At 41.5% G+C, this 288,358-nt stretch overlaps 5 protein-coding genes and 1 non-coding gene across 15 annotated transcripts in view; 3 read left to right on the top strand and 3 right to left on the bottom strand.

Moving 5' to 3' along the window:
• Nucleotides 1-19,871: 19,871 nt before the first annotated feature.
• On the bottom strand, nucleotides 19,872-44,914 carry ADAMTS15 (ADAM metallopeptidase with thrombospondin type 1 motif 15). The gene is made up of 8 exons (XM_039878841.1): nucleotides 43,569-44,914; nucleotides 33,471-33,603; nucleotides 32,812-32,979; nucleotides 32,286-32,569; nucleotides 26,819-26,996; nucleotides 25,578-25,759; nucleotides 25,294-25,469; nucleotides 19,872-23,405 (listed from the first exon to the last, which is right to left on the bottom strand). Exons 1-8 carry the CDS (start codon nucleotides 44,523-44,525, stop codon nucleotides 22,631-22,633), a joined length of 2,853 nt encoding a protein of 950 aa, XP_039734775.1. The 5' UTR covers nucleotides 44,526-44,914; the 3' UTR covers nucleotides 19,872-22,630.
• Nucleotides 44,915-59,345: 14,431 nt separating this feature from the next.
• ADAMTS8 (ADAM metallopeptidase with thrombospondin type 1 motif 8) lies at nucleotides 59,346-79,548 on the top strand. Its single transcript, XM_039878839.1, has 9 exons — nucleotides 59,346-60,332; nucleotides 68,254-68,493; nucleotides 69,302-69,437; nucleotides 70,097-70,264; nucleotides 71,208-71,509; nucleotides 73,575-73,758; nucleotides 76,154-76,326; nucleotides 76,433-76,608; nucleotides 78,350-79,548. Exons 1-9 carry the CDS (start codon nucleotides 59,577-59,579, stop codon nucleotides 78,918-78,920), a joined length of 2,706 nt encoding a protein of 901 aa, XP_039734773.1. The 5' UTR covers nucleotides 59,346-59,576; the 3' UTR covers nucleotides 78,921-79,548.
• Nucleotides 79,549-144,356: 64,808 nt separating this feature from the next.
• On the top strand, nucleotides 144,357-211,599 carry ZBTB44 (zinc finger and BTB domain containing 44). 4 transcript variants are annotated; one of them, XM_039878835.1, is made up of 6 exons: nucleotides 144,565-144,783; nucleotides 186,639-187,709; nucleotides 198,031-198,115; nucleotides 200,500-200,663; nucleotides 202,068-202,368; nucleotides 204,439-211,599. In XM_039878835.1, exons 2-6 carry the CDS (start codon nucleotides 186,692-186,694, stop codon nucleotides 204,719-204,721), a joined length of 1,851 nt encoding a protein of 616 aa, XP_039734769.1. In that variant the 5' UTR covers nucleotides 144,565-144,783; nucleotides 186,639-186,691; the 3' UTR covers nucleotides 204,722-211,599. The 4 variants fall into 4 exon arrangements, with proteins under 4 accessions (XP_039734772.1, XP_039734769.1, XP_039734771.1 ...); XM_039878837.1 differs by having other exon boundaries at nucleotides 202,068-202,151; nucleotides 204,439-204,774; XM_039878836.1 differs by lacking the exon at nucleotides 144,565-144,783 and adding an exon at nucleotides 155,355-155,378 and having other exon boundaries at nucleotides 204,439-204,774.
• Nucleotides 162,397-162,504, top strand: LOC120615700 (U6 spliceosomal RNA). The gene has a single exon (XR_005656345.1). It is a non-coding gene; the product is annotated as a U6 spliceosomal RNA (small nuclear RNA).
• Nucleotides 211,600-225,891: 14,292 nt separating the features above from the next.
• On the bottom strand, nucleotides 225,892-262,810 carry ST14 (ST14 transmembrane serine protease matriptase). Its single transcript, XM_039878834.1, has 19 exons — nucleotides 262,454-262,810; nucleotides 243,782-243,941; nucleotides 243,200-243,327; nucleotides 242,961-243,031; nucleotides 242,401-242,558; nucleotides 242,156-242,191; nucleotides 241,639-241,879; nucleotides 239,626-239,765; nucleotides 239,155-239,252; nucleotides 238,372-238,481; nucleotides 238,116-238,246; nucleotides 236,762-236,866; nucleotides 236,310-236,420; nucleotides 236,109-236,222; nucleotides 235,667-235,789; nucleotides 234,645-234,831; nucleotides 227,508-227,782; nucleotides 226,570-226,706; nucleotides 225,892-226,492 (listed from the first exon to the last, which is right to left on the bottom strand). Exons 1-19 carry the CDS (start codon nucleotides 262,532-262,534, stop codon nucleotides 226,331-226,333), a joined length of 2,568 nt encoding a protein of 855 aa, XP_039734768.1. The 5' UTR covers nucleotides 262,535-262,810; the 3' UTR covers nucleotides 225,892-226,330.
• Nucleotides 262,811-274,821: 12,011 nt separating this feature from the next.
• Nucleotides 274,822-288,358, bottom strand: part of APLP2 (amyloid beta precursor like protein 2) — a 76,296-nt gene continuing 62,759 nt past the window's right edge. For 4 of the 7 annotated variants that reach the window (XM_039878826.1, XM_039878830.1, XM_039878831.1 and 1 more), the window contains 6 exons: nucleotides 286,283-286,382; nucleotides 284,597-284,749; nucleotides 280,049-280,134; nucleotides 279,258-279,332; nucleotides 278,760-278,915; nucleotides 274,822-276,282 (listed from right to left, as the gene is read on the bottom strand). In XM_039878826.1, the coding sequence (XP_039734760.1) occupies nucleotides 276,181-276,282; nucleotides 278,760-278,915; nucleotides 279,258-279,332; nucleotides 280,049-280,134; nucleotides 284,597-284,749; nucleotides 286,283-286,382 (672 nt within the window). In that variant the 3' untranslated portion in view covers nucleotides 274,822-276,180. Of the gene's footprint in view, nucleotides 276,283-278,627; nucleotides 278,916-279,257; nucleotides 279,333-280,048; nucleotides 280,135-282,913; nucleotides 283,051-284,596; nucleotides 284,750-286,282; nucleotides 286,383-288,358 lie in introns of those variants that run through there. The other 3 variants (XM_039878832.1, XM_039878833.1, XM_039878827.1) reach the window with 2 other exon arrangements.

Raw genomic sequence — 288,358 nt, 5'->3', positions numbered from 1 at the left:
AAGGGAAGGTGCAGTGCATTTTATTTGCTTTTGTTTTTAGTTTCTATCACTCCTATTTCAAAGAAACGAAAATGAAGTTTCAGTACAATAAAACCCCTGCACCCAAGCATATAAAGATAAAAGTGAGAAATTGGAAATCATAGAGAGGAAATGGGAGGAGATTAGTTAACTGGAACCATAGGTGAAATATTCACTGTAATTGGGCTCTAAATTAAGTCCTAAGCTTCCTGGTAGCCAAGGCAAAAAGCAAAACACAATAGTGTTTTTAGTTCTCATTGTCAGAAAAAAAAGATTATACCAGATATCAGGAAAGATAAGTCTTTTCCTAGAGCTGGCTTCTGCAGAAATTATGGTGTCATTCCTTTAAAAAGACTAATGAATAACATCATGGGCAACATCCTTAACTGTCCCCTCTCCGAACCAGTAAGGGTGCAGGAGAGCCTCTAATCCAGAAAGACCCTGCTTCTGGGGGAGATTGGAAAGGGCTCTCAGAAAAGAGTTAGCCCCCAGTCAACTCCCCAGCTACATACAAGCAGTTGCATCAATTGGCCAGTCACATCATTATTTAATGTTGTCTGATTGGGTATAGAAAAATGCTTGCCTAAAACAACTATTTTCCATTTGGCATTAAGCCGAGCTGTTCTTTCTGACAATAATTTGCCATTGGATTAAGCTCTCTGTTAAAACAGATCATGTCTCCTCAGTATGAAAAATAAGCCATGATAATAGCATTAGTTTTCTGTTTACTGTGGTAGAAGGGCATGTGCCAAATTCATCTAAAACTTCATCAACTGTTTGCAAGTTAAAGAGAAGAGTATTTCAAAAAGAAGTAAGGGGCTGAGGAAACAACAGCAGCAGAGAGTCAGGGCCTTTGAATCTGGGAGAAGTGCCTGGGCTTTCATTGTTCTATTCTCTTTGCTTCTGTGTGTTTAAAAATACCCATTTTTTTTTTAATTAAACCTAAGAGCACTGCTATTTATACTGCAAGATTCTGGCTATGTAGGGTGATTTGAACCCTATAAAGCCCTATCCAGGAGTAACCAAATCTTTACTGTTACTGCTGTGACTCAGGAGCTCAAGGAGGCCTAAGCTTGTATGAACTTTCCAAAGTTCATACACAGGCCTTGTCCAGTCTTGGCTGAGAGCACCTTGTGACCCAGAGGACTGTCAGTGCTCCTAGAAGCATCTTAGACAATAAGCTGCTTGTTCCCATCCTAGTGGCTGGGCATTGGAGAGGTAGTCTTACTCCTTCAGTGCTTGCGACAAGAAATTCTGACCTTAGTGGAGAACAGGGAAGAACAGGAGCTCTGATCCTCCATAGAGGGGAGGGGGGAGCTTGTGATGCTGGCTCTGGGAACTCACAGGTCTGGAATGAGAAGAAGGAAAGAGAAGGAGCAGGAAGTGGAGGAGAGGAGAGATAACTTTCCTGTGGAGCCAAGGCCTCTTAGCCTACAGACAAGCAAGTTAGCTAGCTCTGCAGCTGAGTTGCTGAAACTGCAGAATCTAGAGGCGGGTGACCAGCAAGGAGGAGCCTGGAATGGAGGAGAGGCTTCAGCAGCATGAATGATGAAAGGCTGTGACCTGGAGTAAGGAGGTTTGTAGAGGCGGCCTTTCCTCCCAGAGCCATTCAGAGAATTGCTCTCCGAAGGCCCTGAGTGTGGGTGCCCAGATACAATCTAAAGCCATACAGATTAGCCCAAGTGACCAGAAGGGAAGCAGCTAAGAAAGAAGCTCCATTCTGACCCATCTGAACTCAGCAGCCCCTGCTTCCAAGCAGCAGCCAGCCAGGCTCTTCCTCCCTTTAAAGAAAGCAGAAAAAGAAAGTGCTTTGATTTTCCTAAAACAAACACTGCGTTGAGTAGAGATAAGCCTGGCCATGGGTTGGCTCAGGCTTCCCTATGCAAGGGAAGTCACACTTCATATTTCCAACATGAAAGCCCAAGAAGAGCTGGGCTCTGAGCAGCAAAAAGCTGGAGAGGCTGCTGGCCTCACTTTCCTTCTTCAAGGACAGACCTACCAAGCTGAGAGGGAGTCTGCTGTGACCCAGCTACAGTGGTAACTAAAGCACATTTCTCTGCCTATGGGCCTGAGTGTCCAGAGCCAACAGGATCCAAAGAAGTCTTCATAAAAAGGACCTTGATGGCTGAGGCTCAAAGAGGTGCCACTTTCCAACCGTGAGGGTTTGAAAAAGCGACCTTGTTTTCCACTGAGAATCTGCCTGAGTAACATTGAGATGTGAGAGGAAGGAAGCACATGTGGGGCTTGGGAGCGGTGTGAGGGCTCCCCTCCATGTCTCCCCTTCCTCACATGCCTGCGTGCTTCTAACTGTTCTCTGCATTCATGTCTCAGACATACTTGGGGTGAACAATCACGCATTCAGTGTGCTAAGTGCTTCTCACATGTTATCTTTCTTTGCTCAGCAAACCTACCAGGTACTCATATCGCCACCATTTACAGATAAGGACACCAAATCACCGGAAGGAACAACAATTGCAAGGTCACACACAGTTCAAATTGAGTAAATTGAGCTGGCTTTAGGGCTTCCCATAGATCCTCCAGCACTCCACTTCCAGGTATGAGTCCCACCCTCAAGCTACTCACCTGAGCTTGCCCAGCATTTGATTCCCTTGGTAACTAGTGTTCCATCTACAGACAATGCTAACATGTTCCCTCCTCTTGGCTTGCTCTGCTCAGATCCTTTGGCCTCAGTTTCATGACATTATGACAATCAATCATGGGTGGTCCCATAAAATGATAATGGAGCTGAAAAATTCCTCTTGCCTAGTGATGTCATACCAGTCATAACATCTTAACTTAAAGCATTACTCACATGTTAGCAGTGATGCTAGTTTAAACAAACCTACTGTGTGCATTGCCAGTGTATAAAATTATAGCACGTATAATTATGTACAGTATATAATACTGGATAATGATAATAAATGCCTGTGTTACTTGTTTATGTATTTACTATGCTATACTTTTTATCATTAGAGTGTACTCTTTCTATTTATAAAAAAAAAATAGTTGGCTGGAACTGGCTAGAAAATGGCATAGATAATAGAGGCTTTGTTCATCCTTCTTGCGACCAAATCAAAGTTGTGACAGAAACACAGACAAACAGCAAGCAAAATTGCTGGGGATCTAGATGAACAGAAGCACTACAACTAGGGATAGAAATAATTAATCAACCTGCAACAATAGAAGGTAGGAGGGGGTGAAGACGCGAGACTGTGTGGTCCCCAGAGGCTTAGTGGGACAGAGGCTGCGGCAGCTGGCAGCAGCAGATGCCTCTTAAAGGGGCTGTGTCTGCAAGCAGACTTTAGTGGTGATGAACCTGTTCTGCTCTGAGCACCAGCACAGGGCTGGCTCCAAGAGGGGTCTGGGGGGACACCAGTGACTTATGGGGGTACACTGAGTTGTCAAAGTGAGGGCCAGAGGCAAGGATTTCTCCCAGGCAGAGTTACCAACAGTATCCACTGTTCCTCTGTTGAACTCTCCTCACCTCCTAGTACACAGACACAGCACCGCCATAGCTGAGACATCATCAAACTGGATAACAGAGGTCACTCTGCCCAGAGGACTCCTTGAAACTCTGCCTCCCCCAACTCGCAGCCCCACCCAAGCCACATCCAGTTGTGTTCTTGGGAATCCAGTGAGCCTTGCTGAGTAGTGCCAAGACTCACACTAGTGACAGCTGGCCTCAGCTTTTGGAGTGGCCTCTTAAGACAACTATAAGCACAGAATCTGTGGATTGCTTGCTAAATCTCAACGGGTGGCCTCAGAGGGGCACAGGCTGTGGCTAAACTTGGCTTGCAGCCTAACCCCTCTCAAGACTATGCCATAGGTCATCTACTACACAAAGCCACACTAATAAGACTGGGAGACTTAGGAGCTTTGCTTAGTACATAGAAACAGACACAGAAAGGCAGCCAAAATGAGAAGACAAAGAAATAGAAACCATATGAGAGAACAGAACAGAGATCCAGGAATAATGGAGTCAAGTAATCTAACAGATGCAGAGTTCAAACACTGGTTGTAAAGATTCTCAATGAACTTATGGGAAGTGTAGATGAATTCAGTGAGAACTTCAACAAAGAGATAAAAAAATAAAAATGGAAACGAAAATTTTAAAAGAGAACTATTCATTATAAAGAACACATTATCTGAAATGAAGAGAATATTAGAAGGAATAAACAAAGTGGATAAAGAAGAAGATCAAACCACCATTATAGAGTATGGGGAAGCCAAGGACACTCAATCAGAATGGCAAGAATAAATAAGCCAAGACTATAATAATAACTTAAGGAGCCTATGGGACACAATTACATGTAAAAATATTTATGTCACAAGGTGCAGTGGCACACACCTGTAGTCCCAGCTACTCGAGAGGCTGAGGCAAGAAGATCCCTTGAGCCCAGGAGTTCTGGGCTGTAGTGTGCTATGCCAATCAGGTGTCCGCACTAAGTTCGGCATTAATATGGTGACCTCCAGGGAGCAGGGGACCACCAGGTTGCCTAAGGAGAGGTGAACTGGCCCAGGTTGGAAAATATTCATGTCATAGGGGTACCAGAAAGAAAACAAGAGGTTGAAAAGCTATTCGAAGAAATAATAATGGAAAACTTCCCTAACCTAGTGAAGGAAATGGACATACAACCCCAGGAAGCTCAGAGAGTCCCAAGAAAGATGAACCCAAAGAGGCCCACAACAAGATACATTATAATTAAAATGCCAAAGGTTAAATACAAGGAAATAATCTTAAAAGCAGCAAGAGAAAAGCAGTTAGTTACCTACAAGAGCGCACCCATAAGACTGGCAACTGATTTCTCAAAAAAAACTATGCAGGACAGCAGGGCTTGGCATAAAATATTCGACATGATGAAAGTCCAGGCTCTACAACCAAGAATACTTTATCCAGCAAAGCTATCATTTAGAATCAAAGAGCAGATAAAGAGCTCCCAGACAAAAATAAGCTAAAGGAATTTATCAACACCAAGCCAGTATTACAGGAAATGTTGAAGAGATTTCTTTAAGAAGAAAAAACATGTATTAAAACATGAATAAAGAATCATAATAATAAACCAGACTGAAAAAGTTGAAAATCACATATCACTTATATTTGAGATATAAACCTAAAAGCAACAAATGAACAGGACAAACAGAGACTCAGGGATATGGACAATGGACTAGTGGTTACAAGAGGGTAGAGGATGGGGGAGGAGGGAAAAGGTAAACAGAGTAAAGGGGGTTAAATATAGAAAGATTAGAGGAGGTGAGATGGGTAAAAGGGATCAAATATATGGTAGCTGAAAGAAACTGGACTTTGGGTGGTAATCACACAATAGAATATATAGATGTCAAATTATAATGTATACCTGAAAATTATATAATCGTATTAACCAATGTTACCCTAATAACTTTTAAAAAATGGTAATAACTACATTCCTATCAATAAGTATCTCAAAAGGAAAAGAATTAAGTGCTCCAACCAAAAGACAGAATGGCTGGATAAGAAAACAAGACCCCTACATACACTGCCTACAGGAGACTCACTTCAGATTAAAAGACACACACAGACTAAAAGGAAGGGGATGGAAAAATACTGCCCTGATGGACCTAGAGGGTATTGTGCTGAATGAAATAAATCAGAGAGAGAAAAATAAATATCGCATGATTTCACGTACATGTGGAACCTAAAGAACAAAATAAACAACAACAAAAATGGAAATAAACTCATAGATACAGAAAATATTTTGAGGGCTACTATATGGTAGCAGGGTAGAGGGGATGATGAAAAAGGGCAAAGGGATTAAGAAGTACAAATGAATAGTTACAAATAGACATGGAGATATAGAGTGTAGCATAAGGAAAATAAGGAAAATAATAATGTTGTAATAAACATGTAAGGGGGAAGGGAAGAGGGGTACTAGATTTAGTGGGGTGATCACCTTGTGAGTTACATAGATCTCTAATCACTATGTTGTACAACTGAAATGAATATATTATTGTATGCCAACTATAATTGAAACAAACTCCTTGAATTGTATAATGTAAATATAAGCAACTAATTGTTTATTATATTTGATAAAGCTGGAGGAAAAAAATTGTTGTCTGTAAAACAGTGTGCTATGTTTCACCAGCAGCCAGCTGCATCTCTTAATTGCATCATTTTCTCTTGCACTTGATTTAATTTCATGTTGTTTTATAAATTTATTGGAGCCTAAGTGTACAGTGATTAAGTCTACAGCAATGTCTTAGGCCTTCACATTCACTCACCACTCACTCACTGATTTACCCAGAGCATCTTCCAGTCTGTAAGCTCCATTCACGGTAAGGGCCCTATACAGGTGCACCATTTTTTATCTTTATTTTACCTTATTTTCACTGTTCCTTTTTTTATGTTTAGATATGTTTAGATGTAGAAATACTTAGCATTCTATTACAATTGCTTACAGTATTCAGTACAGTGACATGCTGTACAGGCAGGCTTACAGCCTAAGAGAAATAGGCTGTATCATAGAGCCTAAGTATATAGTGAGCTATATCATCTAGGTTTGTGTAAGTGCTCTGATGTTCACACAAGGAGGAAATGGCCTAACGATGCATTTCTCAGAACATATCCCTGTTAGTAAGCAGTTTTCTTCTCTCTCACCAGAAGAAAAGCCAACTCCACATAACTTCTCTCAAAGGGAAGAATGGGTGGGGGTGGGGGACGGAGAAATGAACTATTCCCCCTTTCTAGCCCAAACACTCTTTTTAATTTTTATGAGTTTGGCCTTGATAAGCCAGTCTGTTATTAAATGGAAGAGTCTACTGGCAACAGGCTCTGGCATGCACACACTGAGCAGTTAAGGGCAGGGTAAACACATACCCTGGTCACAAAGACGAAAGGTCTGCGGCCTGCGGATGAGACCAAGAGAGCAAAGCCCCAGTGCCAGAAGGACACCATCGCTACTGACTGATGACACAATGTGCTTGATTAAGGACTGGCTAACAAGACCGCAAACAAACTGTATTCCAAGACACAGGGCTAAGGGACGAGAATCTGCAAGAACCTTTCAGATATAATCCTACAGGAGGAAGTATCAAAAAGAACCCAATCTCTTAGGCTGGAACAATGATCTAACAAGCTAGAACTTGTCTCTGTGGTACGACTATATTTAAAGAAGCTCTTGGTGACCAAGAAAAGAATATTGAAAAAGAAATTTGTCAGAGTCCCCTCCAATCAGCCCCAGTGTCAGGGAGACGACATCCTGACCAACCTATCTGCTTCTAGAGATGTCTGGAATGAGCCAGAATATGCATGGCTTAGTTATATTTCCCTTAAGTAATTTTCCCTGAATCTATCTTTCTTGAGCTGCCTTCTAAATTTCATTTTCCAAGTAGATTTTGCTACAAGAGAAAGGAAAATAACAGCAACAATCATAATTTGAATTCTTACTAAGTGTTTTATAGGTATTTCCCCCTTAGACAGTCTTGTGACGTTATTTTGTAGAGGAACCCTGCCAGCCTATTGTTAGGTTACTTACAGACAGTCATTGACCTGACTACCTTTGGTCCTCTGCAGATTTCAGCCTGGTGCCTTGAATTCATGGGAGACTCTCAATTATTTGTTTAATTGAACTGGATTCAATTTCATTTCTCTGAGATTAAGAACACACCTCTCTACCCCAATTGCAAGTGAGAGCTTTTTTCTTTATTACCCTGGTAATAAAAATAGCTAATATTCATTGGTCTTAGTAAGATGCCAAGCACTGTGCCTAATGTTTTACATTCATTATCTAATATGGCTATCATAAAAATCTTATTTTTATTTTCCCCATTATAAATGAAGTTCCAGAGGTTTGAGAAGCAGTTACAAAGAGACAAAGCCTGTCCTCAAATCATGAGTCAAACAATCTGACTCTAGGGCATGTGCTATTTATCACTAAGATAATACCAAAATAAAACATTAAAATGAAATTAATAGAATATACAAATGAGAAAACATTTCCCATAATCCATTCCTACCCAGCCACGTCCCCTTCACTGTGATGTTCACCTCCTGCTCATGAATTCCTACTGTTAAATGTTTGACATATATCCTTCCATATGCTTTTTGAAATACATATGTACATATATGTTACATATATACTATTTGTTTTCAAATGGTATCATACTTATACTTATTTTCAATTTATTTTTGACAATTCTAGACACCTTTCCATATTAATATGTGTAGCTTTGTATGGGCTTTGTGGGAATTTTGCCTCCCAAAATTTTTATGTTGAGGTGCTAACCACCAGTACCTCAGAATATGACTGTTTTTAGAGATAGGACCTTCAAAGAGGTAATTAAATTAAAATGAGGTCATTAAGGTCCCTAATCTCATATGACTGGTGACCTTATAAGAGGAAGTGAATAGGACACAGACATGTACAGAGGGAAGATCCTGTGACGACACAGGAAGAAGACAGCTGCAAGCCAAGGAGAAAAGCCTCAGAAGAAATCAGCCCTACTGACACCCTGATCTTGGACGTCCAGCCTCCAGAATTGTGAGAAGATTGCTTAAAACACCCAGTCTGTAGTACTAGTTATGGCAGCCCTGGAAAACCAGTACAGATTTACCACATTTCTTAACTGCCACATAAAATTCCATTTTATAAATGTACCATCATTGATTTAAATAGTTGCCTTTTTTGATAGGAATCTAAGGCCTGCCTGCCTGCTTTCTTTCTTTTCCTTCTTCTTTCTCCTTTTCAATTACAAATAATGCTGTAATAAACATCCTGACATATACTTTTGCACATTTATGAGTGAGTGTTCCTGTAGATTAGATTCAACAAAGAAGAGTTCTCACGTCAGATAAGAAGCATACTTTGTAAGTCAGTACATATTGCCTGGGAACTTTGAGTTTTGCATGCTTGTAATTTGTTAAATAATTCATCACCATTCTTTTTCTATACTAAATTGGCTTCCTGCTCTTCCTGTTTAATTTTTTGGATTGCATTCGACCTTTTTCATGGAGAGGAAACTAAAGAGAAAAATAAAACAAAGAGTCAGTCACACGCTTAACTCCAGAAAATGACAACCCCTCAATCTCACAGAAGTCAGGAAGCCTGTTCTGTCTCCAGCTTCACTTGGGGGCTCTTCATCTCTTAAGTTCCTTAAACTTACAGAGACCATGGTAAATGACCTAGGAAGCCATGAAACCCTCAGGGTCAATGTAATGGTCACTGCTAAGTCCCTTCAGGCATAGCTGGGGTAGAGAAAGGCGGCAACATAGCAGTGTTGGAGAATTCTCTATAGTTGGCTTCAGAGTTGAACACATTAATGCAGAGATTCATTTCTGGCACAAAACATATAAGTCTATATTCTCTCCTCTCCTAATTTCTCTTACTTAAAAAAAAGTCAATACTATATGATTTCAGAATGCTAGTCCCCTGTTTAGAAATCAGACTCCCCATCGCTATGGCTCAGCATAAAGTCTCAACTTTGTGGGCAGGAATTCAGGCCCTCCACAGTCTGTTTCTTACGCACCACACCTTTCCGACCCGGTGCCTCTGCTCTAAGCCAGCTTCTTCATCACCTCACGAAGAGGCCGCAGTTATCCCTGCCTGGTGCCTTTGCTTAGGTTAATTGCACAGTCTCTCCATTAGATTGTGAGCTCTCTGAATTCAGATTTTATGTCTCACATTCCATATTCCTGAATTCTAGTGAGAAAATGATAAATATTGAAATGAAAAAAGGGTGAGAAAAAGAATAAGGAAGGACACAGTGCCTGCCTTAAGGAGATTACCTTCCAATCCCTTCAAACTCTGGCCATCTCCCATCTATCTCCTCCAGCCTCTAAATTCAACCTGTGCTTTCCTCATCCATCTCAATTCTTCCTCCTCTACAAAACTTTTGGGACAACTCTGCACTCTTTATTTCCTAAGTATAGACACAACCCCCCAAGCTGGAATATAGGCCCTTTAAGGGTAAGGACCATTTCTTGGGCTTTTTCCTTACGCTCTGCAGCTCCAAGCACACGCTGTAATAGATAGTTATTGGACTGAACTGAAAACACTCTTCAACAATAAATCCATTCTCTTCTGACATTGAGAAAACAATCGAACAGAAATTTGGCTGTGAAAATTTTCTGTGAGATCAAAGGAGCAGGAGGAACTATTCTCACTATTTCTAGCCCTAAATCCTACCAAGCTAGTTGTCACTTACCAGTGGCAGTTTTCAGATCTGCAAAATGGGCCTAATAATAGGACTTACTTCATTGAGCTTCTATGAGGATAAACAACATGTAACAAATATTTATAACCTATAAAACCATTTAACATATATAACATATAAAGACTTAACAGTGCCTTGGAGGAATGTAGAAAACTCTTCATTTTTAACAGCAGCAGGCTTATTATTACTCCACCTTCCAAAAGGTATCCAGTTTCTTTCTCAACGGCCCAGTACAAAGAGAATGCAGTGATGAGAGCTACCCACTGGGCGGCAGTGCAGAGTTCAAAACGGATTTTGATGTCTAGGTATGGGCTTAGTAAGCACAGGGAAGAAACAGAAATATTTAAGTACCACTTTCCTACTCCCTGACATCCAAAACTACTTTAAAAGCCAATAAGAACTAAGGAAACCCCAGAGGCAATAGCAAACTCATGTACTGAGATTTCTCAAAATATTTGAGATATGAATTTTTTTTCTCCTTCCGAGGGCTGCCTACATATGGAAGAGCAGGTAGGAAGGCTTTCAGTGGGAAACTTCCAAAAGCAGTAGAGAGACATGAAAATTCCCAAAATATAAAGCCAAAAGATACATCTCCTTTTGCTTCAGAAGAAGTGACAGATCAAAGCTTTTGAAAATCCCTTTGGAGCTGAGATTTTCAATTTCTGGAATTGGTGAGTCTTCGAGTTGAAAGGAACCATGTAATCCAATGCCTCATTTAACAAATTAGAAAATGTAAACCAAGAGAAGATAAATCATTTGAGGAATGGTGACTGGACCCAGGGGTAACAGAGCCTAGACAGAGTGTTGGGTCTCCTGACCCCCAAAGCCATGGCTGTCCAGGCCACCAGAGTCATGTATAAATAGGTGGCTCTTAAAGAAATAAGAGCAAAGCAACTTACCAAGACATAGTGCCCTGAACTCATGAGAATTAGAAAACTCTCCCATTAAGCAATTAAGTATTTACCTAATTATCTCAAAAGCAATCTATATGTCTCAAATTTTCCCAGAAGGCAGGGAGAAAACAGCGGTGTCCTAAACCATTGGAATCTTCATTTGAGATAGAGACTGGGCAGCAAGTAGATATACCCAGGTTGCATTAAGATTATCTTACCCAGCTATACTACATAAAACTTCTCATTCAGAAGATCCTCATTTTTCTCAGCCTAACTCCAATCCATTTGCCAATCCAAAACAGTGTGTTCTACATTAAAGCTGCAGGATTCTTTATGGGTAACATATGGAGCCATAATATCTTGTAACCCAGTGGTATTGTCCCTAGAGTTAATATAACTCTGTTAACATATGTTTCTGTTATTCCCATCCTCAGATATGTATATTAAAATATATTATGTACAATGTACAGTTAATCAAAAGATACAGGGGGTATATTAAAAAATAAATCTATTTATATGACCTATGCTGAAATACATTTGAAATACCATACAGTTGCTTTCACACTAATGTATGTGGACTTTTTCTCTCTGTCTTTTCCTCTGATCACTCTATCTTTTTCCTTTCAATCTCCCATGTCTCCTTGTATGCTTTCATGGTGCAAAGCTAACCACAGAATAGTAAGATTAGAGGTAGAGGGGAGTGTCATGCCAGGAGCTAAGGCAGCCGCCAAGGAGATGTGGTAGGAAATGAAGAGCAACAGGAGGGAAAAAAAGTATCAGTCATCCCTTCCCTGTGCATCCTGGCAGTACTATATTTAGAACTTAATCCAGAGAAGAGATCAAGAATATTCACGTTCCTCTCCCTTGTTCCATGTGTCAAAAACTGGCCCAATTTTATACTTCCTTTCTAAAGCAAGGAAGTCATTGAGAGGGAAAACATTGATCTGCAGTTTCTTCTGAGAGGGAAAACATTGATCTGCAGTTTCTTCTGATACTTTTTTATTGTCATACCCTGTTCACAGCTAGTTATCAAGACCAGCTCACACTAAACACTATATATTTCTAGAATTTGTCATCTTCAATCCACTTACACTGCCCTGGTCCAGGCTTTCATGGTCTTAAATCTGAATTATCGTAGGAGCCTCTTACTTGGTCTTTCTGCCAACAGTCTTTTCTTATCCTAATCATGCTTACTACAAGCTCACTAAAGTTGTGAGCTGATTAAAATCTGACCTATTTTTAAAATCTGATTTAAAATCCTTCCATGGCTCCCTATTGCCCACCAAAGCACAAACTCCTTAACATGGCATAGAAGACCGTTCATCATGAAATCCCAGGCCAACCTTCAAGCCTCATTTCCCACCACTCTGCCCCATGCAGTCTATAATCCAGCCATACCAAGCTATTTTCATTTCTGAAACTTCCATGCCATTGTACATGCAGGCCCCACTATGAGGAATGCTCTCCTCCTTATCTACTAACAAAGGCTATACATTCTTCAAGATCCAACTCCAACATCACTTCCTTTATGAAGTCTTCCCAGATCCACTGAAAGCTATTACTGCAATTGCTTCTTCTATAATCCCCAGATCTATATACATCTCTTTATTATAGCCCTTCTCCTGATGCATTACAATCATTTGCCTATACCTGTCCCCTCCAATAAAATGTGAGCTTCTTAATAACCAGGACAAGTAGTTTTATTCTATAATAAATTCAATAAATATAGAGTTTAGAGTCCTGACTCTGCCACTTACAAGTTGGGAGAACACATACATCTTTGACTCTCAGCTTCCTCACATAATACTCATATATAGTTGATGTTAAATGATGGCTACTATTATATTATTACTGTGTGTTATGTACTTACTAAGTGCAAGGTCAATTAAGGCCTACCTTCCAGGTGTTTAGAGTATAATTGAAGAGAGACAATTAGTGCCATAATAGAAGGACACAGAGGTGACAGGAGAACACAAAATGGGGCATCTTCTGTCAGACTGAAAGTCATTCCTGGAGGAAGGACTGGAAGGGGATGCATCTGGAGCCAGAGAGGGCGGCGATAGGTTATTGATGTACTCCAAGTGACCCGTGATTCTGGTCTACATTAAGGTAGCAGCAGCCACAGGAAAAAAAAAAGAAAAACAGGGGAACAATTTTAAAGACATTCGATGGGGTAGAATCAAGTCATGGGACCAGATGACCAGTGAGATGTAGGGGGTCCCTTCCAGAGAGAAGTCTGGGTGAACACAGGCTCACAAAAAGTTTAGGTCTGCAGATTATTGAGCCATCAATACGTTGGTTTTAGCAGAAACAATGCACGAGCATATGAACCCCAGGGAAAGTGTGTGAAATGAGCTGAGCAGAGGGCTGCAAAAAGCACCACCTTTAAGGCTTCAGGAGTAAGAGGAGCTCATGAGGGAAACTGAGAAGGAACAACCAGCGAGAAGAGGAATCCAGCACAGAAGCAGCCAAAGAAGCAGAGATTTTCCTAGTGCCTAATACCTGGGAGATAAATAGATATTTGTGAAATAAATGAATGAATCACTGAACTTAAATGACCCACTTAAAACTGAAGACATGAAAAGCCTTCAGAGGAATAAGAGCACACCTATTATTTTACCCTAATAGAATCTTTGAAGTATTTAAGAACATGGCAGAAGGGACCTTGGAGTTCAGTAGAGGAGCAGATAAATCTGAGGAGAGAAGGCTGGCTGAACTCCACTCCATGAATGAAAAAGAGCATAGATTTTCTCAAGGCCATCTGAGAGTCAGGAAAACCAAGTGATCCGACAGCTTCAATACTAGTGAACACCTGGCATTGTGAGCCTACAAACATGATGCAACATGAGAGTCACACAGGAAATACAGGGGGAAATGGGACAAGTCAAAAGGCACCATGAGGAAATAATCAGAGAATAAAATTCAATGTGAGAACCTTGATTAGATCCTATACATAACATTCTTGAGTCAATTGGAAAAATTTAAATATGAACTAGATATCTGATATCAGGAAACTGTTAATTTTCTTAGGTATGATAATGGTATCATGCTTATGTAAAATTGTCCTTATCCTTAGGAAATGCACACTGAAATATTTAGGAGTAAAGTGTCTGGATGTCAAGTAGTTTAATAAAAAAAATAGTCTATAAAAGAGATGAAGCAAATACAGTAAAATAATAATTATAGACTCTAAATAAAAGATATATGAGTCTTCATTACTCTATTCTTTTCAGTTTTGTATGTCTAATATTTTTTCATAATAAAATTTTGGGGAAAGAATGAAAAATATAGTCTTCAGAACTTTGGAGATTCATCTCCCAAAAACAGTTATGCAATATCCAGAAAGCAGGCACCATATTGACTTCTGAGGAGCTAGATAAAAGGCTAGAATCTCAAAAAAGTACAAAAAAAAAAATAAGGATACCACATTTGCTATTTTTTTAAATATCAGGGAAACAGCTGTAAGAAGAATAACCTTAACCCACTTATATTTCAACACAGATTGGGACATAACAACTATGAAAATTCTTTGAGAATTCTTGAGCCTATGTAACTTACTCCTGATTTAAAGTAATAAGTAGCTGGCATTTGTTGAACATTTGCTACATTCCAGGCACTGTGCTAAACACGGCCCATTGATATAACGCAATAGCTGTGTAATAGCTGTATGAGGTAAATACTGCTATGTTCTCTTTTATAGATAAAGCAACTGAAGTTTTGTCCCCCCATCAAAAGTTTTAGCACTTGTCCAACTGCCCTATCTACATAGACCTCCCTAACTTCGGTCTTCATAACTTTTCTCCCGTTACCCTTCAGGGCCAGTGTGGAAACTAAGCCCAATGGTTACCAGCCTGGGGTGCTGCTTAGCTCTTGGAGTTTCCCTACCCCTTGCCCACACCTTTGTAAACTGTTTTTTATTCAACTGTCTCTTTAAATTATCCTAATTTGAGTGTGCCATCTACTTCCTGTTGGAATTCTTGGTGATAGTGGAAGGGAGAGCAGGGAGAGAGAGAGAAAGAGAGGGAAAGGGAGAGGGAGAGGGAGAGGGAGAGGGAGAGGAGAAATGTTAATTCTACCTAACAGTAAATTGGGTCAGGAAGCAACCCCAGTTGGTGGAGAAGAAAGCCCCTAAAAAAATGAAAGGCAAATTGGCAAAACTCTAGGCATGGTAAAACCACTTTGGAGAATAATTTGGAAATGGCTAACAATAAAGTTGAACATGCACACACCCGATGGCCCAGAAATTTTACCCCTAAAAGTTCTCATACAATACAGGTACAAGAATTTTCGCAGCAGAATTGTTTGTGCTAGCAAAATTCTGGAAACAACCTATATGTCCATCATCCATATCCAAATAATGAAATAATATACAAGACTGAAAAACAAGCAAGAACTACATATATCCACAGGAATGACTCCACCAGATGTAACATTAAGCAAAGAGAGTAACTTGCAGAAAAACAGGGAATATGCAGATATATGCAGGTGCTACCCTGCATATACAGTTGAAATGCAAACCACAAAGCAAACTATGCATTGTTTAGGGATACAGATATGTGTAGTGAAAGAATAAAGCAATGGCTATGGATGATAAATAGTGAATTCAAGGTGGTAGTTACCCCTGGCCAATGAGGGAGGGGCATGGATGGGGAGGCTTCCACAGAGAGCTTCAACTCTATTGGTGATGTTTTATTTCTTACTCTGGGTGATTAATAAAGCACTTAAGCTTTATTTTATTATTCCTTGTTCTTTCTCTATGTCTTATATATTTAATAATCATTTTAAGGAAAGAAAAAAGAAAAAAAAAACTTTCTGAAGGTTTCCAGGGAAAATAAAAAGCCACATCGTTGCTGGACTCCACTGCCAAAGTCTTACTCATTTCTCATCATTCTTTTCTGTCCCTTTGACACTCAAAGTAGCTTGAACCATTTGAGGTTTCTGGGGCCTCTTAACTCCAGGTTCATTTGGTGGCAGGGTGGTTCCAAAAGCCAAATGCCAGCCCTAAAATCTTCAGAAGAAGCTCAACTGGGAAACATACAAGAAAGTAATCAAGTGGATAGATTTCCTACTAAGGAGAGAGACTATAGGAATCATGGCGGGTTTGAGTTGTGTTGATAGGTCCTTTGGAAATCACAAAGCATTGCCTCAAGAATACATTCCTAAGTCATTCCAAGGAATCTTTCAGGGGAAAATAAAGGACCAGGTCTCCCTGCTGACAAAAAGAGGCTGACAAGATCTCCTGAAGTACAGTGGAGTAGTGAAGAGACTAGTTTTGGGAAGAAGCAAACTTAAGCTTAAATTCTGGCCCCGCCACTGGCCAGGGTAACTTTTCGCAAGTTACTTCACATTTTGAAACCCTGGTTTCAGCATCTGTAAGGCTGGATTGATCAATCCTCAGGGGGTGGTTGTAAAGACCAAATAGGATCATGCCGGCAGGTAAAAGGGCCCTCACTGCTCCGACCCCTCTTGGTTCGATGCACTTCTCCAGGGAAGCTTCCGTCTTGGAAATAGTGACAGTTGGCTCTGCCCCAGACCCCAGGGTGCTGTGTGTAACTGTTACGAGGGGCACTGCGGACTCAGTCCTAAGAGGGCTCTTCAAGAGTTCATGTCATCTTCCTGAACACACTTCCTTATTCTTCCCAAAGGCTCTTTTCTCAAAATTCTCAACACCAACACCACCACTTCCGGAGTATCCACTAGATCACCGATGGTGGAAATGATGGGTCCTCCCTCTTGAGACTAGAAGCCCAGTCCCATGAGGTCATCTGGACACCTTTCGGAAGTCCAAGAAAGCATTAGCCTAAACCCCTGTGTATACTGTTGGGATTGTGGTCCCAAGAAGGGGCAGGAGAGAGGAAGCAGGAAGAACGGGACTGTTTGTAACAATGTAAGGATGTGGCTAAAATCTCATCAAACTCCAACCACTCGCCATGAAAATATTTTCACCATGTTCCTAAATCTGATTTTTCTTGAGGAGGCTCCCTTCTCTCTTCCTCTCCATCTTGCCCTTTCTGCCAAAATCACTCTTCTTTGGAAACAAATAGTTCTGTTTCTTCTTTGGAATGCCTCTGGAAGCCAGGAACTCTTATCTCCCTCAACAACATTCTGGCCAGTGCTTGGAATGTGATTGACGTTACTGACCAAATACAGGAGAACAAAACATGCGTGATCTTCCCAGCTGAGCACCAAGGGGGCGGGGCGCTGCGTGCCTGACGTAGCAGAGGCCCCGTTACTGGGAGCAGTGACATGTCATCGCAATCCTCTCGAGGCTGACCTGGGCTGGGGATGATGCAGTGGCATCTGGAGAGTTTGAAGGGAGACTTTCGGCTCTTCTGGGATTTGTTGCTAGGATTGCAGGCTTCAGGGCTGACTCACCCAACAGGGCTGGGCGCAAGCCAGGGAGCCACGGAAAGACTCTCTGGGTCACACACGCTGCAATTGGCGCTGCCAGCTCAGCCTGCTGGGGACCAGCCAGGGCTCTCTGGGCAGGGGGAGCACAACGCAGGAAGTCAAGACCTTTTGACAATAATTGAGGCTTTTTCTCTACTGGGAGAAAAATGCATTCCTCTCTTGAGGATGAATTACAAAGCAAATTGTTCCTGCTTCTCTTCAAAGGCCAGTGAGGTTAGGAAACCGCTTTCCTTCTCCAGAATGCTTAAAAAGACAGGCAGTTTTGTCTGCTCCAGACGGCTTTAGTGTAAATTGCTACCCCATTATCTTACTTGGAGCTCTCCTGAGGTAGGACCCAGTTCCTCTCCTTCCTCTTATATTTGCTCCAACATAATATATATATTGATCTCTGCTCCCCTCCTTCTTAATACAGAACTCTTAAAACCCTTGAATTTTCCTGGGTGATAGACGTGTCTTTCGTTCTAAAGACGTGACTCTTGGTGAGCTCCTGGGTGGCCCCTGGGTGGGAGCTGATCACCAGAAAGACCAAGCTGTGATTAGAAGCTTGGAACTTTTAGCCCCACTCCCTCATCCTCTGGGAAGGGGAGGGGATTGGAGATTGAGTTAACAATCCATCATGCTCACTGAGGAAGTCTTCATAAAAATCCCTGAACTGCAGGGTTTGGAGAGCTTCAGGATTGGTGAACACATCCACGTGCAGGGAGGGTGGTGTACCCCAATTCTACGGGGACAGAAGCTCCTGCACTCAGAACGCTTCTGGTCTTCATGCTATGTATCTCTTCAGGTGGCTGTTCATCTGTATCCTTTATCATATCCTTCATAATAAACTATTAAACATAAATAAATGTTTCCTTGAGTTTTGTGAGCCATTCCGGCAAATTATCCTCCATGAGGGGGGATTGTGGGAACCCTCAACTTTGTAGCTAAATTGGTTAGAAGCATGAGTATCCTGGGAACCCATTACTTGTGACTGATGTCTGTAGAGAGGGCAGCTTTGTGGGACTGAGCCCTCATTCTAGCTAGTTAGTGTCAGAAGTAAATTAAATTATAGGACACCCAGTTGGTGTCCAGAGAGCTGGAAAATTGGTTGGCATGGGGGAAAAAAACAACATATTTGGTGTCAAGAGTGTTGTAAGAAGAGAAAGTTTTCCTTTACCCCTAAACCAACCCATGGGAACTTTTCCTTAGAAAGGTTTTACTGGCAATTGCTATAATGGAAAACAGAAGGGATAACAAAATAATAAGACCAGGAATGTGACAGCGTTTTGAGTAATTTTGCAAAGATCTTAACAGTTGCTGACTTCTAGCTTAGACATCAACCTGAACCCCTCCAGATTCCTTCCATCTAGATCATCATGTCAAGTGGGCTTTCCTGGCTAGCTCCTCCTTCCACCGGAACCTTCTATCAAGTACAGAAACTGTGTCGAAGCCCCCGCTCTGGACCCTTCACCTTGGATTCCTTTCAGTCTGCAGTTGGCTTCTAAAGAAGTCATCCCCGCCTCTCCCTGAAGGAAAGGATGAGGAAGCCCCTTCTTCTCTAAACAGCAACCGATACCAAATAATCATCTACTAAAGTTTAAACCATAACTATACCTAGAAACCCAGGCTGTTAAAGCTAAAGGAACATTAAATATTAAATCTACCTTTCTCACTTCGAAGAAAGGAAATAGGATTCCAAGAGAGAATCTCAGATCCGAGACTAATCCAGTCTCCGATTCCCAGCTGGTTTGTTATTTGAAACACATCCCACCCCTTCCCTGCATGTCTACTTGCTAATATCGTCAGACCAAAACAAAAACTGATATCTGAAGTGAAAAACATTCTCCAAACAAAATGAAACTTTCTCTTAGGAAATTTGGGGTTTCCTCCTAAGGCAGGTGCCTGGCTTCCTCTGCATGATGGACCCTCTGGCTCTCCTGTGCCTCACTCCCTCACCACAGTGCAGCCCCAGAGGCCTTCTCTCTCAGGCCCTCCTGTGCACCCGCTCCATCTGGCCCCCAAGCCCCAGACCACTACTCTCCTGATGAAAGGTTCCCATCCCTCTTCAACTGGGCTGTGTCCCATTCTCGACCAGGCTTTCCCTGGTCACTCTACCCCATACACCCACACACACCCAGACCACAGTTCTCCTTCTTAGCGTCACTTCATCTCTTCTTTGCACTTACCACATCTGCCACTTTCCTTTCTCTTCGCCTTTGACTTGTTTGCTCTGCCTCCTCAGCTAGCTGCACAAAATAGGGCTGTTTCGATCCTAGTCACTGTTGTATCGTAGCCCCTAGCACCATGGCTGGCACATGGCGGGTATTCAGTAGATACAGGGAAAGTGTTCATAGATGAGATGACGTCACAGAGCCAGGACACGGATTTTAAATACTTACAACTTTATTAGGAGTAGGCTGTTGTCCCCGCAGCAGCCAGCCCCCATGTATACACAGTATACACAGCCCAGCCAGGTCTTGCCATCCTTCTGCAGTATATGGAATGCAAAAGAACCAAACACAAAACAGGGGAGCTCTATAAATGAGTGTCTAGTGCCTTCCAGAGCCAACTCCCAGGCTGGGAACGCTCAAGTCTCTCCACCTGCCCTCAGCTCCCACTCCAGTATGGCAAGGCCCAGAAGTTTGAACTCCTTCAATCAGTGCACACAATGGGTAGAGGAGGCAGGGGGCTCCTAAGCCCAGATCCTTTCTGGTCCACACCCCACAGAAGAAGTTGCTGGAGCCCTCACAATGTTCCTCTCCTCCCATAGACATTAGATGCCATCTTAACTGTTTTATTCCATCACCAAAAACCTGTGCCTTGAGGCTTGTTTCTGCTCAGCCTTGGAGAGCATGGTGGGATTAGTGAAATGGTTAGAGATAGGACAAACCTCTCAAGTTGTCTTAGTCATACTTCTTTTAAAAAGGAAAAAAAATTAAAAAGAAAAACATCATGACAGAAAAGAGCATTAAGACCAGCTTGTATTAAGAACAAGATTGGTTGTCCCCCTTGAAATGATTTATAAAGCCACTCTGCTAGGGGACCAGGCACCCCCACTGATGGCAGCTCCCTTCCCACCCACCCCATTCCCCGGCCCATTCTGCACAGCCCCCATGCCACCCTATCCTCACCGAGGATGGGTGCACCAAGCACAGGGCGCAGTGCTGTCGTCGGCTAGCGGGACCCGCATTTGGCCTGGCACCCCGGGTTCTTTGTGCCCTGCAGCCCCGCAATGTTCACTCTTGCACAGAGGAGGAATCTGCCTCACTTTGCTCTTCCAGGAATACTGCAGCTCTGCCTCTAAGATCTGCACACCCTCTGCCCTGCCGTAGGAGCTCTGCTCAAGGGCCCAGCCCAGAGTTAGACTGGGATTAGAACACCATCATGGAGGCCTGCCTGGCTGACTGGCTGGCTGGTCTATGTATTCTGACTCTTAGGGGAAACCAAATAAAAGACACTTGCCCTGATGTCACCTCTCTGAAATCCAGGACTCATTACCTACACTCGGAAGCAGAAATCTCCCATGTACCCACTAGGGTAGTTGTACCCTCAAATACCCTGCTTGGCCAAAGGATCTCTAACCCCAAAACATATTCCCACTTAGAGATATAGAAAATGCCCTGCTTGCTACTCCCCTAGCATGTCTCCGAGACTGACAAGTCTCCAGCAGTTCCTACTGGTGCTGCCAAGGGCTCCTGGGTCAAGTAATTGATTCTTGGTATCTCCTGACCTGTTCCCATGGCACCCAGAAGAAAGAGACCCTGTCTTTGTATTTTGAGCCACAATGAGTGGCCAGGTTGTGGAGAGCAGGAAGCCATACACACAACCTCATCTTTGTGTCTGGGCAGCTCAACCTACAGAGGACAACATCAAGGTCTTCTGGAAGCACCAGGTCACCACTGCCCCAGGGGAAGGGACAAGGGTGGGATCCCAGAGAGCACAGCCAGAGGTAGCAAAGAGTGAACCCCATTTTCCAACTGCAGAAATTGCAGCCTGGGACGCAATGTGACTTATGCCCAAAGCCAAACTGCATGGAGTTGTCTGAATGAAGACGAACCTGCAGGTACATGGATATTCAGCACCCAGCCCTCCTGGGCTTACCTCATGCCCTCTTAGTGGGCACAGGACCATGGCCACTTGAAGCTTCTCTGAGGCAATGCAGAGCCTACAGCATCAGCCTAATTTATACCTGTGTCTCTGGAGGAAGAAGCCATCAGAACTGGGGCCTCCTCTCCACCCCAAGGTGACATTCTTCCAAAGCTCAAACCTAGCCCCAGTGACAGGCAGAACCCTCTAGATCTCTTTTCAAACTCCTTGCTTTAGCCACAGAATCCATCTTCCCTTATAAGTTTAGGCATCTTTTTCAATAGTCGGATCCCTCTTTAAGAAGACAATAGGCTCCCTATTGACTTCCTATCTCTACCCACCAAGTCTCAGAGGACACCTACATGAAAACCCTTCCACTAGTGTGGCATCCTGGATGACACAGGGAGACGAGGTGGCTCTTTAAGGAAGTACCAAGAGTAGAAGGAAGATGAGGAAACTCAGAACCCCCCTCTACATTAATGTATTTTCAAACAGAGTGGCCCAGGCTGCAGGTATATCACCCCCACTCTCCCCTCAGCTCCTGCTCACCAGCCACTCATTTTTATTGTTCAGTCCATGTCAGTTAGAAAAGGAAAGCGGGCTAAAAGCACCTTGTTCAGAGATGGCTCAGAGCCCCTGCAGCCACCTGAGGGTGCCAAGCTGCTGGGCCATGGCTCTTCCAGCAGCCTGTAGCCTCCCTTACGGGGGCCAAGGTCCCTGAAGTTCTGCCTGGGAGGTGCCCGTCCTCCAGGTCCTTTGGAAACTGGGCCCCAGCCCCAGCACCCACTTGCCCAGCACCCGCACCTCTCAGCCTCTCCCCGAGACTGGGCTCCAGAGGAGCTGGGCGTGAGGTAGACTGTGCATTAGTTACTCAGCTCCCCTCCCAGGCCAGGGAGGAGGAGGGAACCACTCACCCCCACCCATGATCCTTTTCCCTGGATGTGGTGATATTGTGGCATGGGCCCCTGGATGCTGCCCTCTGCCCACAGCTCCAGCTGGCCAGAACACCGACAGCACCAATGGGGTGGACAGTGAGGAAGAGAAAGGTATAGTCCTATTCAGCATGGCCTCAAGATGCAGAAGTCTAGTTCTTGGGGCTTCCGGCGCAGGTTGCACTGGTCCCGGGCCAGCAACCGTCCTCCATGACCCAAACACTTGAGTGAACGTCTCTTAAATCCTCGGCCACAGCTTTTGGAGCAGGGTGACCAGGCGCCGAGCTCCCAGGTTGGGCAGGGGTCCCCACAGGCTCGCATCTCCACTGGCCGATGAGTCGCATCACAGGCAGATGCTGTGCGCTGCCCCAGGGAGCCATGACAGACCACTGCCCGCTTCTGCAGGCCACTGCCACAGCTCATGGAGCACGGCCCCCAGCTGCCTGCCACCCAGCGTGCAAGGGGCCTGTCGTCCGGCTGCTCCACTTGATTGGAGAGGCTGAGGACGCTGTTGTGGAGCACGGAGGGGGCCCGGGGATCCTTGGGGTGGGAGGACTTGTCCTCCCGGGGCTCTTTGGGCAGATAGAATGAGTAGCGGACCCGTGGTGGTGTCATCTTCCCCACAGAGAGGACCTCCACGGTCAGGGGCTCCAGGATGGGCCGGGAGGCCTGCAGGCTCTCCACCGCTGTCCCTGTGCCACTGTAGCGCAGCAGGCTGCCCTTCACCACCAAGTCCCGCTCCATAGGTGACACCACAAAGTGCCCATTGAGCAGGTACTTGCCTTGGCTGTTCTTTAGGGCAAGGTAGTTGTCATCTCCAATCAGCCCTTTGTAGCCACGCTGGCGGATATCAATGCTCGAGGCACCTGCAGGAATGGCCACCACGAAATTGTAGCCGTGCCTGTGGTAGGAAAAGAATTGTGCATTACACAGATGCCTGGACATTAGGACCTCATTTCCTCTAAAGTCATAACTGATGGCCCTTTCACAAAGCCTGGGGTAGGTCATGAAGATGACAGAAAACAATGACTAACAGGCTGCCTCAGAGGACCATGGAGGCATACAAGCTGAAAGGCAGAAGGGAGATTGTCATCAGGTCATCTGAAACTAAATATGCTGGCTGTATTGCCTCATGATCTTTTTCCTTCGATACGTTTATATTTTGGTGAATTCTATCATGGGAGTAAAAGCAGAGTGTTGGAGTCAGAGGGATCCCTACCACACACTTACTGTTGGCCTTAGATAAGTTACTTAGCTTCTCAGTTTCCTCACCCATAGATAGAGCTCATAATCATACATATCTCATCAAACTGTAATTAGGATTAAACAGCTACGGTACATAAAGAATGAAGCATAGTACCTGGCACACAGTAAGCACTCAATAGATATGATCTATTCGGAGAAGGAAGAGGAGGAGAGAGAGGAAGAGGGAGGAGAGATAAGTCTGCAGTCCCTGAGTCCAAGTGGGGCTGAGGCCTTCATGCAGACTGGCCCTAGAGTCAGGGCCCCAAATCAAGCCTTGACTAGGACACCAACTCCCTGGTGGCTTTAAGAAAGTCAGTCTCTCTGGGTCCTGGTGTCCTCATTTATACAATGAGCAGTTAAACAAGCTGATTTCAAAGGTTCGTTCCAATAGAAACCCCTGCCATTTAACCAGCGAAGCAAGTCTGGAGTATTGACCTTTGATTCTTCACTTGACCTCCCTACTACAGATCCCTGTGAAGGAAAGCCTAGGACACCACCTGCCTGCAGTGTCCAAGCTACCAGAGAAGTTGTCCACTTCAGAGCTCAGCCTGGGGCCCTGTAACCAGGAAGCAGGGCAGGGGGTGTAGTGGGGGTGCCTACTCAGCCAAGGCTCCTGGGCAGCCATCATCAGCACCTGGATGCCCAGGTTTTCAGAGCCAACCGTACCTGCCTCTGAAATGAGACCTCGAAGGCTCTGCCTGCCCCAGCTGCTCCCAGAACGTGGGTCAAGACTTTCAAAGGGGCATATTCCTCTGGAAAAATTAAAAGATAATGTGCTAGACCTCAGAAAGCACAAGCTGGGGAGCCCCAAGCCCTGGAGTTGGGACTAAAAGAAGCCCGGAGGCATTTTTTCTGCTGATCCCAGCACAGGTCTCCCAGGAAGCGGGGAGTCCCTCAGTCCTAGCTTCTCACTCTGCCTCTCTCTACAGTTAAGTGCCATTCTTACTTTAATCTGGTCCCCAAGGCCAGAGCCTCAGGCTCATAAATAAGGGGAGGCAGTCACATTTTGCCTCCAGCACAGGTACGTTTTGTTATCGTCGTCATAAACATTTAGAGAGCATTTATTATGCATCAGGTACTACGTGAAGCATTTTACTTGGACTAACTCCCTAAATCTTCACAGCAGCACTACATGAAATATATTAGTGACATGCTCATTTTATAAGTAAAGAAATCTATTATTCTAGAGGATGCAGCACTTGCCCAACATTACCCAGAAAATGGGGAACTGAGATCGAACCCATTATCCTAGAACTCTAGACAGACCCTAACAACTCTCTGCCATCTCCCTGAATAACTATTCTCTGTTAAATGGTGTCCTCCTCAAGCATTCATCTTTGCATTCATCTTTGTTTGCTGAATGAATGAATGAATGAATGAATATCATACTCAGAGAAGAGTGTGAGTGGCCTCTACAGCAAGGGTACTGGCCAGGATCTGACATATATTCCAATCTAACACCAGCTTCCAATGCCTGGACAAAATGCTGCTCACCCCTTCTCCCCGCTGCACCCTGGCCTCACCCTTCAGGTCCCAGAACTCACATGGGCTTGGTGAAGAGTCCCGTCACCTTCTTACAGCTCTTGTTGTCTCCCCCACACACCCCACATTTGTCAAACTTCTTCTTTGAGCCCAGATTCCCATCACAGCCAGCCTTGATGCATTTGCCCTGGACACAGACCGAGGTTGAATCAGGGGTACACAACGTTCCATCCACCACCTGCAGTGCCCCCAAAACAGAAAAACAAAAGGAGAGAGGATCAGCTCAAATGGGTTGTCTCCCCCAAAACCTTGAACCTGTCCTGACCTCTGCCCCAGGCTTGCTCACCTTGGGTGCCAGCACGTAGAAGTAGCCCGTGCCATTGGCTCGGCAGATGAGCTTGCACTTGTCCTGAGGAGACACGCCTGAGTACTTGGGCACCCACACCACAGCGAGGGTGAGCCGGTTGGTGCTGTGGTTGTAGCCATTGAAAGCTTCACACTGCTCCTCACGGAAGCTCTTGCCAGAGGCTGGGGAGGGAGAAAGCAAGAGCAGGAAGCTAAAGGGAAGGGCCGAGGTGGGGGCAAAGGAGAGAGCCTTCCCAGGGTGCTCAGCCTCCCGTGGCTCTAAACAGCTCCTCCTCAGCCTCAGTTGAGTGATCCTCAGGCCTGAAGCCACCCCATCTCAAAGGACTAAAGCAGACTGAGACGACAGGATGAAGGGCACAGATCGTAATGCATCTCCCAGGTACTGTGCCACCTTCTCCAGGAATCTGGTCTTAAACCTCCCGTTATAACAGGTATCCTAATCCTTTACTCTATAGAACCCTTCAGCAGTCTACTGAAAATATTTTCAGAATGTTAATAAATGCATAAAATAAATTACATAGACTACAAAGAATACCAATTATATCAATTTACAACTATTGATATCTTTCGAAACATGTTTATGATAAATGTTTCCTTATTAACACATTAAATGACAAGACTCAGTAACAAGTCTATAACCATTATCATTTTGAAGTAGTGACAAGCACAAATGGCATTTTAAGAAATCTGCCACAACTGAAATGTCATATGAAATATCCATGATTTCTCTTGGTGGCAAAGTCACTGGTACTGCTACTACTAGTATTATAGTAGTTTTTTAAAAGAAATACTAAATTTTAGATAGAACGGTTAGTAAAAAATACTAAATTTGTAATTGAAGGAAATTCTAAATTTTAAATTTAAAAAAGGTTAGTAAACATAGATATAATTTTCTTCCCATCTAACTTCATGGGCCCTGGATGAAGAATTCCTAGATGAAGATGGGCTTGGGACTACTTAACTAAGAGGACTTCTAGTGTATCATTCCCTTGAGCCATTTAACCTCCCAAGTCTAAGCATCCTGAAGAAAGCACCCTTGCCAAGGGAGTGGGCAGAGAAATGATCCCCAGAAGAACGAGCACCTGTGCACTCCCAAGCTCTGTCCTAAGGCACAGAATCTTGACTGCAGTAGCTTTGTGGCCATGAACCACCCAGAGTGAGAGCTGTGACCACCAGCATGGCCTTTCCCAGGCCCTGGCCACCACTACTTTCCCTCCTTACCTGTGCTGGGGCAGGGTTCGAGGCTGCAAGATCGGTATTTCACCCTCACTCCCTCGCAGTACCTGCCCCCATTGGCAGGGGTGGGGTTGCTGCACTGCCTCCGGGCCAGCTGCACTCCCCCACCACAGGTACGAGAGCAGGGGCCGTAGGGCTCCCATTTGGCCCAGGAGCCATCCACCTGTGAGGAATAATCTGTTATACTCTTGCAGAGGTCAGGGTACCACACTCACAACCTAAGTATACAGAAGGGTGACACTGGTACAGCCTCCACAGTCCCATCCCACTGGAATGAAATCCACTTGGTATCACCAGGGAAAACAAATGATCAGTGTGCACAAGGCCCACACAACATTTCAACCTATTAATTAGCAAAAGACAACTGTTCTCCAGTATAAATGAGACCACTCAAAAGAGAGGCATCTTGGGCTGTGGGGTCAGGCAGCCAAGTTCTACAGTCTCCTCTGCCCTCACCACATGGATGGTCTTGAGCAAGTGGGGAAACCTCCTTAAGTTTCAGGTCCTTCATCTGCAAAAATGGGGCCCATGATACTCAGGCGTGTGGTCAGATGGAAGATTTAAATGATGCAACATGTATGAAAATTCCTAGCACTGTGCTTGCCGTCATTTAGTTCGAAGTTTCTTCATATTTATTGTTAGTGTGTTTACAAGAGTTTTGGATCTAAGGTATGGCCAGCCCCCATTCTTGCCAATAAACCTTGTGACCATAGACATCTGAATATTTTTATCTGTAAATGTTCTATAATTCAGGCTTTTCATCAAACCAGACTGATCTTAACCTCATTAGGGGGTTGAATTTGAAAAAGTTGCAGTATAAGCAGTTCTAATGTTTGTGCTAAGAGGAGATAGACATAAAAGACTATTAAGCAATCTTAGAACTCTATTTGGATTTAGGGTGAATTATGCAGTGTTGTCTTATTTTTTAAGAGGGTGGAGAGGAGATAGAAAAGTTATAGTATTCATTATGTTTTTCTTACGATGACAGTAAAGTGAGTTTTTATCCCCTGAACACACATCAGTTGGGCAATAGAGGAAGCAGCCCTGTTGTACAAGCCTGGGATTAAAATGCTGTCACAGATCATCCAAAGCCACTAACTCACATGGAGCTAATCAGGAACTGGCTACATGCAGTATAAACACTTTAACTTATGTGTATATTCAGCATATTTATTCTATCTGTCCTTCTATCAGATAGTTCTTGTTTCATTGTGTCGACATGTCTGTTTCATCCTGTAAACACCCTTTCCCTAGCCCTGGTTTCTCCTCACACCAATGCCCCACCTCATTCCATCCCTTCACTTCTAAGACGATGCCCCACCTCATTCCATCCTTTCACTTCTAAGAGAGTCCTCTACATTTGCTCTTTCCACCCACTCTCTGCTCAGGGTCTTGCAATACGGGTTTCATCCTTACCACACCATGGAAGCTATTCTCAGTCAGCAATGACCTTCTAAAGACCGAAAGAGTCTATGCCTAGGCCTTGTCCTCTCCAGTTTCTCTGCAATATTTAATATTGTTTCTCTGGCTTCAAGACAATGCTGTCGTTTTTTACTTGGCATCACTTCTTCCTACCCATTCCCATAAGAAACATTCATCATGTTCTTGCAATGTGCCATTCATTCGTGCATCCACCAAATATTTGTTGAGTTCCAACTACATGCCTGACACCCTGTGCAGAAAATTCCTGCCCTCAACGCTGTTGCAACCCCTAGCAGGAGAAAGTAAACAATTAAAATAAGCTTGTTCACTCAGAGTGTCAAATGAGGTTAAAAGCAGGTGGGAGAGAGATGGGGAGGACCTAGATGAGTTAGGGTACTCTGTATTATAATGAGTCACAGAGGCCTCATTTCCTGAGGTGATGTTTGTGCAGAAGCCTGAAGGAAGTATAGGAGGGAGCTATGCAGATATTAGGGAAAGAGTATTCCAGGCCGAGGGAGCAAGTGCAAAGACCTGGAGGAGGAAAGTACCTAGAGTACTCTAGGGTCACAAGAACAAGAAAAGCAAGCAATGAAGGCAGATACGGCTCATTCATTCTGAGTGAGGGGCAAAGCCCCAGAAGTGGCATAACTTGATATATTTTAAAGGATCTTTCTGGCTGCTATGGTTGGAATAGTCTGTAATAAGTAAGATCAGAAGCAAGCCAATCAGTCAGGTAGCAACTGTAATATACCACGAGAAAGGGGATGGTGGCTTGGACCAAGGTGACAGCAGACGAGGTGGTAAGAAATAGTTAGATCCTGGATCTTTTTTGATGGTAGAGTCAACAAGATTTGCTGAGATATTGAATGTGAATTGGAGTTGCCAAAGAAGGTTTAGGGGAAATGAGTAGGAGCTTGGCTTCCCAGATGTTGTGTTTATGATGCTTATCAGGTATCATAAGTGATGGAGATGTCAAGATTCCGTAGGACATTCAGGTCTATAGTTCAGGGAAGAAGTCTATGCTGAAGTTAGTAATGTGGGAGTCTTCAACATAGAAATATTAATAGTGTTTAAAGCCAGTGGTGTAGACAAATCACCTAACAAGTTAGTGTGAATAGTAAGGAAGGCTAGGGACTGAGCCCTGGAGCTCTCCCATACTGGGAAAAGAAGAATGTGAGAAAAAATTAATAACTTGATATATTTTAAAGGATCTTTCTGGCTGCTATGGTTGGGAAGGGGCAGTTTGTAAAGGAGGAAGGAACCAAGAGACAGTGAAGACTTTGTTCCCAGAGGAGAGAGTGATCGACACACAAATGCTGCTAGCAGGTCATGTAACTTGAGGAATGATGACCAATCATTGACTTTAGCAATGTAGAGTCCAATTAGTGACCTTACAAAGAGTCATTTTGGTGGAATGGCGTGAGCAAAAGCCTGATTGGAGTGAGCTCCAGAGAAAAATGGCAAAACAGGAATTGGACAGAGCAAGTTTATACAACACTTTTGAGAAACTTTGCTGTTAAAGGAGTCAGAGAACTAGACTGAGATATATAGAAAGGAAGTAGGAAATTGAGAAGTTTTGTTTTAGACAAGAAAAATTACAGCAAGTTTGTATCCTGATAGAAATGATTCAGGAGAGGGAAAAATCCGATAATGCAGAAGAGAGAGATGAGATGAGAATTGTTAGAGCATTTTCCTCAAATAGACAAGAGGGGAAAGTGTTTCAGTGCAAACCACAAAGCCTTGCCTCAGAGAAGAGCACGGACAGCTCATCCATTGTCAAGATTATATGGGCACAGAAGCAGGTCAGATGGTTGAGGTAGTGGTGGAAGTTGGTAAAAGTTCTCTTCTGATTACTTTTTTCTTAGTGAAATAGAAAGCTCACTGGCAACATGAAAATGAGGAAGAAATGGTTGATGATGAGAGGAGAGAGGTGGTGAAGGTGTGAAGTAACAGTTTAGGAGGTTGGGAAAGCGAACAAACTAGGGAAATAAATATGATAGGACTCCTGAGCAGCATTATAGACCTACCTAAGTTTCCAGATCATGAATTTAAACTGAGGTCAATAAGCACAATTGCATGTCTTTCTTCAGCCATATTCACCTATACTGACATAATCGAGTAGGTGAGAGAGTTGGATTCCCCCAGGGTGGTAGATTATCCACATGAGTATGACAAAGAGAGACAGGGGCATGAGAGTCAAAAGTGTAAGTGAAAGAATAATTTTAACAATGAACCACAGAATCCCAGCTCAATAAAGAGGTTGTTGGTGAGGCCACGAGGGGATTGAGAGGTAATGGAACAATGGTTGGATCAATAGACCATAGGTCTAGATGGGATTGAAGAATTGCTAGAGTCCAAACACTACAGAGAGTGAGTTGGGAAAATATGGCCTTGGTGGTCAGAGTGGTACTCTTGCAAACTGAGGTCACTTGGGGGCTGTGGTGGTTAGCAAGATAAGCTTTGTGTTTGACCTTGGCTGACTAGGGCAGTGTCCTATGTGACTGGCTAGTTAAAGCAGGGTATGAAGGGACTGTTCAGAAAAGAGATTAAGAATATAGTGGATTTTGCTGCTGATAGACTGATAATTCTAGAAAACATTTGAAAAGATTGTGCTTCTCGGATCATATTTTCCTATATCTGACATCCTTTTGACTTATCTCCTTATCCTCCTAACTCATATTCTCAAGAGCAGAAACTGACCATGACTGGCCTGCCCTCAGGATTTTCTAGTCTAAATACATCATCTTGATGGCCAAGACAACTGCAATCCAGCCCCAAACCATCTTTCCAAAGATGATTCTGATGGAGCCCTCATCCAACCAACCCTCCAGCTTACCCTCCTCCCTGTCTTTGTTCCAACTCTGCTTCATCTCTCTTTACTCATCTCTCAAGCCTCTCTTCAAATCTGACCCTTCATCAGAGTTATTTCCAACCCTTCTAATGATCATTAATCTATATTCCCTATTCTTTCATGACACATTTCACACATCTGTCTTAACATACAGCAAACACCTCTTGGTATCTTGTGTTATAGTTTCAGTTCTAGCTTCCCAACTAACCTGTGAGCCCTCTGAGATATGGCCCATGTTTTATTTATTTTTCTGACCCGCAATGTATCTTACACAGTTCCCTGAACACAGAGGGTTGTTGCCTAATAAATGGCTGAAGGTTTAATTAAATATATATTCCCAGCACACCAAAAATTACATAATTCTGTACCACACCCATCTCAGGGCAATTGCTAAAGAGCTTGGTGAATGCTTTTTTATTATACTGCCTCTGTGTACATAAAACCCCAAGCCAAGCCCTCCCACAGCCGGGCCAGGGTGGGGAAGGGATGATCCTCACCGGAATCAAGGGAGAGGAGGGAGTCTTATTCCTCACTAGAAAAGTACAAATTCCTTTACTATCCCAACCCAAGACTTGAAGAATAGAAAGTTTTTATTATATTCAGAGAATATTTGGGGCTTTAAATTTGAATTTGTTCTTGTTTGATTACTACTCCTATTTATTGGGAAAAAATAACTTTTGCTCATTTATGTTTCAGTTTCAAAAAATGACAATCACAACAGAAACTGAAGCTTGGTTCAGGATGTAGTAAATTACTGAAGCTTGGCCAGAGGTCTGCTTTCCTTTAGCTTTGAGCCTTGTTCATCTATGGCCCATGGGGTCCCTGGAAATGGAACACACTCAGAAAGAGCTGATGAAGAAACAAAGGAAGGAGCCAATGAGTAAGCAACTCTGAACATCAAGGGTTCAGTTTGGGGGCCAAGACAAGGCGCAGAGCTCAGCGCTGGGACTCCTCACTCTGGTGGAAGGGCTTTCCCCACTTGCCTAAGGCCTCATTAAGTTCTCTGACTTATCATGTCTTTTCTCTCCAGTCTTAGAGTTAAGAAGGGGATAGAACCATAGACAGGAAAATTGAGGCACAGTATAGCAATGCAATACAGTTATGGCCACATAGCAAATCTGGGATGGGACAGGTTTTCAGTGAAGACCCCCAGAATCTACTCCCCTCCAGCATACTCACTCTGTATTTATTGAGATTGTGCCTCTCCACACAAGTCCCCTTGAGGCAGAACTTGCCCTCACTACAGCTGGTGCCATCTGCCCAGGGAAAGTGGCGGGTCTGGCACACCATCTGCCCCTTTGCCTTTCCAGTACACCACAGTTTGGTGCAATACTGCATGTAGGGACAGGGCTTAGAGCCCACACCAAAGGCCAGCTCACACTGCTGGCTCAGGGTGTAGCTGGTACCCGGCAGGTCCTCGGGTAGGGCGATGGGCTTGCTGGGTTGGTCTAGAAGGCAGTCGCCTGCAGAGAGTCAAGGGTATTCATTCATTAGGGGTGAGCCGAGAAAGGTGAGGCTTGGCTAGCTAGCCCAGTATCTAAATGGTAGGCAGAGAATGAAGCAAGGGGCAATGGAATGGACCCACTTCAGATCCCAACTCTTTGAGGCCACGCACACCTTAGGTAACAGTGGACAGGTTCAGAGAAGTGGTGAGCACTGCCAGCAGTGACAGCACTGATGCCCCTCCTCTGTCGTCCTGGCTTACCATGCCCGCTGTCCAGGAAGTCGGTGATGATGGCAGCACTGCAGGCTGACCAGGGATTGGCACGGTCAATCTGGATGAGCGTTGGGGACATCATGTGGTTGGCTTGGAGTTTCCCAAACACTTCCTCACAAACTTTCACATTGTCGTGGGGCATGTTGAACACATGGCCTGTGGATGAGGCAAGAGGATTCAGTGGGCTGTGCAGTTTAGAAGGCATGGGGGGGAGTGTGGGGAGGATAAGCTGGGGAAGCTAGTGTCAGTGGTTTTCAGGCTGGTCATTTCCACCTATTGATAGATTGCTTCACAAATGTTCCCAAGATCATGTTCTCGTGTTCTCCGTCCCATCTATCAGACTGTGGGCTCTGTGAGGACAGCAGTATATTTAATGTACTTTCCTCTTAGTGCTCAATTAAGACACTCTGACCGCTAATGTTCTCGGACGATATCACCAGCCAACTAGGCTGGCGCAATTGGAGAAAATCAAACAAAGCCATTGCTAAGGAAGATTCTGGCCCTGAGAGAGGATCCCTAAGGCTTCAGGACATGAGGAAGCAAAGACATGCATGTGTGTCTACATCCTGCCCAACTACCCAGTGAATCCCAGAGAGACTCTGGAGGGGAGCTCTCCTACCCCATCCAGGAGCCCTTTCCAGACTTACCCAGCTCATGAGCAGTGGTGAAGGCTGATGGGAGCCCATCATCCTCGATCACTGAACAACTTCTCTTGGGGTCGCACATGGTGCCCACGTCAGCCATGCCCAGAGTGTCACAGGTGGTGGCTCCACACAGGTCCTGCCAGGACAAGGGAGAAGCAGAAGACGGCCAGAAGTTAGAGGCAGTAACAGAGAGGACCTGGAAGGAAGGAAGAGCATTCCAGTTCATCCTCATTATAAGCCTAACCAGGCACAGCACCTTGTCAGCCAGGCCCTTTTTTCCAGAGGGCTGTGGGGTTATTCAAGGAATAGACCCAAGCTGAGAGAGAAAATTTCAGGAAGAAAGCTCTGTGGCTCACAAACTCTATCCAGGGAGGTCCTGTGGGAGGAAATTAGGAGGTACAAAATTAAACTACAAAGCCCATTGCTTTATATAGAGTTGGTCTTCCAGACCGGACACTGGCAACTCCTACAGCTGGGCGAGGCTCTGGTCATTGCCTGACTGAGGCAGGTGTGGGTGGAAAGCAAGCTCACTCTTCATTTAGTCAGCTCTGTGCAGCCTCGGTCGTGGCTGAGCGACTGCCCTTGGACACCCATGAATTAAGCTCAGACTCTCAGCCAAAGTGCCATTGGCCAAGGACCCTCCCATGCCTTAGATCTAGTTTCTTTGGGTTGGGAAGAGGCAGTGAGGTGGACACAAGCCCCTATCCAGGCACAGCTCAATTGCTACAGAAGCTCAAGGGTACCATGGGCTCAATGACTGCTAGGGAAAAAAATTAAATGGATTGTGACCTAAGTAGAAAGTTCCCTCTTGCAACAGGAGATAGGGCTTCCAGCAGCCACCTTGACAGGATGCACTTCCAGGGGATATGGAAAGGCAAAATGAGGTTCCTGGGGTGGATATCTCAAAGAACTCATTGAGTGTTATGAGCCAGTAATGCATCTAGATACCTTAAGAGCCCAGGATTTGAACATAGAATAAGACACTGTTGAATCGATGATGCTGGCATTCTCCTCATTACATCCTTGTCTTTAATGTGCACAGCCTTTTACAGCTAACAAGAAACTATTACATATATCACCTCATTTAATCACCACAACAGTCTTAGGAGGCAGATATATTATGATACCTATTTGTCGAAGGTGGAAACTGAGACTCATGATCATAGTTAACCATAACAATGACTTATTGAGTGATGACACCATGTGTGCACTTCGCACACATAACCCTATTGAATCGTCACAACATCCCACTGGAATAATTACTATTATTATCACCTTCCACAAGGACGGTGAAGCTCAGACAGGTACAAGTGTCAGGCAGAAATGTACCCTCAAGGTCTGTATGATTGGACACTCAGTGCTCTTTCCTACCACATCACAGCTGACTGCCCAGCAACTCCTGAGCTAACAGTCAGAAGAAAGAGCTGTGTGTGTTCTCTCCTGGGAGCCAAGATGTTTATGTAAAGGTTAGTGCAGGACATAAGGAAGCGGAGTGGACAATGGGGCCCATATGTCCCTGGACACTAGAGTACAAGATCCCCACTAAGGCTGTAGCCTCTGAAAACTCTAGCCAGGTGGTCACAGCCTATGTTACACTGCCCCGGGGCCACCACGTCCACTCACTGCTGGCCTTGCGTGTGAGAGAAGGCACAGGAATAAGAACTGAGAAGTCTAGATTCTGGTCCTGGTCCCATCACTTAAGTAGATGTGTGACTTTAGGCAAGTCACTTCTCTCCCCAGGGCCTCAATTTCCTCCTCTGGTGATGGGCCAGTTCTCACCTAGAACCCAGACTGTACCAGTGCCTTAAGTCTCTGCTCCTTCCCCAATCCCAGGGTGCTCAGCCCCTTCTGGTCTTCAAGGTTATAAAAAGAACACAAAGACTGATATACTTTTAGAATGGAAACACCCTGAGGATGATATTGTCCCCTGACCCATGTTGTGTAGGATAAAACTAACTCACAGAAAGTGAAGGTTACCCACGTGGAAGTTCAGAGTCTTATCCTCCTCTGCTCATCAGAAATGACTAGAGCAGATGGGGAGCTCAGACCGCGGTCTAGGCAACCACTGGAACTCAGCTGGTCAGCAGGCGCCTCTGTGGCTAAGAGGTCCTTAAAGCCAAAAGCCTCCTTCCTCTCAGGGAGGGTGGACTCTCTCTGGAGCAAAGACATGCAGCTGCAGGCCCTTCCTGGCCAGAAGCAACCTGTTCTTTCCATCAAGAAATCCAGTTTCCCTAGATCAAATGAAAGGAACAAGGAAAGAGCCGGCAAATTTTCTGAGGGTCAGGGTATAGCTGAGAGCAATTCTACGGTAACAACCAATGTCTTCACTGGGAGAAGATGCAGCTGTTTGGGGTCAGAGGCTCTGCCTGCTCCTCTTCTGCCAGTCAGATTCGCTGGGGCTTAGTCCTGTGAATGTCGGCAGGCAATGTGCGGGGCCCATCGGGGCCTTGTTTGTGGCAATGAAGGTCTCCACCCTTCTGGAATGAACTCAGATACACGCAGGCTGTTTTAACCTCTTCAGCTCTGGCTCTTGTCTCCAGAAATAGAAACTGTTCTGGTTCTTTCTGCTTGGAAGGTGTAGGCACTTCACAGCACAGCCCCTACCTGCCTCACTGCTTCTGATGATTCGTCATTTCTCCTTTTCCAGATGACAGCTGCTTTTCCAGATGTCCCAAGAATCATCTTAGCTAAGAACCTAATCCTCCTGAGTTATTCTCTTCTAGCTGTCCCTTTCTATAAAATAATTTAGGCTTGGATTTGAAATCATGGGGTTTGAAAATAAATAAATAGATAGATAGATAGATAGATAGATAGATAGATAGATAGATAGATAGATAACACCTTGCAGCAGCTGGATCCATTTTACCAAGGTTGCTCTCTACATGCCCACCACGACTACCACCAGCTGTCTTCCCTACAGACCACCTTCCTATCTCCTCTCATTTCTCCTGTCATGTACTGGGGTGCTCAGTATTTTCCAGCAGTACGAGACCCACAAAATTCAAGCACATTAACAGAAGATAGATGTGTTCTCAGGTAGCTGACTTCCTGCTCACATTGAACTCCTGGCACGTGAGCCAGTGCCCATGTTCACGGCCACATCATAGCATTCAATATTATACTCACAGAACTTCAGAGCCATCCCGTCTTTCCGCAGATGAGCAAACTGAGGCTCAGTGAACTCAGATTACTCACCCAAGACTACATGGCTAGTTGGTAAAGAATGTGGTCCTGAATCCATACCTTGTAACACCAAGGCCAGCATTGGTCTTTGGTCTGAATTGCACCACACTAGTTAGGATGTCATAATTACTGGTAAGAACCATCTGCACTAGTAGTAATACTGTCCCTTTAACTTGTTTCCCATCTGAATCTCTGGTCATGCATCACTATATTTCCCCATCTAACCCAAAATCCACTTGTTTATAATCCCCAAGAATGGGAGGACCTTGCTTTGCCAGAAGAGAAAAAAAAAACTCTAGCACTTCAGTGTCAGGGCAACATGACTAAGGATGCCTGGTGAAGAAGAAGATAACATGCCCTATACCTTCTGTCAGCAGATTCAATTTCACGGAATACAAACCCTTCAAGATGTACAAATGCTATCATAGCAAGAGACTGAGGTAACCAAAATAAGAACTACCTCAATGCAGATAAGAGGAACCCAAAGTTGTCAGGAAGAGCAAACTTCTCTGAAAATCATCACTTCAAGAGGGGGTACATATCAAATATAACAACAGTAGCTAACATTTATTGAGTTGTTACTCTGTGCCAGACACTATTCTAAGAGCTTTATCTTTATTAGCTCTTTGAATCCTCACAACAGCTTTCTGAAGGAGATGTCATTAGGAAGCCCCATCTTACAGATGAGATCCAGAGAAGATAAGTAACTAGGCCAGGGTCAAACAGTGAGCCCAGCTTAGGCAGAGAGGGACAGGCCGCAGGAAGGTTGAAATCCAGGCAGTGCAGCCTCAAAGCTGAGCTCTTCCCACCAGTCCATACTGTTTCCGGTGCACACGTACCCCAAGAATGAATGGTCTGGGGAATCTCCAGAGGGCAAGGTTATCCACACCATACCCCTATCCCCCAGAGCACAGGCTGGTCTCTGAGTGGGGAAAGGCCGGAGGAGAGGAGAATGGCAGGATTAAGTGCCGAGAGTGCTCTTAGAGAAGTGTCTACACTGCCTCCCTAGATGAGTAAGCCCCTGGCTCCATGCCCCACACCTGCATTGACACACTGATCCCATCCCTGCTGTCTGCCCTGCCTGCTGGCTCTTCACTGGGGCTCTTCTTTTCTCCAGGGAAAAACCTCAGGCAAAGAGCCAAGATGAAGTGACAGAAGAACCTAAGACTCCCTCTCTCAACCCTGCAGCCTGACAGCCTAAAACAATGTCAGTTAATGATTCCCAAACTGCCTCAGCACCCATAGCTACATGCAGTCCTCTCATTATGTCAGCACCTTCCTTTCGAAAACATATACTAAACAATGGTGTGCAGGGGCCCATCGGAGGGCAACAAAGATGTAAAGACATCCCGCCTTAAAGGAGCTTACAGTTCATTGGGACTGGCATATGCTGGAGTCCATAGTTTCCACACAAAAACAGGAATATGTCATCAGACAAGTGTTAAGTAAACTTACAAGGGCAATGGAACAAGTTTATCCCAAATGTAAATTCTGGCAAAGGACCTTTAGGTAATCATTCAGCAAAAACAAACATATACAGTAGTCCCCCCTTATCCACAGGATATACCTTCCAAGAACCCCCTGGTGGATGTCTGAAATCAAGGATAGTACCAAAATCTATACATACCTATGTGAAAGTTTAATTTCTAAATTAGGCTAAAAGTTATTTGAATGTAGTCTATCTCTCTCTCAAAATATCTTATTGTACTGTACTCACCTGTTCACCTAAAGCACTTTATGGCTTCTCATTGGCATACCCAAATTGCCAGCATCAGTACTCTTGTACTTTGGGGTAAGTAAAATAAGAGTTACTTAAACACAGGTACTGCAATACTGCGACAGTCGACCTGCTAACCCAGAGAGTGACTAAGTGACTAGTGGACAGGGAAAGTCTACGGAATGGAGAATCCAGACAAAGGGATGATTCATATCCTGGGCAGAGGGAGTAGGACTCACAAGATTTTATCATGCTACTCAGAATAGTAGCATAATAATAAATAAATAAATAAATAAATAAATAGATAAATAAATGAATAAATAAATAAACTAATAAATAAACAAACAAACAAACAAATAATTTATTTTTAGAAGTTTCAACTTAATAATTTTGGAACTGGTCAACCTCAGGTAACTGAAACCATAGGTAAGAGGGGACTAATGTACTGAGCAACTACTAAGGTAGTGATGATAACAGTGGCCATTAACTGGGTGCCTATACTAGAACACTTGGTAACTTATCCTTGCAATGGCCTTTTAAGTTAGTTACCATCATTGCCATTATCCTCATTCTATGGATGAAGTAGCCAATTCATTCAATGTGAGTTGCTAAAAGTGCAAGTTTTAAAACTCAGCTCTGCCCAACTCCAAGCCTGTGTTCTTCCCATTGTGCCAAGCGACCAAGTCCAGGAGTCAAGGTGAGGTGAAAGTAAGTGCGGAGCGATACAGCTGAAGAGAGGTTCAAAGGAAGAAGAAGAGCAAGACCTAAGGATGGAGAAAACCCCATTTGCCTTCTTGACTAAACCAGTGTTTAAAAGAAAGATTCCAGTGTGCATTACCATTGGCTGACTTACTTGATGTAAGTAAGAAAGGAGGAAGAAGAAGAATCACCCTACAAGTCAGGGAGCAATCCTATTCTACTCTTTCTTCTCCCCACATCTTCCTCCCAGAAGGAGTGGTATTGAGTTTCCTTTTAGTGGTATTCACAAAACATTAAACACCAAATCTACAAATGCCCCTCTCTGTTAATATCTTCCAAGGTCTAACTTCAAAAAAAGATCCTGATAAAATTATGATTCTTTTTACTGCATTGGGAGATATCTATAAAATACATATTATCATTTTATTTTTTAACATTTTATTTTTTACCTGAACACTAAATTTCACTGCCATATTGCGACTAGTTTCTTATAGAAAGAATGACTTCTATTTCAAAAGAGGTTCCAGAATGCTGTTCCACTCTGGATAGCTTAGAAGATATCCTCCCAAAAGATATAAATGTGTTCAAGGCCCAAACAAGAAACCCCGAGCTTGGGCTTGTGAGAGATGGAAAGGTGAAAGTATGAATGAAGAAAATCAAAGAGAAGGGAAAAGTGACAGAGAGCCTGCCTCAATAACCCCAAAAGAGAAAGAGGAGAGCATGAAGAATACAGGGAAAGAAGAGGACAAAGGAACGACTTAAAGTGATACGAAGCCCGACAGAGGAAATAAACTGAATGAAGGAATAGCAGTCAGAAAAACCACAAATTATATAAATCCTAAGTAAACAAAGTCAGTCTAAAGGAGGAAATGTCACAAAAGCAAAACATGGTCAAACAGAGAAAAGGGCTTCTACGAGGTAGACAACAAGCTTCCTTCCCCATCACCACCAGCTCCCCACCTCAGGGCCTTTCTCCAAGCTAAGAAGAATGACACCCCACTGTCCCTCAGTGCCTTTCTCCAAGCCTGTCCCTCAGTGCCTTTCTCCAGGCTAAGAAGAATGACACCCCACTGTGCTTCCAACAGTGGAGGGGTCAAGCCTCCCCCAGGGCACTTAACATACCATATTGAAATAAGCTGTCTTCCTGTTGGGCTACCTGACACATAGTGAATTCCTGGCAGCCAGAGGATACATCTTACTAATATCAGTATCTGCAGCCTTGGATAGTTCTTGAAAATAATAGATGCTCAATAAGCATTAAAAGAAAAGATGAATAAATTAATGAAAGCCAGTCTATCACAAAGTTACCCAAACAGCAGAAGCATTGGACCCTGAAGAGAGAAGATGGGGAAACACAGTCCTACTGAGTCTCAGCATGAAATATTGGCTCCTGCTGCCCAATGCAACTAGAAGCCACAGAAATTTTTCTCTTCATAGAAATAACTGTCCACCCAGAAAGACTGGCTCTACTTCTCCACAGTCCTGGTTCCAATCCTGTGCTGACCTCACCCTGCTGTTATGAGGCTGGAAGCTGATCACTTTGCAAAATCAGATGTGCACTCTTTCTCTAGAAACATGAACTTTTTCTGAATCTTTAAGTAAACTTCACAAATTGTCAAAATACTTGTCATATGATCAATTTTTTCTCCTTTGTGCACAGTAAAGAATACTCCCTGCGTCTTGTCTTCACAGTGTTTTGATTTCAACACCCCACACCCCTCCCTCTGCCTGCCAAGGGAAGACATCAGCATCTCCCCATAGCCTGGCCCAAAATCGTTTTCATGCACTGCGGCTCTGTAGGTGGAAGAGGGCGCTCCAGAGCTGCTCTCCTCTCTGGTACCCCTAACACCTGGAGCTGTAAGGGAACAAGCCCAACCCCTTCCTAACTGCTTCCTCCCTGTGGAAACCACAAATAGAGTATGATTAGTCAGAAAAAATCACTAGCCATGTTTCAGATTTCTCTGGGGGAACTAAGAAATAGGTGTCTCTAAAGGTGTCCATCAGTTCCCAATCCCATATAGATGAAAGGTGATTTATAAAGTAAGCACATTTCTAAAAACTTCTTATACAAATAAACTACACATTTGTTATATGTGTGTGTAACAGATATATAATATATATCCAAATTTTAGTTTGAAATGCATCAATTATACTAACGTTATAATAAACCAGATTTAAGCAGAGCAGCTCATACATCTGACTTAAAGGATTACTATTGACCCTTGCAAAGTAAAACAAAAGTCCCTCTTATGTTGGAGAGTAGCAGAAGACTCCTCCAGGTTCCCGGAGACCACATCTCCGGGAACCACATCTGCCCTAGTCTAGAAAGAGCAGCTGTGCACGCATGTTCTCATCACATACTGTACCTTCCTAAGGGAGTTCAAGAATGAGCAATTCCTAAGACTCTGAGAATGCAGCAGGCCCTGAAGTCTGTCCTGGCAAGGAGGCGAGGGAGTGCTGTTTACTCTAAAGCATACTTGAAGGATGGAGCTGCCAACACAACCTCCCCTCTTTCTGGTTTTGCCCTCTAGACATCTAAGAGAAAGACGGCTTCTAAAAGTCACATCTTGTGCATCGCTGCTTCTAATCCAAGTGGTCATACATCTTGTACTCATTATGCATGGTCGACGCAGCCCCCTGGGGGTCCAGCACACACCACTGACAAACAGAAGCTGTCACGCTGTTTGATGGCTTCTTCCTCAAAAGGCAGATTCTTCTGATGTCATGGCCCATATTCCCAGCAGGAGTCTTCTTTCTAGGGCTGTTTCCAAAAGTCAGCCTAGCCACTAGGCAACAGAGACTGAGGTCTGATACTTTAGAGCCAGCAAGTGACCTCCACAGGGGCATCCCAGGTAGCAGATGGACAACAGATGCTTTGCCCATTAAGATATCCTGTTCTCGGCTTTTGCTTTTTTTCCCCCAGCAATCTGACTGCCAAGTTGGTGTGTGTGCAGAGGTTGAACACCTCCTTTGTAGTTTACCCATGACTCAGGCAGCGCTTGTAGGGGCCGGGCGGTGGCAGTTCTACAGACCTCAATTGGAAGAATAAACGCAAGGAAACAGACGCAGGCCAAAGACCTCCCTAGAGAAACCAGGTGGTGGGAGGAGAAGTCTGGGAAAAGAGGAAGTTCAACTCCAGGAAGGGACTAGCTGTGCCAAATGGGTTAGTGTGGAAGACGCCAGCTCCAGCCCCGTGTGCACCAGTCCAGCTTCGAGGGGCCATTTGGAAGCAGTAGAGATTCAGAGCCCCACAGGTAACCATGGATTCTGTGCCATCCCCAGAATGCTGTGGTTAGAATAACAAAACAAGAGCATGGCACACATTCAAGTCTCAGCCCCCAAAATCAGAGGAAGCAAGTCATGTGGATGCCCTTTTTCCTCCCAGTCTCCAGTATCTGATAAATTACAAAACTCCAAAACACCACTCCTCCATTTACAAACCTAAATTCTCATAGATCCATAGCAAAAGGCAGAGTTGCTTTTCTTATCTGCTTTTCTGATCTGACCATCTTTCTAATCCCAATATTCAGTATCTTGCCAACCCTGTAGCTAGGGTCTCTAAATGCTCTTTATTGAGTTCGTACCACTTCCACACTGCCAGCGGCAGAAGCTGGAGCCCTACAGCTAGGGGTGGTCATAGGAAGTTTCAGTGAGTTGGGGTCATAAACAACCTTGCCTACTCTGCTCCACAGCATACAACAAGGCAGACGGGTGACCCTCTGCCAACAAGGACATGGGAAAATTGAAAGTGATATTCCCAACTCAGCTCCCAGGGAAACTCCACTTGAAACTCCAGGCTCCAAACAGGTGCCCTAACTAGATTGCCTGCTCTGAATGGACTGGAAGCCCCTCAAAGAGAAGACAGGCCCAGCACAAAAGGGTTTAAGAGAAACAGCAATGAAGGAGGGAGTGTTCCTGGTACTTCCATCTGTCCTTTCACTGCAACCCACAAAATATCCCAGACCCAGGACAGAGAGAATAACTGAACATGTTACCCATGAGAAATGCAGCCAGGCGCTGACCTGGGCGGTTTGGATTACCTTCCAGTTCTACAAACAGAGGGAGGAAACCTGGGAGGAGGTGTCTGAATGGACTCTGACGCCCCCATAGAAAGGAGCTGACGTCTCCCGCCCTATCCAAAGCCATCGTCAGAGCGCCTCCTATCCGCTTTGGAGACAAACTGCGGCTTCTGGGCGGCAACTTCCTGGGTTCCGGCCCCTCAGCGCCTGATCTAGGAGGCGCTGATTGGCCAAGCCAGGCCAACACCTTCTGAAGGAGAAGGCTCTCCCCGACTGGCCACGTGTATCCAGACACACGTGAGCTAGAGCTCTGCTGAGGGTAGAAGCGGGCTCTCCCTAGAATATTCAAAATGGGACTAGGAAGAGATCAACGAAATTTAAACTCGGGGGCATTGGCCAGAATAAAGGGCATTTGGAGAGCTAGGGTCAGTGACTCTAAAAAATGAAGCTATCTCAGTCCAAAGAGGTGACAGATCAACTCACCTGCCTGGTGAAGAGGATGGCGGTGTCCCAGTACTCAGGGTGCTTGTCACTCACTTTGTTCAGCTTCTTCTGCCAGGCGCAGAAGTTGCGAAGCGTCAAGGCCGCATTGCCGGTGACCTTGGGCCCCGCGTCGCGGTCTCCAAGAAGTAGCACCTTGACCACGACGATGCTAATGGGATTGAGGATGCTAGGATGGCGGTAGAGTTGAGCCGCCGTGGCCAGCAACGTCAGCAGATAATGCTCCAAGTCTGCACCGTGGAACTTGACCATTGACTCATCTGCTACCACCAGTGTCTCCACGTACCGAGGGATAGACACGAAGCGCTTGGCGCGCCCAGACCTGCGGCGGCTGCGACTCTCCCCTAAACCCGTCCGCCGAGGCTTGTAAGAGTCCAGGGCCCGCAGGATGGCCGGGTTCCAGCCTGAGGCCACCCCGCAACGAGAGGTAGGATCTCCTAGAGGCCCGCCGGGGGCGACCCGCCGCTGGAGGAGGTGTGCGCCCTGGCTGTTGCGGTGCGCCGCGGGCGCACTGGCGTTGGTCAGTGGACTAATGACATACTCGGCGCCTCTGTAGCCGAAGGCTCCGCGTAGCCCGCCGCAGAGGCTCACAGCAGCAAACGAATCCGGCTCGGCATTCACGTCCCCAGAGTAAAAGCAACGTCTCAAGACTGGAGCGCTCCCGGTGAGCCCCTGAAGGGGGACGCCCAGATGTTCAGTGAAGAAGGCCGGCGCCAGGAACTGAGCATCCGGTGTCAAGTGTAGGTAAAAGTCCTCCTGAAACGCTGAGATCTGAAAAATGAGCCCTTGATCCCCGGGGTCCTCTGGACCGCGCCGGTAGTAGTGGCGGCCGTTGATGTCCGGGTCCAGTCGAATGGGCACCACCACCTCCCGCTCTGACTCTGAGCCGCCCGCAGTTCCCGCGGCGAGAGTCAGGATTAAGATGCTTAGTAGAAGCATGGCGCCGGGCAGCGAACCGCCGCGGTCTCGGAGCGGCCGCCGGCACGATCTCTGTGCAGCCCTCGCACCGGAACCACCAACGCTGCGGGCAGCCGACAGCTCCCAGAAAGGAGAGCAAAGGGAAGGCGACTCCTCCCAGAGCTGTGAGAGTCCGCCGGGTAGCCCGCACCTACCTGCGCCTTCCCCAGCAAAGCGCGCCCCGGGAACTTAAGTGCAATCGCTGTCAAGTGCAAGGACCAAGACTTGCAGCCGAGAACTAGAGCGAGGTGCCGGACCGCTTCTCCGAACAGCAGCTACTCCTAGCGCCACAAACCGGGAGCTGGGCGAGCCTATTAAAGGCCCTTTCCTCTTCGGACTGCCCAGTCGGCGCCCCTCCCTCTCTCCCCTCCCAATCTCCCAAAGCTTGAAGCCCCGAGCCTCCAGGGGCCACCGAAGAACTCGGTCCCGCCTCCAGAGCCGAGAGCCACTTGGCGGGGAGGGAGTGGCGTTGCGCTGAGGCAGGAGGCGTGGGCTGGCCAGAGAAACCAGCACTGGAGTCTCGGTTCGCGTTTTGCCCTCGCGTTATGCCCCAGTGCCCGACACATCGGTTACTTCGGTTCCAGCGTATATCTGTCCACTCCCTGAGTGTTAGTCTTTATCTCGAGGCAGTTTGGGTGAGGAGCTGAGAATGAAGACCCAGCACGGATCCTGTCTCCCAGCCCCTGTTGTTGCAACACCCCTGCTGTTTTTTCATCACAATGTCCCCTGAAAGACCCAGAACCAAGAATTATCCCTGTAAATGTCCTATTGCCAGAAAGGCAACTTCCCAGGAACATGGAGAGCCCACCTGGAACTCAAGGCCGCCTAGGCCCACAGTCTGCCCAGGGAGCTGTGATGCGCTGAATGGGCTGGTGCAGACTGTTAAGTTTTCAGGAATTTTGTCAGTCAACTGTTAAACACAGCCATTATTAAAAGTTAATTATATAAACTTACAATTATGAATTATGTTTAAAAACAAATCCCATCACTTCTTAATTGACTATCATCTATTCTTTTGACCTCTGAACCACCAGCCCTCCAGAACAGCTCACAGAAGAGAGCAGAGGGAGGTAGAAATAGGATGGAAATGTTACTCTCCATATCTCTACTCAGAGACATCACAATAAGAGCTTAAAATAGGTCCCGGTAGGAGTAGTATTACACCGAAATCAGCAAATGCTACCACTCAGGGCTTGGGGAAGAGAGGGGAGCCCTCTGGTCAGCAATGACCAGCACACCAAGGCCTGGAGAAGAAGTAGAGAAAGAAGTTGCCTTCCCACCAGGGAGGGGCTGAGGGACCCGTGGACATAAAAATCAGAAGATGCTTCCTCCATGAGTTTATCTCATTTGATCCTTGACCAAGTGTCATGCAGGGCACTGGAGTGAGAGGCTGAGTGTGAGTCATGAGGACAGATCAAGCCATGAGTTTCCATCTAGTTTGGAGGGGAATCTGAGGAGCTCTGTCTCAGGCTTTCGTCTTCTAGATCCTCCTTATTGCTCGATAAAATCGATGTCTTTCTTCTGGCGAGGAAGAAAGGCAAGAAAAGTAAGGAAAGTTTTCCTCATCTCTCTTGATACCTAGAAAATCTTCCCAGAACCAAAAGGCTCTGAGTTGAATTTAGAAAAGGTGAGGACAGGAAAGGGGTGTATACAGTGATCTGAAGCATAAAAAGGAGATGGTATGAAAGAATTTTGAAATTTTCTTAGGGAAGTGGCTGCTCAAATAAACAACTCTATTATTGAAGGGAAGAGAATGCTGGGACCTGTCCACCAGCGAAGAGCACTTTTTGCCCATTATCTTCTCCCCATAAAGCATCCACTCTTCAAAGAGCATCCTGGGGCCTTGGAACAGGAAGACTGCCCAGATGCCCATAGTTCTCTATAGTTCTCTATGGGCATCTGGGGGACCCTCTTCAATTGAGATGCATAGGGCTGAAATTCATTATGTGAATGAGTAAGACATGGGTGTTTATGCCCTATAAATGAAAGGGAGATTGTGCATATGGAAGGATTCTGTGTGAGAGAGAGGGAGTTCAAGTTTACAAAGGACTTGTGCTTTTGAGTATTTAAAGAGGGACTATAATTAAAGAGAAACTCGGACAACCAGGGGCAATCATAAGCCACTTATACAGGGCAAGCAATTGTTCTCCTACACCCAGCAGCTTAAATGGTGGGTTACAAGGTTTCCAAAGACATTTTACTTTCACTGTGATCAGTGGGATTTGGCAAGGGCTACAGCATGTCACAGCCCAGTCACAGCCCAACTGTCTCACCCCTGAGCACCAAAACCAAACAGAAGAGTGGACTTTCTCAAAGGTACTAGCATACATTGAGCACTTACTCTGTGCTAAGCATGACACCAAGAGTTTTATGCACATTATCTTGTTTAATGCTTGTCTTTTCCTTCTTGGGAAGTTGCAGTTCTGTCCGATCAATTTGGCAGGGGTTCCTAACCAGGAACTGAGGGTTTAGGGATCTGCTGGAGTACATACAGCACTGGAGTAGAAATTAGGAGAACTCAGCATTGTTACTCTATTTACAAAACTGATCTGATTCTCTGACTCTTAATTTTCTCACCTGTCAAAAGAGGAGCGATTATCCTAGGCCCGAGGTCTTCAGTCACAAGGCTGCACTAGAAATCTCTGGTCTAGATAAAATAGAGATCACTCCCAGATCAAGTATTACATGACTGTTTGAGGCCTGTGGAAGGCAACACAGCATGATGACTTAAGAGCCCAGGCTCAGAGTACCTAGATATGCATCCTGGCTCCACCAATCTTAGCTGTGAAATTGTGCATAAGTTACTCTACCCACTAAGCTCCAGCTTCTTTATTATTAAAATTAGGATAATAATACTACCCATGTCTATAATTACTAGAATTATATAAGTTCTTACTTTAAAAAGTGCTCAGAAGTGCTTAATACATAAAAATAGTTTTTTAACTATGACCTAACAGTACTATTATTATTAATAATAATATGGTTATTATTATTTATTATTATCACCAAACCTTACTCGGCCCTCTGAGATGACTGTCATCATCACCTTCTAAAGTTTTCTGGTATTCCTTACAAAGAAGAGAGGAAAGCTTATGGGAACACTCTCTCCCACCTCTGCTAAGGGACTTCCAATGTCACATCAGCAGCCCTACTTCCATATGAGGACTCTGTAATTTCCATCCTCTTGTTTCTCCCTGTCCTCCATGATTGTTGAGAAATAAAAAGCAACTCCTTCCCCAAAAGAAAGACCGGGGTCCTAGCCCATGCTGTCAAATCTAAATACCTCAGGTTGGCCATTTATGCCTTTCGACAATTAGTTTCCCCTCTTCATGTCCTTCAGCTCTCAGCCCAAGTACCACTCCTCAGAGAGGCCTCCCAAGGCCACCCAACCAAATAAGCCCCAAATCATGGTCATGATTCCATGTTTTATTTTGTCCATAGCATTTATTTCTATTTAAACCTATTTTGTTCACTTGGATCTTTACTTTTCCCTCACTACCAGTTAGAACAGGAGTGGGATCTTATCTGTCTTATTCACTTTTATATCCCCCACAGCCTGGTACAGTGCTTGGCAAACAGGAGCTCTTCATTAATACTGAATGATTAATTGACTCGATTCTAATCTCAGCTTGGTTGGTCACAGTCTGTAAAACTTTGGGCAAGATATATCATCTAAAATGGGGATAAGGCTACTCCTAGGAGTGCCTAACACAATGTTCCCACAGTTATTAACTTTCTACACCTCCATGACGGAAATTTTAAAATAGCCCTTGTCACCTAGCCTAGTACCCACATTTTATAGTTGAGGCAGCTGAGGAGCGGAGAGATAAAATTACTTGTCTAAGGAGACCCAGTCACCTGCTTTGCTCATCTCATAAACTCATTTCCCTTTATCCTTTGCATGAAAATCTGGCTCTACCTAAATTAATTAGCTTAACTTCAGTTCAGAAGCTGTTATTTCAGTATGCAGAGCTTTATGTAAGCCATTTCTCCCACAGAAGATGCCCTCTCAACCTTACCTCTGCCTACCTATGTAACTCACACCTCTTCTAGGAAGTTATTTAATTGAACTCACACAGCTTTCACTGCTCCTTTTTTCTCCGTTCCTTCAGCGTACATGTAATCCATTTCTAGCACAGGAATATTCCACTTTAACTTGCTTGTCCTTTGCTAATTAAATGTTAAACCTTTTCCTCAGACCGTACTATAGCCACCTTGGACTGGAAACTCATTAAAACCAGGACTTCCTCATTTTTATTATCAGTCTCTATGACAGTCCCCAGAGCAGGTGTAGACTTCTTAGCTGAGCCAGATGGGTGCAGGAGGTTCCAGGTAGAAGATGAACAGCCCAAAACGATGATGCACTGAGGCTAGAAGGAGGCAGCCACAAGAATTCGGTTCGGAGACTTAGAGTTCACTTCTATCAGATCCTGACTATTCACCAACATTAGCACCAAGGATGGCTTCTGCCTGCCTGTAAAAGCAAGCATCCTGGAGTATCTCCCCGAACGAGAGAAAAGAATTAAAGAGAAAGGAAAGTGGCATAGGAAAGCAGAAATAAGCTCCATGGTCTCAGCAAGGTTTCAATGGGAGGGGAAGTAGCTGAAAGAAAGTTCCCAGTTCCTCAGATCAGATATTATTAAATCATTGGCTTATTATGTGAAGATTTAGATAAAGTTCTACACAGAAAAAAATTTAAGAACTTACCATGTTTTGTGTGTGCTTTATGTCTCCACCATTCTTTGTCAAAGATCTCTAAAAATCCCAGCTGTTCTTAATCTGTTCTTCATGGATACTGTGCCACAGAGATGGGCAAAGCAGATGACAGCTAGAAAGGTACAGGCTTTGGGAAGCTTCTTGGAAGGCTCAAGAAGTGATCTGCATCATCCACTGGCTTCCACGAGTGCTAGTCCCCTTAGCCAGTCCTCTGCCAGATGTGGAGAGAGCTGAAGCAGCTGGAGATTCATCTAAGGCCCCTTGAATTACACCTCTGGGCCTGGGTCCATTCTTCTTTGCTCAGAGAAAATATTTAACTCTATTTTTTCCTTCTCAGCCACCCACTCTTTTTTTTTTTTCTTTGGGGCTAAGTATTTAACAGAAATCTTTCCAGTACTTAAGTCCTGTATTTGTTCTCTTGGAGCCAGGAAGTGGAGCTAGAACAAAGGGTCCTGGACTTGGGAAACTCACCAAATAGTTCCAGGCTGCCTCCTTCTTGCACCCTGAATCCCTCTTATGCAGTCTTCAATAACAGCCACCACCCTCATATCTCAGGTCCCCCAATGTAGAGTTCCAGCTCTCTTTGACATTGGGTTATTTAGGGTGCTAGTTAAATGACCCAGTCTCATGGAATTTTGAACTTCTGATTTATGAAAGAGGAAGAATAGTCATACAATCATTAGTAAAGACACATTGAGCTTGCAAAGTGAGTAACATTATTTGGGACTCTTGTAATTAAAAGCATGATACAGTTTTCACTTCAGGAGTTTGCAATTTGTTTGATTCATTCTGCCAACAAAAACTGAGGTGAACTGCAGGATCTTGCTGTATTCACATAAGTAAAATTAAGGGGTAGGCACCGGGGTCCTCCATTCTCATCTGGTCCTAACATGCCCCTCTGCTCTCCATTTCTACATTCCCTGTCTTATATTACCGCCATTGTGTTTTCAGTCATTCTCTCTAATTCTTCTAATGTACCCTCACTCATCTTTTTCAAAATTTGCTGCTGTCAGCATCTTCATTTACACTAGGATAATAATAGCTGATAACAGCTTTACAATGCTTCCCATTCACATATATTTTTAAAACATCAAAGACTTTTTCAAAACAAAGTTCTGATGGTGAATTTCAGACAGTGGTCAGAAAGGTAGTTCTTTAAGAGGGGAGGATGGAGGAAAGGGCAGCCAAAAGACCTTCCCAGGGAGGGTCACCATTGAGGTTGTAGATTGTGTACCATCCAACACTAGAAAGCCCAGTTCTCAAAAAAAAAAAAAAAAAAAAAACCAAGAAACAAACCACTTCATAACAACTGATTCCATCTATCCACCCTGTTGTTATCCATCAGGCTTCTCACTGAGCCCAAGTTGGAAGGGTTCTTACTGAATCTCCCAAGATGGAAAGGTTTCCATTTAGTAAGTTCCTGCTCTCAATTTTTTTCTGTGGCATCTTATTTAGAAATGCTTTGTGGAATTGCTACCTCTTCTGTCCCTACCTCTTACTGATGCACGTTGCCTCATTCCAGGCTTTGTGCCTCTACATTTCACTCTGGAAGTGGAGAGGTGAGTGGGCAATTGAAACGAGCATCACAGATAGTCGAGGGGAGACCAGAGAGCCCAGAGTGGCAGAGAAAATCTTCAACTGAGCATCCACAAACCAATATGCATGAGGTTTATAGGCGTGTTTTCTCTGATCCTCAAGAACATTAGAAATTAAAGAGCAGAAAACTCTGATATTTAACTAAAGAAGAACATAACACTAGCCCTTGATCCAGGCCAGTGGTAGGAGAAAAGCTGCTTGTGGCTGTCCTGGCTCAGGCCCACCTTCCCGCTGAGTGTGGTTTCCAGAACAGAGCCCACTCTTCTCCCACCTTGGGTTCCCCAAAGCTCTACTGAGAGACCAGATGTTATCTCCTTTAAAAAGGCTATCCGTGCTTTGCCTGCCCTTGCTTCTTCCTCCCTGCACCTCTGTGCAACCTCCCTTGTCCCTGTTGAGAGCCAAGAGGTGATGGGATATAGTAATGTCACTTCTTAGCCAACCTAGCAAGAGCAGCCCAGCAAATTTTCCAATACTTTTAAGCTGTGGCTGGTGAGACTCTGAACATCAAGTTACTCCAATTAAAAATTTCTCCCTTCCTCCCCTTTTTCTCTCCAAGCTAAGTAGGAATCTCCTTCATATCAGGACATCCCACCCTGATGTTTTGAACCAGCCCACAGGCCAACTGGAAGACACTTATAGACCACAGAGCCAACCGGATGAAAATCTCTGCATTTCATAAAGAAAAAAACAAAAGTGCTTACTACTTCTGGAAAGGGCCCAGATGTGAGGTAGAGGAGAGAGCAAGAATGATGATTGGACCGGCAGATTTTACCTGTGCTCCTAGAAGTGTAAAAAGAAAGAAAAGTGGGAGAATGGGGTAAGCTGAAAGGGTAAGTAAGAATTTAAAAGGAAACAGAGAATCCCTAATTTTACATATATTCATTGAGCATAATGCACTCTCACTCACAACTTCAATGGCCCCATCTCTGCATCTGGCTCTCAAATCTATATTCCTAGTCCCCATCACTGCTTGGACTTCATTGATATGTATCCAGCTCCACCTACTTATCCCAGAGGGTCCTTAACTGATATAAAACCAAACTCCCTCCTACATTCATCCCCAAAACAACATACACGTACACATACACCTTCTCCTTCCTGTTTTCCTCAACTCAGCCAACAGCATCTCTATCTGCCTCATCGCTCATCTAGGCAGCTTCCTCTCCTCCTTCCCTTGGCCCCCTGCACCCATCATCAGTCCTGATGCATTAACCCAAAGAGGCTGCAGTATATTCCTCTCCATCTCCACCTTTACTTCCTTAGCTCAGACCATCCCACCTCTGGAAAGCTTGTCCTACAAGTCTTTATTACTCCAATCTCTCCCTTAATGCAATCCTTATTCTGCATAATTCTTAGAGTTGTCTTTGTAAAAGAAAAGGCAGTCATGTCACTTCCCTGCTTAACAGTCTTGAATGAGTCTACATCACCCTTTGGAAGAAAGAGCACAGTACCCAGGTAACGAATACACCCCCTCACACACTGGCCCCAGCAAACCGTTCTAGCTTCATTGTCTGCTACTTCTTGGCAGCACCTGACACTTCAGACCTGCAAGACTCACTGAAGTCTATCCCTTTCCCAAATGCAAAAGGTTCTTTAATAGCTTTGTGTGTACGTGTGTATCTCCATCTTTCTGAAATAGTTTTTCCCTCTCCAGTGCATGGTGAACTCTTATTCATTCATTAAAAGCCAATAAAAATAGCGCTCAAATAGAATCTCTTTCAATCTGATCTTTGCCCATCAAAACACAGCAATCACTACTTTCTGTGGGCTATTGTAACTTATTAATCAATGCACTAAACAAATGTTTTCTAAATTCTTACTCTGTATGCCAAGCTTTCCGTATATAGCTTTAGTATTGTACTTGCAACTTCGTATTCTAATTATTTGGCTAACTTGCTCTTCCACCAGACCACCTTGATAAAATAGATGATCAGAACACACAGAAACTACCTTTTGCATTTCTTTTCCTGTGATGCCTAGGACCATTTCTGGCACATATTATCAGAGGTCTATGAAATTATTTACTAAAAGAGAAAATACAGGACATGGGGAGCTGAGGAAGAAAAAGAGGAAAGAAGAAAATTCAGAAAGAGGAGAAGAGAGAAGACTGAGCCATGAGCTACAGAAATGAGGGCACAAGAAAAGTAAGAGTTAGGAGAAATGGAAAGGTGTACCTCTTCTCCCATCACCACTACCAGTGTGTAGGGGAGTGGAGAGGGAAGGAGATGGGTATGAATGGGTATACATACATACACACAAGGCAAGATGTGGAAAAAGCCTTCAACGTTGAAAGCACCAGGCCATCTCCATCCCTATCCCCTTCCCCTTCCTCTCCTATGGCATGGCTGCTCTAAATCCCACTCTCTCCTCAGGCCTTTCCTGTTTCTCCATTGCCTTTGGAGACACCCAGAAAATACCTCCACATTCTCTGGTAGTTTCACACGGGTGAACCACGTCTTTGCAAGTCACTAAATATGGCTAAATTCTAAGTATTTTGAATCCTTCCATAACAAGTTTCTTTTACTGAAGAAAAAACAAACATACCAAAGGAAGAGTTCTGGATGAAGACAACGTGGTCAGCTGGGGGATTATGATTGCTGTCCCACTGCACTCCATGGACATGGACTCTATAGCCCCACCTCCAGGCAGCTCTGGGACTTGGGTCACGTCACACAAACCCTGGGAGCTCAGGTTCTGCTTTGCCGAGTGGAGTTAGATGTAATATGGAGAGAACACAGGACTGAGAACCCACATTCTAGCCCTGACTCTCCTGTCAACCAGACATGTGACTCTGGGAAATGATATTCTCATAGGTCTCAACCTACCATCTATAAAGCGAGAGGTTAGAAAAATGATTCTCCTATCCACCTCTAATGTCTATGTCCCTCTTTAAAATTCTCTGATGCCTCTGAGCCTGATGAGACTTCACATGGAGCGGACTGCAAAGAAGAATGTTTCGAAAGGAAATAACCCCTATAGTCTCTGGAAGTGAGATTGGCGAACAGCTGCACAATTTGCACTAGGCCTAGATGTCTAAAAGAAAAAAATAAATAAAATAGGATTTTTAAATCTAGAGTCAATAGAATGTGCATTTACTCCATTACTCTAGTATACGTGAAAAACCGAATGGATGGGACCGTGAAGTTCTCATAATCTCATCTCTCACCCAGTTCAAGAATCCTCTGTCAATACTCCTGCCCTTTGTCTAATACTTAGGAGCCCTGACATGTGTCCCTGGCCCCCAGATTTCTCCCTTGATGACCTTCAATGAGCACCTCATCTGCTCTGAGATATCACCCTCCATCCTGAAATCCCAGCTCCTTTTGTTTGGCTCCCTTTTCTTCTCCCTAAAACGGGGATAAATGGGTGCAGCTTTTCAAATTAGTACAATAAAATATGTATTTAAGTGTGTCTCTGTGTGTGTTATCAGAAGTGGTTAGTTAACCACTGTTTAAAAAGATTTCAGACCCTCTAGAATCAGCTGTAAAAGGTAAATGTGGTGTGACTCCCATCTAGTGGTTAGAATTAATAATAAATATTTAAGGGAAATGTTTGCATTAAATAACCGCCCACGTGTACAGAAACAAAACCATCCTCATGAGTAAGGTGGTCCCAGACCCCTAGAAACAGCTCGGCTTAGCCAGATCTCCAAGAATGTCTGATGATTTGAGTTAAGAAATACTGGTCTGATGAAGACCAGAAATCAAGGTGAAGAAAGGACGGTAGGAAGAAGAGAAGCACAAGTTATGTTAAGCATGACAGCCATATAACATGTCCTTCAACCTTTTCCAGTTACTGGTTGTAAGAAGTCTAATGAATGCCCAGCTTTTTAATCTGTATGATTTTGAAGAACTGCTGTGTCAGATTTGCATGACACGAGAGATTTTAATTTTTTGAAAAAGTTGCTCCAAAATTGTAAAAGGGTGGCATCAGTGCCACCTGTTGGCTGTAAAGTGGTAAAGCAAACATGACCTAAGCCTCTGTTGTCATCATGGCCATTGTTATCGCATGTAAGACTCAAAATGAGCTTAGCTGCTAGTTACATTAGTGATCACAGATTGTAATCACAGATGCATTCCACATGGAATCTCGGGCAACCTTATATTTTGTGTGTCCCACAATGAGCTCAATTAGTTACTGAAAATACCAGTAGCAAAAACAAAAATTTTGGTTTTGCTTCTTGGTGTATTAAAACCAATTAAAGTCTGGTCAGTGAGCAAATCAATGTCAGTATTGCATTACAGTTTGTATAGATCTGGTTCTCAGTGATCTAGATAACAGGATTGGGAGCATGTCACACATTGAGAGTGTCTAAACAGCAGAACAGCCAGATGAAGGTAGGAAAATCATCAGAGTAGTGTTTTACAGGAGTTAGGAAATTGAACTTAAAGTAGCCTCAAGAATATTAATTAACATCAATTATTTAATGGCTTTCTATAGACTGGATGAAGTTGCAAAAGATAGAATATTTAGAATTAAAAAAGAATTAAACAGATGAAAATGAATACCAATGCTTGTATACATACATACGAGTGGTATTCACAAAAATGTGCATGCCAAAGGGAATACAAGGTGAGTGGCAGCAAAAAAGTGATGTCAAAAGTCAAACATGGCCTGCCTGTGATGAGTGCTCAGTAGCATGATGACTAAGGACCCGGAAATTCTGTCATAGACGATGCAGGGTCATGGTGATTACGCAATAGCCAAAGCTGTAGAAAATGGGAAGAAGAACCTTGTTTATATTTAAGTGCTATAACAGGATTTTGAGAAAGCTGTTCGCTCCCTTCTTTGAGATCTTTAAAGATGAAATCCTAGAGTCCCTTCCAGCAATGTAATACCATGATTTAATCCCTGCTTCTAAACAAAGGAACATCGGGCATCATCGCCGGAAAAATATTGTATTTAATCGGCAGCTTATGAATGTGATCTTGGTTAAGAACACTGTTTCCATCACTTATTAACTGAGAGATCCCAAGCAAGTTACATAACCCTTCTAAACCTCTTTACCTGTAGAATGCCTCTTTGAGAAGATTGTCATGATGATAAAGTGAAATAATGTTTGTGAGCTGTTCAGCACAGTGTCTTGCCCACAGCGAACACTGAAAAAATAGAAACTATTATTACTAAAGATTAGATCAAAATCAGTTAAAATGAGACTTTAGAACAATGCCTGGCCCAGAGTAAGCACTCAATTTTAACAAGAAAGTATGAATTGCAAATGAAATGTAAAAGCAGTACAGTTTCTTTATCTTCAGGCAGGAGGTACCATGGTATTTTAGGAAAAAATTTGCCACTAATTATGTCTTTGAGCAAGTCACTAGAACCTCTGCATTTCTGTTTCTTCTCTGTAAAATGTGAATGGAAGTAGATTACACAACTGCTAATGTCTCTTCAAATAGGAAGGAGATTCTAGAAAATACCAGAGAGTAGTAGACTTTATAAATTTATGATATATACTCTATAAAACTCTACTTATAAAGTAAGAAATACCAGTTACTAATAGTATAAGTTAATTAAAAACTCAAAATTCACCATAGACCTCTAGTATAAGGTACCAGAAACATAAATTCCTTTAATTTTTTAAGGCTAATTAAATAATGAATAATTGCTAAATACAGAATTAAAGATAAACATAGATATTTTAATTTCAACTTTCTATATAATTTCTCCTTCATATTCAAAGCAAGAAATTATTTTGAGCTTCTCACTCCATAAAAATCACCTATACTGGGTATAAATAACCCACATTCCAAATCTGAGGACTCCAAATTAATGCTGCTTTACTGTAATTCGGGAGTCAGCAAGCTTTCTGCAAAGGGCTAGATAGTAAATATATTTTAGGCTGACTTAACTCTTTCCTTCTAGCACAAGAATAACCAATGTGTAACTGAATTCCAATAAAACTGTATTGCCTGTATTCCAATAAAACTTTACTGTATTTACGGACACTGAAATTTGAATTTCATACCATTTTCAAGCATCATGAGATTTTATAATATTTTTCAATTTTTTCAATCATTTAAAAAATTTAAAAATTATTCTCAGCTTGTGGACTATACAAAAACAGGCAACATGCAGGCTTTAGCCCATGGGTGATAGTTTGCCAACCCCTGCTGTAATTATGCATTTTGGGAAAGAACGTGGTAATGTAGGAAATCTGGAATTGGCAGATACCAGTCTGGGATTTGCACTGCTCAGTTGGTTGGTGTTTATTTTGTTGTATTCTTTTCATCTGTTGGTCTCCTAAGGGCTTTGACCACAAACCAGTTTCTCAGTCCCAGCATAAAGGACATGGGCTTAAGCATAGTTAAGGCAAGCCTGACACCTTGAGGTCACACTGCAAGTGGCAGGCACTACCCTGACTAGGAAGTATGAAACCAGGTGGGCTGGAGAGAGGGAGGGGGCAGCCATGCAGGCTCAACCCACAAGTGAGCCAGCCAGCAGTTGTCGTCGTCGTCGTCGTCGTCATCGTTGTTGTTGTTGTTGTTGGAATGAGGCCAGATAAAGTCCTGCTGTCTCCACAGAAACTTCCAAAGAGCTGCTTTCAGGGGCATTTCATTAAATATATTTTTTTTTTAATTTTTTTTTCGGAGACCAGAGGCCTCCAAAGACATTCAAGACTTGTTCTAGTTTGCTTAAGTCTCCCACTTGCAGCCATTAATTAATACAAATTCAGGAGGAAAGGAAGGGGAACCTGGCAAAACTCTTCCATCCCACGTCTCTCAGATGCTTACAAAGGAGAAAGAAGAAAAACCTACAGAACATAATTGCTATTGAAAATCATGAGTTTTACTCTGAGAAGTGGAAATCAGAGACTTTAAGAAGCAAAGCCCAATAATCAGACCCAAAGCAAAATGAGATTACACTTTGCCTGTCCAGGACACTCTCCCAGGGCTGTCACACCATTGTGCTGGGATGATGTATTCTGTTCATTTGTGGAAAAGGATTGAAGAGGCCATCTTTTCCATTCCCCTGCCTCCACAAGTATTTTCCCCAAACATCCGAAATTCCAATTATTCTTATCTTGTAAATTGTACAGGAAAGACGATTCTGCGGCAAGTTCATCCATTCTTGTATCTAATTTAAAGCCATCCTTCCATGTTTCTGAGAAAGCAGAGAAAGGGGACACTTGGAGGAAATCTGGCAGGGCGTTCCCAGTGTTCTGTAGTTGCAAAAGTACTTTTGTAGCTATGAGAGACTCCTCTTTGCAGATAACAAGTTCTGAGAGTCTCACATATGTACTGAACCTCCATAGCTGCTGAAAAGAATTCGATGGGCTAAGAACTAAAAGGGACAACCTCAACTGTCAGTGCTCCCAACACAGACAGGGAACTGGGATATTGGGGGTTGGGGGGTGCTGGCCAAGTAGGGAAATGTCCCCCTGAATCTTCCATATTGACAATTCGGAGCAAGGGCAGAGATGGGCAACTCAAGAGCCTATACTTAGCAGGATCCTGAATCCAATTCAGACCTTTGTCATTCAGACCGAGGTACCATGAAGTGCTGTGTTTTGTGGTCTTGAGAGACGACTGTAGACCATACCATCACTCTCTTTGAGGTGGCAGTGTGGGACACATTTGTACCCGCAACTGTGGGAAACTGCAGTGAAAGAGGGCTTGCCACTTTTCATGAAGTCCCCTGGGGGCAACTGAGCAGTGTTCCAGTCGAGTTTTCAGGGCCAGACATGCAGTTCCTGGTGATCTGCTACTTTAAGACCAAGGAAAATGCGTGCCTTTCCTCTGGGCGAGCCCACCTAGCTGCCAACCTCACTTCTGGTAATTTACCACTGTGCTGGGCTCTGCCCCGCCAGCCCCCAGAAGGAGCAGTAACAGAGTCACTGGTTGTGTTAACAGGTGGTACTTTTTCCCCAATCCCCAGCTTGGGGTGAGAATGGGATTTTTAGTGGGGTGCAAGATTTTGGTTTACCTTTCCCATCTCTCTCTTCTGCTTCACAATTAAAAGCTCTGGAACCTTCTCGGGAGGAGACCTCTCTTCTAATAACCCGATGCCCAGAGTGACTCTGCAGGGATCAGAATACTGTCGCTGGAGTTGGGGCAGGAGCCACTTCTGAAGATGTGTTCTGGCACTTGGCCTTAAAGGAGGGAGAGACTGGGCCTCCCCAAGTACTCTGCCTGAGGGCCAGTCCAGCACTGTAGGAGTTAATGTGGGACCGCACGTAAAGGGAAGGGGGGAAAAGTTGGAGTTGATACTTAAGGAGGGTGGGGAGGGGAGCGAGTCTCGCTGACTCCTGATTGGTTTTACATTTCATCCAAAAAAATTTTTTTCTCTCCTCTCTCGCTCCCTCTTTTCAGTTTCTCTCTCCGATCCCAGGGGAGGGGAAACGGGAATACTGAGAGATCAAAAATAAACCTCTTATGTCAAAGCCGGGAAGAAAGTATAAATACGAAGGGCTCGGCAGCCCACTCGGTGCTTCCCGGGGTGGGGAGGAGGCAGGGGAGGAGGACGGGCGCGCGCGATCGGGGGCGCCAGTTGCTCGCGCTCGGTTCGGCGGGCAGGCGGGCGGGCGCGGAGGAGCAGGCTGCGCGACCGGAGGGGCCGCCCCGGGACAGCGCCGCTGCCAGGCCCCCAGGGACTGAAGCGCCAAGAGACCTGATTGAGTTCTTTTTTCCTGGAGGGAGCGGGCGGGCCGCGCTTGCGCCACCAGCACCTGCCCGCGCCGGGCCGGCTTCTTCCCTCTCGCGCGCCGCAGCCGGAGCCCCCATGCCCCGCGCCGCTCCCCGGTGGCCGCCGCTACTGCCGCCGCTGCTGCTGCTGCTGCTGCTGCCGCTGCTGCCGCCGCCGTTTGCCCTCGGTGTCCCGGCCCGACCCGGCGCCCGGGGCCCGGCCTCGGAGCTAGTGGTGCCCACGCGGTGGGCGGACGACGCGGGCGAGCTGGCACTCCACCTGTCCGCCTTCGGCCAGGGCTTCGTGCTGCGCCTGGCCCCCGACGCCAGCTTCCTGGCGCCCGAGTACAAGATCGAGCGCGTCGGGGGCTCCGGCGGGGCGGCCGGGGGCGAGCGCCAGCTGCGCGACTGCTTCTTCTCGGGCACAGTGAACGGGGAGCCCGAATCGCTGGCAGCCGTCAGCCTGTGCGGCGGGCTGAGCGGCTCCTTCCTGCTGGACGGCGAGGAGTTCACCATCCAGCCGCAGGGCTCCGGGGACTCCCTGCACCGGCCGCACCGCCTGCAACGCTGGGGACCCGGGGCGCCCCGCACCCAAGCCCAGCCCCTCCCCCGAGGGCCCGAGTCGGGGGTGCAGAAGGGCAGTGGTCAGAGGCAGGAGAGAGACGATGAGCGCGAGGAGGAAGAGGCAGACGAGGTGGAAGGAGAACAGGAGGAGGCAGAAGGAGACAGCGAGCTGCCACCATTTCTGGGGGCCACGGGTAGAACCAAGCGGTTTGTGTCTGAGGCTCGCTTCGTGGAAACGCTATTGGTGGCCGATGCGTCCATGGCTGCCTTCTATGGAGCCGACCTGCAGGTAGGAATCGCTTTGCCCAGTATCCCCCAGTCACCTCCCAGTCCCCAAATTCTTCTCAGAAAACCCTTCAGGTTCCTCACTCTCCCAAGAACCCCAAACAAGGTACTTTCCTGAGAAAGCGCGGGAACTCTTTTCTTAATCTCTGATTCCTGAGCTACCTAGAGCCGCACTCCCATGTCCCTTCCAATTTAGAGTGGAGGTCCCGGTGCTTCCCTATCTCTGTTGCTTACCCCCATCCCTCCCATCCTGAATCTTCTGCAGCACTTGGCAAACTGAACTGAAAGTGGGTTTTAAAGCATCCCCACCCCAGGCACCTGCCTCTCCCAACAGAGATGAAAACTGAACTTCTCGGAAGAACATCGACCCCACCCCTACTTCTCAGCCCTTTACTGTCTCCAAACCTGAGAGGCTTCCATGGAAAGATGTAGCTATTTCATTCTCTTTGAGTACAGAACTGAGGTTGCCATAAATAAAAGACATTGTTTGGAGGGAGTTGAACCTGGTAAGGGGCTGCCCCACTTCTTTGTGCCCAGCTGGTTCTGATCAGGGGTGTGGACTACCTTGCCAACCTGGCGCTAAGCCCTGCAGAACTTGGCACTGCCAGCATCAGTGCAGAAGGGAGGGGAACAGGATTTCTGCCTGGGGACTCAGCCCGGGAAGCTGAAGCTTTAGTGGAAAAGGGAGGGGATATATGTGGGCATATGAACTCTTTCAGTTACTGTTCCTAGTGGAGCCAGAACTATACTTGGTCTACTCAGCTGCTCTAAGCTCAGACACAGCTCCCTACTGAGCTGGTGCAGGAAAACTGCATGCAGGGGATAGCCCCCGCATAGCCAGATAGTTTCTAACTAGACAAAGACTGTGCAGACTCAGCAGGAGATGTCCGTGTTGTCCTAGCTCCAGCACCTCCCTCAAGGACCAGGTGAAGTGTAGGGGCTGCACCTTCTCTTCCCCTGGGAGCACAGAACCAGTGATGTGCCAGGTAGAGAGGAACTGACCTGCCTGGAGGTCGTAGTGCCCTGAAACAGGGATCCTAGCCACTGCCACAGCTCAGTTAATGCTTTTTCGGTGATAGTAATCTTGGCCAGGGACCCTATTCTAGGCTCAGCCAGTGTCTGACTGTTGGGGGCATCAAGCCTTTCAGCATCACTTGCGCAGAATAGTCCGGACAAGATGCGTGGAACTTTCACCCCATATTTCCCAGTGTGCAATCACTGAGAAAAGTATTCTAGATGGAACAATGGGAAGCACTAGAGAGTGAGAGTTCCATGTACATGCACCTCTGGCCACGGCAGGGGCACGTTAAAACCTGAGCAGGCTCCACTGTCTCAGTGTTCAAGAGTATGCAAGGCATCTGTGAGCTCTCAGAACAGTCTGCCCCATGGGCTGATTTAGTATATTTCCCTCCTTACCCTGACAGCAAGGGTAGGCACCACCTACCTTCTCCTACTGCTTTCCCCACACGAGTCCTTGACAGAGTGGCAGAAGGAACTTGCCCCCATCTGGGGTTAGCGCTACCATGCCTGGCTATTAAGGGGCTCCATCACAAAGAAGCTGAAGTACATTCATTGCAAACCCAGAGCTGAGATGCTGAGCCCTCCCCACACTTGGACCAGTGTATAATATCTGCCTGAGAGTCAGGGGGTACAAACAACAACACAAAGAAGCAGCAGAAAAAGTAATTACTTGTCAGTCTCTGAAGCCAAAATATTCTTCCTAATGCCTTCCTACCACCTCACTCTTGGCGCTCTTCACCTAGACACTTAAGGTACTGAGTATTTGCCTTGAGGACATACGTGGCCTCTCCAGACACCAGAGCTATCTAGGAGCAGGCTTAGTTTGGTGCTGAGTTCCAAGATGCCCAGGCCACTGAAGCAGGAAGCTGGACTGGTTTTGCCCCAGGTTTGCTGCACCAGACAAGTCAGCTTTCTCTTCTCGGAGCCACCCAGGAGCTCTTCCACCCTCATAAGCCGCCTGGCTGGATGACCCAGCTCACGCTTGTCCCATCCCCTGGCCTTCTGTATTCATTTACAAACATCTCTACACCCAGCCAATCTCCCTGAGTTAGGAAAATGCATCAGAATGTACGTCAGGCACCTGTGAAGGCTGAGTTCCTTTCCCTAGTGCAACAGTCCCCAACCTTTTTGGCACCAGGGACTGGTGCTTCTATGAGAATCTAATGCCCGATGATCTAAGGTGGAGCTGAGGCGGTGATGCTAGAGCTGGGGAGTGGCTGCAAATACAAATGAAGCTTCACTTACCCATCACTCACCTCCTGCTGTTGCGCCTGGTTCCACAGCCAGGGGTTGGGGACCCCTGCCCGAGGGCATCTACTGCTAGGTCTTATACCTAAAAGAAAAGTCCTCTCTCAGCTGGACCAACCCAGCCACTTCCTTCTTGGCTCATTATGTCATGCCACACCTGCACTCATGCTGTCACCATGCTGGAGTGGGGCAGGGGCTGAGGCACAGCTGTTTCCATGACTACCCAGTGCCCCGCCCCTCTGCTTTGACTGCTCACCAGCTGTGGAGATGCCAGAGGATAAACTTCAACATCTCAGCTCAATCTCCTGGGCTTCCTAAATGGGCTCATGAACTCAGCTAAGAGGGAATGTCAAGTCGTGCTTCTACAAGACCTTGCCTACCCAGACTCATCTCCCAAAATAGAATCCAGTTCTTTATAAGTAACTTTCCAAGGAGCCTGCTGGAGACTTCATTCACACAAATGGAGGCACATCTTAGCAACCGGGGGCATGTGATGAGAATGAGGAGAGACTTTACCCACTCAAGGGCTTAGATTTCCTCATCTGTGAAGCAAGACACCTGAACTAGATAATCTGTGAGGCTGCTTCATGAAGTCTTCTGGAAAGTTTAGCACGGCAGGGAAGCCACTCAGCACATTCAGTTTGCACAGTGATTTCCGCACATCACCTCAGCGAAAATACCTGTGAGGGAGGCAGAGAAAGGAGGTGCAGCTCACAAAGCATTTGCGACTTTCTCCAGGTGACACAGCTAGTAAGTAAGTGCAGGGCTGGGTTTGCAACCCAAGTCTTCTGAACCTGAGTGCAGTGCTCTTTTTATTGTGCCATGCTGCCTTTGGCTCAAAGAGGGTCTGTGACTCTGTGACTCTGCTTTCCCCCGACACTTTCCTGTGTTGTGGGAATGGGTTCTTGAATCCAGCAGTCTAAAGATACCCAGCCAAGTGGGAGGCCCAATCATCAGAAGAAACCACCGTCAAGGCCAAGAGAAAGAACCAGCCATGCTCGAGGCTGGTTTCGCCATGAGTGATAATGAAGTTTTCCAGAACTCTGTACACTTGAGTTCACTTAATCCCTTGACAGAGGGGCTCTTGCCTCCCACCTTCTTATCTGGTTTCAGAGTGAAGGACCCCAGACAAAGGGGGCTTTCTGAAAGGAGGGACCACCTCGGAAGGGACCATTAACTCTGTCTGCATCCGGCTGCTGCTTAATGCTCCCTGGATGAAACTGGAGCAGGAGAGGAGTGAGTGGAGGCTGAGTAGCACCCAAGCTCAGTCTGGGAAATCTGTGCTGCCAGTGGATCAACTGCAAGCTGAGCTTCTGAATTCTCTTCTCAGAAGAGAGGGTCCTGAGAGTGCACTCATCGTGCCCAGAGCAGACCAGAGGTTTCCCAAGATGTCAGGCTACTAGCAAGGGATTTCAGGGAAGGGCTAAGTCATCGCCATTTTGTCCCCCTCTTATCTATATCCTCTGAGGAAAATGTCCCCCATGAGCTCTAACACCAAAGTAATCATATATTCCATTTTGCCCAGCACAGTCCCAGTTTAGGCCTGTTCTGGCATAATTATTAAAAGTACCATCGCTCATTCTCAAAACTGTCCTGCTTTAGGTAATAACAGAAACAGATACATGCCCCACTGGCTCTGTAGCTACCCAAGTCTTCACAGGTGAAAGACAAGTGCTATATCCAGGTGAATTATGTTTTCCCACTGGCAAAAAAAAAAAAAAAAGAGTCCTTTCCATCTCTTTTTTCTGCTGCAGTCAGAATGACCAACAATGTGAAGTATCTCCCAAAGAAATTGCCCTAATGTACAAAAGTCTTTGATTCACCAATTCTGCCTCCCCAGGGGGAGAAGGGATGCATAGATAATGTCAGATCAATCTTGCTTCTTGCATGCTTTGGGTTTGTCTTAGCTCTGCTGTAGTTTTCCTTGAAGCAGCAAAGATGGGTGGAGGTCAGTGTAGTGAATAAGAGCATAGAGTCTGAAGGGTAATAGAAATAACTGAGTGTCCTTGAATAAGTTATCTATTTCTCTGTACCTCAATTTTTTCACCAGCAAAATAAGAACAGTTATACCAACGTGTTATCATTGTGTTTAGGATACAATAAAATATGGAAAACACCCAACCCACAGTAGATGCTCAACAAAGCATAGCTAATACTAGATTTGCTTTTGGTGATGGCATTTGTCAGAGTAGGAGGGCAGTGTGGTCACACACCATTATAGCCGGCCACTGCCATGTCAGCTCTGCTGTCCCACACAGCAGAGAGGCCTTTTCTATTCAGCTTCCGTGGCTCAGAGTGTTACGCTGGACTCCTCGTGGTTCTGGAAAGCATGCGCTTTGGAGAGGTGGCATTGCTCTCATTGTTTTGAGAATGAGGAGATGAAGGACATCTGTGCAGGACCCTTTCTTCTCCTATTGCTTCTTTCCTCTTCTTTTGCTTCTCTCCTCCTCCTCAGCATAGTCTCAGGCTCTAGCGAGATGCCTAGAAGGATAAAAAGAAAAGTACGGCACTGGTAGCTGAGGTCAGAGGGTTTCCATGTTTCCATGTTTCTTCTCCTTGCCTATCCCAGGCATACTGCAAGGAAAAGCAGTAGGACCCATGGTTTGAAGGAGCAAATGAGCAAAGCATAATGGATGGCACTGCAAGCAGAAGGAGCTGCTAGAAATGCACTTGGCCTAGGCCCCGCCTCTCCTAAACTCCCACCCTGGTGGCTTTGGCTTTACAAGAGCTCTGGGGTGGGATCTCTTTGTTTATAGCTCAAAGAATCAGAGAGGACTGTGTCCCAACCAAGCTGGCTGGGGCGTTTTTCTCTCCTCTGGGTCCTGGGGCAACAATGGAGAAGGATACGCCCTGAAAGATGTCCGCCTTCCCTAATGAGACTTAAGTGCATCAGACACCCAAGTCATTCAGAAGCAGGGTTGTTTGACCACCACTGGCCAGGCTGACCATGGGCTCTATCCCATCTTACCTGCATATCTGCTGGGGCCCCCATCCCACTGGGGATACAATCTCACTCAAATGCCTCAGCAAGCAGCCTCCACTCATGTGGTGTGCAGGGAGGTATAAATAGACACCAGGTGGTGGAGTGAGCCATCTGACTGTCTCCTTGATGGCTCCTGCACCCACTCCCTGAGACTGGAAGTCAGGCCTGCCCAAAAGAGGGATTAACCCAGGGGATTGGCTGAGAATCGGAGGCTCACAGACTCAGGACCACCCACCCTACCCAGTCCCAAGTGTCCGGCATTCTTGCCACTGTTTCTCAGAAGAGCTAATGGTGGGAATGGCAGCCCTTCATGTCTTCCAAAGCTCGGTGAGACAGAGAAGGGGACGTAAATGGGACCAGGATTAGGGATTTTAACAGAAACACTGAACCACATTATCCTTGTAGCCCTCTTGTAATGGAAATTATCTTCAGAGTTAGCAGCCAGGAGGATCTTCAAATGTCCTCAAGTCTGAGCCCCTGGCTTGAAGGAAAATAGCTCTCAAGCCAGCTCAGCCAGTTATTTGGCATCTGGAGAAGATGCTATGAGCTCCCTGATGGCAAAGGTGTAGACTCCACGAAAACCTTAGTGTCAGGACCCCTCCGACGCCTCACCCTATCCTCTGTGCAGCAGTTTACACCCACGTACCTTTAGTTTTTGCTGGAGACGTGGCCAATGCAGGGTCTCCACTCAGCTGCCTTGCCTGATCTGGTCCGCTTGGGAACGCAGACTCTTAAGCCTCAAGCCTTCTGGGACCAGTGCTAAGCAGCTGTCATCTCTAATCTTCACACCTTCTTTGTAAAACATCATCTCCTCAGTTTTGAGATTTTGAAATCGGGACTCGAAGGGAAGTAATCTTGTGAGGAGAGTTGCAGGTTGCCTCAGAAAAAATCCCGAGTTGGTCCCTGGCCCATCAGACTCTGGCCCCTCCTAGAGCAAGAGACCAGAACTCTTTTGGCCCCCTGGGAGCAGTGAAGACCTGGACAGGAAGTAGCTTCAGCAAGCTACCATTCCTCAGCCCTCACCCCAAGTTGCATAATGATGTGATTGCTTTTTTCCCTTAGGAATCCAAATCCAGGAGTGAGTGCCAAGTTTCAGCTTTACTGATAAGATGTTTATATCAGCCTAAACATAGCTAGAGTGCTTGACACGCTCAGTAACCTGCCTACCCCTGTTTCTAGAGCTTACAAAATACCTGGCTTGTTGCCTGCGAGGTGAACAGACAGATCCCATTCACAAATAATGGGCTTCATCTGGAACTCCCACGCATGGCCTCAACCGATGGAATGTCCCTCTCTAGCCTTTTACCTTCCTTCGCCCTCCTTCCACTCCCACCTTCCAGACCACCAGAGAGAAGAAAGAGAGGCTTACAGGGGATGGTGCCCTAGGGAACAGGGATCAGGACAAGCGAGTGGCAGCTCAGCTAGCCACACTCCTGGTGAAGGCATGCGTGCCTCTGCCACTTTGTCTCCTCTTCTGAAAAATAATCCAAGATAAGTCACTTTTAGAGATCCCTGAGGCAGGAGAATGAGCTTCAGTCTGACCTGCTCTGAAGGCCTGGGAGCAGCCAGCAGCCCAGGGAGAGGACAGAGGCCAAGCAGTGATGTAGACTCCTTCGGTCGGCCTGGGTGGGAGTGAAAGCAGGTATGAGCCAAAGTGCCTGGGTCTCATTAGGCCCACTGGATTTTCTCAAGCCCCAGGCAGAAGGGAATAAACCCTTCAGGGCTGTCCAGGCAAGAACTAGAAGGCCAAGCACTGGGAAACTTAATGAGAAGACTGTGGACCTTGGAGACAGATGTGCCTGGACTGCATCCTGTTCCAAAGAGCTGTGTGGCTTAAGACAAGTTATCTAACTTGTGTGACTCCTCCTCCTCATTCGTAAAGTGGGCATTACAATACCTACTTCACAGGGTTGTTGTAAGCACATAATGAGGTGATATCTGTAAAGTGTGTGCCCTGCACTTTGTACAGAGTAGCTATTTTTAGTAGCAATTATCAAAGCAAAGTGTTCAGGGTTAACATTCCCATCCTAAAGAGTAGACGTTACCCCAGCAGACGTCAGGAAAACGCTCCCATGGGTTCAAAGAAGGAAATTCTGCTAACCTTGAGCACTCAGATAATTGCTTCTGGGCCGAGAATGGAGAAGGAGTGTGGCAGCTGACAGGGAGACGGTTGGTGTCAAGGTCAAGGCAGAATAACCAGTGCCATCCAATAGAACTTTCTGTGATGATAGAACATTCTGTCTGCTCAGTCCAATACAGTAGCCACGAGCCATAGATGGCTATTGACACACTTGAAATGTCGCCAGTGTGACAGAGGAACTATAATTTTCATTTTATTGAATTATAATTAATTTCAATTTATATAGCCACATACGTCTGGCCAAGATATTAAATGGACAGGCTTTGGAGCCAGGCAGGCTGGGTTCAAATACTGGCTGCGCACTTGTCAGATTTGTGATCTTGGGCCAGTTACTAAGACTTCATTTTCTTTTATGTAAAATGAAAGGAAGTAGTATCGGGGCCTCGGGGTTGTGAGTTTTCAGCAAGAGCCATTTATCAGACACTTAGCACAGAGTGGGGCACACGAGGTATAGCACAGGGGCTGATGGCCGTGGGCAGGCAACGGGCCGGGAGATTGAACTTCTCACTCTTCCTATTCCCTCCTTCCTGACAGAACCACATCCTGACCCTAATGTCTGTGGCGGCCCGCATCTACAAGCACCCCAGCCTTAGGAACTCCATCAACCTGGTGGTGGTGAAAGTGCTAATAGTGGAAGATGAGAAACGGGGCCCAGAAGTGTCTGACAACGGCGGACTTACACTGCGCAACTTCTGCAGCTGGCAACGACGTTTCAACCAGCCCAGCGACCGGCACCCGGAACACTTTGACACAGCCATCCTGCTCACCAGACAGGTCTGTGGCTGGCTCCCGAAAGCGCGGGAAGGAAGGGAGGCCGTGCGGGCGGATCAAAGAGAGGACCACTAGGCCTGCCCAAACATGGGCAATGTCTCCCTCCGGCCCCAGCTGGCCGCCAGGAGCCTCCTGTGTGGAACGATGAGGAAGAGGTCATGAGGACAAATGTGAGGTATTTGCAAGGGAAGGAGAGGAATCTCGTAAGGGCTTTTTTCCAAACGTTTGTGACCAGCTGTCTGCTGAGGTCATAACAAGAGGAAACAGGCTCACGCTGCCTGGCGAGAGATCTGGAGCTGGAAATAAGAGGTCCATCTGCAATGGTTGTTAAACGCAGGGGCAGGTGACCAGGGGTTAACCTCGAGATTTCCCCAAATCAGGAGGCTACCCACCTATCCGATGTGATTGAAACAGGCAGCTTCCTGAAGGCGATGTGTGTCAGGCCCTGTTCACTCCTCAGTCCTCGCAACAGCCCCACGAGGCAAGTACTGTTCTCAGTCCATTTTACAACAGGAAACTGAGGCACAGTGGTGCACGGTGGCAGCACCCATAGTCGATCCCTGGCAGTCTTGCTGTAGGGTCAGTATTCTTAACCGCTGTGCCATCCTGCCTCCCAAAACAAACTGTCCAGGTCCCGGCCAGCCCTAGGACACGCCATGTAGAAAGAGACACAAGCTTTCTCACACAATGGCCTATGTGAAGAAATAGGGCTTTTGGCTTAAATTTTTTTCTTCAGCTCAGGGGTAGCAGGAATAGGAATATGTTCCATTCCATGTCTGTTCTTATGCTCTCAACTTTCTCCACCACACAGAACTTCTGTGGGAAGGAGGGTATGTGTGACACCTTGGGCGTGGCGGACATTGGCACAATCTGTGACCCCAACAAGAGCTGCTCTGTGATTGAGGATGAGGGGCTCCAGGCAGCCTACACTCTGGCCCACGAACTTGGTAAGAGCCACCATACCCAAGCCTGCTCTACTATGTCAGAGGGAACTGCCTCTTCCAAACCCAGGCTCGCCCAGGTCCTAAGAAATACACAGCCCTCACGTTTAGCCAATTCTCCCTCATAATTCTGACAGAGTAATTACATGCAAATAGATATTGTGCTTTCTCCATTTCCACCCTGAGCATAGGACCAAAATATTAAAATAGTGTCCTGGACCATCATCAGATATCACCAGGAAAATGCCAAAATATGAAACAAATACTCAAGCAAAGTTGTGCTGCTGTATCCAAGCTAAGCAGCAAGACTTCTAGGAAGATTAACAGTAAGAAGTGCTGTGTAAGCAAGCATATAATTTGGGTGACTGAGAATTTAGGACAGGCTGGGGCAGAAAATAAAGAGATATCAATGTTCCTCAGTACCCTGAGAAAGTTTCATGGAAGAGAAAAGCCCAGAATGCAGCCTGAAACAAAAAATGTTTAAGGAATAAGGGGAGGGCAGTTCCCACGAGGAGGTAGTGACTGGTCCTCCTTCTGTCAGCAACTCTCTTGCAAGAGACAGAGAGGGGGCTCTGGGCCACATGGGGAACCCTCTGAGCGGGGTGGGGAGGGCTGGAGAGCAGTGGAGGTCATGAGGGTGGACTGCAGTCTCTCTCCATTCCCAGGGCACGTCCTCAGCATGCCCCACGATGACTCCAAGCCCTGTACACGGCTCTTTGGGCCCTTGGGCAAGCACCACATGATGGCACCCCTCTTCATCCACCTAAATAAGACGCTGCCCTGGTCTCCCTGCAGTGCCATGTACCTCACGGAGCTCCTGGATGGTGGGCACGGTAGGCATCCCTTAGGCTTTTCCTGGCCAGCTGCTGGCAGTTGAGCTCTGCCTGGCCAGCCTCCTTGGATCTCTTTAGGCACCTGAGCTATTTCCTGCTCTGTCACAAAGCATGGTAGCCATTTAGGGTTAGAAGAGGCTTCAGAGATATGTTCCTCACCCAACCTTCTGTGCTATGGCTTTTTCACCATTCCCACAAAGCATGCTCTTCCTTGCCCCATCTTCTAGCAGCCTGAGTTCCAGGCTAACTTAGATTGTTAATCACAAAGCAGGTGGAATTAGTCTGAGAAGGTTTATCTGAGGGAGGTGGGTTTGAACAGAGCTTGAAGGAATGGAAGACTATTGCACAGGAGGGGGGAAGAAAGTGTTCCAGCTTGAATGGTACATCGTATATCTTGGAAATGGCAAAGCGTCAGGGAACTAGTCCCATAAGGGCGAAGAGTTGGTGGTGAAATGGGGATGAGATGGTGTGCCTGGTCGAACAGCCTGACTTGTGAAGTAAAGCAATGAAAACAATTTATCCTTGATTCTTCTCATTGGAGGAGTCAGGGAATATATGATACAAAAATAATAGATTATCCAAACATCAGTACTTTGGCTTTATTTTGCATGCCATGGTTTTTAAGAGCTCATTTACACCCCCTTGTACATGTAGATTAGTATTACACTTTGCTGGCATTCCCTAGGTAAACACTGAATGCATGTAAGATGTTCTGGATAACAAAAGAAATTCAATCCTAAAAAAAATTTGCAGTTGATAGTCAAAAATTGGATAAGCTCTATATAGATGATGAGTGTTGACAGGTTTTAGATTGAGGTCAAGGAAAGCGTGATGTCTAGACCTTAAAGCCCATCAGTAGGAATTTAAGGGTAACATGGGAGCCATGGAGAGCTGGAGAGAGGCAAACTCCAACCCTTATTCCTCTGCTTCCTCCATTTCTCAGGAGACTGTCTCCTCGATGCCCCCACCTCAGCCCTGCCCCTCCCGACAGATCTCCCAGGCCGCAAGGCCCTCTACGAGCTGGACCAGCAGTGCAAGCAGATTTTTGGGCTGGGGTTCCGCCACTGCCCCAACACCTCTACGCAGGACATCTGCTCCCAGCTTTGGTGCCACATGGATGGTGCTGAGCCCCTGTGCCACACGAAGAATGGCAGCCTGCCCTGGGCTGATGGGACGCCCTGTGGGCCTGGGCACCTTTGCTGGGATGGCAACTGTCTGCCTGAGGAGGAAGTAGAGAGGCCCAAGGTGAGGGGCAGCCACTTTGCGGGGGTGGGGAGAGGGATCGGGGGAGGGCTGTTTTCAAGAAGGAAACCATACTTGAGCACCATGAACTAAGAGACTCTAGGCCAGGCTACAACTATGACTTCCAAGTAAAATCACTCATCTTTTAACAAACAAAGCAGAGCATATTTATCCAAATACAAGAGGAGCCCTTCAAGGCTGTACTCATAGCGTGGACGATGCCACTGCTGCCCTGGGCCTTTGGGGAACTCCCCCTTTGGAATTGCTTTGGAGCCAACTTGAAGGCTGATAATTGTGATAAGCGTGAAACACTCCAGCATACAGACCAGAACATGGGCACTCAATAAATGGAAGCCATTCTGAATTCTATTATAAACAGATAGAGTGACTCAGAAGAGTAACATTCAATCAAATGACAGAAAAGTACTCATATCCTACCCATGTCTGAGCTGAATTCATAATTAGCAGTCACGGGAGTGAGAGTCATTTTGGAATTCCATACTCAAAGAGGAGGAGGGAGGGAGAATCAGAACCACCTCTGACAGGCAGAGAAAACTTGGCCCAGGACAGAGTAAATTTGCAAGGAAAACCAAGGCAATGCCACTGAGAGTTTTAAATGATTCACTTCTTTGCCGTGCTCTTAATATTGCCAAACTGTGGGGCTTATCACATTTCTCTTACTGGGAGTCACTGAGCAATCTTTACGGAAACAGCATCCACTGAGTTGCATAGCCTGGTCCCTGCCCAGCACTGAATCACCAGGGTGGCCTGAGCATTCACTTTCCAGAGAGCTGTTCTCAGGGGGGTGTCCTTTGCACTGAGTCTCCAGGGCCTGTTTGGGCCAGGTAAGCCCCACAGCCGTTTTAAGCCTGAGCTGGGCAGGGCTCAGGCTTCATCTTTAGGCGCTTCCCATCCTCCCATTCAGACACTGAGCTTCGCTTCTAGGTGTCACCTTCTCCTGCAGTGTTTGCTTCACACATCACTGAGGGAAAAGAAGCGGGCCGTGCAATGATCCACAGCACCAGAGCTGAGCTCATTGTAGGGAGAGGTCTACATGGGATAATCGTGGAATGGTATTTATCATCTACTTGTAAGAGGAAAGACAGATCATAAAATACTATATAGGACAGAATCATACTATATCTGTGTAAAATCAGATATATCTCTATAAAATTAAAAAAAACATATTTGTGATTATATATTCAGAGCAAAAGTATGAAATGATATTGATGAAAATTATGTCAATGGTTTTATCTGGATAGTGGTTTTTTTTTAAGTGTTAGTTTCTTTTTTACATTTTTCTGTATTTTTTGTTTTTCATGAGCAAATATTATTTTTGTAATTTTTAAAATTATTTTCTTTTTGAAAATTCTGTGAACCCAAGGGCAAAGCTTTTACTCATGGCTTGGTTGTCAAGTTAGAAGCGGCTGTTTATTTCCCAGGCATCATCTGACCGCTGAACTGGTAGCCAGTAGAATGGCAGCAACACCTCCCAGCGGTCATTCCTTTGGATCAGGACTTCTCGACCTTGGCACTAGTGACACTCAAGGCTGCATATGTCTTGGTCGTAGAGGGCTGTCTTGTTCATCGTTGGATATTCATTGTTGGTTGTTTAGCAGCACCCCTGTCCTCTAACCACCAGAGGCCAGCAGCATACACTCTCTCCAGTTGCGACAACCAAAATGTCTCCAAATACTTTCAAATGTCCCCAAAAGACAAAACTGGCCCCAATGGAGAACTACTGCATTAGACCCAATCTTACTACCATAAAAGAGTTTCATGTGACAACTAATATTGAGCACCTTACTGAGGTCAAGGCACTGCTTTAGACACTGGGCAGTTAGCTGTGAGCAAGTCTAGCACAGCCTCCATGTTCACGAAGATGATGGCCAAGCAGGCCACACAGTCATGAAACAAATGACTAAACTAAATGACTAAACTAGAGAGTTTCCTAAACTCCGTGCACCAGGGCGAGCTTAACTAGGTGAAGGAGTCAGGGCTGTGCCCACCCTCTACCCCCACCCGTGTCACACTTCAGCTCCTAACTCTGTGGCTTTATGTGTTGCAGGCCATGGTGGATGGAGGCTGGGCCCCTTGGGGACCCTGGGGAGAATGTTCCCGGACCTGCGGAGGAGGAGTACAGTTTTCATACCGTGAGTGCACCGACCCAGAGCCTCAGAATGGAGGAAGATACTGCTTGGGTCGGAGAGCCAAGTACCAGTCGTGCCACACGGAGGAATGCCCCCCTGATGGTAATCACCACTTACACCACACCTGCCAGAACAGCTGCTCTTGTTGCAGCCACAGATCTCCAGGGGAAAAGTATAATGAGTCTCCCAGGAGGCAGTGCTTTCCTGTGATCCAGACATAAATGGGCTCTGCAAGGCACCAAGCTTTAGGGCAGCCCTTAGCGACCTGGGACAGCTCTCACTGTACTGGGAGAGTATGGGAAATCAAGGAGAGGAGTTGCCAAAATGTGGACATAAAGGGTGTCACTCCCAACCAAACTTATTACTGGGAGAGGAGGCTCGCAGAGGGGCTAGCATCTAGGATAATAATCCTCTCTCATCTGTGTGCAGAACAGAAGCGTTTTCCAAAGCACTGTCAGAGCCAAACCTCCAATGTCTTTCCAGTCAACTTTCAGCCCTGGGTGGAGGGAGGATTTCTGAATCTGATTCTAGTGCACATTCCTTCGGAACAGAGTTGCCCATGTTCCCTTGGGACCATGGCAATGGACTGATAGAACCTTCCCAGGAAGCACCTACCTCCCTTGGCATATTCCTACCCTGAGTACTCACTAGAAAACACGTGTGACCTCAGAGGTAGGAATGTGCAGCAGCCGGATTCCCAGCTGGTGAGAGGGAATCATTAGAAGATTTTTCCCTACCATCCCATTCAGTTCCCTTCTGTGTTGCTCCAGGAAGTATTGGCAGGCAGCAAAAGACAAGCAGAGCTTGAAGATAAATTCATCTAAGTGCAAAGACACATTGTCAGCCGCTCGGTGTCTAATGGAGAGGATCTGTAGGTTTTGCAGTTTTGTAAGATGGGAGCAATAGCTAGCAGTGGCAGTAGCAGGAGGCTCTAGAAACTTTACCTCAGAATTGTGACAGTTTTCCAGGTAGACATGGACAATAGGTGATTTCATATGATTTCAGATGCACTCGAATGAGCCATCTTAGTCAAATATTTTTAGTGCCTCTTGTGGTGGCTAGAACTATAATAGATGTTATAAATGGCATTAAAAAAAGCACAGGGCATTGTCTCTGAGCTCAAGAAATGTGAAGTTTAGTTAGAGATTCAAACCCTTTTTACAAAGCAAGTAAAACTTAATCTGTGAAGCACAGACCCCTGCTTACGAGGAATTCAGAGCAAAGAAAAGCCTGGGCTAGTCAGAAGCTTCCAGAGGAGTGAGGGCTGATCAGGGCCCGGGGATTGAGAAGGTGATGAGGTACAGAAGGATGTGCCAGGAGAGGGAGAGGCTTGAGAGGACCTATGATTCGCTCAGGTAGAATCCAGCAAAATGTACCAGCATTTCAAGGCAGACCTCAAAGGTCCGTGAAAGCTAAAATAGCACCTGGAAGTTCTCAGTGCCAGCTGTCCCAGCAAGTCACCTGGGAAGTGTTTTCAAACACAGAGGTCCAGACCCCTCAGATGTACTGAATCAGAGTCTCAGGAGTTGGTCATGGCCATCCGTGTTTCAAAAAGTCTCCACAGGCCATGCCGATGTACAGCTAAGCTGGGAACCTCAGTAATAAGAGCAGGCTTAGTTTCAGGATTGTGGCGGGCGGAGGGAACATGTCTTACTTCAGACGGATTGTGCCAGAAGCGACATGCAGCAAGATGGGAGAGGAAGCAGCTGTGTGTAGAAGGCTGGGCACTAAGTCCCACATGAAGCCAGGAGGCCTGGGTTTGTCAGAGGAGGACTGAGATGGTAGAGTGGGATGGAGATATTTAAAATCACAGATTGTCCTGAATATAGTAGGACTTAATGACAGATTGGAAATAGTGGACATAGATGCTCAAATGTTCAGTCTCAGATCGGAACATGGTAGTGTCACCAAACAAAAATCAAGCCAGTTGATAGAGGAACCCTGTGGAGCTGGACTGTGCTGAGCTGGTGTTAATCACAGCACCTACAAATGGAGTCCCCCACAGACACGCAGAATCACAGCAGGCGAGGTGTGGTGGGGCAAGAATTAGAGCTGGAGCTGTAGATCTGGGAATCCATGGCCATCTGTCCAATGTCACCAAGGAAGTCAAGATAGAGCACAATAGCAGAGGCCCGAAAATGTAGCTCCACGTGTCATTCTGTGCTTTCCAAGCTTACTGTATTGTCCCCTGTTCACACCTAAGTTTATTCATCTGTAAAAGAGAATTAATATCTTCCCCAAATGGAAAGGATATTTATCCCAGAAAGCCCAGCTGAGGCTGGATCCTCCTTTCCTGGCCCCTGTGAATAAGGGTCACACATGGGCTTAGGTCAGGTGTGTCTAGCAATGTCGGGCCCAGATGACACTGGACCTGTGTCCTGGGGTTGGGTTAAAACCAGGAGGAAGAATGGTGCCCTGAATCTGGGCGTTTCTCCAGCTGGGTCCTTCCTGCTTTAGCACGGCATGTAAACTCCATGCTGTTTCTTACTCATTTTAGGGAAAAGCTTCCGAGAGCAGCAGTGTGAGAAGTATAATGCCTACAATTACACCGACATGGATGGGAACCTCCTGTACTGGGTCCCCAAGTATGCGGGGGTGTCCCCCCGGGACCGCTGCAAATTGTTCTGCCGCGCCCGGGGAAGGAGTGAGTTCAAAGTGTTTGAGGCCAAGGTAACTCAGATCCACAGATGGGGAGGAAGATCACCTGCCACCCCCCGCTTGGGCTGCTTCTATGCCCGTCGTGCTTCTTATCTTACCTTCCCTTTCCCTGCTACAGGTGATCGATGGCACCCTGTGTGGGCCGGAGACTCTGGCCATCTGTGTCCGTGGCCAGTGTGTCAAGGCTGGCTGTGACCACGTGGTGGACTCACCTAGGAAGCTGGATAAATGTGGGGTGTGTGGGGGCAAAGGCAACTCATGCAGGAAGGTCTCTGGTTCCCTCAACCCCTCCAGGTGAGCCCTAGGTAGTTCTGCACCAAAACGGAAAAACAAAATAGGCTTTAGAATCATGTCGGCCTAAGTTTGAATTGTGGCTGCTACCCATGGAATACTAAGCTTCAGTTTCTTGATAAAATATTGGCAGTCCTCTGTATCTCAGAGTCATTATGAGGAGTTATGAGATGGGTCATGCAGAGAGTACTAGGCACAGGGTCTGGCCCATAGAGAGGACCGTACACAAGTCAGCCAGAGGCCACATGGACAAGGGTAGATCATTTCTGAGTCAGCAGTAGAGCTACACTGAGTAACTGGGACCTTTGCCAGGAAGCAGCTCCTCCAGGCCTGTTTGGAGAAGGATATCTCACCCTATACCTGGAGAGTCTGTTCTTTCTGCCAGTGGATCTTCAGAGAAGGGTACGGTACAGAGGAGCAGAGCCTTGGTGGCTTCATAAGTCTGCGAAATCCAGACACATCTTCACAGCTTAATGCCCTACGTTCATAAAGCTCCTAGTACTGGTTTGAGCGCTTTCGCTTCTGTGGCCTCATTTGATTCCTAAAAAAAAACTCTCTGAGGTGGGCAAGGCCAACACTATTATTCTCATTTACAGATTAAGAAACTAAGGCATGAAAAGATTACTGATTCTTCTAAGGTCACACTGATAGTTAATGACACCCAGGAAGAGAACCCAGGTTTCTTAATTCCTAGACAATCTTCCTGCCCTTTAGGCACCTCCTAGAGAGGAAGGGTGAGGGTAGGTGTTATGCAGCCACACTGGGCCCCTCTGTCTCTCTCTCTCATCTCATCAGGCTCAGAGAACAGAATCGGCCCACAGCAGACAACTGTAGATAAGTTAAAACTCAAAAGATATGGAAAAAAGAAGCCTGGGATATTGGGTCCTCGAGCTGAATTTCTCTTAGGCATTAGACAAATGGGCCTGTGGATACCTTCTTGATGCCCTAGACTAAGCAGCTGGTGTAAGGCAAGAGTAGTGAAAAACCACCTGACTCTGCTCTTCAGTCCTCTTCACTTTCTTCCCTGTGTAACCCAAATGCTTTCCCTCCAAAAGCCAAGAATAAGAACTAAGGTTTCTCTAGCCCACATAAAGCCCTGGACCTATAATAGAGTTGAAACATTTTCCCAAAACAGCATCCTACCCCGCAGAAGCACAGGTCATGGTGTCTGGGGGTACCCAGAAGGTGGCTCCTCTGAAACAGGGTTTATCGCCTTCGTACCTGCCTTAGAGCCATAATAACCAAATACTAAGAACTGGTTGACTCTAAGAAGTGGAGTGAGGCATCAGATTCTGGAATTAGTGTGTGGAACAAATTTTTCCACATGGGTTTGAGCTCTGGGTATGAAAGTGGCCAAGCAAAGTTTTATACCAGTGCAAGGAACTAAATGTGTTTGAGATGTCATTTGAGCCAAGAGCTGCTGGGTTTGGCAGCCCCAATGCAGCTTTTAAAACCCCTCTGGGCTGTCTTTCTCCCTGCGCTATTGTCAAGACCCATACATTTAAACTCTTCACCCCAGTATTTGAAACAGAGTTACCAGGTAAAACAAAAGCCCATGAAAAGCCCAATGTACAAAATATTCCTGTTGGCCTCTGCAGCTAATTTATTTAGAACTTTTAGCTAACTGCATAATTATTTGCTAGTGCTTTTTGTCTACCACCCCCAGTCACCAGCAGGTTAACTTCCTTAAGTTCTGGGCTGGGAAGCCACTGGTCCTAAGGGGGTCTTTCTATTCCTATCCTAGTTATGGCTACAATGACATCGTCACCATCCCAGCTGGTGCCACGAACATCGATGTGAAACAACGGAGCCACCCAGGGGTCCAGAACGATGGCAACTACCTGGCATTGAAGACCATCGATGGGCAGTACCTGCTCAATGGGAACCTGGCCATCTCTGCCATAGAGCAGGATATCTTGGTGAAGGGGACCATCCTTAAGTACAGTGGTTCCATTGCCACCCTGGAGCGGCTACAGAGCTTCCGGCCCCTGCCTGAGCCTCTGATCGTGCAGCTCCTGACAGTCCCTGGTGAGGTCTTTCCCCCCAAAGTCAAATATACCTTCTTTGTTCCTAATGACGTGAACTTCAGCATACAGAACAGCAAAGAGAGAGCAACCACCAATGTCATCCAGCCCCTGCTCAATGCACAGTGGGTCCTGGGGGACTGGTCTGAGTGCTCGAGCAGCTGTGGAGCTGGCTGGCAGCGGCGGACCGTGGAGTGCCAGGACCCCAGCGGCCAGGCCTCTGCCACCTGCAACAAGGCCTTGAAACCTGAGGATGCCAAACCCTGTGGAAGCCAACCATGCCCCCTGTAACCCAGCGGAGCGGGGCCAGTCTTAGGATCATGAACTCAGGAAGCTGGGTGCAGACACGTGTCCCCACTGTGATGGCCCTACATGTGGAGGTGTCATGGGCAACACAGGTCTCCCATTGCCACAGCCCCTCGCATGGCATGAATTCCTAAGAGGAATAGAAGAAAGGATGGGACAACAAATCCTAATGTCTACTTTCCAGTGGATGGGACCTTACTTGGGTTCAAGTAGAGGACACAGGTTAAAAGCTAAAAAGTGCACTTGTTGACCTAAACAAGAGACTCGGTCAGCCTGTTTGCAAAGGACTAGCAAAGTTAAACAAACAAACAAACAAAAAATGTTTTCTATTTGGCTTCCCCGATAAATGATCTACCTCAGAGGGGAAAAAAATTAGTCCAAGAGAGGTATGGGGCAGGGAGTCAATGGCAAATGTCAAAGCAAGCTCCCTAGCTGCACCCCTGAGCTGGCTTCATGAGTGACCATGACTCTTCAGTATTAAAATCCATTGCCTAAAGGGCTGCAGGATTGTGGAGAGCCACCTGTTCTCAGGCTTCCACCTGCAGGGGTGGATCCATTTCAAGTATTTATGCAAATGTGTCTCTGAACTAAAGTGTGATCTTGTGCCAAAGTAGTGGTCTGGTCTGGTTCAGCATCTGGAAAGTGCAGGGGACCCAGAGCCCAAGGACAAAGGCTAAAACTAGGTCAGCCAATCTTGAACATACAGGGAAACAGGCACCTTGCCTGACTCTCTTCAGGCCCTTCCCCTGGGTTCTCTGATGCCTGTGAATCCAGCTCATTCGGGCAACTCTTCATTTGCATAATCCAGACAAGTGGTTCTCAAACTTTAGTGGGCATTAGGATCATCTAGAGGGCTTCATAAAACACGGATTGCTGGGCCCCACCCCCATAGTTTCTAATTCCGTGGGTCTGAGAGGGGCCTGGGAGTTTGCATCTCCAACAAGTTCACAGATGACATGGAGGCTGGTTTGGGGGCTGTGCTTAGAACTGCTGCTCTAGTGGGAACTTCCGACTTGGGAACAGTGGTTACATGATGTCTCTGGGCTCCTTTCCTTGAGAAAGACTCACCCCTTTCCCTCTGCGTGTGTCCCTGTCCTTACTTTTGCCTATTGACCAGCTGGAGATACAAGACTCTCTTAGGATCTAAGGAATTCTGAGCCCTCAGCTCCTTTCCACACCAAGTTCTATCCTCATCTCACAACTCTTGGGGCCCAAGCAGCTTGCAGCTTTCCCAATCAGCCCTTTTACACAGAATGGCATTCTTCACTAGCCATCACAACCTACCTGAGAGTTTCCAAAATCCTATCTCCTGCATCATAGCTCCTCATCTCTTCCTGGCTCAGAGGAAGTCTCTGGCTCAGTCTTCTGTATGATCTGGTATAGAGGGAATGTAGTCCTTGGTCATAAATGGGTAGCAGAAACGGACATCAAGAAATGCCCTTCTAGCAAAAAGCAGAAAAGTATCTAAATTTGCATCTTCCCTTTCTTGTCACCTTTGACCCCTTTGTCCTTCCCTTTTGCTTTCTGTCAAGACCCCTTCAAATACATGGTGACATGGACAGAGAGGATGCTAGATAGAGCCCTGTTTGAATGAGAAAAAGGAGCCCCCTGTGAAGACTCAGTCCCTTGGGCACAAGGCAAGGCAAACAGGATTTCAGCTCTTACCGTGCCCTTAGCTGATCACCTTTGTGGTGCACGGTGGCTGTTGACAGAGTTGACCACTTTTCCTGTCTGCCTTTCCTGTCTACCGACTCATTAGTGAGTGGGAGGCCAGGCTTACCTAAACATAAACAAGCACACACACAGGCATGTTGATGATGACTAGTAAAACCAGATTTTCCCTTGCTATGCACCAATTTTGTTGAGGCCGATATATATTTCTGCAATTCTTCATCTCTTTTCATTTCTCATTCTCCCCAAAATAATCAAGGCCAAGTGTGTCCCTCATTAGCAGCCCACGCCAGTCCAGCTGTGCCATCCCTACTGGCTGCATCATTACCAGCACAGCTTTTGCCCTGGAGTTCAGCTGGCAGCAGAGCTGCTGATGTGCGAAGCAGAATGGAATCCAGCTTGGCTCTTCCTTGCTGTGTGGGCTCGGCAAGACTCACAGAATACATACTTGTTTGTGTCTGGAAATTCAACAGCTGCAGCTCAGGGACTCAGAAAACAGATCTGCAGAGAGAGACCATATTATTATTTTCCCCAGCCAACCACGACCACCCTTTTTGCCCAGAGAAGAGAGGATGTATTTCTTCTGCTGAGAATTTAAATTTTCCAGCTAGTGCTACTAATGAAAATCCCTAAGGCCCTGACTCAGCAGGTAACTTGGTCATTCATTTGGATCCTCTGAGCACCTGCCAGAAATATTTCAAAGGTGGTACATTAGCATCAAAGTTCATTTCCAATCTTTCATCCTTAGGATAAGTAAATCTCTGTCTGGGGTTATTCTCTGCCCTTTATTCCTCTACAGCTGACCAGAGGGTTTGGTGAATTTACAAAAGTAAGCGACATGACTATTCCCGGAACCACTTTAGCAAACCACCTTTCTCTCCCAGGAACATTTCCCAGGGGTGATAGGGCCATCTTCCCACCAGCTCCACACCTCATTCTCTAATGTTGACTAGGTTCTAGATCCTTGGTTTCTGGGCTCTTGGGCCAAATGGGACCTCTTACTGAGGACTGTTCCTCCTTCAGCATCCAAACGAACAATAGGGAAGTTCTTAAGAATATGTTGGCTTTTGCTTTGTCTTAATGCTTTCAACTTGTGGTCCAGGTCAGATAAAGAGAGAGGCTTTGCCACCACTGCATTCTTGAGTCTATAAAGTGGTGAGGAGGTGTTGCTGCGAGGCTTTCACACACAGCCTAGACGCCCTGTGTAGGAACCTCCGCCTGTCATAGGAAGAGAGGCTCATAAGCCCACAGCCATCTCTACTCCACTTGCTCTGCCTCACATCACCAGCCCCTCCAGGAAGCAGTAGTGTCCCTTTTGCTTCTTGGAAATTAGAAATGGTTTGTCTATAAGAGTGAACAGAAATCTGGAATTTACCAAAGAGAACCAGATGTAGTATGATCCCTGGTTACCCCATTTCTGCTGCCACAGCCTTAGCACTTCCTTTTGCCTCTATGGTGAGTTGAAGCTAAATTACTGAACACATGGCCAAAATAAAACATGAGAGAGAGAGTGAGCATGGTGAAGAGAGTGAAGGCAGCATTTTAGGCAAGGTCAAACGACTGTCCCTGATACCTGTCCTCCTCCGGCCTTGTTCTGCTCTGCGTAGAGTGGGAAGGAATTCCCTAAGGGAAGAGAAATATATTTCCCCCAGCATTCCCCACTTCCAGTTCCACCGTCAGTTAGACCACCAGCCACCCCAAGGCCCTGAGCAGGCCTTGGCAGCTAGGATGGAAAACAGAGGAAAGAAGCACTCCTGCCCTTGAGAAACATAAACAGGGTTGGCTCACCTTTGTGGCCCTCAGCTGAAGGACAGTATGTCTTTATGAGAAAGCTCTCTTCTAGCCTGGGGCATTTTCCTATGGTCCCCTGGCTGAGCTGGCAGCTTCAAGAAAACTGCATGTGGAATGTGAAAGAGAGAGGTCACCATCCTAAGCCAACATTTTTGCTGGTTCAATCTACATCATCACTGAAGTTACCTATTGTGGTTATATCAATCTTACATTTGAAAAAAATCTAAAAAGAAAATAACACATGAACAGGAGCTAAAAGTTGGAACACTAAGTGAACAGAGCAGTTAGGCTATGACCCCCATGCCTTCTCTAACTCACTGGCACCACGTCAGCCCTTCCCAAGCACCTGTCTGCTTTCTAGGCTAAAACTTCCTAACAGCCTGACTGCACTTATCAAAATAGGTGTGCCCCTTTACAGTGTGGTTCATTCTTCCTCAGATGGAGAGCTTCTCTGATATTCCATTTAGAAAACAATTGGCCTTCTTTGCTTAAAACTGAGTGCCAGCCAACCTACACTCCCAAAAACTAGATAAACGTGGTCCTCACAGACATCACTCAAGTACTGGGAAGAGAAAGATGAGATCCAATGTACGAGTGTGTTCTGAACAGTAATGCTGGAGCAGGGAGAGAGGCAAGCCACCTGTCTCTTTGAGAACATACTTTCCCTCAGGCCTTGGGCTCAGCGATGAGAGACAGGAAAATTCTGGCTAGTCTTCCATCCTTGTGAACGGCCCAGCCGACCCCTGGTAGACACACAATTGCCCAGGAAGGGAGAGAGTAAAGAAGCCCTTACCAGACAGACCTCACCATTCCTCATTCCAAACATCTTGTAAGTCCCAGGCGCACGGAAGAGTCTGTCCTAAGCCAAACACAACTTCCTGTTTCTAAGAAAGAAAAAATAGTTGAAAGGTTTTTTGGACGCTGGAGATTTCGAGTTTCTATAAACGCAAATGAATCAGACACATGTGGAATAAATTCCTCCGGAAGTAAGAAAAGATGCTGTGAGTTTCTCTTGCTGGACCAGAAAGTGGGAAAAGGGTAGATGAGATGGGAGGTGCACCAGACACCGAAAGGAGAGAGAGAAGCCCTGTGATCGCTGGATCAAAGACAGGGTCCCGGTGATGACAAGGGTCAGTGTGAGCCCTCCCAGGGCCACATCCTGAGCTTGCTGATTACTCAGAACTTTTCCACCTCTGAAGTCATTAATTTAAATATCTTACTCCCCGACCACAACTTCCTGTCCTTCCAGATCTCTCACTAGCTCATATTATACACATTCTAGGGACTCCCAGATCCTTGGCCACCCCTAAATACACACGTTCCCCTGTCTTTATTTCTCCTCTGTCTCTGCTTCTTCTTTCCCTATGCTGCTTAGAGTCCATATTCCAACACCTCAGCCTCAACGCTGTCCACGTTCCCAACTGCCTTGCCCTGTTAGCTTTCTTTGGTGCGTCACAAGCAGAGCCTCACTTGGGCCAGATGGCTCTCTGCTTCAGGCTTGTTATCATTACGCTATCAACCAGGCTCCACACCCCTGAAGGAAATCACAGCACTGAGCACATAGGTGCCACTATAAAGTTATAGTCACCAGTGAAAGCTCTGACGAACAACCTGAGTAGGCTTCCCTAGTAAGCTCTATCTCTGTTTCTCTACAAAATTATTTTAAACTTTCTTCACTCTCCTCAAGCTTATGACCCTGTCATATTTCTCCTTACTATGAGTAGACGACCTCACCTCTTTCTACTAAGCAGAACCCAATACTACATCTCCCATGAATGAAGGAAGAGAAGGGACACAATCTCAGTGTTAACAGGTCAAGTTACAGGCACAAATGAGGACCATTATAATTCTACTTTATTTTGGATTCAAGAGGCATATTCCATTTGCTGTGAAGTCCATAGGACAGTGAAGATTTAGAAGATAATTTCTCTACCAAATTAAATTAATCTCCCAGCTCCTCTAAGAGCATAGTACATCAAGTCTAGACATCCAGGACTCCCACATGGTTCAGCTTCCCCACTCCCATCATCCTTGTTGACCCCTCTGTTCTCCACCACCCACCCAGAGTAATGCCTTTCTCGGGTTTGGCCCCTGACTAATTTACCAGTCACTCTGTTCTGTCTAGTTTCACTGCTACATGAAACTGGATCTTCAGATCTCAAGGGTGGGGTGAAGGAAAATGAGAAAAGTCTCCTCAAGGACAGGACAAAGGACAACATGGCTTAAGGACAATAGACCTTCCACCGTGCTAACCTTGGCCTTCTGTCTTTCTCAGATGTGTTGCAGTGCTGGAAGACTGTCTGCCTCTACTCCATCTTGAGTTACATTACCAAAGACCCATTCTATTTTCCTAGCCTCCAAATGTGCTAGATCTCAAAAAGGGGAATAGAGTGGAAAAAAAAAAAAAGAACCCTTCCCCACAAGAATATGAAAGTCACTATACAAGAATACCCAATTTTATGCTACCATCCTAATGTCTTACCTGGAGCTGTTCCAATTCTTTTTAAATCTATCCTCTTCTCCTGTTTCTGTTGCATGATGAGGTATTTTCCTACTCTCAGAATCAATCCCTTCTAGATACCACAGCCTTCTACCTTCTCAAGGTCCTCGGTCCATCAACGATCCCTCCCTCTCCTGTAGATTGAATTTCTCTCTCTGCTGGCTTTTTCTCAGCAATATTGGAAGGTGCTGCACAATCTCATCACTGTCATTTTACAGCCGTATCTCTTCACTCTCTCCCTTGCTCGTGAACCTTCTGCTGCTCCTCCAAAGTATACACTCTTTTCTCTCTCCAGACATTCATATATAGTATTCTCTCTTCCTGAAATGTCCTTTTTTCCTTGTTCTCCTCTCTCTGCTTCAACAAACTTCTACTAATTGGTCAAGTGCCAGGTTCAAGGAACTCTGGGGTTAGGATAAACGTTCTCACAGTGTTGTACACTTCCTGTTTTAAATACACAGCACACTGATGGTCCTTCCTGTCTTCACTGCTGGACTGCACACGCCATGAGGCCAAACCACATCTTGTCAGTCTCATCTAGCCTAGATTCTGCCATATAGCAGCACTTAATAAATGAGGAAACAAATGACCGAGTTTTTTTCCACCTTAAAAGCAACATGTTTATACCTCCTCGTGTTCCTCTTTGCTCCTTTCATAGTCACAATTGAAAAAAAAATTGCTCTCCTCCTCACCTAACAAGCCAGCTCTCCCCGAGCTGAATTGTCAATAACCTTGTGCTAAATCCAGCAGACAGACATTCTTGTCTCCTAGTGCCTGTGTTCTGTCTCCTTTTGTAATTTCTGTCCCCCTAAGTTATGGAGATCCTCAGAGTTCTACTCACTCTTCCTGGGTGATTTCAAATGCTCCCATGGTTTCAGTTTTTTCTACATGCTGATCACTCCCAAATTTGAATCCTGAGGCTGTGTCAGGAGTCCCCAAGACAACCTCATCACTCAAAGATTCCCTAGAACTAACAAGACTCAGCATGTAGTTGTACTCCTGGCTGCGATTATTACAGAGATGTAGTAAGGATACACGACTGAATCATAAGGAACCAAGACACAGATAGAATTCAGAGGAATCCATATGAGGCTTCTGTATGCTCTCTCATTTCCATAAGGGGTCACACACTCTTCCTCCAGAAACATGTGTGTGATGTTTCTGACCAGAGAAGCCCCTGAGAGACTCAGTGTCCAAAGTTTTAATCAGAGACGGGTCATGTAGGCACCCTCTCTCTAGCGTATACCAAAATTCCAGACTCCCAGAAGGAAAGCAGGTGTTCAGAATAAATTATATTGTCTGCACAAACAGTCTAGCTACAGAGAACAAGACTTATCAGTTAACCGTTGACTGGGGACACTCCGAGAGCCAGTTTTCCAGACATCAGCAAGGGCTAACCGTGCACTCAGGACTTTCTAAAGACAGTGGCAAACCTGTGTTTACTTTTTTCTGCACAGGCTGGATCTGTTTCCTGAGCTACAATCCCATATGTTTCCAACATGCCATCAGACTCAGTGTCCTCATACTCACTCTCTTCCTCCCAGCTATTGTACCTATGATCTATCTTCTTTTCCCCCTTCCTCCTCACCCATCCTATTCACTGGCCCTCAAATGCACCCACTTCTTTCTATTCCTACTGCTGCTCAGGATCACCTCAAACCAACATAACTAAATCAGCCTTCAGAACAAGGCTCCACCCATCTACTTGACATTCCTCCAATCTGATTCTCATATTGTTCAGTTATCTTTTAAACATGAAAATTGGATCATTTCATTTCTCCATTTAAACTCTTTAACAACTTCCCAATGCACTAAGAACATAAATCAAAACATCTTAACAAGACCTACAAGCTCCTGAGTAACCATCCTCTAATAGCTCCCACTCTTATTTTACATCACTCTCTTCCTCTGGTGAAATGAATGTCTTGTCAGTTTCTCACGAAGCCCTAAGCCCTTTCTCATCCCAGGGCTTTGCACATGCCCTTCCCAAGCCTGGGATGCTCTCTCCTGCTCATGCCTCAATCCCCTGGACCCGTCCTTGCGGTCTCAGGTTGAAGGTCATGTCCTCAGAAGTCCTCCCCCATCCTCCCGAGTCTAAATGAGACCCCCTTACCCTCTTTCATAGTTAGTAAATATATACATTTTGTTTGGATTGTTCATTTCATGCCTCCCCTCCTCTCCACTAGACTATAAGCACATGAGGGCAAAGACTCTTTGTTCATCACTGGATATCTGGGATCAAGCTAGTGCTGGTGTCATGTTGTGTGCTGTTGCCATCAGCTCAGGCTGCTGTAGCAAGGTACCATACCCTGGGTGACTTAAACAACAGAAACTTGTTTCTCACAGTTCTGGAGGCTGAAAGTCTGACACCAGGGTTCCTAGTGAGGGCTCACTTCCTGGATTGTAGCAGCTGCCTTCTAACTGTGCCCTCACATGGTCTTCCTTGGTACATGCACAGGGAGAGAGAGAGCACACACTCTGGAGTCCCTACTTATATGAACACTAACTCATCATGAGAGTCTCACCCTCATGACCTCATATTAACCTACTTACGTCTGAAAGAAAATAATAATAAAATAAAATAAATCTACTTACCTCCTAAAGGCCCATTTCCAAATACCACCATACTGGAGGTTAGGGCTTTAACACATGAATGGGTATGGCAGCAGGAGTGAGGCACAAACATTCAATCCATAGCATGAACTCTCAGTGTTCAGGAAACAAATGAGTGAATTGCTAACAAAGTAGTATTTCTAAAATTTATATCTAATCTTGTCCTCCTTTCCTCAAAGTTCCTCCATAATTCCCACTGCCTGTAGGATACTTCCTAAAGTTCTTAGCATAGCATCTGAGCCCATGGTAACCCAGCCCTGCCTCTCCATCCAGTGTCTCTCTCTCAGTGTCTTGCTCAAGCTCCCTCACAACACAAGTCACTGCAGCAAGGGTAGTGCATCTGAGGATGCCTAGAGAATGGATGCAGCAAAACAGCCAGAAACCTGTGCTCCTAGAAGCTGGGCTCCTGCTGGAGAGAAAACACATCTGTGGGAGGAAAGTCACACAAATGAGCTTGACCTGAGACCCTCCTTAGAAGGGATAGGTTGAGATAAAAACAGTGTCTATCACTCAGCACTGAAAGTCACTAGTAACACAGCCTCTTGCTGCTATTGCTCCTACCTGCTGGGCAGAGCAGAGGTAGTCCCACCACACCAACACCACCCCCACCACATCTTGAGTGAACTAGCACAGCCTTGTCATAACTATGCACATGTCCTTCCCAAGTTCTGTGATTAATAGGTAACACAGCATATAGTAGACCCACAATAGATATACATTCTTTTCCTCTCTTCCTGTTTCGCATCTTGCAAGCCCATCCTCTGACTTCCACATAAAACATAAAACAAGAAGCTTCAAGACCAAAGCTTCCTGCCCTGGCACTTCTCCCATCACACTTTCTCCTGCTCCCTAGACAACTTGCATTGCCCTTGTCATGTTAGGTGCCACCCCATTAGATCAATGTGGATAAATTTGTCCATAATTCCTTTTGTCTGAAGAGCCTCAATCTATCTGCTGATGAAAATAAAATTTGGGAGAAAATTTGTTGAACTTCAGCCTCTCACCGTCTTCTAAGCTGAAAGCTGATTTTGATGTCACATACTTGGCAAAGGGTTATTATGTGTACTAGAAAAGCAGCAGATTGAGTTAGATGATCTGTCTTCAAGTTTTGTCTATGTCATTTATCAACCAGGTGACCCTAGCAAGCCACATAGTCACTTGGAGGCTCAGTTTCTTCATCTAGAAAATGTCTTACCGACCTCAGAAAATTTGTGTAAAAATCAAATGAAGAAATGTTATGGGAAGATGTTTTGCAAATTATAATATGCTACAGAAATTCAGAAAATTTAATAACTTAAGTCTTAAAAGATTGGAGGCATCACTTGCTGGAAAAGTATTTTGGTTACAACCAAATCCCTAGTTGGAGGAAGATGTAGATAAAGAAGGAAAAAGAAAAGCATAAAATTACCTAATTTAGTGAACACCGGAATTCATAGCATAAATTCTCTGCATGACAGCAAGTTGGAAAAAAATTAGGGGGAACGAAAAGCAAACCTGGATTTGTCTGACTCAGTGATCTGGGACTTTAAGTCCAATGCTAGGCTTGGCAGACATGTGGAGTGTGGACCACACTCCTCTCCCCTCTGAGTGCTGAGTTTTTGGGAAATAAACACAAGATCTGAGGATCAAATATCAACTTTATTTTTTAAATAATATCAAGAGATTGGAAACTACCAATTCCCATCCATATGGGACTAGTTAAATAACTTAGGAAAATTCATTCAATGAAATACTATGCAGCCATTTAAAAAGGTGAAAAAACAGCAAGGCATTGAACAAAATATATAGTATGCCACCATTTGTGGGAAAATGTGTGTGGACATGTATATACTTATTTGCTAAGGTATGTATAAAACATGTCCGGAAGAATACACCAAACACTGCAAACACTGTTTGCCTCTCAGAGGGGACTAAGAAGCTGGGGGACAGGAATGCAAAAGACTTTTTACTATATGTCTTTTTGTGCCTTTTGAATTTTGAATTGACTATTAGACTGCACTGTGTGTATGTGTACGTGTGTGCATGGGTATGTGTGTATCAGCTTTACTGGACTGGATAAACGTCTTGGACCAGAAGTTAATGGGCTATCTGCTTCCTAATACTTGGGTCTCCACTCTAAGTTCAGACCCCATGAAGGACAAGAGTAACAGAACACACATTGTCAGTTCCTGGGAAAGATAGCCAGTTATACAGACAACAGCACCCCTTTTCCTAGTCTCAATAGTAAGAAGAGAGAAATTAGAAGTTTCTTCAAATAAATGTCCTCTCCCAGCTGTGGCAATGTAAGGAGTAGGATGATGAGCATGCCCCCTAAAAGTACAAGAAGAGTTAGCATTGAGTAGAGGAATACAAGATGGGTCATGTGTGAATGTCAAGAAGGAAGCTGACAAGAGGTGGCAAAGCTCAGTGGAAGGAGTATGAGAAAAAATTAGTGACGTCAGGGTGTCATGGGTCACAAACTTTCATGAGGGTTAGAAAATGAGAGGATGGTCCCTAGGGGAAAACCCAAATATTTTATATTGTATCCATTAGTGACATCAAAGAGTAAAGGGGATATAACCTTTGCTCTGACACAATTAGCAAGGATGCTAACAAGATGGGACCATGGAAACGCTTTCCAGAGCATGATTCAGTTAGCTTCTAAGGAAGCCCCTCCCTTTCCTGATCTCTCACTGTCCTCCACTGAGTTCCCATCCCTCACATTTAGAAAAATCTCTTCGTTTGATGTTCCAATGTTCTGTTTTACATTTGGTTTTGTTCTTTAGCAGTGTATGCTTAGCCAATTCCTGCTTCGGAGCCAAAGCGCCAAGAAACTACACAAGAAGAGCAGGGCCTGGATCAGAAAACGCCAGAGATTTTGCCACCAAGCCTTATCCACCAAGCCTGCCAGGAGAGCTTTGCAAATGGAATCAATCTGAATGTGACTGATGAGAAACATCTGAATGAAAGAAGCCAGTACAAATAGAAACCTCTGAGTTTCCCACCGCAGTAACCTGGAGTGGCTTCTGCAAAGTTTCTACTCAGATGTGTGTGCCTTTCTATCACCAGGAGGACACATGTTTCTTCTCGAAAAGTCTCTAGATTGTGCCAATGAATGCTGACCTCACAAACCTCACTTTCCCTCAAGTTCACTCAGTACTCTGTACTGTCATGGGCGAAGTGGTCATTTGGCCTTATTGCCATGTTTGATATGTTTTTATAGGAGACAGGTTGGGGTCGATTTTGTTCACAGTATGGTGCTTCTTTTACCTTGGAATTTAAAAAGTGTTTAAAAAAACCTCACCCACTGACCAGATATACCTCCATCATCCCCAAATAAAAGACCAAGATACCTCCTAAACACAGTTAAGGAATTTAGGACATCCTCATGTACTTTCCTTCAGAGAAGCGTACTTGATGTCAAACAGGCGATGACATCATTTGCTATACGTGCTTCAGATGAGGTTATAGTAAGGGAATGTGATTGTTTGCCTAGAGCTGAGGAAAAAGACAGATAGTAAAACCTGGACAGAGGTTGTCTAGCAAATTTCAAATAAGAGAACACCCTGATTCTAACTAATACTTGCTATTGAATCCTAGACTGCTGTGTCTTCATGGTGGAAAATCAGGACACTCCAAGAGATATTAACTTCAGATAGATGTTGTTTTGGTAGTGTCCATTTCCCTTTTCTTGATCCCATTTCCACATGCAACCTTCTCAATTTTAATTCAGAGTGGTTGGCCAGTTCTAATCGCCTTGACAGATAATGGGCATTAGATTCCTTGACATTGTGCTTTATCAATCAGGCTCCTCTGTGTTTAGCTGGCATGAATCTGGGCAAAGGTCACACAGAGATTTGGCATCTGCAAAGCTTTGATCCAGACCTGGGACCAATGCCAATTGACGGTGCTGCAATTGAACACTTAGGAAACGTTGAGCTGCCAGTCCAGAAACAATTACACCACTGGTCAAGGAATTGCTCTGCTTCTTAGGTTCTCTGAAGGGTAACTTAGTTATGTGTTACTCTGAGCATAAACATTATGCTGACCTTAATCCAGGAATTTAAACAGTGTCATTTAATGTAAACGCTAGCAAATACCTTCTTGCTGAAGTGGTCTGTTTTCAGGATGGGTTAGAGTTTCTTCTCAACTAAAGTACTTTGGGGCATTGGATTTTAAACTCTCCGTCAGATCTGCATTTCTTCTTTCATTTACATCTCTTGGCCTTCCAACCACCAGAATGAACTCCTAAGGTTGAGGGAGCCCTCTGCTGATGACTTAGGTGTAACTTCATAGCACATAGCAAGGAAAACTGGGTGAAGTCTAAAGCACTTCCAAATCTGAACACTGTAACCTATCTCAACCTAGAACAGACTTCCTCTGTGAAAAGCCAGACTCTAGAACTGTCCTTAAAGTATCCACATTTTTTCAGGTTTTATTCTTTCGAGAAGCAGAAGAAAAAAGGTCTGGAAGGGGGTTCTCGTTGTATTCATTGAGAAGGCAACACACAAGCATGCTCTCGCTCTCTCTCTCTCTCTCTCTCTCTCTCTCTTTCTTCTCTCTCTTACTACAGTGGCATAATCCACTACAGGAAGGCTCTGCTATATGTGTGTGTCCTGGAGTAAAGGAGTGGAGGTGCCTAAGTATATATAGAACCCCAGAGTCATGGGACTGGATTTAGGAACATTTATCCTTTGTGGCATGTCCAGATGAAGAACTCTGATGAGGCCACAGCTTGAAAGAGGAATTCTTCCCAGCAGCTGTGGCCTTGATGCTGGAGGTTAACAGCTTAACACCAGGGTGTGGTGCTCAATTCCAAACTCTGAAATTAATGGTGATAAGGGTAGGCTGCCTGCCAAGGCCTGTGGCATGAATCCCAAGAGAAGCACCTTCTATTTTGAGATCTCTCTCAATCCATGACATGCTGTCCTGTGCTTTGATGCATGTCCACCTCTTTGTCTATATGCTTCTTTCTCCAACTCTCATTCCTAATCTCTTGAGCTTTCGACCCACGAACCCATCTAATTCACCTAAAAGAATAGTCATGAGGTAATATGAATCATTATCTGATCCAGATGTCAACAGCCAGAACCAATGATATAACTCTTCCCTTGACAAAAACGTGAAAGGAAAGAAAGGGAAAATGGCAAATAGGATATCAAACCTGGATAAAAGGGAATAAAAGCATGATAAGGTCCTTTTCCTTGAGACAGCTCCCCTAAAAAAATAAATAAATAAAAGTGCAATCTCATGTCACATAATATAACCAATGCTGCCCAATAACTGGACATGCAAACAAAGCAATCTCTGGAAAATCAAAAGATCAAAAGATCTTCACTGCTTAAAATTCTTTAATAACTACCCATTGCCCATTAAAATCTAAAGTCTTTAAGAGGACATTCAAGTTTCTTTACCTCTCCTGACACATCCTTATCTCTACTCCTACCTGACCCAACACATGTACACATACCTCACTCTAACTTTAGCTGTTAAACCACTCTCACCTCATGTTTTTCCTGCTGCTATTTCTTCCTTCTCCATTTCTAAGGGGTCTGCCCTTAGAAATGGAGTGAGTTCAAATGTTCCATTCTCCATGAAGCTTCTCCAGTACACTCAGACAAAATAAACTCCTCTCTTCCCTATGTTCCCAAAGAATTTTGCTTATATCCTCCCTTTAACCCCACCGTTACATATAGTCCTCATAGTTCAGTCTTCTCTACAATTTATAAATTGAGATCAAGCCACATATTCACTTTTGCCTCCTCCCTCAAATCCTCACATCCAACATGTCACTCCTTGCCCCTGCCTCTCCATCCTCATTCCTCTGTCAAGGTCCTACCATAATATCTTCTACATAGGAGATTCTCAAGACATTGTATGTCCCATTAAATTAAATTAGTAACTAAGATTAGGAGAGAATACAGTTCACTCTAAAGACAGAAGAAAGGCAGTACCATGATAATAGACAAGTGAGATACCGCTTCAGATCCGAAGTAGTAAGAACTCTGATTTGTCTTTTCTTAGGTGGCTCCCTAGAAGCTGCTCAAGATTTTGAATTTCTCCAATTTGGGGAGAAACTCATGTGACCTTTTACATGTAACCATACACGTGACCATAGAGCATTGAGAACAATTTTTGAGCCACTGTGAGTTAGGAAACCACCCCACCCCTTGCCCAAGACACTTCACTGCCATCTGCTAGAAATGTCATAAAAACTATCCGAATATACTATGAGCAAGAGGCAAGCGCCATCCTCTGGAGCTGTCCAGTGAACAGCCCTAAGTGGCTTTAAACATACGAAGTTGAACCTAGAGAGTCAATTTTGTCCTTCAAGGTGCTTAGCATGGCTGCGCACGGACATGGAGTCTGATAAATTTGAGTTCAAATCTGAATTAACCATTTTAACCTTTAGTTTTCATATCTCAAAATGGAGCTAATAAAATCCCTCTTCACAAGGCTGCTTTTAGGATTAAAAGAGATTTTGAATATCAAGTACTTAATGACTCACAACAAATGCTCAAGAAGTAGAAGCTATTATTATTACAGTAATGCTTCTATAATGTAATACATTGCTGAAAGATCTCTTTTAGAATTACTTTCAAAGCCCTTTTATAAGCCACACGTGAAAATCATGCGGGGTTTTCTTCCTTTTTTTTTTTTTTGCATTTTATTTGGTGCTAAAATATTATATTTGTGTCTCCATTTTATTAATCATCAGAGGCTTGCAAGAATCAAATCCACTGTTTAAAGAAAAAGTTTTGTAACATTGGCTATATGTTTCAAGTATTTATGGAATTCTAAAGGCATTGTTCAAAACCTAAATTTTGTAAATTAAAAAAAAAGTATCTATATCATATACGAACATCCCAGACATTCTCCACAATATCTAGGAAAATGTTAGGCCCACTGTTCCTTATTTAATTCAGATCAAGTATTTATTGAATGTGAATATGAAGGCTATTAAGGGATAACAATTGTGAAAAACGGGTCTTCTGAGTCATAGCATAGAATCCCAAGAAGCCTAAAACTCTGGAAGCAACCCAACCTAGAAGCTGAATTAATCTGACATTCTAGATGGCTCCAGGGCACTTCATTGGAGTGATAGTCTCTCAGCTCCCTTCTGAACCTGAGAATAACTTTAATAATTACCTCATAATCTAATTTTCTACTGCTTAGCCAGAAAATGTCTTTGAAAGGTCACTGGATTTACCAATAGATACTGCCAAAGCTCTGCTTTTTCAAGAGTGGATTATTATTCATTCAATCAATAAGCACTTCCGGGCTCCTCTTATGTATAGTGCATGGCCCTTAATACTGTAGAAGTTACGAAGAAGGTAATGCATGATCCCTGACCTCACTGGGTTTCCCCTCTTGCGGAGACCAGAATCTAGAATTTCAATCTGAAATCTGTCAATTCTAATCAGTGTACAAGACTATAAAGACTATATCATAAGTAATATAATTACTCATTGAGTAAATAATAGAAACAATGCATGCTATGAAAAGAATGATTGCTTTGGATTTTTTATGGAGGCCCTGGAATTAAACTCAGCCTTAATGACTAGAAAGGCTTTCAACAGGCGGAAAGAAGGGAAACTGTTCTAGGGGAAGAGCCTATTACAATAATAGCGTAGTGGTATAAGTGGCCTTGGAAAACAGAAAGTATCGAAGCCAAAGTAAGGATGTAGTAGTTATAAAATGGAAAAGGTAGTTTAGGACCATATTGTTAAGAATCTGAAGGGCAAGAATTAATATTCAATCCTAAATAGAGTAGGAAGGGACACTCTCTTGTGGTACGTTGTAGAAAGTTGGGCAAGAGATATGGAAATGCTAAACTTTCAATAGGCCCTTTGACTTTAGCTCCATGGTCGAAGAGATTCATAGGAGAATGAGTCTAAATTGTCTGCCTTAAAAAAAAAAAGATTTAAGGATTAGCTGTACATTTCAGTCTTCCATGTTCACCCTGGCCTCTCTGACGAAGGTTCATTAGTAATGGGCAGCTGAATCAGGAAAAGCCAAAGAAACTGAGAGCTGCTGATGGCTGGAAAGTGTTCCTGGCAGTGAAATCTGCCCCATCTATGCCTGGGATAGAACAGTAGAACTAGGTGATTTGCTGGGCCCCGTGGCATGGTCTGTGGTGCTGTCAGCAGCTTTTCATCAAAACATGACAGTGTAGTACACAGCGGTGGCTGGTTTATGTTCTGGATATTAAATGCAGGCTTACGTGTCCCTCTATTTATACATGCACCCAAGCCTGCTGGAGGACTGCCATTCCATTCAAGGGAGGTAAAATAAAACCCTCCATGTAGCATGCTGAGACACACCACAAATTCTTGGAAGCAGCAGGCAAGAAAGGGATTGACCTCCAACCACAAAATGGGATCCAGTAGGGAAACCACACAGTGGCCTAATGGACCACAAAGAGAAATTCATTCTTAGGGTGTGAAAAGCTGGTCTTGGTGAAAGCAGTAGGTGGAATTTTGAAAAAACCACACCAATTTGGGAAGATGGGAGGACAAGATGAGGGCCACTAGGGGCACCATCTGTCCCGTTCACGGCAACCTCATCCTCAAACTCCAGTCTCGTTAAAATCCTGCCATTGGGGAACCACATAGTTTACACTAACTTCATTCCCTGATTCATCAAGTATATCCTACAACGGTGCTTCTGCAGAGAATAAGCCCATTTCAACCCAAAAGAAAGCAGATTTCAGGAGTCAACATGGTTAGTTGTGTGGGAACTGGCTGAACAGAGTTTAAAGGCCCCTAAAAATACAACTAGTGGCGGCTCGCCTGACAGAATCCACCTTTAGTTCCAAACCACCAGTCTCCCTTTCCTCTCTGGTTGTCCCCACCCTTGAGCATTTATAGACAGATCTGTATCTGATTTTATTCTTACCTCCTTCCTAATGCTGTCCCAATTACTAGAACTGAATGCTTCCTCTATTTAACTTACTCTAATCTCATGCACTTTTCACATATCTCATTTAATCTACTATTTACATACATAGCTTTCTTCCAACTAGTTTGTAAACTCCTGTGGGCAAAATATCATTTCCCTTTTTCCCCTACATAACCTTAAGCATCAGAGATATTCAATAAACTCTTATTGAAAATATATACAAGTATATTTTATATAGTTGAGAAACTATAAACTATCCAGGAAAAAAATGGAAACTGCCCAAGGTATGAGTGGAAGACCAAATAGAAAACAACTGCCATAGTTCAAGGGGCAGTTAGTGAGCATTTGAACTTAAGGGAGGGGGAGGAGAAGGAGATGTGAGGCCTCAATAAATGCTGGCTCATTCATTGACTTTTAAAGTGAAGTGGTGTAATTAAGCAAAACATAAATAACCCCCACAATGCAAATCATGATATAAATAGAACCACTGGCCAAACTCTACGACTTGGTCTGAACGGGTGATTGGATATTAAAACCATTGCTATTCAAATAAAAAAGTCAAGAACAGTCAGATTTGGAGAAGTGACCACCAAACTTGAGGAAAAGACGCAAATGTGAGAATTCTTACCTCCAGCTTCTCTCATCTCCATCCCTTCTTTTTCATTGCCCCAGTCTTACTTTCCCTGACCAGTCTTCACATTGCCTTCTTTCCCCAACTATCCTTTGAATTGTGAGAGTTGTCTCCTAATTATCTTCCACTCATATATCTTGCACAGTTTCCAATTTTTTTAGACGATTTATAGTTTCCCAAAACATATCCCACACATTCCCATTGCCAGGTCTCTGCTTATGCCTTGCTGTGCCCGCAGAATATTCTCCCCCAACATCTGCCTATCAAAATTGTATTTAGTCTTCAAAACTCAGTCCAACCACTTTATCCTTCATTGTTTCTTCCATGAAATTCCCTCTTGGAAGCAATTTATTTTTCTGAACTCTCAGAGCACTTGGTACCTTCTTACTGTATTTAGCACACTCTGCATTACAGTTTCCCATGCATGTCTTCTTTCTCCAATTAAAATAATAATTCCTAAAGGCAGAAACTTTGATCTTATCCCCCATAGTATCAAGCATTGTTGATTTCATATAATATGTCCTCGATGAATATCCATTGAGTGAAGGAATGTAATGAATGAATGAATATATAAAGCAATAGTAAACAAGTGCATAAATGGGATGGATTGTCAGTGTTTCCCAGATTTAAGAAAAAGGAAAGTCACTCCAGATATTTATCAGGTTGAACCTTTTGCCTTTACTTAGGTTAGTTATTAGCCTTATTTCACAGAAGAGACAACTGAGGCTAATGCAGACGAAATACCTTGTACACGCCAGAATGTCCAATGTAGACCTCTTTATTATATAGCTTTCTGCTCAATATTTGTCTCTGTTTTTTCAATATCTAACACAGATATCATGAGATTACCTTCATAAAGTGACTTCATGAAGGCACTGTAGTTCTTTTCATCCTCTTCCCATTAACACCCAAACCAATGCCTTCAAAGAGGGTACAGATGAACACTTACATATAATAGGAAGAAATCCTACTCTTTATTAATGAGGCAGACATGATCTAAATAATTCCAAAAAGCCAAAGTTTTTTCAAGATAAAAACAAATCCCCAGGCTAGAGTCTATGGACATAGCAAGGAGGAAATTTATTTTTTAAAAAAACAAAAAAAAAACAAAAAAAAAAACAGCCTAATTGTGGGGACTGTGAGAAGTCAAGCAATCACAAGTACCTCTGTCAGCAGGCAGGGTCAGAAGCATGGTTGTCTGCAAGTGTTCTTATCTCCTTTCCCCAGAATCTCCTTGGTAGATAGCTCCCTGGACTTGGTTCAGAGCCCACGAATAGAAATTCTCAGGGCAAGCTTAGTCTTCTCACAGCTGGCAAACTGCCATGGAAACATTCCACCCACCACCCCCCACACTCTGCTCCTCTGGAGAAGCAGGCACCAAATCCAAAGAGCGCAGCACCAGCTTCTAGGGACAGAATGCCCCCCACTCCCGCTTGGTAGTGGCCTCGGGCCCACAAAAGTGTGAAGACAGTAAAGGGGCTAATTCTGACTTAGTAGGAAATGTTAAGCCTGCTCCTGGGAAATCTCTGGCAAATGTTCTCACAGTTTGATTTGTGAGAAAAGCAGTTCCTGATAAAATCTCAGAAAGAAGATAAAAGCTATTAACACCCTTGGGCTGAAGCCTGAAACTCTTTGACAATCTTAAAAAAAAAAAAAAGGGTTGCAGAAAGTCAGAATGATTTACAAGCAGGTTGCTGCCTTTTTAAGAGATAAAAAGCTAAATGTTTTTGTGCCTCTATTTCCCTAACTGTTTAATGGGTCTGCTCCTGGTTTAGGACAGTTGGATATGTACGTAAAATACCAAATCTAAAATTTGAGTGTCGGCCAAATGTACTCAAATAGCATCAGCCTGGAGTGGGAACCCTGAGCAGTTCTCACCAGTAGAAAGTGTCTTCCTCCTGGCAGCTCCCACCACTCGCCCAATGCCCAATGCCCACAGGACACTGTGCCCTCCTCTTGGCTGCTATGACCCCATATGCTCCCTACTCTAGACTGAGTGGCTGCACCTGCCCCACAAACACTGGTGTGGCCCTCTAGTGCCAGCACCAACTCTCACCTCACCTAAGGGCAGGAAATATGCTCCTCTTAGTTTATATTCCATTCTCTTCTTTTACTCCATATCATGTAGATCCTTGAGTGAAGTGTCAGACTAGTTTCTGTTCTTCATCAACATTCCCTGAAGGGTTGGAGTAAAGCACCATTCAAATGGCATTTCACCATGTTACACTCTGTCTAAAGTGTCCTTATCTTAATGTTGAGGACATTTTTAAACATAATCATCATGCCTTCATCACATTTATCAAAAATAACAGTAATTCCTTAATTTCCTCTACAACCAATTCCTATGCATATTTTCTTGATTTTTCTAAAATACATCTTTTTATCGTAGATTTATTTGAATCAGGATCCAAACAAGGGCCTCACAATGCATTTAGTTGTTATCTCTTCTCGGTCTTTTTTATCCTATAATAGCTCATCTTCCCTTTTTCTCTAGTGCCATTTTTGTTGGAGCACATGCATATTTGCTGAAAAAATTGGGTCATTTTTTCTATAGAATGTCCCAGCTTTTGAATTTCACCAATCACATCCTTGTCATTTAAGTAATCCTTCTATCCCTCATATTTCCTGTAAACTAGTAGCAGTTCTAAAGATTTGATTAGAATCAGATTCAACTTTTTAGCAAGAGATCTTCCTGTTGCATCAGCTAATAGTTTTAGCCTCATTCATGAATATCGCCTAGATCAATTATTTCATTAGAGGTTGAAATACACATTTTTTAAAATTCTATCATTCCTTCGGCACTTATTAGTTGAAATTCTTCTATTATAAGACCTACTTTTATCAAATATTTAGTTACCCAGAAATATAGTTGGCATAAGAAAGATAAAATAAATATTTTCTTATTATTTATTTACGATAATAAAATTAATACCTTAACTCCTTCCAATGGCAAGCTATTATGTTGGGGTTTTTATATATTTTTAGCTATCATTATAAACTCATAGTTTTTATGTATTTGACAGGTTTTATTGTAGTTATCATTCCTTTTGATGCAGAAATTGCCCCACTTTGATCAGTGAAAACCCCTTCAAAGTGGTCCCTGTGTTGTCAAAATGACCTCAAATAGTCTGGAAGAACTTCCTTGCAAAACGAGTTGTTCATGGCTCATCATGTGGATTCCTTGCCCCAGACCTGGAAGCAGCCATTTCACAAAGGGGAATGAGATCTAGAGACCTGCTTCAGGATTTTTCTTTTTTAATTAAGCATTGCAAACATAAAGTTGAGACTTCCTGTGTGGACATCTCCCCAATCTCGTTGCCTTTCTTTTTCTGTTGGAGGTAAACACTACTGTGAATGTATTACTTATCATTCTTTTTCAAGTTTTATTTTTTTACTACATATTTTGTGTACGTCTATATTTATTAGCATTGTTTTGCAGATGTTTATTTAAATCTTAATAATAGTATTCCATTATATGTATCTTATTTCAACCAGTTTTTCCCATGCAATACTATATTTTTTATATTTACCTATATTGGTAGATATAGTTCACTTTAACTGCTGAGTGTTATTTCATAGTATAAATATACAATTTTTTTCCTGCTGATGAATTCCTAGATTTCCAAACTTTGCTACTCCAAATAATACCACAATGAATATTCTTAAATACATCTTCTAATCACAACATGAGAATTTCTCTAGGATCTATTTCTAGATGTACAAATGCTTGATCATAGGGTATTAACACCCTCAAATTCACTAGATATTGCCAAATTGCTCTCCAAAATGGTTGTGCACGTTTATTCTTCCACTAGCAATGTACAAAAGTTTCCTTTTTCTTCCTGCATTCTCAGTCAAACTTCATATTATCAGACTTTTTAAGTTTTTTGTCCAACTCCTGGGTGTGAAGTGATTTTGTGTTGGTATTTTAATTTGCACTTCTCTGACTGCTGGGGAGGTTAAGATTCTTCTAATATATGTGTTAACTCTTTAAATTGATGTTTCTATTGAGTTTGACAGCAAACATAATGGTTAAGACCCTAAGAACTGGAGCCAGACTCAAGCACAGCCTCACTACATACTAGCTGTGTGACTTTAAGCAAGTTATCTAACCCATTCTGTGCCTGTTTCCTCTTCTGTGAAGTAGGTATAACAAACACCTATCTCATAGGGACATGCTAAAGATTCAACAAGTTTATATATCTCAAGTGCTTAGGATAGTACCTAGCTATTATCATCACCATTATTGGTTTGCAGAGGTTCTTTCTGTACTCTGGGTATTATTTCTTTGTTTATATTTTAAATATATTTTCCCAAATGTCTGCAATTTGTCTTTTTACTTTGTTTATGGTATCTTTTGTTATTGTGGAAAATCTAATATTAATATAATATAACAAAAATGTGTCCTTATTTTTTTCTATATAGTTTGAGGTTTGGGGTATAAAGTTTAAGAAATCACTCTATATTACAAGGTCATAAAGACCTATATTTTCTTCTAAAATTCTCAAGGTTTTTTTACTTGAAGGAATTTAACCCATCTGTGATCCAATTTTGTTTTTTCTATATGGATAATCAATTTTCCAAGCACCATTTATTGAACAATAATTATTTTCCCATTGATTTGTAATTCTACCTTTATCATATATAGAATGTCCTGATACTTGTAAGTGTGTTCCTGAGCTTCCTATCCTGGTCCATTGATTTATTTTCCAATTCTTGCACCATCTCACTATGTCATGGTTTCCAAGACATTTAATAATAATTCTTCATATCTCATAGAATAAGTCCCACCATTTTCTTTTTAAATATGGAATCTGGGTCCTTGGCCCTTTGTTCTTCCATACAGTCTCCCAGAGTTTAAAGGACAGTGTAGACTATATCTAAATCTGAGAAATCTAAACAACGAGAGACTGCCTTGTAGCTGTTCTGATACAGAGCAAATGGTGGCAATAAGGAGATCCCACATTCCCAAAATTTATCTGAGCATAGTACGGAGATATTTCTCATGAGCCAGTTATCGGCCATAAGAAAGAGAATCATCTTAGCTCCATTTAAGAAGGCCTGCTTTTATAAAGAACTAGAGTTGCTATGGAAGGAATCCAAGAAAAGATTCTCCTACATGAATGAAATCGCAGATGAAAGATTCCCAGAACTGGGAGGACTCAAAAAAAGCCCATAGAAGACTTCCATGATAGAAAGTCAGTTTTAAACTTCCACATAGTCCAGGATGTTATAATACCAGCTCATAACAATGTTAGGCAGGTAGGACCTTTCCTATTGTCCTCCCTTCCCTTGCTTCAGCTGTAGAGGAGTCAGAGACCACCTAATGAGTACATGGAAAGAAGGAGAAAATCTAGTCAAGGGAAACAGGTGAGACATATACCATGCTGTCTATTCCATCTGCTGCAGGCTCAGGTTGGGGATGAAGATAAGCTTTAACTTTGTGATGTTGGAAGTTTTGACTATTATCTGGGACTATATATCTTAATTCATAAGCTGAGATAATTTCTTATGATCAAAAGACTTAATACTTGGAGTGGCAAAAAGGTCAATGACTTTTCATTTATTCAGGGGCAAGAAATTACTAGCCCCACTATTCAGCTTACAAGGACAATTGCAGGAAAAATATGACAACTGTGTCCCATGGATCTTATTTATGTGTAATATCAGATGCCTATTACTTTTATTACACAGTCAAATTAAATTTATGAATATTTTATCTAGGAATCTTGCATCTACATTCTTAAGTGTAATTAATAGATAATCTTGTTTTGTCCTTGTCAGCTTTGGTGTCAAAGTAATCTAACCTCATAAAAAGGTCTGGGTAGCTTTCCCACTTTTTATCATCTCAAACAGGTATAACATAAGAATTGTATGTTTGTTGAACTCTAAAACTATCCGAGTTTGGTAACTCTGGAGGACAGGAGACTGGATAATATAATCTGTAATTCACTTAGTAGAGATAAATAATCAATTGCTTGGAAGGTAGCAAAGGATGGGGGCACCATTGTCCCTCTGTATTATGGGATACTCACTCTCTTCTTAGGACACCTAAGGTACTATAGATGGCCCTGGGCTCATAGTTGAGGGAGAAGGCTGGTATCGACTGGATATCAAATGTTAGTAAAGCTAGAGTTCTTATTTTAAGAGAAAAATTAAATGAAAATTTTTTAAAAATAGAAAAATATTGCCTCCTTATATACCAGTAGAACCTACATTTTGGAAACCACTAGAGAGTAGACTGAGCATGACTTTTTTGCCACTCCAAGTATTAAGCAGCTAGAGCAATTCTCTCAGACCCTCTGTTGAAAGGAAGAAGACAAGAGGAGAGGCTAGCATTGGGCAGTGGCCATTTGCAGTGTTTTTAACCTGTAGGAGGCAGCATGATATTGTGCATTTTCTTATTAATCTGATCATAAGAATCGCTGAGCCCACTTGTTAACAAAAAAGATCCCCAGACTTTAGCGCAGACTTATTGAATCATTATCTCGGGGGGCCGAGGTAGGGGGGTACCTAAGAACATGCATTTTCAATAAACACTCCAGAAAATCTTGTAAATGGACGAGTTTAGAAAACAAAAGAGAATAAGCATGGGCTTTGGAGTTAAGCCAGGGTTGAATAATGACTCATTCTTAATAGTTGTGTGGCTTAGAGGATGTCATTTAACCTCCTTGTGCCTCCATTTCCTTATTTAGAAAAGGGGCTTAAGCTTACCTCCCTGGTAGGGCAGTCATAAGAATGAAATGAGAGGATATATGTAAAACACTTCACATACATTTAGCACTCAGTAAATGGTCATCTTTATTATAGACAGGGTTCAGGGAGGAGACTTAAATTACCAACCTATAAAGACATTCATTCCTGAAGTTGAGATAGGGGCGCAGTACCTCAATTTTTCTTGTTTGTTTAGCATTCAGTCCCATTTTTCTGGTTACTGCCCATTTTTTCTTGGAGATTCACCACCACCTTCTATTGCTGGCTCATGTGGTTCAGGTTGATGGATTTAACCCTGCCTTTCAAGGCCTGATCAAGGCCTGGCTAATCAGCATACTCCATTGCCCCTGGCCATCATGATTGGTTCAGAATGAGGCCCATGACCCAGTTGATCCAGTGAAATTCAATCCTGAGACTTTTACTAGAGCTGTGAGCCTGGAGCTGCCATCTTGCCGGAGGAGGAGAGGATCCATTTGTGAATACAGCAATAAAGGAAAGAAAAACCTATGGAGATATGGAGAGCATGGGACCCAATCTTGAAGATATTTTTAAGCCCTGGAATCTAAACATGCTGAAGCAATTGCATCCTGGGACTTTTCAGTTAAGTGAGCCAATAAAAATTTTTAAGACATTTTGGGTTAGATTTTCTGTTACTTACATTCAAAAGGGTCCTAACAATTATTTTTAAGGTATTTCTTCTATTTTAGTCTCCAGCTTACTGTGTAATCATGCAAGCCCTTTTCTTGTCTAATATATTTCCTAACTTTATAAAGAAGAAGCAATCCCATAGCCTTAGCATTTAGATTTGATGGATAATGGAAATTGCTAAGGCATGATCACTCTCTGGGTATTAGAAAATTCAAACCCTTTCCATTTAAATGGATTCTTTTCTCTCAGGGTGGGAAGAAGTTGATATTTAGGTAAGTCTCTGTTTTTGTTCCCCAAACTCTAAGAAAGGTTGCCATTAAAGGGCAACACAACAATTAAAAGCTGTTGGATATGAGAATGACAAGCTTGGCTGGTATGCAATACTGTGCAGCTGAGATGATTATTCTCAATTAATAGGCAAACATTACACAATTGTCTCTTTCAAGTCCAGAGTGCTAATATATAATACACAATCAGAGGGCATTGTGCATTGGAATATAACTCATTAGGCAGTGCCAATTCTTTCCCCCCTGGAAACAAAATAGTCCATTGTCTTTGAGCTGCAATTTTTAGTCTTTTAAATTTGTGGCTATAGACCAGGTGAGGAATTGCAATTTGGGAAGACTCTAAATGAAAGTGGAAATTAGAATTTCTATTGCAATTCATTATTGAGGTAAAACCAGTGGTTAGTAGAATGGGGAGGTGTGTGGAAAGTGGACTCTGACTTCCCATTACTCCAACCAGGAACCCCATTCAAGGACCTTTGGCAAATCTGACTGAAGCAGCATCTGCCTTGCTGAGGGACATCCCAGAATGGACATGTCCCTGTATGACTGCCCAGTAAATACCAAATAGATTGGGTCATTTTATTCAAACCTGGAGGATTTGGCTGTTCACACACATGCTCAGTTAGTGAACTCACTTTTCTCTTTTCTTTGGTCCCACATGGCTGCCCAAATCTGAGCAGCTCAGACAGTAACAGACAGAGGTGAGGAGAACATCGGGCAGGCAATCAGAGAAATCTAAGGAAAGGGATTGGATTACTGTCAGATGACAGGGTGAGGGACAGATTGGGACTCAGATTGATGAGAGAGCCTAACCGCTGGAAGGAAGCTGAGAACTGTCAAAGTTGGCTGTGCTGAGCCAGCTGCCTTGAGTGTGCAGAGTGCAGGCTAACTGGAAGGAGAAAATCTTAACAATTACAGAAAACACCCAGCCATCCATCAGCCCTCCCAACTGGAAAACAAAGCATGCCGATTGGACTCCAAATATCCCAACCTAAGAGATATCTACAATGTCATCCAGTTTCTTGCTTCCTAGGGCATGTCTCCACCAGTCTTTCATCAAACACTATTAAGAGCCTTTTAAATGTCAGAGCTGTGCTAGGGACTGAGGACATGGAGGAAATATGTACTTCCCTCTGAGGAGCTCACCATCTAGTAAACAATTACAAAAAACGGAAAAAATGCAGTAGTAGCTGTGATGAAAGAGAGCACAGGTTCTGTAGGAGCCTGGAAACAGGCACCAAATTACATAAGCTATGCTCTAAAGCTAAAGAATTTATACCTTCAAACATACACAAACCACTCTTTAAATGCTACCCAACATTATGACCACCTAACAGTTTTCTCTCATCTAACTCAGTCTCATATCCATGACCCCAACATGGTAAGAATATCTCCCATGGCCATTAAGGTCTAGCAATAATTTAATGTTATGTTCTTCCCTGTGTATGTTCTCCATGTGTTTTCACATCTTCGTTTTCTTTTTTCTTTTTTTGAACGTGTTGTTTACTCTGGTTGATAGAACATGATATTAAAAGGCTCATTTAGTTTTACGGACTATTTAGCTTCATTTTGAATGAGAATAAAACCCCCACATCCAGAGTTTACCCATCAGTCTGAGCCAGAGGCCTAGCAAATGTTTACTGTGCCCTTATTACTGGGGACCAGAGCAAGAGACCGAGATGGTTTGCTTCATTCAAACCTATCATCGGATATGCCATTAGGAGGACACAGACTTTAGGTAGTTTGGCAGCAGCATTATTTCATAAATAAGGGTGTGTGTGTGTGTGTGTGTGTGTGTGCATAAAACATTTTGCAATCTCCTTGAGAGCAGCAGAAATAATAATTACTGCGAACCTATAAACATAATCTCAGATACTGAAAAAGCACGCTTCATCATACCTTTCATATCTGTGCTCAGTAAGCCTTCCCTGACCACAACTAGGATGTAAACTCACTGGAATTTTTGTCTATTTATTCACTATCATCAAAGTAAAGCCCTGAACTTTTAAAATATTATTTTCGACCAACTACATTAAATAATAAACTCAAAAAGAAAGACAATAAAGATGAGGAAATAGATAGAAAAAATGTACAAAAGAAGAACACAAACATTGAATTGTTATGAGACTTGAGTAACCTGGCGGATATTTTTACTATGTTGAGGCCATAAATATGAAACAAATGGGACAAGAGAAAACTGTCGGATGGGCATAATGTAAGATATGGCATTCAAAGAGTGGTTTCTGTGACTAAAGGCAATTCTTTAGTTTTAGATCATAACTTTACATGATCTGGTACTACCATCTGGGCACAGTTCCTAGAACAGTACCTGCCACATGGTAGGTATTTACTGAACGTCTAGTGAGTTAAAGAGTCAAGTGCTCTTGAATAAAGCTTTCATTTATTTCTTTTTGTTTTGTAGAAAGGTAGTATTTTGATATAACTCAACATGTATTTTAGGGTAAAAAGATAATGCAAAGTCTTATTCTTACCCCATTCCCTACCTATCCAGTTCTCATATCCTGCACGGCAACCTCCTTCCATGACCATTTTATTAGCTTCTTATTTATCTTTCCAGGCTTTGTTTATGCAAATCAAATACAACTATTTTTATTTTGTTGTACAAAAGATAACATACTATGCACTCAGATATTTACCTTGCTTTTTCACTTAATAATGTAATTTGATTAATGAATAAAGAAAACATGGTTTATATGTATACATGGAATATTATTCAGCTATTAAAAAGAAAATCCCATCATTTGCATCAACACAGATGGACCTTGAGAGCATTATGCTAAGTAAAATAAGTCAGATAGAGAAAGACAAACATTGTTTGATTTTACTTATTTGTGAAATCTAAAATAACTCATAGAAGCAAAGAACAGATTAGTGGTTGACAGGGGTAAGGGTTAGGAGTGGGGTAATATGTGAAGGTGGTCAAAAGGTACAAACTTCCAGTTACAAGATAAATTAATTTGGGGGATGTAATGTACAGCATGGTGACTACAGTTAATAATTATTGTATTATGTATTTGAAGGATACTGAGAGAGTAAATCTTAAAAGTTATCCCAAGAAAAAGAAATTGTAACTATATAAGGTGATGGATGTTAACTAAACTTATTGTGGTGATCATTTTGCAATATATACACATATCAAATCATTATGTTGTACACCTTAACCTAATACAGTGTTATATGTCAATTATGTCTCAATAAAACTGGGAGAATATAACTTAGAGATTCTTCCAAGTTCATCTTGGAGAGTATCTTCGATTTTTACAGTTCCAGTCAATTCCATTGTATGAATCTTTCACAACTTATTAAACCAGCCCACGTGGATAGGCATTTCTGTTATTTCTAACCTTTTGCTATTAAAACAAACAAAAGCACTCTATACCATATAATATGATAAATTCCCAGAGATGGGATGCTATGTCAAACAGTCTATGCATTGGTAATTATACATAGAGCCAAAGTGCTTTCCAAAGGATTATACTAATTTATATCCTCACAAGCAATGTATAAGAATGCCTGTTTACAGAGCTTTAACAAATTTGGATTTTTACTAATCTCATAAGTAAAAAAAAAAAAAAAGGAATATCTCAGTACAGTTTTGATTTGCATTTCTCTTGTGACACAGAGTACCTCTTTATTTCTATGAATGGACACTTTATATTTTTCTTATGTTTCTATTAGTTTAATTGAAACTAATTTCTATTTGAAACTAATTTTAATTTAAATTCAATTAAACTAATTTTAGTTTAATTGAAACTAATTTCTAATTGAAACTAATTTTCTATTAGTTTAATTGAAATATACCTGCCTTACAGGAACACATTATACATAAGGAGATTAGTCCTTTCTCTGTAATGTGAGTTGCAAAACTTTTTTCCAGTGGCTTTTTAGTTAATGTTTAACAATAGTCTCTGGGGAAAATAAACCTCGGCTTATAACATTTGCCAAGTTCCCTGATGTAAATATCTCTACCATAGCCAAATTCAGCTGCCAACAACACCACTAAAAGTGGAGTTGAGAAGAGACTTGCAGCAGCAGACCATCACATAGTATCTCCACAAAACAGAAACGATAGCTGTAGATAACCTCGAGAGTGTAGGTGATATTAAAATGTAGTTAAACAATTAGAAAGTGATAAATTTGGAGTATTTACTCCTTTTGTTTGTAACATTTTAATTATAAGTTTGCATTGCTTAATTTTAATTAATGACTCTGTTTGACAACCAGCTTGCAAAATTCTTAAAAATTTAACAATCAGCTCCTGTAAGCCAGTGCAGGCCATCTCCAACACACCACTGCTTTTTATTTCATTTGTTTTTGCCTTTTTACTTTTTTCAAATAATATTTTTCACCACACAAATGTTCGATTCTAATCGTTTTATTTAGCAGTCATATTCTTTATGAATTCAGAATTTTGAATAAAGACTAAGAAGACCTTCCCCTTTTCAAGATTATAAAAGAGTCCTCCCATGTTTTTTTCCATTACTTTCATGGTTTCATTTTTACATATAAATATTTAATCTATTTGGAATATATCCTAGTTTGTTGTGGGAGGTGGAGCTCCTACTTTCACTTTTTTTTATAGAAGCCTATCCAGTTACCCCACGCCAGTTGTTGAGTAGTCCGTCTTTTTGTAAAGACTTCTTTATATGAAGCAGCTTTCTTGATTTAAATGACCAGGGTATTTATCATTATCTGAATACTAAGTCTCAGTTATGGTTGTAATTTATAAACAGCTTCCCTGTGTCTGCTCATTTGATTTTTTAACCTGTAGTGGTAGGTTTGGTAGATTATTATAGCTATAGTATTTTTATGCCCAACATACTTTCTCATTTTTTGCTTCCTAAATCCTTTAGGTAATTGCTCCTCTATGCAGTGAGATCCTGGAGAGGCAATCAGTTAAGGCATATTGACTATATCATAGGTTATACATAGGCCTTAGGCTGGCCAATCAAAAAAGTCCCACTGTACAGTGACTGACTAGGGTTTAGATGTCTGACCTGAGCAAGACAATATAATCTTCCTTGGGAGTGATATTTTATAGAGATTTTCTATTGTATTTGTTAATCTGGGAGATAAGTTCTTTATATCTTCTTAACCAACATATATTAAAATTGTCTGAGTAAAAACAAGCAGAGCTAGGAAATGAAGAGCCAAAAAGTTCTGAAGGTGTCTTTTGGGTCTTTGGATCCAGCCATGCTGAAAGCCAATATCCCTTGGACATCCAAGAATAAAGTTTTTTTTAACTTAACCTAGTTTAATATTCCTTCTTATAATTTGGAATCAAAAAAAATTCCAACTCTTTTTAATAGATATTCTCATTCCCACATTAAAAGGAGGAAACAGAGGCTGGGAGAAGTTAAATTAAACCACAGTGATAATGTATTTTTAACTCTTAGCTCTTACTTTCTGGTACCCATACTTCTAGAACTGGTAGATCCCACCTTGTGTACTGTATCCCAAAGAAGATCCTCCAATGATGACTAGGAAGAAAGGCCACATAATGGTATGGAGGCTCCTTATTATCCTCTAAAATAGTCAAGATCCTGAATTGGAAGACCTGTTCTATTCCTGATCCTCAGGCTTTCTTTTCCTATAGCAAGGAGAGAATCTCCCTGACCTGACTTTTCAGTTGGTCAAGATCTTGGCTTTATCCCTGGTGTCCGCTGGAAGGGTATGAAAGGTCATTATCCAATGATTTCACACTAAAATCAGCCCTTGAGCTTCTTTTCATATTGGGAGGAGTTTGGTTTTCTAAAGCCCTTCCATAATTTGGAATTTTTCATACTATCTGGAGTAGAGTATACCTAGAAAACAAAAATGTTCTGAGTTAGAACACAGTTCTCTAAAATTTTTTTTTCCTATGAAACAGCTAACACAGCTTCACAATTGGAATTTTTATAGCTTAAAATATAGACTTCTGTTAAAATGCAAATAGCCCTGAGGGTTTACATTTCAGTCTTTTTAGCCAAGTGCACTTAATGTGGATTCATTTAGCAGATTATTTCCTGGGAGCATATTTCATTGAGAGAGTAGGAGGCAAAAGAGAATAAGCAGTCAGAGAAGAAAAGTAGGAGGAGAGGCAGAGAGTACTATTGATGGGGGAGAGGGGTGCAGAAATAGAGAGATGAAGACAATTACTCAAAGCTTACCTCCCCAAGTTATTTCTGAGATACGGCTGTGAACCACAGTCAGGGTTGGGACAAGCTGATATGACAGCTACCATTAGGAATGAATTGAATTATACAAATTCTCTGAGCCCGGAGGGGAGGCTCTAATTTAGTGCCAGAACCAGCCATCTCATTCTTTTCACATATTCTTCTACTTGGTCATTTTTGGCATTGCTCAAGACCTTTCATGAACTGGAATTAATCGGCACCCAGAAATTAGACCTAACCATTTGTAGCATGTAATTGCAGCTGTCCCATACTGTCAGTAAGCTCCAGCTCCCTGAGCAATTTACTACCTGGACAGAACTCATTTCATATGCTTATCTATTCTCAACTGTCATCTAATATTTTTATGGATTCCTTATCTATAAAAGTTGAATTCCTATTCCAGGCCTCTTTACAGTGGCTAAGAGTGTCTTTTTCCATTCACTTTTCTGTGACTGTACGCGCCTTCATTTAGGTTACATGCCAAGTCCTCTGATGACCTTTGGTTAAAGTCCAAGTGAAGACAAAACTATGTTGAAGAAATTATCAGAAAATGGCAAGCTAAGAAGCCCCAAGTTTTCATTCTCCAATGGAAACATTTTTTCAATTTTTAAATTACAGTTAACATATTATATTAGTTTGAGGTATATGACATAGTGTTTAGTACCCAACTGACAACATACATAGTTATTACAATATTATTGACTATATTCCCTATGTTGCATTTTGCATTCTCATAACCATTATTATAACTGACGACTTGTACTTCTTAATCTCTTCCACATCTTTTACCCTTTCTCTCAACCTCTCTCCCATTTGGTGACCATCAATTTGTTCTCTGTATCTACCCCCACAGAAACATTTTTTAAAAAGCAGAGTCTGTCTCAACCAACCTTACTGGAGCTCTGAAAAACAGTCAAAGGTTTACAGCCACCAAGCAAATGCCCAATTTTTAAAAATCCATCTTCAAAATAGTAGGAAAGTTTTGTGGCATTTTTATTCACTCTCACTCTACCCCTCCCCAGCATGGCAATAGTCTTGGTCTTGAAGTCATGTCAACCCATGTCTCAGTACCATATCTCAAACTATAAGGAGTAAGGAGAACTTTTTTGCAAATTATTGTGTATATATCTTCTAAACTGTCTGGTGGATACATAAAAGACTGACACAAGGAGCTTGTCTATGTTCTGTTTAACTCGGAACTCAGGTGAGGAAAGTGATGGACACTACTCATAAAAATTCGCAAGGTGACTACAGACATAGACTCCTGGGGCAAGCGATTATAGCTGGAGACATACAATAGACTATCTAAGGCCCAGAGGAAAAGCTGAGGTGAAGGAAAATTAGGACATTCAAAAGCAGCCAAATGTGGGGGGTGGGGAGGAATTTAGGAAGCTACATGAACACTCAGGCAAAATAGATGCTCAGAAAAGATCTGAGAAGATCTTAAGCTTTCAATTTAGGCTGATCATTAGCCTCAGTAGAAGCCTAGCTAAGTGTTGAAGGAATGCCCTCGGACAGAGCCAATCTGCAAACATTAGAAACTTACCTGAGATTCAAGGAAATCTCTGTCAAAATATCAGCTGAATGTGAGCTAAAGGCACAGACTTTAGTGATTACACATGACAAGAAATAGCTTCTGCAAAAATAGTTAGAAAAATTCTCAAAACAAACAGACTACTATAAGTTTCAATAATGACAACAAAGCACACAGAAAACCTAGGGAAGGGGAGAATGTGATTTCCAGAGTTACCATATTATAATATTTAAATATTTAATTTTCAGCAAAAAAATACAAGGCATAGAAAAGAATAGAAAAACATGGCTCATTCGAAGGAACAAAATAAATTCACAAATATCACACTTACTAGACATAACTTAAATATACTCAAAGAGTTAACATAAAATATGAATAAAGAACAAAAGAAAATCAGGAAAATTACATATAAAGAGAATGAGAATATCAACAAAGAAATCGAAATTATGAAAAGGAACCAAACAGAAATTCTGGAGCTGAAAATTACAATAATTGAAATGAAAATTCACTGGAAAGATTCAACAGCAGATTTGAACAAGCAGAAGAAACAACCAACAAACGAGAATAAGACAGTTGAAATATGATGGTGTCTGACCAGTAAAAACAAAAGGAATAAAGAAAAGCAAACAAAGACTAAGGGACCTGGAGAACACCATGAAGCAGACCAACATACACATATGGAGCCCCAGAAGGAAAAGAGAAAAGGAGAAAAAGATTATTTGAGAAACAAGGAATAACAAAAAACAAACAAAAAGATTATTTGAGGAAATAGTGGCAAAAACATCTCTAAACTGATAAAATTCAACACAAAAAAGTACACAATAACAAAGCTTTATAATAATTTTTATGCGTTTATCTCAAATCCTTTATCAGAGACCTTTATCTCTTCACACACCTTCAAGTTACTGCCTAGAATCCATTCATATTAACCTAAAGGATTCCTTTTAACATTTCTTAGAGCAGGTCTTGTGGTAATGAATTCCCTTGGCTTTTGTTTTTCTAGGAGTGTCTTAATTTCTCCCTTATTTTTGAAAGAAAGTTTTACCAGATATAGTGTTTTGGGTTGACAGTTTTTATCTTTCAGCACTTTAAACATTTCATGTCATGCCCTTCTGGCCTTCAAGATTTCTGATGAGATATTTGCTCATATTCTCACTGAGGATCAATTGTCTGTAATGATCCACCTTTCCCTCGCTGCTTTCAAGAATCTCTCTTTGTCTTTGGGCAGGTTGACTACAATGTGTCTTATTGAGTTCATCCTCTTGGAAGGGTCTTTTTGAGTTCAGCCTCCTTGAAGGTCATTAAACTTCTTGGGGTTGTAGGTTTAAAAATTTCATCAAATTTGGGGCTAGAACTGTCAATACTATTTTGCATAGAACTAGCAAAAGTGGGCATCCTTGTCTTTTTCCTGATCTCATAGAAAAAGCTTTCAGTCTTTCCAGCATTGATTTTAGCTGTATATTTTTCATATATGGCCTTGATCGTGTTAAGGAAATTATTTTCTATTCCTAGTTTATTGCTTGTGTTTATCATGAAGGGATGTTGGATTTTGTCAAATGCTTTTTCTTTATGTTTTTTTCCCCTTATCCTATCAATTCTATTAATAAAAGTTATCCAAATTGGGGGGGAAAAAGCAAAATTATCTGTTTGGAGACATGATCTTATATATAAAACCCCTAAAGACTCCACACCGGAGGGGTGGGAGGGAGAGGGGGAGAGAGAGAGAGAGAGAGAGAGAGAGAGAGAGAGAAACACCATTAGAATAAACAAATTGAGAAAGCTTGCAGGACACGAAATCGACACTAGAAAATAATGCATTACTCCAGAATTTTTCATCAAGATAGTAAAGTAGGTTAACACTATGCTTGCCTCCTCTCATTACCACATCAAAATTACAACCAAACTACAGAACAACCATCACTGAGAATTGCCTGAAGTCTAGCTAAACAGAAGTTCTACAACAAAGGACATACAGAAGAAGCCACATTCAACCTGGTAGAAGAGGCAGAGATGCAGACTGGGGCTGATGCCACACCCACATGTGGCAGTTAAAAATCTGGAGTGATAGAGCAGCTACGGAGGTCCCCACTGAGGAGTGAGGGGTCCCAGTTCCACATCAGGCTTTCCAACCCAGAGTTCCAGTGCCAGGAAGAGAAGTCCCCACAACTTCTGGCTGTGGAAACCAGCAGAGATTGTGGCTGAGTGAGACAGAGGGCAGCTGGAGTCCTAGGTGTCCCTATTAAAAGGTCATGCATGGACTTAATAAAGGACTCACTCTGAGCTTCAGCTCTGGGACAGAAGCTTGAAAGGCACCAGGGACATATGGGGAGGAAATGAATTGTCTGGCTTCCGGGTAAGGGCTGGAGGGGCAGCTTTCTCCCAGACAGACTGCTGGCAGAAGCCATTGTTCCTTTCTTTAGCCCTTACCCCACCCCCAGCATACAGACACAGGTGGGTGCCATATCTGAGTCTCCATCAATCAAACTAACACTGTTTTCCCTGCTCTGGTGATTCCCTGAGACACTGCCCCACCCAAATTTCAGACCTAACCAAGCCGCTTCCAGTTGCTTTTCCATACAAATGACCTGTATTGATTCATGCTGTGGACTTTCCTAAAATCTTTCAAAGATTCACAAATCCTCAGCAAGCAGCATCTAGCCTCGCGCATGCCCCGTACTTCTTGCCAAGCAGCTCCAAACTGGTATTGGAGGCAGCCAGCCTTGGTTCCAGGCTTGGCCTCTCTCAGCACCTCCAAGCTCAGTGCTACTAGCAGCCATATGCTTTGTGTTTCATGCCAGGTGGTGCAGGGCAGGACAGAGGCTACAGCTGAATTTGGCCTACAGTAGGGCCCCTCCCAGAAGGCCCTGGGGCCTGCACACCCAATAGCCACTTCAGACCAAGCTGGAGCACCACCCAGTCACCTCCACAAAAGACATACCCAACAGGCAGACTCAGCAGACAGCAGAGCTCCACTAAAGTGAATCCTGCTCCATAGGATCAGCCCCTGCACAACAGTTCCTCCACTGTAGTCATGGCCCATTCTCACAACCAATCAGCCTGAGGGTCAATCCCTCCCACTGATGTGAAAACAGCAACCAAGATTCAACTACAACAGAAGAGCACACACAAACCACACAAGGGATACACATGGAGCACCCAGCTCAGTGGAATACGGAGATTGCACCACAGGGCCCCGCAGGACACCTACTTCATAAAGCTACTCTACTAAGACCAGGAGACTTGGGAGCCCTACTTAATACCTAGAAACAGACACAGGGAAGCAGCCCAAATGGGGAGACAAAGAAACATGTCTCAAATGAAAAAAAAAAAACAAAGCTCCAGAAAAAGAACTAAACAAAAAGGAGGTAAGCAATATACCGGATGCAGAGTTCAAAACACTGGTTATAAGGATGCTCAAGGATCTCTGTGAGAACTTCAACAAAGAGATATGAAACATAAAAATAGATATGGGGAACATAAAAAAAAACAAGTGAGAAATAAAAAATACGATAACTGGTATAAAAAAGACATTAAATAAAAAAATACATTAAGGACAAGGATCTTTGGAAACATGTCTCTCCCCTTGAAACAGCAATAAGCTGAACACTTAAAACTCAACAAAAAACACCCAAACTGCACACCAGCATGTCTGAGTGTGGGATCTGTACATAACAGCTACCACAGGTCAGAACCCCATGTGTCAGGTTAGACTGGGAGCCCCTGGAGCTCCCTATAGGAGGAGGGAGAGGGGAGAAGGAGCGGCGAGTTCCCTGAACAGTCCTGCCAGGGAAAGCTGTGAGCTCCCGGCAGCCAGCAGCAAAGCTGTCATCAGAGCAGAAAGCAGAGAAGTGGGACGACAGAAAAACAACAGTTGATTTTTACCGGATCACAGTTGTAAAACCGAGGCTGAGCCACAGCCCCCAACCCCCAACCCAAGGGGCCCCTCCCCCCATACCTTCTGAGATCGAACACCATGGAGCCCCAGAGGAATCTGAGCAAACGCTATCAAAACTGTTGCTAAAACTGACAGGGACTGAAACTGAGGGTAGTGAGCATGATTAAATATCTATCAGAAAATAAAAAGGCATTTTTAAGGCTTTATATAAAGCACAGATCCAAGAGGCTTAGACGTCACCTACTGGAAACCAAAAAAGAAGTGCCTTCTTTGCAGCAGGCTAAAGAGAGATCTTTATATAATAAATCTTCCTCCTGGAAAAAAAGCAGAATACACTCCCATTAATGCCCAGGCAGAGAAATAGTCCATTAAACACAATGAATAACCAAGGTGACAGGCATCTCAGAAAGAAAGAGAAACATCTCCAGAAAATAAGCTTACAGACATAGAAATTCAGGATGGTACTTCTGAAAAAACTCAATGAGTTCCAAAATGAGTCATATCAACAATTTCAGGAATTGAAAAAACTAGATGAGCAGAATGAGTTCTTCAGCAAGGAGATTGAAACCCTCAAGAAGAACAGAATAGATCTCCTGGAGATAAAAAATACATTGCAAGAGTTGAAAAATGAAATAGCAAGCTTGGGAAATAGAGTTGACCAAATGGAGGAAAGGATCAGTGATTTTGAAGACAGAAATCTAGAAATAAATCAGAAGGAAGAAGAAACCGAAGAATGAAAAATAATGAAAGAGAAATTCAAGAACTAGCTGATACCATCAGGAGAAGAAACATAAGAATAATGAGCATTATCGAAGGTGAGGAAAAGGAGCAGGGACTAGAAAGCATTTTCAGGCAAATAGTTGATGAGAATTTCCCAAATCTAAAGAATGACCTGGAGTTTGGAATTCAAGAAGTCAACAGAATACCCAATTATTTCAACCCAAAAAGGCTTTCACCAAGACACATTGTATTAAAATTATCAAAAATCAACAACAAAAACAGAATTCTCAGGGCAGCCAGAGAAAAGAAAATGGTAACTTATAAAGGAAAGCCCACTAGATTATCCTCGGACTTCTGAGCACAAACCTTACAAGGCAGAAAGGAATGGAATCCAATATTTAAACTATTAAGTGAAAGAAACTACCAGCCTAGAATAATGCATTCGGCTAAGCTCTCCTTTAGATATGAAGGAGAAATTAAGACCTTTCCAGACATAAAAGAATTGAAGGAATTCTCCATTACAAGGCCGGCACTACAGGAAATACTGAAAGGAGTCAGCTCACTTAAAACAAATTACCAAAAAAACATAATTAGGAGTAAAGTGACTATCAAGCAAATAGAAGCAGAGGAGTGCAAGCCTTACTACAATAGAGCATTATAAGCTAAAATAATAAAAAGAGAATTGTTATAACGAAAAAGTAATGAACGTTCAGCATATACAGGGACAAATTGAGATAACAGTAGCTGAAAAGGGGAAGATTTAAAGATCCAAATTTGCAGAGGAAAGGAGATAAGGCACACACAGAAGAAAATGAATGACTATATATATAAAACTATCCTTTTTATATTTGTAATGGTACCACACACCAAAGATTTAGAACTGAAGTATATAACATAAAACAAGAAGAATCAGAGGCAAAATCCACAAAAGCCAACCAAAATAAACAGAAACATGAGAATAAGGAAGCAATGGAAACACTGAGCTGCCAGACAGCAAAAGATAAAATGGCTGTAAGAAGACCTCATAGATACCATCTCACACCTGTTAGAATAGTTATAATCAACAGGACAAGTAATAACAAATGTTGGAGAGGATGTGGAGAAAAAGGAAACCTCATACACTGCTGGTGGGACTGCAAATTGGTACAGCCAATATTTAAAATGGTATGGAGTTTCCTCAAAACACTAAGAATTGATCTACCATATGATCCACCAATCCCTCTACTGGGTATTTACCCCAAAGTCTTGAAAACACATATCCAAAAAAATATTTGCATACCAATATTCATAGCAGCATTATTCACAGTGGCCAGGAAATGGAAGCAACAGAAATGTCCTATAATAGATGATTGGCTAAAGAAGCTGTGGTACATATATACAATGAAACATTACTCAGCCCTAAGAAGAGATGAAATACTGCCATTTGCAACAACATGGATGGACCTTAAGATAATCATGCTAAGCAAAATAAGCTCAGACAGAAAAAGTTGAAAATTACATGATATCACTTATATGTGGGATATAAACCTAAAAGCAACAAACGAACAGGACAAACAAACAGAGACTCATGGACATGGACAAAGGACTAGTGGTTACCAGACAGTGAGGGGGTGGAGAGGAGGGGAGAGGTAGAAAGGGTAAAGGGGATTAAAATAGTGGGGGGTAGGGGCAGGGCAAAGTGGGTAAAGGGGATCAAGTATTTGGCAGTGGAAGGAAACTGGATTTGGGGTGGTAATCACACAATAGAATATATAGATGTCAAACTATAATGTACATCTGAAAATTATATACTTATATTAACCAATGTTACCCCAATAAACTTAATTAAAATCTTTTCCAAAATTTTAAATTTAAAAAAAAAGAAGACATCATATTTCAATTGCCCTGAATGTAAATGGACTGAACACACCAATAAAAAGGCACAGAGTTGTAGAGTGGATCGACAAACAAAACCCAACCATATGCTGCCTCCAGGAGACATCTCAGCTCCAAAGACAAATACAGACTCAAAGTGAAAGCGTGGAAAATGATATTTCAAGCAAATGGCATTAAAAGAAAAGTGAGAGTAGCGGTACCAGATGAAATAAACTTCAAAATAAAAAAGTTAAAGAAAGATACTGAGGGACACTTCATAATGATAAAGGGAAACATGCACCAAGAAGACATAACACTTATTAATATCTATGTTCCTAACAGGGAGCCCTGAAATATGTAAAGCAATTACATAATAGAACTAAAGGGAGAAACAGACTAAAACACTACCATAATAGGTGACCTAAATACCCCACAGTCAGATATGGAAACATCATCCAAACAGAAAATCAGTAAGAAAATAACATCCTTAAGTGACACATGAGACCAAGTGGACATAACTGACATTTATAGAGCCTTCTATCCCAAAACAGCTGCTTATACATTCTTCTCTAGTGCACATGGAACATTCTCAAGAATCAACCACATACTGGAACACAAAGATAGCCTCAACAAATATAAGAGGGTTGAAATCATACCAATCATATTCTCTGATCATAATGCTTTGAAATGAGAGATCAACTGCAAAAAAGAAATCAGAAAGAACCACAAATACATGGAGATTAAGCAACATGCTACTGAAAAATAAAAAGAAATAAAAAGACAGGTCAAGAGATACACAGAAACGAATGATGATAGTACAACATATCAAAACTTTTGGGACACGGCAAAAGCGGTCATAAGAGGAAAGTTCATATCCTTACAGGCTTACCTCTAAAAACAAGAACATGCCCAAATAAACAACCTAACATTCTTAAAAAAAAAAAAAAACTAGAAAATGAAGCCTAAAGTCAGCAGACAGAAAAAATTAATCAAAATTAGAGCAGAAATAAATGAAATTGAAAACAAAAGAAGAAAAAACAGTAGAAAAAATAAATACGACAAAGAGCTGGTTCTTTGAGAAGGTCAATAAAATTGACAAACCCCTGGCTAGACTCACTACAGAAAAAGAGAAAGGACACAAATAAACAAATCAGGGATGAAAGGGGGGAAATTATGAGACACCACAGAAATACAAAGGATCATACAAGAATACTATGAAAAAATATATAACACCAAATTTAATAACCTAGAAGAAATGAACCAGTGCTTAGAAAAATAGAATCTTCGTAGACTGAATCACGAAGATCTGGAAAATCTAAATAGACTGATCAGCAGTATGAAAATTGAAACAATCAACAAAAACCTACCAAAAAGTAAAAGTATAGGACCAGATGGTTTCACCAGTGAATTCTCCAAACATTCAAAGAAGATTTAATATCTATTCTCCTCAAACTCTTCCAAAAAATCAAAGAGGAGACAATACTTCCCAACTCATTTTGTGAGGCCAATATTACTCTGATATCAAAACCTGGTAAAGAAAACACAAAAAAAGAAAACTACAGACCAATATCTCTCATGAACACAGATGCAAAAGTCCTAAATAAGATACTAGCAAACCGAATGTAGAAACCTATTAAAGAGATTACACACCACAATCAAGTGGGCTTCATCCCAGAGGCATAGGGATGGTTCAACATACAAAAATCAATTAATGCCATACACCACATAAACAAATTAAAAATAAGAATCATATGATCATATCAATAGATGCAGAAAAAGCCTTCGACAAGATACAACATCCATTTATGATCAAAACACTTAACAAAATCGGTATAGAAGGAAAGTACCTTAACATAATAAAGGCCATCTATGACAAACCCTCAGCCACCATTATACTTACTGGTGAAAAACTAAGATCCTTGCCTCTAAGATCAGGAACAAGGCAAGGATGTCCACTATCGCCACTGCTATTTAATATAACATTGGAGGTCCTAGGTGCAATCAGACAAGAGAAAGTTATAAAAGGCATCCAAATAGAAAACAAAGAAATCAGACTGTCACTATTTGCAGATGACGTGATTCTCTATATAGAAAACCCTAAAGACTCCACAAGAACACTACTAGAAACAATAAACAAATACAGTAAAGTTTCTGGATCCAAAATCAGTGTTCAAAAATCCATAACGTTCCTATACTCTAATAATGAAGTGTCAGAAAAAGAAGCAGAAAAAATAATTCCTTTTGCAATTGCAACAAAAAGAATAAAATACCTAGCAATAAATCAAATAAACATGTGAAGGTCCTATATAATGAAAACTACAAGATCCTTTTGATTTTTAAAAGAAATCGAAGAAGATACAAAAAAAGAAGATACAATCCTTTTAAAAGAAATCGAAGAAGATACAAAAAAATTGGAAATATATTCCGTGTTCTTGGATTGGAAGAATCAAATAGTTAAAATGACCATAGTACCTAAAGCATTATACAGATTTAATGCAATCCCCATCAAAATCTCATTGGCATTTTTCAAAGAAGTAGAACAAAATAATCATCAGGTTTGTATGGAAGCACAAAAGACCCCAAATTGCCAAAGCCATCCTGAGAAAAAAAGAATGAGGCTGGAAGCATCACTCTGCCTGACTTCAAATTATACTACAAAGTAACAGTAATCAAAATGGCATGATATTGGCAGAAAAACAGACACACGGATCAGTGGAACAGAATCAAGAGTCCAGATGTAAATTCATATTTATATGGACAAATAATTTTTGACAGAAAAACCAAAACCATGCTGTGGAGAAAGGAAAGCCTCTTCAATAAATGGTGCTGGGAAAACAGGAAAGCCACATGCAAAAGAATGAAACTAGACTATTGTCTATCACTACACACCAAAATTAACTCAAAATGGAGTAAGGACCTGAATTTAAGACCTGAAACAATAAAAAGCATAGAAGAAAATGTAGGAGCTAAACTCAAGGACTTTGGACTTAAAGAGGATTTTATGAGTTTGACCTCAAAGGCAAAAGAAGTAAAAGCTAAAATAAATGAATGAGACTACATCAAACTAAAAAGCTTCTGCTCAACAAAAGAAATTGTCAACAAGGTAAAGAGACAACCATCCAAATGGGAAAATATATTTGCAGTCTATGCCTCCGATAAGGGCCTAATATCCAAAATATACAAAGAACTCATATGACTCAGTAACAACGAAAAACAAATGATCAAATAAAAAAAAATGGGCAGAGGACCTGAACAGACGCTTCTCCCTAGAGGACATACAAATGGCCAAAAAATATGTGAAAAGATGCTCAATATCACTAGCTATTAGGGAAATGCAAATCAAAACCACAATGAGATACCATCTCACACCTGTTAGAATAGTTATAATCAACAGGACAAGTAATAACAAATGTTGAAGAGGATGCAGAGAAAAAGGACCCCTCATACATTGCTGGTGGGACTGAAAATTGGTACAGCCACTATGGAAAACAGTATGGAGGTTCCTCAAAAAACTAAGAATTGATCTACCACATGATTCAGCAATCCCTCTACTGGGTATTTATCCCAAAGACTTGAAAACTCATATCCATAAAAATATTTGCACACCGATGTTCATAGCAGTATTATTCACAGTGGCCAGGACACGGAAGCAACCGAAGTGCCCTACTGTAGATGACTGGCTAAAGAAGCTGTGGTACAAATATACAATGGAATATTACTCAGATATAAGAAGAGATGAAATACTGCCATTTGCGACAACATGGGTAGACCTTGAAATAATCATGCTAAACGAAAAAAGCCAGACAGAAAAAGTTGAAAATCACACGATATCACTTATATTTGGGATATAAACCTAAAAGCAACAAATGAACAGGACAAACAAACAGAGACTCATGGACATGGACAATAGACTAGCGGTTACCAGAGAGTAGGGGGTGGGTAAGGAGGGGGGAGGTAAATGGTTAAAAGGGATCAAATATAAGTGGGAAGGGGTAGGGCAAAGTGGGTAAAGGAGATTAAATATATGGTAGCCGAAGGAAACTGGACTTTTGGGTGGTAATCACACAATAGAATGTATAGATGGCAAATTATAATGTACACCTGAAAATTATATAATTGTATTAACCAATGTTAGCCCAATAAACTTAATTTAAAAATTACATTAAAAGGAATCAACAGTCAATTAGATGAAGCAGATGATCAAGTCAGTGATATAAAAGATAAGGTAGCAGAAAACACACAATCAGAATAGCAAGAACAAAACAAATCCAAAAAAATGAGGCTAGTTTAAGTGGACTTTGGGACAACATCAAGCATATCAACACTCACATCATAGGGATACCAGAAGGAGAAGAGACAGAGCAAGGAATTGAAAATCTATTTAAAGAAATAATGATGGAAAACTTTCCTAACCTGGTGAAGGAAATAGACATACCAGCCCAGGAAGCACAGAGAGTCCCAAACAAGATCAACCCAAAGAGGCCCACATTAAGACACATCATAATTAAAATGCCAAAGGTTAAGACAAAGAGAGAATCTTAAAAAGCAACAAGAGAGGCAGTTACCTATAAGGGTACTCCCGTAAGACTGTCAGATGATTTCTCAACAGAAACTTTGCAAGCCAGAAGGGACTGGCAGAAAAAAGTCAAAATGATGAAAAGCAAGGACCTATAACCAAGATTACTCTACCTAGTGAAGCTGTCATTTTGACTCAAAGGACAGATAAAGAATTTTCCAGAGAAGAAAAAGCTAAAGAAGTTCATCAGTACCAAGCCATTACTACAAGAAATGTTAAAGGAGGAGGAGGACGACGACGAAAAGGAGGAGGAGGAGGAGAAATATGAATACTAAAATGGCAATAACTATAATTACTTTAAATGTAAATGAATTAAATGCTCCAATCAAAAGACATGGGGTTGGCTGAATGGATAAGAAAACAAGACTCTTCCATATGCTGCCTACAAGAGACTTACTTCAGATCAAAAGACACAGACTGAAAGTAAAAGGATGGAAAAAGATATTTCATGAAAATGGAAATGAAAAAATAAAAAGCTGAGAAAGCAATACTTATACCAGAGAAAATAGACTTTAACACAAAGGCTATAACAAAGAGACAAAGCAGGACCCAGTAATTCAACATTTGGATATTTATCCAAAGAAACCCAAAACATTACTTCGAAGGGACATGTGCATCCATGTTTATTGCAGCATTATTCACAATAGCCAAGATATGGAAGCAACTTGGGTGTCTATCAATGGATGGGTGGATAAAGAAGAGGTGATACATATATACAATGGAATATTACTCAGCCATAAAAAAATGTTTAAAAGAATGAAATCATGCCATCTGTAACAACATGGATGGACCTAGAGGGTATCGTGTTGAATGGAGTAAGTCAGACAAAGACAAATGCCCCATGAGTTCACTTATATATGGAATCTGAAGAACAAAATAAATGAATAAACAAAACAGAAAAATAGTACATTTCTACACGATAGCAATAAACAATTTGAAAAACAAATTAAGAAAATTTTATTTACAATATCATCAAAAATAATAAAATACTCAGGAATAAATTTAGCCAAGAAGGAGAAAAAACTGTGCACTTACAACTATAAAATGTTGTTGAAAAAAATTAAAGACAGAAATAAATGGAAAGACATCCCATGTTTGTGGATTGGAAGACTGAATATTATTATGACATCAATACTACCCAAAGCAATCTACAAATTCAATGCTGTTTTCATCAAAATTCCAATGCATTTTTGCAGAAATGGAAAAATCCATTTTAAAATTCATGTGGAATCTCAAGGGACCCCAAATAGCCAAAACAATTTTGAAAAGGGAAAACAAACTTGGAGGACTCATACTTCTTGATTTCAAAACTTAATACAAAGCCACAGTAATCAAAACAGTGTGGTATTGGCATAAAGACAAACATATAAACAAATGAAATAGAACAGAGACCCCTGAAATAAATCCTCATATATGTGATCAGCTGATTTTCAACAGGGATGCTAAGACTATTCAATGGGAAAAGGATAGTCTTTCAACAAATGGTATTCTGAAAACTGGATATTTACATGCAAGAGAATGAAGCTGCACTCTTATCTTACATCATATGTAAAAATTAACTTAAAATGGATCAGAGACCTAGACGTAAGAGCTAAATCTATAAAATTCTTAAAAGAAAACATAGAAAAATCTTCATGAGATTGTATTTGGTAAATATTTCTTGGATATGACACCAAAAACACAGACAACAAAAGAAAAAAAAACAGATAAAGTGGACTTTATTAAAATAAAAATACTTTATGAATCAAAGGACACTATCAAGGGAGCAAAAAGGCAACCCACAAAATGAAATAAAATATTTGCCAATCATATATCTTATATCCAGAATATATAAAGTACTACTACAACTCAACAACAAAAAATAAACAACCTAATTTAAAATAGGCAAAAGACTTGAAAAAGATATTTCTCCAAAGAAGATATACAATTGGCCAACAAGCACATGAAAAAGTACTCAATAGCTCTAGCCATTTGAGAAATGCAAGTCAAAACCACAAGGAAATACCACTTCATACTCAAACAGATGGCCATTATCAAAAAAAAAAAGGAAAAAAGAGAAGAAGCAAGCGAGCAAGCAAGGGAAGGAAGGAAGGAAGGAAGGAAGGAAGAAGGAAGGAAGGAAGGAAGGAAGGAAGGAAGGAAGGAAAGGGACCAAAGGAAAGGGAGTGAGGGAGCGGAGAGAGAGAGAGAGAAGAAAAAGAAAATAAGTGTTGGTGAGGATGTGGAGAAATTGGAACCCTTGTGCACTGCTGGTAGGAATGTAAAGTGGTGCGATTACTGTGAAAAACAGTCTGATGGATCCTCAAAAAGGCAAACAAAGAACTACCATGTGATCCAGCAATTCCACTTCTAGGTATATATCCAAAAAATGTGAAAGCAGGGACTCAGACAGATACGTGTACACTGATATTTATGGCAGCATTATTCACAATGGCAAAACATGGAGACAATCTAAATGTCTGTCAACAGATGAATGGATAAACAAAATGCAGTATATACATACAATGGAATATTTTTTAGCCTTAAAAGTGAATGAAATTCTAGTACATGCTAAAACATAAATGAACTTTGAAAACATTATGCAAAGTGAAATAAGCCAGTCACAAAAAAGACAATATTGTATGATTCCACTTATTTGAGTTACCAACAATAGACAAATTCATAGAAATAGAAAGTAGAATAGGGCTGTGGGGGCGTTGAATAGGAGTTATTAATGGATACTGAGCTTCTGTTTGGGATAATAAAAAAGTTCCGGAAAGGGTTAGTTGTTATAGTTGCACAACTTGTACACTTACTTAAAAATGGTTAAAATAGTCAATTTTATGTTATGTATATTTTATCAAAATAAAAAAACTATTTTAAAGATAAAATGTGTTTTCATAGCCCTCTGAAACCACCTCTTAAGTGTCATTTAATTTTTTCCCTTTATTCAACCAAAATGTATTGAACACTAATCAAATGTCAGCTCTCTTATAGGTCCTCAGCTTACAAAGATACACAAGATAGTATCTTTGTCATAAAGGACTTTATAATCTGTTTGAAAAGGCATGGAAATAAAATTAAAAGACAGAACCATGTAATGAGTATCATAATATTGGTAAGAAGGAATTTAGGAAGCACATAGGTAGGAGCATTTAACTTAGGCAGGAAATATCTGGAAACAAAGAAATGTGATTGACTAAGCTGAGTCTCAACATATGTGAGTTAGCAAAGAGAAAGTGCAAAGAGCTTCCCAGGCAAGAGGAGCAATATGTAAAAAAAAAAAAAACCACAGACAGTAAAGATGACATAAGCAGAATGAGAAAATATGATGATATATTCTATTAAATTGGTCGGGTGGCTGGAGAGGGGAAGACAAATATTAGAGAGACAGACAAGATCAGAAAGTGGATATTTTATATAATATGAGATTTATCTTAACGCAAACAAGTAGCTATTGTATAAGATTTTAGAAAGAGAAATCGTGATCAGCTAAGTCTTTAAAACAGACCTTCCTGGTTACACTATGGAGAATGGACAAAAGAGAGGCTTGACTCTGCAATCATATAAGTGAGAACTGATATAGGGCCCAAACTAAGGCACTAGTAATGGCCATGGAAACTCAGAAAACTAGTTGCTGGTTGTACGCAGGTCGCACAACGACTCTGAGTTTCTAGCTTGGAAACTTGGTAAACGGTAAGAGTCACTGAAATGAAAAACTCAGATAAATAAATAGGTCTGAGATAAGAGAGATCATTTATGTTTGGAAATGTTGCATTTGAGATGATCGTGGAGGAGAAGCAGATGACTATTTAGGTGTAGAATTTAGGAAAAATGCTTGATGTACATATATAGATTGGAGAGCCCAGCGAATTGAAAAGAGAATTGCCTTAAGCTAAAGAAATTGGTATCTAAATGTACAATCTCATTACAGAAACAGGGCAATTTAAGGAATGGAGCAGCTCCTCCATATGGCATCAAAATCAAACCATATGAGCAGTTGCCCACTCAACCTTGCATGTAATAAGGCTTATAAGAATAAACTGATTATGGATAAACTTGGAAGCTTTTCAAACTGGTTTTCATTTTGAAGCAAGGAAGGACTTCTAATATGTATCTTGCCTATGATAAATCAAAACCCTAAATCTCTTTTTATATTTGAGATCAATCCTTTAGGAATCTTGTCAACAATCAGAAAAGTGTAGCTAACAAACAAAAACAAAATAAAATAAAAATATTTTATTTATTTTTATTTTAATGGGCATTCATCAATTTTTTCTGTATCTGTACTTTCCTTCCAATGCTGACAGAAAGTCATCATCCTAGCAGGTGGATTCTCTCTGTAGAATTCCTAAGTAACTGGATCACATCATATATGGGAGAAGACTGGGCTTTGGAGTAAAAAAATTCTGAGTTTGAATTCCATTCTGCCATTTATGTGATTATGGATAAATTTATTTATTCGCTCTTTCATTGGTGCAACAAAATTGTAAAAAGCACATCCTATATCCTGGAATCTGTCCTATTATATATAATACTGAGTTAAAAATGAAATTCTTGTTCACAGAACAGTGAGGAGGCAGACATACAAACACAGAATTACAGAACAATGTAAATGCTAGAAAACTGGGGAAGTAGGTGCACCCAACTCTGCTTTTTAGGAAATTTTTACTGAGGCTTGATAGAGGAAAAAGTGTTCATAAGGTAGGAAATATTGTAAGAAACATAAGAGATTAAAGGATTCCAGGAAGATGGGAAACTGAGAGGGGTAGGGGATTCCCGATAGAAGGAACTACAAGACCAAAGTCAAGGAAACATGACTCTTCCTTGACTTTGGTCTTGTAGGAGATAAGAGTGATAGAGACAGGTGATAAGTGTTGACACACAGGTAGGGGCCACATGGTATACATTTAGTCTTCTTTGTTGCCTGGAAGCCACCATTGAGGCATTTTACTCTCTCGCCACATAAACTCAAGAAATACTACCCTTTGGGGTAAATAATGCCTTTTCATACTACTGCTACTATCTCCCACTCTCTACCTGGGAAACTCTGACTCATTATTTGAGGACCTTGAATTTGTGTTCATAGGCCCCTCACTAAATTCTGTGGCATCCTGTAATACTCAGGGTTCTCAAGACAAACAGAACCAATAGGATATATATGTATACAGAGAGATATTTATTTTAAGGAATTAGCTCACGCAGTGATGGGGGCTGGCAAGTTCAAAATCTGTAGGACAGGACAGCAGACAGGAAACTCAGGCAGGGTTTCTATGTTTCAATTTTGAAATAGAAATGCTTCTTCTTTGGGAAACCCCAATCTTTGGTCTTGAGGTCTTCAATAGATTTGATGGGACTCACCCACATTATGGGAGGTAATCTGCTTTAATATGTGTCGGAAACCAGCCGACCAAGTCAAACCAGGTCCCTGAATGGGGGAGCGGGGACTGAGAAAAAAGAGAAGACAGGCAGGGTGCAGGAGGAAGAACAGATCTCACAACTGTCTCTCTGAGTTTATTTCTTAGGCTCCTTTTTATACATAATCTGTTCCCAAGATAACATATTTAAAGTAACATCTTGAAGATCAAGGTACAATCGAAACTCCCTTCGACACCCCCTTCGTAACTCCTGTTTCTAATCTTAATCTTCTTCCTCCTGGAATTCCTCAGAACCAGCCTTTTCCCTTTTATATGCAAGCAGGCCTCCCAAGATAATCCATGCACTCCTTTGAATTTTGGGAGCTTTAGCTCCCTACAATATGTTATATTTTAATTACATTTAAAAAGTATCTTCACAGTAACATCTAGTCTGGTGTTTTACCAAATGACTGGGCACCATAGCCTAGCTAAATTGATACATAAAGTTAACTATCACACATTTCTTGAGGTTTTAAACTATCTAGCTATATCAGGCAAGGGCCAGCAGGAATCAGAATTCAAGAGATGGATTTTCTGAAGGGATTATCTTCAAAGATATCATCAGATTTAAGGAAACAAACAAGAGATGCTAAGGTACCTGTGAAGCACTGTGAAGGATCTGAGATTTTATCCTATTTGAAAGCTAACAAGATTATCTGTTAGTTTCACGGGTGCTGATAGAAAACATGACACTCCTGGGTCAAAGATCGACAATTTATTTCTCATAATAATAAGAGTAGCCAGAGCATCAGCATTCATGTTTTGGCTTCCCAAACCCCAGTTCCCACAAAGTGATAAGAAGAGGGCCAGATAACATCTGCATCAGCAATGGGTTGAGTTACAGGCCAGGAAATCCTGAGCTTAGGAAACCCAATCTTTTATAATGGGCACTATGCATGCCTGCCCTTTGCTTCAGAGGAAATTATCTTTATTATACTAAACTGTAAATATGATTGCTTTTTGCTCTAGGGGGAGACAGTACCTTTACTTTCTAAGGCTGTTCGGTATACAAATATCCTTGAAAAGATCATTGGAAACAAAGGTCAGTTGGTACTTTGCTCTCAAGATGTGTGAAAACATGAGAAATCCATGGAGAATTATTTCCCAACAGTATCTAGAAATTAGTGGCAGTAAATCTGTTATCATTCATAAGGCCAAAATGAAAACAAAAATAGAGTCATCTGAGTTCAGTGAGAGTTGGAGCCATGGAAAAGGGGCCACCAGTGGGAACTTCAGTCATAGATAGACACAGCTGCTGCTAGAGAAGCAATGTTGAAGCAGGAAGAGTGGGAAAGAAACTGATCTCTTTTCCCTTCTGATTTTGGGCCAGTGACTTCAATTGGCCAAACCCCAGGTGAGGCCAGCTAGCAAGGAAACCTGAATGACACAGTGCATAGGGGTCAGTCTTCCATGTCCAAAGCACTCTGAAAGAAAATTAGAGAATCTATCTGGAATGCAGTAGAGAATAATCAGTACAGTATATGGTCCTTCCAATATCTTATCTTCTAAGCTTCTTGACTTTCTGGGACCAAATGATCTTCAATCCACTCACTCTAATCCATTGATCTGAAGGTTACATGGAAATTATCAACACACAGGACTCCTCCACCTCTGAAATATTAAGCCTCAAAAGAACAAACCATGATCATACTTTCTAAACTTCCAGTTGGTTCACTCTCTTTTTCCTCAGTAGATCTGCTTTGCTTACTTGAGTACCACTGCTTCTAGCATTTCATTGATTTCTTCTAGTTTCAATCTCCTTCTTACTGAATTACTACATTTAATGATTTCAGAGTCACTGAATGATAAATTATCAGTCTTTTGACTGTCTGAAAACATTTTGATGCTATGTTCACTATTGTATGGTAGTTTAGCTTGGTATAGAATTCTAGTGTACTGGTTATTTCCTCTCAGAACTTTAAAGATATTATTTCAGTGTATTTCTATTCTAACTGATGAAATACCAATTTAATGTTTTTTTCCTCCGTAGGTGACTTTTGTCTTCTTGTCTCTAGTGTCCTGCAGTGTTTTCGTAGGGATTGCTATTAATTTATTTCGCTCATAAGTTAGCTTTCTTCAATTTGAGCAATCAAGTCTTTTATAATTCCTGGAAAATTCTCAGCCTATGTCTTTTTGATATTGCCTTTCTTCTATTCTTTCTACTTTCTTCTCCTGAGAACTACTATTAGATGCATGTTAGATACTCTCTTCCATATCTCAACTTTTCTTTCATATTCTTCATCTCTTCTCTTTGTGCAATCCTCCGGTTACCTTATTGCTAAGTTCCAGTTTACAAATTATGCATTAATGTGTTAATCTACAGTTTAACCCACTTATTCAGTTTTAATTTCAATAAAAAATGTTTTTTCATTTTTATAAGTTCTATTTGGTTCTTTTTTAAATATACCTGGTCTATTTTCACAGAGTCCTATTTCTTCCTTATGATTTCTGTATCTTCTTTCATCTCTTTAATCATTTGCAAACTACTTATTTTGTAATTTTTTCAAGACTGTTCTATGAGAGCCAGGTTTTGGAATTCTAATTATTGTATCTAATAAACCTCTACATAATGGGTTATTTCCCATGTGGTTTGGAAGTTTGACTATGATCTCATCTTCAGCAGGAATTAGCTTTCTCACGTGAGTCTCCTGAATTATGGAAGTGAGCAACATTGGCATTACATTTGCATCTTTCAGGCACAGAAATAATTTCACTGTCCAGGATAACAAGCTATCCAGGGTCAGCTTTTATACTAGTGTCTCCTCTTCAAGATTCCCATTAATGAGAATAAGGTAAATTCAGATTCAAAATCTGAATATGCGGCAAAAAAAAATACATATCCATGTTACTTCCCAAGGAATTTTCTAGTTCTCACTTTCACTTGGGGTTAACTCTACTAGAGTCCTGGCTTGATTTAGGGATCTCAGTTTAAGCTTCCTGCCTTGTTCTATATTAAGGTTGTATTTTCCATCCTTATGCAGGTGTTAGAAGCCCAGTACCTAGCCTCTAGAGTATATATACTGTTGTAGTTCCCTGGCTGATGCACCAGGTTTATAGATCCAGATTTTAGTTCCTTTTTCACTTTTGGCACCCAGGAACACTATTTCTATGTCTTTGCAGTGAGAAAGGGTAGCAGAGATTCTCATTGGCTCATTCTTCCATGATGCTAAAATTGGCAGTCCCCTTGCATTGCTACTTTATTCATATCTCTAATCCTTTTGTTTCTCTATTTGCTTCTGGGAATCTTATTATGTTCATGGCTTTGGAACCAACTCTATTCAGCCTAGAATCCCCAGTACACCGTTCAACCATTCCACTTTCTACAAGCTAAGATTATAGACCTCTTTTATTCTCTTTCACCCACCTCAAAAGCACTCGAGACTGGACCTATCTGAACAGCCCCTTTCTTATACCACACCCATGACAAGCACAATACACAGTGAAAGCATGAACTATGGAGTAAAACACTTAAATTTGAATCCCAGTTCTTATGTTTAATAGCTGAGTAATCTTGGGCAAGTTTTTTTTTTTAACTTATCTAAGCCTCCATTTTCTCTCCAGTGAAATGTAATTAATAATAATTTTCTCAGAGTAATTGTGAAGATAAAATAAAATAATAAAAGCAAAGCACTTAGCACAGCTCTTGACCCTTTCAAGAAAGACAGCTATTGTTAGATTCTAGAGAAAGTCTCTAGATTGATATTCACAAATACATTTTCTTCAACCTCAGCAAGACCTCATTAGGCTTAGGGACCTTTTATGTGCTGCCTTTCCCATTTCCCACAACTGTTCTTGCAAATCTGTAACCTTCTCCTCAAGCTATGTTTCATAAACCTGACCCTCCTCCCAGCAGGTAACTTTGCTTCCTATTTCAATAAAAACATTGAGAGTATCAGGTGCCTTCACCATCAACTTAAGCAATCAATGAGGGCGATCAGTCATACTGCCCTCATGTGCGACTTGCATCAAATTTGGTCGTCTTCTCACAAAAATGTTTTCAGTACTTCTTGTGTGCCAGGCAGTGTTCTAGGTCTGATAGATACATCAATGAACAAAAGAAACAAAAACCCCTGCGCTATATAGTTTACATTATACTGGCAAGAGAAAATGATAAACAAAATAAGTGAATTATATTGTGTCTTAGAAAGTGACAAGTGCAGTGAAGGAAAGCAAAATGCTGGCAGGGTTGCAATTTTAAATAGGTTCATTAGGAAAGTTCTCTCCAAAAAGGTGGCATCTGAAAAAAGGTGGTGATGGAGTGAGGGAATAGAAAGCATAGGCACCTGAGATGTAGATATGCCTGGTGTGTTTGAGAAAAGCAACGAGGCCAGGATGGCTGAAGAGAAGAGAGTGAGGCAGAGAACTGTAGGAGGTAAGGTTGGAGAACTAATGGGGCCCAGATTGCGTTAGGGCCTTATAGGCCATTACCGGGACATTGACTTCCACTTTGAATTCAGTGGAAAGCCTTTGTTGGATTTTGAGTAGTGGGATGACATGAGAAAGTTACATTTTAATAGCATTATTCTGTTGCTGTGCTGACAATTGACTAAAAAAGGTAAGAGCAGACACAGGGAGACTAGTTAAAAGACTATGGAAATAATCCAGACAAGAAATGTTGGTGACTTGTCTCAAGGTAGTAGCAATGAAGGTAGCGAGAAATGGTCAAATTCTGTACATATTTTGAAGTGCCAACAGGTTTTTTTAATTGAGATATAATTGACATATAACATGATTCAATATTTGTATATATTGTAAAATGATCACCACAATGACTCTAGTCACCATACATAGTCACAAATATTTTTCTTGTGATGAGAACTCTTAAGATCTACTCTCTTAGCAACTACCGAATATGCAATACAGTATTATTAACAGTCACCATGCTATACATTATATCCCCCATGACTTATAACTGGAAGTTTGTAACTTTGGCCCCCTTCTCCCATTCTGCTCACCCCAGACCCCACCTCTGGCAACCATCAATCTGTTCTCTGTATCTACGAGCTTGCTGTTTGTTTTTAAGATTACGCATACAAGTAAGATCATATGGTATTTGTTTTTCTCTGCCTGTTTGAGAAATGCTCAAATTCTGAATATTTTGAAGTGCCCACAGTTTTTGTTAATGGACTGGATGTGGAGTGAGAGGGAAATAGAGGAATCAAGGATGATTTAAGATTTTTGTCTAAGCGACTAGAAGGATAGAGAGATCCATTGAATTAGTTAAGAAATACTGAGAGGATTAGATTTCAATGGAGAGGATAAGAACGATCAGAAATTTAGTTTTGAATATGTTAAAGATACCCCCTTCATATTCAAATGGAAATGTCAACTACATCACTGGAGTTTCACAATTAAAGGGAGGTCCAGGCTGGAGATATCAATTTGAAAGTTGTCAGCATATTTTAAAGTCATAAGACTAGATGATATCACCAAGGAAGTAAGTACAAATGGAAAAGAAAATAGGTCCAAAGACTGAGAAGGGGTCAGTGAAGATAATCAGCAAAGGAGACTAAAAAAGAGTGGCTAGCGAATTGGGAGGACAACTGTGAGTGTGTGGTGGTGTCCTGGATATCAAGTGAAGAAAATATTTCAAAAAGGAGGAATGACCAACTTAGTCAAATGTCACTAAGTAAGATAAGGTTGGAGAATTAACCATTGCGTATAGCAGCCCGGAGGTAATTGATGACCTTGACAAAAGCAGTTTGGGTAGAGCAGTGGGAGCGAATTTAAGACAATTCACTCAAATCGATACTTGTATGCCGATGTTTATATTAGCATTGTTAGCAATAGCCAAAAGGTGGAAACAACCAAGTGTCCACCAACGGATGAATGGTTAAACAACTTGGTATATACATACAATGAAATATTATTCACCCTTAGAAAGAGATGAAATTCTGATATATTTTATAAGATGAATAAACTTTGAAAATGTTATGCTAAGTGAAATAAGCTAAACAAAAGAGGAAAAATATTGCATAATTCCACTTATATGAGTTATCTAGAATAGTCAAATTCATGGAAACAGAAAGTAGAATGGTGGTTACCAGGGGCTAGGGTAGAGGTGGGGAATGAAGTATTGTTTAATGGGTAAGAGTTCCTTTTTTGGATGATTTAAAGTTCTAGAAATGACCTAGAAAAGTTCTAGAAAGTTCTAGACATGGTGATGGTTGCACACATTGTGAATGTACTTAGTGCCAGAAATTGTACAGTTAAAAATGGTTAAAATGGTCAACTTTATGTTATCTATATTTATGCAAAAACAAAAACAAAAGAACTGGAAGAGAGAAATTGGAAAGGATACAGACAAATCTTTCAAGAAGTTTTGTTGTCAAAGAGAGAAAAGAAATGGGGCAATAGGAGAAGGAAGAGGAGTCAAGAAAGGATTTTGTTTTAATAAGAGAGAAATTACAAGTTTTTGTGTCACTTTGATCCAGGAAAGAGGGGGGAAATGATAATGCAGAAGGGAGGGGGTAGAATAGCTCCACTTGTCTCACTGAATAAGAAGTGCAGGGTGTGGTGCCAAGTGGCAGTGTGGCTTTTGCTAGCAGCAGAGGAAGAGACAATCTCTGAAGGGAAGTGCTGAGAGCATGAGTTTTACAACTACCCTAACAGGAGGGAAGGTAGAGTACCTGCATCCACACACAGGTATGTGGAGTAAGATGTGGTAATAAATTCTGTTAATTCTCTTCTTACTGCTTTTCCTTTCTCTCTAAAATAAGAAGAGTGGTCATTGTGGTACACAAAGCAACGCGCCCTATTCCCAAAGATGTCCAAGTCCTAATCCCTATGTTACATTACATGACCAAAGGGAATTCGCAGATGTAATTAAGGGTAATGACTTCAGATAGGAAGAATATGCTGGATTATCTGTAGGCCCAATCTAATGACATAAATCCTTAAAAGTGGAAGAGGGGAATAAAATATTGATACATGCTACAACATGGATGAACCCTGAAAACATGCTAAGTAAAAGCCAGGCACAAAAGAGCACATATTGTATGGTTCCATTTATATGAAATGTCTGGAATAGGCAAATTGATAGAGATAGAAAGTGGATAAGTGGTTGCTAGAGGTTTTGGATGGGGAGAATAAAGGGTGACTGCTAAAGAGTTTCTGTGCAGAATGATGAAAACTAATCTATAATTGGTTGTTGGTGAAAAATGCACAATTCCATGAATATACTAAAACTATCAAATTGTATACTTTAAAAGGGTAAATTGTATAGTTTGTGAATTATATCTTCAATGTAGCTGTTACCACAAATGTGGAATCGAGAAACAGAAGATTGGTTCAGAGTAATATGTGGCAATGCAAAAAGGGTCAGATAGTTGCTGACTTTACACTTAGAAGGGAGACCATAAGCCAAGGAATGCAGGTGGTCTCTAAAAGCTAAAAAAGGCAAGGAAATAGATTATCTCCTTGAGCTTCCAGAAAAGGACTCAGCTCTGCCTACATCTTGATTTTTAGCCTAGTAAGATCTGTGTCAAATTTTGGACCTATAGAACTCTAAGATAATAAATTTGTGTTGTTTTAAGCTATTACATTTGTGGTCATTAATGTTATACTAGTCAGCAATTTTGAATGAGAATAGAGAAGAAGATAATGGAGGTTTGACAGAAGAGGAGATGTTAGTAAATAGTCATCTAGGAAAACAAAATAATGAATTGACTAGGAAAATGCAGTATAATTACTAGCCGGCATTAGGAACACACTTAATGGAACTGTTAAGTAAGATTAATTGTTATTAAATAAGATTGTTAAAGTCATCAATTACTTTGGTTTGCTGTACCCGATGGTCCATCCTTATCTTATTTAACTTACCCACCTAGATCGCTGCTACAGAGAGTTCTATTCTTTATTACCCACCAGTAGGCAATGTTTCATTGATTTAAAGATGATCATCTATTACAAGTTTGGCAAATGATTATATCGCACTCCTAACCACAAATGATTTCTAGTTTGGGTTATTAACAAGCACTGTCCTCCCTCCCACCCCCGCCCCAATGAAAGCAATAGGCAGTTAACTAAAGTCTTAAAGAAGAACTAACAACTATAAAATTGCACCCCTGGGCATAACATGGAATATTGCTCAGCCAAAAAAAAAAAAAAAAAAATGAAGTCTTACCATTTGCAACAACATAGATGGACCTATAGGGTATTGAGCTAAGTGAAACAGGTTGGACAGAGAAAGACAAACCCATATAATTTCATTTATATGTAGAATAAAAAATAAATAAATAAAAGAACAAGCAAGACAGAAGCAAACTCATAGATACAGAAAACAAACTGATGGTTACCAGAAGGAAGGTAGGTTGGGGGATAGGTGAAAAAGATGAAAGGATTAAGAAGTATAAATTTTGGCAGTTACTAAATAGTCACAGGGATATAAAGTACAGCTTAGGGAATATAGTCAATAATATTGTAATAACTGTACATGGTGTCAAGTGGGTGCAAGATTTATTAGGCAGATCACTTTGTAAGTTATATAAATGTCTAATCACTATGCTATTGTCAACTGAAAAATAGTATCGACTAAATATTTTGTCACCAAAAAGATTTATTGGGGAAAAAGAAAAAAATTGCACCCCAGGGCATGCAGTAAGTTAGTAAGGGAAAAGGATGTTGGAGGAAGGTTATCAGAGAGAGGGGTCATGTGCAAAGGCCCAGAAGTGAGAAATGTCTTGTTGACTTAGGAAACGAAGAAAGGTCATTATGTCTTGGATATAGTGAGAAAAGAAAGAGGAAAGTGTCATAAAATGAGGATGGAGAAGTAGGCAGGACCAGATTACACAGGACCTTGCAAAATGAGTCAGATACTAAAGATTCAACGTCTTGGAGATTAGGTTAAGAATTTTTGATCACGGATGGTAGACATTGAAAATGAGACAAGTAGACAGGATTGTAAGATATTTCGTAAAAGAGAAAGAATCAGGTATTTATCTTGCTTTCATACATAAACTAAACCATTAAGTAATTACATAATTGGTGAGGGGTGATTTCGCTTTGTAGAAACACTGCAGCTAATGAATGAAGAATGGGGGAATTACATCACCATTTTAAAATTCCTTATGAATGAATTGATTCAGGCATTATTCATCGATAGCAGTTAACATTACAAAAAGAGAGAAGCACACTTTGGGTCTCCTAATGGAAAAATATATGGCACCTATGATGATATCTTGCCAAAAAATTCAGCTTGAATCTGATGAAACATCTAGACCTTACTACCAGTTTATAGAAAATACAGAAGATGGGGGAACATATTAAAGTATACTATGGGGATGCCACTGACAAAATTATGGCAAAAACTACAAGACAAACAACCCAGTTCCTTAAAGAAAAAATTTTCATTACTGGAAAAAACAAGAGAAAAAATGCAAAGGACCTAAAAGATATACCAGTCAAACACAGTATAGCTCCTCACTAAAACAAATTGTAAAAAAAAAAAAAGAAAAAAAAGTAACAGTAAGTATTGAAAATGTGAATACTAACTGGATATTTTATATTAAGAAATCATTGTAATAATGATTATGATAATGGCATTGTGGAGTTTTTTTACATCTATTAGTAAGATAGACTAAAATATTTATGTATAAAATCAGATAATTTCTGGGATTTGCTTCAAAATAATATGGGAAGGGGAAAATGGATTGGCCATTGGTTGGATTCAGGGGCTTAGGTGATAGGTACATGCTTAAATTTTTTAAGAGTCTTCTTTCTATTGTTTATATATATTTGAAATTCTCCATGGTATAAAGGGTGTTTTTTTAAAAAGAAATTTGGAAAGTAAAATTGATATGTTAATAATAATTGGACATTTGACAAGGATAAGTGTGCGGGAAGTGTCAGGGATGACTCTGCGTTTGATTTTTGTGTCTGGATTTAAAGTGGTACTCTTTTGTGACTTAAAAAATAATGAGTAAGAACCATGTTTACAGAAAAATGCCATTAACGTATTTTGAACCTGTTGAGTCTGAGGCATCTCTAAGACAATCAAGCAAAGTAGAAATAATAGGCAGTTAGGTAGATCTGGAGCTGGGTAGAGATCTGGCCTAGTGGTATACATTTAAGAATCAATAACTCAGAGTTTATATGAGCAAATAGGATTACCTGGGCACTGGTTCTCAAACTTGAGCATGGATCCGAATTGCCTAGAAAGTTCATTCAAATACAAATCACTGGATCCCCACCTCAGAGCTTCTGATTCAGTAGGTCTAGAAATGACTTTTTTACATTTCTAAAAATTTGACAGGTGATGCCAATGCTGTAGGTCTGGGGACCACATTTTGAGAATCACTGGCCTAGGAAGGTAGTATAAACACTAGTTCTCAACCTTGGATGCAAACTAAGAAGAATGTCAGACAAGGAAGAAAGAGCTTCGAGTTGGAGGGAGTGCTCAACAAAACCAAATGCTGCTTGAAAGTCCAGTAGAGTGAGGGTAAAAAATGTCCTTTGGACCAGGAACATAGAAATAATTGATGACTTTAAGGAGATACATTTTGGTGGAGTGAAGGGAAAATTAGAGAGCTGAGAAGTAAAGAAGAAGGTGCAAAAATGAACAATAAGTGCAGATAATAATTTTGAGAAATTCAGCTATGAATTCTGAAGGGGAATAAAAATTGTGTTGTGGCTGATGGGGAGGTGGGGCTGACAGCAGACATAAGCATTAAGATTAAATCACTGATATCAAACCATTGCTCTCTTTCTTGAATTAAAAAAAATTAAACCACCAATTCCCATTTTAATAGTTTCATCCTTAAAACCTAAAGAATCTTCAAAAATCAGAAAGATTTTTAATCTTGGATATTCCAGCTTCTTGCAGAGGAATAGGTAGGTTTATTAAAGCACAAGCTTCTTCCCTGACATCACATGTTTTAGGAAGTTGTTCTACTAGCTGATAAAATTGGCCTCCACTTTCATTTATTTCATCATTGACTCATTCATCCATTAAATATGCCTTTTTAAATTTTATTTTATTAAAGTATACAGTACATTGGTTAGATGTTTATATAAGTTATAAAATGATGCCCCTAATTGCTCTTTCTCTCCTCGGGCTCTCCACCTAGCCATTACATTACTGCTGACTGCATTCCCTATGCCACGCACTACATCCCCGTGACCATCTATCAACTACTAATTTGTACTTCTTTAACCCTTCACCCCATTCTCCCAGCCTCCCAACCCTGCTCCCCTCTGGCCATCCCCAGATTGTCCTCTATATTTGTGAGTCTGTTTTTGATTAGTTTTTTCTTTTTGATCCTTAGATTCCACATATAAGTGAAATCATATGGTATTTATCTTTCTCTGTCTGACTTATTTCACTCAGCATAATAACCTCTAGGTCCATCCATGTCATTGCAAATGGTAGGATTTCATTTTTTTTTAATGGTTGAGTAGTATTCCATTGTATATATGAACCATAACTTCTTTAACCTATCGTCTGTTGATGGGCCTTTAGGTTGCTTCCATATCTTGGCATTGTACCGTTAAATATACTTTAAATACCTATTATGTGCTAGACACTGTGCTGGGCTCTGAGATTACAGTGGTGAATGACAAGAGTCATTAGAACTACAGTGGTAATTAGAAGCTCTCAGAATATAAACCATGGGATCTAATGTAATCTGGGGAGCCAAGGGAAGGTGGCCTACTTCAGAGTAGTGGTCAAGAAGAGCTCTGAATTACATTTATATGAAATTTCTAGAATTGGCAAATCTGTAGAGACAGAAAAAGTAGGTAGATTCATGGTTACATAGAGCTGAGGAGTTGGTGGGAAGATGAGAGACTGCTAATGGGTAAAAGTTTCTTTTTGGGGTGACGACAATGTTCAAAAACTTACTGTGAAAATTGTTGTACAACTTTATGAATATACTAAAAACCACTGAATTATATACTTTAAATGGGTGAGTTCTATGGTAGTGAATTATATCTCAATAAAGATATGTATATATAATATCTGAAAATTGAGAGGAATTAGCTAAGGAATAAAGTATTTCTTCACACAAGGAATAATGTGTTCATTAGAGGAAAGAGTGTGGTATTTTAGATGTGACAAAAAACTCTGTGACTGACATGTTCTCCGAAAGAGTATGATGAGAGATGAAGTTGAAAATATGGAAAGGGCCCAAACAGTGTAGTGTTGTGAAATCTTGGGACTTTATCCTAACTATAATAGGAAGCCATCGTTAGGCGGCTACCATGTAGAAAAGGAAGAGAAGCAAGAGTGTATTTGAGAAACCAGATAAGCAATATTTCAACTCAACAGGCACAAGCTATTGGTGTCTTAGATTAGGATGGTGGCAATGAATGGAGAAATTCAGCAGGACTTGTTGATGGATTGGAATTGAGATGTAGTAGAGTGAAGTCGTAAAGCTGACTTGCTCATCTGGGTAGATGGTAAATGATTTTTTAAAAATATTTTTTAAAAAATATAGTTGGGACAATATAATGAGGGAGCAGGAATGATTTGTGCAGTAGTGAGCTCTCCTTCATTGGAATTATTCAAGTAGGAGTAGAGCTCTTTCTGTTGAGTGGAAACATTCTTGCTCTAAAATAAGTAGAGGACTAAGTAACAAACTTCCCATTCAGCTCTAATGCTACCATGAGAAAGTGTCCTTTTTTCCGCAAAAAAAAAAAAAAAAAAGGCTGAAATAAAAACCCTGTTGCCTATGATTTGAATTCCTCAGAATCATCTAAACCAGGTTAATAATTAAAGTTTCCTTATACTGTCTATATTGGTTTCACCTGTGTGCGAGATTCCAGTTTCATAAAATCCTCCTAGCAGTATTACTTAACCTAGTGTCAAAGGAAGGTGTATGTATTCCACTAACCGAAAAAGCAAGTCACTACTAGCCCAGGAAGAAAAAGGTGGGAGGCTGCAGAAGCCATAGAAACTGACCCTGCCCAAAGTCAAAACAGAGAAGAGGGCTCTTACATAGTTAATCTTTGTATTTTCTCACATCTGCTATCTAGCACTGTGTCCTAAGGGCCCAACAGTCACATGTTGGTTAAGTGATTCTCCAGACCTGGGGTTGGGAGTAGGGGGAAGATAAATTTTTTAAATGTAACATGAAAAATAGAAAAGCATAAAACAGAGGGGAAAAGGAGGAAGATAATTTTTTTAAATGTAACATGAAAAATAGACAAGCATAAAACAGAGGGGAAAAGATAGAGGAGACGAGAACAATCTAAGGAAGGCTATTTTTTGTGTGTCAGCTCTGCTTGTTTTACCATGAAAAGGAGCTGCCACCTCACTCCCTTGAGAAACACTTAATAAAGACTTCCCTAATGGTCTTTTATTGACTGTACTATTAAATGCCCTAGGGAAGGTAGACAGAATGTTTGACTACTGTTACAGAGAAAACCACAGGCCTAAAATGGAGTCATTTGGGCTAAAGCCCATGAGCTCCAAACCTAGATTTAATACCTGACCTAACTGCAGTTCCTTCTCCGGGAATGTAATCTTAGTCTGTCAGTCAGGAATTTACTGGTCAATACCAATGAGGTCATCTATCACCTAGGCCCATTCCAACCCCCAAGGGAAGGCTGAGGCAATTCAGCCTTCCCCTAAGGGAAGGTAACCTTGCTTGAGACAGTCTTTTTTCTTTTGCTGATAACTTTCTTGTTCTGCCCAGTTTCTGCCTATAGAAACTTTCTATATTGTGTGGAAAGTTTGCTAGACAGGATGAATGCCTGATTCATGAATTGCTCCACAAAGCCAATTAGATCTGCAGATTTACTTGGTCGAATTTTTGTTAACACTACTTTGTTCCCACCCTGATTCTTCTCTAATTTTTACCTGCACATATACTCTAGCACACACTCTACCAGGGCTTCATTATTATTTCACTCATTCTAACACAACAGGCTTTAGCTGCTATGAGGTTATACATATCTATGCTACTATTTGTGGCCTTTTTTTCATCACCTTATGTGTTCTGAGAATCTTGGGCAGTCTATTTTACTGAGATAAAAGACAGAATGAGGGCTCCTGTGCCTTCCTGCACCTTGCTTTCGTAGGGTAAGCATTCCACCTTTTTCTTCCTCTTTTACAAACCTCAGCACAAAACTTTCTGGGCCTAATTCTCATCTTTCTGGTTTTCCTCATCTCTAAAATGGTAGGAAAAATAGTCAAACCTATGTATTACAGTTCCTATGAGAATTAAATATTATGTATACTTGAAAATTTGTTGAAAATGCAAAAGACTATAAAATGAGACATTTTATTGAATTTATTTCTAAAATGATTTCAGTTGTTAGAATTCATGTGCTAGGGTACTTGGCTGCTTGTGTCTCAGGGAGGGAATTAATGTAAGATGTCAAGAAGAAAAATTCACTGTACTTCAAGTGGAAGTCAATCACCTTGCACAAAGTCCTTTGGAGAGAAGTCTTTCGGTTTAAAAGCTGGAGTCGTAGGAAAACAAAGTATGCAAATGAGAGCGCCCTTGGCGCTCTGGGCCTCCCGACCTAGAGGCGCTTCACTCCACTTCTAGGAACCCTGCAGGAGGGCTTCATCTAAGGACACTTCCGCCTGCTGGCGCGAGGACCCTCTACCACCTCGTCTGGGTCCCGAGCACATGCCTACCAGGTCTGGGGAAGCTAAGATTTAAGGTTCTAGAAGTTTTAACACTTTACATGATTTTGAGTTAACCAAGAACTCTAAACCCCTCCCAGGCAGTACCGGCCACTTCGAGTTGCCCCTCGCACTCCATCCGCTGAAAGGCTAGGGAAATGATGGTGTAACAAAGTGAGATTCCAAGCTGTGGGTACCCCGTGTGGAGGCAAGAGACAGACTTGAGAGTCGCTTTCTCCAATCATTTCCGAACTGTACGTCTCGCCAGGTCGCTCAGGGAAATGCCAGAGCAATCTTAGGGCACTGAGAGAATGCCAGCGGGTGCAAAGGCGGCACAAAATCCGGGATCCTCTTCGCAGGCCTGTTTCCGAGTGTGAAGTATGGGCGATTACCAGCTAACCGCCCTCACCGAGAGAAAGGGGCTAGGTTGTTCCGGTTCAGGCCCGCTACAGAAACCACTGGAGAAAACAGAAACACCAGTTTCTTTCGTTTTTAGTTAAAAAAATACAAGAAGCGTGAACCATGCCCAGAAATGCTTCTGTCAGTGCAAGCGGGGAGCAGACTGAAGAAACAGCTAAAAGGAGGACAAGTTGGGCAGAGCTCATGCATCATATGAATGTAAGACTAACTGCATGTGTACACATACGCAAAGGTGCGCATAGTGTTGAAATCCACGAGTGTGTAAGCAGACCTAGTCTCCCGCAGTTCAAGTCCCAACGACCGGGAGCCGCCTCTTCTGCGCCTGCGCACTAAATGCGCTTTTCCCCTCCTCCAGCTCGCGCCCCTCCCCAGAGTTCACTCCGCCCCGCCCACTTCCCCTCCCGTTCCCCAGCCCGGCCGCCCGCGCAGAGCATTGTGGGACACAAACAAAGTGCCCCCAAACAGGCTGGAGTGAGCGGAGCGGCAACGGCGGCGGCGCCGGCCCGCACGCGCGCGCGGCGGCGGCTCCCTCCCAACCTCCCCCTCCCCTCCCCTCACTCCCCTTCCCCTTCCCCACCCCGCCCCGCCGGGAAAACGCGAGCCGTCGCCGCGCTCCCTAAACCGCCGCCTGTCTCCGGCCAACCGCCCCCAACGGCCGTCCTCTCGCTCCTCCCCTCGGGCTCCTCGGAGCGCCGCGGGCGCTTTCCTCCCGCCGCTTCGCACTCTCTCGCCTCGCGGGCACACTGCTGCCGTGTGCCGCCATGCCCCAGCCACGGGCCGTCCACGGGCCTAGGCGCGGCGGCCCGAGATAGGGTCCCCTCAGCCTCCCGGGGGAGGAGAGAGGCAGCGAGCTGCGCGCTCCGCCCCCTCCCCCTGGGTTGTTGCCGCCGCCGCCACCTCGCCGCCTCAGCCTGGCGGGGAGGAGGAGGAGGAGCACCAGGCCTCCGGGCCCCGGCACCGCCGCCCGCAGGTAATGAGGGAGGGTGGGGGAGGGCGAACGGGCAGCCCGGCCCGAGTGGGAGCACTGGCCAGCCGCTGCTCGCCGCCTGTGCCCTCGGGGTGCGCCCGCGCAGGAGCTGACACTGCGTGTCCCCCATCTGGGCGCTGGACGGAAAGGAAAGCTTGGTCTGGTCACCCCCATCCGCCCCGGGAGACACCCCACAGAGTCCATTTAATTCTTCGGGGAGGAGACTGGTCTTGGGCTCCACAGTTCAGGAGAAATTACCCTGATCTTCCAGGATGTGCTTCCCGTCGTTTGCATGCCCATTTGCCCAACACCCTAACCCAGAGAAGGCAGAGGTTTTACCTCCGCTCACCTGGGCGAGGCAAGGAGCCCGAGACCTGACTGTTTTTCCCCCTCTAGTGCCCTGCTTTTTTTTTCCCCCTCTGGTATTGGAAAAAAAGGATGGCACTTATTAAAAAGAAAAAAAAAAATCACCTCTTTTCTATTCCTACCTGAGGATCACTCAGCATCTAGTCATTTTTTGCTGGCCTAACTAGAAAAATGGGTTACCTGAAGTGAGATGACAGGTACGTTAGAACTGAGGAAAGGAAATTACATCCTCGTGTTATATGACTCTTAACCAGAATTTAGAATAAAGCCCAATAATTGTGTACTTTATTGGAACTTGTTTATAAAAATGAAGGCAAAAATTTTTTTTCAAACGTATGGGTAGATGAGTAGATCTGTTGCGTTCAGGAAAAAAATTCTCTTTGACTTCCACTTATTTTCTTACTGTTTTATTTGGATATAGGCTAATACCAAAAGTAAACTTCATAATTTGATAGATGGCAAATAGTTTGGATAGATAAGAGATTTTTATGGTTTCCTTTTGCCTAGGGTTTTAGTTGGAATTATTGGATTTTAAAAAATTTTATACAAATCTTCATTTTCCCCATTCACATTGACTGCCAGTGGATATTTAATTTTACCTAATGTAGTTTCCTTATCATGGAAAGTGAAAATAATGAAAGGAATGTTTTCCTGTAGTCTTGTATTTTAGAATGATTACATTAATTATAGAAACCAGATTTACTTATTTTGTGCAACATTGGTAGGCATTTTACAGTGTACTTAAATCTCAGAACACCCTAATGATTTAGATATTATTCCTTGAGTTTTATAGATGAGACAGAACTTGTGATATTAAGTAACTTGCCTTAGGCCACACATCTAGTTAAGTAATAGAGGTGAGATTAATACCCAGATATAATTCCAGTGTTGGTGTATTTTCTACTGGACCTCTCAGTACAGTTTTTTAAAAAAACTTTATTATAAAAATTTCAGTCTCAATGGAAATTGAGAAAAAAATGAATACTCCCACTACCTAGAGTCAGTGATTAACATTTTTGTCTTATTGTTCCCCCTCTTTTCTCCCTTTTCTGTGTGTCTCTCAGTGTGTAACCATTTGAAAGTAAGTTGCAAACATCATGCATGCATTCTCTAAAAACAAGCATATTCTCCTAACCCCAATTATCAACATGCAAATTTCCTCAGTATTCCAAAGTCTCTTTAGGATATCTTACCCCTTCCCCTAGCTGAATTCAGTCAAGATTCATGCATTTCATTTGATGATTATGCCTTTAGTCCTTAAAAAAATAGTATCCATCTCCTTTTTTTCTGGCAATTGACCAAATTAGTTGTCTTATAGACTACTCCCACATTCTGGATTTGTCTGTTTCCCTATAGTGCCATTTAATTTATTTCCTCTGTCCCCCTGAATTTCCTGTTACTGGAAGTCAGGTCTAAAGAAAAGCTTGATTAGCTTAAAGTTAAACTTTTGTTGGCAAGAATGTTTAATAGATGATGTTGTGTACTTCATTTTGCATCATATGTCAGCTTGCCACACTATTAATGATGCTAAATGTGACCACTTGATTAAAGTGACTACCAGATATATTACAAAGGTGTAGTTTACCTTTTTGTGATTTGTATGTAATCTTGGGGTAGTACTTGAACACCAAGCGAATATCCTGTCTTTGACTTTTGCTTAGTGATTTTAGCACCCATAGGTAACTCACATCAGTTATTTTACTGGAGATTTTCTGTAAGGAAGATTTCCTTTATTAACTAGAGGTGAACTAAAGTTTCTTCTAGAAATGCAGAGCAAATGTTTAATTTCTTCTCTTTAATTGTCAATATTCAGAGTAAAGAGCTGGGGAAATAGTCACCCCAGTGGTGGCAAATGAGATTTTTTTTTCTTTTTAACGAAGCTATTACTATGGGCTTGTGAGTTTTAATTTATGCGTTTTTAAATAACTATTACAGTCATTTTTTTTAAATAAGAAATTGTCTCAAATTTGGACAATAGGAGCCCTTTCAAGCAGGCTCCTGTTTCTTTCAACACTCCTGCTCTCCATTAGTCTTAGAGTGCTTTTTGGCATTAATTATCCTCAGCTTGCCTTGTTACTTTCTTTGTTTCATATCTGGAATGGGCTGTTTATCTAAGGAGTCTTGGTTCTTTTTAGTGAGAAATGGTATAGAAACTAAGATCTAGGTGTTTGGTGTATTCATTGCTGCTGGAGTGTCATTGCTTTTAGGCCCTTGCAGAGGAAAGAACTAAATTTGAATTTATGAATCATAAGTTCATAGTGATATATCCAGTTCACATTTAACATAACAGACTTTCTCTTGACCTCTTTGATTATCTAATTTTCTCTTTGTCTTAGATGAAAATCTTGGTACCTAAAAAAATTAACATACTTTATCCTATGTTAATTTTTAAAATCATTTTAAAATTGATATTACTACTCACAGTAAACTTCCAAGTAAAGTTTAAGATATATATTTTTTTCTTTTGCATTTTTCTCCTTAGAATATATTACATGAAAGATGTATATAATCAGAGTACTTAAATTAACTGTGTTCAGAAGTCACTTGAAATACTTTGCTCTGTTTGGTTATGCTACCAATTTGATATGGTTTGTTGGCTTCATTTTTTTATTTTAGGGTTTTCTTTTTTCACTGTTATTTTTGAATATGTAAAATATATACATGGTTCAAAAGTTCAAATAATGTTTTTAAAGTATGCTTAAAGAAGCCTCACTCAAATTAGTTTCTAAGACAAAATATTCTTTACTTTTGCCATACCTTTTAATAGCTATTATATTCTCATATATCTTAACTACAGAAAGATTAGCAGTGACCAAAGTATGTTACTTGAAGCAATATAGGAGTACTGCTTTTAAATTTTGCAATTAGATTATGATTCCTCTGGCAAAGAAAAGCACTAAGACTAATCTTTAGAGGTAAGCAGAGAAGTAGATTTCAAACTTGATTTTGCAAGTTTTTCTTGAAAACCATTTCTTTAAAGAGGCATGTATGTAGTTGGTAGTTTTATGAATCCACCTACTTGTATGCACGATGAAACTGACATATATATAATCTGCAAATATAAAAGGCATTTGGACATTTTTGGATTGGCAAAATTTAATAGAAATTATATTTATGTCTTTAAGTAAGAATTTGAGAGGGGTCAATGGTTATCTAAAATAAATAGTAAGGCAGTTTATCAGCCAGATGCTGAAAAGGGAATGCGTTTTTATGTGTGCACCACCACTGCCTTTAGTAAAATAAAGGGCATCTGTTTCCTTTAGAAAGTGGAGTGGGAAAATGAAGAATGTGTGTGCTTTGGATCCATTCACCCTCATTCTGTCTTTTATCTCAGTAAAGTAGACTGCCCAAGATTCTTAGAACACATAAGGTGATGAAAAAAAGGCCTCTAATAGTAGCATAGATATGTATAACCTCAGAGCAGCTAGAGCCTGTTCTGTTAGATTGAATGAAATAATAATGATGGTGATGATAGTACTAACTTTTGTTGAAACCTTTGATAAATCAAGCACAGTGCTAAACATTTTATCCATCATCTCATTTAAATCTCACATTAACCCATAGATACCGCTGCTGATGTCTTATTTAGCAAGTAAGGAGCATGCTCAATATCCAGGTTTTAAACTTGAGTCTGTTGGTTTTCAGAGTTAGTGCTGAACTACTTTGCTACAGCTGACAACTAAATGTAATGTGTCATAAAATTCAATATATTTTTATTCACCTTGAATTAAAGGAACTACATGACTGATTTTTGTCCTGTAGCAACACTGAAGATTGCCAAGAGGCCTGTGTGCTTGTCATGTGTATTACACATCCTTAGTATATCAGACCTTGCTTCAGAAACTGCATTAAATACCATTTTAATAGGTATTTTAAAGTAGAGCATCAAAAATCATTTTGGATTGATGGATTGATATGTGATAAAACGAGTATAGTAGAACATTAATGGTAGAGTCTAGGTCTAGCTCTTCAGGCATTAACCTGTAAAATTCTTTGAATTTGCTGTATCTGAAATTTTTTATAATAAAACATTGGAATGACTAAAATATATTCTCATTATAAAACATTCACAGTTGTATAAAAACCAATAACCTCCTATGCCTTCTATGTTTACAATGGTCTTTTTATTCAACTTTTAGTAAGTCTTCTTGGCCTTGTAAAGGATAAAACTTTTGTTACTGAAAATGGTCAAGCATCTAAGACTATTGTAAAGAGGTTTTCTTTATTAGTTAGGGGGCTCCTAATTAATTAGGTTCCTTCCAGCTATAATTTTTAAATATGTATGAATATTTCATATATTGAACATATATGTGTATATATGTTTTCCCCCTGTCGTTTCTTGTATTTTGTTGACTACTACTGAGCATGCTCTTTATATAAGCTTTATGGGCTGTTTTCACTTTAAATGCCAACACATTCATGACTGAAACAGATAGTTCTTCATGTACCTCAGAATGATTGCTTGAAATTTATTTCCTGTTAAGCTGAAAGCCACATTAATTTTTCATTGTTCTTTAGAAACATTAAAAATACTTCACTCCATTTTAGGCAACTAGCTAGAAATCTCTAGATTCTTAGTCACAGAATCTAAAATAACAATTGTATATGTGCCTTTAAAAATATAAAGATGCATTAGATTTATATTATACTCTTGCTTGAAGGGCACATTGAGTATTAACATTAATTTTTTCTCTAACATTTATTATTATTGCCTGGGATGACCTTAGCTAGCACATTTTTACATAACTGATCCTGCAGTAAATCACTGACTTGTATTGCCGTATTTCACATTGATAATTCTCTTATATGAGCGAAAATTGGTGGATGAAACTTACTAATGTCTCATTCTTCTTGGAGAACATTTTCCTTATCTCTACATTGAATGTTCTTCCATTTGAATAACTTTATAGTTTTAAAAGAAAACCTTAAAATTACATATGTTTGATACCCAATTAGTTTGCCATTTCAGTATTCTATCGCGCTATCCTTCTACAGGTATTAAATCGTATATTTCTTTTTGTTGACATGATATGCTATTCATTTGGTTTTGATAGTTTTCGATGCATTTATCATAACTACAAACATCTTTGGGTAGCATAAAACCAAGACTATAAATTTCTGGAATCAAGATTTTGTGGAACTGCTACCTTCCGGTCTTGAAGCAATTTTAATACTTTTTAAAAATAATTTTCTCTTCTTTCTTAACCTGCTAAATATCTGATCCTAGCCTACTCTTACTAAGCAAGCATATTCATTAGTACTCTCTATTAAATATTTTATTTACGCTCCTTGATAAAATTAGGGAAATCTTTGGTCCAAAGAAAGAAAAAAATGTAAGAGTTTTTAGAGACACAGACATACTTGCTTTGCTTCCATTTCATTTTTCTCTTTTACTAGTGCATGTCTATGTGTTTTCTTCCACTTTTACCTTTTTCTCCTTTTTCCATGTTGACTCTCTGGGTTTTACCTTTTCCTTGGCTCTTTGCTTTTCTCCCTTACTGCTCTAGATCTTCCAACACTGCTCATTGACTTTTTGTGGCTTTCCATTGCTGTATGAGGACAGTTTCTTTTATCTTTGGCGCCTTTTATGTGCAATATAATACTACAAATCATACTTCTGTGAGAGTTATTTCTACTTACTGGTATCACTGTCTCTCTGTTTTTAGCCTACCTGGTATTGTTTCTTCGTCATTTCTTTCAGTTTTCTTCAACTAGGTTTACTTAGCTTTACTTCGAGAGGCAGTACAGCATAGAATTAAGAGCACAAACTATGCAGCCACCTACGTTCAAATCTTGACTCTGATACTTACTAATTGCGTTGCCTTGGGTTAATTCCTTAACTTCTCTGTGCTTCATTTTCCTTACTGATAAAATACAGATACTAAATAATACCTATCTCTAAAGGTTGTGTGAAAATTAAATTATTTAATATGTAAAAAGTACTTTAAAAAATGTCTGGTATGTATTAAGTACTGTGTAAGCGTTAACTATTAACTAATGATTTTTGTAATTAATTTTTTAGAAACTGATTCAAAGCTATTGATTATTGCCACTACAAATTTGTGGTCTCCAGTTTCATTTGGGTCTTCAGCGCCTCTTAGCCATCCTTCTTTTTCTTTTTTCCACATATTTCTCATTTTTCATTTTTCTCAAAATTCTACTTTAACTCTTCTCTTTTGAACAGTGTGCCTCTACCTATAACTTCAAAGAGAAATAAAAGCCAAAGCTACCAGACAAGAACTCGTACTCCTTCTTACTATCCATCTATAAACTTAACTGTAACTTCACACTTTTTCTCCTCTTTTTTGCTATCACTGGATTTCCATCTGTTTAAGGCTAATTCTTTCACTCATGCACTGAATCCAGTTCCTTTCTACATATCCAGAGACCTGATGCTATCTGCTGTCACCTGTTCATGTATCTTTAACTTTTTCTTCTTTGAGTCTTTTTCCAACAACAATCAGAACATTCTCTGTATATTTTACTACAATTAAAAAGTATATCTGGGGGGAAATTTGTCTAGTTTCTCCCATTGTACAAAAATACCAGTATCCTCCCTTGAGCCTTTATTTCTCTCTGGCTAACCCCTTGCTCTATCTTTAGAACCAAACTTAAGATTGAATTGTCTATACTCACAATTTTCACTTCCTCATTTCTGAATGCTCTTTATCTTTGTTTATTGCAATCTAGCATCTAACTCTGCTACCTCTTTTTTATGTGTTTTTATAAGATCATCAGTAACTCCTTGTGGCTAAATTGAATAGACTTTGGTCTATATCTTCTTTGACCTTTTACCAGTATTTGACACTGTCAACCACTCTTCCTTGAAATACTTTACACCCTTGTAATTCGGAACTTCCCACCATCCTGATCTTCTGTATATCTCTTTCCCAAGTTTTCCTTCTGGAGTCCCACCCCTTTTTTCCTTCTCTTTTTTTCCTTGCTAAGTCTAGCTAAAGGTTTATCTTTTTGCTTATCTCTTTAGGGAACCAAGTTTTGGCTTTAATTTTTTTCCTGTGGCTTGTCCATTTTCTATGTCATTTATCTTTGCACTTTATTTCCTTCTATTTATTTTGTGTTTGTCTTCCTCTTTTTGTGGAAGCTTATCAATTTTGCTTATCTCTTCAGAGAACCAAGTTTTGGCTTTAATTTTTTTCCTGTGGCTTGTCTATTTTCTGTTTCATTTATCTTTGCACTTTATTTCCTTCTCTTTATTTTGGGTTTGTCTTCCTCTTTTTGTGGCTTCTTAAGGTAGAAGACTTGGCCATATTTTTTTAATTGTAATGAAATGCACATTAAAACTTACCACTGTAACCATTTTTAAGTGTACAGTTCAGTGGCATAAAGTACATTTACTTTGTTAAGCAGCCTTACCACCATGCATCTCCAAAACTCTTCATTTTGCAAAACTGTCCATTAAACAATAACTCCTCATTCCCCTCTCCCTGCCAACCACTCTTCTTGCTGTCTCTGAATTTGACTACTCCAGAGATCTCATATAATTGGAATCAGACATTATTTGTCTTTTTGTGACTGACTTATTCACTTAGCATAATGTTCTCAAGATTTATCCTTATTGAAGCACATATCAGAAGTATCGAAATTTACTCCCTTTTTAAGGCTAAATAATATTACTTTGTATGTATATACCACATTTTGTTTATCCACTTATCTGTCCATGGCTATCGTGAATGATTCTCCTGTGAACATTTGTGTACAAATAGAAGTTCATGTGCCTACTTCCTACTTTCAGTTCTTTGGGATATATACCCAGAAGTAGAATTGCTGGATTATATGGTAATTCTATTTTTAATTTTGTGAGGAACCAGCCCACTGTTTTCCATAGTTTCTACACTTGCATGCCCATGAACAATGCACAAGGCTTTCATTTCTCTATATCCTTGCTGTAATGCTTGTTATTTTCTGGATTTTTTGTGGTGTTTTTATTTTGATAATAGCCATCCTAGTGGATATGAGGTGGTAGAGTGTGGTGGCAGGCCAGTAATTTTTAGACCTTTTTAGTCATAGATAGTACTATAAATTTTACTATAAGCACTGCTTTAGCTGCATTCCACAAATGTCGATAATGTTGTATTTTCAATATGATTCAGTTAAAAATACTTTCCAATATCTCTTGTTGATTCTTTGATCAGCCTATGGCTTATTTAGAAGTATATTGTATTTCAAATATTTGGAGTTTTCTTGATAACTCATCAATTTCTAATTTTTTTATTGTGATAAAATATATTCTGTATACATTGATTCCTTTAAAATTTATTAAGATTTGTCTTATGGCCCATCATATGGTCTATCTTGGTGAACATACCATGTTGCTCTTGAAAGGAATGTATATTTTGCATCATAAATATCGGTCAGATCTAGGTGGTTGATGGTATTGTTCAGATCTTTTATATCTTTAATTTTTTTCTTTTTCTCAGTTCTGTCAGTTACCAAGAGGAGTATTAAAATTTCCAACTATTATTTTCAACTGTCTTTCTTCTTAATTCTGCCAATGTTTGTTTCTTGTATTTTGAAGCTTTGTTATTAGGTACCTGCACATTTTTTATTATACATCTCTGTATTTCTGGTGCTGTTTTTTTTGTCTTGAAGTCAAACTGATATTAAAAATAGCCAACTCCAGCCTTCTTATACTTTTTGTTTGCATGGCGTATCTTCTAACATACCTAACCGAAGTGTCTTTTTTTATTTATAGTGGGCTTCTTTTTTTTGTACCGTTAATACAATTTTATTTTTTTTTAATTTTTAAATTTTTTCAATTGCAGTTGATATTCAATATTATTTTATATTAATTTCAGAAACAGACTCATAGATACAGAGAACAAACTGATGGTTGCCAAACGAGAAGAGTTTAGGAGGCTGGACGAAAACGGTGAAGGTAGTAAGAAGTACAAATTAGTAGTTACAGACTAGTCATGGAGATGTGAAGTATAGCATAGTGAAAATAGTCATAATATTGTAATGACTATGGATAGTGCTGGGCGGGCACTAAACTAATCAGGAGAAATCACTTTGTAAATTATATAAATGTCTAACCATTATGTTGTAAAAGTGGGTTTCTTATAAAGAGCATATAGTTGGGCTTGCTTTTTTAATCCCAGTCTCTCTTTTAGTTGAAATGTTTAGTCCATTAAAATTTAATGCTGTTAAATTTTGCATTATTTCGAAGAGCAGATGTATTAGTTTGCTAGGGCTGCTGTGACGAAGTACCACCAACTGGGTGGCTTAAAGAGAAATTGCTAGTCTCACAGTTACGGAGGCTAAGAGTCTGAAATCTGAGTGTTGGCAGGATTGGTTCCTTATGAGGGAAGGATTTGTTCTAGGTCCATTTCCTTGCTTCTCAGAGTGCCTTGGGTTGTGGCAGCATAACTCCAGTCTTCACATGGCATTCTCCCTGTGTACAAGTTTGGCTTCGAATTTCCCCTTTGTATAAGGACATCCTAATTACTTCAGTTTAACTTGATTACGTTAATAAGGAGCCTGTCTCCAAATAAGGTAATGTTGTCAGGTACTGGGGGTTAGGACTTCAGCAGCATATTTTTGGGGAGGGACACGGTACAGTCCATACCAAGACACATTTAAGGTTGGCATTCGTGCAAAGGCATGTTGGGTAAAGCCACTGTATACTTTTGTACATACTTTAAAACATAACACAGTGGAACTTTTGAGTACTTAATGTGAACACTTAAAAACTCTTGAGAGAAAAAAAAACTTCTTTAAATGTTGATTGACTAAAGCTGACTTGAATTTTACTTGCTCACATTGAGGATCCAAAAGAATGAATGAGAAGATATGCCTTTTCTTCGAGTTTTCTTTTTAATAATAAAGATTTGATGTTAATAGTTGATATCCCTTAAGTACTATGATTGAATTCTTGTAAATGGTATCATGATGGGGTGGGAGGAGGGACTGGTATTGTAACTTTTTAGTCAGACAGACCTCTGTTCAAATCTTATTTTTTTATTATTTATTATTTATAGGACTGTGAGCAAATTAACCTTATGTTTCCTCATTTATAATTGGATTTTTAAAATCTTTTTCCTAGAATTGTGAGTCCAGAGTGACATAAAGACAATTGGTGGGAGTTACTCAATATATATTACTCCCTTATAGAGAAATGAACAATCAGCATATGCAACTGTGGCTACCAGTGGTGAGAAGAAATTCTAATGATTTAACATTATTGGTTTAATTGAGTTATCATTTAACTCCAGGTAAATCTCAATCCTTTTCAAAGATCTGAACTAGAAAGGACTTATTTATGTAGTAAAATGATTAAAATCTTTATTTGATTAAAAAATAGCTTGTTATATAATTTAAATGGATATAAATGTCTAACCTCTCTGTGCTGTACACCTGAAACTAATGTAAAATAATATTGAATGTCAACAGTAATTGAATTTTTTAAATTTAAAAATAAATTTAAATGATTTTTTTTTTTAATAACTCAGATACATTAACCCATTTGGAATTCTTCCTGAAAACTTAATCAACACTTAAGGAAGACCCTTGGGAAATAAGCCATTGTCAAATAAAGGTCATGTACATTTTTATTAGTGTTAAGAGTAAGTAAAAGCATATTCTCAAATATGAGTACTTAATGTGAATCCATCTACAAACTGGTTCCTTTCATAAACAAATATGAAAATTTGTTTTTGTTTAATTGACAATGGAGTGACAAGTTTTATTAAAACATGATTTAAAATACAAGGTACTGTAATATTTGTAAAGAAAATAATAGTGAAAATCATCTTATTTTAACAGTAACTTTATAGAGAAGTAGTTAAGTTGTCATTTTCACTGGTCAACTCATAAATTTTCTGTATAATTTTAGCATGAAGTTTTTACTTTGAGTCAGGTCTCTTCCATTCTTAAACCTGCTATGTTAACAGGTTTTCTATAAAACGTTTGCTTGTTATATATGTTAAACTCTTTCAGATATTTCATATATTTTGTCTCATGTTTTTTTTTGTTCACCCCTTGCTGTTGTACTTTTATTAATGATGTGATCGAACATAAAAGAATATGTTTATTCCAGAAATAAGCACCATAAACCACAACATTTATTCAACATTTTTTAAATGCCCTCTCTGTGTTAGGCAGTTATAGAATACACACAGGCTCAGTCTCTTCCTTCAAGTGGCATATGAAAATGATATATAAGAAAGCAAGATCTGTAAATGACTAATTGATCACCTATTGTACATAAAATACTCTAATGCATAATAGAGCAGTGATGTTTTTGTGGCCAAAAAGGGATGCCCAGTTAAGAATCACTGCACTATAATAATCAGTGTTACTGTTAAGAGTATAACACATGTAAATGGTGTAGAAATAGCAATGATTAAAAACTTCTGTTGATGTATCCACATGAAGAATTATACACTCATGTTCATAGCAGCTTTATTTACAGTAGCCTTAAACTGGAAACAAAAGTCTATCCACGGTTAAATGGTAAACATATTATGTACGTCCATACAATGTAATAGTACTCAACAATAAGAAACAAAAAATTCTTGAGCCTAACAACACATATGAATCTCAGAAATAATTATATCAGTGAAATAAGCCAGATCAGTATGAAAATATATATATTGTACAATTCCATTTATATAAAATTCTAGAAAATGAACCTAGTGGCTCCTGGAAAGGGGCAGGAGGGAAAAAAACTTATAGGGGTCGTGGAAATGTTCTTTATCTTGATAGTGGTGATAATATATATGTCAAAACTGACCAAATTGTACATTTTAAATATATGCATCAATTATATCTCAAGCACACAAATTATTTTTAAAGAACCAAGTATTATAGATTCCAAAAATATATTGGAATTATCCTTGAAAAGACAGGGTACATACTCTGGTAAACCTAAATTGGTTTTATATCAAATGCCAGATCAGTAGTCAAGACAAAAAAATATTACAGGAGTTCAGTGGAGGGAAAGGCAGCATAGTGTAATAATAAAATGAGGACAGGATTTAATTAAAGTCAGAGTTACTGATTTTGAGCCCCTGTTAGGCCATTTATTTTCTGTGATCCTTATGTTCCTTGGTCTTTAAAGAGTTTCCTCAACTACTTTGTAAGGTTTTTAAAACCCAAAGAAAATATATTTAAAAACACAGTGTAATCTGAAAAGTGACATCAAATGGAAGGTATTGCTGACATCTAGGGTGGAAGGAAGAACAAAATAGAGTAGTATTTGACCTGTTGAGAGCAATAAGGAGTAGTTCCCAAAAGAGACCAGAGTGGGGAATCGTAAATCTGTATGGTATATTCAAAAAATGAGCCAAAATCATTTTGACTGGGACAGCAGCCTAAAGCGGAAAGAATATGAGATATAAAGCAAGAAAGCTTAGCATCAGGATGTAAATTGCTATTTACTAGCCTTATGACCTTGGGTAAGTCATTTATTCTCTGAGCTTCAATTTCCTTATCAATAATGGGAGGATAACAGCCTGCTTATCTTAAGGATTTTATGTATATGAAGTGCTGAAAAGAAAGTGGTACTAAGATTTGTTCAGTATGATAACGAAGGCATAAGGTAATTAGTGCTGGACTCAGATGATTGTGTTTTAGAGGATATTTGAATAATTCAGGATTTATTCAAAACTGGTGACACTAAAGGGAGGGAAACCATTCAAGATGCTGTTTAAGTAGTCTTAGCGGCTAATGGAGAAAACAGAATGGATCAGAGAAAGGTCTTAGTGTCTAAGTGTGTTGGGAAGAAAAGGGAAAGATAGAAGTTGTATTAGTTTCCTGTGACTATTGTAATAAATTATCATAAACTGGTTGGCTTAAAACAACAAATTTATTCTCTCACAGTTCTGGAGGCCAGAAGTTCAAAATAGGTATTGCTGGGTTGAAATCATTGTATTGGCAGGTACCCACACCCTCTGAAGGCTCTAGGAAAAAATGTATTTCTTGCTTCTCCCAGTTTCTGGTGGCTGTGGGATTTCTATGGCTTGTGGCCACATCACTCCAATTTCTGCCCATGTCTTCTCTGATATGTGGGTCAAATCCCCTTCTGCCCATCTCTTCTAAGGATGCTAATGGTTATATTTAGAGCTCACCTGGGTTATCTGGGCTAATCTCCCTATCTCAAGAGACTTAATCACACCTGCAAAGTCTTTGTCATTAAACATTTCTCAAATATTAATGTAAAACAGTAAAGTCCAGGGACTTGAACGTGGACATATTTTGGAGAAGTGACCTTTTTTAGTCTACCACAGAAGTCAAAGATGACACCCAGGTTTTATACTTTCTGAAATGATGTCATCATTGGCCAGAGAACTTCAAGAGAGAGAGTACATTTGTAAGAAATGATGAGGCATTCATTTGGATCTGCTTAATTACCTATGGGATGTCTTTATGTGGGTACTCATTTTATGTATCAGAAAATCTTGAATCAAGTAGCTTAAACACTAAGGACATTTATTCAAAATAACAAAACAGTGAATCCTGGAGTAAGACAGCTTCAGAATTGGTTATTCATCAATTCAGTGACATCGTCAAGGACCTACTTTCTCAACTTTTTGCTTTGCCATACTTAAGCTAGCTCTCTTTATGATTTCAAGATGGCCCCCACAATTCTAGGCCTTAAATCCAGGGATGAAAACACCTAGCCAGCTTGTTTAGTGTGACCTGTTTTATCAGCAAGGAGACCTAACCCTAATCCCTGAAGCTCCCTAGCAGGCTCTGTTCCTCTTGTCCAGATAAACATTTAAAACATTTTCTTCACTATCTTTTACCTAAATAGACCTGTTACATCTGCATTGCCAATTTGTTGAGGTAGCTAACCCCCCAACCCACCCCCTGCCAACATACACACACACTATATAGACACTTATCCTTTAATATTATTTTAAGTGATAAGTGAATTTTAGTACTCTTTGATGTGCACATTTGAAGATAGGAAACCAACTTTTTCTGGCCTGGGTAGAAGTTTAAATAGCAGCCCATCAACTTACTTAGCTTTCTTTAAGTTCTTGTCTACAAAGTCCTAACCATCTCCTGCTTTAACATTAAAGCAGTGGTTTAGTGTGCTGTGGGGACTCTCCTGGGGATTCCTGGAAACTTTCAGAGGGTCCAAGAGATCAAAACAGTTTCATAACAGCATTAAGATATTATTTGTCATTTCCATTCTTATTCTCAAAATATTCGGTAGAGTTTTCCAAAGGTTACTTGAATGTAATACCGAACAGACTCAATGCAAATGCAGATAAGGGAATTCAGCTGATCTAATAAACCAGACTTTAAGATATTTGAAAAAAATCAGTGCTACTTTTTCTGAGAAAATGTAGTTCTATAAAAAATAACGTTGTGATAGTGTAATAACTATATAGTGCTAGAGGCTAATTGAGAGGATCACGTTGTAAATTATATAAATGTATAACCAATATACTATATACCTGAAACTAATGTAAAATAATATTGAATGTCAACTCTAATTGAAAAATTAATGTGCTAACATCTAATGGGTTTATTTTTAAATAAATCAATTTTTACATTTCTAAATTTTAATTTATAATATGATAACTGTTCATAGATATAGTTCACATAAGCAAAAACTCTTTGGGATTTTTCGTAAAATTTAAGAGTATAAAAGGATCCTGACTAAAGAGTTTGAAGTTTTGCCATCTAGTGTTGATGCTACTCTAACCACATACTCAAAAGTTTTTCCATTTCCTCATTTTTCCTTGTCACTTGCTGATTATTATCAATTGTATAGATGCAGCATTATCAGTTATGTAGATAACAGCATCTTGTAAGATTTGTTGTGGGTACTCTAGAATCATTCATACTATTCAGTGATTTGTCCCATTCATGGGGGCAGCATACTTTCTCACTCTATTAACATGTTTAGCTCTTCATTTTATTTCCACCATAATTACATACCTCTGTTTATTAACACTTTTAGCTTTTTGTGCTTATTAACTATGCTGGATTTAGTAATACCCATAGCTACCTCAAAACTAAGCAGAGAGTGAGGACACTAATGAAGACTATAGAGCAAAGACTAAATGACCTTGCAAGACCATCATCTCTTGGTTGTGGGCATAATTAACCCTCTTACTCTGGAGAATGACTATGATTTATCAATAAACATTCCTAAGTAGTAGAATATCTAATATTTCTAGATTTGCCTCTGAAGGGAGAGTATTTGAGGATAGATTTCCAGGTTTTGACAGGAGGTGGGAGGTGGTAAATCAAAACTGAGTAGTAGATTTTAAGTTCTGGGTGACTGGGCAATTGAGAGCATCCGTTATTAACAATTAGAAATTCTGCAGTGGAGTATCAGTTGAGGAAGAAGAATTTATGAGTTCAGTTTCAGATGGTGAATTTGAAAGGTAGCAAAGACATTTCAATTGTCTAGCATTCTAGCTGGTCATTGGATGCCCAGAACTGAAGTTTAGGAAAGATGATGGGGTTAGAGATTTGAGATGAGTTGATAAGAGTCAGAGATCTATCAATAAGGGTACTTAATCTGTTACCCAGTGTTGTATCATGTTCTTGTGCATATACAGTGTGCTAGACACTGGGTGCTTTCCATGTAGAGATGGTCCCTGACTTATGATGGATAACATGATTTTTGACTTTACGTTGGTACAAAAGTGATATGCATTTAGTAGAGACCATACTTTGAATTTTCCTGGACTAATGATGTGTGATTTGATACTCTCCCTTGATGCTGGGTTGTTCTGCAGCAAATACTACAACTAAAACTCAGCTGTTAAAATTCTGGCCCAATAGGAGTTTCTTGTTTTTCAGACACTGTTTGCTATAGAATTTGCCTTTCTATTAGTTTGACATATTAGGAAGGTATTTACTGTAATGAGTCATAACATTTCCCATCCTGATCTGTTTATTTTTAGTTCTATAAAAGCAGTTTGTCACTTTCAGAATAGTTGATTACTAGTTTGAACAGATTGAATATGAGTTCTAGAAGTAATAAAATTTTGTTTTAATGAGAACAATTGTTCCTATATGGAAACAGAATTATTCTTACACTATTATCAAATCAATGAGAAGAGTATTGTAATTTAGGAGTACTGGCGCCCCAGGTCTTGTTTTTAACTGTGATGTTTGTACAAAGCAATGGACTCCAAGAATCTGGGCTCCACGCCCATCTTCCATTAAGTTACTAACTTGGTATAGAATTTTTTTTTCTGGGCTTCGTAGCACAGCATCTACCACCTGATAAATGTTTGTTGAACTAAACCTAACTTCTTTTTTTTTTTAATAAAGTATATATGTATGTATGTATGTATTTATATTTAATGATGACATTGGTTACCAAAATCCAATAAGTTTCAGCTGTATACTTAGGCATCTACATATTTACACTGTGTGTTCACCTCCCATAGTTAGATCTCTTTCTGTCACCACATTCTTGACCCCCTTTACTCCATCTACCTCCATCTGCCCCCTCCCCCCTCCCTTCTTATAACCATTAGTCTATTGTCCATGTCCATGAGTCTCTGTTTTAAACCTAACTTCTTAAACTCTACAATAGTAATCTTCTAATAGGCCTTTTGGCTTCTAAATTCAGATTCTTACATTCTATTTCTGAGGGACTTTTTCCCAGTTGAGGAGGGGAAAATTGCCTCTTTACAATCTTTTTTTCTCCATTCTTTGTCTTTTTAACCTCTAATATAGTATTCGAGCCATGAATAGTAATATCTACAGTATAAGAGAATGAAAACTGTCAGTCCCAAAGTCATACCTCAGTCTGACATATGGTCCCTCTAGAGACAATATAAAATACCAACTGTATCAAAACACAGTGTTTTTCCAGAGTTGATTTAGCATGCCCTTTTTTTGAGCAACTTTAGTCAGGGTCCTCAGAGGAGCAGATCTTACCAGAAGTTTTGTGATTGGTATCTCTTTATCAGTTGTGAGTTAAAGCTAGAGCTTAAAGAATGGGGCTACCATCGCTTCATTGTCACAACCTATTGTAAAGAACCATTACTAATGTATAGTACCATTAAGAGTGTGGCAATTATGAATTATTGAAGTATTTGTCATTAGAGTTACTTCATTTTCATTTAATTCATAAACATTTATGAGGGATGAGTAAGCAAAATGAATTATATATTCATATTGTCTATAAGCAAGAATGATACAATGAAAAAATTTGCAGTAGCATACAATGTAATTATATAAATTTTACCTACATATTTGCTGCCTTTTGAGTAAATGTGGGGCAGAGAATCAGAAAAAAAAAATCCAGATATGCTCACTTGGGCAGCACATATACTAAAATTGGAACAATACAGAAAATTAATTAGCATGGCCCTGTGCAAGGATGATACACAAATTCATGGAGTGTTCCATATTTTTTTAATCAAGATTACTTCTCAGCATCAAAGCTTAATTTTTAAAAGTGAGATTGAATGCAGTTATTTTCCTTATATAAAAATGAAAATCTTTAATATATTTAGATGGATGAACAAATTTCTTATATGCTTTGTAAAACTCTTTAGGGAATAGTAAGCCCAAATAAAGTCTGATGCTATTTGCATTTGTTTCCTAAAGTTCTTTTGAGTGTTGTCAAAATCTGGCCTTGCCAAAGAAGTTGTTTTGGAAAGAGGTAATGGTACTAGTTGTGTAACAGTGTGAGTGTACTTAATGCCACTGAACTGTACACTTAAAAATGGTTAGGCTGGCAAATTTTATGTTAAATATATTTTATACAGTTTTTTCTTTTTCAAGTGCCCTTGCCAGGGTGATTGGTATAGTGGTTAGCCTTCTAAAGTGGCCTCGCCCATAGAGGTGTATCACACATATGAACATCTGTCATGAGTCATGGCTAAATAAATTAAAATACTGATAATTGCCAACTTGGAAAAGAGAAATGTGAACAGTTTGAAGTGGTAACCACCATATTCAAAATGATACTGTGAAATTCCAGAATTTTATGATTATGATAACTTCCATCAAATGATTTAAGTATTCGAAGGCAGTGAAACCAAATGACCTCCAATATTTCTCTCTTCCTGGAGATTCTTTGAATTTGTAAATAAACCTTGCTTTCATTAGTTTAAGTAGGGGGTTGAAAACCTGTGGAAACAACCCAAATGTCCCACAGCAGTTGAATAAAGTATATACACAATGGGATATTATGCAACCTTTTAAAAGGAAGAAAATTCCAATACATGTGAAAACATGGACCGTGAAGACACGCTAAGTAAGCCAGTCAGTCACAAAGGTTTAGATATCGGATGATTTCACTTATATGAGGTACCTAGTGCAGTAAAATTCATAGAGACAGAACATAGTGTGGTTACCAGAGGCTGGGGGTATTCCACTTTTTTTTCACTTCTCAAAATCATCTTATGTTTATTTTATATGTAATATACATAGTGCTTAACTATGCTAAGCGGAAGAAATAGGGAGAAGTATATTTTATCTCGGCTCAGAATCAAAAGTCTCTTGCCCATTTTTTCACTGAGTTTTCTTACCATCGAGTTGTAAGAGTTTTTTACATATTCTGGATACAACTTACTTGACATGTGTAATTTACAAATAATTTCTCTTAACGTCATGTTTTCACAGAGCGTAATTTTTTTTTTTAATTTTGATGAAGTCTAGTTTGTCATTTTTTTCTTTTGATTGTGCTGTTGATTTAATGTCTACAGACTCTTTTCCTCACCCTTTACCCACTGCCCAGTCATAAAGGTTTTTTCCTATCTTTTATAAATGTTTTATAGTTTTAGCTTTACTTTCAGATCTGTTATCCATTTTGAGTTAATTTTTAGATAAAGTTTCAGTCGAGGTGTTTTTTGTTTGCCTGGAGGGAGGGTGTATATGGACGTTCATTTGTTGCAACATTTATTGAAATGACTATCTTTGTTGCATGGCTTTTGTACCTTTGTAAAACATCAGCCATGTTTGCATGGATATATTTTTGAACTCTTTTCTGTTGCATTGATCTCTGTGTCTATGCTTTGGCCAGTACCACTCTGGATTACTGTAGCTTTATATAATTAGTCTTTAACTTAGTGTGATTGTTGTAATTTTTCCTTTTTCAAAACTGTTTTGTCTATTCTAGTTCCTTGGCCTTTCTATATAAATTTTAGAATCAGCTATCTATATCTACAAAAAATCCTGCTGTAATTGTAACCATGTTAACTCTCCAGATCAATTTGAATAGAATTGACATATCTACTATATTGTATCTTCAATACATGAACATGTCTCTTCATTTACTCAGGTCTTCCTTGATTTCTTTTATCCGTGTTGTATACTTTTCAGCATGTAGGTCCTATACATGTTTTGTTAGATTTATATTTAAGTATTTTTTTTCTGGAGCTATTGTAATGATATTAAATTTTGTTTAAATTTAGATTTCCTATTGTTCATTGCTACTATGTGAAAATACAGTTGACTTCATTATGTTAACCCTGAATCCTGTCACTTATTATTAGCTCTGGGAGGCTTTTTTTTTTTTAAGATTCCTTGGATGTGGATAATCATATCTAAATAGGAACAGTTATATTTTTTTCCTCTCCAATATATGTACACTTTTGGGGGTTTTTTCCCCTTGCCTTTTTTCCTGATCTTAGGAGGAAAGCATCCAGTCTTCAACCAGTAAGTTTTTTGTAATTGCCCTTTATCAAGCTGAAGAAGTTTGTTCCTTTCTATTCCTGATTTGCTAAGAGTTTATCATGAAGGAATGTTTTGCTTTTTTTGTATCAGTTGAAATTATCATGTGATATTTCTCCCTTAGCCTCCCTTAAATTGATTGATATTTTAATATTGAACCAGCTTTATAATCCCAGGGTTAACCCCATGTCCTCTTGATTGTGGTATTATTATTGTTTGTATTGCTGGATTTGATTTCGTAGTCTTTTGTTGAGGATTTTTTACATCTGTGTTCACAAAGGATATTGTTATGTAGTTTTCTTTTTGTACTCACTGTCTGGCTTTGATATCAATACCGTTGGCTTCATAAAATGAGAAGTGTTTGTTTATTTTCTGGAAGAGATTAAATGATTGGTGTTACTTCTTTGAGTGTTTGGTAGAATTCTGTAGTGAAACCATCTGGGCCTTGACGTTTTCCTCTTTAGAAGGATTTTAATTATGAACTCAATTTCAGTAATAGTTACAGGATTATTCATGTTACCTAGTTCATCTTGGTTGAATTTTGTTTATGGTTATCTCAAGAATTGGCCCATTTTATCTTTGTTGTCAAATTTACGTGTGTACAGTTGTCTGCAGTATGCTGTAGTGTGTTGAAGAAAAAATTCAACAGTCATAAATTTTGAAAAGATCTGGTTGGATTTATTTAGCAATTCTTAAATCTGGCAGCAGCCAGTCTAGAGATAAAGTGGAGCTCCCAAAGGGTTGTATAAAGTGAGATTGTTTTCTAGACCAAGGTGAGCAAGAACAAGAAAGTTATACTGGGCGTCTGCTGATGGAGTAAAAGCAAGGTTACTTTCCTGCTTTACGTTCCTACTTTCCAGAGAGAAGAGATGTCTTGCAGCCGGGTTAGGTAACTTGTGCTATGCAGGCAAGCACTGTTTGGTTGGCTTAGGCCTTTCTTTTCTGGGAAAGCTGAGCATGGAAACTTCAGTTCCAGTTTGCTGACATGGGGTTTAGCATAAGGTTCTCTATCTTGGGCCTAATCTGGACACTTCAACAATTGATATATCCCCTCTTTCGTTCCTGATATCAGTAATTTTTCTTTTCTTTTTCTTTGTCAATCTTGCCAGTGCTTTATCAATTTTGTTGATCTTTTTAAAGACCAAACATTTGGTTTTATTGCTTTTTCTCACTTTACTTCAATTTTATTGATTTCTGCTCTTTATGAATTTGTTCTACTTGCTTTGGTTTTATTTTGTTCTTTTCTATAGCTTCTTAAGATTATAGCTCTACTGATTTGAAACTGTACTCATTTTTTGATATAAGCTTTTAATGGTATAAATTTCCCTCTAAAGGGGTTCTGCATTTAATTCTAATGTGGGAGGGAGGGTCCCTACATCTTCAACACCACCTGGGGGTTCTACAATTTAACTCAATTCTGACACTATCCAAAGATAGGGTCAACCTCTCCAGTTAAGGGGTTAGTCCTTTGAAACCTCCTCCTTACTGCATATGCCAGTCAGAAGTTCAGGTTGTCTCACCTGTGCTTCTGAGGACTAGCTATAGATTGAAAGTTCCAACAGCCCCCTCCTTGGGTTCAATTAATTCAGGAGAGCAGCTCACAAAACTCATGGCAACATGTTACTTGTTAGATTACCAGTTTATTATAAAAGGATATAATTTAAGAACAGCCAGATTAAAGAGATGCATAGGACAAGGTATAGGGAAAGGGCATGAAACTTCCATGCTTTCTCCAAGTGTGCCACTCTCCCCAAATTTCCACATGTTGAACTACCCAAAGCTCCTTGAACCACATCCTATGGGGATTTTATGGAGACATGATGGATTCAACCTCCAGCCTCTCTCCTCTCTCTGGAGGTCATAGGGGCAGAAATAAAAGTTTCAACATTCTAATCATATGGTTGGCGCTCAACCTGCCACCATCCTTAGGGATGTTCTGAAAGTCAGTTCATTAACATAACAAGAGACACCTTTGCTGCTGTCATCACTTAGGAAATTCTAAATGTCTTAAGAGCTCTGTGGTGGAAGTGAGGATGAAGACCAAATATATATTTATTAATAATCACAGTATCACATCTTCTAAACTCTTATTTTTGCTTCATCCCATAAATTTTGATATGTTGTTTTTGTTCATTTCAACATACTGTCTAACGTCCCTTGAGTCTTGCTCTATGATCTATTATTATTTAAAAGTATGTTGTTTAATTTCCAAGTGTTTGAGATGTTTTGTTGTTAGCTTCCTGTTATTGATTTTTGTTTAATTTCAAGATTAGAGAACATACTTTGGAGACTCTGTTAATTCTGTTAGTGGATGGAATGTTTTATAAACGTCACTTTTATCTAGTTGGTTGATGTTCAGTTCTATATCCATCCTAATTTTCTGTGTACCTGTTCTATTGATAGCTGAGACAGGAGTGTTGTCTCCAGATAAAATTGGGAACTTGTATTTCTCCTTTCATTACTGTCAGTTTTGTTTCATGTATTTTGAAGCTCTCTTTTAAAGAATATGCACATTTAGAATTGTTTTACTTCTAAATCAATTGACTGATTGAACTTTTCTTTTGATTAGTGTTCGCATGGTGTATGTTTTATCCAGCCTCTTCCTTTTAACCCACCTAAAATATATTTGAATTGAGTTTCTTCTAAGCATAATATATTTGAAACATGGTTTTTCTCTCTCTCAAATCCACTCTGACAGTCTGTCTTTTAATTAGTATGTTTAAGCCATTTACATTGAATGTTACAATGAGTATGGTTGACAGGTAGGGGCTCCCTTCTTTCACTTATTCTCCAGTTACGGAACCTTGGACACAACACACTGAGAATACTGGGACCTTATTCATCCTTGTTACAGCTCACAAAGTAGTGCTTCCATCCAGATAAGTCAAGCCTAGAAGACCTCTAGCTGCTGTCCCCACTTCATCAAGCAGTAAGCTTCTAGAGCAGGGGTATCCCTCAGAGAGAAGCTTGCCATTATCTCCATCTCTGACTGCAAAACTCTATCTCAGAGATTTTGCCCTAGGGAGAAGCAAACCATAAAACGGATAGCTCCTAATCTCTTCCCAAAACAGCATAGTGTATAGAACTTCAGAGCTACAGTTGGTGTCAGGAACAGTTTGTGTTGAAAGACAACTGGAGAAGATTGAGGATTTAATAAATATATAGCCTAGGCGGTATGCTGGTTAGTCTGCAGGGAGATCCAGAGAATGAGACAGCTGGGAAGAGACTTCCTGCGGTCAGAACAAATATCAAAGAGGGTTTTCAGAAACTAGTCCTTCAGAGAAGCCACAATTTGATTAATTTGTGGAGCAATTTGTGTCCCAGGGCATTGCTGAAAAACAATAGAGCAATTACTGGAATTTAACACTTAGGTGTGTTTAGAGAAAGAGAGTGAGCCCTGCTAGTATCACTGTAAATCCACGATAACTGAAGATGAACCTCTCTGAGGAGCAGCTGGTAACTAAAAAATAAACTAGCAAATATCAATGACAAATACTGGGAAGTAAGGTGTGGGGGACAGTAACTGGAGTTGCTATAATACATTATTGAATACATTTAGTTTCCCAAAAAAGTACAAAGCATGCAGAGAAACAAGAAAATATGACCCATACACTGGGAAAAAAACAGGCAACACAAAAATTGCTTGTATGAGAGAGACCAGACAACAGATTTAACAGAAAAGAATTTCAAAGTAGCCATTATAAGTATGTTCACAGAACTAAAGGAAAGCATGATTAATAAAGGAAAATAAAATGACAATTTCACATAAAATAGTATCAGTAGTAAATAGAAATTCTGTAATTGAAAAGTACAATAACATTAAAAATTCACTAGAGGGACTTGACAGTAGGTTTGACTTGGCAAAAGAAAGATTTAGCAGACTTGATCAGAGCTCAGTAAAGATTATGCAAACCAAAAAATAGAAAAAAAGATAAAAATGAACAGTCTCAAAAAAATGTGGACTACCATTCAATACCCCAACAAAAATATAATGGGAGTACTAGAGAGAAGAGATAGACGTAGAAAAAATATCTGAAGAAGCAACAGCAGGAAACTCACCAAATTTCTTCAAGAATAATAACCTATACATCGAGAAAACCCTATGAATTCCAAATAAGAAAAATGCTAAGAGATCTACAAACATACACATCATAGTAAAAATGTTGAAAGGCAAAGACAAGGAGAAAATCTTGAAAGCAGCAAGAGAAAAACAACTTGTCATTTAAAATGGAATCCCACCACCCCCAATAAGAGTAACAGCTGACTTTTAAAAAAGTAAAGCTGACTTTTAGAAATAAGGGAGGCCAGAAAGCAGTGGGAAAACATATTCAAAATACTCAAAGGGGGAAAAAAACTCAAACAAGAATCCTATACTATCTTTCTAAAATTAAAGCAGAGATTTTCCAGATAAATAAATTGGTTTCTTGCTAGCGGACCCTCCTTACCAGAAATACTAAAAAGTTTTTAAGGCTGAAAGCAAATGACCCCCCGATAGTAATTCAAATGCATACACATAACCAAAGAGAACACTGGTATAGGTAAATAGGTAATTATACCAAACAGTAGAAATTAATATCTTTTCTTTCTCTTCATAACTGATTTAAAAAACAACTTACAAAATATGTGCATTATATAATGTTGGGACTATAATATATAAACATGTAATGGATGTGTAATGTATTTGCCAATAATGCCGTAAATACAGTAGGTGGGAGCAAAGCTGTAGTGAGCTACACAAATGACTACAATTGGTAAAGTGATCATTATAACAAAGTATTATTGTGTTTGTAACATTAATATATGTAATATGTATAGTACTAAAAAGGAGGGAGGTGTAAAGCTATATAGGTGTAAAGCTATATAATGTTTCTACATATCACTGATATTAAGGTAGTAAAAATTAGAAGTTGATTCTGATAAGATTAGGATGGTAAACTTGAGTAACCACTGAAAATATGACTTAAGAAAAGTGGAAGAAATATTAAACTGATAAATTAGAAAATTCTCACTGGCTGGATTCAAGATGGCAGTGTAGGAAGCTTTTGAACTCAACCTCCTCCCATGGACATACCAAATATAGAGCTACATATGGATCACCTCCCTCTGGAAAAGAAAACTAGCTGAACAGCTCCTCCACAACAAAGGGTAAAAGGATCACATCGAGACTAGTAGAGTGTCAGAGACTTGGTCTCACAAAAATCCCACCCCCATCATGACGACCCACAGCTGGGAGGGATCTCACAAATACAGAGCTCCCTGAGGAGCAAGGAGTTTGTGTCCCACATCAGGCACCCCAGTTCTTGGAATCTGCACCAAAGAGATAAGCTCCCTGTCTGGCTTGTAAACCAACAGGGCTTATGTCCACGATACTCAAAAGGCTGTGGAGAAGAGACAGTCTGCTCTTAAAGGACTCATTCACAAACTCAATTATCCTGGGACCCAGCGCAAAAGTAGCAGTTTGAAAAGTGTCTAGACCATATGTGAAGGAGATTCTTTAATTAATCTTAGAGCATCCACTGGAGGCACATGGGCCTACTGGCTTGCTCTTTAAGGATGGAGACACTGGTAGGCACCATTTTTGTGCTCACTCCAGCTTGCTGGTACTGACACTGGTGGGTGCCATTTTTGCACTCCTACCTTGGTAAGGCCAGCTGGCTTGCCTAGTTTCAGATCCAGCCTGCGGAAGTCAGTGGATGCACACAGTCCACACAGGGGATGCCCCTTGAACACCTGGCTCTGGTGGCCAGGGGGGCATCATTCCTGGGCCCAAAGGTACTGAAACAATCAGCCAGTTCTTAGCAAGCTGCCACCCCAGGGTACAGTAAAGACAACAAACAGAAACTTACCCTCATTCTACCTATGAAAAAAGCCTATTTGCTTATTTCGGAGCTTTAGCCTGAGGGGCAGGCTTCAGGTCTACCACATACCTAGAGGCTATGGAGAATCTCCCGGGGAAAATAGGCCAAAAGACACCATATTTGCACTCTTTTGGCCATGCAGCAGCTTGCTAGAACCTCCCTGAAAGGAGCTTATACATTTGTCTGGACCCCTGATTTTTACAACTGTCCCAAGGGGACACCTTCCAATGTGCTGGTCTGTAGATGAGCAGGATTATGACTGCAGTCTCACAGGACTGTATAAATTTGCATGCTTTAAAAGCTGCTACATGAGGGTTTGGCTTCCAATGAGCCTGAAACTAATTACTAACTGAGATCCCTCCCTTTGGAATCCTGACAGGGCTTGGCACAGCATCAACAACTAGGACCTATTAAGAATAAATCAGGCTGCTTAGACAATCAGGAAGGTTCCAAATTCAATCTAGCACCAGGATAAGATTGAACAATAAGGTTCAGTGACTTCACAAGGCCACTTCAAGACTGGGAGAGGTAGCTCCCATAGAAACAAAGGGAGTCAGGCATAATGAGGAAACAAAGGAATGTGTTCCAAACAAAAAAGCAAGCTAACCCCCCGGGGGTGGTGGGGGGACCTTAATGAAACAGAAGTAATTTTACCTGATAAAGAGTTCAAAATAAGAATCATAAAGATGCTCACTGAACTCTGGGAGAATATGTGAATGAAGTGAGAATTTCAAAGAGAGAAAATATAAGAAATTACCAGATAGAAGTCCCAGAATTGAAGAATACAATAACTGAACTAAAAATACAATAGCAGACGAGATGATGCAGAAGAACAGGTCAGTGACCTGGAAGACAGGGCAGTGGAACTTAGCCAAACAGAGTAGCAAAAAGAAAAAAAAATAATGTTTAAAAAAAAAACAGCTTAAGAGACCTATAGGACTACCTCAAGTGGAATAATATTCTCATTATAGGGGTCCCAGAGGGAGAAGAGAAAGGGGCAGAAAACTTATTTGAAGAAATAATGGCTGAAAACTTCCCTAACCTGGAGAACTAAAAAGACATCCAGGTCTAGGAAGCTCATAGATTTCCAAATAAGATGAACCCAAAGAGATCCACACCAAGACAAATTATAATTAAAATATCAAAAGTTAACCTTAAAAGCAGCAAGAGAAAAAACAACATATTACATGCAAGGGAACCCTCATAAGACAATAAGCTGATTTTTCAACAAAAATTTTGCAGGCCAGAAGGAGTAGCATGATTTAAGCAGAGTACTGAAAGGAGAAAGTTTACAACCAGAATACTCTACCCTGCATTGAAAAAATTTCAGTTCTGTCTAGAATTGAAAAAATAAAGTCTTCCAGATAAGCAAGAGCTAAAAGAGTTAATCACCATTAAACCAGCCTTACGTGAAATGTTAAAGATACTTCTGTAAGCTGAAAAGAAAGGGCACTAACTAGTAACAAGAAAACATATGAAAGTAAAAAGCTCATTGTGAAGGCAAATAAATAGTAAAGGTAGTGGATTTGCCACCTATAAAATTATTAAGCTTAAAAGATAAAAGTACTGCCATGCAGTGCTTAATAATAACAAATAAGTTCTGAGAAATACATCATTAAGCAATTTCATCATTGTGCAAACATCATAGAGTGTGCTTTTGCAAACCTGGATAGTATGACCTGCTACCGTAATTGTATATGCTATACTTTTATATGACTGGCAGTGCAGTAGGTTTGTTTACCCCAGCATTACCACAGACATGTGAGTAATGCATTGCACTGCAATATTAACAGTGGCTACAGTGTCACTAGGCAATAGGAACTTTTCAGCTCCAGTATAATTTTATGAAAGTACCATCATATGTGAGGTCCATCATTGACAGAAACGTCATTATGTGGTGTGTAACTAATAAAATTAAATATTAGTTAAGGTATACATAAAAAGATGTGAAATATGACATCTAAAACATGGTAAAATTAAAGAGTTTTTAGAATATATTCAAACTTAAATTGCTATCAAAAAAACTTCTATATGTAGGCTGTTATATTTGAACTTCGTAGTAGCTACAAAGAAAGAGTGTAAACATAATACTAAAGGAAGTCATAAAACCACAAGAGAAGAGAGGAACTACAAAAACAGCCAGAAAAATAATTAACATAGTGTTAGTAAGTACATACCAATCAATAATTACTTTAATTGTAAAGGGACTGAATTCTCCAATCAAAAGATTACGGTGGCTGAATAGATTTTTAAAAAAAAACAAAAAAACGATTCATCTATATGTTGCCTACAAGAGACTTCAGATCTAAGGATACATGCAGACTGGAAGTGAAGGGATGGAAAAAGATAATCCAAACAAATGGAAACAGAAAGATAGTAGGTGTAGCTATACTTACATCAGACCAAATAGACTTTAAAGCAAAGACTAATAAAAGACAATGGTATTACATAATGGTAAAGGGTCAGTCCAACATGATGTATTATTTGCAGATATTCTCAACATAGGAATACCTGAGTATATAAGGTAAATATTAACAGACCTAAAGAGAAAAGTAGCAGTACAAAGATAGTAGGGGGCTTTAATACTCCACTTACATCAATGGATAGATCATGCAGACAGAAAATCGGTAAGATAAGCATTGGCCTTAAATGACACATTTGACTATATGGACTTAATGGGTATATATAGAATATTCCATCCAAAAGCAGCATACGGAGCATTCTCCAGGATAGATCACATGTTAGGCCACAAAACAAGTCTTAATAAATTTAAGAAGATTAAAATCATATCAAGCATCTCTGACTACAGTGGCATGAAACCAGAAATCAGTTACAAAAAGAAAACTGAAAATCACAAATACGTGGAGATTAAACAGTGTGCTCCTGAACAACCGATGGATCAGCCAAGAAATCAAAGGAAAAATCAAAAAATACCTGAGACAAATGAAAACTGAATTACAGCATTCCAAAATCTATGGGATGCAGCACAAGCATTTCTAAAAAGGAAGTTCATAACGATACAGGCCTACTTCAAGAAACAAAAATCTCAAACAATCCAACTTTACACTTAAAGGAAATGTTCAAGAGAAGGACAAATGAAGCCATGAAGCCCAAAGTTAATAGGAAGGAAATAGTAGCGATCAGGGCAAAAATAAATGAACTAGAGACTAGAAAAACAATAGAAAAGATAATGAAACTTAGAACTATTTCTTTGAGAAGATAAACAAAATTGACAAACCTTTAGCTAGACTCACCAAGAGAAAAAAAGGCTTAAAAAGCTAAAATCAGATTATGAAGAAGTTACAATTGATACCACAGAAATACAAAGAATTATAAGAGACTACTGTGAATAATTACATGCCCACAAATTGAACAACCTATAAGAAATGGATAAATGTCTAGTAACATACCATCTTCCAAGACTGAATGAACCATGATGAAAAACATCTGAATAGTAATGGTTCTAGTAAAGAGATTGAATCAGTTATCAAAAAACTCCCAACAAACAAAAGTCCAAGACCTGATGGCTTCACTGGTGAATTCTACCAAACATTGAAAGAATTAATACCTATCCTTTTCAAACTCTTCCAAAACAATTGAAGAGGAGAGAACACTTCCAAACTCATTTTACATTGCCCTGATGCCAAAACCAGAAAAGGACACCACACAAAAAAGAAAATTACAAGCCAATATCCTTGATAAACATTGATGCAGAAATCCTCAACAAAATGTTAGCAAACTGAATTCAACAATATTAAAAGGATTATACACCATAATCAAATGAGATTTATTCCAGAATGAAAAGATGATTCAACATCCACAAATCAGTCAACGTGATACACCACATTAACAAAGAAAAAAATCATATGATTATTCAGTAGATACAGAAAAGGCATTTGAAAAATTGAGCATTTATGATGCTCTCAAGAAAGTGGATATAGAGGGAATGTACCTCAATATAATAAAGGCTGTATATGACAGACCCACAGGTAACATCATACTCAACAGTGAAAAGCTGAAAGCTTTTCTTCTTAAGATCAGGAATAAAACAATAATGCCCTCTACTTTTATTCAACGTAGTATTGGAAAGTCCTACTCACAATAATTAAGCAAGAAAAAGAAATAAAAAGGATCCAAATTGGAAAGGAAGCAGTAAAACTTACTGTTTGCAGATGACATGATACTTTATGTAGAAAACCCTAAAGATTCCACCAATAAACCGTTAGAACTAATAAATGAATTCAGTCAAGTTGCAGAATATAAAAGTCAGTATACAGAAATTAGTAGTTTCTCTGCACTAATAACTGTCAGAAAGAGAAATTAAGAAAATCTCACAGTTGCATCAAAAAGAGTAAAATACCTAAGAATAAATTTAACCAAGGAGGTGAAAGACCTGTACACTGAAAACTATAGCACATTGATGAAAGAAATTGGAAAAGACAAATAAATGGAAAGATATCCTGTGTTCATGGATTGGAAGAATTAATACCATTAAAATGTCTATATCGCCCAAAGCAATCTACAGATTCAGTGCAATTTCTATGAAAATTCTAATAGCATTTTGCACAGAAAAACAAATAATCTGAAAATTTATATGGAACCATAAAAAGCCATGAATAGCCAAAGCAGTCTTGTAAAAGAACAGAGTTGGAGGTATTATGCTCTCTGATATCACACTCTACTACAAAACTGTTGTGTTCAAAACAGTATGGTACTTGCACAAAAAAAAGACACAGATCAGTGATGGAACAGAATAGACAAATATATTTAACAATATGATCAATTTACAACAAAGAATATACAATGGGGAAAGAAGAGTCTCTGAGATAAATGGTGTTGGGAAAACTGAACAGTTACATTCAAAAGAATTAAACTAGACCACTATTTTACAGCATACACAAAAATTAACTGAAAATTGACTAAAGACTTTAGTGTAAGACCTGAAACCATAAAACTTCTAGAAGAAAACACAGGCAGTAAGCTCTTTACTATTAGTCTAGGTGTTGATGTTTGGAATATGACTCTAAAAGTAAAAATAAGTGGGACTACAACACACTAAAAATCATCTGCACAGTAAAGTAAGGCATCAGCAAAATGAAAAGGCAACCTGAATGGTGGAAAATAATTTGCAAATTATCTATACAATGAGTTTAATATCCAAAATATTTAAAGAGCTTAAAACAACTTAATAGCAAAAACAAACATACTTCTAAATAGTGGGTCAAAGAAAAAAATCAAATAGGAAATCAGAAAACATTCTGAGTGATTGAAAATGGAATGTATGATATGCCAAAATTTATGACATCCAGCTTTAGCAGTGCTTAATTAGAAATGTATACCTGTAAATGCCTATATTAACCAAAAATAAAGACCTCAAATCAACCTTCCACCTTAAGACACTGTAAGAAGAACAAACTAAATCTATAGCAAACAGATGGAAGGGAATAATAAAGATTATAAAGGAATACTGTGAACAATGAACCATCGAAAATGAAATTAGGAATACAATTCCATTCACAATAGCATTAAAAAGAATTAAATAGGAATAAATTTGACAGGAAGTTTAACACATACTCTAGACACTGCAAAATACTGTTTAAGGGAATTAAAGACGGTCTAAGTAATGGAAAACCACCCTTTGTTCATGATTCGGAAGACTCAACATTGTGAAGTAGCAGTTCTCCCCAGTCTAATCTATAAACTGAGCATAATCCCTATCAAAATCCACACTGACTTTATAGAGATTGACACCCTGATTCTAAAATTCATATAGAGTTGCAAGGAACCCAGAATATTCAAAACAATACTGAAAAAAGGATATGGAGAAATCAGAATTTTCATATGTTGTTGGGGCAATGTAAAGGTACAGCCACTTTGGAAAACAGTCTGGCAGTTTCTCAATAAAGAGTTACCACAGGACTCAATTCCACTGCATACATATATGTGCAAGAAAGCTGGAAACGTGTCCATACAAGAACTTGTATATGTTTATAGCAGCGTTATTCATAGTAGCCCAAAGGTAGAAGCAACTCAGATGTCCAACTGATGAATGGATAAAGAAAATGTACTATACCCATACAACGGAGTACTATTCAGCCAGAAAAATTAATGAAGACTTTTACATGCTACAACTTGGATGAGTCTTGAAAGCATTCTGCTAAGTGAACAAAGCCAGCCACAGTCACAAATTATATTCCATTCATATGAAAGTCCTGAATAAGGAAAGTTATGACAACAAAAAGTAGATTAGAAGGTGAGGTGTGTTTGGGGAGGGGAGTTGATAGCTAATGTATACAAGGTTTCCTTTTTAAGTGGTGAGGTGAAAGTGTCCTAAAATTGGTGATTGTTGCACATATCTGAATATACTAAAAAACCTTTGAATTGAATATTTTAAAAGGACGGCTTGTATAGGATGTGAGTTATCTTAATAAAGATGTTTTATAAAGTGCATAGCCATGTTATCACATTAAAAATTAACAATACTTTTTTGACATTATGAAATGGTCAGACACAAATTTCCAATTAACTTATAAATTTATTTTTTATACATTAATTTTTTCAAATAACATGCACACAGTCTGAGTGGTTCATAAAATCTTTTGTTTTTTAATCTACAAGTTCCCTATTTTAGTTCCCCTTTATCCTTTTTTTTCCTTGCTGTTTATTAGTAGGAAAAACCAAGTCTTTTGTTCTGTAGTTTCTCACTGTCTAGATTTTGTTGTTTGCATTGCAGTGGTGTAGCTTAACATATTCCTGTCACTTCTGTATTTCCTGTAGATTGGTGGTTAGGTCTGGAAATTTGAGCAGATTTTGTTCTCTTTCGAATGTCTTATTGCTCTCTTTCTAAAGTTATGTCATTGATGATCAGTGCCTCTTCATAGTAGGAAGAGTGCAAAATGGTGATCCATTAATTCTGATTCTTCATTTATTAGCTGGACTAATTCTATGAGCTACCTCTTTCATATTTCGATTACCCAGAAATGACATTTGTATCGGAAATTTTTTATTTCCTCTTTTTTAGGAGCAGTTTTCAAAATAATTTAGTTCAGTAGTATCTTTTAAAGATGAGGCTTTGTCTTCATTTCTAGTATGATATGAATTCATGAATTTAAACATATTTTATGTGTTTCAGTTTATTATTCCATTTTTGGCCATTGAGACCCTCCTCAAAGTGACTTGAGTTTTGACTAACCCCAGGTATCTTTGATAGCTACCTTGCTCTTCAGTAAGATGTTTCAGGTGGACATTTAGTGGCTCAGAAGTATAATCAGCCATTTCTCTAAGGAGCCATGGTTTCTTTTAGTGGGAAAAATGGAATTTGGAAGCCAGTCTGGGTGCTGGGGATATTCATTCCTGAAAATTAACTACATTATGAGTTCATGCTGATGCTTTTAATTCAAATTCAAGACTGTAAGTTCAAATTGCAACTTTTCACTTTTTAACCACTGATTATAAATGTAGGCACTTTAAATAGCCAGATCAGATAGAAGTTTCATGACATATTTATCCATTCACATATTGTACTGCCTCTTTTGTGTGTTTTCTAGATACCGAACAGGATCAAAAGATAAATTAGGCACCATAAAATGTTTTCACTGAATCCTTTTGCTCTTCCTGCACTAAGCTTCTTACAGCTTGCATTTCTGCCCTCTTCTCCACACATTCTTCAGATGTCTTCAGCTCTAACATTCAGCAGAATGAAATTTATCAGTACATAAAATGCGGTATTTAGGTCCAGCTCTAACCTCTTCCCTGAACTCCAGACCAGAATGGACAACTTCATATATAAAGTTGCACTCAGGTATTTCTCTCTGAGGTATTTTCAGATTTAGCATGACTAAAAATATTTCTTTCTATTCATCATTAATACCTACCAAAACCAGTCCTTTCTCTCATTCTCTATCTTCTTTGATGAAAATACTATGTACTCAATTATCCATGCCAGAGACCCAGGGTCAGATTCTTCTAGCTACTCCCCTACCTTATCCCCAGTAGACTCATGTTCAGGTGGTTTTACCTCCTAAATATTCTTAGATGTATTTTCTCTATCCTCATTGCCACTTGATTTGGTTCAATTTTATCATATACTTGCACTGCTGTAATAGCCACCATTAAATCTACCCTTTATATTGCCACTAGGATAATCTTTTCAAATTTTAGATATAACTATACTACTCCCCAATGGCTACCTATAAGGTCCTTAGTATGGCATAAACATAAGTGAGTGATCTTGAACAAAGTAATATTCCAAGTTTCAATTTCCTCCACAAAATCAGAATATTATTCATCTTACCTCAAGTTAGATACTATCTAAAGCTAGTGTTATGTCTGCTACATAGTAGACAGTCAACTAGTACAGAGAACTTCACATATAAATTTCTATCTGGATAAACCTCTTATAACTATATGTTTTTCTCCTTAACCTTTTCTGTCCTTGATTGGTTTTAATTAGAATATACAGTGGGAATGAAATGATCTCAGTTCAGTTTTAGGGTAATTAAAATCTTGTCTCATTTGTAAACATCCAGTTTCGAGATGTGACTGGGTACTTAAACATACAAATTATTATTAAATATCACGTTTTCCCATCCTCCCAAATTACTTTCAAGGTTAGCAGTCTCTCGTTACTTTCTCTTTAATTATTTTAGGCAGCCTCGTCACTTTATGTGCTGAGAATTACTACTCCATTTTAATCGCAGATCCTCTGATAATTCTTCCCATGAACTAATCTTTATAGCAAAATGTACATATTCAAGATGTGCTCTGTGTCATATAAGAAATAGACATTTTGAAATTTGATTTCCATTTTTATTCACATCTTTTCTAGGGTAATAATAGTAGCTAATACTGAATGCTTACCTTGTACTAGGAATTGTGCAATTTAATCCTCTTGACTGTCTTGAAAGTATAATTTTCCCTTATTCCTGTTTTACATGTGAGAAAACTAAAGCATATGAAGGTAAAATAACTTGACTAAAATTTAATGCCCGACTAGTAAATAGAAGTGTTAGAATTCAAAAAGTAGGATTTGTGAAACTAATATCATTGTCGTTTATCTAGGCTTATACCTTATTTAGCAAAAAATTTTCAACCTAATTACAAAACAAAATCATAGGATTCTTTTTTCTCCTTCAAGTCTATATTATTAGCAATTACTTCTTTCATAAGCATATATAATATCCCATCAGTAATTTGGAATCAAAGGAGTGGGAAGAAAACTATTTCTGAATTACTAGTTCAAATTGCAAAACTATTACACAAATATATTTATGTTACTCTTAAATGCTGCATAACCTCTACATTAGTAATTGGAATTAAGAAATATTTATCTTTACTCAGGTGTTTTAAATGAGCTCCAAATATATAACTACATACATGCATATTCATCTACACACACGGAGAGAAATGAGATGTTTCTTTAACAGAATTATCTAATTTATAAAAATTTCAGGTTATACTTTCTGGCTTCTTTTCTGAATGATCCATATTATGTATGACTTTTTAAAATAATGTAGTTCATCCCAAGCTTTGCCACAATATATGATATTGCGTTATTTTCAAGTTATATTATCTTTGTGATTTTTTATTATAGAGTATGTAATAAGACTTAAGTTTCCACAGATGTGTGTTGAGAAATTCATGTAATAAATACAAGGCATTTTCCAGTATATTCTTCATCCTTCTCTCATCCCATACCTCCAGCTATATCAGACTTTGTATGTGTAACCATTCCATTGAACAAGTTTGACTTACAGAAGGTACTCAGAGTCCATTTAATTTTTGTCCTCCACTGTCCGTTTCAATTTATTCTGCAGTGTTAGTTCTCCCTCCAGCTCCTTGAAAGGCACGTCTTAATAACTTTGGTCACTTTCAGGAAATAAAAACATTAGTTTCAAGAACTAGTAAATGTAATTCAGAGTCAAAGTTTTCCCACCTCAGGCCTCATTCAGGCATGCAGTAAAAGTGAGGTTATTTGACTTCCTTTTTCTTTCTGTTTTTCCCCCTCTTTGCCCTTTTACTCCTCCTCTTTGCTGACTGTAATTTCTGACCCCTCCAGGATTGAGAGAGGCAAGGTTTGAGTAAGAAAGAAAGGTCTTTAATAGTTATAATAGCAGCAGCAGGAGCAGCCAGTGTTTGTTTAGGATTTATTTTGTGCTTGGTCCTGTTACAAGCACTGTATACGTATTAAGCCAATTAATCTTCAGAACTCTCTTCTTTATTTTACTGCTGAAGAAATTAAGGTACAGTTTAGTGACCTGCCTAGGGTCACAGGTATAAATGGCAGAACCAGGATGCAAACCTCCTCAACCACTGCACTGTATTGCTTTTATGTACTGTTGGGAGATGGTAAGCAATCTTCCTAGTCTTAGCGAGAGTTTAAATCAGACTCATACCTTTCAGATTTTTTTAAAATGTGGCATATTTTCCATAGACTTGAGACAAATAGCAAACATGCCTCAACCCTTTTCTTGGCAGTCACTCTCCGCAAAAATTCTTTTCTAATGTTTAACTCTTTGAATGTTGAAAGTAGTGTAGCTCAAGGTTAAAAAATAGTTTTCCACCAAATCCTTGAATAGGTGGCCTAGCACTTCTTTTTGTAATACAGTATCCGTTGTTTGGGGCCTCCACCCAAACGAAGATTGAAATGGTTTCATTTTAACACCCTGTTGCACATATTCTCCAGATAGGCTGTTTAATTTCTTGCCTTTGTTACCTTTGTTCATACTTAAGGTCCCTAGATTAAGACTGTCATGTTTCCTCTCTGAACCACATAATCCCAGTTAAACTAAACACCCTTGATGGCCAGACTTATTTAAAGATACCAGTTTACCAAAATGCAGCAGATGAACACAAAACTTAATAGCCCTCCCATTTTCTTCCTCTTCATATTATTCTTATGAGAGAGAAATCAGCAAATACATTAAATGATGCGTGGTTTGCTTAGACCAATTCTAAATGTCTAGTGTTCATTGTGATTACTTTTGGGAGAAAATATATGAAGCAAGTTTATATTTTAATTTTTAGTTCTGGTTATGGTCAAGATAACTTTCAGAGACCTTGCCTGGCTGTCTTAGCATAGAATATTAGTCCTTTTATCCTTTCTATCATGTGATTCAGACAGGGAAGAGTCTCAGATTGATCATTTTGTCTTCTCATATTAGAATATTCAATGACCTTTATACATTAATTCAGCTGGAAATCTTTAGAGTTTATTTTTCTTTTCTCCTTCACCATATACATTTACCTGCATAGAACATTTGAAGGGACATTTGTATAATGGATTGTTTGATGCTTGAACTGACATTGCCTTCTGCATGCTCACATTTAGAATATCTTATAGTGCCTGTTTACAACAAGTTGCTGGTACAGTACACACATTGTACAAGGAGGCACATCAGAATGGAGCCCTCACTGGGATCATGTGTCATCCCATGGTAGCCTGGAACTCACTTCTGCTTCATCACCTGGCAAAATTTTACTTTCATTATGCCTTGCCCTCTTCCACCTTGCACATTGAGAATTAAATATTCCATTCGTTGCTTTCACATAACACTGCAACACCTCTTGTAGTCTTAGACACTTATGTCTTCATAAATACTGTCAGTTTATTGAGGTCAAGGACAATATTTTATTTGTACTTGTGTTCTTCCCTTCACGTAATAGAGTGCCTCACATCTAGTAAGTCAGTTACTGTTGATGTAAACAAAATCATTGATATGATTTGACTGTCAGAATACCTAATTTAGAGGATGGGGTGGGGAGGAGGGAAGAAGTAGCTGGGGTAAAGGGGGTCATTTTGGGGGATGGAGGAGGGTGAAGTGGGTAAAGGAGATCAAATATATGATAGCTGAAGGAAACTGGACTTTGGGTGGTAATCACACAATAGAATATATAGATGTCAAATTATAATGTACACCTGAAAATATATAATTGTATTAATCAGTGTTACCCCATTAAACTTAAAAGGTAAAATAAATTTTTTTAAAGAATGCCTGATTTAGTCTTAATAATATTTGTGTCCAGAACAGGAAGGTAAAAGTACTGAAGTATGCTCAGTTATAATCTTACCATATCTGTTATATTGTATGGAACCAGTTATAAAGGAGTATTGAAAAGTAGAGATTGTTCAAAGCAGAGCAACCTGGATAGCAAGGATATGAATCAAAAAAATTTTTTTTCCGGCTTTATTGAAATGTAATAGACAATTAATTGCTCGTATTTACATTGTGCAATTCAGTGAGGTTATTTCAGTTATAGTTGGCATACAATAATATATTAGTTTCAGTTGTATAGCATAGTGATTAGAGATCTGTATAACTCACAAAGTGATCACCTCACTAAATCTAGTACCCCTCTTTTTCCTTACATATTTATTGCAACATTATTAACTATTTTCCTTATGCTACACTCTATATCTCCATGTCTGTTTTGTAACTATCCATTTGTACTTCTTAATCCCTTTGCACTTTTTGTTATCCCCCGCAATTCCTCTCCTATCTAGTAGCCCTCAAAATATTCTCTGTATCTATACGTTTGTTTTTGTTGTTGTTTATTTTGCTCTTTAGATTCCACGTGTACATGAAATCATGATATTTGTCTTTATCTGACTTATTTCATTCAGCGTAATACCCTCTAGGTCCATCAGGGCAGTATCTTTTTCCATCTCCTTCTTTTTAGTCTGTGTGTCTTTTAATCTGAAATGAGTCTCTTGTAGGCATCATATATAGGGGTCTTGTTTTCTTTTCCATTTAGCTGCTGTATCTTTTCTTCGGAGCACTTAATTCTTTTCTATTTGAGGTACTTGTTGATAGGAATGTAGTTATTAACCATTCTTTATTCTTGTTTTTGATACTTGTTTTTTCTTCTTAAAGAAGTCCCTCCAACTGAATCAAACTTTAAGGCGCACTAAAAGGGACTAGAGATATTTAGTTTAAAGAAGAGAAACCTTAGGAAAGAGTGGAATGTGATTACCATATTCAGTTTTTGAAACCCTTTTCGGGGGAAAGAAAAAGTATACCTACCCTGTATAACTTTAGAGTACCTGAAACCCCAGGGTTTTGTAGCAGTATGCTGTCATTATTGTTGCTGCTGTTGTCGTTTTAAGAAAAAGTTTGTTTAATGTGCAAGAAAGAGAGAATAAACACCCATACTTCTACCAATGATTTTCTTAAATATGAAGAAAGCTACTGTATATACATGCAGACATTACTCCATATATAGTTTCAGAATGATCATGGTAGGGGAATCCATGAATCTCTAGTTAAGACTTCATGTTCTCTTGCTCTGCATATGTGTACAAATACACACACATATATATTTCACAAAGGTGGGATCATAGTCTATTTTTCTTTGATCACATTTATCACTAATGTATAATAATAACTACCACTATTGAGTGTTTATTATATGTTAGTAATTGTGCATTCATATAATACTCAGAACCAAACATTTTTCCTGGTCCAGTAAATATTCATCTTTAATATAATTTTTAATTGGTGGCTATATTTTTGAAGCATTTGGTATCTTTTTTATCTAATTTACAAAAAGTATTTCCCAAAATTTGCTTTGTTTTGCATCATTTCAGTACCAACTGACTAGTGTGGAACCAGTCTTAAAAGACTATTGAAAAGTGGAGATTGTTCACAGCAGAGCAATCTGGACAGCAGAGATATGAATCAAATTTTAAGGAGTTATTTATTTAAAGTTATTTATCTTAGGTAAAATAATTGATGTACATAGCTGTTTTGTTTTTTGCATTGGAAAAGTACTGTGATTTAAGAGTTAGAAGACTCAGCTTTGCTTGTCGTTTGGTAGTCACTTAACTTCTCTGAGCATTAGTTTTCTTATCTTTGTCAAAGGGCTAATATAAACCTCCCTGACTTCACTTAGAGAGTATAAAAAGAGGTTAAAGGGAAAGAAACTGATCATTGTTAGATTAGCTAACTTCACAGTATTTGAGAATGTCAGTTCTTTATATTTTTAGTAAATAAATGTAAAATCTGATGACAGCAAACCGTCTTTTTTTTTAAAGGAAAATCCAATCAGTTGATTGATTCCTAAACATTGTTTTTTAATAAATTTACTTCCAGAAAGTTTGTTTTATTGTATTAGTAATAAAATCAACAGTAACTGCTTTTATCTGTTGAGCAGTTATAGAGTGCCAAATACCGTGCAAAAGTATTTACTGCATATATTGTTTCATTTAGTCCTTATAACAGCCTTGGAGGAATTGTTGAGGAAGAGAATTCAGGCCTATCATGTTCTAAAACCTGAACTTTTAACCATCTAATCTATATTTACTTTATATCCTAGAAGAGGCAGTAAATGGCATTGAGGTTAAGAGTATACAGGTTCTGGAGCCAGCCTGCTTGGATTTGAACCCTGGGCCTGCCACTTACTAACATTTTTATTTCAGCAAGGTAATTACTCTTTTCTTTCAGACAGGGATAATAATGCTCCTGCTGATAGAGATATCATAACAATCAAATAAATGATCAAATGCGAAGCATTTAAAACAGTGTCTGGCACATAATTGTCATTATTTACAAACTTATTATTTAAAACTATGCAGCTCATTAAAACAGTTCATAGACTCCACTGATTAGACAGTTGGGTGGACTAGGTAGGGGGAATTTTTGTGTTTGGGGTTTTTTGTATGTGAAGTTTTCCATGAAGAGGTTTTATTTTTTTATTCAATTTATTGGGGTAACATTGGTTAATAACATTATATAAATTTCAGGTATACAACATTATAATTTGATATCTGTGTACTTTATTGTGCGCTCACCACCCAAAGTCTAGTCTCCTTCCATCACCATATATATTTAATCCTCTTTACTCTCTTCACCCTCACCTGACCTCCCTTCCCATCTAATAACTACCATCTGTTTTCTGTATCTGTGAGTTTGTTTAACTTGTTTTGTTCATTCGTTTGTTGCTTTTTGTTTTATATTCCACATTTGAGTGAAATCTTAGTTTTTGTCCTTTTCCATCTGACTTGTTTCACTTAGCATAGTACTCTCTGGATCCGTTTATATTGCCACAAATAGTAGTATTTTTTATGGCTGAGCACTATTCCATTGTATATATGTACCTCATCTTCTTTAATCACTTGTCGATAGGTTGTTTCCATGTCTTGGCTATTGTAAATTATGCTGCAGTGAACATAAGGGTACATATATTTTTACGAGTAAGTGTTTTCAAACTTTTTGCATAAATACCCAGAAGAGGGATTGCTGAGTCATATGGTAGTTCTATTCTTAATTTGTTAAGAAAGCTCCATACTGTTTCCCAGAGTGGCTGCACCAATTTACATTCCCACCAGCAATGTGTAAGGGTTCCCTTTTCACCACATTCTCTCCAACATGTGATATGTCTTGTCTTACTAGTAATAGCCACTCTCAACAAGTGAGGTGGTATCTCATAGTGGTTTTGAATTGCGTTTCCCTAGTAATTAGTGATGTAATGTTCATTGCTCATCTGTATGTCTTCCTTGGAAAAATGTCTCCTCAGATCCTCTGTCCCCTTTTTATTCAGGTTGTTTGTTTGTTTTGTTGTTGTTGAGTTGTGTGAGTTCTTTATATATTTCAGATATATAAAGAAGTATATATACTTCCTTATTGGAAGTATCATTTGCAGAAATCTTCTCTCATTGGGTTAGTTGCCATTTTTTGTTTCGTTTTGCTTTGGAGAAGTTTTTTAGTTTGATGTAGTCCCATTCATTTATTTTTGTTTTTGTTTCCTTGCTTTTGGAGTTAGGTTCACAAAAATCATCTTTAAGACCAATGTTCATGAGCTTAGTGCATATGTATTTTGTTGTTTCAGGTCCTACATTCAAATCTTTAATCCATTTTGAGTTAATTTTTGTGTATGGTATAAGATAATAATCTAGTTTCATTCTTTTGCATATGGCTGTGTAGTTTTCCCAACACCATTTGTTGAAGAGACTTTCCTTTCTGCATTGCATATTCTTGGCTCCATCAATTAATGCTTATTTTATGTATTTTTTAGGTCATTTCTGATTCATTTGCATCCTTGAAGAGCATCTATAGAAGAAGGAAAAGATGGGTGTGAAAACGTTTACTCATAGCTCCTCTTCCCACAGCCAGGAAATGCTTGGAAAGCTAAATATGCTGCGAAATGATGGACATTTTTGTGATATCACTATTCGTGTCCAGGACAAAATCTTCCGGGCACATAAGGTGGTACTAGCAGCTTGCAGTGATTTTTTTCGCACCAAACTTGTAGGCCAAGCAGAGGATGAGAACAAAAATGTGTTGGATTTGCATCATGTTACAGTGACTGGTTTTATACCGCTTTTAGAATATGCTTACACAGCCACTCTGTCAATTAACACAGAAAATATCATTGATGTTTTAGCTGCAGCCAGCTATATGCAAATGTTTAGTGTTGCTAGCACCTGCTCAGAGTTCATGAAATCAAGCATTTTATGGAATACACCTAATAGTCAACCAGAAAAGGGTCTAGATGCTGGACAAGAAAATAACTCTAACTGCAATTTTACTTCTCGAGATGGAAGCATTTCTCCAGTGTCTTCAGAGTGCAGTGTGGTAGAAAGAACCATTCCTGTCTGCCGCGAATCCCGGAGAAAGCGCAAAAGCTACATTGTTATGTCTCCTGAAAGTCCTGTAAAGTGTAGCACACAAACAAGTTCTCCCCAGGTATTGAATTCTTCAGCTTCCTACTCAGAAAATAGAAATCAACCAGTTGACTCTTCTTTAGCTTTTCCCTGGACTTTTCCTTTTGGAATTGATCGAAGGATTCAGCCTGATAAGGTTAAGCAGGCAGAAAATACCCGGACCTTAGAATTACCTGGCCCATCTGAGACAGGTAGAAGAATGGCTGATTTTGTGACTTGTGAGAGCACAAAAACTACCTTGCCTTTGGGTACTGAAGAAGATGTCCGGGTCAAAGTAGAAAGGTTAAGTGATGAGGAGGTCCATGAGGAAGTATCCCAGCCTGTCAGTGCATCTCAGAGTTCACTGAGTGATCAGCAGACAGTGCCAGGAAGTGAACAAGTCCAAGAGGACCTTCTGATTAGTCCACAGTCTTCCTCTATAGGTATAATGTCTTCTGTGTTTTTCATGATGTTTTAAAGTCAATTCAAGCATTTTTAAGTGCTTACTAGATGAAAAGTTTTGTGCTGGGTCCTATAGGAAATATTAGGAAGAATAAAACATGATAATTGGATTTTTTTATGTGCTACTGGTACTATACATTTTTTTCGCAAGTTATACATTGGGGAAGAAAGAAAATAGTTGAATGGTATCTGATTGGACAAAGGCAGATACAGATATAGATGAATGAATTGTGAATTACTTTCAATGCAAAAAATACCAGTTTAAAAAAATCCAGTTAGTGTTTTATTCTATATTAAAATATTGATTGGAAACTTAGCATGTGCCAAGCATTGAGTATACATGGTAAAAAAAAAAAAAGAGGTAGTTGCTGCATCTGAGGAATTAATAGTATAATTGAGGAAGCAGATGTATAAATCAACGGTTAATGCTAGGCTAGAGATATGCACAAAGTATTATGGCTCCATAAAGGAAAGAGCACCTTAATACTATATATTTGAGCTGGATCTTAATAAGGAAGAATTTGCCCAGTTGAGGGAATGACATTTCTTCGAAAATGTGTAAAAGCACAGAGGTGTGGAAGAGCATTGCATGTTTGGTAAGCAGTGAATTTAATGCAGAATGGTGTGAATAAAGCATGGAAGCTCTCCAGTATGGAAAATAATGGGAGATAAGACAAAATGAGTGGTCAAGAGCATGTTGTGAAGAGCCTTGAACACGAGTTTCAGTTAGGATTGCATTCAACTGCATGTAACAGAATTCCTTCAGAGTGGCTTAAACCAAACAGGATTTTAATTTTATCACATAAAACATTCAGAAATAGAAAGTCCAGGACTGGTACAGTGGCCCTACAATGTAATCAGTGACCTAGGCTCCTTATATATTTATAATCTACCGTCCTTTGTCAGTTTTATTTGAATGCTTATTGCTTCATGGTTACAAAATGTTTGCTTCATCTTTTAGCCTCATATTCTAGAAAGGGAGGGGTAGTGTTTATATCAGGAAAGTACAGATGTTCCCAGAAATCCCTAAAAAACTTCTGCAAGATTGTATCACATGGTTGTTCTAGCTGCAAGGGAATCTGGGAAGAAATGTATCTTGGTTGTATAACTGCCTCAAACAAATATAAAGGAGAATGGATATTGTATGCAGCTAGCAGTGTCTGCCACAGCTAGGCCAACTAAGCTTGGATCCAGTCCTAGGGTTGATAAGGAGTCTACCTTAAAGGAAATAAAAAGAAAAACATTTACATATATTTTAGGAAAATTAATTTGGTATTGATATGCAGGGAATTTTGCTGAGCAAAGACAGTTTCAGAAATCAGTTACTGGGTTGTCTTTGAATGAATGAAGATGCTTAGAGTAAAACTATAAAGAAAATGGATATTAAAAGGCTTTGTAGAGGAAGAATCATTACTACCTGATGATATTTGAATATACGGATTAAGAGAATGGGAGGGGTCAGGGTACTACGAAAATATTGTTAATGTTATAATTAGTGATTCTGAGGCACAATTTTTCATATCTGAATTCAGATGTGTCTTACATTAAGTCTTTTACAGTTTTTCTTAATGGTACAAAAAATAATAGCAATCATATAAAGGAGCCTATTAAATGCAATAACTATAATATGAAAATCAGAAAGAAGTGGAAACCTAATTTTAAGAGTAAGTCAAAAAGGTCAAATTTATGTGATTTATGCTTGGCTGCTAACCAAGCAATATTATGCCACAGAGCACTTAAAAAGGCAGGATTGGTGAGATCATGACTGAAGATTACCAATATGGGTCTTTTAGGTCATTTAGCACTGACAGATTGAATCTCAACGTGGGGGGGGGGCAGGGTTATATTAATATATTTATAAACATATACATTTATGCATATATATACATATATGTGCCAAAACCAAAGGACTGATCCTTGATAAATATTTATATTCAGAGAGTAAAGAAAGCTAACAGAATAATAAAGAGGATTTCTCCAAAAGATTGAAGAACCATGAAGTCCATAGTAACTTCGTTACTACTTTCTTGAATTTTGACTCACTATATGAGTTTCCCAGTGCTGCCACAACAAAGTACCATAATCTGGGTAATTTAAACAGCAGAAATTTATTCTTTCATAATTCAGGGGGCCAGAAGGCTGAATTTAAGGTGTTGTCAGGGCCATGCTCCCTTTGAAGGCTACAGGGGAATGATCAATCCTTCCTTCCTATCTTCTGGCAGTTATTGACAGTTCTTAACTTGTAGTTGCATGCCTGTGATTTCTACCTCTGTCTTCATGTGGCATTCCCTTGGCGTCAGATCCAAATCTCCCTCCCCTTATCAAGACACCAGTCATTGGATTGGGCCCCACCCTACTCCAATATGAGCTCATTAATTTGATTACATCTGCAAAGACCTTATTTTCAAATAATGTCAAATTCACAGGTACCAGGGGTTAAAACTTGAATAGGTCTTTAGAGGGGGCACAGTTCAATCCTCAATGCCGATTAAAAATCATATTACTGAATTTGGGTCAAGATACATTTGAAGAATTCAAGTGACCACACATCCAATAAGATATTTAATGGCAGGAGATCATAGCTATTTGTTGATGTGACCCAAGTTTTTGTTAAGTTACTAGAGTCTTTAATCCTGAAAACAGCTTCATTTATTCTGAATAATGAGCTGTTTGATGAATAATTACTATGTTAATCATTTATCTGAGAACTTAGAAACCAAATATTAATCTAACTGAATATCTTGCTAACGAGACATGTGAAATAGTCTTATTTTACCATTTTCAAGGATATTAATCAGTTCAGATTTTGCCTGTACTAGATTAACATAAATAGAGAAGTTAGGAACATAAGTAGATAAATCTTTCAGTTGTATAAGCCTAATTTCTAATATATTCTGTTATAAAAATGTGAGTTCTGTTTTAAAGCAGACATGCGAACAACTCTGAGCTGAATATCGTGTAATCAAATTATCCAGGTGAGGTTTTCTTCCTTGCCTTTGTAGCAGATGTATTAATCACTCTCATCTAACCTATCTTAACTCTAAATTTATACACTAAAACAAAGCCTTACAGAAAAATTGAGTTCTTAGTATATAATGGGCAGCCAAAAAATGCGGAAAGGAGAAAGGGAAGATGTATATGGTACTTTCTTCCATACTACATAGGAATACTTCATAAGAGTACCTAATTTTACTTACTGATTTATTAAAGAAGATATCTAAGAGGTAGTTTGTCAGTCTAGAGACTGACATAATATTTAATATAGTCATGATATTCTAAAATGATAATTTGATTATCCATGAAATTAATTCAAATAGGATATTACCTATTCTTTTAAGTTCCTTTTATTACCAGTTCCCCAGCAAAAGGTTGTAAAATCTAACACCCTCAACTTAGGGCAATAAATACAGCAAACTTAAAAGAGAAAAGAGACTGCTAAGTTCAGGTTAGGTGTTGCTACTCGAAAAGGTGACAATATCTGATGAAGTTTAAGAAAAAATTTATAAGTGAGAAGGACTTCATGATATGGCTTCATTATTTATCTTGAAGTATTCAATTATCTGTATGCACTATAACAAATATAACTAGTTCTAGATAATCTGTAGTTTACTATGTTAGCAAAGGAATTCTTTTTTTTTTTCCTAGACTCTAAAATCTGCTATTAAAGGAAAAAGTGATCATTGTGAATTGAAGGTCGATGAAGATACTAAGATATAAGTTGACTATTTTTTCAGTAATGGTAGTGAATAGATAAATTCGTTGAGGTGAGCAGCTAAAATAATGGTGGAATTGCAACACTGATCTTATATGCTATATAGCATAATGATTAAAAGTTCAGGACTTAGAGTCAGACAGATCTAGATTCTGCTACTGGTTTTTGCCACTTAACAGATACGTGACTTGAGCAAGTCACTTAACCTCACTGATTTTCTGTAACTTTAAAGCAAGGATAGTAATACCTATTAAGTATGTCAGCCAAAGAACAAAAGGAACACACCTGTAGTTGAACAAGTTGGGGTGGGCAGTGGTTTTAATATCTAAAAATCCCTAACAGTAACTCTTAAATACACAAGATAAGTTAGTGTGCAGCAGGCGCATGTAACTCCTCTGCACATAAATAATATCCTAGTGATAGGAGTATTGGAAATACAAATATTACTCATTACAATAGGAGTGAGCCAATTTCGTGTCCCTTAAAATGGACAGACTCCTTGAATGGAATTGTAAACAGTTTCTGTAAACCAGGCTGAAGTGTCTCTGAAGAGAACAAACTATCATAATTAGGAGAGCCCCAGTATTAGCATTTTTCTGATTGACTATGCCTTGCTGCTAGGATTGCAATGACTTCAGCAAAAGCATTTTGCTGATGTGAGGTCAAGGCCATCCCCCCCCCCTCCTTTTTTTTTAAACAAGTCTGAGGGCTGGGATGTAATGGATACAAGGGGCGTGTAAAAGGGAATCTACCTTCTGAAGTGTTTAAAGAAACAGTTATTAAAAGTTTTGTTAATGGGTCAGATGGTAGATAATAGATCAGCAGTCTGTTAAATTCAGAATAGGACCTGAAAAAAACAGAAGAGTTTTGTTTTCCATTAAGTGGCAGAAGGAGATCTTAGGGAGTCAAAAACAATAGGATGAAGATGAGAGGTAGTAGTTGTAATAGTCAAAATTAATAGTGATTAGTAATAAAGGGTCAGAAAAGAGTACTGAAGAATCAGAAAATTAATCTGATTTCATCATCTTGGGTGGAGCTGTCCGCTTTTTAAGTAAATATCTTTAGGAAAATTCCTCGGAAGGAAGGAACATCTAGTATCTTTTGGGAAACATGAAGCCAGTGAACAACACCTTGAAGTTTTACTGCTGAGTCAGTTAACAAAATCTGATCACTTTTTATTGATACTCAGTGGCAAGTTCTCTCTGGTGGCATCTATTCCAGAAGACCAAAACTCTAGATTAGTGTTCCCCAACCTTTTTGGCACTAGGGACCTGTGCTCCTATGAGCATCTAATGCCTGATGATCTGAGGTGGAGCTGAGGCGGTGATGCTAGCGCTGGGGGAGCGGCTGCAAATACAGATGAAACTTTCCTTACTTGCCTGCTATTCAACCTCCTACTGTGCGGCCTGGTTCCTGAGAGGGCACAGACCAGTACCAGTCCTTGGCCCAGGGGTTTGGGACCCCTGCTCTAGTTGTAAATTATTCAGAACCTGCTTTAGTGAATGTGGCTCATAACCTGTTTGTGATAAAGCTGGAGACAATATATAAATCTCTTGTAGTGTTTAATCATGTCAGATGGTAATAGGGCAAAACCTAAGACTTAAGCTACAATTCTCACTTTTGTAAAAGACAGCCTATTGTTAACTCATAAGGAGTTAACTTACAGGTCCCGCAGAGGGTTTATCTTATTGCCATCAAGGCTTTGGCAGTACTTGGGGCTTGGCCATACTTGAAAGTTTGAGGGTGTTTAAGTGCTTTGATAATTACAGTTTCAGAATTCCACTTGTTTTATTTTTCCTGAATTTTATGAATAAGTACAGTGAAAAGTCTGATTAAAAGATAAAGCTTATGGAGTTCTTTAACAACAATATCGATGTAATGTGTGGTCCTCCTACTGGAGAAGTAAGTTGGGATTTCCCTACTCAGGAATACAGTGTAGCTCTTTAGCATGAGAAAGCCTCAGTCCATCCTAAAAATAAATAATAAACTCAGCTTTATTGGAGGTGTTTAAAGATGTACCTCAGTGCTTGGTTTCTGTCCTCGTCTTAACAAGGTTGTGTCATTGATAGGAAGACCGTATATTGAAAACATCCACAGCAGTATCTCTTAAAATCCATACTCCAGTATTGGTACAGTGCTGATGTATCTCAAATGAACAGTCTTGTAATGGCAGAAACTCCCCCCAGAAAGGCCACTTGCAACTCCAAGTTATCCTTGGTGAAACTGAGCCAGTTGAGAGATAAGTATAATTGAGATAGTGTTACAGTGAGAAAATGGGTAGCAGATGTTTGGCCTGGAAGAGGTACAATTTTAGATTGAGACAGCCCATGAGAACTGCAATGGTTCATAAGAATAATGCTTGTGTAACTTTTTATTTCCAGGGCTTGACTAAAGGCCAGTTGTCATTGATCAGGGACCAGAAGAAACCTGATTTGGACATTTGAAACTAAATAAATAAAGCAGTTCTCAGGACACAATGACAGAATTGAAGAAGTCCTTATAAGGTGTTTTTTAAACATCTTCAATGAAATAAAACTTATGTATCATAAAATTCACTCATTTAAAGTATATCCGATAGTGGGTTTTAGTATATTCACAGAGTTGTGCAACCATCCCCACAATCTAAATTTATAACATTTTCATCACCCTAGAAAGAAACTGTGTACCCCTTAGCAGTGACTCCCTCCTATCCTTCTCCCAGCTCTAGGTAACCACTAATATACTGTCTCTATAGATTTGTTTGTTCTGGATATTTCTGTCATATAAATTGCTGTCATGTGATATGTGGTCTCTTCTGTCTGTCTGCTGCCACTTTCCATATTTTCAAGGTTCATCTATGTCATACCTTTCAGAACTTTGAAATGTTTTTGCCAGAGATCTCCTGAACTCAGTTCCAATACCAGTTCATTTGGACTAATTGAGCCTATGTCCATCCTCTCATTATAGTCTATTCCTCTTGTAGATAAGTGTCAACACTCTAGACAGATCATAGGAGCAAGTGTTAGAAGTCTAGAAAAAATTTCATCAGGGAACAATAACGTCTGATTGGATAACCAGGATATTCCCAAAAGACCTTTTTTGGGGGGAAACAAACCCAACACTGAAGGGCTTCAGTGAAATTTTCAGGTGGATTCAACATGAACTTACCTCCCAGCCAAGGGCAGGTTGCACCTCAAAAGGAATTTTAAATGTGTTACCGAGGTTCCCAGTGTAAGGCAATGAGAACTTCATCTGAATTTCTGTGAGTTCATTTCTGCCAGTGCCCTGTTACCAAAGTCTAGCAGGAGCACACCTATAATTAAACAAGTTGAGTTCATTGCTCATTTGCAACTGGGAGATCACATACATGGGATCTTTAGGGCTTCTTAGTAAGAGGATGTTAGAAAGGACTTAGAGAATTTGGGATTGTGTTAGGTGATTTTTTAGGGAGGATTCAAGGAAGTGATTTTCTCAGGACTGGTGATGTCAAAGCGGGAATAATTCTAAGTATCTTAACAAATGCCTAGAAATGTAGACCAAAGTGAACCTAAAGCAGCAGTGACTTTTAGCTATAGAGGGGGATATTTGGTATTTTTGTGATTGCACAATGACCTTGTTTTTGTCTGTGCTTAAACAAAATTATGTGTTTTGTCAGACCAGTGTGACCTGGTCTGTTGGTGTTCTGTGAGATTTGTTTTATGTCCAATGGGAAAACACCAGGGCCTAACTGTTGTGAACACCAGGCTCATTCCTAAGTGTCACTAGGCCAGTTCCTAAATATTAGGGTCTGCTTTTCTCTTGGCTATGAAATGAGATATTGTATTTAAAACATTTAGAACAGTAGCTGGCACATGGTAAATGCTCAGTAGTGGATGGCCACTTTTATTTTTTACCACCAGAAGTTTTTCCAACCGTCTCAACTAAAACAGTGGTTAACAGAAAACAGGAGTTAGTTTGATGCAGCAGAGCTATCAGACAGCACTCTTTATTGGTGGAAGAGAGTAGCATCTTTCTTGATAAGTTTGCCCTTATTATGTAAAGCTGATTGTTTCTGTACAACAGCTTTACTGTTTCCTAAGGTGAGAGGGCTCTGTTCAGAATTCTTAGCCCTGATTTACCACTGAGAGCAGAATCCCTGTAGTGTAGAAAGGAAACTTGATTTTAATAATTTTAAGAAATATGGCTATCACCTCAGGAGTGTAATATTGCTTGTATATCAGCATTAAATCAGTTCAATTAAAATTCCAGTTTATGTAGTTACTTGTGTTATCATTGGTAAAAACCATCATCTCAGGAAAAAAGAGTTTACAAGGTTTATTTTTGCCAATAGTTGCGTAAGTGCTATTACACTATATTATAATGTTCACAGTATGGATAGAATTCTAAAAGTGTATTTTGTTTTAACTTAGCTTAGAGTGGTTTTTATTTTTAGCTTTTGGTGAATTTACTAGCCATGGGCAAGAAGAGAATGCCCCTTGTTTTACTTTCCATGTTCACTATCCATCAAATTAGGAATCTAGAGACCAAGCTTTAGATGATATTTCAGAATGTAAAAATAGTTTTAAGAGAGACCTTCTGCTAGATGTATCTTGTACTCCATTTTATTTCTTGCTGACCTGCTTTTTAAGCAAATCTTGACAGTACCAGAATCAGTCCAAAGCAGAAGGTTTTTATTTTCACCTCACTAAGACCCACCCCCTCCTAGAAGTAGTACAGTTTGCTTGATGGTTAGGAGCAAATGTCACTTAGATCAATCTTCTTGCCCTGCCCTAATCACACTGCCAGGCCTTTTTTCATATCTATGCCTATAAGCTTTACTATTGCCTATAATTCTGAATAACTGCAGAATATTGCTATAAAACAGAATTTTTTTTGTGCGTCCATGGTGATCAGGTCCAGATATTGGGATTTTTTCCAGTTTTTATCCTAGGATAGATTGAAATGTTAGTCTTCTTTTAAGGGAAAAACTGAGCATGGGAAATTGACAAATGAACAGTTTTTTCTTAAACAAAATGCAGCATTATCTGGCCTCCCAGCCCACATCTGAATTAAAAAACAAATTGGAAGGATTGGGAATAAGTTGTATAAGTAGGCGTAGAGGAAAAGCATAAATGTCTTTGACAATAAGGGAGAGAAAAAAAGAAAAGGCATGCATAGAAATGCTAAGCTCACACCAGTAAGGATGAGATGGTGGAGGGGTAGTCAGGAAGAATGGGAGTGCAGTTGAGGATGAATGTAAACGCATACAGTCTTGTCTCCTTTCAAAAACCTCTGTCAGTGTAATAGAACATAGTGTAATAATTGGTGTTCTTGATTTTTGTGAGTCATCAAGCAACAAAAAACAATTATATTTAGTATTCTTTTATTTAAAAAGTCAAGACAAAATGTAACCCTGTCACAAATTTTCTAGCACAAATGATTTCATAAAGTAAGTTTGGATGCCTTTTAAAAGGGATTTCATTTTTTGGAAATTTTTACTTAAGTGGAAAATGTATTCATTTCCTAATAATGTTAGCTAATTGAAGTGGTCCAAAGGGAAAAACTGAAGTATTAGATTCTAAATTTTCATTGGAAGGAAATTTTATCCTCTGTGTCTATTAACAGGTGATACTTATTAAATCTTCCCATATACAGTGTTGTACAAACTGTTATAATTAGTACATTTCAGCTTTCATTAAAATATTTCAATTGAAAGCTTGCTTGCTGTTAATGAACTACACAGCTTCAGCTGCTCTCATTTGTTCATCGGTGCAGCACAACTTATTTGAACATGGTTAAGACATTGGCACAGTTCAGTACCTGATGATAACAGACGAGTTTGTTTAGATCTTCCCTCCCACAAAAAACAATGACTTTTTAAAAGGCACCTTAAAAGTATTTGAAAAGATGCTCAGGGTACTGCCAGGTTAATTTTAGGCAGATAGTCTGCCCCAGAGAGATAAGCACATAACAGAGCACTAAAACCAGTCTTTCTCTAAGACATTTGTCAAAACACAGTGCACTTTCGTTCCACTCAGAGTGAGGGAAATAGAAGTCAAGACCCAGAGGATGTGAAAGTTGTGAAAGACCCCGAAATTCTATACTGGCACAACTAAACCTGTTCTGCTTCCTCCAGACTCCAGGAGACTGTTCAGATAGCTGTCTTGGCAGTGGGCAGAATAGAAGATCAAAAGGAAAAAGGGGGAAACACATCCCTGAGAAGTGTGGCCACAGCCCAGCCCTCTTGCAGATTTACATCTTGATTATGCCAAAAATAAGTTTTAAAAAATAAAAACTGAGTGGTTCCTTAAGTGGTTATAACATTTAATTGTGTGTAAATTTTCATTTAGTTTATATTCGTATTACTCCGCTTGTTTCTATAATTTATATCAAAGAAATATTCCTAAAAGAATTTAAGTAGTAATATAAGGCTGTTGTCTTATATATGATTTCTTTTTAAATCACATAAACGTTTAATTAAAGTAAAACATTATAAAACACTTATTTTTGATTAATAATTGAGGATATACGTATACATTAGTCTGTGTTTAGAGACTTGGAGGTACAGCTTACAATTAATATCTTGGCTTATTTACACCAAAGTATTGACAGGTGTCCTCTTTTATTTGCAGGCTCAGTAGATGAAGGCGTCACTGAAGGGTTACCTACACTTCAAAGCACTTCTAGCACTAATGCTCATGCAGATGATGATGATCGGTAAGTACTAACATAGTATATCATTTTCTTGTGAGGGCTGTTCTTGCAACTCTTAAATTTAAGCATTTTGCCTTGGAATCATATAAGAAGTTTATTGAGACCTCACTGGTGTATTTTTCAGAATTAAGATAGCATCATCACATCATAAATCGGACCACTTAAACAAGGGTAATTTGGGATTTCCAAAACTATCTAGTCCTAGCACTTTAAATAGTATCTATATAAGAGTTGGCAAACTATGGACCACAGACCAGTTCTAGCCCAGCAGCCTTTATTTGTAAATCAATTTTATTGGAATACAGCCACATTCATTTACATACTGTCTGTGGGTGGCAGAGTTGAGTGATTGAAACAGATCATGTTGGTGTGCAAAGCCAAAAATACTGTCTAACCTACAGAAAATGTTTGCCAAACCCTCATCTATATACCCATAATTCCCAAATCATTATCTTCAGATTGACCCTCCTCGCTTGATATTTTCAAATAGGTATATAAGGGGCATTTCAGAGTTAAGATGGCCAAGACAGAAATCTAGACTTCTAACTCCCCTTCAAAGCCTGCTCCTTCATTCTTTCCCATCTCAGTCAGCAGCATCATCATCCCCCCAATTTTCTCAAGCAATGTCTCTGGGAGTTAGACTTGATCCTTCTTTCCCTCATCACTCTCTTGCCCCACCCCATATTTAATCCTTAAGCAAGTCCTGTCAGATCTACCTCCAGAACATATCCCATATCAGTCTACTTTTCCTCTGCCTCCACTACAACCACCCAAGACACTACCATCTTTTGCCTGGACTACTACAATAGCCTTCAACTGGCCTCTGATTTCATTTCTTCCCCTACTCCAATCATTCTCCATGTAGCAGCTAGAATGATCTTTTTCTTTCCATTGTCAAGTTATGTTGCTGTTCTAAGCAGTAGATTCTTAAAAATTTTCCATAAATTCATACGTAAATATAAACTACTTGGTATGCCTTTTAAAGCCCTACATGATATGACTTCTGCCTAACTCCCTTCGGACCAGTCTGTTCCTTGCATACTATTTTTTAGCCATATAGATCTCCTTTCTGTTCCTAGAATATTCCATATTTAATTCTGCTTTTGGACCTTTCTGCCACTTAGAGCCTTTACTCTCCCTGAAGTGCTTTCTCCCCTGCTTTTTACATTATTGGCTCCTTCTTGACTTTCAGATAACAGTCTAAATGTCAGTTCTCAAGGAAACCTTTCCCAACCACCAGTCTAACATAAAGCAGCACCAGTCACTATTAGATCACCCTATTTTAATTCTCTGTTCTGAAAATTTTCTTGAGTATTTTGTCTCTGACCACCGAATATAGACTCCACTGAATTAACTCCATACAAAGTCCAAGACAGACTTAAAAACTGTTAGTTGCAAACTTGAAGAATTCAGAGAACTCAAAGTCTATTTTTGAATAGCTAAACCTGCTAGATCAGGTTATATACTAGAGTCATTTGAATAAATTAGTGAAAGTGTAAACAAATGAAAATGTGCCTAGGCTCCTTAATTTCAAACATTAATGAGGTCATCTGTTCTATACCAGATACTTTGCTAAGTGGTGGAGATATTAGAGCTGAAATATGCAGTCCTTGTCCTTAAAGAGATCAAACCATTTTGGGGGGAGGGAAAGAGGTGAAGACAGACAAGTAAACAGATAATAGTGAGTGATCTGCAGAGGGTGAAATTGCTCTACATAGGAGGGTACCTACATAAGCCACTGATAAATCAAAGAAGGCTTCCAGGAAGAGGAGGTGAGTTTGCTGCATTTCATCAAATGACTGGGCATTACCACGGCAAAGAAGGTAGGCTACATTGAGAGAGAACTGTTAGGAGGAACTGCTTGGTGTTGGGTCTTTGAGGAGTATGATAAGAAATGAGGCTAGAAAAGTACACAGAATCCAGATCATAGGGAGTGCCTTGCAAAGAGGTTTAGACTTTATTCTGAAGATAACAGTGAACCATTGCAGGAATTTAACCAGGGGACTGATTGAATTAGAGAGATCACTGTGAAACAATGAGAAAGATGGATTAGAGGGCCGTGGCACTAAAGAGAGGAAGTTATTAATTCAGCCTTGTATTGATGAGGACTGAAACTAAAGCAGTAGTAAGAAGGAAAGGATTAGATTAAGGGTACCTGAAGTAAAACCATTTGTAATGTGTTCTACAGCCATACATCCTTGCTTAACTTAAGATGCTTGACATTCTGGACAATAACATTTTTGATATTGCTGTAAATTAAACTTATCTGCCAGTTAAACTGTTTCAGAAAGTCTCTTAAATGTTTTTTTGTTCATTTAAAGTTGTACAGAAATGTTTATTCAACTTAAAAATCAGAACCTGGTTGCCTTCTTTGGTCTGTTTTTTAGATTGGAAAATGTTCAGTATCCCTACCAACTCTACATTGCTCCTTCTGCCAGCAGTACAGAACGGCCAAGCCCAAATGGTCCAGACAGACCTTTTCAGTGTCCAACTTGTGGGGTGCGATTCACCCGTATTCAGAACCTAAAACAGCACATGCTCATCCACTCAGGTAATGTCATTTTCCCTATTGTGGCATAAATGAGTACTCTAAAACATTTTATTTTTGAATCCCAATTAAAAATAGAAAAGAGGAAGTTTTGAATTAAAAAGCATGTATATCTCTCTCTCTGGGAAGTCATGAGAACAGATAAGCCTAGGTCTAGTGCCGAAATGGCTCAGTATCAGAAAGCTATTTACTCTATACGTTTTTCCATAGGCCTAAGTATTCTGATTAAAACCTAGAGTAATGTATGTGTAGAATATGTAAATAAAAAAGATATTGGATATGTTAGGGGTGTGTGTGTGTGTGTGTGTGTGTGTATACACACACACACACACACGCACGCACATATATGTATGTATGAAGTAGAACACAGATGATAAAGCAACTGGAGTAAAAAGGAGGGTATATTTTAGTGTTTGCACTAGTCTTATAACTTCTCTGCAAGTTTGAAATGATTTCCAAAGTTTTTTTTTTTTTAAATCTGATAATAATAATTTAATTATAATTCTGCAATTTTGAATTTCTCTGTGTCCTAGCTAGTTAGCTAGTTAGCTTTGTAGTTTTTTGGTTTTTTTTTTAGTATGAAAGATTTTGGATAAATGATGAAACTTAAGTTCAATGATCACATAAAGGTAACAGCAATCTTGTGAGTGAAACGATGAACTCTGATAAGTAAGAAATCTTTGCTACCATTTTTATCTGTTATCTCACTTTCCTCTTCTTTCAATAGGTCTAATAGTCCCTGTGACTAACACCAATCCCCTATGATTTTGTTAAATCAGCAGATTATAATTCAAAGTTTTCGAACATTTTTTGCCAAAACCGTGATAATGAATTGGAGGTGGCCATTAATATAATTTATAATTCAGATATTAATTTCTACATATTTTTTCTATCACTGTTACATTAAATGCCCAAAAATCCAAGTCATCAAATGATAGTTCTCTCATGATCATTAATTATGTTCAGAGATGTTAGAATTTTTCTTTTATCTTCTCATTTTTCTCTGACATAGGGAATGAAGAGAAGGTACTAATGGTTTTCACATCTTTGCAATATAAACCTCTTTAATAAAATGAAATAAATGAGATGGGGATTTGGGTTTTGTTTAAATAGTCATTAAATTGTGTTTTGATGTCTGTAAAATAGATAATTTAGAAGCATATTCAAAAATCAACTGAGTACATGCTACCTATTTATCCTACCTGCTCTTTTTTTTTTAAAGCACTAGTACTTTATTCTAGTGTTCTATACCCTTTCCAGATAATGAATTGGAATTCATTTTTGGTGGTGATTTTTGTCTTTTCAAATTAACTGTTGCTACAGAATTATAGTTCAGAAATTTGTAAGTTTATAATTGTTTAGTTTATTTTGTTTTTAGATAATATTTTCTTTTGCTTTATTTTATAGGAATTAAACCATTTCAGTGTGACCGCTGTGGGAAAAAGTTCACCAGGGCTTACTCGCTAAAGATGCATCGCCTAAAGCATGAAGGTAAACGCTGTTTCCGGTGCCAGATATGTAGTGCCACTTTCACTTCCTTCGGGGAATATAAACACCACATGAGGGTTTCCCGGCACATTATCCGCAAGCCTCGGATTTACGAGTGCAAAACATGTGGCGCCATGTTCACCAACTCTGGAAATTTAATCGTGCACCTGAGGAGTCTGAACCATGAAGCGTCAGAGCTAGCAAACTACTTCCAGAGCAGGTGAGGTGCACAACGAAAACTGAACCAGGAAAACTGCTTTCTAAACTCTCTTTTCCTGCATTTAGGGCAGCCTGCTGTGTTTTTGTCAGGTTGCCAGGTAATCAGTCACATTCTTTTTAAATTCCCACTGTCCATACTCTGATCTCCCGATCTAATAAAATTTTGCTGGATCTTCTAAGTATAAACAAATAAAAATATTGTTATAGTTAGAATTAGAAATATTTTCCTACAGGACTAGACTACTATCCTATTAGGGTTTTTTGTTTTGTTTTTTTTTTTTGATTTGCTTGTTTTTAATAATATAAAGTTAAAATAATTCTGTAGTGGATCTTAAATAGACTTTTTGGAAAATTTACCATGTTAGATGATACTTAGTGATATTAGATTACTTCAGATTCTTTGGATGTTAATAAAATTCTTGACCACTTCTCTTTTTTAAAATTTTATATAAAGGAATATACAGTAAGAAATTACAATAGCAATTACAATGGATATGATTATTTAGATCAAGTGAAGTTTTTTTTTTGTTTTCAGCTTAAAGCTTCATGCTTTTAATATTAATAATTTAAAATAGTTACCTTCTGATTTATAGTGCATCGAAGGAAATCAGTTTCTAGTTCTAGCTCTGCCACTCACTGCTATTATGATTGAATATGTCACTTTACAGATGAAGAAGCTTGAAAATAAGAGGAGAAAATATAAGCTTTAGAGGTGATTTCTAAGATTTCCTCTAGATATGAAAATCTATTGTCTATTTTTAATACTTTTGTAGGAATCTTGTTTCTTATAAAATGAAATCTTAAATTTTAAACCACTTTTATCTTTTAACCTTATTTTTTAATAAATTCCCAATATATTGCATAGATTTTGTTTTTCTCTTCAAATCAGACATTTATTTTGTTTAATGTAATCACTTCTATCTCACCATCTGCTTGTCATATCACTAAATTTAGATTATACATGTCATATTAAATATTGTTCAGGACAAAAATAGTGTCCCAATTAACCATTCCCATCGTCTGTATCCTCCCTATACAGAGCCCTTTGTTCTCCAGTCCTCTTGTTTAACACTTGAAGACTTTTTATAAAATATAACATAAGATGTCTTAAATTGCTTTGCAGATGAGCAGATTTTAGTTTTTTTATTAATACTGGGCAATCAAATTATAAAATAACCTCATTAAGTGTATTAGTTGTTGACATTCCAAGTATAATGAAGAAATAAAGATTTAAATAGAGCATCGAAGACATTTCATAATATTAACTACAAAAATGCTTGTAGTAGAAATTTTAGTAAATATAAAAAGGTATTAAATATAAGAAATTAAATATCTTTTTCAATCTCGCCATTTAGGAATAATATCCACTGTTAAAATTTTGGTATATTTTACTGTCTACTTTTAGTAATTAAATATTTAATTATTGTATCAAAAGAATATTAAATACTTTTTATACGAGTAAATTAAATACTTTCTGAGGACTAACATGTAACTAATCTCATGGCATTCATTTTTAAAATCTGAGTCAAAGGAAATTTATTACTATTTTTATGTACCAAATCTAATAGCAGGACACACATAAATTAGTTTTTTATACTTCTCTATGTAGATTTTGTATAAGGTCATTTCTGCATAAGGATTTAGTTTCTTAACTAACTTACTATTCAGGAAGTAATAAAACTAGGTTTGTATACCTTTTAATTAGAGTATATAATCCAAGAAAAGTTAAGCATATATTATTCAAATTATTTTTGCTTAAATGAGCATACTAATTGTATTTATTTTGTATACAGAAACTCTTCTACATAAAATAAGAATATTTAGGTATCCAAGGTAACAATGAATCTTTTGTTGGTGGTAGTGAGAGTTGATATACTTTGGTTCTAATGGATGGCTTTGGTTCATATTTAGGAAAGTTTAAAAGTTGAAAATTCTTGAGTTTAATCTTCATTCAAGAATTAGAGAAATGAAAATTCCCGATCTTGTTTTACAAATCAGGTCTTTTTATTGCGTCTTCCTTATTACTGGTTTGAAAATTAACTCCTCGTTTTATCCTTTGCCTCTTATCTAGTGATTTCCTAGTACCGGACTACTTAAACCAGGAGCAAGAAGAGACCCTTGTTCAGTACGATCTTGGAGAACACAGTTTTGAAAACAACTCCTCTGTTCAAATGCCTGTAATTTCACAGGTCTCCTCGACCCAGAATTGCGAAAGCACTTTTCCCTTGGGGTCTCTTGGTGGGCTGGCAGAAAAGGAGGAAGAAATGCCAGAGCAGACAAAGACCAGTGCTTGTGCTGAGGCAACCAGAGATGACCCCCCCAAATCAGAGCTTTCTTCTATAACTATTGAGTAATTTTGTGGTTTGGCTTCATTTTAGGTTTTTGGAAAGTGCCTGTGCTTAGTCTTGTACATTTAAATTTAATTTAATTTTCTAAACAAAAAAGGGTTTAGAAAGAATTTCCCTTTTTACTTTGTAAACCCTGCAACTAATGTTTTATTTTTCATGTCTGAGAGATTAAGCCTCTATAAGTGCACAATAACATGATGTTGAAACAATAGAAAGGAGAACCAGTTGACTTAAAACATATATCAGTTTCTTCTTCCATTATTAAAAGTAGGCTAACAATAGATCATTAGGTAAAGAAGAAATCAGATGAACATTGACCTTCCTGAGATGAAATGGTACACCAGAAGCAAATTACTAAAAAGAATTTGACAAATGACCTGAATAGATGTTTACTCTTATACACAGGACATTGTACAATATTTTATAAAGTTATTGTTTTGAGAAGTATTTATGGTAAGCTTTCTTAAAAATTATTAGAGTAAATACTTCTGAAATCCAGTGTACTTTTTTTTTTTAAGCTTTGTCATTTCTTATTTTTCATGAAAATTTGATATTGGAGTAGGCATTCCCTCTGTACCTTTATAGTACCACTCATTCAAATAATCTGTCTTCCTTCTATAAAAGAAGACAAAGAACATGATTGAGAATTGTCAAGCTATGCATGAAATGACCAGGAATGGAGAATGTAGTGTGTAAATCCCAGCTTCATAGATTCTTTAATCCTGCTTTTCTGACTAAAATTGTTATTTACCTGGTCTTTGAATGTTAATGCCTGACTAATTAGGTCACTGCCTAAATCATTTTTACTCTTGCCTCATCAATAATACTTTCTCTTGCATATACTGGTGTGATACCATATAAATATTGGAGATATTCTATATTTTATATGTAGGATTATGTATTGTTGAGGATATTTTTATTGTGCTCTTTTGGACAAAATAAAGAATTCTGTGTTAAGGCTACATTCTTTACCCAACTAAGATTGTTTACAAAAATCCGATATGACAGCGATACATTGTCCTTGTTCTAAAATATTTTTGGACATTGCCAAGTTTATTAAAAGCAGTTAGTGTAGTTTTACACAGTGTAAGCAATAATGTAAAGACAAGGAAAGGCTATAAAATGATCTATGACATAAGTCTGGGGGAAAACTTAAGACTAAAGAAAAACTAAAAACCTTAAATTAATGAATATCACCTCTTTTGCTGCTAAAAAAAAAACTTACTGGTTTATTATAGTTGAAATTTATGATACTCTAAGCTGGAGTATACTTTTAATCTAGTGCCATTTAAAGCATCACTAACATTGATCCTAAATATTCATGAGTTCATGAACAGTGAACTTTTGAATGACTCTATGTATATACCCAAAGTTTAATAATTATGAAAGCCCTTGATTAGATCAGAAAAAAATATAGTTTCTTACTCAACACACATGATCTGAATTTTGTCCAGGTATTAGACTGTAATCATAAAATATATTTTTAAGTTTTAGCTATTTATTTTTATTTTTTTAAATTTGCTAATTCTATCATTTATTTTACCCCCTACAAATGTAAAAGAAGGCAAAGTAAACTCATTGGAGATTTGTTTAGGCTCATGTTCTTTCTGTCTCCACATTCTGTCTTTATATTTTTTCCAACACCTTATTTCACTCATGAACCTGTTTTCACCCCTTTGTTCTCAAATATAGGTGTATCACCTTCAGGAAAGTCAACTTTCCTGATGAGCTTACACCATTTATGCATCTTTACTAATGGTTGAATTACATTCTGCAACAGTCTGGTACTTAACTAGTAACAGTACTGCTGTGTTTCAACTGGAAAGGTCAGGAATTTTTATTTTTAATGTCATATATATTTTTTGAAAACTATTATGCCTACCAGTAGATAAATGTCAAAGTTAATTTTAAAATCTTATGTGAACAAGACAAAGAATAGGTAGAATTATGACCAGCAATGTTGTTCTCCTCAGTTACAAGCTATCTTTAAAAAGGGAAAAAAAGAAGGAAGAAAAAAGGAAAAAAGTAGCATTAGAGAAATGTCTTCGAATCATTTGGAGATTTTTTTGTTAAATGTGTTTTAGCACATCTCCTGTCCTCTACATTAAGAGAACCCTGCACAGTTTTGACAGGTCCAAGATATTCTTTGTTCTCAGAATATAATATTACCACCACTGGCTGTTCTTCCCCTCCCCCCCAAAAAATTTTAGATTTCCATTGGTAATTATAAATTGCAAAAATTTACAAGTTTTATGAAAAATTTAAATATAGTACTGTGGAAATGCAAACTTGGTTAGCTGTCTATTCCCCAATCTTATCTATACAGTTAACTAACTAGTATTTAACATAACATGATATAAACAAAGGCCTTTTTGCTATTTCAGGGAGGCTCTACATTTTTCTTAACACAGTTTAAGAATATTTAGCTTACCAATTTGTTGTCAGAAACTAAGCTGCAAGGGATAATTGTATTTTGTGTTATTTAGATTTATTTAAAATTCATCTAAGAGAGGGATATTTAAATGTATAATTTTTACCAGAATATATAGAAAACATTGCAAAGAGATTTAAAAAAAAAAAAGCCAGTTACATCATCTCATTCATTAGAAACTACCAGTAAAACTAAACATAAAAAATTGCAGTTTAGAATACTTAAATGTAGCTATCTTAAGGCCCACGAGGGTAACTGTGATAATTTAAAAGGGCTTAAATTTTAGGATACAGGATAAATTGCCTTTTTAAAATCAAGTATTTTATACAAGAAAAGCATTTATTTTCAATTTTTAAGCTACCAAATAGGTATGATATACTTTAGAAATGAGCCAAGATGTTTGCCATGATACTGGATATACAGTTTCTAGTCATTCTTTCCATTTTTGAGGGCATATTCCTATAGTGGAAGCATCTATCTAGCATGTCAGGTGATTGTACTGATTCTAAAACAAAGGGGTTAATATTGGTTTTTATTTTTCTGAATTTTAAGTTTTCTATAAAGGGAAGCAGATGGAGTTTGTTACCCACAAATTAAGTAGATTTTTCTAAATTTGAATTTCAAGTAATCTTAATTTTTATTTCAAGTAATTATACATTTAGTACGTTGCCAGTTTTTAAAGTTCTCAGTTTCAGTGAGACAAAATATACTAAAATGTTTAAATAGCCTCATTCAGTCTTATATTTTAGCATTCTAGCAACCATTCTGGCTTACAGTAATTTAGTTACAACATATCCTTTGGCTTTAAAAACAAAACAAAAACACTTCCATTACCCAAATGGAATGGACTAGTCAGCACACATAATGTACTTATCATTGGTAACTCTGTTACCTTCTCTAACTTCTGAGCCAGTCTTTACCGATTTTTAAAATGGTTTTCTGGGAGGCCTTGAAAGCTGTATTCTTTCAAAAGGCCTTTTCTTTTATCTCTTCTTATTCAAATAGAGGCCACCTATCTAGTTAGTGACTTTTATTTTGAAGATTCCCAGATCATGTTTTAGTCTCTTAGCTTTGTAGTCCCTAAAAAATACATTATTGTATGGCAGTTTGTACTAGTGTACCACAAGGAGAGATTTATTCCTTTTACTTGATGAATGAATAGTCCTAAAATTGTAATATTTTACTGAAAGGAGGTTGAGATTGGAGGAATTGATGAGAATTAGAAACTTTTATGCAGCACTTACACTATTTTCACTCATCTGCAAAATGTGAAGTTAGAACTCTGAAATATACATCCAAGTGAAGAGAAAATAGTTTTCTAGATGTTAATATTAATTGAGGGAGGGGGGCACTAGTAAAGTTCACTTTGGAAGTGACCCAAAGTTGCTAAAAGATAATGTGGTTTTTTCACTGTAAGTTGAAAGATGCTTTATTTATATTTATATTTTGAAAGTTACTGAGAGAAGAATATATAGAAACAATTTTCTGAAGCAGAGAAACAAAATTGGGGAAAGCTCTAGTACAGTAAACACATCTATGAGGAATATTTATACCTAAATATAGTCCTACAGGCTTTAAGCTAAAATCATCAAAATTTAAGTCATTCCTTATTTTGCCTATACCCATTTTTATCTTTCAGTTGCTTAATAGAATATGGTGACAATAGAGTTTTGTTTTGTTTTGTTTTGTTTTTAATTTGGAAAGTCCTCACCAAGACAAATTTGCCAAAAGCAATAATGGTTCACATTAAACAAGTTGAATTGAACCGATTTCCCGGTTCAACTAAAGAACAGACACTATATAGATATTTCATTTTTAGATTATAAATATGTTGAGATTTATTAATAGGGTATTAAGTCTATGTCAGATTATGGAATAAAGATTCTTGGCGACATCGTAGTTGTACTTTTTTTTCATACTAAACTAATACAGTTAGACATTTCCACTACGTCATAGTGATTATATTTTCATGATAGAAAAAAATCATAGGTCCATGTCAGGCGATGTTATTGGACTCTCAGTTTGGCAGTATCCAAAAAATGTGACTGCCTTAAAGTGTTTGTGCTGCTGTAATTAAGTAGGCTCCCTCTATATAGGACCTAGGCCAGTTCCTACAAAGACCAAGGTTCTTGTTTATATAATAGTTTGCAAAGAATTTAAGAGTTCAGACCGTTGAGAGAAAACAACAACTGTTTTAAAAATTAAACTCAATTTTTTTCAGTTTGAAGTGCCTGGTTTATAAAATCAAATTCTTTGATTATTACCCTCTTTTCAGTTGACTAATTTTGCTGATTAAGCTTAAAGCCCTGGGCTTAACTGTGATGATTTTTTAATAAAATTGCTGCTTGATGGTTTGAAGGGCTGCAGTTTCATAAGTTTTATTTGTCCTTGTTTTTCCAAATGCCATCTAACCCATATTTAGATTTCATTATTCAGTTAAACAAGTTAAAAAATCTTCCTGTAAATCCATGTTCAGGTTACCAAAGTACGTCACCTGCTGAGGAAGGCTAAATCTTCCCTACTTTGAGAGGAGCCAGTCATCTCACACACATTGTTTCCCTTGGTATTAATAGATGCTGTGTTCATTTAAAGATGGGAAGTTGCAGTTCCTAGAAACACCTGTTTTTTAGAGAGAACCTTTTCTGTGATTAGGTTATAAGTGTGTTTCCTCTAAGAACTTTCTTTTATTTCAGTTATCAATTGAATTTTCCAGTCAACAGATGCTATGTGAAGTCTCTCATACTGAGAGTAGTCCATTAAGTTATTGGGAGTTGCACTGTTTTCCATCTTTCAGGTGCCTGAAATGAACACCATCAGGTATTTGGAAGAAGTCAGATCATTAAACTTTATTCTTTTTCTTTCTTTTACAAAGTGATGGTTTCTAATGCCTATACTTCAAGATATTTTTTTAAAAACAACAGTCCCTAAAAGGGTAAAATTTGGTTTTCAGTCCAATTCCTAATAATATATTTGATTTTTCTGTTACTGATGCCTCCTGTTGCATCAGATAGAGATTGCCTGCCTCTTTGTAGGGCACCCTTACGGCACCTTATGTCCAGTCGGAGGATAGTAAATGGCTTCTTGGTGCCGCTACTATCTTTTCAAAAGCCATTTTATAAAAATCCTATGTAGCCTATTTTAATAATTAAATATATATATTTGTGAGAGATACTTTTAGAACAGACTTTTTTTTTTTTAACATTAAAATACCTGTATTCCCATTTTTAAGAGTAAATTTAAACTTTCCAGGATTAGGACTTGTCTTTTTCCACATCAACATAATGAGGAAAATTGAGATAATAGACCATAATTCAGTGACAGAAGAAATTGATATCTGGTTAAAGGAGACAGATGTGAAGGTAAAAAATTGATGTAACAAGTGAATTTTTAAATAAAATTGTTTTTGTTTCAGTAATTTCATATTTGCTGCTACATTAGCTCAGTGTTTTACAGAGCTAACATATAAATCTGGCTCCATTTAAAAACTGGAGTACTTTTTAGTACGACTAGCCCAGGAGGAAACTGCACCACCACCGTCTTCCAGATGGGTGACTGCTTTATCTGATGCATGCTTTAACATTTGCCTATAGCCCATATCAATGAAGTTTGGGGGAAACTTTTGTACCTTGCTAGTTATAGCATTATGATTCTTTTGGGGCACTGGCATTTTATGAAACACTTTGGTGAGGGTAATGCTGGGGAGGAAATGTGAGTTATGTAGATGGGTGTTTTTATGTCTTCTACCCCTCTCCTAGAACCAGTACAACTCTTAACTGTGCCAGCCCCCATATCACCAGCTTTGTATCCAGTTGTCATCTCATTCAAGTATGGCTTTTACTTGGTGACAGTGGCCATAGCTAAGTTACTTGGCATGTTTGACTTTCAATAATAACAAAAATGGTTTTGGATTTTGTTTTGTTTTATGTATACCATGTCAGACTTTACATTTTATATATTAGTATCTGGCTATTAGTATTTTATAGGAACCATAGTTCTTGACAACTACATATATGAATATATATATATATATTTTTTGTGACTTTTTTGTAAACTAAGTGCCGTTTGAACGTAACAATCATTTTTAGAGTTACTGTAATCAATGTGAATATCATGTTTTTCAAATCTGTTCTGAGCCTATAGTGTTTGCTTTGTGAACATACGTGTACTGTATATATTCTGTATAGTTACATTGTACTGAAATATTAGCTTGTTTGATATAAGGAAAGTATGTATTGAGTACCTTTTTGCTAGCCTGGTTGTTTAATCTTTTTTAAAAAGGTTTAAACTTTTTAAAAAAAATATCTTTAAACTGGCCTTTATTACATGGTCACAAAGTTACAGTTAGAAGGGATGGGCAGGGAAAAACTAGTTTTTGAGTGTCTTTGAATAGAAACATAAGACTAAGATATGGGTTTTTTTCCTCATTAAAATATCAATGCTTTATGGAGTAAAATTTCCTGCTGTTGTTATTTATTGTTGGTTTGAAGGAAGAATTGATGGTGTTGGTTGAGGTTATGTAGATCAGAAAAGTCATCAGAATAATGCATTACCTAAGTAAACATCCATCGAGTGTGTACAGACTAGGGAGTGTTCCATTAGACAGCACATGTCAGCTCCTGGGCAAGAAAATTGCTGAAAGTGCAAAGATTGCACAAACACCATCCCTGAGATCGAAAGGGATATAAAGGAAGCTTGGTAGAGAGACATCAAATCCTACAGCTATTGAACCAGGTTCTTGTGCAAAGCTACTTCCTGAGCAGTGGGTTCTATCTTAAGGAGTTGCTCTGAATCTTTCTGAAGTTATACTTAATTGATTAGAGACCTATTGGTGACCTTTCAATAATATCTTACAATCAGGAAGTAGAAAATAGGTACTTCCCAAGGGAAAGCAGCTCACTGCATAGGTGATGAGCCTACGAGCACCTAAAGGAAGGGCTTTCTAACTTTAGATTTATCTTGATATGAATTTTGACAATAACTGGTCTATAGAATGATAGTTACAAGTAAAGAAAAATATTTCATTGACCTCAGGCTACAAGGATAACTTATGAATTAACTTCAGAGAGAAAGAGGGTAAATTTTAAGAAGCATTCTCTTTCAGTGAGTGTGTTGAGTGATTTTAACAATGGTTTACCAGACCATTCAAGATCAGACTGTTGGTTTTTTCAGTACTCTCACACAGAGATGATATATATAAATACAAAATGTAGGATTTAAAATAATTATATCCTAGAGTTTGGTTTGCATATGAAGTACATATTGGAAACATTCCTTCCAGAGAATGATACTAAAAGTAATAAAATAATCTCCTTAACCAACAGTTAAAATTAATAGTTTGGGCATTCTCTTTTGAATAAGAGTGTTTCTTCTAAGTACTAAACTGAGAAAGTGAACAAAATAAAATCTACAAACATACCAAGAGTTTAAGTAGGGTAAACTTGCTCATAAACATCAAATTCTAAAATTTAATGTAATTCATTTTTTATATGGATAAACTTTTATACAGATGGAAAAACTAAGGGCATATTCAATTTAGAAGGAAATTCTTTATCAGCAAACTGGTTTAAAACGAGTTAGAATGGCCTTGGGGTCAAAGGAAAAGCTGTTTTATTGTTTTCGTACACTCTGACTGTTTTACTTGAATTTTTTTACAAAGAAGTTTTAGAAATTTCTGTACCTACTCATTTTGTAGGTACATGAACAAGTCACTGCAGAGGCTCTGGGCAGGGTGGGCATTAGTCATTTTGCAGGGCTTCCACCCATAATCCCACACCCTTATTTTTATCCCTGCCTAATTTTTTCCACAGCTAACATTTCTGGCCACCTTTAGCTAGAGGTCATTTAGTGAATGAGTGGGTCACTGACCAGGGAACCAGAAAAGTTAGGTGTAGCAATGTGTGCACACAGACACACACACACACACACACACACACACCCAGGAAAGGGTCAGCCTCAAGTGAATTGCCTCTGATGATTCTTGCTATCTAGAGACTGTTAGAAAAGTTGCTTTAGAACATAAAAAGAAATCACAACCAAATAAATTTCTATAGTCCATTTTAAATTTGGGGCCGAGGCAGATACACTTCCTTTGGCAGTCCAGGCATCAACAGTACATATGGTAGGACTTGTGTATGTGCTGTTTGCCCAGGAACAGAATTCTTTGTTGAATGCAAATGAATCTGCTTGCAAGATTTGTAAATATTCCTTTTCAGATGTTTTATAGTTCATAAAATGCTAGCACTTTTAGTTGATATGGTCTCTAAAAAGCCAGTGAGATAAGCAGGGAAAGTAATAATGTATGGTCCACTTAGAAAGTGTCTTTCCTACTCCTTATTTAAAGGCATTAGATCCACTCTGAAATCAAGCCACTAATAGGGCTGGAACCTCTTGATGTGGTAGAACTTGTATCTTTGTGGGCTGGATAATCTCCCAGACACAGTGATTGGAAGAGAAGCCAAGAACCTTAATCTGCCAGTTCTAGCATTATGATCATTTTTGGGCACTAGCATTTTGGGAGACCCTTGGAGGAGGAGGGTAATGCTGGCAGGAAATGTGAATTAAATAATGCAGTTGGGTATTTTTGTATTTTATGCTAGAACCTAGTTTTCTTAAAGGAGAGTAAGAAGTTAACTTTTTTCTTACATTGTGAAAAAGATTGCATATGACTTTGTTCTAAAGATATGGACTGGTCATGTTCTTTCCTTTGTGTGCTTTAATACCCCCATTTGATTATCTTTCTCACCCCTGTTGATAACAGTTTCCATCATTTTCTCCATTCCTACTGCTATTAGCTTAATTCAAACCTTTGTTGTTTCCAGCCTAATAACAAAAACAGCCTCCTAACTGCTATTCCCTCTCTCCATTCGGGCCCCCTCCAGTGACATCGCTGTCAGAGTCATCTTTCTAATCAGGCCACTGCCCAACTTAAACTCTGCCTCCCTCCCCCTCGGATAGCCCTTTCCGGCCTGCTGTAACTGTTCGAGACACAGATCAGGCCGCACCTCGCCCCCATACCCCCCCACCCAGGAACTTACCCCTCAGCCCTCACTCCCACTCCCACCTACCTCCAGTTTAGGGTTAAGGTCCCTCCTGCCTGTTCCCATAGCAGATTTTGTTTAGCTCCACCAACCCACTTCTCAATCACATTGTCTTGAATAGCTACCTCTTGGAGTAGTTGTGAGAATTAAAAGAATTATATGTTAAATGCTTAGAGCAGCACTAGTATATTGTAACCACTTTATGTAAGTCTTCTATATTATTACTAGTGTGTCTCCACCTGACTAAATTCTTGATATCAGAGACTGTGTCTTTTATTGTGTATCCCCTGTAGTGTCTGGCACATAGTAAAACTCAATGTTGAATGAACAGATGTTGCTAAGAAATGGTCAGAGCTCAATTTACCAGAAGCCCCAGAGGTACTTATCAGAGCACCTTAGGACAACACCTAGAATTATTTTCATCATGTCACGTGATGATTTGCCTGAACTCTCACTTTATATATATCAGAGTCTTACTTTTAATTGAGGGTCTTAAATATAGTTATATGGGGTTATGAATGAGTATTAACTTTAATCCTCAGAACAACTGCCATCACCTGGCCAAAATTTCCCCAAATCATTCTCTCAAACACGAGCTGCTATTATCTTACCTTCATCTGGTCCACTCATCCATCAAGTCCATACCTAATATCACTTCTTAAAGAAGCTTTCCCAAAACCTCTCACACTGGGTTGGGACTTCCTATTAGGTTTGAATAACATCCTATACTTTTATTACACTGATACTGATGTTTTAAAATAAGTTGGACTAAACTCCATTAGATTAATTTCCATAAGGACAGCGGCCACTTCTGTCTCATACATACATGTCCCGATGGCCCAGGATTGGTTGCATGAATAAAGTCTCTGACCTTAGGAGCTTAAGGTTTCTGAAGTAAAGAATTACAGGACTAAAACTACTATGGAAATGACTAGTTGCCGTGAAAGTGTGCTTTGGAAATTCGAAGGAAGGAGAGACCTGGCTGAAGGGGTCAGTGGTGGCAACATGCAAGGAGAAACATTAGAGCTGAATCTTCCTTGAAAAGAGGTCTAGAATTTGTACAGGCAGGAATAAGGGGGAGGAGACCACTCCAGGAAATAGGAGATAGAGTGTCTAGGGAAAGGAAGTACCTTGATTTGCTAAGCATTGCTAGATTCCTAAAGGGGAAGAATGAAAAAATGTTATAAAGAAGGCCGAGATCAGATTAGAGAACTTAAAAATTTGAACTGAATTTGGTAGGAAGTAGAGGACCATCACATTTTCAGTCAGAGGAACAACTCAATCAGAGCTTGCTCTGGAACAATTAAGAACAAGCATAAAGTAGATTCGTGGAAAAGTATGCAGACTGAACTGAGTTCACATAGGCAGTGGGAGTGGAGATAGAGGGGCCGTATAGGGAGAGGTGAGCCCGTGAAATTAAGACCAGGTCTTGTCTCTGAACAGTGGACAGTATTTGCTCTTCAAGTACTACCTCTCTTTGTTTTTTGTGTCCTAGAGAAAATAAGGTTAAGAATTAGGCGAAGTTCTGAGCCAGGTTCTGAAGTTGAGCTCAGAGGCTGAAGATAGATATTTTTCCCCTAGGAATAGTCATGCAAATAAGCTTATTTGGTTGGGGCCCTTTCTAGTATAACTCAGCTTCTACTAAACCAGGTTGGTGGGGTTGAAAGTTCCAAAGACATTTCTCATGTCCTCATTCACTCTGCTACTTAAAATCCTTCCTCCTACTTTCCTTCAATAAACATTGAGTGTCTGCTACACCAGGCACTGCAAATAAAGCATCGACCAGAACAACAGAAATCTTGCCCTCATGGAGTTTATATTCTTGGTGGGGGAAAGGATCAGGGAAGAGGATATGACCAATGATAAATGAGATAAACAGTGTGTTAGTGGACAAGTGAGCAATTTTGGATAGGATCACCAAAGTGTTAGAATGACATGTAAGTAAAAGTCCCAAGAAGGTAAGGCCAAGCGTGCTACAAGCAGAGGGAACAGTAAATGCAAGGCCGCTGAGGAGACGTGCCTGCTTGGCAGGTTAAACTGCTGGAAGGCCAGGATCCCTACCCAGATGGGTTTTATTTTGAAGCCCCTGTGGGAAGAAGCTAGAGCAGAACAGGGAATGCCAGAGACTAAAAAGCGAAATAGAGAAACTGGACATGGAGCAGGTTTGTTGCTAGGCACAATATATGTCTTTTCCTCATATCTCAGAGGAAGCCTATTTCCTCAGTACAAGCCAAGGAGTGGGTTGCTCTGAGAAACTGGCAGCAGTTACAGGTTTTAATGTTTTTATATGCAAGCTCATGCTCCCTAACCAAATTTTGGCTTATATGAGTTTAAAATGCCATTTCAAAGACCTGCATGTGTCAAAATCCAGGCATATCCTTTTCTACAGGAAGACTGACTACATACACACCCCTACATAGGTACTAAACTCAGAAGTGCACACACGTGTGTCTGCACTCCCATAAGCACGTAATCTGCGTTCATCTAGTAAACGTAAAGTGGCTTTTGTAGGACAATTTCTCTTCCCCAAGAACTGTACATGGTCAGCACAAATAGAACCATCCAATCATCATAGGCCTACCTACATAGTAGACGTCAGTGTAACTTTTACAAATATTTTCGATCTGAGCTTGGAGGGCCAACAGTACGTATGTAAATATAACTTTTCTCAATGAAAAGTAGGGATATCTGAAGAAAGGGGGGTCTCTATTTTCAGTCAGAGGGTACATCTGTATCTCCAGTTCTCCCCGTGTCATTGCAATGCTACTGTAACCATTGTGCCTGCCCAAGTGCCCACCCCAGGACTGCTATCAGACCCTTTCTTGCGGGTCTGTGGGGCCCTGAGCCTCCACCCATGAAGCATATGAGACCAGAAGCCCTTTCATGTTCGTTGAAAATCACTGCTCCCAAATGAGCTTGCCATGCCCCTTCTCACACCTCTCCTTGCCATCAGTAGCAACCACCATTCCAGAGTCGAACTAAATGTCTAGGCCCTTATTTGCCTCTGTTTACAGGCATCGGGTATGGAAGGTTTTTCCCCAAACTGCTGATTCGCATCCACCTGGACTCTTTCACACTCAGTCATTGGTTTATCCCAGCTCTTTTGTGTGTCAGTGGATTTTCCAGTTTCTCTCCCACCATAAAGTGAAGGTTGGGAGTTGGGGCGGAGGGGATGAGCAGAGCCAAGAACAAAGGAAAAACCAAGCAACTCAGTTTTGCCCAGTCTCCAGTGGGAACCAGATGCCTCGTCTGGGCCCTGCCAACAGCAACAACTCAGCACCTGAGTTCCTAAACCTTGGAACATGGGCCTCCTGCCTGCTTCTCCCTACACGTCATTCCTAGGCCATCTTGAAGTGTGTTAAATAAAAAGCTGTGTAACTTGTTTTCAGTGTAGACTTGAAAGTTTGATCCTTGCATACCAGAAGTTACCAATAATGCAAAGTATGATGAGGCCTCCCACGGTGTGCCGAAAACAGGTACTTACACCTTAGGATGAGGGGTTAGGAAGAGGAGAAAGGCAGCAGGGCCTCTGGAAGGCTGCCTTCACAGTGGTTCCGAACTGGTGTCTTTACACCTGGGGACACGGGCTTTGCCAAGACTCACCATAAATTGGATGGGACAGGGCTGTGGAGAGGGGTGAGCTGCCCAAAACTTCCTTGCGGACTCCTGCTGCTTCAGCAGCTGGTCTTATGAAACAGCGTGCGTGAGCGCCCCTTACTGCTGTCACCTAGAATGAGCCCCAGGGCAGGGACTCCACCTTTCTTTGCCTTTAACCCAAACTTACAAAATATTTTTTAAAGCCAAGTTAAAAGGCTTTTGTTTAAAATAAATACCCAACGAAACACCTCAAACTGTTAGCCGCTTGTTTTTCAAGTGTTTGAACTAGAACAAAATGGAATTGTCTTTTCAGCTCTGATTGCTACATTCCCCAGGTCCCAGTGAAAGTCCATGACATTGGTGATTCAGAAAGAGTTCTGTCCCCCTACACAGGATCATTTTGTGGGCCTTCTTTGGGACTGGAAAATCTGAGCAGAGGGGAATTCCTGGGCTCAGCAGGACCCAATATGTGCTCCCTGCCCAGGCAGAACTTCTATCCTTTTCCACTTACTGGTCCAAGCCAAGGTACCCCATCATCTTTGGCCTGTGTTCCCTTTGCCTAAGCTTCGCCCAGGGCCAGCCAACAGTCAGCAGAAAAGAATGGCGCAAGGGAGGACGAGGAGGGGCAGCAGTCAATCCTTCCGAAGTAGAGGTCAGAACCCATCGTTCTGCGGCTCACCGCCAAGTCCTCAAGGAAACATGTTCTCCCTCATCCATGCTGGCCCCAAGCAGAGGAATAAGAGAAAGCAGATGGTTTGGCCCCTGAGGAAGGGACATCCCAGGGGCTGCTAGGGGTAGCCAAGGAGATGGGATTGGGAAAGATCGTGAAATGCCAAAGGAGCCATTTCGGAGTCGTGCTAGTGGAAGCTCATTTCGGCCTTTTCCATGTGTGCCTAAGCCAGCGGGTTTATTATCAGGCATGGGAGGTCCTGGAGCCAGCATCTCAAGACTTTAGGTGGACAGTGCCTTGCTTCCAGGTGATACAGGGCTTTGGAGTGCAGCGACTGGGTTTGCATCCTTTCTCTTCTCTTACTGAAGAACCTTAAGCAAGGGACAGTGCCACCTCTGGGCCTTAAGTTTCCTCTCATGCAACGAGAATGATAAAATCTACTTCACAAGACTGGGACGAGGTTGCAATGAGATGATGTATATAAGGCACTTAGCATACCCCACTGGTTGTTCCTGACACTTTTTACATGTTATGGAGTAGATGGTCTTCCGGGTCCTGTCCAGCACAGACATCCAGTGGGAGAGACATCGAGATGACTTAGAACACCATTTGGCAGGGCAGGTATGTAAAGGCAGAGAATTCTTACTCACCAGAAGCCTGTCTATGCTCTCACTACATTCAGGAGAGGACGCAAACACCTCGGCTACAGGTTGGGGGTTCTTTCAACTGAGGTTGAATGGTGGCATTCTTCCAGTTCTAAGAAGGTGCCCCTTAGGCAGCTGTCACCCCGGGAAATACTTCTCAGTGAGCAATCAAAGGATCATGGGAAAGTCCTTGCACACCTGAAAAGGCCCCACGCATAGGCAGCTCTCCCCTGCTCTCGGCCCAGGCAGGTAGCCGAACCCTGTGACCTCACGCCTACTGGCAGGAATGTGAACTCTCCCCCAGCCCCACACTTGCTTCAGGACCCACTTCCTAAGTGCCCGCCACATCCGGGCGGATGAGCCTGGAGCAGCCCCGCATCTTACATCAACTGCTCTCTTCCCTGGTCACAAACGGCAGTGGCTCTCGGCAAAGACTTTCCTCATCCTTTCCTCTGGCTTCTATAAATAAGCTCATCACATTTTTTTTCAAGTTATGTTTCAAAAATAGACTTCAATTTTTTTCTAGTCTGTTTCTATCCATTTTTCCTGTTTTATTAGGTATGTTGACAGTACTTAGATTATGAAATTTAAAGAGGTATCTGATACCATTGATTTTGGGAGCTGTTCTCTTAAGGTATTGCAACGTGAAGAGAGGAAGGGAGAGCCACACGAATGGGAGCTTCTCTCCCCTTCTCTACCGATTTCCCCTCTTCCAGCCCTGGACCCGGTTTCCCCTCTTCCAGCCCTTCCCCCCAACACCCCACGTTTTCATAGCTCTTTGGAAAAAGAGCACAGGCTAAGAATGGAAGAATTTCTTTTTCGAGTTAAACAAGTCTACATGAAGTTCCAGAAGAGAGGTCTGGAGACAGTTATTCTCTGTGCTAGGGGTGTGGGCAGGGAAAATAGTGCCGCCTCCAGGGTGAAAGCCCCTGTGGTGAATGGAAAGCAGAGCAGCCAGGGAAAGCTAGGCTCACATCCCAAGAACACACACATCCCTCCTGCTGGGGGATTCTGAGACAATGGGACAAACGCTGGAATTGAGTCCACCTCCGCTTGGGAACAACTCTGGACGGTGACTTGTTAGAAAACAACTGGAGGTGAGAGGCAAGGACAGAACAAGTAGTCTCCAAGCTGCAGGCACAGGATGATGGGGCTTGGGGTATAGGGAAAAGGACGGAAACAGGAAAAGGATAATGGAACTCGGTGAAACTCTAATTAGGATTTCATCAAAATACGGTGTCATCTTTGTAGGTATATAGGCCACAAGGCAATTAGTGTGCCATACATACAGTACTTTGAGAATCAAAGCTGCTCTTTGTTCAGCATCTTTCTTGTGGGAGAGGGAGAGTGGGGAACAGCCTGAACATAAAGGTATTGTACACACGGGCCTCCCCTTTATGGTCAGCAGGATCAGGGCCTGCTCACTCCTGCTCTTCCTGATATGCCTGCAGCAGTTCCCTTTCCTCTCCTGTCTGTGCCACAGTTCAGAAGTGCTCATCCCAGGAGAGCCAGGCCAGGCCCCAGCTGGGTTGCAGGAGCCTGTGCCATTGCACAGACCCAGAGGAATGGCCGTGGCTGAAAACCTCTCTGACACCTTCCCTTCCCCATCGTCAATGCCAGTGCTTGTCATCCTGCGGAAGGACAATCTGAGCCATCTTCTAGGCAATCCCACAGTGTGAAAGCAGATGATATTCACATTCCTGCTCTGGGGTTTGGTCTCATCATCCTCAGTGGTATTTTGTGGCTTTCCAGGCTCCCTTCTTGATTGTCACCCTGAGGAATCCCAGCCCAGTGACCAGGGACCTGATCTGAGATAGCAGTTATCCCTCATCTCTCCCAATAGACATTCTCTCTCTCCCTTCCCTCCTCCAACAGACCAGCCTCACTGGGCAAATTGAGATGGCATGATGGCTACTCTCCTGCTGGCTAGGTGGCAGGCTGACAAAGCAGATGGAAGGCAAATACAACACCAGCCTAGAAACTTGGTCTTATGGCAAGAAGGTCTTGTGACCAGGTTGTCAGAATTCTCAAAAGAAAGGGGTACTTGTGCTTAGAGGAGCAGTTCTCAAATGCTGGTCCCCAAGTTTTCTAAGAGTATGGCCTACCTTTAGTCTACATATTAGCACTGCCTTTCTTTACGAAATGATGGTATATGAATGACACATGTGCATGGTGGTACAGCGACTGAGAGTAATGGCCAGCACTCAAATCCTAGGCTCAACCGTTCCTGCATGTGGGACCTTGCAGTTATTTAAACTCTTGGCGCCTTCGTTTTCTGTCTGTAAGATGGAACGCTCATAAGGTTGTTGTGAATTTAAATTAGACAAGTAAAACACCTGGAACACCAAGGAGGCATTCTTCATTACGTTAGATATGTTGGATCCATGTTCTCTCATAATTTCACAGTTCCAAGAAATTCAAATGTCTCAGAACCACTGGCTTAAAGATCCAATTTCCCTTAAATGTGGTTGCAGGTACACAAAATATTCGCACATACAATTCCAAGCCTGACAGTGCAAAGCATCATGCCATCACAAAAAGGTGGAGACCCCCTGAATTAGTCTGTAGGCACCTCGGGTCCCTTGGGGAAGGAGAGGGTGCCCTGGTTTCACAGCCAGATCCCATTCCTATGGCACAATCTAATCGGTTTATTCCCTAAAACACACAGCCCTCACTTCCCCCAAAACATCTCTGTGTCTGTATAAGAACACACCTGTCTACGTGTCACAGCTACCAGTTGTGAGTGTTCAACAGGATGTTTCATACTTGCTTGCTACTCTCAGAGATAACACCCACCTACCCATGGGGTGCCTCTCTTTTCAACCTCAAAGGCCGTCTTTGGCCCTGCCCTGGAAATGTTATGTCCTCCAGGTCTGAGGGCCAGCTGGTCCTGACTGCAGATGCGGGCGAGGCGGGGTGTGGGGTGCAGAGGCAGGGGACCAAAGGGCCGAAGGACTGACCACGGAGGGCTTCATGCTGGGACCTCTTGGCTGCGTGCTCTGAGGTACAGCACCAACTTGCTGCACTACAAAGTGACAGGAAAGCAGCAGAGGACAGCCCTCTGAGTGGTTGAACCTGGGGTCCTTCCCTGTCCCATCTCACCACATACCCTCAGCCCACCCCCAGGAGGCAGGGAGCAGCCCCTAGCCCCTGCGAGTGCATCCTCTCACCACACAGCCTGAAGCCTGGAAGGGAAATCCTGCGATGCCATTCATAGTTGAACACCTTCCCTCCCAGCCTTTCGGGTTGCTGGTCTCTGGGTCTTTGGAGGCTTCCAAACTGGGCCCTTATGCCTTCTATAATGCCCTTCCTAGCTATGCAGATTTCACAGTTACTCCTGCAGAATTTAGGTCTGGATCAGACTCCCTGTTCATGCAATCAGATTAAACACTCACTAAACTTTAAATGTTTTTGATTGGTGGCTAAAACGATTGAGATGTAAAGTAGTTTGGAGAGGCGAGGGAACCAGAGAGATGGGTGGTTTCGAGATCCTAGGAACAAAAAAAGGCTAGCCAGCCAGGAAAGGGCCCTGTGGTGGTTCAGCGAGCTTGTTTAGGGGGGAGGGAGAGCCACCCAGCAGCACTGGCCCTTCCCTGGCACAGGACATTGGCGCTCACGTGAGCAGGAATGCCACCCCCTCAGCATCGCCCCTGCCACCTCCTCTCTGAAGATCTCAGATGCACCTGAGTTGCATAGGGCCCCACCTACAGAGGCAGCAAAGGATCTTAGGGTCCCCTCACTGGGTTTGCTGAAGGGGCCTGCAGACCCCTCAGAGCGCACGTAACAGGGCAGCAGCGAGAGGACTGGAAGAAGTCATTTCCACCTCTCAGTGGACTCCACAGCTCGCTCCGCCCCATCAGAGCCTTCGCAGGCCCTGCTCCCCACCCAGTTCACACCCTGTGACCACCTGAAAATGGCCATGTGCATAAGGCTGCAGGACCTGGAAATGGCCATGTGCATAAGGCTGCAGGACCAGCTAAATATTTGTGGGGCCCAGTACAAAATAAAAATGAGGGGTCCCTTGTTCAAAAATTAATAAGAATTTAAGGAAGGCAACATAGAACATTAAACCAAGTGCTGGGCCCTTCTGAGCAGGACCTGTGCATCATCTAACCAGTGACAGCCCTGACTAGCTGTTTGGGGCAGGTGAAGGGAACTATCTTGCTCTCAACAACTTGACTCCAGATACGAATACACGAATGGGTCTACAAATACACTTTTCTCCCATGCCCTGAACTGCAGACCTGACTAATGCACTAATTAAACTGAATTTTAATTTACACGCTTGAAGCTATACTTCTTGCATTTAAAATACAAATGTGTGCAAAATAGTTTTGGCCATTAGTCCCTCTCCCCACAATCCCCTAAGTCAGCAGTCCCCAACCTTTTTGGCACCAGAGACCGGTGCTCCTATGAGAATCTAATGCCTGACAATCTGAGGTGGAGCTGAGGTGGTGATGCTAGTGCTGGGGAGCAGCTGCAAATAAATACAGATGAAGCTTGGCTCACTCGCCCGCCACTCACCTCCTGCTGTGTGGCCCGGTTCCTACCAGGCCACGGATGGGTCCCAGTCCATGGCCTAGGGGGTTGGGGACCCCTGCCCTACATGAAGGAATGGCTGACTAGCAGCTGGCCCGATCAGGCCTCTGGCCGCATTGCACACGTCCCCGCCGATGCAGTGTCCGTGAGCCTGTGCCACCGCTACGGGCTTGTGCTGCTGTCTTCAACAGGGAAGGGTGGACGCAGGCCAGTTGTCACTCCCACTGTCAATTCAGACCCTGTATCAGTGCCTCCTGTCTTCATTAGAATTATCAGTGACAAGTCTCAGAGCGACCAGCCTGACTTCCCACAAGTTAAGGAATCTTAGCTTGTTCTTATCTCTGGTCAGAAGTAACACTGGATTTGGTTCTAGTCTTTGTAAAGGCACTGACCCTTCATTGAGTTTCCAGGTCTCAAACGTTTGAGGTTTCCAGGACTCTGACAGGACTGTAGAATACACCTGCCAATCACAGTTCTGGGATCCTGGCAGGGGACCCAGTGAGGCTGATGCTATTAGCCTGTGGACACACTGCTCAAATGGTGGTTCTCAAACTTTAGGTGCATTAGTCACCTGAAGCACAGACTGCTGGGCCCGCCCCGGAATCTCTGATGCAGGAGGTCTGGGTAAAGGGTGAGAATTTGAGTCTCTGAGACCCACCAGGTGGTGTTGATGCACCCAGCCCAGGGCCAGGCCACCTGTGCGAACACTGTCACAGGTGATATGCCCAGTCCCCACACCAGACCATGAGACTCCTAAAGAGGGTGGGGTGACCCTGAATGACTAACCATCTGCATGTTTAACCTGCTCCCTAGATAGAAAACAATTAGCCTAAGAAACCACAGTAAATTGGAACAGGGAGTTATAGAGAGACACTGTGCCATTAAGAGACAAAGGTTCTTTGCAGTAAAGTCTTCTGACCTGGGGCGGGAGTTTTTAAGACAATGGTAGGCTGTGGAGGGAGAACAGGTGCTGGGCATATCATCTGTGACAGTGTTTGCACAGGGTGGCCTGGCCCTGGGCCAGGCCTCTCCTGCCCCAGCTCATATAGTGGACAGGCACAGGCCAGGCTGGCCTCCCTGAACCTCAGTGTGTGGGCAAAAACATCTACACTGGGCCCAGGGCTGGCTGCCTGAGGGGAGTGTGTATTTGGGAACTGGACACGAATGAGGCTTTGCTCTACGTGTCAGCCGTTCACGACAGGCACCTTCTGCACAGGTGCCTTCATTCTTCTCCTTCCTACACCTTGGTAGGAACAGACACTCTCTCTCATTCCTGGATAGAAAATTCAACATGGATACTTCCACAGGTGTTAAGACAATACTTCTCCCTCGACCAGAGAGTAATTACTCAGACTAAAATGAAAGTGACAGCTCACCTCCTCCAAGAGGCCTAACCAGATTGCTCCAATCATACTGTGATTTCTTAGGTTTCTAAAACTCATGGCGGGCAAAGACCATTCAGCAAATATATATCAGTATCTTGTAGGAGTCAGGCCTGAGCTGGGGATACAGCAACGAGCAAAGACACCTGTCTTCCCTCAAGACACTGACCATCTCATGTCTCTTCCGAGGTGCGCTGCTCTCTCCTGCCCCAGCTCATATAGTGCCTCAAATGTCCCTTCAAGAACTCCAAGCCCTCCCCAGATCCTTGACACTGTCCCTGTGGGTCACCCCAAGCAAGAAGAGAGAATATTAAAATTAATAAGTTAAACTCAAAGGAGGATGGATGGCACCAGAGCTGTGAGAACCTGTGAGCAAAGCAGCATCGCTCCTCCAAGGACTCAGAACCCCTCACGCCTGCCTGTGTCAGCACACATACACGAGCATGCAAGCGCGTATGCAGCGCTCACAGGATCACCTCCCCACCTAACAGGAAGTCCTAACTCCTCCTTTCTTCCTGGGACAAAGCTCTTCCCCGCTCTTAGGGTACTCAGCCCGGATAGCTGCCACACGCCCACCCTACACCCCCATCAGGTCTCTAAGCTGCAGGTAAGAGCAGTAACACAGCCCCTTGCTGGCCTGGAGAAGGCTACAGGGGACTGTGCTCCCTGTTCTTAGCCTGACTCCAGGGTCTGTGTTCAGGGGAATTTAAACCCAGTTTCTTGAAACTGGGTTGAGGAGGAAGGGCAGCCTATCAACTCTAGTAAGAAAAATACATACTTAAAAAGAAATAAAGTGTTTTACTCATACACACAAATACATACTCTAAACCGCACCCCCTCCCACCCCGCCCCCTGCCTTCCCCGTAGCTGGTAAAACAATTCAAATCTTAGATCCATTTGTCTTCCAGGGTCCTTCTGGCCTAGGTTTCCTAAAGAGTGTGACCCTAGGAGCCCACAGCACCCCACCAGCCCCACCCAAAGGGTCCCAGAAGGAACATTCCAGCTGCTCCTGGATCAGAGAGGCAGACGAAGCAGCTCTTCAGGAAACAGCCTCAGCCCCGCTTGGGGCGGGAGGGGACAGGCTGTGTCTTCAAGCCTCTGACCCTTCGGCACTGCCGGCATCCTCTCTGCCCCACCTCCCAACCCAGCTCTGGAGGCTGAGTGAGGTGAGAGGCTCTGCAAGCTGGTCCTCCATCTCCAGAGTCCTGGGGATTCAGCTCACAGTCTGAATTCCAGGGGGCCCGAGGCAGGGGTACAGTTAGAGATCTTGTTCTCAGGGGTGCACACTGTGGTGGCAGGTAGATGGCCCTTGCATCTATACCCCAGTCTGCTCTTTAATCCAGTCCCGTAATACAGGGAGCCTCGTGTACACGCCTGGCTTGTCCCTCTGCGCACAGCCATCACCCCAGCTCACCACGCCAGCCTGGAAGATGCGCCCATCTGCCTCCACGCTGGACAGGGGGCCTCCGGAATCGCCCTGAGGGGATACAAGCCCTGAGTGCCTTGTCCGCCTCCTCAGGCCCGCCCCAGCCCAGGCTCCCCCATGACACCCACCTGGCAGGCATCCACACCCCCACTCAGGTAGCCCACACACATCATGCGTGGGGTGATCTGCTGCGGCAACAGCTTCTCACAGGTCGTCTGGTTGATGACACGGATCTCGCCCTTCTGCAGGATCAGCACCACGGTGCCTGGGGAGAAGGCAGGACAGGCTGACCCAGGCAAGCGGGCCCCCGAGGGGCCTGTGCTGTGTGGGGAACAGCACCACCCAAGACGCTCGCACAAGAGTCACCAGACCCCAAACTCTGGAGACATCCCAAAGGCCTGTGGCTGACAAATGGCTAAGTAACTGATGACACATCTACTCGACAGGATATTATGCAGTCACGTAGCGTCCCTGGGTAGCAGGCTGGAAATGTGACAGGTGATATGAGACTGAATGTACACCATAGGAACAGCATGTGAGAAGTAAACAGACTAAAAGATAGCAACGCAAAATGCCCACAGAGGCTTCGTTAAGGCGGTAGAGCCTTAAGTCAGGTTATTTTTCTTTTTCCTGTCCATAATCTACATTTTCGGCAGGGTGCTACATTAATATCAGCACTGATTTTTTTTTTTTTTTTTCTGTTTGACAGTTTAACTAATGGCCTACAGATGGAGGCAGAAGGACAGAAGCGGCCTGGTTCCCACCACCGGTCTCAATCCAGGCACAGCTCGGCAAGCCTCTCTAAATCCCAGTGTTCCCACAACAGTTTTCTTAAACTCACTAGGTACCATTCGGGAAGGTGTTTTTATCTTCATTTTACGGGCCCAGAGTTTAAGCAACTCACCGAGGTCACCCAGTGCAGTAGCACAGGCCTTCCTGCGCCAGGCCCTCAACACTGTCACAGTGCCTAGCCTCCTCACCCCCACTTTCACTAGAAGCCTCCATTTCCTCCCGGAAAGCCTCATCCTGCGGGGGCAGGGAGGGGTGGGGGGCCGGCCCTGCTCACCGCCCTCGTAGGTGTGACCCCAGCCAGTGACCCAGATGGCCTTGCCAGCCGGGAAGCTGTGCGAGGCGGCGGGCAGGCAGATGGGCCTCACGGTGCTGCTGTACTCCACGGGCTGCTCCAGCTCCAGCACTGCGATGTCGTAGTCGTAGGTGAAGTCGTTGAAGTAGGGGTGGCTGATGATGCGTTTAAGCTTGCGCTCCTGCACTCCTGAGGCGCTGCGCTTGCTCTGGTCATGCAGACCCAGGAAGGCGGTCCACATGGTGTGGTCAGAGTACCTGTGGAGGGAGCGCAGAGGGCCCCCGGGGTGAGCGTGCCACCCAGGACAAAGCCACCACACGATGAGGGAGGGGGGTGGCTCCTGCGTGGCCGCCACCCCCGACCGGAAACTACTAGGTGCCCCTGACACCGCACTCAGCCTCCCAGTCCTTTACTGTTTTCCTCCCTTAATTCGTTTTTATCTGATTACTAAAAAATACCTTATTATGCCTTACTAATCTGATCTTTCACAGAAGGACTAACACACAACTCAATTAGAATACTTTTCTAACACAGTGGTACATATTCTAAGTGACATATGAATTGAAAAATAGGTTGAACTTCATGTGCTAGGTTTGTTGTTGGTAGCGGGGTCAGTGTAGCAGTTCTGAAACTGTGTCGTGTTTACTGGAGGAATGAACAACTAAGGACAAGACACAATGTTGTTGGGAGCCAACTTCTGGTGTGGGAAAAGGGAGCCACAAATAAGGAGTGGGGAGTGAGGAGAAGAGCCCTGTGTTGCTGGACAGCAATCAGAAGTGGCAGAAAAAGCTCATGATTTTTCAAAAAAAAAAAAAAAAAAAAAGCCTAAAAGCAATGATATCCCCAATAACACCCAGGCTTGGTTTCTAAATATCCTTCTCCATTAAAAAGAACCAGGGCTCTTTGGAGAAATGGTTGATTTCAGGTCTAGAACAGGTAAAGCATAAAGTGAACCTGGAACATTTGTTTCATCAGGAGTGAGTGCTCAAACAATAATGGAGCCAGTAGGAAAAGGCACTCACTGGCCCAAATCAGGATCATCTGAACATCAAAATAAACAATAGGATTAAATTGCTATACATGCTGAATAATAGAAAAGGGGGAAGGGAAATTTCTAAGTACATCCTGAATCTAAAAAATAATTTCAAAAACATTTATAAGGGGAGAAGGAAAGCTATTCTTTACAGAAAAACACCAGCTAATAAATAAAAGATGCCATAAGAAATCACCTACCATAACAACAACCAACACATGCAAGAATCGTTGAGGAATGCTAAAACCACTGGTAAAAGGTTGTTGGGGAATAAGACATTCACACAGGTTCAAAGTATCATCCAAGAGTATTCATAACCAAGGGAGAAAAGTACCTTTACAATGAAGAAACTCTGGGACACCACTTTAACCAAGTAATCAGATTTTTCTCTCAGTCATCCCCATTAATAAGATATCATGTGCTCCCTAAGAAGGACACAATATCAACTAGGTAGTATTTCCTATAAAAAAAAAATGTGTAACCTAACTCTAATCAAGAAAAATCAATCAGAAAAATCCAAATTGAGAGACATTCTGGCCTGGACTTTTAAAAAATGTAATGCCATAGATTGGGGGGTCTCCAGTCCCTGGGCCGCAGACCGGTAGCTGTCTGTGGCCTGTTAGGAAGCAGGCCACACAACAAGAGGTAAGCGGCGGGTGAGCAAGCAAAGCTTCATTTGTATTTGCAGACGCTCCCCAGGGCTAGCATCACCGCCTCAGCTCTGCCTCAGATCATCAGGCATTAGATTCTCATAGGAGCACTGGTCCCTGGTGCCAAAAAGGTTGGGGACCACTGCCATAACAAACCAAACATAAAAGGCTTAGGGAAACTGTTTTAGATTTTTAAAAAACTAAAGAAAACCAATGAGTAAATACAAAGCATAACCCTTGACTGGATTCTAGATTTCTGGGGAGAAAAAAAGCTATAAAGGACAATGTTGGGAGAACTCAAAGACATCTGATATATGGACAGAATGCCTGCTAACAGTACTATATCAACACTGTCATTTCTGGATGTGATAACCGTACTGTGGTTACATGAGAGAATTTCCTTGTTCTTAGTAGATATAAGCTGATGTATACTTAGGGAAGAAGTATCATGATGTCTGTACCTACCCCAGAAATGGTTCAGAAAAATATATGTGAATGTCTTCAGACACCTGGCTTAGAAGGATCTGTGTGATCAAACTTATTGAGGAGTTGTGTAAAAAGCTGAAGGAATTTGAGAGGAAGACTTTAGTGTCAGTCACCAAAGAGGGAGTGGACCTTTCAGAAGATGACGAAGAGAAAAATAAACAGGAAAGGGAAAAAAAGTTTGAAAACCTCTGCAAAATCATGAAGAACATCTTAGAGGAAAAAGCCAAAAAGGTGGTCATATCCAACCGATTGGTGACAGCCCAATGCTGCATTGTCACAAGCATATATGGCTGGACAACAACCACGGAAAGAATCTGGAAGGCCCAAGTCCTAAGAGACAATTCAACGACGGGTTACACAGCAGCAAAGAAACACCTGGCGATAAACCCTGACCACTCCATCACGGAGACCGGCAGAGGCCGACAAGGTCAGGTCTGTGAAGGATCTGGTCGTCTCACGCTATGAAACCTCACTCCTGTCTCCCAGCTTCCGTCTGGAAGATCCCAGATACATGCTAACAGAATCTACAAGATGATCAAACTTGACCGCAGCAGTGCTGAAGATGACCCCATGGCTGGTGGTAGCAAGGCTGCTGTAACTGAGAAGAGATGATGACACGTTTTATGTGTGAAGTAGACAAAGCTCTGCCTAGAGAACGACTTGGTCCGTACTTCATCTTCATTCCCTCTGATAATATATTTTCACAGATTTTTTCCTTTATTTTTGTTAACATTTAAAAAATCTGTATGGCATAACAATAACTACTTCAGGGGAAGGTAAGATTTCTTCCTACTTCTAAGTGTAGTACTGTGATACTTGGGGCACTAAAGCTGAGCTAGTTATTCTTTTCTAGTTTCACATGAGCTTATTTTACCAGATCGAAGTAATGTTTGTTGTAATGTGTGTGGAACCTCACATTAACTTTGTGGTCTAAAATGTTTTGCTAACAGCAGATTCCTTAGAAGACCAACTCTTTTGTCACTGGGGTGTTCTGAAGTACCCTGATGTTTAAAAGAAAACAAAATATGTGTGTGTACAGACACATGTGTGAAGAGAGAAAAATAAAACCAACGTGGTAAAATTCAACAATTAGTGAATACAGATAAGGGTATGAGGGTGTTCTCTGTAATTTTTTCTTTCATTGTCCTTGCGACTTACAGGTTTGAAATTTTTTCAAAATAAAAAACTGGAAAACATATCTTTAAAATAGAAAATGTGTATGACAGAAAAACGCGTAAAGACATGCTTCATTTTCTCTAACCTCTCAAGAAAGTCAAGAGGCTGCTGAAGTGGCCTCATCCCGGCCCTGTGCCTCAGACTCACCCTTGAGAGTCTTTCTCCCCATCCCTGCCTGGAGCCCCGCCTAGCTGCCCTCTGCTGACCCCGCATACACTCCCTCTTCTCCATTCTTGCCGCCCCCTCCCTAAGGCCTCACACCCAGACTGAAGCACCAGCCTCCACACCTGTCTTTTTGCCTCTGGTCTCTCTTCACTCTAACCTGTTGCTGCCAGAAACAGCTTCCTAAAAACTGCTTTGGTGAGAACCTCTTTGTCTTATTCAACAACCTGGAATGATTCCCAGATCCTATCAGATCAGCCTTTCCTCCCCATCTGGGCTTTCAACATCTGCCGTTAACTCGGCTTTACCCTTTTTAATGTTTTCTCCCAATCATCCTCATATTCAACCATGTCTTCATTTACCCATGTATTCATTTATTCAATAAGTACTGGCTGTCTCTGATTTTGCAGGAATTGTACTAGACCGTCTGCACCGTCACAGCATACTTGAGGAGAGAGCCAGGAAAAGCACAGAATGAAAAGTGTCCTTCAGAGGAATAGGTAGACACTAAAGAGCATGAGGTGGGAAGTGAGAGCCAGGAGAGGAAGCAGGTCATGAACCAGGCCTTGAAGATCAACTAAGATTTGGTCAAAGCCTGCAGGTCGGGGACAAAGCAGCGTATTCAAAGAGAGGAAAGGGAATGTTTAGGAACCCCTCTCCCCAACCCAGCCAAATTGAACATATGGGTGGGTGGTGTGAGGCCAGGACAGGAGACTGAGGTTGGAGGGATGGGTTGAGGCGTTCCTACGTTATCCTGCAAGCCACAGCAGGCACATACACAGGGGGCGAACAGGGTCAGCTTAGTTCTTTGGCAAGGCCACTCCAGCACTGGGGAGTGCAGACCAGAGTGCTGAGAAGGAAGCCAGGAGATCAGGCAACCTATGACCACACACGATACCTCTGCTCAGGTACACCCTGTGAGCTCTTGCTGACTCCGAAACGCTTCCAAAGTAACTGCACTCCAGGCCCTTGCACATTTCACACCTGCCTGCCTCTGCTCACAACACTCCCTTTGTCTGGAAGGTCTGAGTCACCGTGTCCAGTGACAAACACCCTCACGTTTCACCAATCAGATCAGAGCCTCGCTGATAAAGGCATTCCTAACGTCACCATCCCCAGCACTCGGGCAGGACTCTAAATGCCACACGTGGGCCCTAGGTAATGTGTCCATAGTTCGGGCCTAGCGCTTACTATGTGCATGTGTCTGCACGTGCGTGCACACATGTGTGTATGTGCACATATGCATACATAACGAATCTTGTCATCCTACCCTGGGAAGTCTGTGAAGTGCAAAGAGCAAGTCTTATTCATCTTGTCTCCCCAGTGCTCATAACAATGGCTGTTGAATGTATTAATTGGCAGAAGTAAGACTGATGATCAATAGAAGATGAAAGAAGAAAAAATGAAGAGAGGATGATGAAGCAAGGGAAAGAGGAAGTCCAGTAGGCTGGGGCAAATTCCTCAGGGAGTACACTTAACTTGCCCTGCTAAGGAGCCTGGAAACTGGGACTGAGGTGACAATGAAGATACCAAGCTCCCAAATCTTGTTTTCTAAATACCATTCTCTGCCTAAAGGGCTCCTTGGAGGAAAGGCTCATTCTAGGGCTGGACCAGGGAACATACAACATGAGCCTAGAGCACCTGGTAGTGCTAGAAAGCAAGAAAGTGGCTCAAATAAACAAAAGAATGGGGCCATGTCAAAGGGACACAGGAGCCAAGCTCAGTGAGCTCCTAGCAGCCAACTCCCGAACAACTTGAGCAACAAAGTCACTAACATGGCATTGGATTACAACCTGAAATATAAATACACATGAGTCCATTGGAAAATAAATAGATGGTAAAATAAAGGGGAGAGAAGGGACAAATCTTCCTTACAGAATTCCACAGTGAAAGATATCCAAAGCATAGCATGTTGAAAGGGAGAAAACAGGTACTTCCTAGTGGAAAAAGCTGACAAATACTATCTTAACAAAATGACAAAGATTAGCTTTACCAGCAAGGTCATGCTGATATATTTTACCTGCTGATATGATGTGTTATGCTTTCAAATTGCATCAACACAGTCTCATCATAGAACAACATCAGACAAACCCAGGTGGGGGGCATCCTGCAGGATATCTGGCCTCTAGATTATCAAGGTCACAATAAACAAAGACCAAGAAACTGTCACAGACCAGAGGACACTAGGGAGACAAGTCAACAGCATGTAAAGCAGTGCCCAGGACTGGCTCCTGGAGTGGAAAGGACGTCAGTGTGAAAATCGATGTCCTAGAGGAGAGCCCAGAGGTGAGGTGACAGTGACGGGGCACTGAGAGTTTCCAGCGCTGACAAACGCCCCGGGTGAACAGCAAGGGGAAGTGGGCGAGGGGTGAACAGGAATTCTGTACTGTCTTAGCAACTCATGTAAATTCCAAACTAAAATTTATTTTTAAAAATCCTTAAGAAAACTTTCATCACTCCAAAAAATAAAAAAAATCATTTCTGCCCAGGATGAAGTTGACAAAATGGGGAGAGAAAGGACAGCCCAGAAAGGGCCCCGGGACAACAGCAGGGGCCTCACGCCCTCCGGACCTTTGGTGTCGCCTCCACCGCGCACACCCACGTGTCCATATGACCAGGCCCCACATCTGTTCCTGAGGCCCACGTGGTGCAGTAGGCCCCGTCTCTCCTGAAATCGAGGTGGCTCTCCTCTCCTCCCCTCCCTGCAACAGGGCATCACGGCAGCCTGAGGGCCCCTCATGGAGCTGCCTGTGGCAGAAGAGCATGTGCCCAGCAGGAAGTCCCCGAGGGCAGGAATCCCCTGGAAGGTCTGCTCCTCGGTGTCCCCTTAGCCTCCCTCCCAGCCAACGGCCAGAGGGCCCAAGCAGACCTGAGCTAAGACACAAAGAGCCCCAGGTTGGGCCACCTGTTCCTGATAATCCTCTGACCACCCCGTCCTGAGAAGACAGCACGACCCTTCCTTAGCGACCTTCCCTGTGCCAGGCTCAAGTCTGCCCGGGATCCGAGGCTATGACATGCCGAGCACCTACTGTGCGCCAGGCACAGGGCTCAGTATTTCAGGAGCACTGTCATATTTAATTCTCGCAATTCTAAGAGTAAGAACTCAGTGTCACCACCAAAGAGCCCAAGGCCTAAAAAGCGTGCGTAACTTGACCAAGGTCACCTGGCAAGCCAGAGCTGCACTGCGACTGTGAGGCTGGTCTGAACCGATCCCGCAGCGTCCCTTTAGTGCAGGGACTAACCACACAGACTGTGGACTCCACACACCTGGGTTTGAGTCTGGCTCTGCCCCTTAATAGCTGGACAACCTCAAGCAAATGTCCTTACTTCTCTGAACTTCCATTTCTATAATGGGGACATAACCAGACCTGCCTAAACAGGTTGTTAGGAAAGGCACTTAGATAGTGTTTGACTGAGAGGGAGCATTAAGAGATGCTCATTTTTATTATTACTGTCAGTAAGCCCCATCCTGGTGTGTGTGTCAATGCCCCCAGCCCTGGCCCTGCCCCAGGGCCATCCCACCTCAGCATGACTCAAAGACACAGGGGCTTTCCAGAGTACACAGAGGAGGGCCTCCATGGATGCCTCCCTGCCTCCCTCCCAGTGGCCCACCTGAATCCTTTGTCGTTGACGAAGCAGTGAGCTGCAGACACCATCCAGCTGGGAGAGATGAGCGAAGCCCCGCACACATGGCCCTGGCCCAGAGCATGGAGGCTCACCTGCCAGGGCCATTCACCTTCATCTGCATCCTTGCCCCCAACGACCCGAGACTGCCTGCTGAATGGCCGAAGCCCACAGTCTGGGAGGAGCAGAGGACCGGAAGGAAGCGGAAGGAAGCACAGTGAGTCAAGGCGGGGCACCAGCCCCAGGCCGCACACCAGGCCCAGCGAGAGCCTGTATAGAGTGGTCGCCTTGCAGTGGGCCCAGCACTGCTGGAGCAGTTGTGGCATAAGGGACCCCCTACAAATAAGTACCTTCAAGCCTCAGACCTACTAACTTCCACTGGGGCCCTCTTCCCCATTCCCAAGTTCAAAACCCTCATAGTCTCGCCTTCCGCATCCTGCACAAATGCTTTCAGGGGGCCTCCAGCACCTGCTGGTTTGCTTAGATTTACTATGGGTGTCATTTGCCTAGATTTCCTTGTCAAATGCTGAAGGACACAGCTCTCAAAGGGAGCAGCAGATGGGTGACTTGAAGTCACAGAACAGCTGCAGCTAAGCTCAGTGCTACGCGGCCAGTGCTTCTGAAACACACAAGAGGCTACAAATTAAAGTATCGGGTTTTGCGGGCAAAACCCTGCTGAGTGCTCCAGTAGGCTGCACCCTCTCTCCTCCAGGGGGGACAGGGAAGCCAGGGCCTGCCACTCCCCTGTCGCCAGGTCTGTGGAGCAGCGGCCAGCCCAGCACCACAGCCAGGACAACAGCCCTGCAGGAGAGGTGCTGACATGCCGGCTGCCCTGGGCCTTGCCTGCCGGACCACAGCGGGCCCAAGCGGCAGTGTCTCAGTGCCACCAGCAAAGCCATCTTTTCCTCCGGGCAGACCGGGGCAGAACCGGGCGAGCGAGGCACCGGCGTGGCTTCTGCCTGTGTGCACAGTGGACGAACTGCACGACCACTCGCGGCCGCCCTGCTCACCACAGTCCTTCTCGTCCGAGCCGTCACTGCAGTCCTCCTTCCCATCACACTCGGGGTTTCCCTTGCTCACACAGAGCCCGTTTTGGCAGCGATAGGTGTTTTTGGTGCAAGTGACGACGTTCACTGCTCAGGGAAGACACATGGAAGAAAATCAGCTCCTCTGTGACACCCAACCAGAAGCCTGGTGACCCGTCCACCTCACACCCCTCACTCAGGCTGCCCCACCTACCCACACCAGTGCCCACTGTCCTTTCAACCCTGCCAAAGGTTTTCCACCTTCCAAAGATTCTCCCCTACAGACACCTTTTCTCATCACATTCCCACAGAGGTGGTTTGTGGTCATTAAACTTTGGACATGCTGCACGTGAGTGTGCTCATGGCTGCTCCCTTGGGTAAAGGAGGAAAAGCCCCCTGAAGGACAGTGGGCTGGCCTAAGCCTCACCGCTGTCACATGTGGCCTCGTCGGACCTGTCCCCACAGTTGTCCTTCCCATCACACTGCTGGCTCTTTGGGATGCACTTCCCATTGCTACACTTGAAGGTCTCAGCTGGACAACCTGGAAAGCACAAAGCACTCAGGAGGGGCTCAAAACTCCCGCTGAGTCAGCTGCAGGGAACCCGGGCAGTGCCCCGAAAGCACTCACTGCACTCCAGCTCATCACTGTTATCCCCACAGTCGTTCACGCTGTCACAGATCCAGAAGAGGGACTTGCAGAATTTGTTCTTGCACGTGAACTGGTATGTGGCGTTACATTCTGGAGAGGGCGAGGGCAGCAGTCAGCTGGCGAGGCTCAGGGGGACGCGAGCCCCCTGGCCTCTCATCGCCCACTGCTTCCCCTGGAAGCTGCCCGAGGACGCAGTCCCATCTGGAGAGCAGGTCGGGGCACCCTGTGTCACTGGCTGAGGAAGCTGACCTCAGCACAGCAGAAAAGCTCCACTGCCTGCTCCACAGCAGAGGAAGCAAAGGGGTCTAGATGTCTACATGGGCATGGGCACAACCTCCCAGCCACCTCGGGCCTTCCTTCCGCAAAGGCCAGCTGGCAGGCACCAGGACACAACACGGACAGAAGGATGGCGCGGCCGGCACCCCACTCACTGCAGTTGAGCTCATCGCTGTAGTCGGCGCAGTCGGCCCAGCCGTCACAGCGCAGCTCCTTCCTGATGCAGCGCCCCGTGTTACACATGAACTTCCCAGGACACGCTGAAAGGGAGAAGGCAGGCCTCAAGTCCATGGCCACCACTGCTGCCTCCCACAGCTGGCTCCCCGAGGCACCTCTCCTCCCTCACAGCCAACCTCAAAGCCACGCTGAGGACCGAAGGGAAAACCCTCGCCAGTCCAGCCCTCAACACAGAGAGGAGCAGGGCTGCAGCTGGCACCCCAGGGCAGGGGTCTCCCAGTCCCACCAAGCTGTGGCTAGGGGGTTCCTACAGCTGGTAGAGGGAGGGCTGGCTAGGAGTCCCTCCTGACTGCTGATGACCAGACCCTGGGAAGCTCCGGGCAAAGTGGAGAAGGGCTGGCTGAGTATGCACTCAGTTCTGCACCCCATTTCCTTGGCCAGCCATGTCCCTGGCTCCCTGTCAGCAACACAGAGCAACAGTAGTTCAGTGGTTCAACAATGTGTCCTACCCAAGCGTCAAATGGCATCATCACATTTTCTTAATTCCGGTATTTCCCACATTTCCATGTTTCTGAAATTGGAAGGTGTCTGACAACTGATGTCATCAGGCAGGTGACAAAGTGGAGAGAAGGCCATTGTCACTTTCTCTGCATAGGTAGCTTAGCCACTTATCAAAGGAGTTTGCTCATCTAATTACACTTTTGGTGGTAAGCCATGCAGTTGAATTTTAACTTAAGTTTGGATTCTTGCATATAGGAATTTAACTTGAAGTCTTCCAAAAGGTTATTCTCTAGTGCAGGGCTGAAACAAAAAACCATTGTGTATGTGGAAGAACCTACTCACACTGATGGTGAAATTGAAGGCAACAGAAATTCCCATTTCTCTTAGGTATAAATCACAGAACTGTCAAAGCTAAGAGTAGTCAGTGTGATGTTCATGCCCCAGAATTTTCTAATGTGTCTCAAAATTATGCTATTAATCCTAAAGATGCTAAAAGACCACAAAAACGAGAACCAAATATCAAAGTTACAGTGGTTTGGAACTAAAGGGACAGGTGGCCCAAAGGAGCTCAGGGTCTTTGGGCTCACGATGCCTCACACTGGAACTGAAGAGCATGGTGTGTGCCAGTGTTCACTGTGGCCTTTTTTAATAAATGCATTTAAGGTAGTCTCTTTTTTTCTCCTCAAAAAGCTACAAGAGGAATCTGTATCTTACATTCTCTGGTATCCTAGAATCAGGAAAGCACAGTGCTAAGAAGATGAAGCGTGGAGAGTGCATCCTGGTGCCCCTCCTCCCCCCAGCCAGGCTCCTCCTTCTAAAGCAGTTACTCACGATCACTGGAGTCATAGGACAGGTACTCGGCCAAGAAGCCTGTGTCAGTGTAGGACTGATCCGAATGGAAGTGAACAGTGATCTTGCTGCTCTTGCTGGCAACCACAAACTGGGACTTCTCTCCGCAGAACCTGGAAGAGGGGGCAAACAGTAGGAAGAGGACCTGCCCTGGGGCTTGGGCAGCCCCTCCACCGTGGGCATAGCACGGGGCCGGCTCCCCCACTCGCCTGTCGGCGCCCCGCCCCCCGGCACTCACTTCTCCCCATTGACCTCTACGTAGTCCTTTGGGCAGGTGCCCAGGGGCACACTGGGCTCCAACAGGTAGAAGAGTTTGAAGAACACCTTCACGTTTCGGTTATTGGGCACCTGGGGAGAGAGGTGCTGCTGGGCCTTTGCTGCTGCTTTCCCTCTTTCCTAAACCCAAGGATATCGCGTGGTGGCCATGGGGGCTGGGGAAGCAAGGCACGCAGCATGGCTGCTGTGTATCTCCTCTCTAGCCCCCGTGGGCAACATGCAACACAGAGCCAGAGGGGTCGGGGTCCATGTTTGGAAGAACTTCTAGACTCAGAGAAGGCTGGAAAATTCTCCCAACATCATCAAAGAAAGGAAAAAGAGATGCAAGTCTGATTGGGATGGAACGAGGAGCAGCCCTGTCAGCAAGGCTCCTGCCTCACGGCCACTCAGCTGCACACACATGCTGACTGCATCCCAGCTGTTGTACCTCTCGGAGGCAGTCACCAGCTCGCTCAGTTACCTGGAGCAAGCTGAGACTCTGCCCAGGGGCCCTCGTTCAGCCATGGAGCAGGAACTAGGACTTGAGTCTGGGTCTGCTTCACACTGCAGCAGGTCAGCCCTGTGTGAACCTGCCTGCCAGTGGGATTCAGACCTGCGGCCTCTTCAGTTGCTAAGGAGCTCATCTCCCCTCTGTCCTCCTCACATGCCATAATGGAGCGTCCTTTTGTCTCATTCTCTCCCTCCCCCGCCTTCTCTTCTGTCCTTCCCCCTGCTCCCTCCATCCTCTTTCCCCCACAGCTCCTACCTCGATGTCCCATGTGCAGTTGATGTTGGGCGGGTAGTGGCCTGGATAGTAGGGGCTGCTAAATGTCCCTTGGGCTTCACGTAAGTAGCCTCCGCAGCCTGAGAGGAAAGGCAGGAAAAAGAGCATGAGGACTAAGGACCTGCTCTGCCAGACAGGCGGGTGGAGGGAGGGTCCAGAGGAGAGCCAGCCTGAGGTAAAGCCAGTGTTCCTCCCAGGCTGCAGCCTGAGCACCTGAAGGCACCACAGCTAGCAGCTGACAGGTCCCAGGGCTGGGAGGCTGACTACTTTAGAAAGGGCTCCTGACCCCAGTGAGGGGCAAAAGAGCCTTTGGCTTAATCTTCAAAACTCTGTCACCGACCTGGGCCGACCTGGGCCAGTTCAGCATCCACAGGGTTTGGCCTGTGGCCTCCTGGGCTCAGTCCAACTGCTGAGGACTGTCCCCTTCTCCACCCCATGCCTGCCCCTCCTTACTGCTCATTTTAGGCAGCTGGAAGAACATGGCCTCAAAGCCAGGATGTCGCCTCCCAGTGCTGGTTATCAGAGTGACGAGCAGGACATTCTGGGAGGAGAGGAAGGTCAGGTTGTAGGAGGGCGGGTAGGTACCACACAGCCTGTAGGAGCAAAGGAGGCGGGCGTCAGCAAGGGCAGACAGCACCCAAGCAGAGGGGGCTCAAGGACCCCATCCCTAACCCTGGTCTTGTTCAAAAAAGACCAAGGGTGGGGTCATAAAGCCCCACCCCACACAATCAGCTGCTTGATTGCGGACTTAGTTTTAAGACTTTGTCTAAATTAGCAAAAACTCAGAAACACTCAATGCCTAACATTATTCATGAAATGAACTATGGGCTAAATAGTAACAGTAACAGTAGTAGTAACAGCATGAACTGACACTAAGAACATGCCAGGCCCTGTTCTTCACGCTTTTATGTCTACTAACTCAGGTATGTTCATAACAACTCTGAAGTAGATATGATTTCCCCCATTTTACGGATAAGGACATGGAGGCATGGAGAAGTGAAATAATGTGCCCATGATTCCACAGTTAACAAGTGTCAAGGCTGAAATTGAGACTCAGGCACCAGGCTCCAGAGCCCACAGGGCCAACGACCATGTCCTGCTGCCTCTCAGCCATACCTTGTCATACAACCGTTAAAAATGAGGGTCAAAGACAGGACTATTGACTTGGAAAAACTATCATAATATACCTCATTCTTAAAAAACAGATAATAAAACCAAAGGTGCTGTATAATCTTATATCTAAACACATACACAAATACACACATACACAGCAGAAGTCTGAAAGAATATACATCTCAAATTTAACAATGTTTCTAGAAAGTAAGATCATGAATGAGTTTGTCTTCTTTGTGCATGTCTGTTCTCCACTTCTTCCATTCAGGATATGTATTTATTTGTTGTGCAATTAATGAATTAGAGAGAGGGAAAGAAACGCTACACAAAAAGGGTGTTTAGACAGAAGTCTTGGCTGCTGTGGCAGCAGATGGTCCTATCCCAGTTTCGGCCTGAATTTCAGTCCATTATTAATCATGAAGTGTCTGCCCAGCTCATTTCCACAGATAGCAGTAGAAGGCTCCAGCACACTGAGTCAAGAAGAGCTGGGGGAGGAGGGACGGTTCGCTTCCACCCCTAGAGCCTCTGAGAGGATGCTCCATCCTGACAAGTGGCACCCTTACCTCCTCAGCAAGTACATTATGCCTTTTTATTTCCTGTAACCCTTATGCTTTGATATCTGCTGCCTTGCTGACCCTAGAGACACTGCCCTCCCAGGATTAGACAATTCCTAAAATAGTACAAGACCTAAGGCCAAGCTTTTCACATGCAAACCAAGCAATCCAGAGCCCACCCCCAATCACCTCCTCTCTCTTATACTCCAGGCCACCAAACACCTGCCCTAATCACCTCAGAACCAGGTACCAGACAAGAGAGAGACAGTCCTATGCCCCAAACTGCCAGTCCTTAACCTACATACCCTGCCTTGCCTTTCCTGCAGAAACTACAACAAAACAGCATTGCCTACGATTTCTGCCTGTGTCCTCTGCCTCCTGACCGACCCTGCTGTTTCCCTGTGGGGCCCCCTCCTCTTGGGGACTGTGAGTAACAAACTATCTTTTTGATGGCAGCCGCCTCCTGATCTGTCGGCCTCAACGCGACCGTTTTACAACAGCAGGCTACACCTTTGCTCTGGCAGGTAAAGGCAGCACACCTGCTCATTGGCATCTGGGGACCAGCGAGCCTCCCTCACGCTTGCCAAGGTCAGGAAATCACCTCCGAGATGCTCCGCTGGGGCGCGCGCTGCGGATCGCGCCACACCTGTTCTCTGCTGCCTGGAAGTGTGCAGCAGCCTGTGGCCAAGAGTCACACGCTGTATCTCCAGCCTACACTGCGACTCGCTCCAGAGGCCCAGCCCACCAGGGGCAGCCACCTAGCTCCCACAGCCCACCTGTGCTCCCCCGGGACACTCACTGCACCACAGCACGGGGCTCCACGGGGCTCAGGGTGTCGTACACCACAACCATGTCACTGCCACGGTCATCGCAGGTCGCGACATCAAAGCTTCGGAAGGTGAGGCTCAGCACAGAGCTGGCATCCCCCCGAAGGGTCCACTGGCAGCGGGAGAAAGCTGGGTAGGGGCTGTCGGGGAAGCCAGGCGTGGTGAAGCGGGTCAGCTCCCCGCTGCGGGCATGCAGGGCGAATCTGCAGCTGTCTGTGCAGGACATAAGAGGACGAGGGGCAGAGCCGGGCAGAGCCAGTGGGGGCGAGCAGCCCAGAACCCTACTGGCGGTGCCCTTAGACTTGGCCTCTCCAAGGCGCCCCAGGCTGACCTGGACCTGACGGAGACCAGGAAGGGGGCTTTTCATGGCCTGGGAGAGGCAAAGATATGTGCTGGCTATCGATATTATGTGACTTTTGGGGACTCCTTGACTGAAGGGGTGTCTGGCCACATCCCAACCCTTCTATGGGAAGAGGGTACGATACTTACTGTCTCGGCTGCTCTGTACTGTTCTGGGGTCAGTGGCTGAAGAAAAAGAGAGAGAATAAAGTATTTACTGATCTGATCTATTTCCTCATTCCTGCTTCCTTATTCCCCTAAAGGGAGGTGCCAGCCTGCACGCAGTCTTCTCTTCCCGACACTGGCTCAGGAGCTGTGGTTCCCCTTGCAACGGTCCCTCTGGCCCACCGCAGGCTGGCCGGTCAGATGCCCACCCCTAGAAGCCCTGAACTCACGGTAGGCCACCACCGACGTCAGCATGAAGGAGCGCAGGGTGCGCGTGCGGGGCGGCAGCCTGATTGTGCGCTCCTCGGCCATGGCTCGCTCGGCCTCCTCCACCAGGTAGCTGGGGACGCTGAATTCCGACCAGTAGTAGGCGATGACGCTGCCCTCGCTGTGGAGAGAGGGCTGAGTGTGAGATGTGGGCGGGCTCTGGGCACTTGCCTGTCCCCACTCTTCCAGATGCTGGGTGCAGACCAAACTCAAATTTGGAAAAATAATGAAGACTCACTACCATTCCCAAGTGGCTTATGTGGCAGGCATCGTGCAGAGCACTCCATCTACCTCTGTGCCCTTCATCATAGCAACACTACCTGGTCATCCACCTTGGAGACAGAAGCGCTAAGCATGCTAAGTGACGGGTATAAAGGACAGAAAAGGACTGGTGCTTGGCTCTCCAGGTCCGGACCTCATGGCTTCATCACCCTGCAAGCTATGAGGCACTTGTCCCACATACAGCACCACACAGATCCCATCCCCAGCACTCCGCTCACCCAGCCTTCTTCCCAGCACCCACCTGAAGGCTGTCACGGCTGACTCCTTGTGGTAAGGGCCCAGGGCTGGGATCCCTCTGTACAACAGCTTCAGCTGAGAGAAGGAGAGGAGACTCAGGGCAGGCCGGAGAGCAGCGATGGCCCTCTGACCATAGCCCTTGCTGCTCCCTCTCTCCTGGGACTTGGGTGTCCTTCCCGTCTCCCATGCCAGCCCCGGGAGCAGACAGCAGGGACACAGCTGCAGCCCACAGACTGGACTCACCGCCTCCTTCACTTTGTTGGCCAGCTCTGCAAACTCAGTGGAGTTTGGGTTCTCATAGGCATCCAGAAAATTCTCGTTTTTAACCCTCAGGTAGCCATTAAAGATCTTCTGGACCTGCACATTCCGGTCTGTGCAAGACCAGGGGAGGAGAGTACTCAGAGGACGTCATGCAGCCCCTGTCCTGTCCCCCACTGTTCGCGAGCTGCCCTCAGCAACCCTGGGTGAGCTGCTGTGATGAAGGGCTGGAGGCAGGCGGATTCGCTACTGGAATCCACGCCATGCTCAGACCCAAGGGCACAAAAAGCAGTACAAGTTCCCACAGACAGGTGAGTACATGCCAGGAGGGGGCAAGTGGACCTACGAGCCCCGCGGGCCAGCTCTGACCAATGCCTCATCCCCCCTCATGGCTTGAACGAGCCAGGGGAGACAGAGCCCTAGACCCCTCTTCACCCACCCGCATTGCACCCTCCGTTCGCTCCCTTGTGTCCATAAGAGGCAGGCCTCAGATCTGTCCATTGAGGGGAGAGTACAGCCACCCCCACATTGCCTTTCCCACAGCCACCCCCCTCCAGCTTTACTCACACTGGAAGTGCCACACCAGCAAACCGACCGTGAGAGAAAGTAAGAAGAAGCTGATCAGTACGGCCACCGACACAACCCAGGGCTTGGGGCCTCGCTTCTCAACCTTCTTGGAGTTGTTCACCGGCAAGAACTCCAGGCCTTCCTCAAAGCCGTTCATGTTCTGTACACAGAAAGGCACTGCAGCTCAGATACTCTCACCACAATAGCCTGTCTAAACCCACTCACTGAAGCTCTCCACTTAAATGAATCATCTTTGATGCAGGTAGATGCCCAGGTGTGGGGAAGGCGGGCCCAACCCATAGCCATGATTGGCTACCAGGCAGGTGCCTCTGTGCAAGCTTCTAAGGGCAGCTCCCATCCAGCCACTGCAGCTCTGGGTGTGGAGTAAGCAGCTCCCACAAGATCCAGTCCCCATTGATCTTTCGAGCTAGGAGCCGGTGGGCAGCACATAAACTGTACACCCTACTCATTGGCCTTGTTATGTCAATGTTTAACCAGTCAAAAGTAAAAAGGCAGTAAACCTGGGCAGCTCTGCTGTGCCACTGTGGAACACGCTGCCCTGCTTTCAGCCTTAAGCGTCCCAGTCCAGGATGTCAAGGTGAGGTGAGAAGGCCAGGTCCTTTCTAGAATCCACACCCATGCTCAGACCCAAGGGCATGAAAAGCAACAAAACTTCCCACAAACAGGACAGCAGTGTCCCTGGTTCCTCCCTGCCACGGGGCATCCCAGAAAGTGGGGCATGAATGTGGGCCCAGCAGCTATGGTGTCAGCAGGCAATGACAGGCAAGCTTTTCTGCCATATAGCACATACTATCTGCCTGCCCCCAATCCTGGAGAGGGGTTGTGACTCTTACAGGTTTAACTACTTCATACTCACTGCAAAAGGGTCTGTAATAAAAGCAACAGCCCCCACCCCAAATTTCACAGATGTGGCCATTTTTAAGTTTCCAGATGTGGTTCTGGTGTTAACCTCATATCTCTAAAGTGCTTAAACTAACATTTCTTGGTTTGTCACATTTTAATATTATCTATTAACTCATTATGTGAAAAATTCTCCCTACTCCTGCCACATTTGGATACTTTTATCTAATTTTAGTTTCCTAAGTGGTTGTCTTTATGACTCTATCAAATATCGCACACAGAAACACACCCCATAGCTAACCCTACCATGGTAATCATATTGCAATATATAAGTGTTATCAAATCAACACATTGTACACCTTAAACTTAGTTATATATGTCAATTATATCTCAATAAAAATAAATTTTAAAAAAGAAACAGCCCAGAGGCAACTATTTAAAATACTGTTCAGGAATTTGTTTCTATTTCTAAATAATATGCCAATACCACTATCTCTTGATTCATCTACTTAAAATATAATTAACTAATTTTCTATTATGATAACGTGGATTTTAATGTCCTTCCTTTGCCATCTCTCACCCAACCTCCCAATAGTTACAGAGCTAAAGTTTTAAAAAATTATATCCATACTGTTTTATTAGTCATTGAAAATATTTCCGCTATCATTTCCTTCTCAGTACAACTATTTTGTTTTTCCTGCTGCAAATATTCATTTACTTAGGTTTCTTTTTAGCACATACCAAAGTGTTTCCATACATTCTAAGAGTTCTGTAACACTTTTCTAATCTTTCACATATAAATTATGTTAAATAACCTCTCATTTCACTTTCCTCCCGGATGCCGTTATCCTATACCCCTCTGTCCTTTCCCAGAGCTGTTGTCTGAAACTTCCTTCACCATCACCCTGGCAATTCCCTTCACTTCTCCCTTGTGTTAAAACACCCTGTTTCCTGGATTCCATGTTTTCATTGCTCAGCTTCATTTTGGTGAAACACATACGTCAGTAGCTTCCTGAGAAATGTTTTGAGAGTTTGTATGTTTCTGAAAGTACTTTAAGTCTGCATTTACATTTGTTGATAGTTTGGCTGGGTATAGGACTACAGATTTCAAATAATTTTCACTTAGAATTTTAAAGGCTCCATTGTTTTTTTAGCTTCTAACTCTAATTTTTAGAAATATGACAGTACGCATCCATTATTTTTTAGTCATGATTTGTTATCTTTCTCTGAAAGCCCTGAGGATGTGCTTTGAATTGAGTTTTTAAATTTCACGATGTGGAGCTCTCTGCCTGCCCTTTGAATCTGGAAATTCCTATCTTTCAGTCTGGAAAACTTTCTTGTATAATTTTTTAAGCTATGTCCTCCCTTTCATTTTCTCTGGTCTACCTTTCTGAAATTTCTATTATATTGATCTTTAATTTTACTTATCCTTTCTCTGCTATTATCCATCTCCTTTTTTTAGCTTTCTATCGAGTTTTTCATTTCTTCTATCAAAACTTTAATTTCCAAGAGTCCTTTCTTGTTCTCTGAATTTTGGATACAAAATCTTCTCATTTTTATATTCCTATTGAGTACTTTTTCTGTTTTTCACTTTCTCTTTCATGTTGAAGACTTTTCTCAAATGCCTAAGGATGCTTGGTTGTTCATTCATATTTAGAAATGAGGTCCAAAAGGCCCTTTGGAAGCTGTGTGTGCATGGCTTGCCACAAGTGGCTTTATTGTAGGCCAAAATTGATGTTGTTGTTTTTTTTTAAACTGAGCACTCCCAACAGTTAGGCTATGTAGATCTTTTCCATGGGGTGGTTTAATTGCTCCAGAGAATAATTTCCTAATCTCCTGGATGGAGTGATTTAAACATAGCCACTAGCATTCCAGAACATGTGAGAAAACAGACTTTTGCCTTTTTATGCCCCTCACTACAGCCTTCCTCTAAACCTGGTGTCCTCAGGTCTGGAGAAATCTATTTCCCACCCATTATGGGGGACTAGTGGGGTAGAGGATCTAGAGATTTCTAATAATGCCCTTCCCTGCTTCACCTCTATCTTTTATAACACTGGAGCCCAATTCCTGAGCCTGGTAGAAGATATTATCAAAGAAATACTGAGAAACTATTTTCAAGAGCTAAAGAGAAGCATGCCTCTTTAATTCAGAGAGTTCACTGAATGATGAGAAAAATAAATGAAAAAGCAAACATAACTAAATACATTGTGATGAAATTTCGGAACACCAAGGATAAAGAGTAAGTCCTCTAAACCTCTATCTGGCTTCCTGCCCCCTCATATTTTTGCATTTCTTCATAATTTGGGATTCTGGGATTCTTCATTATTCTGGGATTTTTTTTTTTTTAACTTACTCTTGTAAACCTATGGAATTTAAAAAATAGCTTCACTAAGGTATAATTGACAAACTAAACTGTACATATTTAAAGTGTATAATTTCTGACATGAAACCATCACCACAATCAAGATAACGAACATATCTTCTCTCACCTTGAAAAGTTTCCTCCTAGCTCTTCCCTCTCACTCCTCCCTGATTCCCTGTCCAGCCCTGAGGCAACCCCATATCAGCTTCCTATCAGTAAAGACCAGTTTGCTTTTTCTAGACTTTATATAAATGGAGTTATATAGCATGTACTCCTTAGTGTCTGGCTTCTTTTACTCAACACAATTTTTTGAGATTCATTCCCATTATTATGTTTACCAAAGTGACTAAACTATTTTACAGTCTCATCAGCAGTATACAAGGATTCCAGTTGTCCTCATCCTGTCCAACACGTTAGCCATTCTAACAGATGTATAGTGGTATTTCGCTATGGTCTGAAGTTGCTTTTCCCTAATGACTAATGATGTTGAGCATCTTTTCATATGCTTAATTGCCATTTGCTTATCTTCTTTAGTGCAGTATTGTTTCAAATCTTTTTTAAATTGATTTTCTGACACTCCTACTGAGTGTTGATAGTTCTTTATATGTATTCTGGATACAATCCTTTGTCAAAAATCAGTTGTCCACATATTTGTGACAACTTCCAGACTCTGTTCTGTTTCATGATCTCTGTCTGTCTTTATGCTAATAGCATACCGTCTTCATTACTGTAGCTTTGTAAGTCAAAAAAGCTATTGAAATAATAAGTGAGTTTAACAAGATTGCAGGATACAAGATCAAGATATAAAAATCACTTGCGTTTCTACATGTTAACAATGACCAACTGGAAATTAAAACAAACAAAAAAAATACCATTTACAATAGCATCTACAATATGAAATACGTAGGGGTAAATCTGACAAAAGATATTCAAGACTTATACACTGAAATATACAAAATGTTCCTGAGAGAAATTTTAAAGACCTAAATAAATCAAGCAATATCCCATGTACATGGACTGTAAGATTCAATATAGTTAAGATGTCTATTCTTCTCAAATTCATCTAAATCTTGATCAAAATTTCAGAAGCTTTTTGTAGAAATAGATGGGCTACTCTTAAATTCATATGGAAATGCAACAGACCATGAAAAAGAACTACGAAACTGGAGGATTAAGATCACCTGATCTCAAGACTTATTATAAAGGTAATGAATGTTTTTCTTTAAATTTTAAAAATCATGTTTCACTGCCAAGAGTGATGTTTTAATCTTTGATAGTTATTTTTTCTGAGCAGCCTTTTCTTATTTTATGAATGTGCTACCTTCTTGCTTTCTTAGGATATCAACTAGATTTTTTTTATTATCTTCAGAGCTTTGTTTTTGCCTTTCTCTTTCAGGCCATAGGTTTTCTTTAAATAGCCAATGGTCCTTGGTTGTCTAATCAAATTTAAAAACAAAAAATAGTAAGGCTTTAGCTAGACTCTCTGAACAGACTGTGTGTTTGTGTATATATGTTAGAAGAAATGTAACAAAATAATTGTTTATTGTGTTTATTTTCAATTTAAAGAGTAATTTCATGACTATTTTCTTATCTGAGCCTCACAACAATTTTGGAATCATTCGTGACTGGTGCCATCATCCCCATTCTACAGATAAGGCAGGAAGAAATTATGACTTTGCAAGATCACACAGCCAGTCCAGATTTTATTCTGGTTTTTGCCTCCCTGTATGGTCAGTTTCTAGAACTCACGAAGCAAGTATTCAGGGGATAGGGAAAGCAAGCTCTGCGGGAAGTGGGAGGTGGCCAACAGCATGGAAGGTAGACCCCAGAGGCCACTCCCAGCCTGGCCATAGAACAAGGCCGTCAGCAGTGGGACAAGTTCAACGGCAGGGCCTTGATCAAACGTGTAGTGTGAGTGCTGGTATCCATTCAGCCCAGAAATGCCGTTTAATCAGTAACTAGACTGCTTCCTTTTATAACCCAACACTCGGCTCCATTTTCAAGCAGATTCTAGAGATCATCTTGCCTAACCCAGTCATGTTATTGATAAGGACACTGAGGCTGAGAGAGATTGACTTGTCCAAAGTCACGAAGGTAATGAAGTTAGTAAAACAGCAAAGCCAGATGAGAGCCACACCCTTCCAACCTAGAAGCGTTTCATGCAAGCACATGGTAGAGGAGGAGGGGGCAAGGAGCTCACATCAGCTCAGCTTAACTGCATACATAACCATGTCTCTACACATAACAATCTTTCTACAGGGCCACAAAGCCAATGAAGAGAAAGTATGCCTGTGCCTGCTTTTGCTTCTCCTTTCTCTCTTTCTTAAGTAAAAGTAAACACAATTACAGGTGCACATACAAAAAACTTAGTGCTGTGAAGCCAGATTCTTGCTTACCACAAACAGAGATAGAGGCCACATAACTCTTGTGGCCAATTCCCACTGGCATCCAGAGCCCCCAGAAACACAGCAAGGCTCAGAACAAGGGATGACTTCCTGGAGGACAGGTGGGGCATTAAGGGCTTGGGATACATGCAGAGTGAAGACTCTGGAAGAATGAAAGGAGAGAACCCAAAGTATAAGTTGCAGGGAAAAGCAAGATCATATGATTGCCATCCCCATCCACTCTCTGGAGAGATAGAGGGGTACCAGTCCAGGAATCCAGGAGAGGGAGGAGAAGCCCTGGAGAATATCACATTTTCTGTTGTTTTAAACACACTAGTGCAAGTGACACATATCCTATCCTAAGGTCAGTGGTTGTCAGGAAAAAAACAAAACAAAAACTGATTTACAGAAGGTATTTGATGATATAAGAAAGTCCCTTGAAGTTATCTGACTCCCATTAAGTGAGAAACTCACCAGGGCTGAAAGCTAAATGCTGAGCAAATAGAGCTCTGTGTCCAAGTCAGCCAAAGAACCCTTCCATTCGAGAGGAAACTTTGCCTGGCTCCCCAAGCACACACTAACAGACCTGTCGCCAGCTCCAAACTCTCCAGGGTCCACTCTCCCACTGGCTCTGAGGACCAGCAAATCCAAAGATAGACTTGCCATCAGTAGCTCAGAGTGTGGTCCTCACTAGAGAAAAGCAACTGGTGATTGTTTACACTTAGAAATGGCAAAAAAGAACACTGACTATCCCCAAATCCACACAAGATTCCAATTAAAGCAGAAAGGGAAAAAATAAATCTTCATGCCACTCTTTTTTTCTTTTTAAGGTTGTTCCTCATTTGGGTGTGATCTGCTGGGAAGACAAGGAATGAATCTGCAAACAGAAGAGGTCACAGAGAGTCCTGGGAGGGACCATGAAAAGCTATCACACGACAACTGCTTTTGCTACTGAAGATCAACGTCAAGCGGCAGGGCTGATGTCACCGGCTGGAGACAAAGGTATGCTGCTCAGACCTGAGATGAGAACAAGGGTGGCTGGCTTCATGTGCCACTACCAACTCTGCCACTGGTTTGTAGCAGGTGTTCTTCATAGGTTCGGTGACTCAGTGTACCCACCACCAGACGGGACGGATTTCAATTCCATGATGTCATTGCTGTCACTATGGTCATGAGAACCATAAAATATCCCTGAGATTGTTCAAACAAGAAAGGGCAATCCTAAGGTACAGAGGGATTCCATGGCATTCTAAGACCCCTTCCTTTACAAGAGGAAAGACAAAGCCGGCATAACTCTCCTGGCCGCTCCCCGATGCCAATTCATGTTAGATCCTGGCCAAAGTCCTCAGGATCACAGCATAGCTCAAGGCCACCTGAGATGACAGAGCAAGACATGAATTCCAAAAACACTTTATTTCTCATCCTAGGTACTGGTGAGCACAGCAGAAGTGCACAGCCCTGTGACACCAGAAGTGAAAATAGACAAAGGCCTCCTTTTCAAGCGGCTGACTGTGAAGAGACCCTGTCTCCGAGCAGGAAGGGCCCTCCTTAGAATGGGCTCCCTCTGTTTAAATCACCTCCCACACATAGGGAAACTCGGGCGGCTGTGGACAGAGAGCAGCCAGCCCACTTTCAGGCTCACAAGGGCAAGGCTTCACCTGTCCTTCCACCACTGCAAACCCAGCCCAGCGCAGTGACCAGCAAGAGAGGATACTGGTTTGTTCACCGCAGGATGATGGAAGGGACAAATGAGAAGGGAAAAGAAAGCCCACATCGGAATCTCCCACCGCTCATCAACCCAGGATGACTGGTCTCACAAGAAGCCCACAGAGGCTTCTTGTTCCCATCGATTGTGCCACATTGGCATTTCCCAGACTAGTCTGGGCATGAAATACAACAATAAAAAATAAAATAAAACAAGCACAGAGCTTGCCCAGCATCCAGATTCCCAAGCTCCTCTCCCTGGGGATGCTGACACAGCAGTCGGGGGCAGGGCCCTGGGATCTGGAAGTTCAACAGGTGCCCCAGGTCGTTCTTAGGAACTTGAAAGTCTGAGAACTCTGCCTTTCATTTCCAAAAGGCTCACCCACTTCACCCCCCTCCCACCAGGTGAGAGGAGCCAGCTAAGTCAATGTTACAGTTTCAGTCCTGCTTTCAGCAACCACTTAGGGTGCAACACCCCAGCAACCACTTAGGATGCAACACCCCCGCTGTATAAGGCTGGACTTTGCTTCCGTGCCCTGGGGCCCTTCCACAACAGGCTATGAGCATCACCTAGAGTCTCCTAGGCTGCCACCAGAGTTCCTCAGAGACACACACTCCCAGCCAAGGTCCTGCTGGCAGTGGACTCCCTGAACACTCTGCTTCTTGTTGCCCAACCCTCTCATCCTTGCCCTTTGACCCCATCACTGTCCTCTCACCGGAAGATGGAGCTCCGAGGAAGACCCAGAATTACCTGTGCAGATCTGTGACCCCAAGCCATCTAGGGGAAGGGAAAGCCAATAGTTTCTACTAAAGGAAATAAATCAAAACTTCACACCTGTTCAGAGCAGGAAGAGAAATTCCCAGAGACTTGACTCAGCCAGCCTCAGGCAACCTGTCAGCACAGAAGCCCATTGGTCTGCCAGCCGGTATCCAGCTCCTGCAAGTTTCACACCTGTGTCCCTTCACCAACTACTTGCACTGTCCAGGGCCCTGCCCACAGAGCATGATACTGGGACCACACACACCTGCATCCAAACCCCCAAAGGGGACAAAGAACAGTTTAGGGGGAGGACTGCTGGGTACAAGTCTCTTCTTTCCTTTTTGAGGGATTGCAGTGTGTGTGACCTAGATGGGTAGTCAGGTCTGAGCCATCAGGGCAAATATTTCTCACTGTGCCTCAGTTTTCCCCTCTAAAAAGTGGGTTAATAACAACCCCTTATAACCTTCTAAGTAGAGGTGTGAAAAAAAAAAATTAGCTGATTCATGCTAATGACAGGGGCCTACCTATAATATCCCTTCGATTTTGATTTCTCTACTCACCATCAAGGCAAGGCCCATGCCTCCCTCTGGTCTGGTGGAGCAGCTGGAATTAAAGTTAAAACATTGAAATGAAACAAACAAAAACCCCTTAACAGCACAAGTCTACCTTGTGGGCCTCAAAGGGCCAGGCAAGAGCGGGCCCAGCAGGTCTTCCAGAAAGCTCTATGGAAAGACAAATCAAGGCCGGCCTGTCCACTGCACTTCTTCTCCTCCTTTCCCCTCCACTGAGGAAGGCAAGGACTGGCCTGGGGGAGAGGAGAAAGCCCTCCCGGCAGTCTGACCACCCACTCACATCCCAGAGACAATTTATTCAGCAAAGCCAGCACTCTGGGTCTCAGTTTACACATCAACTTCCAAAACATTTTTCAAAGCATTAAAATCTTATTTCAAATGCAATATTTTACAGCATCTCGAAATAATAAGACAATAAATGTACTGGATGAAGTAGCAGCAGGATCTAGAGGGCCTGTGGACAACTGTCCTTGAGAGACACTGCCCCAAAAGACCATGACAGGCTTCAAACCCAGAGTGACAGTTACATACATACCCTAAGGCTCTCTTGGGCAGTGTCAGAGAGGGGTCTGCACAGGGACAGAAGCCCGAGGGAGGATGACCTGACAGCCCCCAGGGGCTTTCACACCCAGGGCTCTGACTCACAGCTCTGTGTGGTAGCCAGAGGCCAGGACAAACATAATCCTTATTTTTGTGCATCTTGGTGCCCTGTTAAGCGTTTTTAATATATATCATCTCTAATTCTTACAACTAGGTTTCATTTTCAGATGAGGAAACGGGTTAAAGGAGGGTAACGTATCAAAAACCCAAATAGTTAAAAAGGAGCGGGGATGAGTTCCAGGCCCAGATCTGTCTAACTCCAAAGCCAGCGTTTTTCTCAGAACAAACACCCTGCTGCTTCTCAGGGGGAAAAATATTGCCCCTTCCATTCCCCAGACAGCGCATAGGAGCTCAGAGATTAACTGCCTTAAAGGACACGATGCAACACTCTAATTATTACAAAGCCTGCTTCTTGGGCACTAGAGGGGAGCATGCTGTGCCCAGCAGTGTATACAGATTTCTACCACCTCAACACTTGGGTGTTGACTGCTCCTACCTCCGACCTTGCCCCCACCTCTGACCTTGCCCCCAGCCAGGAGGTCCCCAAACCTGTATGGAATCAGAAGTTTCCATCCTGCCCACTCAGAATGGCTCCACACCACTCACTACCTACCAAACCCACCTGCCCTTGAGTCAAGCACCTCCAGGAAACCTCTGCAGACCATCTCATCCACAACACTTTCTCCCTGAGACCTTGCCTCCCTCATGACCTGCACTTGGCATCAATGATACCCCAATGTCACAGGAGTCAGACCAGGCAGCCCACGGTCAGGGTGTCCCCATTCCTCTTCGTTCTACTTCTCTCTCCCATCTCCTCTACCCTTGACCTTATTAGGGTTAGCAATTGATTGACTGACTAATTGACGGATTGATAGACTGAAAGACTTCTCTCTCCATAGCCAAACTTAGATAGCATAACCAAGGCAAGTTGGGATAATCTCCCAGGTGCCAGGGCCCAGGGAACTTTCCAGCGTTCACCCCTGGAAAGGAAGAGAGTACTCAATCCACACCCCAGTGTTCTGCTTACAGCAACCCTCCCCTCAGCTCTCTGGCGTGAGCCCTGGCTTGGCCACCTGCTGTACTAAGCTCCATCTAAGTCTGTCCTCTCCCAGTCCTCAGTAGAAGCTACATAATCTCTTTTGTAATTCCAACCAGAGAATTCCATCTTGGTTCCAAGATTTCCACCCTGTCCCCGGTCCCCCCACCCCCACCCTACTTGGTCCACCCCGCCCCCTCCCTGGGTTCTTTGTTCCCAGTAAGTTTGCAGTGGCCCTGTCCTTATTTGCCAGAGGTCCTCTTCCTGGCCCCCAGCCCACCCCTTTCTCCCACCCCAAGTCACCAGACTCGGGGAGCAGAAGCATCTGCCTGCAGCGGCACAACCAGGTAGATTCCTCCAGAAACTAAACAAAAAGAACAAGAAGTGAAGTCAGCACCATGTAACTTCTTTTCATTCTTTTTCTCTAACCCTTCATTTTGATTTCACAGGTTAGTGCTTTCAGATTGTTGAAATTTTTGTTGAGATCATTGTAGATTGATGTGCCATTGTAATAACACCAAAATCCCTTGTACACTTTGCCCAGTTTCCCCCAATGCTAACATCTCATAAAACTATAATACCACAACATTGACATAATCCACTGATCTTATTCACATTTCCAATTTTGCTTGTATTCGCTTGTGTGTATTAAGTTCCACACAATTTTATCACCAGTGTAGGTTCCTGTGTCCACCAGCACCCTTCCTGCTGCCCTAGTGTGGCCACACCCACCTCCGTCCTGCCTCTCCCACCCACCGACCTATCCTCCCGTTCTAAGGTTGTCACTTCAAACATTACAGAAATAAATTATCCAGTATATAACCTTTTGGGATTGCTGGCTTTTTTCACTCAGCAAAATGCCCTGGAGAATGACTGCATGTGTCAGTAGTTTGTTCCTTTTTACTGCTGAGTAGTATTCCATGGCATGCAGGTACCACAGTCTGTTTCACCTTTTTAACGGCTGCCTTGGTGGACCCGGGGATCCACAGAAGTTAGTGGAAAAGCCCCAACCCACCTGCCTCCTGGAATCGACCACATTACGAAACACCTCTTCCACCTCTTGAATAGCTCCCAGGCATGATAAAGAGCTACAAATCTAAGACACTGTTTGGGTGAACTGAATATACAAACAGCAAAGTACTGCTGCCAGGGGAGGGCACCATGGGGCCCAGTCCAGCATCACAACCCAGAATCTCCACAGTGGAAGTAACAGAATAGGAGCCAGGCAAGAACTGCAAGGCTGTATCCTTGGAATCGGATACTCAGAGCTGGGAAAATTTTTAGACAACATGCCAACGTCCTTTCTGGGGGAAATAGTATTTTCATTTCGTGCCAATATTACAAAGTTCCTTCTACTCCCAAGTGTGATCAGCATCACAATGACCCCTGAACATTAGCATTGCAATGGAACTAGCCTGACTTCTCTGGCTCCGGGCAGCTACTGAAATACTTCCAAGTCAGCATGCCTGCTCTCCAAGTCAGCTCTTTTTCTGGCTTCAACACACTCAACTCAATCATTCAAAGTGTTTTCTAAACCTCTGGCCATCTGGTTCAACCTCACAATATTATGAGTAATATTCCTGTTGAGACATGGAAACCAGAATTCAACAGAATAATCCAAATGAGGCTTGACCAGCATGGTCTCCATGGGGGCTGTTCATCAACTACCTCCCTGGTCGCTCTATTTCCATTAATTGTCCAATAATACATTCAATTAGCACACACGAATAATAAAAATAAATAAAATAATAAATGATATATCCACTTGATGAAAGTTTATGCAGTAATCAAAACTAGTTTTGCCAAGAGAAGGTAATAATATGGAAAAACTATCTAAAATACAATGTTAAATGAGAAAAGTCAGAAAGTACAAAGGCACTTTCTCACTCCAGGTGTCTCCTCTGAGAAGCTCTTAGGCGGGTCCCCTCCCCCACTGTCTCGGTGAGATAACTTCCTCTGGGTTTTCCTAGCACCCCCATCACACCTACATTCCAGTCACTCGGTCTCAGGGTAAAACCATCTGCTCCTTGAGAATGTGGGGGTGGGGGCTGTGTCTTTGCTCTACAATCTTAACATAGGTTAAGATAGTTAAGAAATGTGTGATGAATAAGTTAATTACGACCATGTCTTTAGCTGTAGAATAGGAATGACAGTATGATTCCACTTAAGGGAGAACCCATGTACACATATATATTAATATCCACTTAAGTACATATTAGTATATGCACAGAAGACTTGTGGGGGAATATAAATTGAACTATTTTTAGGGGTTATAAAATCTGAAAGAGAGAATTTCAGAGGAATTTCACCTTCTACTTTGTACATTTCCATAATGCTTGACTTAAAAAGAAAAAATAATAATAAAGCCCTTCCTAACTTTTATAAGAAAAAAAAGCAACTTCCTTTAGAAAACATGCATAGGTAATACCAAATTAGTAAAATGCTTCTGTAGAGTACTTTACCCCATTTTAAAATTCTTTCTACTTATCTGAGCTAAATTTACTTTAAATGTGTCTATATTAGCTTTTTAATAATAATTTTAAAAGTTATAACCAAATAAAAATATAGGGGAGATTTACTTTAGATTCTATGATGCCACATTACATGCCTGGCTTTTACTGAACTTGGTGTCAACTCAGAATTCTGGATCTCCACTTGTTCCTTATCTACCTGGCCCACATCACCACAGTGGGAGAGATGTGGCTTTCGTTCCTGTTGTCAGGGTGGTGCAGTAAGCACGACACTTACTCCTAACGCAGATGGACACAATTCTGTTCCTGGCAGCCTATTCTGCAGGCTGTCCATGTCCTTCTGACTCATAATTACGTCATCCGAGGTCTGGCGTTTCCCTCCCAGGAGCGTGTCATCCACAAAGATGATAAGCAAATGTTCCAAGACCTCATTAGAGATGCTACTAAAGAAGAAATGTCACGGAACCCAGGAAGGAGTCAGGAACAGCCCAGAGTGACTTGAGTCCATACGCAGACCCTCTTGGGCACAGTCCTTAGACAGGCACAAACCTACCAGACCCCAGTCCTCCCCAACGCCTAGCAGACAGGAGGCTGAAACACCGCCTTTCCCAGAACACAAATTGTATGCACATGGCAACAAACTAGGAGTGGGAAAAAGCATGAAAAATATAAACAACCTGATTTTTTGGCTCGGGGGGATGAATTACTTTTTTCATTTTAAATTTTCCATTATGATTTTTGTTCATGTATATATAATAAATAAAGGTACATTTTGTTCAAAGCCTTGCTGAAATCACAATCTCCAGCAGGACTCCTGGTCCACCAAATGAGTAACCACATCAAAAGAGGAAACCAGATCAGTCTGGAGTAAAAGGTTTTTAGTGGACTTGTGTTGGCGCCTGGTGCTCACCACTCTGTTTAATGATGTGTTCTTGGAGTTTGCTGGGGATATGCATCAATCACCATTGTCCTTGGAATACAACTGTATAATGGCATTGAGGTTAAGATGGTATGTTTTGAAGTCTCACAGATGTAGGTTTGAACCCTTGCTCTACCTCTGCCTTTGGGCCATTACACGAACTCTTTGAGCCTCAGTAATCTCATCTGTAAACTAGGCATTTTTTTCACATAGCTGCCGTGAAGATAAAGAGAGATAATGAATTAAACTGCACATATTTAGTGATGGGTAGAATGACCATCATCGTATTCTTCTTTTCACCATCATCATCACCATCTCAGAGAGACAAAGGAGCCAAGATTTTGATCAATTAGAAAACTATCACAAGGATCCTAAGGATTATGTTGCTAAGCTGGGACGGAATAAGCAAATTCTTATTTGAATATATGAGATTCCAGGACAGAATATTTAGTAGGGACCTGCTTCTAGAAAAGTTCTTAACAAAGAAAAAAGGGAAATTACTGGTCGTGAGCTCTGAGCAAACTGTAAACATGCTTCTCACCACTGCCAGCCAGGGTGAGAATTCTCTGAAAAGCCCAAAAGTTCCCATTCTCATTCCTGTACTACCAAATGCTATTATAATTTTGCTAAGCCACAGGCATCTCAGAAACATCCCCCAAAAAGAAATCCAGTTTCTTTACTAAATCAAACCAATTCCTACCCTTAGTAATTCATCCCTTCCTGAGCCCATTGGGCTGACAGCCCTGTCTTGGGCTGGAGTCGTCCAAATAGAATGCAGCAGAGCCAGAATACCTGGGTTCAAATCCTGATCCCATTACTGTTTCCCTCTCTGACCTTAGGCAAGTTACTTAGACTCTCTGTGCTCCATTTTCCTCACCTGTAAAAGGGTAGTAATAGTACTAAGAGGCGTAATACAAGATATACGTTCAATAAATGCTGGCAATGATTAATGAGACTCTTAATACTCTGGCAGCATGCGCACAATGTCAGAAGCAATATCTTTGGGCCCTGGGCACCTTGAGGGCTCCATCTCACTCTCCTTCCTTTTCCAAGAACAGACTTTCTCTCTTAGGAGAGACATGTGCCAACAGCCTGGGCAGAACCACAGTCCAGAGAAGGAACTAACGCCAGGGAAACTCCAGGACCACAGTGGTCACTGGCCACAGTGCTGGCAGTCACACCCCCTGGGGAGCAGAGAGGCTCAGGTAGGGGAAGCTGTGATGACATGGCATCTCCACCAACAAGCCTGCTCAGGGCAGGTCTTTCCTGGGCGGATTCTCACAGCGAGGAGGCAACTTAGGCTGCTATTGAGTGAGAGTTCTTCTCTTACGCCTCAGTTTTCCCATTTCCTAAATGAAGGCCATGAATTTCCGGGTCTTCCCAGGGACACCCCTGAAGAAGGCAGGCATCGTGTCCATTCTCAGCACCTCTGAGGCAAGTCCCCACTTAAAGAACAATTTTAGTGTCCCACAGCTGACTATACTTTCTCTACTCTTTCCTCACACCCTGCATATACCTTCTAGCACATGGGCCTTCAGAGAACCCAGCACATGCTCAAAAGACCAAGAAAGAAGGAAGTTTTTAAGTTTGTTTTGTATGGTGGGAGGGGGAGGAGGTAAATGAGAGGGAGAAAGGGACCAGTAACTGGTTATATGATCTTGGCACACTATTCCTTTTCATGGAGGATCTTTCTCATAGAAGCTGCATAAAGGGAAGGAAATAAAAACTGGAACCATAGGAAGAGGGTCTCAGTCACTGTTTCCCAACACCCGTCAGAGAGACTCTGTGTCCACCAGGGCAGGCCAGCACAGCACTTCTGTGAGGTCAGTGCCCCACCGACAACCCAGCTGTGAGCCTCTTCACATGCATCCATTCTACTACCACTAACTACATCACCTTACTATTTGTCTCGAGGCCTTTTCTAACTCATAAATTCAAACTGTGATTTGTACACCATGCTGCAACTTACCAAGGGCTTCCATGTAAAGTATCCCTTTCAATCCTTGCAACAGACCTGTAACATATATGTCACGCCTACTTTATAGTCGCAGAAACAGAGGCTTAGAGAGATTAGGTAACATCTCTGAGATCATCTGACAGGAAAGCAGCAGCACCACCAGGTCCTGGCCTCATTTTGGACCCTCTTGTCACCAGATCACAGATAGCCTCTGGCCCCAGTTCACTTCCCCTAGCCCTTCAAGCCTGGGTTAGACACCCGTCTTAAGTACCCACCCTCGTTTTCTCTGGAATCTAATTCTTATCACACAGAATTTAATAAATACTCCGTATCCCACAGCACACTGAGTGTTCCCTGAAGGCCGAGAGTGTGTAACTGGGATCATTCCCAGTGGTATTGCCCTGTACGTGGCACATGCTCAGTCAGTGGGTACCTAATAAATATTTGTTATGTGGATGTGAATATTCAACCAATTAACAAAGAGATGACTCTCTGAACAGCCAGAGCTGTATAGCCCAGCCCCCACAACATCTGATTTCCTAATCTTGGTTTCCACATGCCTATGGCATACAGAGTCTTACATGGGGCAATTATGACTGAAAAAGGAACCAATGGATGCCAAAGCAACTTCATGGCCACCATCAAATATTCAACAGAGCCCAGGACACTGAGTAAGGCAGACTTCCCAGTTCTTGTTAACAGCCGTAATAATTGGCATCTGTACACCTGCTCTCATGCAGACAGGGCTGACACAATCCCCAGATACAGCTGTGCATCGGGGCTCCAGAAGTGGTAGGGAACACAGAGGCGGCCACTTCCCACTGGATGGGAACAGGTGGGGTGGGGTGTGACAGGATCTGGAGTCATCAGCCTTGGGAAGGACACAGCAAACACAAGTACCACCAAACAGAACCTTTCCCAGAAGCAACAGGACCCCTGTGGGACCTGGCATGATCTAGCTAGGCTCTGCTGACCCAGAGGGCAAACCCAGGGGAGGCAGCTGCACCTCCTGATCAGGGAACAAGTTAAGGCAGAGTCTACAGACCCTGAGTGCAAACACTGTCAGGTGACCTAGGGAGTGAGACTGCTGGTAAGGCATAGAGTGGAGAGGAATATGGAAGACTTCCTGGAGATATGGAAGTAAACTTTGGGCACAGAAGACACAGTGTTGTATCTATTTTACACATACCTCTTAGCATGGATCTGAAGACTGTATGTTCCTTACAATCATATCTCACTTGCCTTGGAGAGCCCTCTCTGCACCAGTGTCTTTCCCAGAAGGAGTTGGTTTAATGGAGCTCAGCAGGAGAAAAGACAGAGTGATCCACAGGAAGGGAAACTGCAGAATTGGAAGTGGAAGGATGAGCGCAGTGGAGTAAAGAATGATTGAGCTCTACAAAACATGAGAAAATGAGCAGCAGCCAAGGGGGAAAGAAAGCAAGGGCTTGCAGGTGACCAGGGAAGTCAGCAGGTGCTGGGAATTCAGTGCAGCTTTGGAGGTGAGCCCCAGGCCTGGCCCCATTGGGGGAGGGAATGTGGGCAGTAGGTGACTCAGGGGACTCCAAGGAAGACCCAGCTCTCCCAGTGTCAGCAGGAGAGAGTCCCAGAAAGAGAAGTCACGAAGAAAAAGTGCCCTGAAATAACAAATATCTGTGCTGAGGAGGTCAGAGTCCAGAGCCCCAGTAGGCAATTATCAAGGGTTCATAAACGTGGCAATTAAAGAAAGGAAAAGAGAAGGCGTCCTTCCAGGTGAATCTAGCAGAGGCTCCGCCGGAGCACAGGCACACCCTCCAGGCTGGCTGCCAAGTCCACCGACTCTTCTTCAAGGTCGGGAGTGAAAAATGGAATTAACAAGTTCTGTTTGTGGTTCACCTAACTACGGCAGCCCCAGAATCTGATCTTCCGCAAGCTGCCTCGGTCAAGATGCCCCAGCTTGAAGAAAAGGAATTGATTTCGGAGCGCTCCGAAATCTGAGCTGACTTGGGAGCAATGGCCACAGTGTGAGGACAAACACGGTGGAGGTTCTGGACCCAGGAACAGCAGAGAAAGTGAGAGCCAGGGCACATCACTGGCACATAACAGCCCCTGCCTCTCGATGCCAGCCCTGACCTGGTGTGCACTGGCCTTCTAGGAAACTTGTGGACCCCGCTAGACAGAGAGGTGGAGGCCTGGCTGCCAGCCCTGCCTGGGCACTGTCACCTACGTGTGTCCTTCAATAAAGTAACTAATAACCCATCCCCAACTCTCTACCTTAAGACATAGTGTCTTCTGAGATCTTTCAAGAGGTCCCTCTCAATTGTTCTTCCTGCCCAACAAGGGCTTCCAGCTTCCGGGTCTTCTAAAAGGCTCAAGACACACGTTTCCACACCCCTCCCCGTGGAGTCACCTTCCCAAAGGGCTCTCCCAGAAGCCCAGATAAGCCCCACCCTGGAGTCCTTAGCTCCGGTCTCCATGGCAACCAAAGCTCTGCCACGTGCCCTCTGCAAAAGGCCCAAAATGCCTCTCACCAGGAAGGAAAAATCAAATTGCCGCAGAGTCCAAGAAGGACTAGACTCCAGAACCCCCAGGAAGCCTCCTTTCCCTCGCCCGAACGATCCCACTCCCGGCTTCCGCCCGGCTCCTTCCGGAGGTGCTCTGATAGAGCGGAGTCCACGGTGGGACCGAGCTGGTTCCCATTTTCCTTTGGAGATTCGGCGTCTCCAAGAACCTGCGCGGTCCCGCCTCCCCCGTGGGTGGTGGGCAGTAGGGCAGGTACCAAAGGTCCTCCGGCCAGGTACCCGCCAAACAGGAAATTCCACCTGTCGGGCCAGCGCCTCGGCCAGAAAGGGGCTAGTGGAGCGGTCCCTTGGCCAAGACAAAGCGCGGCGCGGCGGAGGCCGGGGCGCCCGCTCGCACCGTCCAGCGCGCAGCCACACCAGGGCTCCCCGGCCCCGACGGCTCCCGCAAAGTCCGCGCCGCTCGTCCCCGGCCGGGCTCGCTCAGGGCTGCAGCCCGGCCGGAGGCGGCGCTGGCTGTCCCGCCGCCCCGCGCCCTCGCCCTCGCCCACCTCCGGCCGCGAGCTGTACTTGAGTCCCGCGCCGAGGTCCTTGGAGCCCCCTGCGCCCTTGCGGCCCTGATTGCTCTTCATGGTCCCGATGGCCGGTCGCAGGTCTCAGAGGCGTCGTCCCCACGAGCCACTGGCTCCCATCGCCGTCGGGGCACCGTGGACACGGGACGCTGGGGAAGGGGTGCGGAGGCGTGAGGCGCGGGTCGTGGCGAGCGGCGGTCGCAGGCCAGGCGCCCGGCGGCGGCTCTCGCCTTCACTCTTCCTGCCCCGCGCAGGTAGTTTCAGGGTGTGGCCTCCCGGGGCCCGCCCCGTCGCCGGCTGCTCTCGCCGGCACCTTTCCCAGGCCGGCCGCCCCTTCGCTCGTTCCCGCCTCCCTCAGAGCCTCCGGGAACCTCCGCCCCTCTGGTAAAGGTGAAAATAAGGCCTAAAAGTGACAGAGAAGTAAAAGCTGTGGCAACTTGATTGGTGGTGGCCATTAGCACTATGCCCCGCACATAACAGTAAGAACTTAACAACGAAAGTTATTCCTACGCTTGCTTCTTCACCTGGGAGAAGTGGCCCTTTCCTTTTCTGCTGGAAGAGGACGCTTCCGGCTGCTTCCTTGGGGCCAGCCATGGTTACTTTCCCTCCCTCTTGCAACTTTGATCTCTCTCCACCTGGCTACAAGACTAGGTCTCAGTGACAACCCCTCCAAACCCAAACAAAAACCAGAACTGTCCCTTGGCCCAGGCTTTCCTGTGGCCAGTAGCTGCTCCTTCTTCATTGTCAGAGGCTCTTGCTGGCCTCCTTCCAGCTCTCCCTGGGTGGGTCACCAGACTCCTGAGTTGCCAAACCAAATGCCCCCTCGTCTGTTCCTAGCATCCTTTACACATTTATAGTATCTGAGATAGATTGGTCTCATCCTGCCCTGGATTCTGGTCCTACTTCCTGGCCCCTAAATATCATGGTTTCCAAATTTCTCTCTTCGACTTCCTCCCATTTTTCTCTACACTTCCCTGACATCTTATCTTATGGCTTCAAATAGGTAAATATGCCTGTCTAGCATTGACATCATGAAACAGAGCCAATTCTGCATTGACAATTGCCTGGGAACTTCCCCATTCGTGTTCTACTGGTATTACATGGTCAATAAATATTATTGAGCACATATTATATGCCAAGCACTCTTCTAGGTGCTGGGAAACAAGAGTAAATAAAATAAAAATCTCTGTTTTGCAATCCACAAACCCCAAACATCCTTCCCAGACTTGCCCATCTTCCAGTCTTTTCTCTGGTTATAATAGTATCATTCTCATAAGCTCAACACCTTGGAATCATCTTTCGTTCTCTACTTCCCGCCCCTTACATCTTATATCCAATTAGTCCCAACGCTGGTTAAGCCTTTCTCTCAAGTAGCTGATATGTAGAGTTCTTTCTTTCCTCTCCATGTAGAGGAAAGACCCCTATTCATGCCCTCATCACCCTTCACCTGGATTTGTGTAAGAAGAGAGTGGATCTCTTGCCTCCAATTTGCCACCCTCTGATCTCCCCTACACATGGCAGTCGGGTTCATTTTCCTCAACCACAGCTTCTTTAAAACCTTCAGTGTCTCCTGGATCAAATCCAATCTCTTGAGCATGGCTTTCACAATGTGGCCTGTCTTCCTTTGCAGTCTTGCCTTCCAGCATTCCTATTTGGACCCCTTCTCTACAGCCAGGCTTTCCAGCCTTTGCACCTTTCCTAATGCTTCTCATTCACTGGGAAGCCCACCTCCTTCACACTCATCTCTACACATACAGTAGTCATTAGTGGTGTTCACTGAGTGTTTCTAGCTCTTTACTTTCTAGGTACAAGCTAGGATTGCACTCCTTCCCCTATGAAGTTAGGTGTGGCCATATGGCTAGCTGTGACCAAGGAAATGTCAAATGAGGGGATACGCACCCACTTCCAGGTAGGAGCATAAGGAAGAATTGCAAAATTCCCATGTCCCTTTCCCCTTATAAGGTCATCATGGCAGCACATGTTAAGGTAAAATCTCTATCATCCTGTGACTCTAAGTGGCTGCAATGTGTAGAGACCCCTGTGATGGGACTGGGATATGTAGCATGAATGAGAAGTAAGCTTTTGGGATGTTAAGCCATTGAGAATTGAGAGTTGTTCATTACTGCAGCAAACTTAGACCATCCTGACTGATAGTTTTTCTCCTCCATGAGATTTTCCTACCCTCTAAATCACGACTAGGTCTGTTTGCATGTCTATCATGGAATTTATCACCTTTTCTTTGCATCCCTGTCAGTGTCTTACTGCTGAGCCCTCAGAGCCTTGTACAATGACTAGCATAATAAATGGTATCCATTGCATAATGGAAAGTAAGTCTGCTACCTTTCTTTCATCATATAAAGACTTCCAAAGCTAAATAGAAGATGTCAAAAAATGACAATTGGTACTACAATTACCAATGGCACAATACCCTTCACTTAATGTGGGTGATTGAAGGTAGCTGGATCTGAAGTAACATAAATGAGATGGCAATCATGGCACTAAAACATGCTGTTTGCTGCCAAAGGAGTGTCTCATATCATCTTCCAGGTTCCTAGAGCATCATCTTTTAGCTCATGGAGCTAATAAATAAGTGCTTTGCACTTAGAAGGCACTCAGTGCTGTCACTTAATACATATGCAGTAATACAAATGCAGTGCATTTATTGCAAATCCAGATTAAGAGAAAGTGATGCAGGTCAAGAGCCTTCCCCTATGATCAAGTCCATTTATATTATACCAATTTGGTTTAATTCTCAAAACATTATGATACGTAAAGTAAGTACTTTTATTCCTAAATTGTAAGTTAAGAAACCCAAGAGCAGACACCCTAAGAGACATGGGCAGATTCTCACACTCACGAAGGGTAGCTCCAGACTCAAACCCAGATTTCAGCATAAGGCCCATTGTCACTCGTATGCAACAATAAGCAGCTTGCACAGCCTCCATCCCCATGCTGAATTTATTCTATCTCCCTCCCACGCCCAAACACTCCCATTCCAAACCTGTCATCTCTCTCAGAAGTCCTTCTCTTGCCCATCTCAGGACTCTGCCTGCTGATAGGGCTTCTCCAATTGGCTGCAATGATCTTGGGACCAGGGCAACTTCCAGGGTGTGGAAATATGGACCTGACCACAGGCCAGAAGACACTGGCTTCAACTAGTAATAATATGGGAGAGAGTGAGGCACATCAGGCAGACCCAGCCCAAGTTCAAAATCACAGAGCTCTGTTACTGCCCAAGAGCAGGAGGCAAACCCAGCCAGAGCAGACTGTGCCAGGCCTGCGGGCAAATCCCACTCTTGTAGGAGAGAAGTCTGCAGATAAGCGGTGTGGGAGAGGTTTAGAATGAACAGGGTAAAGCAGAATGAACCAGTTATGGAGCCATCATCTGTGAATGCATCGACATCTTCTGGAATAACAAGGTTTATATATTTGACACCTGAGGCCACTCTGTATTTCATGCTGGTGCAGATCTAGCATGGCCCCAATGGAAGTGCTCCATGGAAAGTAAAAATGTACCTTTTAAATACCAATTGTTTAGTAGCCACAAGGTGATACTGCCTTCTCTTTAGGCAAACCCTACCTACCCATTGCCCAGTGTACAGCTGTAGGACCCTGAACGCTCTCCTATGCCCCTGGCATTTACGGTGCCACTCCACCAGCCTGAATCCTTCCCACTTCACCTCTACCCACTTTGTCCCTTTTCCTGGTGAAATCCAAATTCAGCTAAAATATCACTTCTATGGAACTTTCTGCAGGCATAGTTATTATCTCTTCCTCACTTCTCCCAGCACTTAGTATAGTCCTCAGTGAGAGCTTATATAGCAGGGCATTTTGATTTTCCTGGTATACATAAGAGCCTTGAAAGAATGTTGTTGCAGGAAAGAATGGGTGAAGCCAGTCCATGTCAGCAGATTAAGCCTGAACTCAGGCTTCTGCTCTTGTTTCTTCACTTAAAATGTAGGCATAAAAGCACTTACCACTTATATCATAATTTTATGAAGATTATACCAAATGGGTTTAATGTAATGAATGACATATGGTTACACTTCCTCCTCTGTCACGCACTCCAATCTAATGTGGTTACCGTGAGAGATACGCAGCATGCATCACCCTCAAAACACAAAGCTTTTGAAGGCAAGGATCAGTATCTGCTAGTTTCCCCAGCTCACACTCAATAAGTTTTTCTTAAATTATTAAAAGAATAAATAAGTGAAAATGTAAGCAAATATTTTCTGATTTTGTTATCACTTAAAACTTTTGTTAAATGTAACAAATATAGAAAATAACATAAAACAAATATATAATTTACCGGATTATACTAAGGCAACACTCTTGTCATCGGCACTTGTGAGGAAGCAAAAAATTGCCGACCACAGCCTAGCCCACTTCCCACTCCCAACCCTTTCATGTGCCTATTCCCCAAACTGCCCCTACTCTCCTAAGAGCAGGCATCCCACTGGCTTTCATGATTATTTTCTCATTTTTCTTTATATACTTTTATCAACCAGACCTGAATCCCTAAACACTGCAGTTTAGCTTTGGCCTGTTTTTTGTTTGTTTTAAATATATCTTTTAGGTCTCTTTTAATCCAAAGGTTCCCACTTTGTCTTTTTTTCCTGTTCCAAATTATTTGCTGAAGAAATCAGATGATGTGTCCTGCAGACTCCCCACAGTCAGGATTTGGCTGATTGTGTTCTCAGAGTGCAGTCTATTTATTGAGTTCCCTGGCTCTTAGTATTTCCTGCAAATTGTACTATCTAGAGGCTTAATCAGACAAGGGTTTGATTTTTTTGGTGGAAAGATAACTTCATAGGTGGTAGTGTGGTTTTCAACATGAGGCACATGTTTGGCTGTCTTGCTTTGTATTACTAGCTCCAGGCTTAGATTCTAATTTCAGTAGGAAATATGACTGTACTATTTCAATTAATCATTCCTTGTTTACTAACTTGCTAGAATATTCATCTATGTGCCTACCCAGTGGTAACATTTGTATAGAAAAGGAGAAAGGCCTGAGTCTTTCCCCTTTTATAGTTTTCAAAATACCTAATTCTTTCACATCTTCCAAAGGGACCAATTGGATTTTGCTTATTTTTGTATTATTATAAACTCTTGGATTTACACGTGCTTGATGTTTTTATTCATTGCTATTTTTATGCTCATTGATGTTTATATCATCCCTTTGTTGGTCAGTGGAAACCTCTTCCAATTGGCTCTGAGTCCTTCTGACCCAACCCTACGGATTTTTTATTGTTTCTGTGCTTTCTGGTAAGATGTTCCAGGTTCATCTTGTACATTTCCTGTCCAGACATGAAGTCAGCCATTTCTTTAAGACATCTTAGTGTCTGTTAGTGCAAAATGGTATTTCAAGACAATCATCTGGGCACAAGGGATGTTCATTACTATTGAGTTGGTCATTGTTTCTGGGTTTTTTTTCGTGGATACAACTAGGAATTTTTTAAAGACATAATATACCCAACAAGTTCATATTGATACTTCCAATTCAAATATGGACTGAATTTATTCTATCTTGTATCTGTATTTACTTTTCCCCACACTGAGCATCCTTGTTCTCACACCAGTTTTTTTTTGTTGTTTTTTGTTTGTTTGTTTGTTTGTTTTTTAGCCCTATCTCCTTTATTAAATGATAGGTACAATTTTCTCATTAGAGTTCAGTGAATTTGCCCTTAATGGAGTTTTTGTCAACTTGCCAGCTCACAAACAAAATAATTTGAGAAAAAAAATGAAATTATTAAAAATTTAGGAAGCTCACAGAATCTCTGGGAGGGCCAGAAAGGCAAGACACAGCCAGGAAGACCAGCCACACTGCAAAGCTGCTCTGGAGGCCCCACTGTTCCCATCCCAGTGAGACCTACCTAGACACCAGTAATGCTACCCCTGCTGGCTGAAAGCTGCATGCCTTTACCGACATCCAAGTCAGAGTGGCCTGCTTCCTTTCTTTGTTCCCTCTTGAATAAATCTGCTGTGAGTGTATCTCATTGGTGATCCTGTTACATCTTTGCCCTACCTACAAGTCAGCTGATAAGTTGAGCTCTGTTTTCTGCCTTCGGTAGGCAGGACTTAAAATATGGAAATCCTCTGAATATAGAAGCACTGCACACAAGACACCCTTGGTGTCCATAAACTGGGCAAATGCAGATGCTCTGGGCTGGGAGTCTAGGAGTGTCCTCGGAGCCTTTCTGCAAATGCACTTTGTTACCCTGAGCTACTTACTTGATGTTCCATCTTGATAGCATCATTGAAAATTTCCCTTTCTCTGACTTCCCCTGCCCTGTCCACATAATCAGGACATCCCATTTCATCCCATCTCCCATCTGATATGTGTACTTATGCCCAGCCTACTCTTTGACCCATGGTGCTGACCAGCCTACTACTCCCTGACCCATGAGGCCTACAGGGGCTTTTTGAGTCAAAGTATGCTGACTCATTTGCTTACATCCTGAGCTCAATGTTCAAGTGCCTAGTTAAAAGAACTTAAGTTTTAATCAAATAATGTAAATATATGTGTGTGGCTTTAAACAATTCTTGCAAAGTATGTGACTGAAGATGATACTAATACTTGCAAGAACAGAACAAGAGAATGGCCGAAGCCGACATTTCTACTTCTAGTACAGGCTCTTCAATGGCCACATTATGGGGTTAAAACAATTATCATCTGATAAGAACTTGGCCAAGAAAGTTTTAAATTATCAAGACCATGGATTCACATTTACTACTAATAATGACGTTCTTCTCCAAGTGTATGTTGGGTTGAGGCCAACATGATTAATGAGACTTAAAAATTAAATGTCCAGTGCATGAAGACAAGCCACTACAATTTTTTTAGTGCTTAAAGTCATACAATACTCAATTTAGTAATTTACAAAATTTCATTAAGGAATGATAATATACAGCTTGAGTTTTCTTAATTAAAAGTCAAAGACAAAATGCCACAAATTATTAATAGAATCAGTTTTTCCTGTCACAGTAAAAATGACTGAAACAATATACAGAAAACAACATGGTAACACTGTAATCCATTCTCCTGAAAATAAGTGCTGTTGGAAGATGTACTGATTTAAAGAAACTAACCAAAAACAACGTTAGAGAGTATGGAGGGTTCAGATGAAAGTACAGATGTTTCTATTGTTGACCCCAAGAAAGAAGATACCTGCCAATAAGGGTTCCTGTCAGCTAACTGGGCTCAAATTTATAAACGGAGCCTAGCAACTGTTGTTAAACAGGGGCCTCTCATGAAAGCCTCACCTCAGGTAGAAGCCTGCACTAAACTGTCTGCCTGCACTGTGTTCCTGCCTGCTGATCCAGCCCTTATAAAGGAATTCCTAGAATCAGTTTTTCAACCAATAGGATTGAGACTTTCCCCATTCAATCAGAGCTATGCCGCTATTTTTGCCCCTCCTCCCAATTAGCATCTTCACGACCAATCAGAGCTACTCCATGCCAATCAGGACAGTGCTTTTTGGACCAATCAAACTGTGAGGATTTGGAGTCCTCATTTGCATGAGGATGGGCCAACCAGGGATCAGAAGCAGGACTTCTACATGTTGCTCCCCTGTGGCTTGGAGAGTGCACTTTCTCTTTCCATCCAAGAGCATTTTCTGGGCTGAAACACCTGACTTCTCAGCAGAGCAGAGAAAGCAGGGCAGAGCAGCTTGGAGCAGACAGTACCTGAGTGGAGCAAATTGTCAGATAGAGGCCTTGCCTGAGGGTCACCTGGGATACCTCGCAGCCCTGCTGTTCCACAGCCACACTGGAACAGCCATGCTGTATCACAGTTGAGCTGTTTGCACTGAATAAAGTTTCCTTCTTCAATGCACCCCAAACTGGGGATTCCTGTTGGCATTGAGTTGGTGCCAATGACCATTGATTGACACTATCGTAGCCCAGTTTATGGTCTAAAACTTGCCAACCATATTAATCATGAAGTACACAAGCACTATTTTTTTTAGTGAGCCCTATGTACTGGAGAAGATATGTTTTCAACAGTTAAAAACTATATCTAACATTCATTTAGCACTTGTTCTGTGCTGGGCACCAGTCCAGGTTTAGGAGCTTTACCTGTGGTCACTCACCCCTCACCCAGTGAAGTACTATCACCATCCCCATTTTTTAAAATGGAGAAGGAGAGTGGTTAGATAACATCCCCAAGGTCACCAAGCTAGTAAATGGCCAAATTAGAAAAAGAACCAGGAAGTATTCTTGCTTATAACATTATAGCTGACTCTTCATATTTTATGGAAAAGAATGTATTATGAAAAATCTGGAAAAATTGTAATATTGATGGATTGACCGCTTTGATTGGAGTAAATATTTCCAGATAAGATTTTGGTGCTAGTCCACAAGGAAACCATAAATGCACAATATGCCACGAAATATTATTTTAATAAAAAAATTTTAATATTTTTAATGATTAAGTGACCAAGAAAACATTTTATACCAGAGATTCATCTTGTGACAAAGTATATAGAGTTGTTGAGCTTAAAAGTGTTACATTATTGTTTTTGTTTTGTTTTTTAAACTAAAAAAAAAAACACCTGTTTTAATTTTTTCTGAAGAAATTCATGTTATGGAGATTTTTGAAACAAATGTCTGGATAGATTTCCATTTCTGAGAAATTTTGCTGTTAAAAGTGATGTCTCACCTAAAAGACCTATTTGTATTCTTAAACTTGGAAACAGAATTGGTTGAGGACTGGAAATGTAGTATTGTGCTAAAATAGGCACAGCCTATGAGGCACTTCTTCCATTCCAGCCTGTTTTGGGGAGGTGTCTCTTCTGGCTATTTCTAGAAATAGCTTTATTGCAGTATAACTGACATACAATAAAACTGCACATATTAAAAGTGTACTATGTGTTAAGTTTGGTGTATGTATACACCCATGAAACCATCAAGAACTCTTTCAGCTTCGATAGCCATTAAATATAATGAGACAAACAGACCTTAGAACCAGACTTTCTAATTGCTTAGCATTGAAATACAATTTAAAAAATATTAAGGTATGGGGGAGCATAAGTCTCCACTCCTTAAGTGCTGGCGGAAAATAGTGTGATCTCCTTCCAAAGTGGGAAGAGAGAAAGGGGAGTAACTTCACGGTGGAGAAACTGATAAACACTGCTTTCCTCCTCTCGCCCTTTCAACTAAAGTCCATAGTTTGTTCAGATTTCCCTGTTTTTGCCCGATGTCCTTTTTATGTTCTAGAATACATATTTGTGTCTTTTTAAGCTTCTCTTGACTCTGGCAGTTTCTGACTTTTCATGTTTTTGATGATTGTGACAGTTTGGAGGTATACTAGTTAGGTATTTTATAGCCCAAGATTTGTCTGATGCTTTTCTCACAATAAGACCCTGGGGTTATGTTTTATTGGGGAGAAAGACCACAGAGGTTAAAGTGTCGTCATACCATATCAAGGGTACATGCTGTCACCATGACTTGTCAGTGTGTGGATGCTGGCCTTGATCACCTGGCTGAGGCAATCTTTTTGCTTGTACTGAAACTAGTAGTATTTTATTGGACCCAAAATGCTTTGTATGTACCCTTAATAAAATTTGGGAGTAAATTTTTTTATGCTTTCCAAGTTTCTATTTGATAGTACATGTACATAATTTTTAAATAACTGTACATACAATGTATATAATAAAAATGTTTTATCGATGGAGGTTGCTGCTCTACTGAGAAAGGGCCACTGACCTCAATATTTTAAGTTCAACCAGACCTGGGCAAACCTGGCCAGAGAACTCCTTAAGATTCCTCAAGAAAGTCATGCCCCACCCATTTCAAGGAGTCTAGAAAAAAAAATTTAACTGATTAAGTCTCCTGTCCCATTCTCTGGATACCAGGGCTACTCCATAGCAGCCTGTAACTGTTAAGCCTGCTTAATCTAAGTATCCACAGAGGACAGACATGACTTCCCCTTTTATCACAGGTAACAAGGGAAGGCACCATTCTCCTTGTTTCAAAAGTACTTTACCCTCAGTCCCAGAAAAAAGAACCTGTTGTACATACCTCAGACGTTGGCTCTATGCTGAAAAGCATGGGACTTTGTGTCCATGTTACAACAGTGGAGTAAGAGGACAACCATAAGGGTCTCTCCAGTTCCTTCCTTCATTTTGTCCATGTCCATCACTTCTAATGAGTAACACAAGCGACAGTAAGTTCCCTTTAGAGTGGACCCTTGGACTTCCCCAAATCTTAGGGACTCATCACATGCCAAACTGGGTATCTTCTAAAATATCAATGTCACAGCAACTGAAGCCAGAGCAGATTATCAGGACACCTGAGCTGGCTTCAATTTATAACTGTGAGCAGACAGGGAGGTAGAAGGATCTCGTAGCAAAGTCAGCTGAGTGCTGTTGGCACCTGAGACTGACAGCAAGGTGGGCAGGGCCACCACATTCCTGAGAGCAAAGCTGAGTCACCAAGGCAGAAACCAGATGAGTAAGTTTCTTTCAGTACTTGATGAAGGGACAGTGTGGAGCCGGTCTAGGGTGAGGCCTGCTGGCCAGTTCCTGGCTTACATAATTTCCATAGCATTTTCTTTCAAAATTAAAAAAATTTATCTCTACACACATATCATATCTACAGATTTGTATCAATCCAGAGTGAGGGAAATATATGAGCCTGGTTTCCACAACATTCAACTCTAACCCTGAATGCCTCTGTACTGACCTCACCTGAGTAATAAATGTGTAAACAGAAGCCACGGCAATTTCACCAGCCCCGAACTTCTCCATGGTCCATTATCAACAGGAGTGTCGGTAATGGATCAAAGTCCCAATGGCTGACCAGTTGGATGGGTCCTAGTTGACAGGCACCAGCTTGTGAGGTGACCCATTGTCTTTCAGGACCAACGTATGTCTACTGAACAAGGGACTGACTGTAACAGAGCTGGGTTTGGATCTGTGCCATTCCTTAACACTAGACTAGAAAAACCTCAGCTTTCTGTTAAATACCCATGCTATAAAAGTTAAGACAATTAAATGAGACAATGCCTGTGAAGCAACTAGCAGATGGTGGGCACTAAAATTAATGAAGCTGGCATCAGATAATGAATGCTAGATCCAACTTTCCAGCTGATACGGCATAGGGTCAAGTGGCAGCAGTCTTCTGAGCACCCTGGCAGAAACTGTACTCATCTTTTCCACAACCTTTCTTGCAGCAACTTGAGTGGCCAGTGCTGGGGGAGAGGCAGATGGGGGGGAAGTGCTGACTGTTAACAAAGAACCAGGCTGTTTAACTGGTAGTCTCAAGGGGTATCCTGGCCAGAGGCTCACAAAATGCACACTTCCTACTCCAGTACCCTAGGAAGATACATCATATGTGTACCTACATGTTCATTTACACACACATATGTATGTATATGCAATATTAACTGCACCGTATAAACTGGCAGTATATTAAACAAGAGTGAAGACTGAGATTAACCCTTGATTTTACTCATACTATAGCCAGACCTTAAAGATACAGATCACCAATGAAAACATCCCCCAGGCACAGGGTGCAGTAAGCAATTGTCATGTAAACGAACCTTCTTCAATGAGAAAACATCACCTCCTAGTGGCAGGTTTTTTAAGAAACCCAGAAATGACTGCAAATATTTCTCTGAAAATTTAGCCACAAGCCCTATTGTTTCCAGTTTCAAAAAGAAAAAAAAAAAGTCTCATATTAATAAATATTGGTAGTTTAAATTAAATTTTGCTGGACAACTCTTGGCTGACTTTCCCTCTTATTTAAGCTAACATTGTACTTTATTCTTATATTTTATAAAATGATCACTACACATTTATAGGAAATTAATAGCTCAAAAGCAAATAGATAATTTAGAGGGAAAAAAACCTTTAAAAATTCTAACATATAAACTCAGATGGATCTGCCATCATAAAAAGAAGGAATGTTAAAATAGTAAGATAAAGCAAGCATCTCTTATGAAATTTTAAAATGATTATAAAATTCACTAGAAATGCTGGAAGATAAAGGCAGTGCAATCACTCATTATACCAAATAAAACTAAAGAAAAAGAAGCAATCAGGGAAGTTCAAGTTCTAACCAATAAGAATGTTAGAAAACTTAAAATACAGTGGAGGAAAGCATTAAAGAAATAATAAAAGAATGTTTCTCTGGGGTTAATAAAAGTTACCGACCTTCAGGTTGAAAGCACTTTCCCTGTTATTTTCATGGAATTTAATCTTTAGAGTCAAACTTGGTTGAGTAGACTAATTTCTGCCTCTGCCAGCAGCTTGGCAATCCTTCAGGGAAGGAAGATAGATACCCATGGTCCTGGAGGCAGTAGTATTAAAACCGTCACAGCAGAATAATAAAACAAGGAGTCTTGGTGGAAGTTAAAGTATTTATTGATGTGTTTAAACTTTGTACATTCTCCACAGATCAGATTAAGGAGTTTGTAGGTGAAGTTTATCTGTGCATAGTGGGAGGAGACATGGATACAGGAAAGGGGAGAAAAAAACAATCACAGGGAAATAGAAAAAAATATACCACAGGTTACCAGAACCTTCAGAATAATAAAGAAAAAGCTGTGAGCATCAACATTAACTATACAAGCATTACAAAAACTCGTGTGAAAACAAAATCTTCAACACTTTCAATGGTGTCTACAGATCATTTCAGGTACAGTTCAGAACACTCCCCTTCCACATAAAGCAAACCTCCAACGGTCTCTCCTAGGCCACCGGCCGCCTATGACTGTAGTCTTCTCTGAGTGAACACCAACAAGGCTGGTGACGGGAGAGGGAGGGCAGAGAAGTCAAGGTACAACGGGGAGGGATGAGGATCAGTGCCTTCCGAGGGAAATGTCCAAAGAGGAAAAGACAGTACGTTTGGACGTTACTTGGGAGGGAAGTGAGTCACAAAAAGCTACGGTCAGTAAACGGCAGGCAGTGAAGAAGGCGATACACAACTGCAGGCTAATTTCTGTGGAAGAACTGGATTTAGAAGGAAAGCAGCAGTGGATGCCCTATTCTGTATATATGAGGTTCGCTCAAAGATGCTGGAACTCAAATGCTTTTAATTTTAACCTCCTTGGTGACAGGACTTGAGTGGAAACACCAAGGTACCCAGCAGTGGGAACACCACACTCCCAAGATACTGGTCCTTTAAAATAATTTTGAGAGGGTATTAAAGATGTGCTTCAATGGTCTTATGGTTCCCTATTTCATTTAGTTTCTCGGCAACTTTCTGAAAGCTCATTTAAAAAGGGAATACTGCCTTTAAAAAAAAAAAAAAAAACAAAAAACCAGGACAGTGAATGAGCCTTAAAGAGTTGATTTATACAATGCAACTGGAACAAACTACCTGCATACACAGTCTATCATTGAAAATCAACATTTTTCATGTCTATAGAGAGCATGTGTGAGACGATGTGTGAGATAATAGAAGTGGGATTCCTGATTTTTTATAAAAGAAAACTACATCAGTCAAATATCTGCAATAAATCATTTTCTCATTTAAGGTTTATATATCATATATTGTTATATTAACATTTTTTTCACCCATTTAAAAGAATGGAAATTGTGATTCTACAGTAGTACTTTATAGTCTTAATGATGCAGGAGGTCTGAATGTAAGATGAAATCCTCTAGAAGTAACTGTTGGTCAGTAGTTGATTCAACACCCTGGACCTCTCTGGCCCACCTGCACCACCCTACTCCAACCAGGAGGCCACATGCTTCTCCCACTTAAACCTGCATCTGCTCCAGGTATTTGTAGGTTGGGTTTTCATAACCATGGTTCTGCATCTTGTTCAGGTGACGCTCTTCGGGGGTGAGCATTGGGTCGACCTGGAGAAAGAGAGACTGAGGATCACTGCGGTGCATCTAAAAGAACAGCACAGGGTTCAGAAGACCTCAGCTGTTTGCTGTGCAATCCCCTGGGGACCAAAACCAGCCCAACATCCCGTTTCCATTGGGTGGACCAAACAAGAGCCAATGATGAGAACACAGGGGGAGGAGAGAGAAGAGAGGATGGTCCAAGAGGCAATGCTTCTGAAAACTGGAGTCCTAAAAGCTTAGCCTAAGTTGGAGAAAACAGTGAACTGAATTTCCTAGCATCACAGTAACTAGCAGGTCTCAGTTCTGCTACTTACCATCTGGGACAGCCTAGAGGAGCATCCCTATAAAACAAGGACTAGGAAAAATAAACTAATGGGACTACGACAAACTAAAAAGTTTTTGTACAGTAAAGGAAACCATCAACAAAACAAAAAGGCAATTGACTGACTGGAAGAAGATATTAATTAATGATACATCTGATAAGAGGTAAATATCCAAAATATATAAAGAACTGATACAACTCAATAGCAAAAAAATTAAACAATTCAATTAAAAAATGGGCAGAAGACCTGAACAGATACTTCTCCAAAGAGGAAATACAGATGGCCAACACACATATGAAAATATGCTCAAGGTCACTAATTGTCAGAGAAATGCAAATTAAAGCCACAATGAGATATCATATCACCTGACATCTGTCAGAATGGCTACCATCAATGGATCAAAGAACAACAAGTGTTGGCAAGGATGCGGAGAAAAGGGAACCCTCATACACAGTTGGTGGGATTGCAAATTGGTACAGCCGCTATGGAAAAGTCTGGAGGTTTCTCAAAAAATTAAAAATGGATATACCTTTTGACCCAGCAATTGCACTTTTGGGTATTTATCCAAGGAAAACCCAAACAACAATTGGTAAAGACCTATGCACTCCAATATTCATGACAGCACAATTTACAATAGCCAAGATATGAAAGCAACGTGAACGGCCATCAACAGATCACTGGATAAAGAAGTTATGCTTCATATATACAATGGAATATTATTCAGCCATTAAAAAAATGAAATCCTACCATTTGCAACAACAGGGATGGACCTAGAGGTTATTATGCTGAGTGAAATAAGTCAGAGAAAGATAAATACATATGATTTCACTTATATGGGGAATCTAAAGATCAAAAAGAACTAATCAAAAACAGATTCGCAAATATAGAGAACAACCTGGTGACGACCAGAAAGGAGGAGGTTGGGAGGCTGGGAGAATGAGGTGAAGGGTTAAAGAAGTACAAATTAGAGGTTGATAGATGGTCACAGGGATGGGGAGCACAGCATAGGGAAGGCAGTTAGCATTAATGTAATGGCTAGGTGGAGAGCCAGAGGAGAGAAAGAGTAATTAGGGGGATCGTTTCATAAACTATATAAATGTCTAACTAATGTACTGTTTATTTAAAATAAAAATAAACAAATAAACAAACATACATACATGGACTGGGACCAGATGATCTATAGCAGCTGTCCCCAACCTTTTTTGGCACAAGGGATGGGTGATCCTATGAGAATCTAATGCCTGATGATCTGAGGTGGAGCCGAGGTGGTGATGCTAGCTAGCCCTGGAGAGCGGCTGTAAATACAGATTGTTTCCTCACTTGCCCACCACTCACCTCCTGCTGTGCGACCCGGTTTCTAATAGGCCACGGTTCTGGTCCACAGCCCAGGGGTTGGGGACCCCTAATGTATAGGGTCTTTTCCGGCCCTTGAAATTCTACAACTAGGTCTGTGTCCAGCAGGAGATGAAACAAAATAACTAAGACATGCATCTGAACTAATTTTCCAATGCATATATTCTTTATTGTTTTCATTTTCTAGAATCCAGAGAGAGACTGGAAATATTTCCACTACCTACCCAAAAACAAAGTGGTAAGCAGTCCTAAATTACAAATCACCAGAAGACAAAACAGAAACCGTATGTTCTGGTTCTTTCTAAATTTCTTGTTGCCCTTCTTCCCATTAAAAAAGAACCCTATTAGTCCTAATTCATATTTGTAAGATTTAATTCACTCATGATTGCCACCACTGCCTGACCTGTCATATACCTGTCGTTTGTTCCTAATTAACAAGTCAAAAACAACAAAGGAGAGTATTAGAGACCTTCATTCTCAAATATCTAACATAACTGAAAAAAGGAACACTAAAGAAATAACTGGAGAAAACAGTTTTCACCCTCTATAGCATAAAATGCTCTTATGATTTCCTCACATTCAAGTCAAAGCCCAAATTAATGTTAAAAGTTGGCAACAGCCTTGTGTCACAGGATCAACATAATTCAATTGGGGCTGACTTCCAAAACGTGACCAAATAATCTAGTGAGTAATTTAATTGCTATGCAGTACCCAAGAAGTACAGACGCTTGACATCCGTAAAGCTCCAAATGGCAGAGAGCAAACGCTTGCCAGCTCAGGGCCAAGTTGGAAGAAAGCCCAGTTGCTCACCTCCACAATCCCGTGGCTGATGGTGCCATACTGTCTCTTCCTCAGCATCACCAGGCTGACGACTATGACCGTAGCAATGGCCACTGCAATGACCAACAGGCCAATGAGGGCGCTGCTGCTCAGACTGAAGTCCTCCCGCAATGGCCCCACAGATTCCTAAAAAAACAAAGCAGATGTGTGACAAAGTCCCAGTGACCATTTGCACAGCATGAGAAATAGCAACTGACCAACAAGCAATTCAATGAGGGCAATGCTCCTTTAGTCGTGTCTCTAAAACCTGAAGGAGCTCCAGAAGCTTGCTTTCCAGGTAAGCACCCATATGGGGAGATCCCCACTTTTTCCAGTCTCCAAAAGTATGGAAAAATGAGGATGAAGGCTCTTAATAACTTAACACACCAAGCATCTCTCCCATTATCTACTTGAACTGAGAAGGTGGGAAAGAGAAATAGCTCAGATGGACATAAAACCTGGCATTAGGTTCTGGAGCTAAACACATACCGGCTCTTCCTCAAGGCCTCCAACTCTCTCAGAATTGAAAATCATTTCCTTAACATCCAGAGTCTCATCAATGACCTGAAACGACATGAAAATGCCAGTAACTGGGAGGAAAGAGATTTTTTAGTGTAAATATAACTCCATTTACTATTTGGTGAAGGGAAGCAGATATCTAATGAACACTTACTAACCAATCAGTCTGTCAGATTCATCTAAATCCACTCACCAAACCTCTACAAGAAGGAGCAAGTGTGGATGCAAGATTATTGTATAGCAGCTGGTCCTTTAAGGACCTTTACCTCCATTTACCTTTTGGTAACTGTTGTGGAGACATATTTCAGGACAGATTACCAAGAAGCCAGGATGAAATATCAAACTCAGTTAAAGATAATCCAGAAATATAAGTGATAGAAAATATTAGAAGAATAATTAATAGGAAGTAGAAACCTAAGGCAGTACAGGAACCAAACCCAACTCTACTCCATTTTTGTTATGAAATCTCTACTCACTCGAAAAGGGCCTCTGATATTTTATTCATCTGTTTAGTTAAACATACATTTTCCCACTGTATAGCAAGAGATGAGCTACTGTTGAAAAATAATTTTTGATTCCTTCTCATACCCAGACACTAAACAATACAGCAAACCTGTGAGAGCAGCTGGAGCCTACCCATTTTCTACCAGATAGAAAACGCACACATGGCAGTTCATCTGGAAAGCATCTAAAACAATGCCTCTCACTTTACTTATTCTCAAAATTAAAACAAAGCATGGCAGAAGAGAGAAATAGCTCACCATATTTTCATCCACTTCATTCTTACTGTTAATCACCTTCTCCTCAGCACCTATCAGTCCTCCGTCCTGCTCTCCCACTCCAGAGCCTGTGTGGAGAAAGATCACAGCTTAGTTTCCCAGGATGGTCTGACCTCATGCTTCTCACAGAAGCAGCGAACTCCTTCCTGAGAGCAGGGAGCCCCCGCTGAACACCTCCCCCTGTGACTTAATAGACTACTTGGTTCTTATTTTTGAGGTCACACAGTACTTCATAAGGATGAATGAAACAGGTATTTTTCAGAGGGCCGATGGGAATAATGAAGAGATAGTGCTTACATGTATTCAAATTGGAAAGAAGGCAAGCCTTTAGAAGAGAATACTTATTTTAAGAGAAATAGAAGCTGAGTCCAAAGGCATTCTCGCACGGAACATATGTAATGCCCTATGTGTCATTACCGAGCACCACCCATTATTATCCCACAACTTACTCCTTCAACACCTGGGGTTCCCTTGAATGAAACAACTCTCATACAAACAATGAATTTGCATGTTTGCCGTGAGCATCATATTTTATCCCACTGGCAATTCTTTCTGCCTGAAATATCTTCCCTGACTTTAAACCCTTCCTAATTGTCCTTCAAGCTGCAGCTCCTCTTGGTAAACATTCCCAGGTTATAGCACTTAAAATCACTGTAATTACTGATTTTCTCCTGTGTCTCCCAATAGGCTGTGACTCTCTCAGGACAAAGGTCACAGACGGTTATTACAGAATGAACAGGAAGGAAGCATCGCATAAACAAGAAGAATCCTAACACCAGGGTGGAAGTCACCTTTCTATAAACAGAGCAAGAATAGCAACACTCGTCTTGTCAAGGTCAGACATGGCCTAAGCCAACGTCACTTGTGCGTGGCACTCCAAATGATATCTAAAGATGCAGCATGACTGAAGGCAGCACAAACCCAGCGAGAGGAAAAATGAAGAGCAATCCTCTTTATTTTTAGCTCCAAAGCATGTGATTTATAGCTATCCTAAGAGTTCCTTATTACTAATAATACATACAGTTCTATAGTGACATCTATGATTAGAACCTTTTATAAATAGATCAACCTAACAGCATACTCGGCATTCTAAGGTGACCACCTGCAAGTGAGTAACATTCAAACATGAATGAATATATATGCAAAGTGCTGCTGTTCCTGTGCTTGCCCCAAAGGCAGATGATGACACCAGGCCAAGCACAGCAAAGCTTTCCAGCTCACAACTAGACTTGTTCTTGACGGAGCAATTCATAACTACTGCAGTTGAATGTGCAGGCCAGCTAACGCAGTAACTCATTAGAACACAGCCAAAAATGACACAATTTTTTTCTTCTAAGGCTTTCATTTTAAAGAATAATTTCACAACTTGATTCTAGGGTAAGTTAAACCAGGGCTAGCATTTGTAGTCTCAAAATGCCAATGAAATTACACTTTATTTGAGAAAGAGGAATGGTGCTCACTAGGAAGCTCATGCTCAGGCCTAATTGACTGTAATTCTGAGCTCCGTCCATCACTTCTTCTCAGGATCTCCTCAAAATTTTAAAGGTCATAAAGGAAAGATTATAGTTGAAAAATAATGTACCACTGAAACAACTAATTTAAAGTCCTACTACTAGCACAGGCTACTTGAATACTTTTTGGTGATATAATGCACACATTTCTTCAACACTGACCAAAAACACTTTGGTTTCATAAAATGCATAAACAAACTACTTTAAGAGACCAAAAATTAATGTTTGAATTATTCTAACTAATAACAGTTGATGTATGAGGGCAAAATTCAGTTAACCTTCTAGAAAATTCGCCTTGCTCTGAAAACATTTTAAGCTTGATCTATAAACATCTTAAGACGTGCTATTCAAAGGAATGTTAACAATGATGAAGAGGCATATCCCAGTAGAATACAGTAAGCTTTCACATATAAGCAATTTTTAGAAGATTTAAATCACGCTCATGTTCTGAGAGCAAGCTGTGGAACAAACGACCACTACATTTTTAGTCAGGGAATACCACTTGGTCTATCCATAATCCATCTGCCAAAGCCAAAAGAGCAGGCTCATAGCACACATACACTAATAATATAAAACACTGCAACCAACTCACTGTCTCTAGTGATTGTGGACTAACCAACCACCCAGGGAAATTCAACAGCCAACACTGGCATTTTATGTAACAGAAACAGCATGGGCTTTGAAGACAGACTGAACTGGGTTTAAATTCTAGTTCCTCTGCCTCTTAAACTTATGACTTTAAGTGAGTCCTGTAATCTCTTTAGGCTTCTTCAATTGTCTAATCTATAAAAGAGCTAAAAATCCTACCTACAGTGTGTTCAGTGGATTAAATGAGACCAAGTATGCAAAGCATAGTGCTTACATGATGTTAACTTTTTCTGAAAACTGGAGATTCACTACAGGAAGAGTTTACTTGTCTCCACCTGTTTCATCCATCAGCTTCTAATGTTTTGATTAATGTAATTCAGGGGACATGAGACAATTGGCAACATACAGTTGGGCATAGACAAAGGGCAAGGGACAGCTAAAAAGGGAAAAGATGTAAGTGGGAACAGCAGAGAAAAAAAAAGAGGTAAAAGAAAATGACTCTCCACCTGACCATAAATTAAGCATATTAAATGTTTACATACTAGCAATTTGCAACCAACCTGTTTAAACTGGATATACTTTAAAAAGTCTACACAGATTAGAAGAATTTATGAAAAATCTATTTTAGTTACTCTGGTATTCTCTGGACATCCAAAAAGTAAGTGTAACCAATACCACTGACACTGGATAGGGCTGGAGATAGGACTACTCTGGCTCCACACATAGCCATGTCTGAGAAATGAGGCAGAAAAAATCGATGATGTTATGAAACGGAACATGAGACTTCAGACACACTGGGGAAGTGACAGGCATGATGGGTCTTAAAGGAAACATCTCTGACAAACCAACCTTTTTTCATTGGGTGGTACAACTCCGGCTGGGTGTCTAGCAGAAAGGAAAACAATAAAAACAAAAATAGCAGAAAAGGAGATTAAGAAAGAAAATGGCTTCTTTCAAATTCCCTATCTTAGAACTCCTCCATAATGTGAACAAAAAGTATTCTTCCTTAAAAACCATGCCTGAAATATCCCATAAACAAACCAGCAGTAAGAGCTATAGCAAATGACTGGAAGGTAGGAGAGAAAGAAGTAGGTCTGTCATAGGTCTTTTGGGGGAAATTTTGTGAAATTCTCAAATTATTTAACTTAGCCCATAAAGTTCTTTTTCTTAGAAAATAACAAAACCAGAAGTTAGTATCAACTGTGGTTTTCTAAAAGAGACAAGTCCTAGTTCAGAGATGTCCAGATGCCCCCATCCCAAATAAGTTGTGTAAGCATGGCCACTGTACAGTCTCCATGGATGTCTGGGGTTTGTAAGAGCAGATTTTAGGAACGCAGTGGTGACTATTTATCCAGCTCCTTTCTCAGACTCTATTATATTATTGGAGGATCAAGTGTACTGAATTGGTATCTGAGATAACTCGTTTAGAAGGCATTTAAGGTCTGAAGGCTAAGGTGGATGGCCCCTCCACCCCACTTGGTGCCTTCTTCAAGGCCTTTGTCCGCAACAACTCTATCTGGTCAGAGGTGAGTGACTACCTAGGACTGTAGGACTAAATCAGCTTGGGTTCAAATCCTTACTCTCCACCTACAAGCTACACAACCCTGAGCAGACACTTTACCCCTTTAAACCTTGGAACCTGCAAATGGGGACATTCCAGTAGAGTTATTTGAGGATTAAATAAGAACATCCACAAACGATGCTTGGCTAAAGTTGGCATTTGATAAAGACTCTATAGCTCTGGCCACTATTTTTATCATACCACCATCAGCAGCAATAGCAGCAGACAAATAAATAGAATCTGATTCCACACCCTGGTCTCGGGGCACCAGTCTCAGCAGCTTGTTTGTTTCTGGTGCAGACCCACAGCTTTCAGAGATCCCTTTAGAAATCAAGAACCAGCATGGGAATAGAAGAAAGCATTCCTGACTGGAAGGAGAGGGACATAGCTTCTTATTTCCACCTAACACCAGAGGTGTCGCACTGAGCGAATCACGTCACCTCTATATAGAGCCTCTCCCTTACCTACCACCTGAGATTGTTATGAAAAGACAGTGACATAATAACAAGAATGTGCTATTTAAACTGTAAAGTGACTTCCACATGTAAGGCATTACACACACTGGAGGCAGCTGACAGGACCAGGGAAAACAGTGGTCTTTGAGCAAACCATCTATAAAATAGTTGGGAGAAATAATATTAACCTTGTGGTGGTACTGAAACCAACTATTTGAAAACACCCAGCATGGTGCCTGCACATAGTAGGTGATCAATGAACCGAGTCTCTCTTTCTCTGTCCAACTCTCACCAGGAACAGAGCCTCCCCAATACAATCCCAGTTCAAAACTCTGACTTCAGTTTTCTAACTGCATTCTTCTCCCCCTTGCCCTCATCCCCACCACCAAGAAGTTGTGCTGTCAATCATACGCACCTTCATTCTCAGATAAGGACGGGAAGGAATGGAAGGGGTGGAATGGCGGGATCTCATCACTCTCTTCAGAGCTCACCCGGACGTCCACGGGGGTCTCTGCGATAGAGGAAGTGAACTGGTCCATGTCTGCACGCTGTTCTTGAAGTAGCTCATCTGATAAAGACAGACACGGCAGGGAACCAGGTTTTCAAAAGGACCTAGTTTCTAGGCACATGAACAACAGTCTGAACAGGCTGATTCATGTCATTATAGAATGAGAGCTCTGCCGAGAGGAGCATCTTACCAGCTCACAACACAGTCAGTGACTCCTGTCCAATTACCCAAAATACCTTCTCCAATTCTGTGGCACTGCAGAACTCCAGCACTGAGAACCCCCAGACTCCATCCTGGGAACTCCCTTTCTCTAACGCTTCACTCTGTTTAAATAATTTCATCTAATGGCACGCAGTTTTAAATACCACCCATACACCACGACTCTCAAATCTATACCTTGTACCCACTGCCTCATCGATCTACTAGCCTACCTTACACCTCCACTTCACTTTCAATAGCAATTTCTACTTAACATGTGTCAAGCTTCATTCACATCAATAAAATCTGGCACCACCATCCACCCAATTGCTCACAATGAAACTGAGCATTATCTTTGACGCTTCTCTTTCTCTCACTCTCCTGGCCAACCCACAGCACACACACCTCATTCACCTCCCTCCGGACAGCACCCTGAGGACCATCCACGCCTCTTATCTCCCCCATTCCATCTTAGTGTGTGCAGCCACCATCTTCCTCCTGGGTTTTTACACTACTTCCTGGGTGTTTTCCAATCTCCAAGTAACAGCCAATTAGTATTTTTTTTCAAATTCATGTTCTTTTTAAAAGCATAATCCAGATCTAGTCACTCGCTAGTTTAAGAGCCTCTAACAGCTTTCCATTATCCTGGAATAAAATACAAATTCCTTAATTTTGCTAAAATCTCTTAACAAATTGTCCTCTGCCCACTTCTTTGGCCTCATTCATCTTTATGTTCTAGCCTCCCTGTGCCCGTGACTGATTTAAACCCCAGGCCTCTGCAGCAGTCACTGCCTGTGCTAACAATGTTTTTTCCCTTTGTGGTCTCAGAGTATTGTCCTGACTGCCCCGCCACTCTCAACCATCCTACCCTAGTTTTACCTCCCTACAAAGCTCTCATTCCCTTGTGATATTTGTTTTCCTGTTCGTTTCTCTCCTACTAGAACATTAGCTCCAGGAAATATTTTCTGCCGGTGTACAATTTTACTCTGTGACACAGGACAGCCACAATAAATATCTGTCAAATAAATAAAGAAGACAGAGACCAGAAGAGGGAGAGGAAGTGAGAATGTGTGTAAAATAAGTGCCTTGAACTACATCAGCAATCATGGAAGGGAGGGTAACAGGAGACTCCCCCAGTCCCTTGCAATTTCACACCTAGACTTTTCTTGCAGTAACAGAGTGAAGGTCAATGAAACTCAAGGCTCTGTGGCTCACAGCCAGTACTTGGCCTTGCCATACAAGCTCCAGTGAATTTCAGGCTTCTGAAACCAGGGCATGCTAATGCCCAGCTTCATGGCCTTGCAGGTCCTATTTCTCGAGTCTTGCACAGCCATCACTCCCAAGCCTTAGCAAACAGTCCCACCTGGCCGCAATACAGACACAGTCAGCACCCACCAATTTCCTCTTGGATTTCTTGGGCTACATAAGGTACTTTGTAGAGCAGAGAGAGGCTTTGGTTCCTCCTTTCTTCGATCACGTGGAGATGTGTCATCACCTGAAAGTACAATATGGCAGAGAAGCCTTGTCACCAAAACATCCAGGCCAGGAGGGACATCCACACACACTTCTGCAAAGGCCAGCTGAGCAGGTATATTCTCTATAACGTCTAGTAAAGCTGCTGGTCAGAGGGAATGTATTAACCTCCACACCATATTTCCTGACCACTGAGGCATAAGAATGTGTTCAGACCATGTAATACCCCTTTGTGATCTGAAAATTTATCCACAGAGAATATTTCAAGTTAAAAGAAAATTTAAAAAATTTCCAAGCCAGTAATTAATTTTTCGCCTGAGAACTTACTAGCTGTACTGAATGAGTTAAAAGGAACCCTAATTTGTACAATGAAAGGGATTCAATAGGTTTTTCTAAGTAAAAATGGGAAAGAGTAGACCAATTTTTACTACTGATCAGATGAGATGGGGTAAAAAGGGAATGAAATCACTGGCCAAAAAACAGATTTGGGTAGAGAGGAGGACATTCATGGATTTTGCTTAGTGAAGCAATTCTTTGAAATAATTATCACGAATAAAAGAACTAGTTTATCTGCATTTAACTAAATTAGCTATTCTTTCAAAAATTTGCACTAAGTTATAAGTAAACCTGATTTTAAGGGGTGATAAAGGAAGACTTATCTATCGTCTACCATCTGTCTTCCATAGCTTACTACCTTTTCTGAATGCAAAAGCTCCAAAGTTGTTCACTTTTTTTAAAAAGTCATTAAGATTGGTCACTTACTTTTAAAGCTTTTCAGGGTGGAAATGAAAGGTGATTTGCGCTAACTTCCACCCCAGTTTGACACAGTGAGGCATGTTGCTCACACAGCTAATGCAAGGTTATTCCTAATTACACTTGCAGTTATCAAGCTCTTACTAAAGAGGGCGCTCTAAGCCAATGGATTAATTACATGGGCTTGAAGCCATTAACATGAAGGGTCAAAATGAAAAAAGTTAAATGGAAAGAAGCTTTTACTGTAGATTACTGTCTCTCTGATCTTTAAAAGCAAGGATGAAGCAATTTAATTTTATATTTTCCATTCTTTCAATCAAGTAAATTAATGAGAAAGCACAAGAGTGAGTGCCTCACAGAAAAAATGCAAATGGAAACTGAAAACACGGACCACCCAGTCTTAGCATGTGTTGACAGTTATACTTCTTCAGATGTATTAAAGAGCCATTTGAGAGAGGATGGTTCAACTACCCACAGAAGGACAGGAACCACAGGAAGGAATACTGGACATTAGTGCCTGTATAGTGAAACCCTGAGCTGCAGTATGAGGAGGGTAAAAGCACAACATCACTCACAGCCAAGCCAAATATGCACATGTCGTAATAGGCTTTCTATATTCAGGGCTTTCTAGAGTTTAGACAACAGAATAGGAAAAAGACAAAAGGTTAATGTAATTCAGCAGCCAAGCTTCGCTAGAATTAAGGGGTTAGAGCAGACATTAAATATCACACAGCAGAGGTGAGTGGTGAGCAAGGGAGTGAAGCTTCATCTGTATTCGCAGCTGCTCCCCAGGGCTAGCATCACTGCTTCCGGTCCACCTCAGATCATCAGGCATTAGATTCTCACAAGAGCACTGGTCCCTGGTGCTAAAAAGGTTGGGGACTGCTGCCATAAAATACTACAAAATAGTCTAGTGTTTCCATATAATATTTTGAAAATGATTACATTAAAAAATAATCAAGTAGATTTGAAAAACCTAACCCCTATCAAGATGCATGCGTTCTTCTACCTAAGTTTGCTGGAAGCCATTCTAGGAGATTCTTGGTCTTTTTCCCTTCTCTTCTACTCTATCCAGCTTAAAGGAAAACATTGAGCTGCAGGTCCGTACCAGATCCCCCTTATGGTCCCCAGACCCATCCGTCTCCTTTCCGCATTGTTCCCACCCTTTAGGAGCCTGAGTTCTTTCATTGCCACAAGCATCCAACTGCTAAAGTGAACTCTATATTTTTAAGAACAATTATCCTT

Source organism: Pteropus medius, unplaced genomic scaffold (genome assembly GCF_902729225.1).
Source record: "Pteropus medius unplaced genomic scaffold, Ma_sr-lr_union100, whole genome shotgun sequence".
Lineage (NCBI taxonomy): Eukaryota > Metazoa > Chordata > Mammalia > Chiroptera > Pteropodidae > Pteropus > Pteropus medius.
Note: the sequence above shows the minus strand (reverse complement) of the source record. Positions and strands in the feature narration are given on the sequence as shown.

Coding starts and splice junctions, on each gene's coding strand:
- ADAMTS15 (XM_039878841.1), bottom strand. CDS start 44,525: ATGCTTCTACTAAGCATCTTAATCCTGACTCTCGCCGCGGGAACTGCG. Junction 32,980..33,470: donor CACCACTGCTCATGAGCTGG/GTAAGTCTGGAA, acceptor CCTCATCCACAG/GCCATGTGTTCAACATGCCC. Junction 26,997..32,285: donor ACAATCTCAATAAATACAGA/GTGAGTATGCTG, acceptor TATTCCTCACAG/GTGGATGGCTCCTGGGCCAA.
- ADAMTS8 (XM_039878839.1), top strand. CDS start 59,577: ATGCCCCGCGCCGCTCCCCGGTGGCCGCCGCTACTGCCGCCGCTGCTG. Junction 70,265..71,207: donor GCTCCTGGATGGTGGGCACG/GTAGGCATCCCT, acceptor TCCATTTCTCAG/GAGACTGTCTCCTCGATGCC. Junction 76,609..78,349: donor GGTTCCCTCAACCCCTCCAG/GTGAGCCCTAGG, acceptor TTCCTATCCTAG/TTATGGCTACAATGACATCG.
- ZBTB44 (XM_039878835.1), top strand. CDS start 186,692: ATGGGTGTGAAAACGTTTACTCATAGCTCCTCTTCCCACAGCCAGGAA. Junction 187,710..198,030: donor TCCACAGTCTTCCTCTATAG/GTATAATGTCTT, acceptor TTTTATTTGCAG/GCTCAGTAGATGAAGGCGTC. Junction 200,664..202,067: donor GCACATGCTCATCCACTCAG/GTAATGTCATTT, acceptor TTTATTTTATAG/GAATTAAACCATTTCAGTGT.
- ST14 (XM_039878834.1), bottom strand. CDS start 262,534: ATGAAGAGCAATCAGGGCCGCAAGGGCGCAGGGGGCTCCAAGGACCTC. Junction 242,192..242,400: donor GACGTCGGTGGTGGCCTACC/GTGAGTTCAGGG, acceptor CTTTTTCTTCAG/CCACTGACCCCAGAACAGTA. Junction 238,482..239,154: donor ACTGCACATGGGACATCGAG/GTAGGAGCTGTG, acceptor CTCTCTCCCCAG/GTGCCCAATAACCGAAACGT.